The following is a 285,157-nucleotide window of genomic DNA, read 5'->3' as shown; positions in this document are numbered from 1 at the left end:
TTTCTGAAGCAAATAATGAAGTTATTTACTGGTTTACAGTCTTATCTCCCTGGGCAAGAAATTTCTGGAACAAATATTAAAGTCATGTGGATGTAAGCAGCCTTAGTTAAATGATGTGGCTGCAGGTGGTCTCAGCTCTCAGAAGCACTGAGGCTGTTGCAGTCTAGCTGAGCAAGGACGGTGGCCTGGGCTAGGATGAAGACAGAGAAGTGGATCAACTGGGATGTACTTTTGGAGATAGATCGATGACACTCACTAAATTGATTAGATGGGGAAGGAAGAATTAAGGATGACTGGTAGGTTTTTGGCTTGAGCTAGTGGATAGGTGGTGGTACCATCGACTGAGATGGGTAAGAAGATGGTACAGGGTATAGGCAGGCTTTGGGCTGGTGTTAAAGGTTCAGTTTTACACATTATGTTTAGGATGTCTGTGAGGCCCTTGAGTAGAAACATCAAGTGTGTGGTTGGACATGTGAGTCTGAAGTGCAGTAAACAGTCTTGGAGATTTAAATTTAAAAATGGGAGAATCGTCAGCTCATAGTTGGTACGTAAAGCTACGGATATGGATAAAATTTCACCTAGAAAGATCAAGGGTTCAGATTCCCATACTGGCCAGATGCAAAAAAAATAAAAATAAAAATAAAAAACCCAGGGAGAGAAGGTAGAGAGAGAGAGAGGATAATGGGGTACAGGAGAGGACCCACAGGGAACAGCCACCTGGACACCAGGGATGGAGAAAGGAATATAAGGGAGGCAGAGGAAGAGCAACGAGTGAAGTTGGAGGAAATTCAGGAGAGTGTGGACTCATGAAGACAGTGTTTCAGGAAGGGAGTAGTTGACTTGCTTAACTGTCTAAATTGGAGGGGTGTTCCCAGGCAATGGTGCCATAGCGTAGAAAGATCTAGAATCTTCGGTTAGATAACTTCTTCCCTCCACTTACTGCCTATGACGCTGAGCTTCATTTTCTCTCCTCTAAAATGTGGATAAGGTGCAAATACATATCGATAGGAAAACAGTACTGAGCCTAAGACACACAGTATGCAGACACTTAATATCTTAATTTGGTGGCACTGATTGGGAAGGGCAGATACCAGTGAAGTAAGACATGGTGGATGGAGGAACTTGGAGAGAAGAGAGCCCACCTCTCACCTCCCTGTTCTTCCTCTCCCAGTCTGCTGTTCCTAAGGGCAGCTACAGGGAGGGACCCACACTGAAGGTGATCAGGGACCAGAGAAGAATCATCAGACATGCGGAAGACACTGGCATGTTGTCTGGGAGGAGGAAAGGCTTGTTGGCACCTGGGTAACTCTCATGGTTTCTGAAATAGCTTCATTCACAGTCATCCAAAAACCAGACCCTTAAGAATTCATGTTGACTTCTCCCACCTTCCTACCCCCCTGCCCCGTTTCCTCCTTTCCATCCCCCTTACCCCTAGCTTAGCTCAGGACTGCATCATTTTTACCCCAGTCACTGCCATTGTCTGGTTACTGGCCTCCCTCTCTGCCTTCAGCTAGACTGATCTGGCCAGAGGCCTTGCTTTGAATCCCTCAGTGGCTCCCTGTCCCCTTCAATCAGCCAATTGGTCAACAAGTACTTATTAAAGGACTTCTCTTTGCCAAGTCCTGGCTAGGTACAGGGGATCTAACAGCGAAACAGAGAGACACATCCTTGTCCTTGTGGAGCTTACAGTACAGTGGGGGAGACAGACAAATGTATGTTACCACAGGATCTACCACTGGGAGTTTCCAGAGTGCATGGATATGGCACCTGACCCAGATTTGGCCATCAAGAAAGGCTCCTGGAAGAGTCGGTATCTAAGCTGAGACCTAAAAGATGAATAAAAGGAGTTAGCCAGGCAAGGCGATGGGGAATGATGAAATCCAAAGCCCTCAGAGGCCTTATAAGCCTTGCTGACCATCACCTGCTGACATGTCTGCCACCTACACTGTGGGCACAGAGGTATTGGCAGTTCCACGATTGCCACTCCTTTAACTTGTCCTACTCCCACAGGTTCTTCCAAGACCCTGTTTGGATGAGTCCTTTCCCAAGAAGACTAATTCCCATCCTGACACCCTCGTGTCTTTTTGGTCCCCATGCCCCATGTGCTCGCCCTGTCTTAGTACTCCTCCAGTTCACGGCAGTCCTTTGTTCACCCATTCTTCCACTAAGTGGGGACCCCAGAAAGGGCAGGGCACTGTCTCACTCATTTGGTGTCCCCAGCACCCAGGTGGGCCAGGCATATTTTAGACATTGAATAAATAAAAAGTTGAATGAAAGGAAACCCCCACCCCCAATAGGACAGGGCAGGAGAACGTCAAGGACTTGTTTGAGAGATGGCAAATGACAGGACTAGGGAGTGCTAGGAGACATTGCCAAGCTGTCTAGCTGCAGGGGGTTCAGCTTCTTCAGGGAGGTTCTGAAATGGGGTTTTTAAAAATCCCAAATCCAGGCTGTCGGGAGGGGTTAGGAGGCTGGGAGCTAGAAAAATAACTTCTTAGGTCTTGCTTTAAGGAGGGAAGATTCTCTGTCGCGTCCCTCCTACCTGGGCAGTGGGACTGGGCAGAATCCACCTTCTTTCTTCTATTCTCTCCCCCCACCTCCCCCGCCGCCCAGGAACCTCAGCTGTCCCTTTCCCAACAGAGGTTTCCAGCTGTTGATGCCTGGATGGACCCGGCTGCAGGGAGGAGGAGGAAACTCTCTGTCCCTCCCCCCTCCCCCCTCCCTCTGCCCGCTCTCGGTCTCCCTCCCTCTTTCTCCTCGGAGGCTGTCGAGTCGCCTCTCAGCAGCGAGCGGCGAGCGCCCTGCTCCAGTCCCGGCTTGGAACTGAACTGTGTGAGCGCGGTCCTGGAACCCGGGTCCAGCAGCGGCGAGCCCGGATCTGAGCCCGGGGCGCAGCGGTCGGCTTCGGAGGCCCTGAGTCGGGACCGAGCCGAGGCTCAGAGAGCCCGAGAGCGGGGCGGGCGGGCCGGCGCAGCGACCGGGCGAGTCCGGGAGCAGGACCGCGGAAGGCAGGGGGACGGCCGCGAGCCCAGGGCAGAGGGCAGAGTGCAGAGAGCGGCCTGGCTCGGCGGAGGGCGCCGCCCGGCCCGCCCCGAGCTCGCGGCCCCGGACGCCGGCCCCTCGTGGGGCGCGGAGCCGGGGTGGCCGCCGGGCCAGAGCGACTCCCCGGCCGACAGCGGGGGGCGTGCCCCCTCCCAACCCAGCGGCCCCAGCTCGGCCCGCCCGCCCGCTGCGTCGCCGGGGCATGTGAGCGGGAAGCCCAGGCTGCCAGCCGCGAGGACCGCACGGAGGAGGAGCAGGAGCGCGGAGCCGCGAGCCCCGAGCCCAGCGCCCGGCTGAGTAGTAAGTGCGCCCCTCCGCGCCGTCGCGCCCCTCTCCCCAGCCCGCCGAAGTTTGACACTCGCGCCGCCACGTTTCTGGGCACCGGCCGGCTCTCTTCCCTCCGACTTTCCATCCTTTGCAAAGTTTTTCGAGGAAGAAGGGAGCCTCACCTACCCCAGCAACGCCCGCCGGTGGCCGCTCCTTCGCGGGCTGACCCGGATCCTCGCAGTGGGGGTGGCAGCCTGTAAGGGGTGGCTCGTGTGTGTGTGTGCGCGCGCGCACCACGGGACGGGCTCGGGTGAATCCCCCCCACGCCGCTCCTCGTCGACTGGCCGGGGCACGAGGTCTTTCTCACCAGCCTGACTAATGCGCCCAGTTTAAGCATTTCCCAGCGCGAAGCTGAGGCGACGTGTGCGCGCCCCGTGTGGGGTTCGGGTGCCCGCGACGAGACGCGGAGCTCCCCCGCCCTGGTGGCGTGGGGGGCCGGGGCCCAGCTGCGCGCCCCGCGCCAGCGTTCCAGGTTCGTTCCCCAGGGGACCAGCCGGGCGCCGCATCCTGTTTGTTTGCTGCTCTCGCTGCTCCTGTTCCGCCCCCACCCCCACCCCAGCCTGCTTGTTACCACCCCCCACCTCCTGCCCTGGGATGTCGGAGGTGAGCCTTTTCATCTCGATTTCACTCCAAAGCCGAATCGTGCCTAGGGGTAGGGACATGCGGAGGGGGATAGCCGCTCGGTTCCCAGCAGCTCGCCATTGTTTTCCCACCTCGCGCGTTCCGTACGTAAACACACACGCGCGCGCGCACACACACGTGCACACACACACACACGCGCGCGCGCGCACACACACACACACACACACACACACACACACACACACACGTGCGCGCCGGCTCCGGCTGCTTTGAGTCCCTAGGCGGGCGGGGATCCCCCAGGGGATTGGCCCAGCTGCCCGCCCAGGTCTTCGATCTGGAGGCGCTCCATTGCTTAACTGGGGCTGGGGAGGGCAGGAGACGTGGGGGTGGCCAGAGAGTCCCGGGCGGGGCTGCGAGCCGGACCTGGGCGGGAAGTGAATTTTGAACTTCAGCCCTGGACCTTTCCGGGACGACCCCGAGCGCTCGAGCGGCGGCTCGCTCCGGTCCTGGAGGGCCACGGCAGCTGCAAGGACTCCGCTGGCGCTCTTGGCAGCAACCTCAGTGACAGGGACTTGGAGGAAGCCGATGAGTTTTCCTGGGAAGTTTGCTTTGACTCTGTGGGAATTTCTGGGCAGGGCGCCTGGGCGCTGGCGAAAAACAGCCAGAGAAGATGCTGCTGGCTCTTAACCACTAGGCTAGACTTGGCTCCCAGTGGTCCAAGTAGGTGGGTCCCTACCCTCCTAGGGTTCATGCCTTCCAAACCAGTATCCCCCCAAACGATTACTGCATGCCAGTTTCAGAGATGAGTGCATAACTGCCCATGTCGCTGTTGGGGGCGGCGAGCTCGGGTCCGGCCGGGCGGCGCCCTCCGCCGAGCCAGTCAGCTCTTCTGCACTCTACGCTCTGCGCTGGGCTTGCGGGCGCCCCCCTGCCTTCCGCGGTCCTGCTCCCGGACTGGTCCGGACGCTGCGCCGGCCCGCCCGCCACGCTCTGGGGCTCTCCAGCTCTCCGGCAGGACGCTCTGCGCCTCGGCTCGGTCGCGAGTCAGGGCCTCCGAAGCTGACCGCTGTTTGCAGTGTGCTCCCTTAGGAAGTGCCTCCCGAGATGCCAGGATCCAACACATTTGGGTCCTAATTCCCCACCGTTGGGCAGCGTGAGTTCGGGCGAGTTCCTTAAGATTTCTGGACTTTCCCCTATGCGAAATGGGCAGTTATGCACCCATCTTTGAAACTGGCATGTAGTGATCATTTGAGGGATACTCGTTTGGAAGGCATGAACCCTAGGAGACTAGAGACTCAACTATTTGGATCGCTGGGATCCAAGTATAGCTTAGTGGTTAAGAGCCAGGGAGCTTGAGTAAGATCCCAGAGGCTGCCGCTGGCAGTGTGACCTTGGTCAATTTAACCTAACATTTGCGCCTCAGTTTTCTCATCTGTAAAACAGGGTTGATATGAACAGTACCCACCTCATGAATTTATCTTGAGGATTAAAAGGCTTAATAAAGTGAGACTCAGGACAGTGCCTGGCACATAGTAAGTGCTGGGTATATGTTAGCTGTTATTGTCATTATTACTTAACTGAGCTTATACAGAGCCGAAGAACGCTTTGAAATTGTGCTCACTTAATCATATAACAATTGTCCACTTCTAGGGAGGAAGAGACCTCACACTTTTCCCCACCCTTTCCTGATTCTTGCTCCTCAGATCAAATGTATTTTTCCTACCCTTGTCTACTTCCGTCTTCTCGAGTCTTTCTTTTTGTTTTTGCTTTCTTTCCTTCCTCCCTTCCTCCCAATTTTTGTGAAAGCGCTTCATTCCCTCCTTTTCTCATTCTTAAAAATCAATCTTGGCTTAACTGCAGTGTTCTCTCAGTGGAAATCAGGCCCCAGGAAGGAAGTGTCTCCTGAGCACCCTGCGCCTAGGCTGCTAGCTCAGGATTGGATGTGCATTTGTGTCTCTGGGGCTGGGTGAATTTCCGGAGAGGAGCCCAGGTGTCTGGGACCCAGGGGAAGAGTTAAGTGGGATGGGCTGGGGCTGTCCCTAGAGGAGTTCTGCTCCCTGGCTGGTATCTGTGTCTCCTGCTGCTGGGGCTCACTTGGGAACCTGCAATAGCCCAGCTGCCTGAGCAGACTGGATGTGAGATTTGGTGTAAGTGTCATCTCCAGCCTGCCACTTGCGGTTGGAGGATTTTCTAGGAATTTGGGTTTGTTGCAAGTTCCTTGTCTGATTATGGACCCTGCAAATGTGTAGTGCATGTAAGAGGTGAGCTGAGCAACAGGAAGGAGGAGCAGGCTGCTGCTGCCCAGCCACGCTGCCTTGGACAACAAGCACCTGTCCGTTTTTTTTTTTTTTTTTTTTTTTTGCTGGCTGATACAGGGATCAAACACCAGACCTTGGTGTTATCAGCACCACACTCTAACCAACTGAGCTAGCCAGCCAGCCTGTTGTCCTCTTTTCTCTGACTCTCCAATCCCTACCACAGGCACAGGGGGATAGCCGGATGGTTGGTTCACGGTGCACGGGGATGCTGCAAATGGGCACTTTTCAGTGATGAGAACCAACGTTGCCATCACCCCGTTTATTCCTTTAACAGAAATTTGATGAATGCCTATTATGTGCCAGGGCCTGTGCTAGGCAGTGGATGACAGGGGTGAACAAGACAGGGAGCATGCTTGCCTTCAGGGGGGCTTCTTTCTGGGCGGGAAGACAGACAGTAAATAACTTTAACTAAGACAGTGTCAGATCATGATATGTGATGTGAAAGAAATACCGCATGGTGATGTGAGAGAGTGTGTGTGTGAAGGCCAGGCGAGGTGGCGCTGGATTAGGAGGTCACCCTGGGGAGAGGAGAGCTCAGCCTAGCTCGAAGGAAGAGAAGGAGCCAGAGGAGAAAGGAGCTGGCTGCACAAAGATGCAGAGAAGGGGGATTCCAGGCAGAGGGAACAACAAATGAAAAATCCCTGAGGCCACAATGGAGGCAAAAGCTATGTGGCTGGAGGGGCAGAGAATGGAAAGATCAGAGGAGGGCATGAGCCGAGTTTCTCTGGACCTGGTAGGACTGGTTAGGAGCCTGGATTTTATTGCCAGAGTGATTGGAAGCCACTGCAGAGTTTTAAACAGGAGAGTGACATGATCTGATTCATGATTTTAAAAGATTATTTAGTACACAAGAAACGGTAATCATAGTTTCCCCAGGGGAGGGAAGTGGTGGCTGAGGGATGGGACGGAGGAAAGATTGTGTTATTGCTGTAGACCCTTTTGTCCTTTCTGAATTTAGTACTATGTGCATGTATAAACTATACTGAATAACAAAACAAAACAAACAAAAAACCCCCCCAAAACAGGCTGGTCAGTTAGCTCAGCTGGTTAGAGCATGGTACTGATAACACCAACGTCCAGGGTTCAAGGGTTTGGTCTCTGTGCTGGCTGCCAAAAAGAAAAAAAAAAAAACCCACCAAAAACATGTAGTTAACAAAGAAGAGTTTATAATCTGGAAAATGAATATAACAAGAAGTGAAAAAACAGGATATAAAACTACATAGTAGAATACCAATTTTGTAAAGATCAATACATGTATACACAGGCCCGTCATGCACACATACGTAGAAAACTAGAGCTGTGCATCAGAATGTTTGTGGAGGTTAACTCCATATACTGGACATATAGATGATTTTTATTTCCTTTATCTTCTGTTGGCTTTCCTATCTTCTACAATGGTTATGAATAACTTTTATAAGTGATAAAGCATAAAAAAGACCTTTCTGGCTGCTAAGTAGAGAGAGTAGCTTGAAGGGGAGTGGAATTAAAGAGGCCAGTTAGAAGGCTGGAGTCAGAATCAAGGAGAGAGGCGATGCTGACTTGGATTCCAGGGGGCCAATGGGAGGTTGTTTTGGAGGCAGAGCCAACAGGTCTTATAATACAACATTGCTTATACTCTTGCCTAGAGAGAGAGTTTTCCACCCCCAAGTCAGATTTTGTACTCAGGAGTGCCAGGATCAGTAATGGTGAAGGGCAATTTCCAAAGTTGCCTTGGCTTTGGAAATATCTCAGGTTCCACCTACATCCTCATACCCATCAATCCTCCTAGTGGGGAGAGCCCCATCCTGGACATTTTGTTACTTTTGTAATTAGCAGATCTAGGGAAATGTGATGTATACAGTGAGAAGGGTTTAGAGCCAGGACAGATGTTCTTCACATATCTCCAAATCTCCGTTTTCCCATCTGTGAAATGGGACAATCACAGTGGTAATACCTACCTCTTAGAACTGTCGGGAGGCTCATGGCTGTTGATGTCCACAGCATTGCTCCATGAATGGTGAGGGCTCTGGGGCTTTTTCTGTTGCCAGACAAGTGTTGGCCTGAGCTAGGCCTGCTTTTCCAAGGGATCTGGGTGTTCTTGCCCTTCAGAGGCTGACACTTGATTCTACAAAGGTTTTCTTCTCTCTGGGGGTGCTTTGAGATTGGTCCTTATTGGGCAGCTCTCTGGGTAAGTCTCCAGAAGCTGACACCACCGGAAAAGTGGAATTCAAATGCAGCTGTACTCGTGTGCCCCCTCCCCCAACCACATTCAGGGGTATAGCTGAGTGTTTGAAAAGGGCTCTGTGCTGGTAAGGCTGGCCAGGCACACAGTAAATCGTGCTTTGAATGGGAGTTATTTTTGTGCTCAGTGTTTGCTTAAGAGGGCTCGCTCCTGCCTGAACTCGCTGCGATCCTCACCCTTTGCTAGTCCCCTTCCTGGAACCTGGATGTGTTAGCTAGGGAGGCTGTCACAATGCCTGACACCAGATGGGAAACAAGAATCCGTGGAGGATCGCTTCCACATCTCCTGTCATCTCTCTGCCCCAAGCAGGAAGGCATGCTCTGGATAGCAGTCTTTGCCTGGGTGACCCCCATTTTGACTGCCCCTTCTTTAGCCCTTGGGAAGATTTGATTAAGAGATTTGCTACAGACCAGATCAGCAGGGCCACCTCCAACCTCAGCAGGGTGAATATGTTTCTTTTAAAAATGCAAATACTTTCTCTGAGCATAGTGATATAGTTCTTCCCTCTTAAGTGCCTGCTATATGCCATGGACCTAGTCCAGAGAGACACGTGGGACCATCTCTGCTTCAAAGCCTATCACAGCTCCCCTAGAAAAAGGTTTCTGTCCATCCTGCATGGTCCACAGCATAGAACCTTGCAGCTACCACCTGCTTCTCCAGGCATATTCTTGGCTTTTCTGCCCCAGGGGGTAGCAGGAGGCCCTCCCTGCTTAGGAAGACCCCTCTGCTTCTATGACCTGCCTCTTTTGTAAGGACCCAGAAGCCCTGAGGTCCCCCTGCTCATTCCTAGGAAGACCAGATTGGGCTGCTGGCAGGGAGGGTCTGGATGGCCCCAGAGATGGAACAGCGACTATGGTCAGACCTCCTGGAGGCAATGTAGCAAGGAGGAAGTGGCTGGGGTTTCCCCTTCCTCTTCCCCAGGTGAGCAAACCAAAGGCCCAGGAATGTTCTGAGAAGTGTTGAGTGTGGCCTGGCATCTCAGAGCACTGAGGGCACACAAGGGGCAAGCTAGGAGAGGAGCTGAGATCAGTACCAAATGTTGAGGATTCCAGCCAGGGGTGTTATTTGGGGGTAGGGATGTATAATGGGGTGGTAGAGGAGAGGAAGGAAGAAATGGGTTCAGTATCTCCAGCTGCCACCTTTTTTCCTAAATAACATTCACTACCCAGGCTCTTTTGGTCACTCTGCGAAGCCTGACACTGGGAAGCCATCAAATCTGGAATTCAGTTCCCTTGGTACAAACAGCATTCAGACTCCCCTCCCCCTCTGCACTCTACCCCCAGCGGTGGCCTTAGCATTTAAATGGCCTTGGCATGAAGCCCCATAAGCTGCCCATAGATTGGGGGAGGGGTATTAGTGTTAGCCCCCCACATTGTCCCCCTGTGTCCCCTGGCGACATATCCACAGTAGGGTTTCCGTGTTTTGGCTTGAGAGGAGTGAGGGGAAGGGCCACAGACTGGGCAGGAGAGCTCCTGGCTCCCTTCCCCCCTGGTGGTTTTGGTCTGCAATCCCTGCCAGGCCTGCAGCTCCCTGGGGGATCCGCCCCGGAGGAGGCCAGACTGTTCTCCTCCCCTCTGCCTTACCTCCCCCAGGCCCCGCCTCCTGCTTGACTCAGAATGGAATGTGCAGCCTGTGGAACAGGATGGGGTGAGAACTAGTTCCCAGAGGGCCTTGGTCCCGACCCCTCCCATCCCCCACAAAGGGAGTGAAGAACTTTGGGGCTGGTGCTCTGCTGCCAACACCATGTCCTGTGCTGAATTGGGGCAGAGGTGGGTGCCGTGGGGGTGCAGTCTGGCCAGATTTCCCTGTAAGTCCAGGGTGAGGGCAGGTGGTGGGTTAGAGAGGCCAGGGGTGGCGTGGGTGCAGAAAACCCATCTCCAGCTCTAGTAGCGGGATGGCCCACCCTAGGCCAGCATCCTTTTTTTAAAAATTGTGGCTCATGTTTATTTTCCCATTTCTATAGTTTCTAAAAGTAATACAACAGTGTGTATTACCTTTGTAATCAGAATGAAAAGGATTTAAAATTAAGTAAAACAGAAAAAGTGGTCAGTGTTGTTTTCCATGGAAGACCAAGAGGAGTCAGGGCTTGACCAACGCAAGAAAAGCAGAAAGAGGGGTGGCTGGAAATGCAAGAAGAAGCCTGTAAGACTGGGCTGAGGCCCTTTCACAGAGACAGTGGAGTGGGCCCGTGGACCCCGCTGGCGGGCTCTGGGCTGGGGTGGACTGCCGAGGGACTCACAAGGCCTCCTGCTTTGGCCCTGGTGCCTGGCAGAGGTTAGACAGGGAGGGAAGCCTTGGCTCCAGCTGCCCTCATACTAACTCAAAAGAATTAACTCTTGCCTGCCACACAAGGCAGGACCTGGGTGAGGAGGGTTTTCTGTCTCAGCGTGAGTGGGGTGTGAAGCTCTGCCCACCCCCACCCAGACACCCTCTCCCCATCCCTCCAGACCCTTTGAAGGAGCCTGAAGTTATTGAACCATCCCTCTGAGGCTTTGGTGTGTTCTTGAGGGGTGGGGTAGGGTGGAGAAGGAAGGGGGAATAAAAGGTTAGTGGGGAGGGCTGGAAGGAAGCCTGTGTGCAGGTACAACCCTGCTTTCAGAGGCAGGTGGGGTGAGGGGAGTGGAGCATGAATAGGGTGCTGTTGAAAGCAGAAGGGAGTGGCCCCTTCAGTCCCTGCCATTTCGCCCGGCTCCCCTTTTCTTGGCTGGCGGAGTGTGTGTGTGTGTGTGTGGTGTGCGTGTGGTGTGCGTGTGTGCGCGCGCGTGTGTGCTGTGCGTGTGTGTGTGCGTGCGTGGGGGGGGCAGGCAGGCGGGGGCTGCTCTCTGGAGACCCTGATCAGTGCCCTCTGGCCCCTGTAGAGCCAAACAGAGCCTCTGAGTGCTCCAGGGAGACAGTAAGGACATTAGACCAATGTGCAGAAGGAAAGGGGAGTGTGGACTACTGGTAGGAAAAGAGCCAGAACAGAGGCTATGCTGAAGACAGGTGGAGGGAGGTCCTCCTCTTTACCTTCTCCTTGGGCTTCAGTCCTCTGGAGCTTCTGGTGCCCTAGAAGCAGACTGGAGTTTCAATTCCAGTCTACCTGTGCAGGTGTGGGCAGTGGGTAATCACCTTGTCTCCTTCCCTTTGCTCTCTGTAAACTTAGTTTCCATGGTGGTCATGGAACCTCAGCCACACCTTCTCACCCAGGAATGATGATGGGGGAGTGGTGTGTGGGGCGAGGGACTGAAGGAAGAGGAGTGGGTAGAGAAAGGGCCAATGTTGGGTCAAGGGGGGTTGCCTAGCTGGGGATGGTGGGGCGGGGAGGAGGAGGCCTCTCTTCTCAGTTGGGGTGAAGGGCTCAGCCTCCACTAACAGGTACCCCAGCCAGTAAACTCCCAGGGATCAGCACAGGAAACAGGGTTTCTCTCTGCTATCTGAGGGAGACAAGGGATGAACTTGATGTCTCTGCCAGAGAATTGTTGTAGTGAGTATGCAAATCTAGGTGAATGGAGCTCTTAGAGTTGTGCAGTGCACAGCTGTACAACTGTACTTGATGGCCCTGTTGGAACTGGTTCAGAACAGCCGGGGTTTTTTTAATGTAAGTTCTCCTTCTCTTCTACCATGGTGGGCTGGTCTTAGATCCATACTTCTCAACATGACATCCCGGTTTGGGGTGATTTGGGCTATTTGTGTTACCCTTTTTCTGGGCATTGTTTGGCTTAGAGCTTGGGGAGCCAGGACTGAGGGGAGGGATTGTGTGTTGTGTGGGTGCAGATGTGTTTGGCACTTTGGAGAGGGTCTGGGGGGTTGGACTGTCACTACCCTGTTTGTTGAGTCAGAGTCCTGTTGGGCTAATTGGCCGTGTGTAAGGGACCTCCTGATTCCTGAATCATGTCTGATTGGGTTTAGGAGCTCTCAGACGGGACAGGTAAGACCCGAAAGGGGACAAATGGGGAAGAGGGGAGGTTCCTGCCTCACCTGACGGCAACCCCTCCCCTGTCCCTTTTGCTGTGCCTCAACGCACAGGGTCCTCTTTATATCCTTGCCTCCCTCCCTCTCCCTTCATCAAAACTCACCCATTCCTTATCCTTCAGGGGATCCCTGCTCTTTGATCTCTAAGGCGATAACTGGCTAGTCAAATTTACCAATCTGGGTGCGGGTGCTGATGGCAAGTTAACAGGTAATTCCAGAAGCACATTAGCCTTTTAACCAGCCACGGGGCCTTATTAATGATCCAAGAGGTAATTGAAAGTGGGAACGTGGGGTGGAGGTGGAGTGGATGTCTGGGCCTGTGGGGGCCTGCTCTGTTCATCCATCCACTCGGCAGACTCATGGGAGCGCCTGCCTCGTGGCTGCTGTGCCATGCCAGGGCTGGAAGACCAGGGACCAGCACCGCTCTCACACAGTTTGGAGGAAGATAAAGAGAAGGAAATAACTGAGGACGATACTGACTGACAAATGCGAGGGTGGTAGGGAGGTACAGGGCAGGGTGCTTTGGGAGCATCCTCCAAATCAGATTTGGGCAGCCAGGGAGGGCTCCCTGTAAGATGTAACATAAAGGCTCGGAGGATGAGGAGGAGATAGCTTTGGAAGAGCAAGTCAGAGTGAGGAGAAGGTTGTAAAGGCAGATCTGCCTGATAAATACAGGCCCAGGGACACCATCTGGATCTTCACGGGCATGTCACATGGTCCTGTCTCTCACCAAGGACCCCTGGCAGATCACGACTTTGGGGTGAGTGAGTGGTGGGCATTTGAAGACAAGGTGGCCTCTCCTCATTCAGCTGCAAGTTGTATGTGTCAGCATGGGGGAGCATGGGTTTGGGTATGTACTAATGTGCATGGGGTGTTGGGGGGCTGTCTCTGGTGGGTGCTGTGGGTTCAAGTGGACTTTGGGCACTGTGTGGTATGTGGCCCAAGCTGCTGGGGATTGGAACCCCAAGCCTCTCCCAGGCAGCTGCATGGGGTGCAGGACTGCTAGGGCCAACTGCAAATTAGCCAGGCTGGCATTAAATGCCTTTGCTGCTTCTCTCTTCTCCTCCTATCTCTCCCTACCCTCCCGAAAATCAACAACTGTGTCAACAGCAGGGTGATTGTGCTTGGCCGGCAGCCTCCGGGGCTGCCAGGACCGGGCAGGTGCTGGCAGAGGCTGCTAGAGCCCCCTCTGGGAGCAGGCTGGGCCTGGCTGCCAGGGCTGCAGGATAAACAAGGCCGCACACAGGCAGGGCCGGGGAGGGAGGCCACAGGCAGGCAGGAGGGCAGAACAGGTGTCTCAGGAGCTCTGTAGACACAAAGGGCCTGTTGTCTCCTCCTCCCTGGCCCCAGAGAGCAGCCCCCTCTCCTCCCTCCTCTCAGGCCCCACCCAGAGACCAGTGACCAGGTCAGCCAGGAGGTGCTCCCTTGCAGACTCCCCCTGCCTCTTGGTGTTTGTTTTTCCTTGCTTGAGACAGAAGTAAATCAGTCTACATGAAGTTTGAGCACATTAGCCTGAGAGGCAGGAGACCAGCTTTTGAACAAATCCACTGGCCTTGAAGCCTTTGTGGGTCTCAGTTTCCCTTCTGGAAAGACAGCAAGATCACTCACCCCTGCTGGGGCAGCCAAGCAAGAAATGGATGGGAGATGGGAAAAGCACCTGGAGCTTTTTTTTTGAAGAAAGAAGCATTGAATGTCTGGAGCAATGGAAGGTATGGTGAGAAGTACGGAGATCTGGGAATTCCAGGAGAAATTTGGGGCTGGAGGTGGCCAGGGGTTGGTGACATTCTCCTCCCTTCTTACCTATTTATAAAACAAGTCTTTACTGAGCACCTACTCTGTGCTAGACATTGCACTAGGGACTGGGGAAGCAATGGAGAATAGCATAGTATCAGCACAGACAGGCAGCCTCTAGAGCCAGACTGCCTGTGTCATCTTGGGTAAGTAACTTAACCTCTCTGAGTCTTGGTTTCCTCATCTGTAAAATGGGAGTGATAACAATAATACCTGCCTCATGTTCCCGGGGCTGTGGTGAAGAGGTGTAAATGTGTGACGAGATGTAAAACAGTGCCTGGCATATTGTATTTTATTGTCCCTGTCCCTGAGAGATAGGGACAAGCCAGAGCCTGGGAGGTGGACAGGTAAACAGATAATTGTAGCCAATTAAGTACTAGAGACCATTGAAGTCAAGGTCTCCAGAATGTCCTGGAGGAATAATCAACCCTTCTAAGATTGTTCAGGGAGGGACTTATAAAGGAGGGGTGGGTGACATTTGAGCTGGGTTGTGAGTGAGGTGTAGGAGTTTGCTGATAAAGAATGGAGGAAGATGAACTGGCCAGCCACCAAAAAAAAAAAAAAAAAATTAAGAATGTGGGAAGGGCCTTCTAGGCTAGACAGGGGTACCAGGAGACAGGGGTACCCAAAGTATGAAAGTGCACGTCTGTGCCCGATGTACAGGTTTTTCATGAGGGCCACAGCTGAGGTGTGGCCTGGGCTGGGCATGAAGGGACTGCACAGCGTGCCAAGGAGCTTGAGCTCATCCCCAGCCTTTGGTCAGTCACTCCGGGTCAGGCTCCAGTTTCAGTCACTCAGTATCTTTCTTCTCTCTCTCCTCCCCACTCCATTACATTATGAATAGATCAGCCTCCCTCACTCTGGAATATTCCTTGATTTACAGAGAGGCAGGATAGTTTTGTGAAAACACCATGTGGTGTTAGATTCAGAAAGTTCTAGATTTGAAGCTTCTGGATTTTGAATCTTGATACCAGGCCATTTACTGAATGTCTTTGAACTGCATTTTCCTTATCCACAGAATGGGGTAATGGCATCTGCCCTGCAGCAGGGTGATTGTGAGGATTAGAAAAAAAACGTGTGTCAGTTGCACAGTAAACAGTAGCTGTGTGATCTGGCCCCCATCCTAAACCTACCTGGGCCTCGTCTCTATGTCTGTAACAAGGAGACGAAGGTCTGTCTCCTTCCTTCCGTGATCTCTGCAGAGGTGATGGGCCAGGCTGCTTGTTGTCTGGGTAGGTCAGTCAGGCCAGGAAGCCCAGGAGCTCTGGCCTCCTACAGAGCGGGGTATGCTTGCCTTCCCAGCTGGCCCTGCTAGGTGGTCATGGAGGGAACCTGAGTCCACGGTGGCTCAGCCAGCGGTTCCAGGACCCTTCCCGTGGCTGCTCAGGTGCTGCTCCCTGTGCATCAGTCAGGAGGGCCCCCTGTCCTGCCGCTCCCACGGGGGTGAAGCCCTTCAGCATCCCCTGCTGCCCATGCTACCAGCATGTTTGAGGGCCGCTGGGTCACTGGACCCATGGGCGCCAGAGGAGACCAGGGCCCTGGTCTAGCTTCTGCTGCTGACTTGTGTGCCCTTGGGCTGTCACTTAGCCGCTTGGAACCTCGCTTTTCCCATCTGCAACTTGGGAGGGACCATTTGGACCCGTGCAGAGATAAAATGAGAATTCTAGGTTGCTGTGGAAATAGACGGTTAGATGAGAATGATGAAAACCACCCTGGCAGTTTTTGCTGCAGTTTCAAAATCCAAATGTAGAGTCAGATACTTCGCCACAATCCCTACAGCTGCACTTTGCTGTGCCCTCCACGGAGTGCCTTGGTGAGGCTTATCTCAGGGCTGCCCACAAAACCTTGCAAGATAGAAAGGGCAGAGAGCATCTCCTCCCCCGTTCTGTGGATGAGGAAACAGATTCAGACATGTGGACTCGTCTAGGTGTGGGGTCTTCCAGAGTTCCACCTGGCTGTGCATCTGCATGGAGGAGGCTGGTCCACATGGCATGTCTGATCCCTGTGCAGAACCAATGACAGCCCCCTCTAGGATCCTGCTGCAGAGTCCCCTCACCTGCCCTGGCATCTTGACATTGGTTTTGAGGAACTGGTGATGGGAAGGGCTAGGGGCATCGAGGAGTGTCTGGAGCCCATTGTGTCTCCTGACAATCTCAGGAAGTCCATCCCAAGACCAGATCTGGAAGGACCTGTGCCTTGCAGAGGTCCCCATTCTCTACCCCTCTTCCCTCACTTGCCACTTTGGCCATGCCCAGTGTGGACGTAGCCCCATTTTCTCTTCCTCCCCTGCAGTTGCACTTCCCAGGTGGCCACAAGGTAAGCTGAGGCTAGGAGAGGGGCTGGTGCAAAGGGGAATGCTGTAAGTAGGGCCGGGGACACTTCACCTAGCCAGTGGTCATATGGCTTCCTAGGTAGCCCTGAAAACTGCCTGAGTAAGAGAGGCAGAAAGGGTAGCAGGGACACTTGGAATGTTCCAGGGGCCTTGTCCATATTTACATACAATTTGCATATAACCAATACATTGAACACAATTTTATAATCCATCTCCGGGCACATTCAGATTTGCCTTTTACTGTTGTTACTGTTCTTTCCAGAGATGGCTGCTTCTGCCTTTTGCTCATGTCTGTGCCTTCTCACTCCTGTCCTATTCCCCCCGACCTCTCTGAGGGCAGATGACTGGGAACAGAGTCAGCTTGGGGTCATTCCCGCTATTGATGGAATCCAACCACCCGGGGGGGTCAGCACAGAGGGCTGGACCAGCTGCCACGTGCTGTTCATTAACAGGAACACAACAGGCCCGACCTTGCCACCCCACCAGCCACCTCACCTGTGTTAGGGACCAGGGCACCTTCATGTGTAGGTGCAGGTGTACTGTGCTTGACACTCAGCAGATGTCTGCATAAATGTGAGGATAAAGCAAAGTTAGAGATAGAAGGAGCACTGAAAAACAAAGATATGCCATACAGGCTCCCTGGGGCCTGGCTTTGGTGCCCATGAAGGGAGAGGCTAGTGGGCAGAAGGGAGCCTCTGGTGGTCCTGTGGGTGGGAGGAATCAATTTCCCTCTCGTGACTGTGGCCTAAGGAGGCATTTCTGTCTGTTCTCAGCTTTGCAGGAAATATTCGTAGTGTCGAGGATGAGAGGAACAGAAAGGAAGAGCCAGGCTGTCTATTATTTTTTTTTCAGATTGAGACTCTGTTATTAGCAATTTATGACATCCGGGTCTCAAGCCAAGCACATTCTGTTCTTCAGTGTTGGGGGAAGACGCTTGGGGGACATGGCAAGAGGCAGGACAGGAAAGAGGACTCGGCTCACAACTTTGTGATTGGCTGCGTGGTGTCTTCAACTGTGCTAGGGGACTGTTTCAGCACCGGCCAGTCTGAGCCCAGCCTTGTGTGGGGAGGCGCCCTCCTGGAGGGCATGGTATTCCCACAGGGCCCAAATGGCCCTGGGAAGCAGGGTGAGTGGCCTGCCTCCCACATTCATGTCCAATGGGCCTTGGGCTTCAGATTTCTCTCTGTGAAATGGGGTCAAGGCAGTGATGCTTGGAACAGAATGCTAGAGTTTCATGAGACAGCAGGGCCCGGGAAGACCCCCACAAAGAAAAAGAGAGCAGCTGTGTGAAAGAACCCCGGAAGAGGGGTAGTGGGCAAGGTGACAACCCCTGTGGAAAGAATGGTGCACCAGCAAAACAACCCCCTTTCTGCAAAAGTGCTGAGCTGGCGGAATGTTGCTCAGTCGTCGCAAGATCGGGAGGTAGATAGAGCTCTGTAGGCGCCTGGGCTGTGCGTGTGCAGGCTGTTGTGAGAGGGTCCCGGAAGACAGCAGAGAGGGCAGGGGCAGCACCCATGGCACCCCCCCCACCCAGCTGGCCTCCACGCTTCCCAGCGCTCATCACTGGTCCCCGTTCCTGGAGGCAAGTCTCCTGCTGCCATCCGCCCCTCACGTAAGTCGGTCTCCTTCTCCTTTGTTTTCCCCTCATTTTCCTCCGAACTGACTTTGACTAGAAGTAGCTACATCACCCTGTCTTCAAGAGGCTTTCATTCCCCAGAGGGCCCTGGTGTCAAAGGACAGGGTGCTCTGGTGGTGGGAACTCTGAAAGGGTCAGGCATGGTGGTGCCTGATCCCTGGGCCTCTGCCTCGTAGCTGGGCTTCTGGAGGGAGCCCAGGCTGCTTTGGTGGTTTCTTGCACCCCAGCCACGTGTCCAAACTTGGTGCCAGTGGATAGTTGTTGAAGGGCAGATTCACCGGAAGGAGAAGAAGCTCTGGTGGGACTCCTGGGAGAGCCAGCACAGAGATGGCATGCGTCAGGTGGATGGCGAGAGGGGCGTCAGGCAGGGAGAGCATGGGCCTGCTTTCCATTTGGGAGGTTTGGACTATTCTCTTATTATCTTCCACATAGAGCTGACAGCCACTAACCCTGAGGCTGCTTACTTGTCCTCTGTTCTCTGGGTTGACATCCTCTTCCCTGGCCAGCTCAAGGCTCTTGCCGGAGGCTCATGAAAGGTTGAACTCTGAGATTCAATTCTGCACAGGTAAGTTCAGTAGGTGTGTATGAGCCTGGAGTCTGGACCCAGCACCAGATTGTAGGCTCCAGTCACAACCCCTTGTGTTTAGTGAAGACCAGCATTTTATAGGACATCTTGGGCCAGGTGCTGTAAGGAACAATGGTCCCTGAGCTGCCAGCCCAGAGGCTGAGGATCCCTGCTGGAATGGGAAGGGGTGGTGTTAGCTTGGATTGCAGTTAGGTGGAGACCACCCAGGTCAGAGGGAACCTTGGACATGGGCCCAGGAGCTAGGACTTGTTGACAATGGGAAACCAGAGGATGTTTCATAGAACTTTTAGAATGGGTGGCTTATTCATTCAGGCTGAAGCATCTCTCTCATTGTCCTGTGAAAAATTCCAACAGAACCCTGTTCTTTTCCTTTCCATTCAGAGACATTTTTGCTGCTTTCAAATCCTGAGGAACAGCCTGGTAACTGAGACAGCTTTCCCTTCCCTGCCAGGGCTAGCAGGCTTTTGGAGTGTGGGTTTGAGGCTGGCAGTCCTGGGAGACAGGAGGCTTTACCCTGTCTGCCATGAGCCTCACTGCCCACGGCTATGGTCCCACTGGGGCCCAAGTGACTGAGTGTGGAAATCCAACATGTGCAATTTCCCAATGAATGGGCAAATTTATATTGTTTGGGGTTGGGAGTATTGAGCTCTAGGTGCCTTTTGAAAAGGCAGTGGTTTAGAATATTTTTAAACAGATGAGGTACTCAGGGAATGGATATGCTTCGTCCTGTGAAAGGCACTGGGCGAGGCTGGGAGACAGGAGACCAGTCCCTGCCCTCAAGGAGGCTCTAACCTGTCTGGGGAGGGGAAAACAGCTGCATTGTAGGAACAAAGCTGCTTTCCCTTCTTAGGCTGAGAGGCTGTGTGTGAGGTGGAGTCACACAGGGTTAGTGTCCTGGCTCTGCTGCTTCTAAACTGTGTGATTTCTGGCAAATGCTAGGACTTTCTTAAAGCCTAGTTTTTTCACTCACAAAGTGGGAAACGTACTTCATGAGGTTAAAAGGGTTCAGTGAAGCGATGTATATGTTATAGTGCTTACTGCAGGGCCTGGCGTATAGAAGGCTCCAGTGAGTGGGAGCTGATATTAGTATTGTGGCCCCTGTCACGGTGGTTGTTGTGGCTTATCCTGGGGCAGGGATGTCGCAGCTGCCCTGGGGCCTGCCTGGATGTGGGGGACAGCCCGTCCCTGGGGTCATGAGCATAGCCTCTGTAGGACCTGGGAAAGGAGAAGTGTGTGGTGGGGACAGACGTTGCTCTCAGCCTCCCACAATATTCCTTCTTCAGTTGTAACCCCTGGATGTGCTGTGTGGCCGCAGCCAAGTTACTTACCCTCTCTGTGCTTCAGCTTCTTCCTCTGTAAATGCCACTGATAATAATGCTCATATGTGGAGAGTAGCACATTAAAAGGATTACTTAAAAAGCATCTAGAACAGAGTCTGGCATGTGGGGATGTTAGGTGTTTGCTAGTGTTATTATATGTTGCTGTGGTTATTCTGTGTGACTATTGTGTTATAAGAGTGGCCAGTTTACTCAAAGAAACAAGAGTGAGAACTGCTGTCCCACGTGTTCCAGGAGCTTGGGGCAGGGGAAGGGGTGTGGGGTGGAGGTGGGCTGGGGCGTGGACCCATGATGGTTCCAGGGAGCAGCTCAGAAAAGGGAAAGAATTGTTTTTCACATGCTCGCTGCAAGCAGGGCACTGCCAGGTGTGACCGAAATGACAGTCTGGCTCAAAGCTTGCTGCCTTTTCTTCTTTCTACCCTAAACTGGTCACTAAAGGGGACAGCTCTACACCAAGTAGGACTGAGTCTTGTAAAACTGATGGAATTCACATATATACCTGAGATTGCTTGGAGGCATGAAACCACCACATTCACAAAAAGCAACTGCTGGTGAATTTTAATAATTCATAATAATAAACAGCCTTTAACTAACCTTTGGACTCAGGGTGCTCCAGACACTGCCTGCAGGAATCTGGCAGGAAGTGAAGGCGGCATGGGTGTGTGGGGCGAGGCAGTCACCGAGGCAGGCAGGGAGAGGCCTTGTCCGCTGGCTGTCCCCTCCACACCCAGCTCCCACAGGCAGAGAGGGTTAATTGGGGTTTGGAGTGCCCATGGGACGTAGGCTCTTCTCAGAGATCCTTGTGCTGTGGTCTTGGATTGGGAGTCAGGCAGACCATAAGTTGGATTCCACCTTCACCCCTTCCTCATCTATAAAATGGGTTTTGCCACTGCAGAAAATATCTTTGAAGTGCCTAGCTTGTTGTGATCTCTCAGTAAATGGCAGGCGCCATTCATTGTCTTTCTGTTGAGAAGCTTTGAGATGTGGCCTGCCCTGGGCTACAACCTGAAGGTGGAAATCAGGGGCTTAGCAACACTTTTATTTCCACAGCATCAAAGGCCTGGGAGTCCTCCCACACCTATAATTTTATCTCTGGGAGAAGAAGTAATAATCCACTCCGGGTACAAATGGAAAAATGGAACCTGGAAGGTTGGGCGGTTTGTCCCAGGCCCCAGAGTGAGTTAAAGGTGTCCAAATCCCTTACACGTGAAGAGGCCTTTATAAATCAGCAAGTGTACAAAGTACTTTGACATTTAGAAAATAACTGCTGATGGGGCCGGCCCGTGGCTCACTTGGGAGAGCGTGGTGCTGACAACACCAAGTCAAGGGTTAAGATCCCCTTACCGGTCATCTTTTTTTTTAAAAAAAGAAAGAAAGAAAAAATAACTGCTGAGGCTCCTGGTGATCTGGTGACTCCCAGTTTACAGATGGGAAAGCTGAGGCTGAGAGAACTTAAGAGACTTGCCCAGGATTGCACACTGAGCTTGTGGCAGAGTTAGGGCTCAGACTTCCACTGTTCACCCACAGTTTTCACCTGGGCCCTTCTAGACCCTCTTTGCCATTATTTTTTTCCTTCCTACAGGTAGGTCTGCTAGGGTGGATAGTCATGAGCCGGGAGGGAGAGAGTTAAATTCTTCCTAAGCGGCAGAGATGGTTTTGAGCTGGGCTCCTCCAGTGACCCCATCACTGACCCCCTTCCCCTGGGTCAGGTCTGTAGGCTGTGGGGGAGGGAAGCAGCTCAGTGAGCTCTAATGGCCCAGTGGGGGCAGAGGGAGGGCCTGGGGAGGGGACGCTCATCTCTCTCCTTCTGTGGACAAAGATGAACAAAGATGCTGGTGGCTTTTTCAGGCTCTGTAAGAAATCCCTTAGGGTGGGCCGCCATCAGCATGGCCTGCACTTTTAATCAAGCCACGGAGCACAGGCAGCTCTTGTAGACACAGCATATCCTCTGATGTGTTCTTGGTTAAGTGGGAACAGGGATCTGGCAGGAAGTGAAGGCGGCATGGATGTGTGGGGTGAGGCAGTCACCGAGGCAGGCAGGGAGAGGCCTTGTCCGCTGGCTGTCCCCTCCACACCCAGCTCCCACAGGCAGAGAGGGTTAATTGGGGTTTTAATTGACCAGTAAAGTGCCAGGTGGAAAATCAGAAAATGGAAACATCAAATGAACCTTAGGGCTCCTGGGACTTTGGGGCCAGCCTGTCAATCGCTGAGGAGGAAGAGTATGATTTGGGTGGCCCAGAGAAGCCAGTGTCTGTGACCTCAAGTGGATTATTCCCTGCAGACTCGGAAGGCTGCCCAGTTCCTCCTCCTCTGCCTGAGTGGCCCCCTCTCCATCACTCCCCTCTATCAGCACAGCCCTCTGGCTTAGAGCTTCAGTCTGGACCATTGTCCCGTGTCCTCTGTGGCTCTGGGATGTAGAGCAACTTGCCCGGGGTTGTATAGCAAGTCTGGGGCAGAGCTGTTCTGGAAACCAGTGCTTGCCTTGGAAACCACCACCCTAAGGAGGACTTTTGAGGGGAAAGGATTTCCAGGAAAGCTGAGGAACCCATTTTATGGGAAGACAAAATCTCTTTCTCTGTCCCCATCTCCCTGCCACCCCAGCTCCCTTGAACTCTCTGTTGAAAAATCCTAAATACACGTTGCCTCTCGGTTGCAGGTGGAAGCTTTTAATTGTTCGTAGAGGTAGAGGCGAGAGAGGCCATGAGGGGAGGCCTTCTAGCTGGTGGGGCAGGTCTGGCACTGTCTGGCTCTGGCTGTTCCTAGACACTTCAATTAGTGACGTTAATTATGGCCTTGTGAGCCTCCAGCCCTGCTGCCATCCCCACCCCCGCCCCGTCAGACGTAGTCACCAGTCTGTGAGTCTGTGTTTACGGTCTCGCCTCTGCCCATCTGCAGATTAAAGGTGCCCTGAAAGTGTAGATTACTAGCAGTTTCATGGTCCCCATCTCTTTTATTAAACCATTTTTAAGTGTGCAGTGCAGGGGCATTAAGTCCGTTCCATCCACAGAGCATTTTCATCGTTCTAAACTGAAACCCATACAGAGTTTATCTGAACAACAGCTCTCCATTGCCCCCTCACCCCAGCCCCTGGTAGCCTCTATTCTACTCTCGGTGTCTTTAACTATTCTAAGTACCTCATGTAAGTGGAATCATGCAATATTTGTCCTTTCATGTCTGGCAGTTTCACTTAACATAGCATGATGTCCTCAAGTTTCACCCATGTGGTAGCATGTGTCAGAATTTGCTTCCTTTTTAAGGCTGATAATATTCCATTGTATGTATATGCCCCATTTAGTGGGTCCATTCATCCATCGATGGAGACTTGGGTTGTTTCCAGCTTTTGGCTAGTGTGAATGTTTGTTGCTATGAGCGTGGATATACAGGTATCTCTTCAAGACCCTGCTTTCAATGTTGGGAGTATATACCCAGAAGTGCAATTGCTGGATCACATGGTACTTCTATGTTTAATTTTTTGAGGAGCTGCTGTACTGTTTTCCACAGCGTCTGCACCATTTTATATTCCCACCAGAAATTCTCCACATCCTTGCCAATACTTTTTTCTTTTTCTTGGATAATAGCCATCCTAATGGGTGGAATCTCATTGTGACTCTCCATCTTTTTAAGGGGAAGTCAAGGCCTGAGAAATGCTGAGACATGCCCTCCCCATTGCAGAAGCAGTCTGGCCTTGGGCCCAAGCTACCTGGCCCCCGTCACGGCCTCTATCCTCCATCCTGAACCCCCTATTTTGCTATTTTTGTCCCCAGCCTATCAAGAGGAGGCAAGTGAGGTCCACTGACTGTCAGGGCCCCTACCTTCCCACGTGTCAAAGCAGGAGAATGGCTGTGACTCGGCAGAGGTAGATAACCTTGGGTTGATGGGAAATAGGTGACTTTTTTTTGTCTTTTCTAAATTATCCTGAATTTTGCAGATTTTCCAGAATGAGCATACATTCCGTTCATATGCAGAAAAAATTTTGATAAGAAAATAAGAGTGACTGCAGGCATATGTGTTGCAAGGGCTCACATCTCTGCTCGATGCTCTTGCGAGTTCAGGGGTGAATGTGAAGCTTGTGGGGCAGGAGTGGAGGTGTGGGGACAGGTGGCATGGAGGACCAGCCAGAGAACAGAGGGGAAGTGAGAAGTGGAAGGGAGGTCGGGGGCCGGGGCAGCCCTGTGCCCTACAAATGCTGCTCCTCATTCACATGGAAGATGCTGTGGGTAGGACTCTGGATTGGAATCACCTTGTCTCTGCAAGTAGTGCAGGCAGGCCACATCGAGCTCCCCTGCTGCATTTACTCCTGTGTGGCCGGAAAGAGTGGTGAAGCCTGTAGCCTGTGAAACAAGAACTTTCTGCCCCAAGTTTGCCTTGACTTCTCTTGCATCAATTGAACCAGAACCAAGGGCCTGGTTCCCTTGACCCCCATCATAGGAGCAGCACTGGCCCAGCAAAGATGGAGGGCGGGGGGCCGGCGATTCAGGCTCCAGGAGATGATCTTCCACGGCTCTTGGGATCTCTGATGAGTGGGAGAGAAGCCAGTATAATCCACCACTTAAAAGAAGAGACTCATCAGCCAGTGTCTGGGTTCAGTTTCTTGGTTGCCACTCACTAGCTGTGACCTTGGGCCATGGCTTAGCCTCCTTAAGCCTCTGTGTCCTCATTGGTAAAACAGAGATAATTAGTAGTAACTATGTCACAGTTCTTTCTTTTTTTTTTTTTTTTAAAGATGACCGGTAAGGGGATCTTAACACTTGACTTGGTGTTGTCAGCACCACACTCTCCCAAGTGAGCTAACCGGCCACCCCTATATAGGGATCCGAACCCGCAGCCTTGGTGTTATTAGTACCACACTCTCCCAAGTGAGCCACGGGCCGGCCTTTAAGTCACAGTTCTGATGAAAGAGCTAAATCTCTATAGATGACACTTAGCGTATTATGGAGTAGACTCCTGTGGTCAGGTTGAGAGGTGGATTCTGATGGTAGACTGCCCGGGCTCAAATCAACTCTGTGTCTCAGTTTCACCATCTGTAAAATGGAGGTAATAATACCATCTACCCCAGATGATTACTGTGCAGATTAAATAAATTCACATAAGTAAAAGCGATTCAAACAGTGCTTGGCACATGGTCAACGCTCAATAACAGTTAGCTATACTTGGGGGTCCTAAGCCATACACACCAGTGCTACTCAACCAGTTGTTTGTGGCTGGCGTCTGCCACCTCATCTGATTGTCTCAAGAGTCTCATCTGACTGGTCAGTGCCCATCATTCAGTTGTTAAATATTCTGAATTTTACTGTTGTTAGTTTTATTATTATTAGCGTTGTGGGTTCCATATGTCAAGATCCCTTTCTGGATCACACCTCATCCCACCCCTTTGCCACGTCTTGATTGAGGTGGTCCTGCCTCATTTTCCAAAGGGTGCCGGTGATGGAAACCGGGGTCCCAGGCAGACTGGGGTGAAGGCTGGCTACTTTGGGGATTTGATTAGCATTTTAGATGAAATCAGAGACTACGAATGATATTGCTTCTCCTCTCCTTGCTTCTCTGCCCTTTTGTAAAGGAGTGAAAGCCAAAAAGAAAAAAAACTAAAGAAAACAACTAGCCATAAATAAAGGGGACCGTGAAGATGACAAAAAGAAAGAAGAAATCTTGCTTATGTGGCAGGCTTGGCTGCCGATGTGGTAGATAATGGGAGAGGAAACGTGGCCTTTGCGGAGAAAAAGAACGGAACACTTTGTTCGCTGGAGGAATGAATGCTGCATGGGCAAGTGCTGCTAAATTGGGGTTTCCGATAAGTGAGCTTGTTTTGGGGGAGATGGTGGTGATTAGGCTAACACGAGGCGTGGGTGGAGGCATGGGTGGCGTCCCACCTAGACACCCTGGGGTGGGGGAAGAGGAGGTGATGGGGGAGCAGCAGACCTAAGCGGGCTGCCCCAGCGCGAGGTCAGTGCGTCCAGGCTCAGCCTCTGGGCCTTGGCCACCATGACTGCAGTGCTGATGGCCACCTTGCTTCTTGGGGTCAGCTCAAGCTGGGGGGCTAGATGCTCGAACCCCTCTGGGAGCCCCCTGACCTCTCAAGGTGTATCTTCTGAGGTGCCTTCCAGAAGTAGTCCTGGGGAGGAAAGGATGAGGCCACGGTGTGTCTGCTGATTATTTCTGTGCCGACCTCTGGGGTCAAGCCTGTGCTCCTGTCAACACTGCCTGGTGGCTTCCAGCGTTTACTGACTCCTCTCTCTGTCTTGTACCACTTAGCTGTCTCGACCACTGACCCATTTCCCCTGCCCCTGAACTGAGTGGCTAATGCGGGAAGAGGGAGAGGACCTCGGGGACCCCAGGATGCTGTGGGCTCATGGATGTGTGTAGGTTGATGTTTGAAATGCCTATAAGAAGGGCCCTTGAAACATACACTGGTTTGGGGCTGAGTGCTCTGGCTGGTGGAGGACCCTGGAAGCATGTTTCTTCGTTCATTCATTCATTCATTCATTCATTCATTCATTCATTCATTCATTCAACCACCACAACAATCCCAAGTGCTAGTCTGCTTTGTGCCAGGCATTGTGCTTAGTATTTTATATACAGTAACTTACTGATTCTCCCACAACCATGAGAGGTAGGTATCATGAGCCCCTACTACCGATAAAGAATCCACAGTGTAAAGAGGCTAAGTCTCAAGTATTCACTGGGCTACTTAGAGCAGTGTTGAATTGGGTGGCTTCCCAGTTCTCCACCCTCACCTCCTAACTAGATTATGAGGACAATACCCATTACAGTTGTTCAGTTTGGATGTGTGCCAGGCTCTGGGCTTTGCCTGAGTTATCTCACTGACTCCTTGAAACCATGCTAGTGGGTATTTATTACTAGTCCCATTTATAGATAAAGGAAGTAGTAGGCTTAGAGAGTTCAATAAGTTGCCAGTAAAAGGGATTCTGGGGTTTGAACCAACTCTGCATGTGTCCAGAACTTCCATTTCACCATATGCCATGAGAATTTAGACTTGTCGCCCAGCAGAAGCCAGTGCCACCATCCCACCCCAGCACTGGTAGGAGGAATGTCTGGCAAAGAAGAGATTCCTGCAGCCTGGTGGGTTAACACAGCTGTTTGCACACAGACTTTGTGCTTGTCATTTTCCCTGTCTGTGGTCATCCCTCTAGTTCCCACTCTCCCTCCCCTCCTGGGGTTGGCGGGGGATTGCAGGAGTTAATGGAACATCACTTCACCCTCCGGGGCTCCAGAGGAAATGAGGGAGCTTGTGAGTTCTGCAGAGCTTGTGTCATCAGGCACTATGGCTTGGCCAGATAAGCGGTGGTGCTGGGTATGTGGGGTTTCCTTGGCAAGTCTGTAGCCTTTCAGCCTGTCTGCACTGTCTGGGGCCTGGGTGCCTGACTCAGTGGAGGCACCTGCTGGGGGGATTCCAGGGTAGTTGGGGACACCAACAGAACATTCGGACGAGGGAGGGAGACCCGTGTGGAGCAGATGGAGAAGGAAGAGGTGACATGCCCAGCTGTCCTTCAGGTGTGGGTCTCCTGCCTGTCTGGCCACGTGGGGACAGGGAGGGAGAGATCCCTTCCCACTTTGGCTCTATTCCTCCCTCCTTCCCTGAACATATATTCTGTATTGGAATCTTTAATAATACATTATCTCCTAATCACAAAGTAGGTATTGGAATCTCCATTTCACTCATGAAGAAACTAAGGTTTTGAGAGGTTGAGTCTCTTCCCCAAGTAACCAAAGCTGCCTTGGTTTCTTTTGACTAATTTTTCCTTGGCCATGACTCAAGTGAAAAACAAGTGGAACCCTAGAAGCAGTGGAGACAGTGGCCAGTCTATCTCTACTGGACCGGAGCCTGTGATTTGGGGTAGATGAGAGTGTGGCCAGGGCATCGGCCAACAGATGAAAAGATGTGCATCTGTGCATCAGCGAGGCCGTCTCAGCTGGGCTTTGGGTAGGGTGTTCTAGCCCCCAAGTCTTGCTGTGCACAGAGTTCTTGTGAGGATTAAACTAGGAAATGAATGAAGAGCCAGTCACTGAGAGCTTGTAGCCACGTAAGTGCTACATCGTCGCATGCTTTCCTGTAGCCCCCTTCCTTTGGTTAATGCTGTGTGCTGGCCCTGGGAGACAAGGACGGGACCTGCCGCTGTCTCCTAGCACTGCTAGGGCACGGGAGTCCTCCAGAGGAGGGACTCCTGGAGACACTGTTTACCTCTTCTCAATTTTACTCGGCCATCAGGGTCTTCTGGAGGCACACATCATGCTGGGAACTTCAACAGCACTTTCAAGCTGTCCCCTTTCTTTCTTGACTGTCCTCCTGGGTTGGGAGAAGACTCAGAGGCCTCTCAGAGGCCTGAGAACCAGGTGGGGAGTGGGGAGGGGAGCATCCCTGCTACTGTCTCTCCCTGGCTATTTCTTCCTTCGTGCCTGTGGGCTCAGTCTGGAGTTGGGATTCTGTGCCAGAGCTGCTGGTGGGAAGGCTGCCTCCTCTCGCAGGCTGGAAGACAGGAGCCCGGGAATTCCCCACACCTCTGCCTGCCTGGCATTGGCTGCTCTACCAGGTGAATGCCACCTTGGCATGCCCAGAAACAGACCAGGGACTGAGAGTGTTGGCTGTGGACCCCCTGAGCTGGGCTAGACCAGACCAGGCGATGCTTTGGATTTGATACCCCCCCCTCCCGGGCTACAGGGGCTGCAGAGGGTGAGGGGGACTCTCAGGAAAGCTTTATCCCAAGCCTGCACCAGCCCAGCTCTCAGCTCTGAGTAAACAGGAGAGATAGGATCGGGCGTAGCCAGGAAGGGTGGCAGGGTGCGGCCAGTGAAAAGAATGGCAGGATGTGGCATTGGGGCACTGTTCTGGGCACCCACGCCTCGGGCTATTGTTCAGGGCAGCCTGAGGCTCTCAACCCTCTGGGGCTTTGAGAGGAAATGACATTCCCCTGGGACACAGGCCCCGCCCCACCCCTACTGTGTGGATCTCTTTCCCTGGCGATGCCCCTTGGCACCACCCACTCAGGCTAAGTGTGGGAGTGGGAGCCAGCAATAGAGGAGGTTTGGTGGATGCCCAGTGGGGAAATGTAGCCATTGGTCCTCCTCAGAGGGTCTGCCCGTCTGCACAGGCTGTCTTCCTGTACCCCTGGGTCTGACTCACCCGTCATGCTACGATGACTGGAATTTATTCCTATCTTTATCTGCATCTAGATATTGGGAGGGGGGGTGGCTGTCGTTGTGGAGGGAGGAAGGGCTGAGAGTGAAAACTCCTTTGATTCCAATCCAGCAGGGTCGGTCGTTGACTGATCAGAAGAGGAAGTGGTTGGTGATTTGTTTGGGGTAGCAGGGGGCTTGGTGTGTGTGTGCCTTTGGGTGGGTGGGTGGGTGTGTAGGTGGTGGTCGGAGGGGCCGGGAGAGGGTTGGTTGTGGGGAGTAGAAAAGGGAGAGGATTGGTACCTACAGCTGCTTTGTCGCTTAAGGGCTGTGTCCTGAGCCATTGGCCCTCCGTGGAGCAGGTGCCTCTCTATGCTGTCCTGGGCACTGGATTTGGGGGCCCCCCAGCCTGGCAGGCAGCAGCTCAGAGACCCGAGGATCTGCGCATCATCTTAGGGGCCTTCACCTCTGAAGGTGGCTCGGGTGAGATATGGGTACAGGGGAAAGGGGGACAGAAGAGGCCTGTGAGGTGAGCTCCTGAGAAGGAAGGGAAGGCAGAGCAGGGGTGCTGTTCGGCATCCCAGCCTGTTGCAGGTCCTCTGCCTCTAGTTCTGGAGGAGTGCTGCCCTAACCAGCCACGTAAACTTGACATCTCTGGACCTCAGTTTCGGGTGAGAGGGAGGAGATCAGGCACACAGGAGCACTTCCACCTACGTGGGAGGTTGACAGAGTGTCCCCTGGACTTGTGACCTCTCACCAGGACTGGGGACATCAGACTAGGGTGGGAACTGGGGGAGCCCAATAACTCATCTCTCCTGTGGGCCAAGGGACCTTTGGCTTCTGGGCATCTGGGAGAGGGGAGGTTGTGGTTACTGACTTAAAGACCCCCCGAGAAGCCGACTACATGGATAATTGAAGCATAGAGCATGTTTTATAAGGAAAGGGTAAAGGAATTTGAGGGATTTTTTAGACTCTGGAAAAGAAGAATCTTCAGGGAGGTCTCCAGGGTCTTTAAATTCAAAGTATGGAAAGTATGGAAAATATTTCTTAAAACAAAAGGAAATGGATTTGCTTTGCTGCTGGGGGGATTTCGGTCACTCATAGGAAGAGCTTAGGTCCAAGGGAGAGGCAGCAGAGGACAGTTGGGTGTTGGAGGTGGGGGTGTGGGAAATAAACCTCAGAGAGCTGCATCTGTCCAGTATCTATCACCTGTTACACATCCAGGTCTGCTGTGTGCTGTGCTGCTGAACTATGTTATTCTCTTATCATTGCATGAATATTTACTGAGCACCTCCTCTGCTCCAGGCACTGTGCTAGACTCTGGGGCCACAATTATGAGCAGAAACAGGCATATTTCCACATGCTCTGGGTGGGTTAGGGTAGGTTTTCGGGCTTTTGGGTGAGTTAGAAATGAATTCAGCATGTAATGGTATCATTAGCAACTGTGACAAGTTTGAGGTGCTGTGAGAATATAAAACAGACTCATCTGATAGGGTCTGGGTTGTTAACAGAAGGCTCACTTCTTCATGTTGCGTTTTCTTTTCTTTTCTTTTTTTTTTTTTTTTTTTGTTGGGTGGCCGGTTCGGGGATCTGAACCCGTGACCTTGGTGTTACAAGGCTGTGCTTCTAACCAACTGAGCTGACCGGCCAGCCCTCATGTTGGGTTTTCTTACGTCCACTTTACTGAAGAGGAAACAGGTTCAGAGAACTTACTTGCCCCAAAATGCACAACAGTTAATGGTTAGGGTTTGGATTCAATGTACCTGGGTCTGTCTGACCCCAAGACTTTTCTCTCAACCACCTGACTCTTGGAGCATCCCGGGTTGTACACAACTTATGGATACTCATCCTGTATCATTTAATCTTCATGGACACCTGTGAGATGTGGATTATTGTGCCATTATATGGATGAGGAGACAGAGGCTCAGAGAGGCTAATTAACTTGCCTATGTTCACACAAATCAGCTGGTGGTAGGCAGGAATTTTAACCCAGGTTGTTGGACCCAAAAGCCTGTGAGTTTTCCAAATTCTGTTCTGTTGACTCTCCCAGTACCCTCGTTTTACAGACAAAGGCTACAGAGGTGAAGCAACTGTGCAGGGACACTGTGATGCAGAGTGATAGAGCAGGGACTGCACAACGCTCCCCCTCACCACCACCTCGTCCCCCTTGCTCCCTGTAATTAGTTTTTCACAGATTACCTTTGCTCGCCTCTCTGGGATGGTGAAGGTCTGGAGCCTGGCACTGGTGCTTGCATCTCAGTGGGCCATGGCAGGCTGGGACTTTGCCTCACTCCAGGCTGTGACAGGTTAAGGAAAGGCTCTGCACTCCTCAAGCAGGCCTGTGCTTGGGGAGGGGGAGAGGGAGACAAAAGAGGTGTCCAGGGAATCTCTCCCCCAAAGATGAGACTAGGAGGTGCTCTCCAGGAAGTGCCATCTTGTCTGAGCTGCTGCCTCTCCATCCACAAATGAGCCCAGGGGAGACCCGCTAAGAGCCAGGGCCCCACGCTGCAGTGGAGTCAGATGCTGGTGAGAAGGAAGGGCTCTTGTCTGGGCACGGTTATCTAGTGGGCACCAAGCCCTGGTGAACAGACTGACACCTCCAAGCCAGCTTGGCTGGTCACCAGGAGCCACTTTCTTTGTTACCAGTTGCTGTGCTGCAGGCCAGGATAAGCCATTGGGAGCCCCAGGAGGCAGGCTCCCTAATAGAAAGATAATCCGCAGGGCCTGGCTGGAGGTCTGTTTGGGGTTAAATGTGGGCAGAAAAGGCCATCGAAGCTCAAAGGGAGGAGATGTTGTAGTGCAATGCTGTCTACCAGAAATGTAATGGGTACCACATACATAATTTTAAATTTTCTAGTAGCTCCATCAAAAAGTGTAAAAACAGGTGAATTGAATTTTAGTAATGTGTTTTATTTAACTTAACCTATCCAAAACATTCTAATTGCAACTTGTAATCAATAACCAGTTATGAATGAGTTGTTTTACTTTCTATTCTGCCTACCAAGCCTTCAAAACCTGGGGTGTATTTTACACTGGTGGCACATTTCCGTGGGACTGGCCCCACTGCAGTGCTCAGTAGCTGCATGTGGCAAGTGGTCCAGCCTTGGGCGGCGCAGCCCTGGAGTTCATTAGGACAGATGATCACCTCCTCTGCCTCCACCTACAGCTCCGGGGATGGGTGGACGGGAAGGTCTCAGGGCTTTGTGTCCCATTCGCCTGACCACGCTCCCTGCTGCAGCAGCTGCTGGGGTTTCTAGGCTGCAGTGGGAAGAAATGCTGTGAGGTAGGAGGGGAAAGCCATGAAGCTGGGGCAGAATGAAGGAGAAAAACCCGTAGGACCCAAGTCCAGAGCGAAGAGGCGACCCAGTGGCCCGCCGGCCCGCAGCCACGGTGGGTGTGGGACGAGGTGGCGCGGAGCCGGCCAGGATCAGAAGCCCACAGGCCAGCATTGTGCGCCTGTCACACTTCCTTTGGCTTTATTGCTTTTGTCCAACACCCTATTGTCTGGTTTCCTTTTGTCCCCCTTTCAGGGCTGCAGCCTTTTATTTTCCAGCCAGCCTGGTTGTTTTCATTTCTTTTGTCTGAAGTTCCTGAGAGGAAGGTTTTATTTTCAGCGGTTTGATTAATTCACAGCTTGAGCCCGGGGTTTGTTTGTTATGTAATTGCTGCCCTCAGCTTCAGGATAATACCCCCTCCCTGGCTGCGCCCACCCCCACTGCTCCCCGCTTTCGGGGCGGCCCCCGGTGCCCGGATGGGCTGAGCCGCCTGCTTCCTGCACGCTCTCCAGGCCCCTGGGCGGTGGCAGGGGACCCCAGGGCGAGCTGGGCTGGGGTCTCTGATTTTCTCTTCATCTATGTGGGCATGGGGCCAACGAACTCTTAGGGTCAGGTAGGCCCCTCTCTCCAAACCCTGCAGTGCCCTGTCCTGAGTCTTGAGCCAGCCTCCAGGTCACCCTGCACTTTGAAAGTGGGTGGCCAGGAGAGTCTAGTCTGGCCTGATCTGTAGGATGGAGTCAAATCGAATACATATATTTATATCTTATTCAATTATAGTGCTCTTTGAGTTACTTTATGTGAAATCCCATATGTGTACTCTATTGTATAGGGCACTATAACATTGCATGATTCATTATACATTTTAAGAAATATTTTACGGAGTGGATGCCATAGACAAATATTATACTGCACCTGCAATTTAATTTAAGGGATATTTTGCTATACCTGATTTTTGCTATTTATTTCCCTAAAAATTTAATCCCCATGTTAAAAAAAAAGTTTTGAAGAATTTTATTTAACAATACTTAACTAGTGTGTATCAGAATCACCTGCAGAGCTCCTTAAGAGATCCATGGCCCCACCCCCAGAGATTCTGATTTGTGGGTAGGACCCATGACTGCCTCTCAAACAAGCCGCCAAGCTACGCTGAGGCTGGTGGCTCTTATACTACACTCCAACTAGCAGCGCCACCAACTGTTACTAACGCTGCGGAAATATCAATTCCTAGTCCTTACTACTGCCCTGTAAGAAAATGTAGAGTCTCATCACACTCATTTTACTGATGAGGACACTGAGGTGTAGAGAGGCTCAACAACTGGCCGAGGTCACTCAGCTAGTGGCCCAGGACCCATTCAAAGTGGGAACTTGCTGTGTGTTCTCACTGGAGCCCAGAGCCATCCCTGGTTGCTTGTCCCATTGACTTTGGAGGGTGGGCATCTGCAGCTCTGGCTGCGAGCCTGGCATGACCACTGGAGACTGCTCCCCAGGGTCCTGCGATTGATTGCCCAGCTCCACAAGATGTCCCAGGCAGTGGTGAGACAGGAGAGGAGCAGCAAATGCACAGTCTCGTCTGCTATGTGTATATCAGCTGCTTAAACCACGGATTGCAAATTCATATGCCTATAGGGGCCAATCTCTAAATGAGAGACTACATATCAGAAAATATTTTCTTAAAGCCACTCATCTCTCAGCCCGTTGTTTATTTTCCCACTTTTGATAGATAATGAATATAAGAAATACTTCACTTTTTCCTTGTCTCTACTATAAGAAAAAAAAAAAAAGAGTGAATGCCTTATATAGGACAGTTGATACTTGGTTCCCTTTTGGGGTAGTAGTACGGAGTGGTGGGGGCCGAGGAAAACTAGCCTGTCCATAAGGAGTACCTGCTACTCAATTCCAGCCAATTTTTGCAACAACGATGGAACTGGAGGTTCAAATCCAGATTTTTATGTGCTAGCTCTTGATTTTTAAATTTTGGTGCCTACAAATACATTTTGTAATTACAAATATGTATATATACACACATACATAGACACATCGAAAAGAAAATTACAACAAATTTAAATATCTCAATTGGCTTTTTTGAGATTCTTGAATTATTATAAAACAAAAGAGAATAAAGTCCAATGAGTCGCACAGAGAGGGGGGTGGTTTTATGGGCAGAAGTGGCTGCAGAGAGCAGAAACAAAGAACAAAAAGTAGATTGGTCATTTTCAAAGTTACTTTCCTTCTAAGGCAGGGACAGGGAGACCGAACAATAGAAAAACAACTGACCAGTTAACAGGTTACTTGAAGCTACCTTTTTTGTGTAAGGATTAAAGCAGAAGGGACTTCATATTATGCTGTTGGTGATTGAAACTGGCCTATTTGGGAAATTGGTTATCGCTCTCTCCTTGTTTCTAGGTCAGATAACAACTTAGATTTAGTTTGGTGATTTGAGACTTTAGCATGGATGACCACATTTGGATGTTTAGTCTGGTCTGTTGGGGCCTCGTGCAGGAGCTTAGCCCAAAAGAATGTCCTCCTGTAATTGTTAACATATATACATATAGAATGTATATAAAATCTTCAGCTGTAGTAGGCTTACAGACAGCCAGTTAACAGTCACTGCTTCCTTAGGTCCATCAGCCCACTAGTCCCAACGTTGCAACAGGCAGGGATCCCGTGCCAAAGGTTGAGACCAATTTTCCCTAGACCTTTCTGTTTTAAAAACAAAACAAAAAAGCATGAGAGACAGAAGAACCTTTTCTAATTTTTCTGTGGGTTCCAAAAGTAGGCTTACATTTTGTGTTTGTATCTTTGTGCAGGGTGCCAGGGGTGCTGGGGCTGGGGGAGCAGGTGGTAGAGTCCTTGCCTCAGGGGCTCAGAGGGCAGGAGTTTACAGATCAGTCTTCGGGCCTCCCCTCAGCTCACTCTTTCTCTCCTCTCTCAGGATGTCCATGAGGAGCCCCATCTCTGCCCAGCTGGCCCTGGATGGCGTTGGCACCATGGTGAACTGCACCATCAAGTCAGAGGAGAGGAAGGAGCCCTGCCACGAGGCCCCCCAGGCCACTGCAGCTGAACCCCAGCCTGGAGACCCAGCCCTGGCCCCTCAGGACGGTGCTGACCCCCAAGCTCCAGCCAAGGTGCCTGGCACTTTCCCAGGGGCTCCTGGGTCAGTGTCTCTGCACTGCCTCTGTAGCCTCATACCCACGCACCCTACCCAGTGGGCAGCAGATGCAGGGAGCACGGTGCTGCTTAGGGGAGCAGGGAGGGGCTGCCAAGTTCAGTCTGAGGCTGGAAGCCAGGTCACCTGTCAGCACGGTGTGGGCTCATCCCTGCACTTATTCACTCACCTGTGTGTGACTGCTCCCCCGTGTGCGACCCAGCCCTTGCTCTTGAGGACTAGCTGGGAAGACAGGGTACACATGCTAAAGTGTGGCTTAAAAGTATCTACCAGCTTTGGGCCAGCCCGTGGCTCACTCGGGAGAGTGTGGTGCTGATAACACCAAGGCCACGGGTTCGGATCCTATATAGGGATGGCCAGTTAGCTCACTGGCTGAGCATGGTGCTGACAACATCAAGCCAAGGGTTGAGATCCCCTTACCGGTCATCTTTAAAAAAAAAAAAAAGTATCTACCAGCTTTTTCATACGATTTGAGAAAGTCAGCCTAACTACCCAAGCAAGAGTTAAATCATTGGTAAAGATGATGTAATTTCTCACCCTTACAATGAGGGAATTGATCAGTAAGGACGCTTGTAGATCTTAAATATTCTATGATTCTGTATTAGTTTGTTTCTGTTGCTTATAACAAAATGTACAGAACTGGGTATTTTATAAAGAAAACCAAACTTTTCCTTACAGTTTCAGAGGCTGGGAAGTCCGAAGTCCAGTGAACACTTATGGTGAGGGCCTTCTTTGATGGTGGCTTTACAGCAACGTAGGGGTCTCACATTGGAGAGGATAGTGGAGCAGAGAGAGAGACTAACCTCTCGTGTGCTCTTTTAAAGCCCTCAGAACTACTCCCCTGACCACCATTATTAATCCATTCACTATGGCGTGATCCTACAATCTAATCACCTCTTCAAGGCCCCACCTTTCAGTTACCGTAATAGGATTTCCCACCCTCAAGGGTTACGGTGGGAATCAAGCTTCTAATATATGAACTTTGGGAACCAATTCAATCAACCCACAGCAGATTCCATGCAGGAAACGTAAAAAAGGGATATATAATTAAAAGCCAAGTGAGTGAAAACGAGGAGTTTGGGGGCTCGAAGGACGAATCCAGCCTGGAGTCGAGTGTGTGTGTATGAAGACTTCCTGGAGGAGTAGGGCTTCCAAGCCAGGCCTTAAAGGATAGGGAGGGCTTGGATGAGAACAGGAGCGAGGGGAGTGTTTCTTAAGGAGGGATGCGGTGGGGGCCCTGTGAGTACCCAGCCTAGCTAGAGCAGTGGGTATACGCAAGGGAGGAATAATTAATAGCTGGCTTTGGTCCCTGACTCTGCAGAGGCAAACCTCATTCACACGCATTAGCTCCCTTGATCCCAGCAACAATCCTGTGACAGGGGAGGCATTAGTATTTCCACTTTCAAAAGAGGGAAGTCAGGTTCAGAGAAGTTCAAGGACTTGTGTGGGATCAAGCACCTATGAGTTACCAATCCTGGACTGAAACAAACCCAGGTCTTTTGTCTTCAAATCCTTTGTCTAACCTCTCTCTCTCTCTCTCTCCCCCTCCCTGCCCCCCCTTCCTCCCTTCCTCCCTCTTTTCTTTTTGGGCGGATGGCTGGCCAGTACAGGGATCGAACTCTGGACCTTAGTGTTATCAGCACCACTCTAACCAACTGAGCTAACTGACCAGCCCCCGTCTTCAAATCTTTTGTTCTTTTCACTATATCAAGTAAAGTGTGAGCAAAGGTTGGGAAGTGGGGGGACAAAGGGCCCTGCTGGGGAGCAGTAGGGCTTGGGCAGAGTCTGGGGTTCTCTCAGGGTGGACATCTCTAGGGTGCCCAGTCCTCCCTGCAGTCTGTCCCCCCTTCTCTTGGGGGTGACAGTGACGTTTCAGTGTGTCTTGCAGGACTGTAGTTCTCCAGAGAGCAATGGGTCCCCGGAACCCAAGCAACCAGGAGCCTCTGAGGCCTCTTCTGGAAGCCAGGAGAAGCTGGACTTCAACCGAAATTTAAAAGAAGGTGAGATGTCTGCTCGGGTTAGGGGAGGCGGCCTGGGGTGGGCAGGTGTCAGGGCAGTTGCTCCTCATCCCTTCGGTGTCTTCCAGTTGTGCCGGCCATTGAGAAGCTGCTGTCCAGTGACTGGAAGGAGAAATTTCTGGGAAGGAACTCTATGGAAACCAAAGATGTCAAAGGTAAAGGCCTGTGGTGGCGGCGGCGGAGGCACATTTGAACCCACTCTCCCTGCCCCTGGCCTGGCCATGCAGTCTGGCTTTGTAGGGCAGTTCTTGGTTTTTTGTCTTTGTTTTGGTTTTATTTTTTACAGCTGGTGAGGGGATCCAAACACTTGACCTTGGTGTTACCAGCACCACACTCTCCCAAGGGAGCCAACCAGCCAGCTTTGTAGGGCAGTTCTTGGGGTTCTTAGTATCCTCATCTCTGTCCTGTGTCACTTGGCTTCTGCCTGGCCCTAGGGGACATCACCATCCCTTACCTAGGGAGGCCCAAGCATTAGGTCTGGCTCATCCCCATGCAGGAGAGGCATGGCGGGAATCAAATCCCATGAGTATGGATTTGGGCTCTTACCAGGCACCCTCGTGACTTTAGAGATGTCATTGCCGCTTCCTAGGTCTAACTATAAAATGAGCAGGAAGTTCTTTTCATGGCTGATAGTTAATTCTAGGCCACCAGCACCTCACTAAGGGAATAGGAAGGGCATATTAAAAGTCTGCTGATGGGGTCCCTTGGAGTGATGGTTTTTCTACCACAGAGGGAGCTTTAAAACAAACAATGCAGATGCCCAGGCTCCACCCACACCTACTGAGTGAGAGCCCCAGGTGATGGGGGCCTGTGCTTCCCAAGTGATGCTTGATGCAAACAGCCTGCACCCTGGCACTTAGAAGAAGCTGCTGTATTGGACACTAGCTAAATTAGAGGGCAGGGAATTGCTGACATTTACTGGGTGAGAACCATGTGTCGGACCCTCGACTCAGCTTTACATATGTTAGCTCGTTCAGCCCTCACAGTAACCCTGTGAAGTGACTATTACTGTGCCCATTTATAGATTAAAAAACTATAAAGTGCAGAAAAGTTGGTAGTTTGCCTACAGCTCACAGGCAAGATGGTCTGAAATGGGACCTCCCTTGCTCCAAAGCCTGGGCATGTCCCACTGGACCCCTTCTATGAGATGGTTGGTTGTCCACCATGATCCTGCAGCACTGGGCACTTGAGGACGTCTGAAAGAATTTCTAGGCCAGCTAGTTGTCAGGTAGTAAGATGAGGAGCCCCTCCAGGCCAAGGATCATGTTTCATCATTTCTGTCACTCAGCTCCTAACAGGGGCCTGGGACAGAGCAGTTGCTCAGTAAATATCAGACGGACGGGTGGATGGATGGACGGATTGAACAAATGCACAATCTCAATGTCGGCTGTTCCACCCTGGAGCAGGGACCCAGGAGAGCCTGGCAGAGAAGGAGCTCCAGCTTCTGGTCATGATCCACCAGCTGTCCACCCTGCGGGACCAGCTCCTGACAGCCCACTCGGAGCAGAAGAACATGGCTGCCATGCTGTTCGAGAAGCAGCAGCAGCAGATGGAACTGGCCCGGCAGCAGCAGGAGCAGGTAGGTTTGGGGTCTGGCTTTCTTTCTGGGGGAGGGGGTCTCTCAGGGCCAGAGAGGAGCACCTTTAGGCCTGGCCTAGCTGGGGCAGGCTGAAGCCTGAGGGAATTTGGGGGCAGGACTTGGGGCAGGAGCTGTGCAATTCCCACCTCTTGCTGAGTCAGAAGCCCTTGTGGGGGCATCTGGGGTGGGAGGCGCTAAAGAGACTTGCTTCCTGCCCAGCTCCATCCCTGGCTCCTACGAAAGGAAGATCTTTCTGAGGGCTGACTGTCCTACTGCTTCTCCACCCGCCTCTGTCCTCTAGTTTGGTGTGCCCCAGTATGAATGGCAGTGTGTGGTGAGGGATGGGACAGGCCCTGCGGGAGGAGGGGCACAGGGCTAATGGCCATGACCCCCTTCACCAACTCTTTCCCTCTCCAGATTGCTAAGCAGCAGCAACAGCTAATCCAGCAGCAGCATAAGATTAACCTCCTCCAGCAGCAGATACAGGTAAAGAGAGGGGAGACCTGGGTATGAGGAGCAGGAGGGGAGAGGGCTGACACCAGCCTGGAGAGGGGCTGGGGACAGGGGATATGGATCAAGCTAAAGCTGCCCAGAGCAGAAGCACTTCAGCCTGACCCTCGGGAGGGGGCTCTAATTTCTGCTGTTGTCTCCTGCCTGTCTTCTTTCCCTGTTTTAAGGGAGGGGCCCAGAATGTCCTCCACCCCAGCTGAGACTTGGGGACAGGTAAACAGGGGCCCATGGAAGTGGCATGGGGCCAGATGGATCCTCTTGAAGACTGTCCCTGCTCTGTGCCCTGTGCCTCTCATCCATAGGTCCACCCTCTGTGTCCTGGGCTGACCACAGCTGGGTAGCTCTTTGGACCCCTGGGGACTCACACAGAGTTTCTTTGCCTTCAGCAGGTCAACATGCCTTATGTCATGATCCCAGCCTTCCCTCCAAGCCACCCACCTCTGCCTGTCACCCCTGACTCCCAACTGGCTTTGCCTATTCAGCCCATCCCCTGCAAACCAGGTGAGTGTGGGAGGAGAGGCTCTGCCACTGAGGCTGGCTTGTCCCGAGGCCAGGGAAGGAGTCTGGAACTGCTCTCATCCATTACGTTGCTATGTGGCCTTTCCAATCTGTCCAGTGAAAGAATAACCCCGTCTTTCTGAACTTCACTGGGAGAATGGAAAGAAATTGCACGTCGAAAACCATCAAGCACTTTCCAGATGTAAGATGATGTAGCAATTTAGGTCTAATGTCCCCTGCTCCACTGTGCTGGCATGTTAATGTGTTGAATATTAGCTAGGTTTATACGTCTCCCAAATTCCAGCAGCCACCATTCCTGCCTCCACACTCTTGTCCCTGTCCTGAGCCTGCCTCGCCTGCCTTCTGCCCCGTCACTGAAGTTCAGCAAACAGACTGACCGTGTGTCAGGCACCTTGCAGTTGTCAGGGAGCCATGGGGTGATAAAATATAAACATTGAGGTCGAGGAATTTACAGTCTGGGGAGGGAGAAAGAGGAGGATACCAGTAACTGGGAGGTCTGGGAAGGCTTCTGAAGGAGGTGGCGTTTGAGTAGGTCCTGGGAGGATGGGTTGGCCATGGGTGGGTGCAGTGGGAGCTGAGGGTAGAGGGTTCGGGAAAGGGTGGTCAGGCAGAGGCCCTGGATTCTGAGGCTGTGAAGGGGTGTCAGAGTTGAGGGGGGTGTGGGATATCGCTGGGGAGGGCATTCGGGGCCAGAGCATGGAGTCTGGAATTTATTTTGTAGGACGTGGGGTGCACTGAACATTTGAGTAGCAAATGTGTTGTCTCTGGCTGTGGGTGAGAGGGAATGGAAGGGAGACCCGGTAGGGGGCTGTTGAGATAATTCTAGTGATAGGGGATGACACCTGAACTAGGATAGTGACAGTGGGGATGGAGTCAGAGATGGAGTTATTGGGCTGTGGGGACAGGGCAGAAGTGCTGCCCACGGTTGGCCCAGGAGGATGAACAGCTTTAAAGTCAACTCCTTCTGCCCACAGTCCCCCACCCCCAATCCTGTTCTACAAGCGAGAAAGAGAAAGCAGGGGAGCTCCACTAGGTGTGTTCCTTGGGCCCACCCTTGTGGCTGTAGGCTGTGGGCAGGTGTTCATCGGTCAGCCCCACTGACTGCTCCTGCCTGGCTTGTACCAGGCCCGTAGGTAGGGTAGGGCAAAGGGGGAACACAAAGGACTGAAAAAGTCAGGCCCTGTCCATCCATTCAGGCTGCTATAACAAAATGCCATGAACTGGGTGGCTTTCAAACAACAGACATTTATTTCTCACTGTTCTTGAGGCTGGGAAGCCCAAGATCAAGGTGCTAGCAGGTTTGGTGTCTGGTGAGGGCCCTCTTCCTGGTTCATAGATGGCACCTTCTAGCTGTGTCTACAGTGGTGGAAAGGGTACGCAGTACGCAGACTCCCTCAGGCCTCTTTATCAGGGCACTATCCCATTCTTTTTTTTATTTATTTTTTTGTCTTTTTTGTGACTGGCCGCACCACGCTCAGCCAGTGAGCGCACTGGCCATCCCTATATAGGATCCGAACCCGCGGTGGGAGCGTCGCCGCGCTCCCAGCACCACACTCTCCCGAGTGCGCCACGGGGTTGGCCCCACTATCCCATTCTTAAGAGCTCTGCCCTCATGACCTAATCACCTCCCAAAGGCCCCACCTCCTAATACCAGCCCCTTGGGGGTTGGATTCCACCTATGAATGTTGGGGGACACAAACATTCAGACCGTAGCGTTTTTCCTCTGGCCCCCCAAAATCCATGTTCTTCACATATGCAAAGTACATTCATCCCATCCCAGTAGCCCCAAAAGCCTGACTTGTTCCAGCGTGAACCCACAAGTTTCAAGTCCAGAGTCTCATCTAAATAGCACCTAAATTAGATATGGGCGAGACTCAAGGTACGATTCATTCTGGGGAAAATTCCCCTTCAGAACTAGCAGAAATGAATTTCTGTGGTTTATAAGCTACCCCGTTTATGGTTTTTTTTCCTAGCAGCCCAAACAGACTGAGACAGGCCCTATGTTGAGGGAAGTTTCCAGCTAGCTGGGGGAATTGAGAGGGGGAAAGGCTGAAGGGGTAGGACAGAGTAAGGACACAAAACCGTTGCAACTCCAGGTGAATGCGGAGCAGGGCTGGGGAGGCCAGGAGGGCAGAGGCCTGGTTGGAGGAGGGGACCCAGGGTGCTTTCGGTACAAGTGAGGCAGGAAATAAGCTGCAGAATACTGGGACTGTCAAGGCAGCCTCCTGCTTTGTTTGCTCCAGAATCCAAGCTACCAGGGGCCCCGTCAGCTGCCGGGTGCCCTTTCCTAAAGCTGACTACTGACAGTGCCCCCCCACCAGCTTACAAGCCTCAGCTGGTGCCCTGTTGCCTGCAGTGTGGAGTCCAGACTCCCGAGCTCAGCATTCACAGGCCTTGGAACCCACCCTTACCACTCCTTCTCACACTCCATGACCCGTCTCCACCTGTCCAAATCCTGCCCATCCTGCAGGCACGAACTCACCTGTCCACTCCCCCAGGAAGCCTGCTCTAGTCACCCTAGCTGGGACATAGTTCCCTGTCAGCTACCTGTGCAGCCCCCATCACTACCTGCCATGCACATAGTGATCTGAACATGTGGCTTATCTCTCCACCTGCAATGTCAGCTCCTTTGTCCTAGTTCTGGTTAAGGGTGAGTGAGACAGGATAGGCAGAAGAGAGAGTGCTATGTGGAGGGAAAGGATGGACCATGGAAGACCTGGGTTCAAATCCTGGTGCTGCCATTCAATAGCTCTGTGGGCCACCCACTTAACTTCTAAGATCTGTCTCTTTATCTGTAAAATGCAACAATGATGAGCACCTACTATGTGCCACACACTTTGTATTATTGTCAGAGAATTCACATGAGCCATGCCACACAACAGATACCTTTGTACCCTGCATACAGTAGGTACAAAATGTAAGTATCCTCTGAATGAAGGGATGGTATATCCTCTCACTGCATCATTGGGTTGGAGCTCCAGGGTCTGGGAAACTTTAGAGTAGGTTGGGCAGGGCAGGAACAGGGTGAAAATGCCAATCACCATACAGGGACAGTGGGGCACAAGGGGACAGGAGGTCCCTGGCAGTGCTTTGGGGCTGGGAGGCCAGTGTTTGGAACCAAGCTGAGCCATCTCTGAGCCTTTGCCCGCCCCCCCACCCCCCCGTGGTGCTGGGACCTCGTCAAGCAGGGTGTCTGCTGTTCTGTGCTCATCCAGGACTTTTCTCCTTGCCGCCTTTTCCATAGTGGAGTATCCGCTGCAGCTCCTGCACAGCCCCCCTGCACCAGTGGTGAAGAGGCCTGGGGCCATGGCCACCCACCACCCACTGCAGGTACTGCCCTCTGCCCAATGGCCTGGGGCTCCCTGCCCAGCACATGACAGCTGCTGCCCTCCCGGGGACTGCGGGTGTGGAATGCGAGCCTCTTGTTCTTCACCTGCTCCTTCTGTCTACTTTTCCTGTCTGGTCCTTCTTTCTGTCACTGTATGTATTCTCTGTCCCTCTGTGGGGGTCTCCTTTGGTGTCCCTCACCCTCTGACCCTTTGGGTCTCCCTCAGGAGCCCTCCCAGCCCCTGAACCTCACAGCCAAGCCCAAGGCTCCCGAGCTGCCCAACACCTCCAGCTCCCCCAGCCTGAAGATGAGCAGCTGTGGACCCCGCCCCCCCAGCCACGGGGCCCCCACGCGGGACCTGCAGTCCAGCCCCCCCAGCCTGCCTCTGGGTAAGCTGTCTGCCACCTGCAACTTTTCCATCAGCCTCTTCTCAGGGGAGAGCCAAGGAGGCTTGATGTGACCTTGGGCATGTCCCTTCCCCTCTCTAGGTTCCGGTTTTTATAAAACAAGGAGTTAGAGCTGCCCTTAGAGGTCCCCTTTCTCCTCTCCCCCATCACATCTGTCTGGGCACTCTAGCATCAGGGATTCAGGCCACTGGGTTGCACAACTCCAGGGGGTGCTGTTCTTGTTCTAGCCTATTGGCACTGCACAACCGCCAGCGTAAGGGACGCCCTGTGGAGGGGCAGGAGGGAGCGCCGAAGCAGGCAGCTCATAGCAGTGGCATGGCGGGGGCTGACGGCGTTTGGGACCAAACTGGGCTGACCCTGAGCTCCCCTTCTTTCTCTTTCTCTCTCCTCTCCTGTAGGCTTTCTTGGTGAAGGGGACGCTGTCACCAAAGCCATCCAGGATGCTCGACAGCTGCTGCACAACCACAGCGGGGCCTTGGAAAGCTCCCCTAACACCCCCTTCCGTAAGGTAGGGGCCCCCACTCCCCTCCACCTGAGGGCAGGAAGAGATGGTGGCCGGGGGTGGAAGATACACAGTAAGAGGCCACCAAAGAGAGGAGCGGGTGATGCAGAGGGACTGATGTACGGGTCACCCCTCTTAACCCCAGGACCTCATCAGCCTGGACTCGTCCCCAGCCAAGGAGCGACTGGAGGAGAGCTGTGTGCTCCCACTGGAAGAAGCCATGCTGAGCTGCGACATGGACGGTGAGGGCGCCGGGCCTCGGGCTGATGGGCAGGAGGGCCCACCTGTCTGTCCTGCAAGGCCGGGGCGGGGCAGGTCGTGTCTGTCTCCGATTCCTCTGCACACGGTCTGTGTGTTGGGTCTTCTCCAGGTGCATGTGCCTCTGCTATCCCATTATGTGTCCGTGGCTCTGTCTCTGCATCTGCTTTCCCACGTCTTGTGACTGCTGGGCCTCCACCATCTCTTCTGAAGGGCCCTGTATAGCTCTGGTTTCCTTGTGTGTCTGTCCCTTGTCTGTCTTGGGCCTCTGCTAACTTGCTGCTGGACTTTGGTTTCCTCTGCACCCTGGGCCTTGCTCAATCTGGGCTGGCTTCTGTGGGAGCCTCCTCAGTGCCTCCTAGTGGTGTAGTAAGGGACGTCTCTTTGCTGGCCTTGGAGAACTCTCCTTACCCCATACACGCTGCCCAGCTGACTCCACCCATGTCCCCCAGGCTCCCGCCACTTCCCTGAGTCCCGGAACAGCAGCCACATCAAGAGGCCCATGAACGCCTTCATGGTGTGGGCCAAGGATGAGCGGAGGAAGATCCTCCAAGCCTTTCCAGACATGCACAACTCCAGCATCAGCAAGATTCTTGGTAAGGGCCAGTGAGTGGGCTCTCTGGGGGCTCTACGGGTTCCAGAGGCTATTACCCAGTGGGAACTAGGTCTGCTCGGGACTTGCTTGGTGATATTCCATGCCACATTGAACTCTGGTGGAATCTGATGGGGGGTGCAGGAGTTAGGGGGATGCGGGCACAGCTGGATCTTGTAGCATTGTAGGGCTCTACCAGTAGCACCTGCCCTCAAGACTTCATGGAATGTGTGTGTGTGCATGTGTGTGTGTGTACATTCTTTAGCCCCTCTGATCTTTCCCTAATCTGTTCGAGACCCTTAGAGCAGACTCTGGCAGAAAACGGTAGAGACTGGTGTTCTTGGGGTTTTTAAATTACATGCCAAGGAGGGATGTAGAGCAGGGCAAATGGGGCGGTTTCTGACACTGAGGCTCCTCCAGTCAATGCAGGACTCTTGTCAATTGAGACACCAGGTATTTTATCCGAAGCAAGGAGCCTGTCTGAGTTGTGGCAGCTCTTCTGTTTTTGCAAATCAGACAGAAGCTGCTGGGGGTGTTTGGGCTGTGGGTGGGTGCTGAGTCTTAAACTGGCAATTGGGTACCCCATACATGCCAACTTCGTGCATTCCTTTGCTCAACAACCAAGGAGCACCCACATTGGACCCGGCCCCTGCTAAGTGCTTGCGCGTGTACTAGCTTGTTAACCCACCCGGGGAATGAAACTTCTCGGGGACGCTAGGGCCTGCAGGGGTCTGGGGTGGTCGGCAGAGCCCAGTACTGACTGCCTGCCACGGGGGCTGGGTCAGGCTCCCGCTGGAAGTCCATGACCAACCAGGAGAAGCAGCCCTACTACGAGGAACAGGCGAGGCTGAGCCGGCAGCACCTGGAGAAGTATCCTGACTACAAGTACAAGCCGCGGCCCAAGCGCACGTGCATCGTGGAGGGCAAGCGGCTACGCGTGGGCGAGTACAAGGCCCTGATGAGGACCCGGCGCCAGGATGCCCGGCAGAGCTACGTGATCCCGTGAGCAGACCCTCCCCAGGTGGCTGAGAGACTGCATGTGCGTGTCATGTGTGTGCAGCCCGTGAATGGCTGGACGTCAGTGTGTGGCTTACCTCCGTGCGCGATTCCAGGGGTGCTGTGCATGTGTCTGCTAGCCGTGTGTGAGTACACAACTGCATGTGTGTATGGGCTTTGTCTGTGTGCAGCTGGGCCTGCCCGTGTGACCCCAGGGATGCTTGTGTATGTCTGTGCATGACTGTGGTGAGCACTTGGTGGCTGAGGATACAGTATGTGACTATGAGTGACTGTAGAGCACCGGCCACATGTACCTAGAGAAACATGCCTGTAAATCCCATTTCTGAAGAACTCGGTACAAATTCAGAGGTACTAGAAATCAAAGTATTCATCATACAGAAAGATTCCTGACTTGACCAAAGCAAGGGCCCTAGGGGATTCCATTAAACAGGAAATCCCCCGGGGTGTTTAAAATATACAATTTCCAAAAATTGGATTCACACACAGTCCCCTAGGAATATTATCCTTTGAACACACCCATGGTCCTGGGTCTGCGGGGCTGTAGCTGACAGTGAATTTGGCCATCAGAAAGCAGAGCAGGGCCAAAGTGCCTAAGACACAGATCGGGAGGGTGCAGGGTGGCGTGCACATGCCCTGAGGAGGCCTGGAGGGGAGCAGGGTGGAAGTGAGGGTGCCCCTGTAACCACGCCTCCTCTCCACCCCTCAGTCCGCAGGCTGGCCAGGTGCAGATGAGCTCCTCAGATGTCCTGTACCCTCGGGCGGCAGGCATTCCCCTGCCGCAGCCCCTGGTGGAGCACTATGTCCCCCGGAGCCTGGACCCCAACATGCCCGTCATCATCAACACCTGCAGCCTCAGGGAGGAGGCTGAGGGCACAGACGACCGGCACTCGGTGGCCGATGGTGAGATGTACCGGTACAGCGAGGACGAGGACTCAGAGGGCGAAGACAAGAGTGACGGGGAGTTGGTGGTGCTCACAGACTGATCCCAGCTGGGGGGGCCCGGCCCCTTTTCCACTGGGGAAACCTCGCCCCCAACCTATGACCACAGTCAGCTGACCTGGACTATGTTGGTACTTGGACTTGGGTGTGCCCAGGAGATGGGCAAAGCTGTGCACTTGTAGATACATTCCTGAGGGGACCTTCCCCTCCCCACCACCCCTTCAGGCACATCGAGGAGCAGTTGGTCTAGGTGGGCAGGGCCTGCATGTGGTGAGGGGCTGAGCTCCTCTGCTATTGGGGCCCCTGGCCAGAAAGTGCTGTATGACCCTCCTCTCTTGCAGGTCTACCCACCTGGGGGTACGGCAGCTACAGACCTGTCCCCCGTGGGGCCACGTGCTTTGTTTCCATTCTTATCCTGGCTGGATCAGCCACTGTGTGGGACCAACACCCCCTCTCACATGCCCCCAGATAGTTCTTCTATCACCAGGATCACTCTGTACATCGTGCAAAAGGGTCTGGCTGTCCCTCACTGTCTTTATCTCTGCCAAGTCCATTGTGCCTCTGGCTGCTGTGTGTGTGCGTGCAAGCATGCGTGCACGCAAGTGTGTGCGTTTTCATCTGTTCATTCATTGCACAAGATATTTATTGAGTGCCCACTACGTGCCAGGCACTGTTGCTGAGTTCCTGTGGGTGTGTCTCTCAAGGTCACTCTTCCTTCCCTGGGGGACTCTTCTGTGCTTCTTTTTGTCCCCAAATTGCTACCTCTTTGTCAGTCTGGGTGTCTCAGGTTCTATGTGTCCTGTGTGCATTTCTCTCTCTGTCCTTGTCCCTCTGCAAGTCCCTTTGTTTCTCTCTCCCTTTGTTAGTGTCTGTCCCCGCCCCCAGATGGCCTCCTGATTCTCTGGGTCTTTATAGGCCCCTGGTCTGCCCCTGGACCCATCAGCCTTCCTGACCTCCTCCTGCTCACCCCTTCACTCCCTCCCTGACTCTGCCAGTTGGTTCCCACGAAGCCCTTTTTAGCTCTGAGCAGCATGGGAATGTGCCTCTGCTGCCAAGGGGTTTTGTCCTGGTGCCGCAGCCCCTGGTCCCAACCGGAGTCCCAGGAGTGGGGGCAGGAGGATTGATGGTGCCCCCCTTCCTGTCCGTGACAGATACCCTGGAGAGGGGGCTCCCCATGGCAGCTGGGCTCCATTCTTCCCTCATGGGTCTGGGGTGGGGGGCCGCCCATTCCTGGAAGGGGCTGGTGAGGAGAAGCCTGGGGCTTCATCCTCTGCCACCTGGTCCTGCCCCTCCCGCGCCTGCCCTCCCCTCCCCCCACTCTACACTAGGGAACCACTCTAAGCTCCTGATAGGTTTCACAGGCTATTTCCCTAAGGAAATCAAATTCCAGTTGGCACCTAACTCCAAAGACCGGGAACAGCCCTCGGATCAGAGCGGGAGGGGAACCCCAAATCCCACAGGGCCAGATGTGTGGAGTCTGTGCCTGCCCCCCATCTTGTCCCTCCCCTCCCCAAAGCCACTTCTCTCCAGGCTGTTTCATTTTTTATGACTGTAAACATAGATAGTGCTTTATTTTGTTAATAATAAGATAATGATGACTAACTTAACCAGCACATTTCTCCTGTTTACACTTGGGGGATTTTCCTGTTTTCTGGTGGCATAATAAAGACAGACCATTTCAGAATCTGGCTCTTGTGCGGGGGAGGAGCGGGGCTGGCCTGAGTCCAGAATTCCTGAACACGCCACCAGCCTGGCACCACTGCCCCCTGGTGGCAGCTTGAGGGAGTGTCAGGCGTGGGGCCTGGGAGGAAACGGTTCAAGCACGGGAGGCCCAGGCCAAGCCTGGCCAGGAGTGACATGCCCACCATGCCCGCCCTGAATAAGGCACCGCCCCTGCCTCGTGAGGTGCGCTCACCCCGGTCCTGAGGATGAAGGCAGTGGAAGGGCATTGTAATAGGAGTCAGGTAGCTCGGGTTCTCCCCAGAACTATCCGCATGCCCTGGTTGGGGGGAGGGGGGGCTGTCACATCTCCCTTTTTGAGCCTCATAGTCCTCGTCTGAAAACAAGGGGATTAAACTTTATCCATGGTTTTTGTCCGCTTTTGGAGAAGGAACCCTCTGAGAATCTAATGAAAGCTGTGGAGGCTCATCCCAGAAAAGGGCCCCCATAGACACTGCAAAGCCCATTTATGAGCCACCCCCCCCCAGGATACTAATTAATGAGGCAGGGTCTCTAATGATATGCTTCAGGGAGCTATCGATGACCTTGGGCTTTGAATGAGGATTTCCAAGACCTAAGTATCAAAGTAGGAGAAATAATAGGCCCGAAAGAGCTGTATGACAGACTGAAACTCTTCAAAATGCATATTAACGAGTACTATAAAAAGACAACTCCCGAGGTTAAAAAATCAATCCCCTCAATGTGGAGTGGGGGCAACAAAGCTCAATGGCAGTTCTTGTGAGTCAGACTTGGGCTAGATCAACAGAGGCTTGTGTTCACAACAGAGGCGTGATGGTCCTGTGCACCCCACATGCTGGTCTCTCGTCCCAGGTGCATACATCATGCCTTTCCCAGCCCCCTCACCAGAAAAGGCCACTGTCACACTGGAGGGGCCCAGAAGGAGGCACCCTGCATGGAGGCGGGCTGGAGGGATCCTGGTAGACATGTCCCTAGAGGAACGGTCAACAAGGGCCAGGGTTGTTTAGTCCAGGAAAGACTAGGATAGGGCAGAAAGGACAAGATTGCTTTCATCCACACTGCCAGGTGGGCAAGAGAATAGATATTCCATCCAGCTCATGACGTGGAACTCGGACTCTTAGATGAAAATATTGAGGGTGAATATTTTGGCTTAACATAAAGAACAATTTTTCAACAAAGATGTTCAAAAGTAGAGTGAACATCTCAACACAGGAAGAATTCAAGCAGAGGCTCTTGAATACTAGCAGGGGAATTTCAAAATTGGAGAGGGTGGGAGTGAAGGGAGGTGTGGTTGGATCCAGGGCCACAAACTCGGGAGGGTGTGGTAATGAAACTCCCCAAGAATTAAGGGGCCGGCCATGTAATCTGGGGAGCGTCCTGCTGCTGGCCTGCTGGTTTCTCCCAGTTCATCCTCAGACCTTTGGGCCTCCTGTCCCTTGCCCTCCCCAGGTCATGTCTGGAAAAGATGTCAGGGCCATGGGGAGCAGAGCCTGGCTGGCTGCGGCTCCTGCCCCCTGGTGGTCACGAGGGAGAGCCGCTAATTTCAACCTGCACCATCCGTCTCCTCCCATACAACGTCCCCCCTTCCAAACCAGATCCGGGCAATCTCAGGACTCCCCCAGCCTGGCTCACCCTCACTCTGCCTGCCAGTCCTGAGTTCCTCTTGCTTCCCTATCCTCAGGTCCTCTGTGGCCTCGGGGCCCACAGCCAGTGCTGCTCACACCCGACTCCAGGGACCCTTGTCCTGCTGGTCTCATTCCAGAGGCTGAGACAAGAGTGTGGGCCTTGCATCCTCTTAGGATGGCGGGAGCCCCAGAGCCCTACCCCCTGTCCCATGAGAGGCAGACGGGGTCAGGGGGGTTGGAGAGGCCAGGAACAGAGCGTCCTGGTCATTCCCAGGGAGACTGGGCCACAAACTTGTTCTCTGCCCCCTCCGGGCCTCTTCTGCAGAGGCTGAGGGTCAGAGCCCATCAGGAAGGTGAACCTCTGCCCAGGAGTCCTTTGCCTGGAGCTCCTGAGGAAGATCTAGGAAAGAGCCTGAGGAGGTGGAGCCCAGATCAAACTGGGGAGTCTCCAAGGCCTGGTGCTGAGCCAGGAGGGCAAAGGTACAGTTAGTCTGGGGTTGCAGAGAAAGGACAGAAGGTTGGATTTTCATGCTTTACGGGGGAGGGGTGTGCCTAACCCTCTGCTCCCCCGTCCCCCGCATACCCACCCGCCCACTCCCTGGAGGACTAGGGGACTGAGAATGCTTTCTCTAAGAAGGCGAGATGGGGCCTGAGATGGTGTCTGCGGGTAACTTCGCCTTGCAGATTAGTCAAGGCCTTAGGGCACATGACAATCCCCTGGGGCCCTGTCCCAGCCATTCCTGCTCACCACAACATTGTGACATCTGAGCTCCAGGAGGCTGGGAACAAAGCTGGCTCTGGCAGAGTGGTTAACTCTGCTCTTGGCTTCAGAGGTGGCTCTGTTCCTCTCAGGAACAAGGAGTGTGGGCCTGCTGTTTAGTCCACAGGCAGGTCGTGTCTGTGACTACCTGACCCCGTGGATGACCCTCAGGGGCCTACCTGCCCAGCCCTGGCACCATCCCTATGCCTGGGCACCTCTTTCCCCATGTCCTGGATTAGCACTCCTCCTAGGCCACTACTGACAGAGGACCCAGCTACACTGGATCACCATGACCTTGAAGGCCCTGGCTGTTGGTGCCAGCTCCAGCGGTTGCCATGGCACCCTGATACTTTTGCAGGCAAAAGCCAAACCACCAGAGTCCACCTGGCAGGCGGCTGCTGCTGTTGCCACTGCTGCCCCAAAGGACATGGGCACATTCAGAGGGGTCCTGGAGGCAGCTGCTAGAAGTACAGCTGTAGCAACAGGGCTGCTGAGAGGGGCGCCCCCCTCACCTTTGAGTGTCTACTCTTTCCTCCCTCTGGCTTTCTGAGAAAGTGAGTGTGGTTCCAGAAATTGTCCTTGCCTGCTGGCACACAGAGCAGCCCCCTTACCCACCCCCAGTAGCTGGGAGCTGGAGATGACCGAGGAAGAAGTCCTGAGCACTTCTATTCAGGGATTCACTGGTTCAGCCCCTCAGTGGCCAAAGTCCTTGCAATCCACAGCCCAGTTCCCTCTAAGCAGCGTTCCACCAGTGTCAACTGATTCCAGCAAGATGGTCAAAGGCAGAGACTCTGTAAGACACCAGCCCTGCCCAGGTCTACAAGGTGCCCTGGAGCCTTCAGAGCTAGTGTGGGGGCTAGTGTGCAGGCTACTACCTTGACTTCAGCATAGAGCAAAGGGGACAGCAGAAAGGGGGGGTGGAGCACATCTCAGCCTCACCGTGGGAGCACTAGTCATACCCTCACCATTGCCACTCAGATACACAGCAGTCCGGAAACGAGCATTTTAATGCAGAAAACCACGATAATTTACAAATGAATCACTTTATGGGCCAGAGCCAGGAGGGGCCCCCCCAAGGATCTGTGAGGGCAGAAAGGAGGTGGAGGTTGTTGAGCGTCAGAGCACAATCAGCACCTTTGCAATTCGATCCTGCTCAAGCTCGCGCACTCCGGGCTCTGCAGGTCCCTGGCCCCCTGCCCCTTGACTCCCACTAGTCATTCCCAGGTGGGAAGACCTTGGGTCAACTCCAAGACAGAAGGTGGAGATGGAAGGACAGGTTCTAGGGAGGGAGGGAACAAGGCAGGAGGCTGCCAGCTCTGGCTCTGGCCAACACACCCTCAGCCATGCCCCCTCTGGTCAAGCCACAGCATGAAGCAGAGCCAGGCTTTGGGGGCCCGGGGCCTCACCACTCCCTCTCCTTCCCCCCAGCAGGCTGCAGAGGGACAGAACAGAAACTCAGGGGCAGTAAGGGCACTGGAGGGGGTGCGCTTCCTCAGGCTGAGGCTTGGGAAGAGGTTATTTGATTGTATCTGGTTTGAAAAGTCAAAGTGAGGGGTCTCAGACGAGGCAGCTGCTAGGGGAACTGTCCTGCCCAATTCTGGACCCCCTCTCTCCCATCGAGATATGTACATCCATCTGTCAGAGTTGGCATGATGCTGGTTTGGGGTGCAGCACCTCCCACGTGGGGCATGCAGGGGGAGACGGAGAGGGGCTGGAGGCTCAGGGCACTGGAGGTAGAAAGGAGCCCCCCCCCCCAGTCCAGGAAGGGTCAAAGACACATCTAAGGCAGCCCAAATTCCAGCAGGGCCTGGGGCTGGGAATGGTGTGCTTCCCAGGGGTGGTTACGGTCCAGGCCCTGGCTGTCTGCAGGCACTTCCTTCCAAGCCTGATGTGGTGAAGGGGACCCCCAGAGTTGGGTCCTATCAGCCCCTCCACACAGGAGAATGAGGTCTTCAGTGGCATCCATTGGGTGCTGGTGGCAGGGACAGAACCTTCTCCCTGGACACCCACCTGTCCCCTCTCCCACCTTGTCCAAGAGGGTGGACCTCAGAGCAGAACTGAGCCCTGGAGAACAGGCCCGGCCAAGCAGTTGAGTGGGGGGATGGCAAGGCTGGTCACTTTGGCATCTCCAAGGCCGACACTTGAGGCTTCACCTTGAAGTACTGGTTGAATCGGATCATGGCGTACCTGCCGGAAGACAGGGAAGGAAGCTGCGAATGAGAAGGGGTCTAGGTGGGCCTTGAGGGGGGGCTCGCAGCTTGAGGAAAGCTGCTCGCCGGTGCCAAGTCCACCGGGCAGGTCAACCCCAGCCCAGCTGACTTTCTTATTTTTATTTTTTTACTTCAACTATAATCTTTTCATCTTAGATCAGACTGGAGCAACCCTTCTGCAAACATTTTTCTTTGTGTTTTGTTTGTTTTTCCAGTTCCACAGTGTTAAGTATATTCATACTGTCCAGTGAATCTCCAGAACTTTTTCACCTTGCAAAACTGAAACTCTGCACCTGTCAAACACCACTCCCCATGTCCCCTCTCCCCAGCCCCTAGCAACCACCGATCTACTTTGTTTCTATAAATTTGACGACTTTCGTTACCTCTTACACGAGGAGTCATGAGGTATGTCTTTTTGGGACTGGCTGTTTCACTTAGCGTAATGTTCTCAAGGTTCATCCATGTTGTGGCAGGTGACAGGATTTCCTTCCTTTTTAAGGCTGAGTAATATTCTATTGTTGTATGTGCCACGTTTGATTTATCCATTCATCTGTCAATGGATGTTTGGGTTGCTTCCATCTCTTGGCTACTGTGAATAATGTTGCTATGAACATGGGTGTGCAAATATTTCTTTGAGACCCTGCTTTCAATTCTCTTGGATATACACCCAGAAGTGGGATTGCTGGATCATATGGTGATTCTATTTTTAATTTTTTGAGGAACCACCATCCTGTTTTCCATAGTGGCTGCACCATTTTACATTCCCAACAGCAGTGCACAAGAGTTCCAATTTCTCCCCATCCTTGCCAACACTTATTTTCTGTTTTTCTTTGTTTGTTTTGTTTTGTTTTGTTTTTGCCACACGGGTCCATTTTATTGCAGTTAAATACTTCTCTATTTTTCTGTCCGTTTTTCCATAAAGAAAATTAAAACACACACACATCTGTTTTTTGGATAGCAGCCATCCTAAGGAGTACGAGGTGACATGTCAGTATACTTTTGATTTGCATTTCTCTAAAGGGTGTGAATACTTTGAAGCCAGGGTAGTAATTGTCTTTCAGCTGACGGGGTTGGGGAGGAGAGGGTAAAAGGAAGTGGACTGGAATGGAGGAGGAAATGATTCCTGGCCCTTACCTCACGTGATGGGGGGTGGGGGGGTGGGGGGGGTGCCTCTGAATTCTCAAAATTCAGGTACAGTCTAGGTGTGGTCCCTATACAGCACTAGGAGCCACTGAAGGAGTAGGTGGGTCTGATGCCCCATGCAGGGACGCTCTAAATCACCCGAGTGACCTCAGAAAGTCATTTCCGCTCTCTGGACCTCTGTCCGCTCTGCTCTAAAATGACAGTAGGACTTGTGATCTTTCAGACTGATTTTCAATGATTCTGTTTGGCACCAGGCTCCATGGATATAGCGGCAAGGTGGTGCAGTGGAGCTGGTGGCAGGATGAAGTAGGGAACAGCAGAATCCCCTGCTAGGCCACAGGGGAGGACATGAGCACTTATGACTATTTTCACAGCCGTGTTTCCCTGGCATGCCCTGGGGCAGCGACCCCACTGAAAGTGGGCCAGAACAGGACAAATCAGCAGAGCGAAGGAATGGACTCTGGGCATTCTATTTGGGCTGTCCTTTGTCCCCACACCCTGAGCTCAAGGCTCTTTCCTTTTCTCCCCTGCCCCCTGCCAACCTGCCCCCTGCACCCACCTGAGGAAGTCAAAGTCGATGGTGGAGTACTGGTTCTGGATGAGGGCCCAGAGAGCCCAGAAGAAGTGAGACGCCTGGAAACAGACCAGAGAGGGTCAGCCTGGCAATCCCCCAGGCCTGTGACAGACCCCACAGAGTCGGAGGGACACAGCCACTCTGGAAGACACAGAGCTAGGACACTGGCAGACATGGTGAGTCTCCCCGGCACAGGCTGGGGAAATTCCAGAGGCCAAGTCACTGGACAGCATTGGGGGTTCCACTCCTACTAGAAAAAGGCAAGCAGAGCAAGTTCTACCCAGGTCCTAGTGTTTGGCCACCTCGAGGGGGAGAGAGTCAGCAGATGGTGCTTTTAGAGATTCCAGGAGGCTCCCCTGGCCCCAGCTATACCCACACTCCACCCCAGCCTTTTCCCTACCCAGGCAAACCTCCTGGAGTTGTCAAGGCCATGGTATCATGCCAAGGTCGAGATGAATCCCTAAGCTAGAGTTTAGGCCTGGTGGCTAGTAGCAGGCTGGTCCTCCCCAGCGGGGTGTAGGGAGATGAGAAGAGTGATAGGCAGCAGTGCCCTGGCCATGGGGTCACCAGGGGTCTGGTCTGCTGGAAGGCCCTCTAAACAGACCTCCACCCGCTCCCTTCTCTTCTACCGGGAGGCCTGTTGGTTGGAAAATGAGTCTAGATCTGGGAACAAGAAGCTCCAGTGGGCATTTACTGCGCATTAAACTGTGCCTTCACTGTGGCCAGAGGTGCCCACAAAGCCCAGGTCACCCAAAGCTCAAGGAGCACGAGAGGTGTGGCTCCAGCTGCCCCTGAACAAACACTACTGATGTCACTTTCTCAAGCAAAGGTCCTCCACCCTCAGGGCTCTCCCACCCCATCCCAAAGTCCTGCTCACTGAGGGATTGGCTACAAAGGACCTCCTTCCACTTTCTTCCCTTCTCATGACTTAAAAGGGGCAAGAGGAAGGCTTGTTCATTAGGTGGAACACCAAAAAGCAAGAGCCTAACACAGAGGCAGTTTTGTGCCAATGAGAAAAATAGAATAGACAATCCGAAATCACAGAAAAGTAAAGATTTTATTTAGCTCTATTATGTATAGTGAAATTCAGGGCAGTTGACTTGTCTTCTTGCTTATGCATGGCTGACATCAATAAGACTAGTTAGCAATCCCCTGGGAACACGCCAATGGAAACCTGGCATGAACCATGTACCTTGGGTAAGTGGCACTCAAAACTGAGAGCACAGTCACAACTGACATTGGGAAGAGCCTGTGGGAAAGGCTTGCACAGAGCTCTGAGTCAGTGGAAGTGGCCATAGAGGAGTAGAGCCTGACACTCTCTCCTCCAAAGGCTTAAAAAAAGAAAAGAAAAAGGATGAGTGTAACTGCAGTACGAACGGCTGAGGTCAGACAGCAGGAAGAACTATTTATCAAATAAGAGAGTTGCTAAAATAGGAAGCTGGATGTTTCTTGGAAGTATTTCTCTAGGAAAGAGAAAACCTAGACTTGATAGGTCATGGGGAGTGGGGGACAGGACATCATAGTATTAAGGGGATGCCCAAGATTGGCTTTCCCAGACCTCACCTCTAGGCTGGGGTTCAGGAGCATATGATGGGTGTTCCCAGGATGTCACACCTGACCCTGGGTTCTGGGTAGGAGGCTGGCGGTGGGTCAGGAGTCCCTCCTCCTTGCTCCTCCTTTCCCTTGTCCCCTCCCACTCCAAGCACTCACCAGGGCAAACTTGTTGACTTGCACGTAGAGCCTCTCCACCTCCCTGGGGGTCACGGCCATCCCCTTCTGTGCCTGCAGGTAGTAGTGCAGCCACTGCAGCTGGGTCTCCCTCGCCGGGTACCAGCGGTAATCAACCTCATTCACACCTGATGGGGGCAGGCCAGACAGAAGGCACTGGGAGATGGGCCCACCTCGAGCTCAGGAGGTATTCCCTTCTCCCCTTGAAATTCCCATCTCCTCTGACCTGCGGGGTAGTGCCCAAGGAGGCAGTCTTGGGAGTGCAAGAAGACCACCAAACGTAGCTAGTGCCCAGCTGGGGGCACTGCTTCCATGGGGAAGCCCAAGACAGCACCACTGTATCCCCTTTGCCCTGTACAAAGCGATGGCACACAGGAGGCACGCAGTTAAAGCCCCAAATCAGCACTGCTAGTCTCATCTAACCTCCAGTTAACCCTGGACAAGCCCTTTCCTCTCCCGAGCCTACGTTTCTTCATTATCAAATGAGGGAGCCGGGCTTAATGGATGAGTGTCAAACATTGTTTCTTGGACTGGTGTTAAGCTGGCTAATCAAAAAAGTCACCCAGAGAACACTCCCACTCCTGTCCAGTTCTCCAGATGATTCTGATAGGCAGCCAGGCTTGGCACCCATGCATCAGATGGCTCTGATTCCTTCCAGCCCCACCTTTCTAGGAGTCCCCAAGCTGCCAGGCCAGTACTGCCAGCCACATCCTGGGCACGGTGGTAGAGACCATGGCTTCAGAGCTGGTACAGAAAGAAATGGCTTATTTAAGACGGGACCAGGACTGGGCCACCTTCTCCAGTGACTCTTCCTCTTCTTTTCTTTCTGTCTTTCCCAAGCTTCCTTATATTCCTGGAGAAAAACACTCAGCCTCCCAAGGCCCCAAGAGTATGGCTGGAAAAGAATCTACTTGTGCAGATATAGAAACTAAAGCCCAGACAGAAGAAATCTGTAGGTCACATGGCCAGTTACAGGCAGGATCAGAGTTGGAACCCCCATCTCCCAACACCCAATACTGTGTCTTCCCCACTCCTGAGAACCCAGGAAGTCCCTCTCCTCAGCTCCTAATCTCTCCTGCCCTCTTTTTTCCCCCATGCCAGGTTCTTCCTCCACCATTCTCAACTTAGGAGTAGGATGCGATCTGCCCCTTTGGAGAAATTCCAGTTGGACTTTGCTCTGTGTGGTGGGTGAGAAGGACTTAAAACGCTTAAGAATTATCCCTTCTGGAAAGGCCAGCAGGCCTAGCAGCCAAGCATTCTCAGGCACAGTGCCCTGCCGGTGCCAGCCTGTTCTGGCCCCACCCCACAGCTCAGCTGCTCTGCTCAGCTGAGGCCCCATCATCCCACGTGGTTCTTAGGTGCAGCTGGTGGCTGCCCTGGGGAGTTGTACCCTCAGGCACAATCAGTGCTTGATAGACCTGGTCACCTGGGGTGCCAAGAGGAGCAAGATTGGCCTGGATTGGGCTAGGGAGTGGCTGAAGCTGGGCCGGGGGTGGCTCTGCAGGTGGCCTGGGTGTGCCTCACCTATCCTAAGCCACAGGGGCTGGCCACATGATGCTGAGCCCCCTCACACTGCTGGTCTGTGCATGTCCCTCCAGCCCCAGTGTCCAGCTCCATCCATGACTTGCTTCCTCAGTTCCATCTAATTGTAACAATTAAACCCTCAAGTGGAAAAATCGCCCTGCCTCCTTCACACAAATGGTTCTATTGTACATACCATGCCTGTATAGGATAATTGCCCACCCATAGGAGTCACTCCCCTCATCCAACCCCTTCCTCTCCTGTTCCAGTCTCCCTAGCTTCTGCAGAAAAGCTTCCCTGCCTAATGGCAGCAGCAAACACCAACAAGATGCTAGTATGTGCCATACATCTGTGTGTGTATTTCATATCAGTACTGTGAAGTAGGTACCCTTATCATCTCCATTTTGCAGGGGCACAGAGAGGGTAAGTAACCTGCCCAAGGGTCACACAGCTAGTAAGCAGCAAAGCCAGGATTTGAACTTAGGGAGTCAAGTTGCATAGTACATACTTTTAACTAGTTTCACCTGGATTATTCTCATCAGGCCACCAGGTAAACAGCTACTACAGCTTTTCTGCTCCTTATCTACATGCAGGGCCCTCATGTACAGGTATGCAGGTTACACTGGGCTTAAAGGAGTTTGGATGAGAGAGCAACTGGAGGCTGAAGTCATCCTGTGTGGTGCTGGTCAAACTGGTATGGGTTGTCTGCCCAGAGGAAGGGGTCTTCTTCTAATTCACAGGCCAAGCCAAGGATCCTCGGGGATCCTACAGAGGGTGCATTTTATTAATTTGTAGTGCACTGCGATGTAGGCTAGCAGAGGTCTGCTCTGCGGATGTGGGTCCTGACCCCGCAACCCCCGAGACCTGGAGTTCTCTAAAAGCAGTCTGTGCCTTCCCCCATGGAGCCATGATATTTCAAAGGACAGAGGCTGGCTGGCCCCCACCCTCCAAATACAGAACCGCCTCTGGCCGTCCCCTCAGACCTGGCCCCCATCATAAGGAGGGTACCTTGGACATAGGACAAATAGGAATGGCCCTCTCACCTGCAAACTCATTGAAATGGTTGCCAATGTCAAAAGCTTGGTAGTTGTAGCCGGCATATTCATAGTCAATGAACCGTACGTGACCTATGAGGCAGAAGAGAGACCATGAGGGCTGGTCCCAGGAGATGTGGAAATAAGACCTGGTCAAGCTCCTGCAGATCTCCGGAATGCATCCACTGAGTGCTGCTGGCCTCTGCAGCAACCCGGCCTGACCCAACCTTGCAGCAATCTTCTAGGCTACTTCCTTGCATCTGTCCATTTGTCCATCTGCCCTTCTTCCAGCTCCCACTGTCCTTCTCACACATCTAGGTCCTCAGCATGGCTAACGGTCAGTAATAAAGCTAAGTACTCTCCTCAAGAACCCTGGAGGTTCTCTCTCTCGGAAGGCTTGGGGCAGCTACAATGTCCTCAGAAGCCCAAAGAGTTGTCAGGAGGAATGGCTTGGGTGCCCTAAGGTTGAGGACCTCCACAAACCATAACTTTGAGTTCTTTCTTGGCATAAATTTTTCTAAGTGGGAATTTCTTATTTTGTTTTCCCCTTCTCTCCTACAAATTAACTTAAGACCTAAACCCAGGTCTCCCTTTGCTTGTCCAAGTGCCAGCCTGAGGAAAAGGCCCCTAAAGCCAGCTGACCAACTGGCCCAAACCCTGCTTCTGCCTGGCCAGGGCCAGAGAGGCCATACCTTTGGTGCTGTCATAGATGATATTCTTGCAGAGCAGGTCGTTGTGACAAAACACCACAGGGGAATCCAGCTGGGTCAGGTGCTCCTTCAGCCAGGCCAGCTCCCATTCCAACACATCCACCTTAGGGACGTCTTCGGAAAGGCTGGACAGGGGCAAAAAGGCGGCAAGTGAAGGGAGGGATGATGGTGGACAGGCAAGTGCACGGCCTTGAGGGTCCTGGCTCTCGCCTCCTCATTCCCTCTTACTGCAGAGTGACCTTCGAACGAATGGCCAACCTTTTAGACCCTGACCTTTGTCATCTGTAAAATGACACTAAGGCTTCCTGTCCTTTTGAATCCTATGGTTACACCAAGAAGCTGGTTAAAACGTGGACATAAAAGCATTCGGCAGAGCATAAGAGTCACTGACCAAATGGCTTCCCTGCTGCTTTGTGAAAGGGATAAGCAGGTTAGGAAGAAGGAACAGGGAAAGCACAGGGGAGGCGAGAATGGGTGTCCAGACTCAGTGATCCAGACTAAGAGAGACAAGGGCAACAGGGGCTGTGGGGAGAGATGTCAAACAGACCTGATCTTAGGCTGCTGGGATCCCTGGGAGAAGGTGTAGCTCTCTCCGATGAGACTCTCCCCAACATTCCTCCAGTGAAGGAATCATAGTGCCCTGGGAGGGGCTGGAGCCATGGAGTTCTCTTGAGGAGGCAGAGGCAAGTCCAAGTGTGTCTCCCTCACATGCTAACAGCTGACAATGTCACAGGTGAAAGAGACAATCTCACAGGCAGACCACATAAGGAAGCAAACAGTGTGTCTTGGGCTCACGCTCCAATCAACGCCAAGGAATGTTAAGTCCTTTCAATGTGAGAGCACTTGCTCTGCCACTCCCCGACAACTCGTCCCTTCCACCTTGAATTATGACCTTGTCCCTGACCCCTGCCAGATCGTGCCTGGGCAACTCGAGGGCAGGAACACACACAGAGCCCACCTTTCCTTCTGCCCCACTCCCATCCCATGCACACAGCAGCCGTTTCTGCTGAAACATGTGTTGAGGGATGAATGAACTGGTCAATCAATGAAGTTATGAGAGGCCATGTGGAAATGTGGCGAGGGCACACCGTGCTTGCATGCTCTGGACTTTGGTCCCCAGGATGCTCACAGGTCTGTGTACATTAGAAAAGCCAAATAACACAGTCCTTAAAAACTCAGAACCACCAATGAGGAGAAGGGAGGAGGCTGGGGTTTGATCTCCGTTTGCGTTTCTTTGTCCAGGGGGGCAAGAGCATGTAAAGGAAGATGAGAATGAGATATGCCCTCTCTCACTTCCCACGGCCAGACACTGCCTCACCCAGCCCAGAGGCCAGACATGGGAAAGAGTACTCAGCAACTTCCTCTGGAAAAGGAGGGGTGGGCAGGCTCCCTCCCAGGCTTTGAGAAGGTCAAAGCTAAAGAGGATCTTAGGTCATCTGGTCCAACCCCATGGGGAAACTGAGGCTCAAGGAAGGAGGCTTCCTTCCAGCCTCCAGGTATCTTTTTGCACAGCTGGATCCTCTACTTCCTCATCTAAGGAGAAAGCAGTTCTGGACTTGTCTGAAGATCCAAAATTGAGCCAAGTCTCCCAACTGTGAGGGCTGTGCATGCTCCCTGAAGGCCTTGTTGTCCCCAGAGGCCCTGCAAAGGCCTCTGAGTCCAGGGGGTCTTCTGGGAAGGGTGACGTGGGGGAGGCCTCTCCTCACCCTCACTGGAGTTTATTTGTGTTGACAAATCAGCCTAAGATATCTTCAATCTTGGGTCTCCTCAAGAAGCCACATCTTCTTTTAAGATTCTTTTTTTTTCTTGGACACCATCAAAAAATAAGAACAAGGAGGCTTGCTCCTCCACCCCTCAGAGACAGTGAGGGGGCTGGGGGATGCAGGGGCTGAAGGGCTCCCCAGGGATACCTTAGCTTTCCTCCTGATGAAGGGACTGCTCCCTGGCAAGTTTCCATGCAGCTCTGAGCATCTGGGCAGGCAGAAGTGCTTCCTCCCCACAGGGACTGTCTTAAGTGTTGGAGCTCACTGGCTTATCACCTCTGCCTTCCATCAACCACCCATCAGGATCTCCTCTTGATGCCCCTCTGTCGGTCATCAATCAGCCCTTCACTCTCCCAGCACCCTGGACACCTCCATGTCCAACCAATGCCAAGGCTACCAAGTCTATTCCCACAAGTCTCTGACACATCCCCCATTCTCCATCCCTCCTGAAGCTACCCTAAGGCAATGTTCCCCAAAATGTGGTTCCTCCATCAAAAAGTGGCTCCTGGATTATCTGCCTCAGAATCACCTGGGAAGCCTATCAAAATGCACATTCCTGGGGTTTCACACAAGACCTCTCGATCAATCTCCAGGGCTGGGCTAGGAATCTGCACTTAGCAAGCACTCCAGAGGAATCTTAGGCTCAAAGTTTGGGAACCCTAGTCCTACATCTTGTCCATTTAATTACAACACTTCCCCAGCTGGTCCCCCTACCTCAAATCTATCCCTTACAGTGCTGGTGAACTTTCTTCCTAAACTACAATTCCTGGTCAGGTTTCTGAGTCCCTGGTTCGAACACCTTCATGACTTTCCAATGCCTGCTAAATTAAATCTTGGCTCCTTAACCTGGAATTCAAGGACCCTCTCCATCTAGCTCCAACAAAGCTCTGCAGCCCCATCTCCCACAACTCTTCCCAAAAGTTGCTTCGGCCAACTTCATCTACTTACCACACATGAGCAAGCCTTGCTCAAGCCACCTCCTCCAGCTGCAGCGGCCTCCCTCTTATCTCTGCCATGCCACCTCTACTAAGAAGACTAAGTTCCCTGGTTCTCTCACCCCCAGCATACATTACACACCCTGCCTTCTTTTGTAGCTGGGCATGAGCATGTCCTATTTACCCAGATGGCTCCTAAGTTCCTTGAGGGCAAGGCCAATGTCATGCTTGTTTTTGTTGTTGTTGTCATTTTTGTTTTATTGTTTTAAATCTCAATCAATCAATCTTTATGAAATGGATGATTGAATAAATAAGGGTTACTAGGCAAGGACTGGAGTTCACGGTGCTTTTTCTAGCTTAAATGGTTGCTCATCATTGCCCAGCTTTTGGGCACGTTAGGCAGATTATCTCCTAAAGAAGCTCAAAGCAGCTAAGCAACTTGATTTGCCCAAGGTCAAAGGTGTGACAAGAGCAAAGAGTTGGCCAGTTCTTTTTCAGGGACCACTCCCCTCCTAAAAAGGTTACCCCTTAAGGTTACACAGTGACAGTACAGTCCAAGGAAGCTGCAGTATCAAAGATCATGCCTGAGCACCAGGAGGCCTGGACTCTAGTCCCTGAACAAATGACCTTGAACAAATCCTATGCCCTCTCTGGGCCTCAGTTTTTCCATCTGCCAAATGAAGGCAGTAAAGTGGAAGACTGGAGGGTCCTGTTCTCCGTGTGCTGTTCTAGTCCTAAGGGAGAAGGCAGTCCTTGTCCCAGAGATAACATTTGACATAGAAGGTCTGAACATGGTCAAAGAGAGGGCAAGCTTGGGCCATCTGGACAAATAGTCCCAAAGCAGTGCTTGATGATCATTAAGTGGGAGGATTCAGATAATGTCATGTATGTGTGACAGAGACACACTCATGATCGGGACAGAGTCAATTACTGCCTCGTCATTTCGGAGGCGGGAAGTTGGTATCCTTCTGTCAAGCCTCTTCTGCACCCTACTCTCCTGAACATTTAGAACAAAGGTGATGTTCAATCCCAGCAGAGAACATGGGGGATCAGAGGCTCACTACTACCTTTTTTTTTTTGGTGGGGGACAGGGAGACCACTTTGTCCTCCATGCCTCCCCCGTTTACCCAGCACTCCAGGGTGTGTTAGGGAGTCTGGCGTCTGAAGGCTAGCAGAACTCTGCATTTTCTGGCCAGAGAGCTTAAGAACAAGTTCAGGGAACCCCGTGTTATCTAGGGGAACGCAACATCAGGATGGGTATATACCTCCTTCCCTGGAAAGAGCAGTGAAGAGAACAGCAGGCTGTCGGACTGAACAAGGTGGGGACAGGATCCATTCCCAAAAGCAGCTGGGGACAAGAGGAGTCCAGGCAAGTAGCAGACACCTTGATGTCCCAAGGGCTTGCTGGCTGGTGAGTTGAGTTCTTTTGCCTGGCTCTGAACTCAGTCCCACTCCATGCTCAGGGGGTCCTGCCTTCTCACTGTTCAGAAGGCAGCTCAAGTGAAGGAGACCTGGGCTGGGAAACAAAACCCTGCCTCTGACTAGCCCGTGACTCTGGGCAAAGCTCAGTCTCTGAGCCTCAGTATCCTTTAAATGAAATGGGGAGATGCTGTCCCTGACCCTAGTCCCTGCCACACTCAGAAGACTCAAGGAGAAATAAGCACACAGGTATAAAACTGCTGCTCTAAGTTCTTGAGATTTAGTCAATCGGCCCAACTCTGCAGGGAAACAGAGGCTAAGCAATCAAGACTGAAGGGGCCACAGGAGAAACTCTGCAGCCTCCACGCCAGGACCTATGCCCCTAAACCTCCTGTAAAGGTGTGCTGGAGCCCAGAGAATGGAGAAGGGAGATCACATTAAGGCAGGAGAGACAGTGGCAGCCTCGAACCCTCCCAGGTCTTTGTACCTGAGGTTGATCTCGTTCTTCACAAGCGTGAAATAATTGTGCATCTTGTGCCAGAGGGTGGGCTTGGGCAGGCTGCCGTTGGCATGGATAGCATGAATCTTTGCCATTTCTAAGGCGATTAACCTACAGCAGAAAACAGGAGGAGTAGACAGTGTCAGTGTCAGGGCATGCCCTCCCCGCTCAGCCCCTCCTGACCAGAAAGGGGCCCTACAGGGTCCGTCTGGGCACCAGCCGGAGGCCTACTGTGGGAGGATTACAAGTCTCTTAGGAGCACTAGGTCTTGCAGAGGGAGGTCTCAGCAGAAGGCACGAAAATGAAATAAGACCATTAGCCTAGCAGCTCCCTTTCCAGTACCAGAGCTGGGGCTGCTTTGGGTAGCAGAAGGGCAAAGCAGTGGGCTGTTGGCCACAGGTCAATGGCTGTGCCCCACCCCAGTGTACCCATAGCAACCCCTGAGAACATAGGAGCACCTGGGCGTGGGGGCAGTACCCCTCCTCCCCTTGGACTCTGACCCATCCTCTCGGGGGAGGTAAACGCAGGTCACTTTCTACCAAGAGATCAGGGGGTGGTGATGCCAGGCAGGGAAGAAATGCCTGCCTCTTATCAGCCTGGCCAAGGTGGGGAGGGAAACAGGCTGGCCTGGGGCAGCCCCTTCCTCAGCCACAGGGAGTCGATGCTGGCGGCTAAATGCCAAGGACGCAAAACAAACCAGCGTTCTATTTTCAAGTTTTCCTGTGGACATTATCCAAGGTCCTGGGAGAGGAGGAGTGGGAGGTAGGGAAAGTTGCTGGAGGATGATGGGGGCAGATGAAGGGCTGACTAGTTAGAGAGGGAGGGCCTTGATAAGGATCCCATCACAGCCCAGCCTGATGTCCCATGTCCCAGCTGGGCTCTCCAGGTCCTCTGCCAGCCCTCCCTTCTGCAGCCCCATCCCCAACCGCCTGCCAGGCCTCCAACATTCAAGCTTCCTTCGCCTCTGCCTGTTGCTCGAATAATAATCACTGGGAAAGAAAACAAAGGCATTGGCTTTTGAAACCTTGTTACCTAGTTCTTCCAGGGACATCCCCTCCCCTTGCCAGGTCCTGGAAAGGGCCAGGCCATGCTCCACTGGGGTAACAGGGCAATTCTGGGGCTCCTCCGGAGGCCCCCAAGGTTCCCACCTACTAAAGAGTGGAGGAGACAGGGGACATGGCAGCAACCACGTGGGCTAGAGAGGAAGGCCTGCTTTCAGAGGCCAGGGGCCCTGGCGCAGGACAGAGCCCGCCAGGGTTTGGGCAAGGCAAGGAAACAGACCTGAGACCCAGGCCTTCCCTTCCCAAAGGAGATTCTGAACAGAGCATGAGCAGAGCATTTCCTTGAATATCAATAGGGCTGTTGTCTGGAATAGCAATGAAAGTAAACTCAACACTCAGCATTTTTATGCTGCAAAGCCTCAACAGGCAGAGGCTGGGGGGTGGGGTTCACGGGAACACAGGGAGAGTGCTCCCTGACGCCTTCCCGTCAGGCCTGCACCTTCACCCAGAGGGATAATGGTCTACCCTGGGAAAACCATCAAGGAAGAACCTGCCTCCTACACCTATCCCAATTTCTGGCTCTCCCCCAAATGCTGAGTTCTTCTTATGGAACCTAGCTCCATCTTCAATCTTCCCGACAACAATAATTGTTTCCACGAGAGGATGAGTGACAGCATCCGATTCCCAGTGGGGAAGGGAGCCTGGGTGGTGAGGATCTGCCGCTTCTGGAGCTCATTTGCACAAGACTGGTGGAGAGCTGGGTGGAGTGCCGTGGGAGATGCCAGGACGGGGTCCCCTGCGCCCTGCTCTGACTTCACATCTCCAGGCCTGAGAAGACCCCCCGCACAGGTGTGTATGCCTCTCCTTCTCCCCAGACACGCACACACACCCAGCTACAATACACGACTTAAGTGAATGTCCTGGGCCCTGGCAGCCCCAGAGGCAGCGCTCAAGAGCATGGGGATGGAGGGGCTCTCAGCTTCCCTTCTGCTAAGTCTCTGGAGGACCAGCTCAGGGGTGCTGTGGCAGGTGTGCTTACTTGCAGTTAACTGGCTGGAGGGTAAGGCGGCAGAGCAGCTTCTTGGTCTGCCCCCAGGCAGGCTTCATTGTTTTCCCTCAGTCTGCGGAAGTCCCCTTCCCCTTGGATTGGACAGGGCAAATGCCAGGGATCCTACGCAGACCCCTGCACTGCTGTCCCCAGCATCAGCAGTACACCTCGGCCTGCCTCGAGCCTCACTACACTCTGAGTGCTCTCAGACTACAGACACGTGGGTCATGGCACTGGAAGGAACGAGGAGGACACCCTGATATCCCTGCTTTGGTACAGCCAAAGGAGAGTGAGTACACTAGGGGCTCTTTTGTTTTCACCCTTCTAGGCCCCACACCTGCATCCACAGGGCTTGACACTTAAGTCAGTTCCTGCGCCCAACAGATGCAGGCATTTACTGGGAGGGGCTCCCTGGGGTCCATGGGTTCTTGTGAGCCTGTGGAAGCTCCCCAACCAGGGTTCCCACCTTGTCAGGGAGCCTGGAAGGAGCTCAGACCAGCAGGAGGGCTGGTAAACCTGGATAGGGCCCATTTACCTTGCACACCTGAGCTCTTGGCAGAAGAAGAGAGGCAGGAAACCCTGAATGCCCTGGAGATTTGGCTCAGATTTCATTTCCAAGGCTCTGAGATGTTTCCAGGTCAGACGTAGAGTAGGCAGAGGTTCGAGGCATGGAGGTTAGGAAGCAGACCTCTGCTGCATTTAGGGAACCAGGTCCTTTGGTCCCACATTCATCAAAATTCTCACTTTCCTTCCCAGAACTCATCCTTCTAGCAGATCCCACAGCAAATCTATCGAAAGCTATAACCCCTCTCTGCAGAGCAATGCACATACACACTCAGGTAGTTTTCATGCAATTTTCAGGAAGTTCACAGATCTTTGATTCTCCTCTATGGACCCACACTATGCCAAGAATTTCCAAGCCCATGCCTGAGAAATAGTAGAGATGAAAAGTCCCTTGGCAGCATCCTCACCTGAAGAGCTGGGGCTCACGGATGTCGTCGGGCCCCAGGGCCACACCCTGCATGTACTCGTAGCACAGCCCATTCTGAAAGGTGCAGTAGAGTTTGGGGGCGCAGCCATGTGCCCGAAGCAGTTGGAAGTTCCTGACCTCACTCTCCCGGTCCACCAGCAACTCCGTCCGCTCCCCGTACACCCGGACCAGCACGCAGTCCCGCATGTCCTCCTCCACGTAGCAGGCCACCAGCTTGTTGGTGATTCCATCAGTGAAGCGCTAGCATGGGGAGAGGGTGGCACGTGTGTGGGTGGGGCAGGATCTCTCTGGTCTCTCCCTAGGGTTCCCAGCTTCAGCAGGATGTGCTCATTTGAATGCTGATCACATCCACACAGATCCCCAGCCTTTTAGCCCTGTCACTCAGGCTCTATCCAGTCCCCAACCTTGGGGGTCTCTACTCTATAGCGAGTTCAGAAAAAAATGGCAGCTTGGGCTCAACCCAGGCACACTCACTTCTCCTGGGTCGGCCTGTAGCAGATGAGATTTGGCAGTGGAGAAATTTCCACACTACTTGGTGGGTAGAGCCCCCTCCCTCTCCTTATTCCTCCATCCTTGCCCTGAAAGAAACCCTCACGGACCAAAATGTGACAAAGGAGGTCAGGGAGTTGCACAGAACAATATATCCTGATCAGCTGCATCTCGCTACCTACCAGAGGGCTCTGTCTTACCTCTCGCCCCATCCAGTGACACAGGTACAAGGAAGGTACTGAAGTTGACCCCAACCCAACAATTTGGTGCTCAGAGGTCCTTAGGGTCTCTGAGTTCCATACCAGAAGAGACAGGAGACAACTGGGCAGGGAGCGCAGGCTTTTTGGGCAGGGTGATAAGATGGAAGGAACTGTGGAATTTATGTGGCACAATGTGACAGAGCTGGAAGGGGCCTGAGAGGATATCTGAACCAATTCTAGGTGGGGAAATGGGGCCCAGAGAGGGCAGGGGCTGGTGGGTGGAATGTTATGTCAGTGCTGGAATTAACCTCAAGCCTGCTTGAGGCCTTAACAGTCTTACACCAAACTGGGCCTTTTATTTTTAAAACACTACCTCTCTCCAGGAGGGACCTGTCAGCCTCCACACTGGGTTCTGAACCTCCCTAGAACTTTGCCCGTCCCCACTCAAAAGTCCATCAGCATGGAACCCTTACCACTCCAGCATGAGCTGCAGCACCCCACCGGGCACCTTCCTCCACAGGCAGCGGGAGAGGGGAGAGGGGTGCGGACGGGTGCACAGACGAAGGCTTCTTTTCAGAGAATGCAGATCAACTGGGAAGTCCACCTGGTGCTCCTCATGGGAGCCTCAGCCCACAGGTGTGTCTCGAGAATGTGGCCCAACTGGGGGTGGGGAAGGCCCCTGTGTGGGGGGCACTGAACCCGAGCCTTCAGCGTTGGTGAGGGGCTGGAAGCTAGCTGGAGACCCTCAGGGTGGCTCCTGGGGCCCGCAGGGGCGGCTTAGAGCCAGCCCAGAGGCTTTGCTCCCACCACGGGGTGGAGAAGCGGCAGCTGTGTGTGTGTGTGTGTGTGTGTGTGTGTGTGTGTGTGTGTGTGTGTATGAGAGAGTGTGTGTGAGTGTGTGTGTGTATGAGAGTGTGTGTGTGTATGAGTGTGTATGAGAGTGTGTGTGGGTGTGTGTGGGTGTGTATGAGAGAGAGTGTGTGTGTATGAGAGTGTGTGTGTGTGTGTGTGAGTGTGTGTGTATGAGTGTGTGTGTGTGTGTGTGTGTGTGTGTGTGTTGGGGGAGGGGACCCTTAAAAGTTCCTGCCTCCTCAGGTTTCTGAGTCGGCTGGGTACGCGCTTCTGGGCAGCGAGGGGCACCCGCACTCAGCGACAGGGGGTGGGGCCCGCGCGCGCGGCATGCTGACAGTGGGCAGGTGGACCTCCGGCGTGCCCCAGAGCCCCAGGCGGAGGGGCGTGTGTGGAGGGCAGAGGGAGGGGTGAGCCTAGCTTTGCTTAGGAACCAAAATAGCTGGAGAAATAAATAAGCACATGAACCAGGTTCCCAGCCTCTCCCGCGCAGCAGCCGCGCTCTGCAGGGACCAGCACCCGGAAGGATGCACCGACAGGCGTCCACCCATCCCCGCGGCCCCGATGCAGCCCGGGCACGGCCCATCCCCTGCCCCGCGCCCGATCCGCTACCTTGGTCCGAACTTGCTCAGGCTTCCAATGCGGCCGCAGCTCCTGGATGAGGCGCAGGGCGCCGGGCAGGATGTCGTCCTGATCCACGGAGATGCCGAAGTAGGGGACGGCGGCGGCCCTCGGGGGGCCCGGCGGCTCCCGGCAGCCGGTGCTGGCCGCCGCCTTCTCCTCCATGCCCCATGAGCACTGCGGGCAAGGCTGCCTCCTCAGGTAAAAGGACGAGCACGGCAGAGAAGCCGAAGGGGGCACGGCCATTCCCAGCAGCCCCACCCCCTCGGAGCCGCGCGAACGCTAGCCCCGGCGGGGGCGCCCGGCGACGGAGTGGGCGTGGTGGAGGCGGGGCCAGGGGAAGTCCATGACTCAGGAGCGAGCTGCCCGCTTCGATCGCCGGCTCGCAGCCCGGCGCCCGAGGCCGGCGGGGGAACGCCGGGGTCCGCCGCGATTGTGACATCACAGGCCGCGGGCCGCGGGAACGCCCCCTGCCCGCCCCCGCCCCGGCTCGCGGGCCGCCGGGGAGCGCCGACAGCCACAGCCCGCAGCTGCGGCCGCAGCTACCTGGAGAGCGGGGCGGGGTGACGCCCCTCCCCCGAGCCCGGGACGCCGGGGGCGGGGCAGCCTCAGGCCCCGCCCACGCCCGGGTCCTGCCGGGCAGCCTAGGACTGCCCCCCACCCGCGCAGCTTCCCAAGCTGCTCGACGGGGGCTGGCCTCTCCTGGTAGCTGGGGCAGGGGAGGGGGAGGGCTCTTCCTGCGCCCCCTCCTCATCCTGGAATACGGAGATCCGGCTGCTCCCAAGCTGTCGGCTTGGGTTCCCCCTTCTCTCGCCCCCTGGTTGTCCTCACCCCCTGTCTCCTGTCCCTGGACCCCTGGAAGAGTCTCTGCAAGAGCGGCCCTGCTGCATCTCAAAGGCTCTTCCCTGCAGGGAGCTCCCCAGACCCCCAACCCCCGCCCCACACGTTCCATGGAGAGAGGACATTGGGTGATGGTGTTAGGGGTGGCAGTCCGCAGACTGGACTGTCCCTGACAGGCCACAGAACATTCCCCGGCAGTGAGTGTTTAGACACATCTTAGGCCAGGACTTTGAGCAAGATTGAGTTTTGGTCAGTAAATAATCCTCCCCTCCTGGGAGTCTGACTGGGGCGGGTAGAAGGCAAGCAAGGGTCCAGAGTCCAGTGATTTGTTGGACATTAGGGGTGTGGAGGTGGGCAGACCCAGTGCTCTCCTTGAGAAGCAGAGGTAAAGGCCTGGCACAGCAATAGGGCCGGGGTAAGATGTGCTGATGGCTGCTGAGAGGGAAGAAGGGGAAGGGATGGCAAGGTGTCCCGGGAAGAGTTGCTGAAGGAGACAATGGATAGAGGTCAGGCCAGCGTAGGGGCAAGCCTCTCTGCTAGCCAGACTCTCCTCTGGTCATTCTTTGTAACCTCCTGAGCAGGATTCTGTTGGCTGCAAGCCCTCTTCCACAGCGAGGCTTCAGTTGCCCACTGTCCTCTTCTGCCTCAGGGACCACACTAGTCATATCTCACTGCCCCACCTAGAAAAGTGCCTATGGAGAAGGGGCCCTTTTGTTTCCCCTACTTGTCCCTTTGGCCTATTCGGCAACCTCTCAATCATAAGGCCCCGGTGATTGTTGCTGTCCAGAGTCCAGCTCTGCCTAGCGGTGATGGGATGCTCTGTATCTGTGCTGTCCAAAGCAGTGGCCACTAGCCACGTGTGGCTATCCAGCACTTGAAATGTGGCTAGTGTGATGTTTTAATTAATTTTAATTTAAATGTAAATACCCATATGCGGCTACCATATCATACAGTGTAGGAGATGATGGGGGGCTGCCTACATTAAGGTCATGGAGCCCCAGGATGTCAGAGCTGGAAAGGACACTGCCTCCAACCCTTCCTTTTGCACTTTTGCAGTGAGGAAATAAAGCCACACAGGGCAAGGGGACGTGAAGAATCAGTGGAAGTCTAGGATCCTGTAGGCCAGGCTTGTGTTCTTGGCTTTGCACAGGAATGTTGCAGATGGCTCCTGCCTGTGGGAATTGCCCTAGAGAAGCCCTGGGGCCCCACCCAATCCCTGGAGGCTGCAGTTCTAGAGGTACTGAAGGCCTGGTTGGACAACTCAGTGCCTCAGATTTTTTTGGTCAAAAGATGGGTGAGCGGCCACAGTGAAGAAGAGCTTCGCCAGCTTTGTGTGCCAGCTGCTTTCTCATTCCCCAAGCTACATGCACCCCACAGACAGCCCAGGGGGCAAGAGTGGGGACAGAGACTTCAGTCTGAGGAGTCCTGAGTCCATGAAATGGAGGAGAGCAGTGCATGCACGCCTGTGTGCTTGCGCACGTGGCCCTGCACCCTGCTGCATGAGGCTCTGCACCTGTGACAGTCCCAACTGCACATGTTAAGGTGGAAAGCCCCCAGACCTGAGTCAAAGGGGCTGGGTTCTAGTCTTGATTCCTCACTACCTTCCAGTACTGTTTACTATATGATTCTTCACTGTGTGTTCTCAGACAAATGCCTTCTACTCTCTGGACCTCAGTATCCCCATGTCTAAAGTGGGAGTAATGGTTTAATTTCAGATGTTGTACATTTTTAGGTGGCAGTGCCTTAGACTGCCTGCGTAAATAGCAACTTTGGGGCGGGGGCCAGAGATCTGCAGTGGGTAGGAAGCAGGGTGAGGGGCGTTTGACAGGGCACGAGAAGCAGGGCTGTCTAGCTCAGCAGGGCAGAGCCTGAGCTTGTAGCTGGCTTCTCTGAGCTGGGAGCATCTTTCTGACTCACAGCCTACTGCCACGGCATTAGCCTCAGGCCTGAGGTGCAAGAAGGGGCACAGGGCTGGCTCCATTGTGTACACAACTCCACCTAAGCCCTGCCGATAGCGGGTGGATGGCATCACCCCTGCATGCAGGAGCCTGGGGGGAATGTGGAGTTCGTCAGTCTGTGTCACATTCCTGTCCGCACATGATCATGCAGGTGCCCCTCCCTCTGTTCCAAACCCCAGTGAAACCAGATGCCATGGGTTGTGAACATAAAGTCTTTATTCCATTTGTCCTCAAAGCAGGGAAGGGCTGGTGCAGCAGGCAAGGCAAGCATCCACCGGGAGCTCCACACACAGTGTCCCCATGTGAGGGCACGAGCCCAGGCAGAAGGGGTTCCCAGAGAGTGCGCCAGCTCCGGGCTAGGGCTGAGGACAGGCAGCAGAGTGCCTCAGCGGGCCAAGGCGAAGCCAATGCGATTGTTATGCCGATCAAACTCTGTGTAGAACTTGCGGATGAAGCTGGCACCCAGGACCCAGACGGGCCCAGTGGGCGGTGGGACATCCAGGCCATGGAGGGCCAGCGTGCACAGGTCATTGTTACTGTAGGGGTCCTGGCAGGAAGAGGAGGGTTGCTCCACTGTCCAGCACATGACCATTCTCCCTTCCTCTTGCCTGACCCCAACAGCTGCCTTCAGCAACATTCCCCCTCCACTCCCCCAGCCACGCTGGGCCCCATCCTGGATTGCACCTGTCCTGGGTGCAGATGCTGTCCTAGACACCAGGCAAACAAGGCATCAAGCACTGTACTATCTTTAAGAGCTTACAGTCTGGCTTAGCTTCTGATCCTAGACAAGTTACTGAACTTCTCTAAGCCTACTGCATGTGAAAAGATAAGAATATAGGAGCAGAGGATTACCAGGAGCATTTGATAAGAAAACAGAGATAAAGGGACAAATGGTGCACACTGGAATCACCTGGGGAGTTGTGACACTCCGATGCCCAAGTGCCACTCCTAGAGGTTCAGATTTAATAGGTCTGGGATGTGGCCTGGGCCCTGGGATTTCTAAAAGCAATCCAGGTGAAACGTGCAGCCAGCTTGAGAACCACCGGTGTAGTACATAACCTGTGCATTGTGCCGTGTCCCCCGCTGAGTCCCCTGCGCACCCTTCCTCCCTGCTGCCGAGCGCCTCACCTGCAGCACGTAGTCCGCACTGGTGAGCGTGTAGGCTCTGCCTCCCAGGTGGAAGGAGATGTCAGGGAGTGTGGGCACCTGGTTACAGTTCACAACATACTGGGGGGAGGGGAAAGGGAGCCCTTTTGAGTGTGGGAGGCCTCTTGGGGGACCCAGAGCTCTGTGTGTGCTTGTGGCCTGGCCCCTCTGCTGGAGAGGACTGGGCACAGAGCCCTCCCTCACCCCCCCCACCCCCACCCCAGGGGACCAGTTGCACATGTGGTGAGAGGTGAGAGGTGGAGAGGGGAAGGACCTAATGCTGCGTGGGGTGATTTCAGGGTCTGGAGTTCTCCCCACCCGGCACCCTTCCCCTCTACTTCTTACTTCATCTGTGCTCAGCTCCATGGCGCCCAGGGCCTCCATGAGCAGCTGCAGGGAGCCGGTGGGCCCTGAGATGTAGGACGCACCTGTGTCCACCACCGCCATGCAGCCCTCCTCACAGAGCAAGGTGGCCGACCTCACGGACACCCTGGGGGAGGCCACAGTCAGACAGACAGACAGACAGAAGGCTGATGGGGCACCTCCGGGCTGCCTATCTTTCCTGAGGGAGTTATGCTGGTTGTACAGTGATTCACCGGAGGAGGGCAAGGCAGACAGTAGAGGAGGGAAGGGGCTGTCCCCTCCCTTAGCACGTGGCTCAGTGACTTCCCCACCTCTCCCAAAGCCCCCTCCCCCTCTGTTCCTCATAGCTTGGTGTTCTCCATCCTGGACAGAGCAGGCAGAGACCAAATGGTGGCTGTGCCTTAAGAAGTGGCTGCATTTGGAGACAAGGCAGGATGGTCACCCTGCCCCTTCCCTACCCCACCCCCAGGGGCAGTAGCATTTTTGGAGTGGGAAGGGTTATGGATTCCTGACCCCTTCATCTTGATCTGCCAGGAGCCGGTCTTGCTGACGCTCACGTAATGGAAATGCCCTTGGTAATACTGGGGGTCGCTGCCTCCCAGCACAATCTCTCCCCCCAGCAAGTGGGAGTTCCTAAAGGGAAGATCAGAGGCTCTTAAAGACCCAGTGACTCAAGCAACAAGGAAAGGTTGGGCAAGGGTGCAGGGCGGGGCAGAGGGTTTGCAGTAGAGGAAAGTGGGACAGACCAAAAGGCTCGAAGCTGTCATTATGAAGCATGCAGGACATACCGCTTCTCTGCCTTTCTTGCCCCTCCCCAAGCCCAACGAGAGGTTTGTCCAGGGTGGACCAGACACACCCCAAAAAGCATCCCCAGAGAGGTCACAGAAAGGGGACACATACAAGAATAGTGAGTAGATGCAAACAAGATTCAAATTTCCTCCCCCACTTGGGCTCAGGCTGCGGGGGTTGGGCAGGCACATGAGAAGGGACTCCGGAGGCTGCTGAGTGAGGGATGGGTAGGGGCACGAAGACAGCGGGACGGAGGGGCAGAGAACTTCGGCAGCTAGTGGAGCCTGGGCCTGCTGAAGTGAGTTTTGGGCAGGTGGCGTATGTGATTCTGGGTCAGGTGCTCAGGGAGTATTGGAGGGTCAGGGCCATGTGGGGGATTTCGTCTCCTTACTTGGAATTTCTGTAGAGAAAGAGAGACAGCAGAAAGGAAACCTTCATTTCAGGTGCACCTCACCGGCCGGGATGTTTGTCAGGATGGGTGTTATGCAATCTCTTTTTACCCTTCAGGCAATGGAGTCACCAAGAGGCAAAGACACTTTCCTGAGTCACCCAGGCCAGGAGTGGACAAGTGGAGGACTGGAACCAGGGTTCCTTGTGCCCAGCCAGAAACTGATCCCCCTTGCCTTTCTCTCTTTCAGGCTGCACACTGCCTCCTGAGGCTCAGGGGCTACCTTAGGGCTGGTTTCCAGAGTGTGCATGCATGAGCGATGCGGTTTTCCAGAATTCATAATGGAGGCATGTGTACATGCACGTGTGTGCACGGGTGGTGTAGGCGTGCACACATTATTTGGTGCAAGTGTAAATGATTTGCGTGTCTGCAAATGTGGATGCGTTAGCATGGGCTCCCTCCTGCCCCTCTCCCAACACAGGATCTCTGGCCATTCCCTCCTTCCCACCCAAGGTGAAGGATGGGGCAGGTTCCCTCTTCTGCAAAGCCTGCCTTCATCCTGCATGCTGGGGCCTCGTCCCCACATGGCCTCCAGACTCCTGTGCCCCCATTTGTCTCCTCATTTTTTCCCACACTTTCAATCGCTTGCTTTCCATTGGCTTCTTCCCCCACCTACAAGCATTGCTCAAGCATCCTCTAGCATTTAAAAACACCCACCCTTCCTTTCCCTGCTTCTTTCAGGATCCCACCCCATACCCACCCCACACTCCCTTCCTTGTTGAATTTCCCAGGACAGCCTACGTTATGTGACCTCTACTTCCTGACACCCACATCCACATCTTTACTGCTTGCCATCTGGCCTTGTCCTCACTTCCTCTAAAACAGCTCTTCCCAAGACCACCCTTGACTGCAGAGCCACCAATTGGTGGCCTTTTCTCAGTGCCTCCCTTTCTGTCCCCAGACCAGAGACTCCTCTCCATTTTAATTCTGCGGTTTCTCTGGTCTCCCACCCTCCCCTCCATTCTCATTGCCATGAGCTTCATGTTCTTAATCCTCTGACCTCTTGTCCCCAGCGCCTACCATCTTTCTAATCCCAGCAGCTCGGAGCGGGTTACAACACTGCTCAAGAGCTAACAGTAGCTTCCCAAGGCTGGCTGCGCTGCATATAAGCTCAGCCTAGAATTGAAAAGCATCCATGATTTTCAGTGCTGTGCTCCTTGTATGCCTGTGACACTTATCACGTTGTAATATTTCTTGCCTTCCCGGTCACAATGTAAGCTCTATGAGAATAGAAGGGTAGGGATTCTGTCTAGTTCACTGTGTTCACTGCTATGACCCCAGAGCCTCCCACAGGGCTAGGCACATGGCATTTACGGAATCAATGAGTGAGCCAGTAAACAAATGAAGGGGCTAATGAATGAATGAAATTGGTGGTCTCTGTGTGGGAGGAGCCATGGCCCTCACAGGGAGGATCTGCAGGTCACAGCAATGCCTTATTTCCCGTCCCCCCCACCCTGCATCTCCTCTTGTTCCAGAGCAGCACTGTCCATTGGAACGTCTGCCATGACGGGAATGTTCTACAGCTGCACTGTCCAATACGGTGGTCACTATCTGCCGTGACTGCTGAGCACTTGAAGTGTGGCTAGTGCTACCCAGGAACTGAATGCTTCCTTTTATTTCATCTTAATTAATTTACATTTAAATAGTGGTTTCATCTTGGCTAATGCAGCTCTAGATATTGATTGACTACCGCCTAATGGCAAATACATCAAAATCCTAGCCCGGACTCTCCTCCACCCTCCCAGCAACTCTGTCCCCCTCCCCACCCCCCACCTCAGCCCCTGAAGTCCCAGGCCCCACCTGCCATAGTAGACTGAGAAGACGTCCTCTTTTAGCACCCTCTGGGAGAGGATGTGGTCAAAGACAGGGGTGACCCCGCCGATGGCCTGTGCAGGGAAGCCCATGCCCAGAACCCCATCAAACTTGGCCAGCATGAAGGGTATCAGGGGTAGCTCTGTGACCTCTCCAAACGTCTGTGTCACTGTGATTCCACCCACCTGTGGGAGGAAAGACCAGAGGAGACCCAGTCCACTGCTCACCCCCTGGCCCGGGTTTGGTGCAGGCTTCCATGCTAGGGGCCCCAGGGACACATATGCTCCAGGGTACAGCAATTTAGGGTAAGATTATTTCATCAATTCCACACACATACCCTCCCTCCCAACACACATTTATGCTATAGGGGGCCAGAGCGAACTGGGGCTGACCAGTGACTGGAAGGACAGAGGCTGTCCCAGTGCCCCCACTTTCACGTCAGCAGGACTGGGTCCCAGCCCCCCGCCCCCATCATGGGCTAAGGATTTCTTCAGCACATCCAGGATGGCCCTACATGCTCTTTACCTGATTTCACAGACAAAGGGAGAAGGAAAGGGCTCACACTGATTTCCTCTTGGCTTCCAAGTGCACCCTTCCCCTGACTGACAGATCAGGGGCTGGAGAAACTCCAGAATGGATAAGGGGCCAGGCACTGGTCAGATGAAAAAGAAAACCAGGCCCTGACCCTAATCCCAGACTCTAACCTCAACACCTATGCCTGACCCTAAAACCAACCCTGACCGTAAGGTCAATAATACTGATCCTGACGTTGACCCTAGACTTTGGTCTAGGTGTGGTTAAGGTCTGAGCTGATGACCTCAGACAGATTATTTGACTGGAGGCTGTGGGGCTCAGGACAACCCCTGCATGCAAGTTAGATGCAAAAGCCTCCACAAATCACCCAGCGGTGAGCTAGTGGCTCAGGTTTGCTCCACCACAGGTTCTGCTCGTTTGCAGCTCCAGCTAGTAGCCTTAGAGCAGGGTGATCCTCACCTCCCCAGGCTGCAGTGAACCTTCCCCCAAATGTGGGCCCTGGAGGGGCAGGAGAGCCCTGGGGACAGAAGGGCAGGGGGTCCAATGACTTGCAGCAGCCCCTCTTACAGTCACCACGTCCTGGCTGAGGAAGCCTTTGACCTTTCCTGATCCGTAGTAGATGGTGAATTCCGTCCCATTCTCCATGTAGGTGGAGGATTCCGAGGAGTCATAGAGGCTGTGAATCTCTGGAAGAGGAACATAGGCTCAGGTTTATCCAAGAGCAGCCCAGGCAGGGGAGCTCGGAGGCAGGGTGCATTGTGGGTATGGCTGGTGTATTTGAGGACTTAGATTAGGGCTGGGGTTGCACTGAGGTTGGGGGTTTGGAAAATGTGTTTTAATCAGTCAAGAACTGTGTTTCTTGGGTCTGTCATATGTGCCCATACTTCTGAGAATTTTCTCTCCAATAAAGCATCTCAAAGTAACTGCTAATGCTAGTAACACCAGAGAAGATTCTGGGCACAGAGTAAGTGCTCAGTAAGAAGTTGACTAAGGTTGGGATGGAAGAGCCCAAGTGTCTGGGCTGGGTTTGAGAATTCAGTCCTATCTTGATCTCAGAAAGACTGGGAAATGGCCTGGGTGGTCAGTGGGCTCTTGGAGCTTGCTTTTTTTTACCTGGGTGGCCATATCAGGAAAATGGGAGACATCTTCCTTTCTCCTCTCAGGGTCAGTGGGCACTGAGGCAGAGAGGAAGCAGCTTGGATGGTAGCAGGAGGGACTTAGCTGGGTGTGGGGAAGGACTGCCCAAGTGTGGCAGGGCCAGGGGCTTGGGGAGAGGCACCACAGGTCATGGGTCTCACCACAGGCCGTGTAGAGAGGGCTGCACTTGGTGGAGGGCACCCAGAGGTTGGCGGAACCTGTGTCAAAGATGACTTTGAAGGTCTGGGGTGGGGTGCCGATGCCAATCTCGCCATAGTACTGGGTCTACAGGGGTGAAAAGAAGGAGGTGGTTGGAGGCACTCCGGGAGTCTTGGGTCTTGGGGTCTTGCCTGGATCCACCCTTGGCTCTTGGGGCAAGAGGAGGCAGATCCTACAGTCTCTCTGGGTTTCCATTTTCCTGCAGGGACTGTGTGGGAGGCTTAGCACTGTCCCATGGCATCCCAGGATGTGGGGATGCAGGAGGCTCAGTGAGACATGAGGGTGGCATAAAAACACTGAAAATGAATCAGGAAGGCACCCCGACCTTGACAGCCCACTGTAGCCTAACCGAACCCTAACCTACCCACCCAGACTAACCTTGCCTCTGAGCACCTTCCTGCCCTTTGTGCCTCAGGCTTTCCAGCTGTAAAATGGGACTTTTCTAGGGTGCTTACGTGCTCCTTGGATCCTCAGTCAAACAAAGTGTGCAAAGAGAGAGGCTTGCAGCAAAGAGAGCCCTAGGCCCACGAAAGAAAAGAGATAGACGGGGAGCACGGGGCCAGGCACTCACGTCCAGGTAGTTGGTAAGGACCACGGGGGACGTGCTGTTGCCAAAGGAGAGCCTCCTGGTGAACTGGCTCCACTCAGCCCCAAGCCTGGCCATATCCACACCTCGCTCCTTCAGGCTTTCTCGGACTGAGGGCATTTTCTTGAGGAAGATCCTGCCAGGGCAGAGGAAGAAGAAGTAGAGTCCTGTACTTCCCTGCAGTAATGGTAGCATCTCTGAGGCCACCTCCAGCTTTCAGTACAACTATCCCTGACCCCAGCCCAGGCACCTAAGAATCACTTTCGTGCCCTAGAGCCTCTGAGAATTTATGAGAATCACCTCTTATAAACAGTCAATTTACACGAGTCCCCTGCACTGGTAGCAAATAACCCTCCACTAACTTCATTCCGCAATTATGTTTTGAACACCTACTCGGAACCTCACTGTGCTGGATCTGGGGATATAAAGATAAAGATCTTCGCTGCCTAAATTTAAGGAACTCCAGCAGGCAGCGAGACAGGAAACATGCAATGACATCCCCTCTGAGGAGGGGAAGGCTGGGAGTGTCCCCCTCAATGCTGGACAGGGAGGCAGTGCCATGTGAGGCCTGTAGGTGGCAGCAGATGTCCACAGCAGCCTGCGGGGTCTCCAAGACCCCTGGGGGCAGGCGCCCAGCCAGGGCTGCTGTGGGGTGGACTGATTGAAGTAGATTGGGCAGGAAGAGAGGCCAGCACTTCCAGAGTGCCTGTGCCCCTCGTCCTTGGAAAGATGTGTCTTGGTCTGAAGTCCCAGTCCCTCGTCCTCTTGACCTGACAACTTCCCATCTCCTTTGGGAGGCAGAATTCGCAAGAGACCTAGGAAACTCACAGACTACTGAGCTGCTACCAGATGCTTGCCCAACATTGTACACATCCCATGCGAACCTCGTAACAACTCTGCAAACTAGCTGTCATTATCTCATTTTGTAGATGAGGAAATGAAGGCTCACAGGGATAAAGGTGACTGAGAAATGATTGAGCAGGGATTAAAAGCATGTGTCTGGTCCTATTTCCCATATAAGGTCCCCCACACTCTGACATGAAGGCTGTTTATCAAAGCCTGGAGGAAGATGTCTCTAGCTGTTGGCCACGGGGTCCCAGGATCAAAGCCCAGCTTAACTCTACAGCACACGTTGCCAAACACACAGAGTCCCTCTTCCTTCTCAGCAGCTAGTCCTCTGTACTTGCCCCAGCCTTCCATTCTACTTACTCTCCCCACATTTTGCCCATGAACACAAATGCAACTTTCATGCCAACAGTGTAACATTGTAATGGAAATGATTTGTCATATTCCTATCATAGTTCACTGTTCACAAAATATTTTCACAATTATTATTTTATTTGATTCTCAGCCATCCCAACAGGTGGCGATTTTATCACTCTGATTTTACAGATGGGGTAATGGAGAGTCAGAGAAGGTCTGACCCCAAAGGGGGTGCATTTCCCACTATTTAAACCCAAGAGTCTCTGCTTTGGACCTTTGCTTTTTTGCCATTTCCCTTTCAGAAAATATCTCCCGTCTCACTTTCCTTTTCCCCCAGTTCTTGAGTCCTTTCAAGCCCAGCATGCACCCCCACCTCCAGGAAACTTGCCCCAGGGACTGCAGTCCACGCTGGCCTCACTTTTCCTCGGGCTCCTGCTCCATTTTTCCCTGGCTGCTCCCAGCCAGCCCGGCACTGCCTACGGAGGTGGTGCATACGGTGGTGAGAGCATAGTGGCTGTGGGGGCATGCGTGAATCCCCTTATCTGCGTGATTCTCAGCAAGTTACCTAACCTCTCTGGGCATCTTCTGGGTCTCCAGTAGCTCCTCTATAAAAATGGGCCTAATGGTAATACCTACCTCAGAGTCGCTGTGCAGACTGAATCAGCTGGCCACTGCTCGACAAATGTGATTGTGTGTGAGAGGCACTGGCAGGACCCTGAGAACGGTGCTCGTCCGTTCACATCTCTCAGGGTGCCTTGCACGATTTTCTGTACATAGCAGGTGGCAAAATTCCTATAACTGTTTCAAAAGCCTAATTCTCCACTCCTTGCCCAATTCTATTCTTCTCTTTCAAATGGATTGGGGGTGGGGCTGCTGGGAAGCTCCCCATTTCTTACCCCATACTCCCAACTAGCAGTTACTTTCTGAGCACCTTGGAGCAGGGAAAGAGGCTTTGGAAACAAAAGGCTGAGTGTGTGTTGAGATTCAGCCTCTTACACGTGACCTCCTTGAGCCTCAGTGTCCTTATCTGTAAAATGGGCATGTAGAGTTGTCGGGGTGTGATTTGAGATGAGGCGTGAAAAGATCCTGTGAAATCCTAAGCATTCTATAGGCTCAGCAACTAATTCTGTTATTAAACCTGCCCTCGTACCTTCAGGACTTCTGGTCCCATCTGCAGTCCCCAAACAAAAACCCCATTTCTTTGTGAGGCCTTTCCCCAACTCTGCCACCTCCCCTTCTCCAGTCGTAATAAATCACTTGTTCCCACAGTCCTGGCATCGAATGGACGTCAGGGCTTTCTCCACCCTGCTTAGGCTGCCTTAAGCCTTTCTTTCAACATTGGTAATAATCCACACTGCAGTACTAACCGAAGCTGGGTTCTTACAACACTCCTGGCATGATACAAGGCTTTAGAAGCATTATCTCATTCAGTCTTCAAAGCAGCCCTATGAAGCAGGGACTGTTACTATTCCCCATTTTTAAAATGGTAAGCTGAGCTAAACTGGCTGGTTAGCTCAGCTGGTTAGAGTGTGGTGCCAACAACACCAAGGTCCAGGGTCTGATCCCTGTGCCGGCCAGCCTCCAAAAACAAAAACAACTGAGAGTGCTGGCCCGTGGCTCACTTGGGAGAGTGTGGTGCTGATAACACCAAAGCCACGGGTTCAGATCCCTATGTAGGGATGGCCGGTTAGCTCACTTGGGAGAGCGTGGTGCTGACAACACCAAGTTGAGGGTTAAGATCCCCTTACTGGTTTAAAACAAAAACAAAAAACAAAAACAACTGAGACTCAGAAAGGCTAAGTAACTTGCCCATTGTTCCAGGACTAGTCTGTTTTGCTAATGGGGAAGATTTAGACCAAGACAAGCCAGTTACATAAGCCTTCTGTTCAACCACTAGATCATGCCACTGCCCTGGGAGAATTAACTGTACCCATGCCCTTCTTAATAATTGTGAGCCTAATAATTGGTGCTCTGGGCAGCGTTCAAAAGACATGGCTTCCAGGCCTGACTAGTGCCACTTACTTATTGGCTGTGTGACATTGGGCAAGTCACTTGACCTCTCTGAACAGGACCATCTGGTTGTGAGGATTGGATGACACCACATATCTGAAAGCCAGGGTGTTAGGGAGGTGGGAAGCCCTGCACCCCTGCCACCCCTTCTCTGCCTGAGTTACCGTCTGAAGGCCTCGGTGTCTGCAGGGAGACCAAAGGTGCAGGAGCCCCAGAGCACCAGCAGGAGTCCCCAGCCAGGCATTCTGCTCCATTGGTCCATGATCCTCCTCAGTCTGGGGCTCTCTATGGGATCTGCTGAAGCCTGAGGCTCCCCAAGCCCCTCTCCTTTTAAGCATTTCACACACAGAGTGGTTGTGATCCTGCTCTGCCCTGATTTACTACCCTGGGGCAGGTGGCAGGGCAGCCAGTAATAAATCCCATCCGTGGGACCGAGCTAGGTGGATAAGAGGTAATCGGGGTTCCGGATGTGGAGCAGAGGGGCTGGAGGAAGGAGGGCTGTGGGAAAGCAACACTGTGCCCAGTGACGCCAGCAGGCCCCTGTCTGGCCTGGCCCTGCGACCCTCAGAGCAGGCAGAGGCTGATGAGAAACAGCACTGCTCAGGGACAAGGTCAGGACTGGGACAGGCATAGAACCTGGGTTTTCAACCACCCAGCTCAGACCCCACCCCCTATGCCCTTGAAGCTCCATCCTCTGCATTAAACTTGGCTTTGCCCCTGTTCGGATTCTCCCAGGCTACATCCCAATTTTCCCTTCCAGGGCTGGGGAGCTGGGGGTGTTCATCCTCAGTTGACCTATTAATGGTGGGAGGAAAGGGCAGCCCTAGGGGCTTGCGGAGGTTTCTGCAGAAGAGAGGCAGGGCAGCTGGTCTTACAACTCATCCTCCTCTTTCTGCTTGGCCCTAACTCCCTTTTGGGGCTATCTCTCTGCCTCCTTCCCTTTTCCCTCTAACTTTACAAGCAGTCTGGGGCAGCTTCCTGGACACACACCTGGTCCCTGAATCCCAGGATGGGTTCTATTTATTCAGCCTAGGATGCCCTCTCTCCTGGCCTATCCCTGCTAATTTTTCAGGGCCCACTTCAAATATCACTCTCTCCTCCATGAAGCAGGCCCTGGCTCAGCCTGGAATTGACTGCTGTCTGCTATGGGCTCCCACAGCGTAGCTATGAGCCCTTATATGACAGCACTGACCTCAGCTGACCTGCACCAGAGTTAGTTACATATGTGTGCATCTGCCTCTTGCCCACCTAACATTAAATGAATGCATATTAGTGAACTGGGATGAGCAGTACAAAGAGCCCTGGGCTGGCTGTCAGGGACCTGGATTCTAGTCTTCATTCTACCATGAACTTGCTATGTGATGTTGGACCCCTCCCTTCCTCTCTCTGGGCCTCGGTTTCCAATCTGTACAATGAAGCAGATGATCAGATGGCCCTAAGGTGCCTTCTGGCTCAGATGCTCCACCATTCAAAGTCCTGTGCCTCTGGGGTGCTCCTCTGCACCACTATGGGCAGTAAAGGCAGAGAGAGGGGGGCTGATCTCCATTGCTCACATGTTGGCTAAGTGATGTTGACCTCAGAGAAGATAACACCCTCCCCAAATGATGGAGGATTTTCAGGCACTGTGGTTGGCAGTAGGGGAATTTGGGGGGGATGGGGAAAATGTTTTAGGACCCCCTCAAAGCGGTGGCCACCTTGTGAGCAAACCCTTACTGAGCATGTCTGTAGGCCTCCAGTGCTCTACCAATCTTCTTGCATTCATTAGCAAACCGTTCACTGAGCATTTATTATATGGCAGACACTTTGCTGGCTGCTGGAGTTACAAAGGTGACAAAAATAAACACAATTTATGCTCCTGTAGAAGCTGCAGGCTTGTAGGAGAGGTAGATTGTTATCATCACACATAAATACAACATAGTCCTGATGACTAGTGCCAGTCAGGGAACTCCAGGAAGGCTTTCCCAGGGAAAATACGCTTGAGTTGTGATCTGATGGTTGCATAAGCAATGAACAGCCAAAGAAGGAAAGAAATAGAATCCCAATGGGAACAGCATGTGCAAAGGTCCTGTAGAGAGAGAGACCATGGTGAGAATAAGGGCCTATAAGAAAACCAACGGGTCTAGAACAGAGAGCCAAGAGGGAATGGAACAAGAGATGTGGCTGGGAGGCAGGGCATTTACTGAATGCCTACTATGTGCCAGGAATCATTCTAAGTGCTCAATCATTTAGTTCTCACATTAACCATACGAGGTAGTATACCAGTATAACCCCATTTTACAGGAAGGATCTGAGATACGAGAGGATTCAGAATGTAGCTTGTCCAAAGTCACAGTGGCCCTAAGAGACAGGCTCAGACTGTAAGTCCAGGCAGTATGACCCAGAACCCATTACACAGCTGAGTTGGTGTCCAGCCATTAAGGCTCTTGAACCCCATGTTAAGAAGCTGTGTGTTTACCCTGAGAACAATGGGAAGCTGTTGACAGGTTAAGAAGGGAATGGTGTAATTTAGAGTGTTTTGCATAGACACTCTGGCTGCAATGTGGACTAGCGAGGACTTGGGATGGGTCCTTAAAATAATGGGGCATATATCAATTAGGAGGCATGGCACTAGAACTAGCCTGGACTAAGGTAAGTGTGCACAGTGGAGATGGAGAAGATTGGATGGAATAGAGAGAAATTTAGGAAATCAAATCTGCAGGACTTGGTGACAGATTGAATACAGAGAGTGAGGGAGACAGAGGTTTCTGGATGGTTGGTGATACATAGATGGCAGTGGAAGAAAAGGAAGAGGGTTGGAGAGACCATGGGTTTGAGGACCTGTTGAAGTAGATGAAGCAGATGCTTTGAGGCATCCCAGGGGTGATGTCAAATGGCAGGTGCATATACAGACCTGTATGAAAGATTTATGTGTTATTTGCAATTAGTAATTGATGCCACAGGTATGAATGAAATTAGCCTGGGAGAAAGTAGACAGCAAGAAGGTCCGGGACTCCAAGCTTTAATGGACCAACAGTGGAAGGACAGTCTGCAGAGGCAATTACACAGGAGTGGCCAGAGAGGCAAGAGAAAACTGACAGGTGTCCCTGATGCCATGGGAGGAGAGTGGTTGAGGAGAGAGGGTGAGTGATGACAGGTGCTGCTGTAAGGTCTGGAGAGAATCATGTGAAAACATAGCCACTCAGACCATAGGTGATATCAGTGGGAGCTGTCCTGGTGATTCAGAGGGGCAGGAATCCAGACCAGGGAGGGGTTGAAGAACGAGGGGCAGTGCTATGGCGTGAGTGTCTGTGTCCCCCTGTAGGGTTAAAAGACTACACAAATTGCCTGGTTGGGGCTATACATAACTAAAGCCAAAACGGCTCAGACCCTTCAAACCTATTGTACAGACTGGGCCACCAGACCCCTCACAGGCCAGGTTGGGTCTCCAGATCCTTCACACACAGGTCCATGCTAAGTAATTGGGAAAGGTCCTGGGAGCCATTGGCAGATGACACGAGCTCAGTCCTCAGCAGTAGCAGCAGCAGCAGTGGCCTCTCGGGGCATCTCGGGGCACTGGCAGCAACAGCCTCCAGCAGCAGTAGCAGCCTCCCCGTGGCCCCTCAGGGAGCATCCTGGGGGGGGGGGGGCTGTGGATCAGAGCCACTCATCCTTTATACTTAAGTCCATAACCCAGGACACCTGGGTGCACATGCACAATCACATTAGACAATAACCAAGGAACACCTGGGCGCACGTGCATTTTTACATCAAATGCTTAGAAAGATTCTGAACATCTGAGGGACCCTGACCATTTTCCTATATTTTCCCTACATCCCCCAAGTTCACTTGTTGAAATCCTAACCCCAGTGTGATGGTATTAGGTGGCGATTAGGTCCTGAGTGTGTGCAGGGCCTCATGAACGGGATTAGGGCCCTGATAACAGAGGCCTGAGGGAGCTCCCTTTCACCCTTCCACCCTCTGTGGCTGCAGCTAGAAGGTGTCATCTACAAACCAGGAGGCGAGCCTTCCCCGGGCACTGACCCTGATGGCACCTTGATCTTGGACTTCTCAGATTCCAGAACTGTGAGGGACACATTCCTGTTGTTTGTCTACCAAGTTTCTGGTGTTTTTTTATAGCAGCCTGAACACACTAAGACAGGAAGTAGGGAGATAAAGACAGTATAGTGTAGACAAGTCTTTTGGGAAGCAGGTCTGCAAGGAAGGGGAAAGAGAGGACGGCTGGAGGAGAAAGCGCACTAGGGAGGGGTTTTCTCTCTCCTCCTTCCTCCTCCTCCTCCTCCCTTTCTCTCTCTTTCTTTCTCCCCCTCTGTCCCCTGTTCTAACAATGGGAGGGAGTTGACGGGAGGCATAGCAAGACCTCAGATGAGAAGAAGGTGCAGCAGTGCAGTAGGGCTCCTGGGAGGGGAGCACACGGTGGGGCCGAGCTGGGCAGGGGCGGCCCCCACTGGAACAGGAGACGGGCAGGCAGGTCCCACGCAGGGGCCGGTAGATTGCATGCTTGGTACTGGGTGCTGAGGGACACCCTGTGTGGTTGCTGTCATCTTCTCTGACAAGTCGGAAGCAAGGACCTCTGCTGAGAGCTGGGGACGGGAGGGCATTTGGAGGTGTGAGGAAAATGGAGAAGTTTGAAATAATTACGGAAAGTGGGAAGAAGCTGACCAGGGACATCAAGAGGATTTCTGCAAGGAATGAAGACATTTAATGGCTGGAGACCACGATTTTATAGGAAGCCAATCTTCCCTGTCCTCTGTCTTCCCTGCCATTGCCGTAGTGCTTGGCTGTTTGGATACAGACACAGAGAAAGTGTGTGGCTGGCTTCATCCAGGGCTGGGGTGATCAGAGAGGAGGGAAAAGGAATTTAGGGCCTTAGCAAAAACGTTACTGAATGATAGACTGTGGAATATAAGGTGGGTGTAGGACAGAAGTGAAGACAGGACAAGATGGATGAACCAGAAGACAGCAGAAGACCAGGACGGGTAAGAAGAGCGAGCAGGGGTAGGGAACAGGCGGACCCCAAACCTGGAAGGTGAGCAGCTGGTCGGGAGCGGGACGTTTGAGATTGTCTTTTGGAGGGGGAGCAGTTACACATGATGACAAGTCCAGAGTAGGACATGGGGGTGGGTGGCTGAAGTACTGCAGGCGAGGCCATTGGGAAAGGGGCACCTAAGGAACTGAGAAGCCGGAGTGCTGCCGGGTCACCATCTGCATGGTTGGTGATGTCATCTAGGATTGCAGAGGGCATGGGGTGAAGGACCTCTGTAAGGCAAGAGCCAACATCTTTGATAAATGACGAGGCGGGAACTGCAAGTCCAGTAATGACAGCAGTGTGTGGGAGGGGAAGAAAAAGGCATGGGCCTGAAAGGAGGAAGGTCTTCTTCCAATGTCCACATCTGCCTGGTTGGCCAGCGGACCAGTGCCCCCATGACACAGGAGGAAGCCAACCCTAGGAGGGTAAGTAATGTATCCTAATTTGCAGATGGCAAGTGGCAGAGTGGGGGCTTGCATCTCCCCCACACCATATCCAGTGTTATTCATGGGTACAGTTGCCAGGGTGGGGGGCACCCTGCCCAGAATCCCACTTCTCCCCACTTTGAGGCCTGCTGCTGGTGGAGAGCCCCTCACTAATCTCAGGCTTAAGAGTGATGCTACCTCCCTCCCACCACGATTGTGACCTGTCCTGACCAGTGAGAGTGGCTGACCACCACCCTTCCTCACCCCCCGACCTGAGCCCCAGTGGAGGGGGAGCAAGGGGCAGGAAGCGAGCAGGTGGGGAGGGGCCATGGGGAGATGGGCCAGCCCGGGGGCTGCGGCAGAATATGAGTAACTGAGCACCTGCAATGTGCAGTGCAGCGCTCCGGCCCTAACACGTTTTATTCTCTCAGCAGCCCTGTGACATGGGCATGCTCATCCCCACTGTTCCAATGAGGATGAAGGATGAACTGAAGACTCCGCCTGTGACTCCTTCTCTGTGGCTGTGGGTGTCAGGGATGACAGGCAAGGCCAAAGGGATTTAAGAAAGGAGTGCTGAGCTGGGGCCAGGCCCACAGAGCTTTCTGTGGGGAAAGGGGCGCTTTGTAAAGCCCCACACCCAGCACAGGTTAGATACCCAGCACGGTGCAGCAGGACCCTCACACAGTTTGGGTTAAGATTCAGGACTCTTCAATAGCCAAGGAAGGGCCAGGAGATTCAGAGCAGGACATTGAGGCTTTAAGCAGCCAGTAGACACAGCACCCCCAGACCCAGCTCTCTCAACCAGATGCATCCTCCATCCCCACGTCCACCCCCTACCTCCTCCTGCCAGGGCGCATGGCACACCCACCACCAGGCCAGGCCACACCAGCAGTGCACACAAGTGTGAGTGAGTGTGAACAGCCTCGCCAGGAGAGAGACTCACGATAACCCTTCCATCTCATGCTGAGGCTACAGACAAATTGTGGACAAGAGTCACAGAGGACCAGAGGAAAGGCAAAGAAACCAACTTCTATGAGCATATCAGGGTCCAGACATAACAGTCTCTCTTTTGTTTCTCCTGGTCTCCATTCCAGCTTAGATCCTGGGAGAGGAGCAGCTGGAAAGAGGTCCTGAGACCAGAAACCGGGCACCACAGCCAAGCAGGACTGTCCATGGTCTGGAGCCAGAATGAGCAAGGATCGAAATCAAGTCCTCAGGGTCAGTCAAGGGGCCCTGGGGAGCTTAGTGGGACGAGAGAAGCCCCAGAGCATCACGAAGCCCTTGAAGGACTTTCCAGGTCTCCTCTGTGCAGCCCCACGGCACAGAACCAAGGCACCCAAGGAGAGGCAGGGAGGAAGGGTCCGGTTTTAGTTTGGTTCTGTGGAAGAGCTGCCCAGCAGTCCACACCGCCCAACAACAGAGTGAATGCCCCGGGAGGTGGTGAACTCCCCGACCCTGGGACGGTGACGCTGAGGCCAGGTGCTCGACTGTCAGGAGTTTCCCTGGTGGCAGAGGGCCAGGCTGACTCGGGACCCTTCCAGCCCCGGTGTTTTAGGATTCACGTGTCCTGACTCTCTGCCGGGTGGCCTGACACCTGTTACTCCCATTTCACCGTGGGGGTGGGGATCACCCAGAGGGGAGGTAGAAAGGCCAGGACAGTCTTTCCTCCCCACTAAACTTGGGCTTCCGGGCCCCTGGGCTGCAGGATGGAAAGGGGAGAGTGCGGGGACCTTTATCAGGTCATCTCCAAGCCCCTTCAGCCCAGGGGGCAGTTTTTCTCAGAGAGCCTCCCCAGGCTCCCTGTGCAGGCCCCAGACTGCGTCACCTCCAGGTCCAAGGTCTGGGAAGAGGACGGCTGGAGGCAGAGGGGAAGGCTGCATTGCCCCTGCCTTTTCCCAGTGGGGCAGAAGGTTCGTGGGAACCAGTCAGGGCGAGCGTACACCCGGCTGCAGCCTGGTTCTCTCATCTTTCTTCAGATCTATGGCTGGTGTATAGAATGCGGGCAGGGGCTTTTAGAAGGGTAAGGGGACTCTGGGACTCTCTCAGGAAACAAATGGTGCTGAGAATTTAGGGCCCTGGCTACTCATCTCTAAAAATGGTCCCAAACCCCACTCTTTTTCACGATAAGGACCCCAAGGAAAAGTGGGTGTTGAGACCAAGGCTGGGGGTGATCAGAGGAGGTCAAGGGTCAGGAGAGAGGAGTCTGATTTGTGCTGCTTTGAAATGGGCACAGATTTATTTCTGGCCATCAGCAGTTTAGTGAAAAACTCTTATCATGCCCCTGCCCTGGGGATGGTGGTAAAGAGGTAGAAACCGGACTCACTGAGGGTTAGTGTTTGGGAGCTAAGCATCTTTGGGCTGGTCCTGTTTCTGTTCATAAAAACCCAACAGGGAAGTGGCAGACAAGATAAAAATAGACACATCTTTCTTCCACCTGTCCTCCTTCCCATCACGTCATGCTCCCCATCCCTAGAGGGCCCCAGCTGGCTTCTCGGAGGAATTTTTCAATCAGATGGGGGCACTGAGCTCAGCAGAGATGAGCAGCTGGGTCCTTGGATGGGAAAGAAAGATCAGAATGGAGTTTAGACCCAGGCTGCCTTGTGTGGGTGGATCCTCCAGAAGAAACAATTACTCAGAGAGCTCTGGGGAAGAGGTTGGGGACCTTGGAGCTGGGAGTGGGAGTGTGGGTGGAGAGAACCGAGCATCCTGAGCTGTTTGTTGTGGGGACCTTGGAGGAAAAGGAATTCAGCCACAGGGTCTGGGTGATCCCAACCTGAGGCCTGTTCAAGTGGCAAGCCAGGAAAATGGAAGGCTGGTCACACAGGTCTGGGAGCGGCAGGGGCCTGGGGGAGAGAGAATTGGCAAGGGGGCCTGGGGCTTGGTGGGAGAGCCAGGTCAAAGGGCTGTTCCTGAAATGAGAGGTACCCAGTGTAGTGGTACCAGACGCTATACCGTGAGGCATGAAAGCTTGACACATCAGAAATTGCTTTTCCCCAATCCAGAGGAGGGTGTGGCCACAGAGAAGCTCAGTGGAGTGTGCGCGTGTTGGGGAGTGGGAGGTTTGGGTGTGGTGGCTCTGATGGGGGGGTGTTAGGGGTTTGTGTGCTGAGCGTCACCAGCAGAAGCATAGCTGGGTGTGTAGGGGGGTGGCTGTTAGGGAAAGGGGTTGTACCCCAAGAACACATTTCCCAGGAAATAGACCTCTCCCTCCATTTAGTCATTCCTTCCTATTTTTTTTTTTAATCAGAAAGAAAAAACATGCTTTAGTTTTAAAAACCAATTAAACTAAAAGGCTTGTAATGCAATTAGCAGCCCCCTCTTCCCAGGCCCCAGCCCTGCTCCACAAAGGCAATGATTTTCAACTCTCTTGGCTATTCTGCTATTGCGGGCCATCCCTGTTCCTAAAGGTTATATGCATACTGCCATTTCTTAATTTTTAAATTTTATACATTTTTAAAAATCTATCTTCTTTTATGGTAGATAAGGATTTTTCTCATACTCCATAATCTTTGGGGCAAAGATTACTCCTGCTATGACTGGCAAGGAAGTTTGCTGCATTCTGTTCATGCCTGAAAGTTTTATGGAATGTGGAACTTCAGGGTGCTGACCCAGGGTATTTGGTGGAAGAAATTTCTAAGAAGCAATGTTACCGGAGCACAGATCTCACTGCTTTTCCCTCAGGAACAAGAGACTCATCAGTCTCAGATGTTGATTCGAGTCAGGAAGTTTATTATCAGACATCTGAAGAGACAGACTACAAGTGTCTCCAGCTTTAGGGTTGCAGGGGGTTTTAAAGAGAAGCAGAAGGAATGGAAAGTGGGAAATGAAAAGCAGGAGGAAGCGGGACATGCAAGGGGCCAGGTGCAGTCTCGCCAAGACTCCGTCTGGTTTCTTCTGCTGTCCTTGTTGTGATCTCATAGGCCTGCTGGAGGGTTGGAATCAGCATAGCTTTACTGATACCTTCCTTGGTTTCCTTTGCATAGTACGCATAAGTCTGCAGCTCCAGGCTGACTGGAAAACAACTTTACATTCATGTAAATAATGTAAAAAAATCATCTTGCTCCATAATCAAGGTTCAAAATATCAAATGACCATAGAAAAGAGGGAATTCAGAGAAATGCATGCCAAGGAAAAAAGAACTGTGTTTTTTAAAAATCTTTTACAGCCCATGTGGTTTTAGATCACAACATGGCTTCAGTCCTGCTCACTCCAATAGCAAAGCATTAAGGAAGCTGCATGGCTATTTGCAACAGTCTATGCTGATTTATGGTAGAAAGGGCATGAGGTAAAGCCAGAATTCATAATGCAAAAGAAAGCAGATGACAAAAAAATTGGAAAACTTTCAGTTTGGCCACAAAAGCAAGGGCGTACATAGCCAAGATACTTTGCCAAGGAGATGAGTACAGAAAAGAAAGATTATGAACAGAAGGGAAAAAAGACCTTGACGGCATTTCAGAGATCTTGGAGGCTGTCTTCCATTATAGGCCCAGTGGCCTAGGGAGACAGAATGGTCTTGGGCAACAGGCCCAAGATACTCTCCACGGACTTGCTGTCCAGGGCCACCTCAGGAAAATGCTTCCAGCACCAGGACCCCAGCTGCTGCAGCTGCTCCAGCTGTGGCTAAATTGGCCTCAGGTGTGGCTGGACCCACAGCTTTAGAAAATACAAGCCAGAAACCTTGGAGACATCCATATGGTCTTAAGTCTGCAGGCTCGCAGAATACCAGAGATGTAGAGGCTTAGGAGCTTTCACCCGTATTTCAAAAGATGTGTGGAAAAGCCTGGGGGCCCAACAAGAGATCTGTCGCAGGGCAGAGTCACCACATAGTCTTCACTAGAGAAATGCCAAGAGGAAATGTGGGGTCAGAGTTGCAGCAGAAAAACACCACCAAGGCCATGCCTAGTGGAGCCGTGGGAGTGGGACTGCCATGGAGACCCCAGAATTGTGGAGCTATCAGCGTGTAGTGCCAGCCTGGGAGAGCTGAAGGATTGCCAGAGACCAGGAAAGCCATAGGAGCAGAGCTACCCAAGGATTTGGGGACCCAACCCCCACACCAGCACACAGAGGACGATGAACATGAAGTCAAGGTACATGATTCGCTAATTGTAAGATCTGATGTCTGCTCTACTGGGTTTTGGACTTGCTTAGGACCTATTACCCCTTTCTTTTGGCCTATTTTTCCCTTTTCAAACAGGAATATGTACCCTATACTTGTCCCACTATTGTATCTTGGAAGTTTATAACTTGTTTTGATTTCATAGATGGGACTTTGAATTTTGGACCTTTGAGTTGAGACAGGTTAAGACTTTGGAGATGGAATGAATGCATTTTACCTATGAGAAGGACATAAAACTTTGGGGGCCAGGAGCAGAATGATACGGATTGTGTCCCCAAAGTTTTATGTATTAGAAGCTTGATTCCCCACGGTGACTGTTAAGAGGGTGGGAAGCCCTATTATGGTATTTGAAAGGTGGAGCCTTGAAGAGGTGATTAGATTCTGAGGATCATGACTAGTAAATGGATTAATAATGATGGTCAGGGCATGGTTCTGAGGGCTTTAAAGGAGAGCACATGAGAGTGTCTCTCTGTTCCACCATTTTCTGCCATATGAGACCCCTGCATTGCTGTAAAGCCACCACCAAAGATCCTCCCCAGATGTGTTCCCTGGACTTTGGATTTCCCAGGCTCTGAAACTGTAAGCAATAAATTTTATTTCCTTACAAATCACCCAGTTCCAGGTATTTTGTTATAAGCAACAGAAGCAAACTAATACACTCCCCTTCCCATTTCTTGTTTTTCTATGACCACAGGAATTCTTCCCAGATGCTCCAAACCTCTTTCCACCTGGTCCAGCACCCAGGTCATTGGCCAGTGGGATTTCTCCTGGCAGCTCTGCTCTGTCACCTGGGGCATCTCTCTGCTGTTCTCCTCTGTGGCATCCCTATGTCCCGGACTTCCTCCTTCTCAGTTTACACCTTTGTTTAGGTGGAGCATGTGCCCCCAAGGCTTTCTGAGAAAAGGTACATGAGAAGTAAACATTACTAGTCCTGACATGTAAAAAAATGTCTCCATTCGACCCTTACTCTTGAGAGTTTCATTGTGAAGAGAATTCTAGGTTGAAATTAATTTTCTCTCTGAAATTGGAAGTTGTTTTTCCAATATCTTCTGATTTGACAGGGTCTGATGCAATTCTGATTCCCAGCTCTTCTACGGTTTGTGCCTAGGGGCCTTCACTGCCTTCTCCTTAAGCCTGGCCCAGGTCTTTTCCCATTCATGAGCTGGGCACTCAGTGAGCCCCTCAATCTGGAAATCCTTGTCCTTCCATTCTGGCAAATCGTCCTGCTTTGATTCCTTGGACATTTCTTCCCTTCTATTTTCTTTCTCTCTTCTCAGAATTCGTGTTTGTAGAATGTTGCAAATGCTGTTTGCTTTTCTAAGTTGCTTATATTGTCTCTTCTGATTTCATTTTGCTCTCCTTTCTGGGAGGTTTCCTTAACTTTGTTCCATGTTTTCATTTCTTTGTAAAAATTTTGCTCTCATACTTTTAATTTCCAAAGGCTCTTTCTAATTCTCTGGCTACTTCTGTTTTTCTTGCATCCACTGCTTGTTTTATGGATGTAAAATTTTCTCTTATACCTTCTGAGGATATATCTTACAGATTAATTTTTTTTATGTCTCAGATGAAAAAGTTCTGTAGATTTATCGTACAACAATATGACTATACGGAACATTACTGAACTGTACACTTAAAAATGGCTAAGATGGGGAACTTTGTGATTATTTTTTCTTTTTTACCACACACATTTTATGTTATCTCTGCTTTCTGCAGAAAGTCTGTTTTCTCTGTGTTTGTTTGTGTTGATCTTTCCTTCCAACCTGGAGGTTTTCTTCAAACTCCTGTAACTGCTAGACTCTCCATTCATGTTTAAGAGGGAGGCCAAGGGGCCTAGAAACTCAGTGTGCCCGGGCAGAACTCATGGGTGGGTGCACCTTGCTCTAGACAGGGGCCATGGGCAGGCTTTTTCTTGGGCTATCCTCCAATGTCAGTGTCTAAAGGACTTTTTTTTGGAACCTCCCATCTGCTGTCTGGGGAGTGTATACCTTGCTGCCTGTGTTCCTGGAGCAGAGAGAGAGAAGGGGCTAGGGGCTCACCTATACAGACATTCACACAGTCCTTCCCTTTTCAGCCACTCTCTTTATCCCTCTCCTCACTGTGCTTGCTGTCCCCATGAGTGGACTGTTCTACTGTGGTCCTCAAGAAGGCCTCTGGCCTTCCCCCAGCAGGTTGGGGTAGCAGGATAGCCCAGCTGTGTTGACTAGGGGAAGGGACTTGGGAAGTCTAACTCCTCCTTGTGCAGATTTTCAGCTAATTCCCCGGTTTTTGGTCTAAGCTTTGTCCCCCAGACACCTACATCGACAGAGACTTGGACCTGGGCATACATCAGTTGTCCCCAAGACCAAGCAACCCACTTTGTTGGGTTTGAGATTGTAGCTTCCTTTGCTCTGCCAAGCCCTCCATATAATTTTCATCTTCCAAATACCATTGTCATTTCCCATGTGCTATGGTTTCCTCTCCTTTTTGTTGAGGGTTTATCTTCTGAGAGGCTTAGGTAGTGAGCAGACACAAATGTGTCAGCGTGGTACTTTTTAACATTTTGTGCAGCCAGTAAATTGCAGGGACCATTGCAAAGACTATATTGGACAGATATTAGAGAAACTGTATGAGCAAAACCTGAGAAGGGGATGGAAGTGGGGGCTGTTTGTTGTGTCCTGGCTCCCCCAACAACCCAGAGCAAGCCCTGCCCCCAGGCTCCCCACTCAGAGCCAAGCAAGGAACCACATGGAGCTCTGATGTCTTTTAAAATGGAAGATGGGAAATGGAAGAAGACAGGGAAGGCGAGGAAGGGAGCACTAGTTCTCTTTGGAATTGACGTCCTTCACTTCCCCGTGACCAAGGCTGGACCTGGGGAAGCTGCTGACAGAGGAGGAAAGCAGGGGCAAGGCCGGATGCCAGGCCCCTGGCCTGAGGTTTGAGGGGAGGAGGCCTGCTCTGGGGATTGGTGACTTGTCTGTATAGCCACTAGGCTACAGAGAAGGGCTGGAGAGGGGCCGTAGAGTTACACTGGCTGCCAGACCTGCTTCCCAAGACAAATCATTGAGGAGAAGGGGTGGGTCTCCCACCCAGCAGTGCTTCCAAGGATGAGAGGTAGAGAAGAGCTACACTGTGTAGGAAGATTATGGTATGTGGGGTTAGAATGTGGGAATCTGACTCTTTCTATAACTTCACAGCTACCTTGAGCACACCACTTAACCTCTCTGAGCCTCAGTTTTCTCTTTATGCAATGGGGATAATACTGCCCACCTCATGCAGTTGTGAGGATGAGATGAGGTAGTGCTGTGCTTGGCACATCACAGGTACCCCAAAATTGCTTGTGAATATATCGAGTGATACAAGAGGCAGATATCTCCCTGCATTCCTCCCACCCCTCCCCCCAAATCCCTTTCCAGAGGGGTGTGAGACCAGCCCACTACTATAGCAAAACTTACCAGAAAGGGTGGAGCCTGGGAAGAGACCCTCCCACTTCCCCCAACAAGGGATGCTCCAGCCTCCTAATTTCTCACTCCTTGGGCACTGACCACAGATCCCAAGAAGAAGTAGGTTCAGGTGCCCCTGGGCAGCCCTACCTCCAAGTCTTTGGGCTCTGGTGCCCCACTCTCTGAGTCCACTCAGAAAGTCTAGAGCAGGGGATAGGAATCCCTGGGGCAAGCAGTGTTACAGACCTTCACAGCTTCCGATCTTCTCTTCACCTTCTCTCCAATCCAGAGAGCAGGCTCAGACTTAGGCTGGGAATCACATGGAACCAAAGATGCCTTTGCCCCACAGAAACCCCCATCCTTTCCCAAGACATGGGGCCAAGAACTGCAAAGCCCAGAGTCTCGCAGGTAGCAGTTCTGGACAAGAAGCAAGGGTCAGGCATCAACTCCCTTCCAGCTATCTGCTGAAGCAGGGCCTCTGGACCAGCTAGAAGAGAGATCTTGGGGAGCACTGGGGTTGCAGTGAGAGCTGACAAGGCCTGAAATGTGGTCAGAGGGGCCCATGCCACACACAGCTCACACAGGCACATGCATACAAACGTGCACACAGTTTGTCGTATTTACCCCTCTTACACATACCCTCTCTCACACAGACAGGTCTGCTGCTTACACCAGACAACTCATTTCACTCTCCTGCCCCAGAACAGCTCACACACACCCCTGCCATCTGCCTGAACTTAAGGCTGTGAGGAAGGGGTAGAGAGGGTCATAGGATGTTTTTAAAAGATTAGGCTGCCTGAGAGCAGGTCTCAGGAACTCATTAACCTCTTCCTACTCATTGGCTTCATCAGAGAAAGGACTGGTTCCAGGAGCTAGGAGACTAACTCACTTAACAGACTAGGTGTTGAGTTAGTGATTCCTCTCCAAGAGGTACAGAGCCATACCCCAGGCTGTCTGGGGATGAAATGCCCTTCCAAATCTCAACAGCCTCACACTGTCATGACATGCTATGACTTGAGCTCACAGCAGAATCGAGAATTTGAGAGATCCTGGAAGGTGGTTTCAAAGGGAGAGATGGGGTGGGAGCAGGTTGTCATGTTCCCATGGCAGCCTTCTCACTGCCATAGCAACACAGCTCTGCCTCTATCTTATGGAGTCCTGGTTTCTGAAACGGATGGAACACTGTAGTGCTTCACAGTAGGGGGGTGGGCTCCACAATCCCTCTGGGAAAGAACATTTCCATCCTAGACCGAGCAGGCAGGGGTACCCGAAGCTGTCAAATAGGACTGGGTTTCCTTGTGGGTGGGAGGCTGGATTTCCTGGGGTTTCCCTGCTGACATGGGTTTCTACTCCTTCTTAGGGCAATTTGTACTCCCCAGCTATCAGGCCCCCAGGAATGTCCCTACAAGGAAGACTGACTCAGATGGGAAAAACCCTGCCATCTCAGAGAGGCATGATGTGCAGCAGGGGAGACAGGCTCTGGTGTCAGGAGAGCTATTAGACTTGCCATTCACCGGCTGTGGGTCTTGAGTGAGTTATTTATCTTTCTGAACTTCTGCCTGTACAGGGTTCTACCTGTACAGATGGGGGTAATACGTGCCCATCTCCCGGGTGGTTATGAGGATAAAGAGACGTGACAGTGTAAAGTACCCATCCTGGGCTCCTCTGGGGGAGGGTGAGTGGCCCAGTCTGCTGCTGATGCCCCTTACTCTTTGGTGCCTCGGGACCAAGCACCCCGGCAGAGACCTGACTATGGGGCTTTGGTGATATTTAAGCCTCAGTGGACGGGGCAGTGGTTGGCATCACCTTCCAGGTCAGGCTGTCCAACTGGCTGATGACTTCCCTGGGAAAGTCTTGCCCCACAACCCCCTCCCACCTGCAGTGCTACTCAAAGTGTGGGTGGCTGCTCATGTCTGTCTGCAAAATGTTACCCATCTGCAGCGAGGTGAGTCTAGGAATGAAGAGGGCGTCTTCGGAAATGTTTATACAAATTGGATATTGCTGAACCATCCAAGCAACATCCAACTTGGGCTTCTATTTAGTTGTTTTTAAATTTTTCAGGTTTTCAGTGATTCATTTTAATTTTTTTTTTTTTTTTAAGTATTGATCTGCAGTAGATTAGGGAACAAACAATCTGGTTCTTTATCACACCTAGTTTAAGAAGCAACGAGAAGCATCTTAAAACCTACTAAAAAAAGATCCAATTGAGAAAAGAAGAGGAATAACCTTATCGGTGCTGCTTGCAAAAATTAGCCACAAATCACACGTCGGCCAGTCGGCAGCATTTCCTTTATTGCCTCAGGCCAGGAAGTCCAGTCCCTCCCCCCTCCCCCCGGGGTGTCCCTGCCCCAGCCCCGCGTGCTCGGACCCTCGTCCGGGGTCTCAAGTTCACGGCCGGCCGGCACCTGCGCCGCGGCTGCCCGGCGCGCTCCGCCGCTTGCCGTAGCGCAGGCCGAAGGAGTTCCAGTTGTAGGAGGACAGGTCCTTCTCCCGCTGCACCAGCACCGCGCCCCGAGGTGCGGGGATCAGGCGGCTGCGGGGGGCGCACAGGCCCGGCCGCTGGGTCCCCGCCGAGCTCTCGGGAGGCGCGCACAGCGAGGCCCCCCGGGGGCTCGGCCCGGCCGGGACGGGCTTGCTCGCGGCGGCGGCGGCGGCGGCGGCGGCGCATCGCAGGCTCTGCTCCCAGGCGGCCAGGAGGGCCGGGGGTCCCAGCTGCTGGCCTAGGACAGACAGCACAGGGAGTTGGGGGGCGGGGGGTGGCAGGAAAGACGGCTTTGGAACACCCACTCACATCACCCACCCCCACCCTATGCTGCTCTTCTCTCCTTGACCGCCAGGAGGCGCAGCGCTAAATGGCGGGCGGTACCGGCACGACCATCTTAGCTTGGGCGGTGAGGCCATTAGCTCCTTTCTCCATGAACATAGCTCTGATTTCAGACGCTTGCGGAATTATCTTAAATAACTTTTATATTAAATTACTTCCTTTTAGGAGGCAAACAGAAAAGAGCTGGGAAATAAATAAAACCAGTCCTTGCTGGAGACTCAGCTCTGCCCCTCTCCCTGGCTCACTGAGTCTGGGTGGCTTCTCCGCATCCGGCTTCCTACTAGGCTGTGAGCTCCTTGGGGCGCGTGGGGGTCATGTTCATTCATCTCTGTCTCTCAGCGTGCTTGAAACAGTGGCTTGCACATAGTAGGGCCTTAGTAAATGCTTGTTAAATGTATAAAAGGTAATGAAGAATGTGCAGTAACAAATCGAGAAAGTGGAGCTAAGTCCACGGTGCCCCCACACACCCATGATCCAGCCCTGGTCTCTGATAACTGAACCCCTAATAAGCTATATAAGGACTCAATGAAGAAAGGAGATTTTCCAGGTCACCTTAACTGGCTCAGCCCCCTCAGTCTGGGTATGATTTCTCCCATTCATACGGAGGATTGACAAGGGCTGATCAGAAGGTGTTTCACATGCAAGGCTCATTAAGTTCACTATACTTTTGACAGTAAAACAGGGCAACTAGCTGTGAGTCGACAATAACTCCAGCCAACTGTGGTGAGAGCTCAGTGGAAATGAGGCCTGGTGTGTGATTGGGTGTAAGTGGGTGTGTACCGGGGTGGGGGTTGGCTTTGAGCCCTGCTCCTGAATGCCCTGGCACACTTTGGAGAAGAGGGGTGTGGACGTGGTCCAGAGTTAACGACGATCTGCCTGGGAGGTCCCTCCCACCTTGCCCAAGGCCTGGCTGAGATGGGAGGGAGGATCGCCTCCTTCCCCTTTCCACCCACTGAGCCAGCAGCAGGATCACTGCTGAGGCTGCTGTTTGTGGCCTCACCTAAACCCTTTTGCCAGAAAGACCCAGCAGCTCAATGTCCCTGGGTGGTGGGGGGGTTATTCTCTGGAGTAGCCTTCCTCACCTGATCCCAGGAAAAACACTTGATCCCAGGAAAGAAGACACTCTTGGCAAAGGACACCTGGGGCTGTGTTCACTTTGCTTTGGGCTATTTTATGGTCATGTAAAATGATATCAAATGTGTACAGAGTATGTCCTGAGCTCCATAGCTAGAGAAACTGAAGTCCAGAGGGGCTAAGCTATGGGTTCTAGTTTGCCCAGAAAGTTGACAACCAAGAAGCGTTCAAACCCACAGATCCTGACTTGGGAACTAGCCCCATTCTAGCTCATGCCACTCAGTAAGAATGCTGTCCAGGGGCAACCACACCTGCTGGGTTTCTGTAGTGTTTGAGTGACTTTAGGGAAATCTCTTTACCTCTTTGGGCTTCAGTTTCTCCAGCTCATCAGTTCCTCAATGAACTCACAAGGTTGACTGGATCTGTCCTTTTAAAGATCTGTCCTTTTGTTTAGGTTTGTTTTTGCAAATTCCCCATAAAGGATCTGAGGTTACTGATAAAAGAAACTTGCATATTAAGTTCCTTTCTAACATCTGCACGGAGAGGTGGTTGGCACAGGGCAGAGAACACAGTGTGAGAAAACCATGAAGGAGCTCAGAGGTTAACCAGCACCTGAACCTAGGTGAGCAGACTGATGCCTGTAACAGTGGTCAGCCGTCCCTAACTTACAGGGTTAATGGATTTCTCAATGAGTTGCATATGTACCAATCTTAGGTCTCCACCAAATGCAGTGTTAAATTCACATCGATAGACGAGCTAGAATCTGGAAAATACGATAAACCTCGTTTTGCAATTCACTTGCTCCCCCCACCCTTTTTCCAGAAAATGCATACCTGTGGGTCTAGCATTTTCCACAGGTGATACCTTTTCTAATGGCTCACCGAAGGAAGTGGCACAGAGGAAAAGCAGTAGCTGCCAAGAAACCAGTGAGTTCATCCTGGTGAGAAGAGGCAGGTCCTAGAAGCACCCTGAGGCCAAGAGGGAACAAGGACTAGGTCAGGCACAGAGTCTGGCTGGGTGCTGGGGGCAGAGCCAAGTGCAAAAGGGAGAGTCCTTGAAAAGAGGAGAAAGTCCCTGCCCTTGGAGGCTCCCTCTGGAGGAATGAGCCCAAACAAATAGCATTGAGACCACTTGCACAGTGTGGTTACGGCTGAATTCGTGGGAGGTGAGGATCACCCGGGAGGGCTTCCTGGAGGAGGTGGGGCCAGTAAGTTAGAAAGGAACAATCCAATTTGGTGCAAGAGGCAGGATTCTGAATCTCAGATTTGCTTGAGAGGAATGTTGGAGAAAGGAGGGTGAGATGCAGTGTGGAGGGGTGATTGGGGGGTGAAGTGGGGCAAGGACTTCAGGGCACTGAGCGGAGGACTCTGAGGTTCAGACATTCTCTGGAGCCTGGGAGCAGGCACTTCTCCCCTCCGTGCTGGGCTCTGCACAAGTCCTGACTTTCCATGCCCCGCTCTCCCCATTAGACAGAATGTGCCTTCCCAAACCTGGCCGTGTTCCCTCCTGCTGTAATAGACAGAATTCTTTTCCTTTTCCAAGAAAAAAGGAAGAAAGAGGCAATCATCTTGCTCTCTCTCACAGCCCTTCACAGCCTTGAAGACAGTCATTAAATTGTCTTATTGCCTATAACTCAGGGAAGAGAAAAACCTCTCCCTGATTTATCAGCTCAATTGTCTCCATGTCTATTCTCTGCGGGCTCTTAGAAGATATGAATTGAATTGACCACATCGTTTTGGCTGTTGAGATGGGAGCTGTGTGCCTGACCCTCACTCGCCCCCTTTCCCTTTCCCCTCTCATGTCCTCCCGTCCCCCAACCTCCCCTTCCAGTTCCCAAGTCCAATTTCTCTTTCAAAAAGCTATTAGGCACTTTAAGATTGTCCAACAAACATGATTAAAGATAAACTGCTAGGGAGGCAGGGGGCACTGCAGCCTGAGCAAAAAGGTTGCCCTGGCCCAACCTGAAGCCTCAAGCCTCTCTCTATGGGGGGGGAGGGGGGGAGAGTATCATTTGTGTCTGTCAGCTCCTATTGGATGGTCAGGCCCATGCACCCTCTGCTCTTGCCCCCCCACCCCCCTGCTCTTTGCAGGGCTCAGGCATAGTGTAAAAAGTAAGAATGCTGAAATGGGATCAGGGGTACTTGAACCTGGCCCCAGCTTTGCCCTCATTCCCTGTGAGACATGAGCTAGTCGGCCCCATTTCCAGGCCTCCTTGGTCCATCTGTAAAATAAGAGCAATGGATCAGATTGGCCATCAGCTTCCCCCTCCGATGGTTACTTATCCTTGCAGACTTTGATTCTGTGACACCCTGCAACCCAGACCACAGCTTTCTGCCCCTGTCTTAAGGCTCAGGGGTGGGGCACGGAATAGAGGCAGGATGAATCTATTAGAGAGAACAATGTAAAGCCAGTTGTTTCGTGGCTTCAGACCATGGCTGCACGAGGTCCAGGTTGGTTTTGAAATCATTCCTTGGGCACCAATAGGTGTTAGTGCTGGGCTAGGGGCTAGGGGTGCACAGGTGTGCTAAATCATGGGGTTGCTGCCCCCTCAGATCTGAGTCTGCCACAAGAAATTGACTCATAAGCAGATCATTTCAAAATAACACTGTAAAGACAGGCTGGATGCATGTGAGTACACAGGGGGCTATAGGAGCCCAGGGGAACCGGACCTGGAGGGTCCAGACATGTTTTGGCAGGGGGTGGCACCTAAGCTGTTTCTGGGCATGAGACCAGATGAAGAAAGGCTCACAGAAAGCATCCCAGGAGGGGCAACTGCATAGAGGACAGTGCTGGGGCACTGCAGCAGCAGGCAGGGGCTGGGCACGGAGGGAACTGCAGGCCCTCCAGCTCAACAACGGTAGAACTTTCCATGGAGAGAAAGAGAGGGAGGAGGCTGGGTAGGGGGCCACACAGGGGCTTCATCCTGGAGGGGCCTGAGCCAGAGGAGTCCATGCGTAGACGTGCATTTCAGGTGGAGCCTTCTGGTTGCTCTGTGCAGAAGCAGGATGGTGAGGGAGGGAGGGCAGGGGGCTGTGTGGCAGGAAGGGTAGTACTCCTTCCCCCTGCTCCCTTTGCCCTGTAGTGCCTCCTCCCGACTGTGGATGGCACTTACCATGTGTGCTGTGGGAGGACGCTGCCTGTCCCCAGTGCACACCCCCCCCCCACACACATACATATACATATACCACACATGTACATATACGAAACTACACACACACCATGCACATGTGCACACACACACCGCACATGCATGCACGCACACACATGCCACATACATACACACACCATGCGCATATACACACACTACACACACACACACATACATACATATACACCACATAACACACACACACACACCCCAGATTTCCCCAACTCTTAGTTCACTGCCAAGCCCACAGGGACACGTAATACATGAGCCAGAATTGAATTGTTTGGAAAAGAACCACCAGCTTCCAAGGAACCAGGAGTGGCTGACCTGCTGTGAACAATTTTCGTGGTTCCCCCCATCCCAAGGGGTTTGTATCTAGTGAGTAACAGAGAAATTCCAAGCATGGTCAGAAGCCTTTTGAAGCGGGTGGCTTCCTTCTGGGGGTGGCCCTAGTTCTTAGTGAGGGGCTACTAGGGTGTGTAGGTAGGCGCCCTTTGGCTAGGTTTGTATTTATCATCCACAATGTGGGGAAACTGCTCAGAGGAGCCCCATTGAGCCCATGAGCCCCCATGGGTTCCCCAGCTCCTTCCAAAACTTCTGTGGCCTCTAACCCCAGCCGCAGAGAGTTTACTCACTGCGTTTATTCCTTCCACAGCAAGAGCGAGCCTTTGGAATCTCTAGGCTCCTGGCTTCACAAATAAACTGCAAGTCAGTGTATTCACCCAGGCATCCCAGAATAATCTGGCCAATCTGGTAATCAGGAAAGATCAGCAGTGCCTCACCTTTGCCTGCCTGGGTGCACCTGTCAGTCTTGGAACTAATTCTCTACTCCCCTCTTGAGCCTCCAAGGTCAGGGCAGATGCCTCCCCAGGTGTGGATGCCGCAGTACACTTACCTTGGCTCAGTCCTGGCCCTGGTGAGCGCTCAGCAGGGTCTCTAAGGTGATGAGACGACCGGGAGCTGGGCTCCTGGGTTTGCTCTTGCCAGCTTCCTGATCGCACACACACGTCCCTTTTATAAAGCCCAGGGTGACGTCTCCAGGCATAAGCCCACCTCCGCCTCCTTCTCCCTCCTCCTTGGCCCCTCTGCGGAGAGCACAGCACCCGCCTGTGGCCTCCCGCCTCTCCTGACTGAGGTCAGCCTCTTCCTCCCCCTCCAGGAGCCCTCCAAGGCTGGTTTTCCAGTTCTTACTAGTTCTTTCCACCGTCCCCTCCTTCCCACCCTGACCCGCTCAGCTGGAGGCCCATTCTGCCCCAAACCACATGGAGACGGACTGTTGGGAGGGGACAGTGTGAAATGTCCTGTTCCCTCTGGGAGAGCCACAAACACACCCAGTCTGAAGTGAACATGACAAGGTCAGGAAGAGGAGAGAAGGGCACAGTCTGGCCCAGGGTGCCTGAGGCACCTCGGGCTCCCAGCTCTCAGAGAATGCCGGCGCTTTCTCTTGGGTCTCCCACCAGAAGGCAACTCCTGGTCTGTGTTCTGCAACTGGTGGAGGGGAGGATTCTGTCTTTTTTTCTTCCTTCCTTTTTCTCCTCTTTCCTGAATTACTGAGCCCTGGTTCCGCACAGAGCTTGAGATGAATATAATACAACACGGCCAGGAGGGTGAGGCAGGTATGTAGGCAGCTGGCTATAAGAAAGGAGAATAAAATGGAAGCTCTAGAAGGTAGTTGTGCCTGGGAAGTGCTCAGGATTGCAGACAAGAGACTTCCAGGTGGCAACACATCTGAAGAGGCTGCTTGGACTGCACCCTCATGGCACCCACCATCATACTGTCTTGTAGTTGCTTGTGCACAGCACTTTGAGGGCAGGGTCAGGCCTCCTTCCTCCTTGTGCCTTCAGCACCCTCTTGGTACATACAGAGAGGCCCTCAATAAAAGTTTACCAAATGCATGCTTTGCAAGTGACTCTTGTCTCTTTCTTCAGCCTGCAAGAACTCTCTTTACTCTTGGACAAGGGGCTCCCCATTACGGGGACTGTTTCCTCTGTCAGATGGTGGCTCTCTGAAAGCAGGGGCTATGCCTCCACCCTCAGACGGGAAGCTGTCCCAGCACAAGCCCTACCTGGTGGGTGCGCTGTGCAGAACTATCATCTAGTGGTTGAGAAACACGTTCTGAAAGCACGGAGAATTAGCACCCATCACTTGTCCAATACTTACTGCTAACAGAGGCTTGCAAACGCATCATCCCGCTCACTAGGACTGTTAAACATGAGGATAAAAATTACAGCCTATGAAAGCAGGACAGACCCTTACAGGCCATAATTTCGCTATGTGGAATGACGTGTGTTGGCCTGTCCTGAGGCAGAGGATGGGTCGAAGGGGCTGGAGACATTGACTTCACATCTTAGACACACTCACAACTTGGGGATTTAATCTTCCCTTTTCCTCCATAAATACAGGGTGGGGATGTGATGCCAGCCCCAGTCTGATCTCCACGGGGCCCTGGATCTCTGCTCCAAACAGTCCTGGCAGCCTCCTGAGTTGACTTGGGGATTTGAGGTCAGTCACTCAGCTCCATGCTTCCTTCTGGACTTGCTGAGGTCCGGATATGACGGGAAGTGACTCAGGACTCGGGGGTGGGGCGCCTGAGGGGGTGGCCCCCACTTCCCTTCCACCCTCTCCACCCGTGATCCAAGTTCAAGGAACTCCTCTCTGTTGTTCAGACCATGGAGCTGGTACCTTGAAGCTTCTGGAACAGCTGTGGGAGCCAAGAGTCATTACTCCAGACAAAGAGTGGGGAGCAGACTCAATAGCTAGGTTATTACAGAGCTGGCTTTGAGAGCCGGGGAGCTATGCCAAGCACAGAAAGGGACAGGGGGCTGTGGGGGATGTGCCCAGCTGGCGGGTGCATCAGGCGCTGGCTGGAAGGCCTCCCCGCGCTCCTCGGAGAGTTCATATTCTGTCAGGTGCTTCAGACAAAGGGAGGGGCAGGGGTTGGGATCACTGCCCATGCCTGCCCAGGAAGAGGACAAATCTGCCACCTGCTTTTCCTGCTGTCACTGGCTGTCACACATCTTCTCCATGCCTGGGGCCCAGACCCAGCCACTCCCCAGAAATCTCAGGAGCTTCCCAGATGAGTCACCTAGAGTCTCTGAGTCACCCTTTCTTTGGCTCTGATGAGGGGATATTAATAGCTACCTTCTTCTGTACCCACACATTTGGCACACGGCTTGGGGATCCCCTTACCTCATCTGCTTGTGTCAAACCGAGAAGGGGCAGAGAGGGGAAGAGGAGCTGAAGGCTGGCATGCCTGAGGTGGGGTCTGAGGGCAGATGGGGAGGGCCCGCCACACCTGGGGCAGCAGTTTCACCAGCTCCCCAAGGCGCCGGGCGCATGCATGATGTACTCACCGTGCTCAGGAAGGGGGTGTTGCAATCATTGCCCAGGAAGCCAAAGACCACAGGGAAAAAGCCCCTAGGAGCAGACGGGAGGAGGGGGAGTCAGTGGTGGCCCAGGAGGGGAGGACGGAGGGTAGTGAGGCTGAGGACCGCCAAAAGGAGAGCGGGCCCCTGGCACTAGAGGCAGGCTCCGTCTGCAGCCCTGGTGTTTGAGAGGCAGCCAAGTGAAGGGGTTAAGAATGAAGGCTCTGGGGTCAGACTCCTTGGGTCCAAATCTTGGCTCTTCCACTTTCTGGCACCCTACACACTTGGGGCAAATCTCTTAACTTCTCTGAATCTTGGTTTCCAGCTGTAAAAATGGGGTTAACAAGAGTATCTGCATTGCAGGACCTCATACAAAGAACTGCTTAGGAAATATTTACTTCTATTGTTGTTTCTCTCATTATATTACTACTCTGGCTGGAGACTTCTCCTCCCTAGCGGGGCGTGTGCCACCTGCTCCAGGTTTCCTGGGCCCTGGGCACAGACAGCTGTTGGAGGCCGTGCTCATGTCTACCTTCCCCAGCCTTGGCATCCCACGCACAGAGCCACCCTTGGCCCTTGGCCTGCTCGGGGACATACGTGTGATCCTTCGCAGGCTTGGCGGCCCCCAGGTGGGTGCGGGAGGGGAACCCCGCGTGGGGTGGACGGCTGAGAAGCTCTGTGTGCTGAATTCTGGCTGAGCCGCTCTCTTCTTGGCATCACTCTCCTGGGGCTCAGCTGCACTTCTGAGGTCCCGCACAGCTCTGATGGGTTTGGCCCCTACTATGCTGCGGCAAGGTGTCCCTGTCAAGGCTTTCTTTTGGGTTGTACTACCAAACCCGCAGTGGCCCCACTGCACCTCTGAGCCCTCAGTAAACATCACGAGAAGTTACTTGTCTTCCTCCTCGATTGCAAGTTCCTCGGGAATTCTCTCCTCATTTAGTGCCATAGCCCCACACCTAGCCCTGTCTTTGGCAAACAGGGGGTACTTATTATGTATGTGACAATTTAAAGAAATAGCTATTTGAATAATGACGTATTTGAATATTGAATAAACGGAGGGAGATGTGTGTAAGAAAATTTTGGTTTCTTGAAGCCACACTACTTGATGTCTATTAGGCCTAGAACATTCAGACTCATCAGGGTGTTTTCAAGGTGGCACGGAGCAAACTGGGGCTCCTATGAGAACCCCATGACCTCCCCATGACCTTCCTGACCTCTTCTCCTTCCCATGATTGCATAAGGCACGATTCTTCCAGTCCCCATTGTCCCATCCCACCCCTATTCCCCCCACAATCCCATCCCACTTTCCCTGATAGCCTTTCTTTCTTCTCCTTAAGCACTCTCCAGTCTTCTCTTAGGCCCTACTCATCCCTCAAGGCCTGTCTCAGGTCCTGCTTCCTCTAGGACACCTCCCTGTCCTCCCCTCTGAGCTTCTGCAGCCCTGATAGTATCATTGCTGAGTTCTACCCTGCCCTGTACCAGGCCCAGGGCTGACACGGGACAGGCCAAGGGATACGGAGCCAAGAGCCAGAGACACGGGGTCAAGTTCAGATCTTTCACGTTAGTGTGAGACCTTGGGCAGGGAGCAGCCCCTGGGTGTTGGTTTCCTCATCTGTTAAGTAGGAAACAACACTACAGTGGGTTATGGGGACAAAATAAGATGGCAATTGTGAGCGTACTTGGCAAACATTAGTTCACCGCCCTTCCTCTCTGGCTGGATCATTGAGACTTGAAGGGCGGGGCCTGTGTCTCTTTCCTGGTGATAGGCACAGTGCTGGGAACACAGTAAGTGCTCAATCAATGTCTACGGATAAATGGGCCTTTCTAAAGCATCAGCCTGAGGCCCCTGCCTGTTTCCAACCCTTCCACGGCTCTCATCTCCTGCAGGATGAAGTCCCAGCTTCTGCACACCCTGCTGGGGTGATCTCAGCTCCTGGACATCTTGGTGGGTCTGTCCAGGGTTATAGGGATTTGCACTCACTTGAAGAGGCTCAAAAATCCATAGGTTTCCAGGCACATGCCCAGGAGGGGCCAGCGCAGGAGGACAATGACCACACCCCCCAGGAAGAAGCTGGTCCCCTTGAGCTTGTGCCGCTGGAAGAAGAAGGAAAATGTCTTCCTCAGGCCGATGATGAGGGAAAGACCAGTCAGGAGCAGCAGCTGTGGGGAGGGAGAGCGTGTGAGAGCAAACATGGCAGCCCGCAGGAGGCAGGGCCAGGCCTGCAGGCCAGGGCGGGAGAGGCGCTGCACAGACAAGGACGGGTCTGAGGGTCCCTTGTTCCTACCCAGTTCACTGGATCCCAAGCACTTCTTCATACCTGACTGCCTTTCTCATCGCACCTCCCAGGGAGGGTGGATGGAGAGCGAGATTCTCTTCATTTCACAAAGGTGAGGACGGAGGCCTAAACAGGCGACGCAGCCATGCCGAGCTACAACCCCATCGGGGTCCCTACAGCCCACAGGGTGATCCTCCAGGCCCCCCACATGTGGCCCTGTCACTGCTTCAGCCTGGCTCCTGGCGATCCTGTAAGAGTGCCCCGGCTCCCGCCAGATCTAGCCCTCTGTCTCTCTCCCAGCATGTCCACGCTTTCCTCTCCTCCTCCACACCTTTTCCCTCCCTGAAAATGCATTTCCCTCCCTCCACACCCACTTTCTTTCCAAATTCCTTCTCAACCTTCTCCAGTTGGGTGTGATCTCTTTCCTCTAAGCCCCTTGGTTCATATGAAATGTGTCTGTCTTGTGACTTTACCACTGCCCCACCCGTGTATATAATGTCATATCCTGTCCTGAGATGGTGGGGTTCGACGGCAGGGACAGTGTCTGACTCACCTGGGAATGCAGAGTGTGGCGTGAGAATTCAGGGCCTCAGATTCTCTTTGCCAGAGGCTCTGCTCTCTACCCCCTGCAACCCTCGTCTGCCCAGGCTCGATGACCCCTGACGCCCAGGTGGACATGATCTGAATGAACTTGGGGCTGACCTTCCCGGCAATAGACGGTTGGGCAGGGGAGGTACACAGGGCTGGGGGACTCACATTTCCAAAGGCCAGGAGCACCGAGTCAAAGTACAGGAGTATCCCAAAGAGGATGAAGAAGATGCCAAAACCGGTGATGCCCACACCAATCTCTGCAATGGGCAAGGAGGTCACGGTGAGATGCGGTTTAGGGAACAGGCTGGGACCCTGAGACTTTCCCTCATGGCCACAGGATGGGTGCCCTCTGGGGGATGGCTCCATTTCTATCCAGGAATCTCAGCTTCCGTGCTCTCAGGAAGGGTGGATGGGAAGGGGAAGGAAGGATGGGCAGGAACCTCTGATTGGCACCTGGGATCTGTGCTGGCCACTTCTATACATGACGCATGCTGTCTAAACACAGCCCTGGGAAGGAGCTAGTCCCACTCTCTATGTTCTGCATCCTCCTGCCTTCAGATGCCACATTATCCAGATCACGAGCAGGTTGGGTCCCTGGCTGGACACAACCAACTGCCTCATGCAGTGAGAACTGCTGGGGTCCTATCCACGTGGGGTAGAAGGGTACCCTGAAAACTCATGACCTCCACCCCAAAAGACTCAGAACCGCCCAGCTGTCTTGCTCTGTTTCTCAAGACGCTTGCTCTTCTAAACAACTCTTTACACTGTCTCCTCTCTCCTCAAAACTGCCCTGTCCCCTGCTCTCAGGTGATGACCTTTCACATTTAATTGGGAAAATAGAAGCCACCGGTCAGGAATGTGCTCAACTTCCCACTGGGGAAGCACAGCCCGGCCTGCACCTGCTCGCCTGTTCTCCCTCCCTCCTGCAGCAGCTGCCTGGGGGCCCACCTCACACCCCTCGGCCTCCTCTGATTTCAGCCCCAGTGGTGCCGGGCATTTCTGCACGAGGTTGGACCCAGCGTGTCTCAGGGCATTCTTTGAAGCTGTAGGAGTTTGCTCAGAGCCAGCCAGCAGGGCACCAAAGTGCAGGACAGTATGACCCTCTTATTTGGTCAAAGGCTACATTTTTGACATTTTGATACATAGTTCAGATCACTCCCCTTAAGAGCTGTACAATAACAGGATGTGGAGTTCCTTTTTTTTGTTACCCCTCTCCATCACACAGAATTGTTAATTTTACTTATCTTTGCCACTATGATAATCAACGAATGAAAATTCATTGTGTTGCTTCATTTTTTTAAATCAAATTTCTAATTTTTAAATTGTGGTAAAATGCACATAACATAAAATTTACCATCCTAACCATTTTGAAATGCACATTTGGTGGTATTTAAGTACACTCATATTTTTGTGTTATCATTACCGCTCTCCATCTCCAGAACTCTTTCATCTTGCAAAACTGCAACTCTCTACCCAATAAACAGTATCTCTCCCCTCTCCCCAGCCCCTAGCAACCACCATTCTACTTTCTGTCTCTACGAATGTGACTTCTCTAGGAACCTTTAATAAGTGGAACCCACACAATATTTGTCTTTTTTGTGACTGGCTTATTTCATTTATCATCACATTCTCAAGGTTCCTCCATGTTGAGCATGTGTCAGAATCTTCTTCCTTTTTAAGGCTGAATATGAATGTATATACCACATTGTGTCGATCCATTCATCTGCTGATGGACATCTGAATTGCTTCTACCTTTTGCCTATTGTGTATAATGCTGCTGTGAAGATGGGTGTAAAAAAAAATCTCTCTTCAAACCCTGCTTTCAATTATTTTGGGGTATATACCCAGACATAGAATTGCTGGATCATATGGTAATTCTATTTTTAATTTTTGAGGAACTCCCATATGTTTTCCATAGTGGCTGCACCATTTTACATTCCCCTCAGCAGTGCTCAAGGGTTCTAATTTCTCCACATCCCTGCTGATGCTTTGTTTTCTGCTTTTTCGATGGCGCCATGCTAATGGGTATGAGGTGGTATCACATTATGATTTTGATCTGCACTTCCGTAATTATTAGTGACGTTGAGCATCTTTCCATGTGCTTGTTGGCCGTGTGTATATCTTCTTTGGAGAAGTGTCTATTCATATTCTTGCTCATTTTTTAATCAGGTTGTTCTTTTTGTTATTGTTGAGTTGTAGGGATTCTTTATATATTCTGGATGCTGATCCCTTATTAGATATTTGATTTACAAATACCTTCTCCCATTCTGTGGGTGGCCTTTGCACTCTGTTGATTGCATCCTTTGATGCACAGTTTTTAATTTTGATGTAGTCCAGTCGATCTATTTTTTTCTTTTGTTACCTGTGTTTTTGGGGTCATATCCAAGAAATGATTGCCAAATCCAGTGTCATGAAGCTCTCCCCTATGTTTCCTTCTAAGAATTTTATAGTTCTAGCTCTTCTATTTAGATCTTTGATCCATTTTGAGTTAATCTTGGTGTAAGGTAGGGTCCAACTTTATTCTTTTGCGTGTGGATATCCAGTTTTCCCAGCATCATTTCTTGTAAAGACTGTTCCTTCCCCATTAAATGGTCTTGACATCCTCACTGAAATTTTTACTAGACTTGTTAACTAACACCTTAAATTGATCCTCATAACCTCTATGAATCTGGTTTTACTGCCATGCTTTTATAGATAGTTGTTAGAAGTGAGGAGGGAAATTATTCTGGTTGTTTAGAGGCAGAACTGTACAAAGAAAAACAAAATTGTTGAGACTAGATTTACTGGCTAAGTTATCTCTGCAACTGAAAGAAAATGAAATAACAGGCTCGTCTTCTGGGTAGTTAATCCTTCAGAATCTGCTATCATGCAGATTTTCAAAGGATTAGGATGAATTCCAGTACAGAAATAAGGTCAAAGGGCTTCTTTAAAAGAATCATTAAAAATACAAAGCTGAAATCTATCATTCAAATTCTAGACTGAAACCTCACTCAACTCATCGTCCAGTAAAATGCCAGTCTTCCTGGGTCTCACTTTTGGCAGAAGCTGGATTTTGTTAGGACCCAATGCAACATCATTCCTCTCAACATATCACCCAGCCGCCCAGAATCTGTTTTCTGCTACTGACCCGACTGCTCCTGTTTCTGACAAACCTTCATGATCTATTTGGGTTTGTTGTTGATTTCTACCTCCCAGCAATGGCTGCCTGAATTAAATCCTAGAAGTCAGGACAGCTGGGCAGAATGCAGCCCCCTTGGGTCATTATGAAGGTTGTGCTCTGTCTTTCCATATGGCATATCTGTATGTCCATCCTGTACACACCTGAGAACAGCCTCTTAAGTCATTTTGCAGAAACAGCATAAGTTTCTCAAATTTACACTTTATGTCTTCTCTCCTATGTTATACTTTCTTCTGCAACAATGATTGACTAGCTGCATAGTTATTACTCTTCCAACTTGTTCCACACTCTTCTTTAAGGGCTGGTGTAAGTCCAGAATTTTCCTGTGATGGGAACAGCCTTCTTTATGGGCCACACTGAGTGCTTTCAGCATTCAGTGGGACACAGAACCACACAGAAAAGCCTCAGAAACTGTGTTTCTCCCACACATGCTTCGGACCTTCCTCCTCCTCTCGCTTCTGGAGTAGCTTAGCGATTTCAGTCAAGTTTCCCAGCCAGGGCTTGCTCTTGAAGTTCTTCTCGGGCAGCAACCATGGTAAAGCGGGCGGGGGATGAGGGGCACGTCCTACAGACTCCCGCTCCCGGGAGTGGCAGAAGGCCCTGTCCCCACGATCCAGACAGATGAGGCAGCGCGCCCCCTGCTGGAGATGGCTGGGGCTGTCACACGCTACACCCAGCAGGAAACAGCCTGGAGGCTAAGGTTTCAGGGCGGTCTGGCTCTCCAGGGCGTCACCTAGTGAGAAGTGAAGACCTCCCCAGACCTCAGAGACCAGCTTTAGGTCCCCCTGGCAAGGCACACTCCTGGATGCGCTGATGCCCTGTTTAATGCCCCTGCCCTGCAGCTCCCGAGCCGCTGCCAAGAGGACCGTGCAGCCTGATGCATACCAGCCAGGCTGCTCCAACTCCCCACCTTATAATTCTCATTAACGGAAGCCAGGTTCAATGTCCTTCCTGTTCCAGAAAGCAGCTATAGCTCCAAGGAAAGCAATATATCATGGAGCATGCGGATGAGTCCCTCCGGCCCGAGGCTGTGCAAGGAGTCTCAGGACGTTGTTCATTTTTTTTTTTTTTCTTTCTATTTTTTAAAAAAAAATCACAAATGTACAGAAAAGTTGCAAATATGTACAAAGAATCTTTTCCCTGAGCTATTTGAGAGTAGTTGCCACCTGATATGTCATCACCCCTGAATACTTTGGTGTAGTTTTCCTTTATTCTCCTAGATAGCCATGGTACAACCATCAAAATTGGGAAATGAACACTGACACATTACTATCATCTAACCCTCAGACCCCATTCAAGTCTACCAGTGGTCCCAGTAATATCATTTATAGCAAAAGAATCTAGTTCATCATCACATGTGGCATTTAATTGTCATGTCTCTTTAGTCTCTTACATCTGGAACAGTTTCTTAGTCTTTCCTTGACATGACCTTGGCACTTCCGTAGATTCAGGCCAGTTATTTTATAGGTGTCCCTCCATTTGGGTTTGTCTGACATTTCCTCATGACCAGATTCAGGTTATGCACTTTAGGCAGAAATATCAGCAAGATGTGGTGCTGTGTTGTCATTGTGTCCTAGAAGGTGACGCACGGTTTCAATTTGACCCATTACAGATGATGTTTCTCCGCTCTTCAGGCAGTGTCTGCCAGGCCCTCTGCTGTAAAGTCACTCTCCATCCTCTACCCCGCAGGACTGCCCTCCTCACCTTGCCTCGGCTATGACACCTTGGCCGGCCACCTCGCCCAGCTGGGGCTCTGACATCCAGCTCTGGGCATGCCCCTTTCTGTTCAGCCTAATAGCTTTAGACCTGAATTGTTCAGAAAGAGGAGGGAGGTAATTGAAAAGAGGACAAGGCTTTAATCACTTTTCAAAATTAACAATAGTGATTAGCAGTGTATGGAACACACTGTGCCGGGCCCAGTCTAAGCACTTCAAGTACATTAACTCATTTAATTTTCATAACTGCCTAGGAAGCTCTTAGCCCCATTTCACAAACAAAATGGGAACACTGAGTGGTTGAGTTGCCCAGGGGTACACAGCCAGCAACTGGCAGAACCAGGGCCCGAACACAGTCATTTGCCTCTAAAAAGTGCATTTCATCAACCCAGTGCGGAAACTGCTCTTGCTTTGGCCATTAATGACCTCCATGTTACAGATCCAGTGGACAGAGGTCAGTCCTCATCTGTCGGCAGGTGGCCAGTCCTTGCTGAAACAGCCTTTCTCGTGACACCACACTTCTGCTTTTCTTCCTGCTGCTCTAACCACTCTTTGCCAGTCTCCACTGCCAGCTCCTACTGCTCTCTCTTCCTCTTGGGACTTGAGTTGCTCAAGGTTTGGGCCTCAGCTCACTTCTTTATTCTGTTTTCACACATATTTCCATGTCTTTAAATGTCATTTGTGTGCTGACAATGTCGATATTTATCTTTCTAGCCCAGGTCTCTCATTCAGCTTCCAAACTCATCTCCAGCTGCTTACTTAGCATGTCTGCTTGGTTTTTTTCTCAGGCATCTTGAACTCAACAGGTCCAAAACTGAGCTGTCCACCTTCCTTCCTTCACCTGCACATCCCTTGATTTCCCCCAGTGAGTAAGAACGTCCCCATCGTCCACCCAGCCACCGGAGGCAGAAGCCCCCGAGAGAGCTATCCTTGAGTCTCCCTCGCTGCTCATGCCACCCTCCCCTGTTCAGTCTGCAGCTAAGTTTTATTGCTGCTTCTTCTAAAATGTATCTTGAAAGCTGTCCATTTCTCTCCACTCTTAATTTTCAGCCACCAGGATCTCTGTCATGGACTTCTGCCACAGCCCTGCCTTGTCTCCTGCCTCGTTCTTGCCTCTCTCCTCATCCTTCTCGACACAGCACTCATGGATCTCAAAAAACATACAATCCAGTCTTATTAGTGTACTGCTTAGAGTCCCTCGTGGCCTCCGACTGAGTTTAGAATGAAAAAATCCTCTCATCTACACCATGGCTCACCCAGGCCTGCTTGTCCAGTCTCCTGCCTCCCTGCCTCTGGCCTGCCATACTCCAACCACACTGCTCTTCATTGCGTCCACCTGAGCCTTCCTGCCCGCAGGACCTTTGCACATGAGGTTTCCTTGCCTGGAACTGACTAACACATACTCATCCTTCCGGCTCAATGCAAATGTCAGTTTCTCAGGGACACCTGGTCCACTCTCTGTAAACCAGAACTAAAGCTGGTTCCCTCATTTCTCTCTCTCATAGCACTTAGCACATTCTCCGTAGGACTTATCACATGTGGTAAGAGTATATTTACTTGAAGGCTAATGGGTTTAATAAAATGTCAGCGTACCACTGAACTCAGGCCTCAGCCCTCTTCTGTCTTTATTTTTATTCCCTAGGTCAGTGGTTCTCAACTGTGGCAAGGGGAGGTTGGCGGGAGGCAATTTTGTTCCTCAGGGGACATTTGGCAATGTTTGGAAACATATGGGGTTGTCACAACTCAGTGGGGTGTGTGCTACTGGCATCTAGTGCAGAGAGGCCATGGATGCTGTTAAAATCCTATAGTGCACAGGACAGCCCTCCACAGCAAAGAATTAACCTGCCCCAAAATGTCCGTAGTGGGAAGCCTGAGAAACTGTGCCCGAGGTGATCTCATGGACTCTCGTGGTTTGAAATACCATTTACATGCTGGCAACTCCCAAATTTCTCTTTCCAGCCTAGGCCTCTATCTTGAACTCAGGACTCATACCCAACTGCCTACTTGACGTCTCACCTAGATGTCTAATGGCACGAACAAACTCAACACGTCTAAAGCGCAGCTCCTGCTTTCCCTCCTGCTCAACCTTTCATTGCCCAGGATAAAAACATTGGAAGCCTTCTTGACCCTCCTTTCTTGCACACCCCACATCCAATCCATTAGCAAACCCTTTCAGCAACCTCCTCAAGGCGGATGCAGTGCGGCCCACCCCCCACCACTTCACTGCTCACGCCCAGGCTCCTCCACCCTCGCTCCCCTCAGACCTGGTCTCCCTGGTGCTCCCCTTTCCCCTCGACAGCCTATTCTCAACCTGGCATCCAGAGTGATCTTCTAAAAATAGAAATAGACCATGTCACATCTCTGCACAAAATCCCCCAGTGGGGTTACCATCTTATGTAGATACAATCAAAGTCCTTACCACGGCCTATAAGTCTCTACAGGGTCTGACCCCTCAGTGACCTCCCTGACCTAAGCCCCTACTACCCTTCCTGTTATTCACTTTGCTCCAGCCACAGCCACACCAGCCCCCTTGTTCTTCAAACGCACCCAGCCTGCTAACGCCTCAGGGTCTTTGCACTGGCTGTCCCTTCTTCCTGGAACATTCCCCCTCCAGAGAGCTGTATGGCTCTATGCCCTCATTTCCTATAGGTCTCTGTGTAAAGGGCACCTTCTCAGTGAAGTTTTCTCTGACCACTCTGTATGAAACAGTAATCCCCCTACTTTGAACTCCCTAGCCTCCTTAGCCTGCTTTATTTTTGTCCAGAGGACTTATCACTCCTGACATACCATATATTTTCTTCTTGATCTGTTAATTGCTTGTCTCCCCTCTCTAGAAGGTAAGCAGGGAATACATCTGTTTCAAACTCTACATCCAACGCAGTGCTTGGCACATAGCAGAGACAAAACTGTTCAGTGAGCGAGTGAATAGTATCAGCAGTTTGCAGATGAGAAATGGGCTCAGAGCCTCTAAGTAACTCAGCCAAGGAAGCCCACAGAGCTACGGTCCTCCCTACCCTCCCAGACCTGTGCTCTACCTGCCTACCCTTTCCCCCCAAGGAAGGGGAAAACACTTAGGAGTGGAGTTTGGTTTTTAGTAAGAAGGGACCCAAGGCCACAGGAGACTTTGAGGGTTTGTGGGGTCTGAATGAGCAGAGGCCTCCCGCGTTCACTTTTGTGGCATCCCACTTCTAAGAACCCTGTACAGGAAAGGGGTGGGCTTGACTGACAATTTGCCAGGCCCCCCAGGCACCAGCCTCTGGCTACCTATGGGTGCTGAGCACCCCCTCGCCCACTGCCTGGGCCCTGCTACTTCGCATGCCAGCACAGCAGCGCCCAGCCACTGGCTCCAGAGGTCACGTGTGTAGGTTCCCCAGAAAGAAAAGGTCTGGCTGGAAGGGGCGCGTCTCTGCCCCACCCTAGCCTGGATCCTCCAGCCCCGCTCCCCCCACAGCCCGAGTCACTGCACTCACTCTGCCATTCGGTGATGGAGATCATGCCTCAGTCGGCCTGGGGGGCCTTCCTGGTCGAAGCCGGCAAGTGGCGAGCAGCCGAGAGGACCAAGCCTACGTGCCCCCGGGAAGCTGACCCTTGGTAAGTTGTGAAATGAGCCTCTGGTAAATCATTAACTCCCCTCCCCCGCACCCCTCCAAAGGCAGCTGACAGTCGCAGGCCCCCTCCTCCTGTTTTTCCTAGAGGGTGCTGCCCCCGCACACACGCTTCGCCCACCTGGGGAAGGCAACGCCCACCTCACCTGTTCTGTGCACCCTCCTTCACCCCCCACCGCTCCCCTACGCCCTGAGCCTGAGTTCAGCTGCTCCCGTCTCCTCTACAAAGGATTTCATATGGAAGGATTGGGATCTGGGGGTGCCCAGGTTCCTTGCTAGGTTTGGTAGAGGGTGTGGGAAGAGTTAGAATCTCTGCATCTGTTTGAAGATGTAGTAAATTCACCTTGAACGTCAAGTTTTATGTTTTGTGCTAGTACACATGCTGGACGCTAGGGGGCGATAAGCAACCGAGAAAATCTGTTGCTGACCTAACCCAGAGCCAGATTCCTCTAAATCAAGGGCAAAAGCGCCACAGGGGAGTTAGACACAAAGGGCTTCGGCCTCCTTTCCCCCAGCGGCGTCCAGCTTTGGACTGTGAGGTCGAGCTATGGAACACAAAGTCCTGAATCGGGGCTCGGACAATTCAGGAGGCTGGTTCTAGTCCACCCACCAGCTGTGTAGACGTGGGAGTATCCTTTCCTCCTTTGTGGGCCTGAAAAGGAGGGGACAGATCGTTTCTGACGTCCTTTTTCCCACAGTAGAGCAGTGGTTCTCAACACCGTTAGAGCCAACTTTCCCCTTGTAATGCCCCCTCTATGCATAAATGAAGTTCATAAATGATATAACTAATCTACAGACATCATTTTAAAAACTCAAAGCTAACTATAATAAAAAAGAAACAAAATAATCATGATAAAACATATTGTCTCTCGATATATAAATGCTCAGGCAAATTTACCAGGATACATAAGTGAAATAGCTAGATTGCTTGCATCTACATATAATAAAAAGTTTGAACATAAGAAAAATAGAACACCAGAGCCATTCTATGGAAAAACAAAAACCACACACAAGAAAACAAAATAGTAGAGAGTGAACATTAGACCACAAGCTAATACATTAGGTAAGTAATAACAGACCAGAGGTACTTGCATTAAGAGAAAGCAGGAAATCACCTTGACTGAGGTAGGGATGACATAGCAAGGCAAATTAGACAGAGAGAATGAGGAAGTACAGTATGCACAAGGAGGAACTGGGTCTTACGTGTGTGTCAGAATAGCTCCCTGTGATACCAGGTGGAATGGGGTCGTGATAGAATGTCACAGACACATAGATCTCTATCTTGAAATGCCATCACATGTGGAGGTAAAATTCAGTCTCCAGGACCTTAAAAGGCCTTGGAGATCATGTATGTCCAATGGGCAGTGGAGAATAGACGAGAGATTAGGAAAAGACATCGTGATAAAAGAGGTTTAGAGCAATTACACGCGGACCCCTGGGACAGTGCTGGAGGAAGGCAGAGAAACAACAGGCTATTCCCTTGAACATTTCCACATGTAATCGTTTCCACACGGGTGTGCATCCTCAGGCTGCAGAAGACTTTAAAAACATAAAGGATGGCAGTACTGTGAAATAACTTCTAAACACTGTCATTAAGGAGCTCCAATGAGATCTCCTGCATTTCAAGTATCTCTGCTTTGATGATGTTTGGTTCTCTCCGGTCTCCTCTGTTAAATATTTTCAGTCACTCTCTTTTCTTATTCAGTAATACCCTACTGCATTGGAACAGCTTTCAACCAAATGTGTAGTAGCTGAAATGTTGTAACAAATTGTGTAGGCAATGCTTGGAAGAGATTATTCAATCATTTTGAGACAATGTTTTTATTCCATTTAAGTTTCTTCTCCATAATAATCATCTATTAACTTTCTGAGTTATTCATAAAACTTATTACGAAAAACTTAAAAGCTTATAAAAGCATTTTAATATTATTATGAATTGAAGTATGACTAACTGATGTGGGTGGTGGGTTTAGTGCAGGATACGGGACAATTGCTTGTTTTGGAAATTTGTCCTGTGCATTGCAGTCACTAAATGCCAGTAAGAGTTTTCCCCCCTTATCATTGAGGCAAACTAAGGCTCATCTTGCTCATCATTTCCAAGATGCCCCCCAGGAGGCGTGTCACTCCCATTGAAACCACTGGTAGGTTAAGAGCTTGGGCTCTGAAGTCAAAGTGCCCTGGGCATCATCGTAGCTTCAAGAGATCGTAGGCATTTTATTTACCCTTTCTGGGCTTCAGTTTCTTGGATAATAATAGTACCTATCATATAGGGATATCATGAGGATAAGTGAGAAAGTACATGTAAAGTGCATAGAATCAGGTACCTGGCACATAGTGAGCACTTAACGAGCCACTGTTACTACTATTATTATTATAGTGTAGGTATAATAATTACTATTCTTATTAATATTACTATTATTAGTATACTTTTAACATACTTTATATGAAAGACTTCTGCTGTCATCTCAAATTGTGGTTCTAAACTGCTCCCACAGGTTGCACAGATAGGAACACCTCTCCTCCCCCCCACCCCCCACTTACCCCACCCAGCCATGGAGCTCACCAATGAGCTCAGGAGAAGCAAACTCTCCTGAATCTCTGCCCTCCTGGCCTGATTCTCTGGGTACTGGACCTGAGCCCAGGGAGTCTTGTCCACAGCCCACCATCCTGGAGAGGGGCCCCTTCACAGGGACAATTGCAGGAGGGAGTACCAGGCCCTGGCAGGTGGGGCTGGCCCTCGGCCTATGGCAGTCTCATGGCCTGGCCCCTGGGGAAGGGGTGGGGTTGTGCAGTACTCCCTGGGGCTGGAGGCATAGAACTGGGCAGGGAAGGACACCTCAGAGGGCTGAATGGCAGGGGCCCTGGTGATGTCTCCCAGCAAAGGCTATAGAGTAGTGAAGGCAGGGACCTCAGAAAACATTCTCCCCCTTCCTGATCGTGCCCCTGAAGGTGGCCAAGAGTTCCTTCACAACGTCACCACCACCACTTCCTCACATTTGTAAACGAGCTGGAGTTTTCAAAGTGTTTTTCATCCATTTTTTCATTTGACTTTCTTGAGAGCTCCATAAGATGGTGGTCAATATCCCCATTTTACATACGTAAAAACTGAGACTCAAGAATTTTAGTGACTCGCCCGAATCTTCATGCCTGTAGCAAGGAGCAAGGCCAGGAGTTGAGCACGACACGCCACTCTCTGTGGCATCCGTCTCAGCGATGCGGCGAGTCCAGTTTCACACTGGGGCTGGGAGGCGGCGGGTGGCGGAGCCCCAGTTCCCAGCAGCCGCAGGGTCTGAAACCTGGCTGGCTGCCTGCCTGACCCTGCCTCGCCTCTTTTCAAGAATAAATAAATGATCACAAAGTTACAGAGCACCATTCCTTAAAGGGCATTCTGCTATTTGCTTTTTTATTTGCATTTTCCGACATTGCCCCTTTTACAAATCTGGACCTGGCTTGATCAGAGGCTTGATCTGGGCCGGGAGGTACAGCAGGCAGGGACCTGCTGCATCAGCCTTGAGAGGAGCAGCCGGCCCCTATTCGCGGATACGGTGAAGCCCAGTGGTGCTCCGGGGTCTCATGCTCCACCTCCTCTCCAAGGCCCTGCCGCTGGCTCTGGCCCAGATGGGGGCTGCAGATAGAGGCTCAGGCCCTTGGAAAGCATCAAGTTCTGGGATACACCTCCCCCAGCCTCAAAGGTCTATGTCTTGAGCCTACATCTGGTCCCAAATCTCCCTGTTTCACAAAAGACATTGGAGTTTAGAACTCTCTTGGAGATGTTAAAAATCCAAAATATCATCATTTTATTTGTAAAGCGAACAAAAAAAATGAATGCCCTTGTGCTAGCGCTTTAGGGATGAGAACACACGTTCAGAATTCAGCATCAGCCACTAAAGCCAAACCAGTGGGGAATCAGGGCAGAGGAAGCTTGCCTTCTTTTCTCCCCTCTCAATTTCCCTGTTTCTTGAACCATCTCTCCCTCAGTCATTCTGCAGAAGCCCAGCAGAGGCCTGCCACTATCTTGGGCTCACTTTTCTCTCCAGTGCCCACCTCATAGGATTACAGGGCTTCCTGACTCTTATTCCTCACAGTAAGCTTTCAAAATTAAGAAGCTCTGGGGAAAAAATGGGTGGGAAAAAAAAGATGGGAGAAAAAAAAAAAAAAAAAAAAGCTCTGGCAAAGTCTTTTACACTGAGTGCCAATAACTGATAACCACTAAATATCTGCCAAGAGAAATAAACCAAAGGGATTAAGCCTGGATAAGAAGAACCGGGTGGTTTCTGGTATCCCCTACCAAGTTATATACCTTCTTGTACCCTACAGCAGCAATACAGGGCATTGTATAGTAATTGAGAAAGGCTGGGAATTAATTTTCTTCTCCTACCATCCTACTCTTCATTTCAGAGACAAACCAAGGGGAAGGTGTCAGGGCCTAGAGCATCTGATACTTACATTATACAGGACCCTGGGGCAAGCCCTGGTCTGGGCTCATCTGGACTGAAAGGATCTCCCCAGCTTGGGGTGACCGAGGACTGGGAGAGGAGGGTGGCATGTGCTCCAGCCCAGCCCCTCACACTCCCTCCCCTTTCCTGCCAAGCCGGCAAATTGCTATGGACCCCAAGGGCAGCCACGGATATGGAGCGGGAGACACACACCACAAGTACAAACCATTCATTTTATTTCCTGTATTGGGTTTATACAAACTTGCAAGATACAAATGCAGAACTCACTGGGATTCTTCAGAACCTAAATCTAAAAACAATGCTGCTAAAAGGAGGAAGCAAACTCTCATCTACTTCAGTCGGGATGTCTCCTCTTCCCCAGGGAGGGGGTCGTTGGCTAGAAAGATGCAAAGGGAATGCTACAGATGTCTGGTCCCCTGACAGAGATGCCCTCAGTTTATCTAACCTTAACCCTTCTTCTAAGGTCACTTTTATACTCAATAAAGACACTGAGATCATAAATTTCCTTGTATGGTTTATTGTCTAATACTAGCAAATCAAATTGGCCCCAATATGTGCATAAATAGATATATGTGTGTATATAGATATATATATTTAACATTTTTCCTTAGTTTTAAGAGCTGCCAGGTGGAGGGTACCTAATGGGGAAAGTAATTGACTCTGTCTTACCGCAGTCAGCCCTGCCCCAAGAACATGCCTCTCACAAAGGCAGGAGAACAAGTGTGCGCCTCGTGACCTCAGAACATCTTTACAGGGACAGTAGAAGTATTTGATTGCAGCCACTTCGTTACTGATGAGGGAAGTAATGTGCTAATCGGGAAGGCCCTACATGAATAACCAGGGCTTTCCCCATGTGGGTTACATAGCCCCGGGCCTCCATCTGGGCCCTGTTCATTCATAACAAGATGCTCTGGGGTGGGAACAGAGTGCCAGTCGATGCCAAAGTTGGGAGGTCAGGCTCTAAATGCTGGCCAAAGGCTCTGTGCTAGATTCCAAAACCCTTGATTTCAGATCTGGACAAATACGTCCATCCTGCCCAAATCCCTATAAGACAAGAGGCCCCTTCCCACTTGGACAGTCGACATGCAGTCTGGAATGCTGAGCTGACTTAGCTTAACACCCCAGCTGCAGCCTGCCAGAGAAAAGTCAGTCTGGGGGGTTTCTTGGGCAAGGCCAAGAGGTTACATCGTCATGGGACCCTCTTCAGCCCAGAAGCTGATTTCACAGTCTGGATGCCAGACCAAGGTAGCATTCCCTTAAGAACAGTCCCCCAAAGAGAAAGGTCACAGAGGGAAACAGGTGTCATAGATGTGACCCAGACCAGAGAGGGATCAAGTGAAAAAGTGTGAGAAGTCCAAACAACTTGCACATGTCTGTGCTAAAGGATCAAGAATGGCACAGAGAATCCCAGGCTGCTGCCTCTGGGCTTTGCACCATGTAGTGGGTCCATCAAGGAGCAGATCGACATTCTCAGTGCTGTTTAGCATAGGTTGCCATCAAACTGTGTGCCCAGGGTGGTGAGGGGTGGTGGTCCAGGAGCCCATCTGCATGTGTGTGTGTGCCTGCATGGGCGTCCTTTTGTGCAGACAGCTGTAAACATTTCCTTCAGGAGGATTTGCATCTGACAGCCCTCCGAGGGTCATCAGAAGCTGGCAGGGTAATCAGATCCCTGGCAGGGTGCTGTCTGGGTGGGCTCTGGGGGCCAGCCCTTTACTGACTGGGGAATGCAAAGGAAGGAAGGAAGCCTCTGGGACAGAGGCATGGGACCTGGAGGCAGCCACCCCAGTCTCTTCACATAATTTGCCAATTCCATTCAGACATTGCACATTTTGAAAATAGATTTGCTTTTTTAACAAAAGCGTAAAATAGATCTGTCTTAAAATAAGTCTTTCCTCTCCCCTTCTTTGGATCAAAAAGGTAAGGAGTATGGTCTTGACATGCTAGGAAAGGTGTGGAAAATGGGGAGAGAGAGCAGGACGGGGCAGGGGCTGTAGGAAAGGGTCAGACATCCAAACAAATACATACACACATATATACATATATATATATATATATATATATATGCTACACATACATCTATAATATGTGTAATCTCCATCAAACATATATTAAGGCATGTAAAGCAACATAAAGAGCCAGCTTTATGAAATAAGATGTGAGAGAGAGAGATGGCAGAGGCGCAGACATTGCTTCTTGGTATTTCACATGTATTTCTAAAAATATCACTTAACAAAAAGGAGAGACAGACAAAGAAAGGGAAAGGCATAGAAGGCCCTGAAAAATCTGTTTCTTGTGGAGGGAGAAAAATGTGGGGAAAGAGGGAGAGAGGGTGACCTGGGAGCCAGTCCCACCTGCCGTTCTGCAGGGGAGAAAAGACAGATTGAGGGGTGCTTGAGCTGTGAAAATGGGAAATGTGGCCAAGGGCCACGTTCAAAAAACCTGCCAGAAGTGAAGATAGGTGGAATCCTCCCGGTCTGTAATCCCTCGGAAGCATAAGCTTATCCTAAGCACCTAGAACAGTGCCTGGTACATAAAAGGTGCTTGATAAATATCTGTTGAGTGAATTGTCATCTTTACTTGCACATGAACTGGGACAGTAACCGTCCCAGCCATGAAGGAGTGCAGAGAATTGGTGGAAGATGAATTTGTTATTCTCGGGGCTTCTGGAGATCAGGCTGGAGTCTCCGGGCAGCAGCTCTGGCAAAGAGGAGGCCGAGGGGCCAAGGCGTCTTCAGCTTCTCGCCTCCCTCCTCTGGCTGCGTTCCTCTCAAGGGTGGAGCAGAGGAAGGACGCACTGGCTTCTGTCTCTCCCCAGCCAGCCTCCCTGGGAGGTCCACGGTGAGAAGGCCAAGCTTCAACTTGTCCGCATCTGGGATGGCCGTGATGAGGTGCGGTGTCCTGGAATCCCACCTCGCAGATGAAGGCTTCTTTGCCTCTCCCCGTCTCCCCCGGGGCACTCTCAGCTGGCCCACAGCACATTCCAGGGGAAATGGGGCAAGAAGCTGGTTAGGTAAGGCCCCAACGCTGACCACGCCCTACGTGAGACAAGTCCTTCTCTCTGTCCCTGACCCCAGGAGGCGACACAGACGCCATGTCCCGATGTAGAAAGAACCATCTCCCAGGCTGTCACTACCCAACTCCCCTCCACCCCACACCTCGAAAACCACACCCAGCGGCTCCACCAAAGGATGAGACGGGAGGAGGGAGGTGACAGTCTGGCACCGCACTGGGCACTAACCTCAGGCTCCTCCTGGGGCAAACTATCCTACTTCCCCTTTCTATTTCCCCCTTTCCTGACTTACTCATGAATGTGTCCTGCTGCTTCTCTTTTCCTCCCACTCTCCGCTCTCCAAGGATCTCTCCCTCTCTCTCTGCAACCCCTCCCCAACCTGCCCTCAGACACTGCACAGACCTGCTGTTCTCTCCCCACAGCCAGCACTGTCCCCTCTGGGAGCCAAGGACTTTCTCCTATCTCTCATCATCTTGTCTTTGGCTCAAGCAGGGTGGTCAGTCTCCACTGTACCCCAGAGGCACACCCACAAGCAGAGATGTGTCAAAGCCCTGGGTACAGCAGGGTAGCAGGGTGGGGCTGATGGGGAAGGGGTGACGGCAGGTGCTGTCGCTGTCAAGCAGGGCTCGAGGAGGCAGGGTCCATCTCCTCTTCACCTCTAGCCCTGACCTAAGATAGCTGAGGGTATGTTCCCCACCAGGATATGTTCTCCATCAGGAATGTTCCAGAAAGGCCATCGCAACCCAACCAGAGCATGGCTGAGGCTCCTGCAACTTGGGTATCAGAGAGGATGGTGCTCCCCACCCTGCCATCTCAGGCCCTTGCCTAGGACCATGGCACGAGTAGTGAGGAGGACTCCAGGACCAGGCGTGGTGGGTATGTGGACACGGAGATGTCCACACTCCTTTCAGCAGCAGCCCTGGCCCCAGCCTGGCTCCCTGCGGCATTCCCATGGGAGCATGGGGGCAGGGGGCCAGGACGGGGAGCCAGGACCTCAGGTGGGCAGAGGACAGCTTCAGAATGTGGCTCTGTGGAGCTTCACAGCATTGGCCTCAGCCAGGGCTTGCACTAGAGAAAAGAGAGTGGGGTGAGAAGAGTCTGCACAGAGGAGCCATGACACCAGCCAGTCTTCCCCGGGAGAGAGAAGCCTCATCTCATAAAAACCTGGAGGAAACCCCCTCACTCCCTTACCCTGAGAGCGGAACAAAAGAATAGAGGTCTGCATTCTTCCCTACTTGCCTGCTAGTGAGCGACTGTGGGCTAGGGTACGGGAAAGGACACAGCCCGGGGCTCTAGTTGCCCAATGTTATTTTAATTTACAGGAAGATCTGGGAGCAGAGAAACAGCTTCTGGGGGCTTCTGAGGGTTCCGTGGTGGGACTGCTGTGTATCTCAACAAATGGAAGGCTTGCTGGCTGACAGGAGGCATGAGGGTGGGGTGTCAGGGAAGGCACTTCCCTGACAGTGGACAGGTGAGCTCCCAGCTCTGTTCCTGTCTGCTTCTGGAGAAGCAAAGCCCATTGGCATCACAACATCCAAGAAGCAGCCCTGCCAGCCGGCTATAGCCCCGCACTGCAGGGGATGCGCGTGGGCTCAAGCGGATGGATGGAGGGGAGCGCGTGGCACGGGGGCACCGGGGTGGGGGAGCAATGCTGGGATGAGAGGATGCAGATGGCTCGGTGGGCGGCGGGAGACAGGGGACCCGCTCCCTGGAGTGGATGAAATACAGTAGAAAAGTGCTTACGTCAGAGCTCAGACCCGCATGGTATGGCTGCTGTCGGCGCCCCGTGGGCATTCAGACGAGAGGGGTTGGCTGGTGGAGTCGGGGAGGCAGGGGAGGTGGGAGGGCTTGGGGTGGCACATTGCACTGGAAACAGAAATGAACAGGGGAGTGAATGGGAGGAGTGGGAGGAGGGACGAGGTGGGGCACCCAGAGCAAGCGGGCCCCTCCTCGGGTGGGCAGGCAGGCGGGCAGCGGTGCAGGCAGCAAGCAGAGAGAGGAAGCCGAGCCCAAGCTGTCCTTGTTCCAGGTGCCAGGGAGGAGAGCGTGAGGCCCCAGAGGAGACCTGGTCCAATCTAGGCTCCGCTAAGGACCAGTGTGACTGTGGGGGAGGCCGGGCCCTCTCTGGGCAAAGTCTGCCCTCCCATCCACGCAATGGGGAGATTTACACACCTTTCCTCCATTGTGCGGATAGAATGAGGGAGTGGCACTTTATATGTGGTGATATTGCTAATGGTAATGATTAATAGTGCAGTAAAACCACACTAATCCAAATCATCACCCCCCACCCCTTTAATAAACAGAAGTGAAGTGACCACCGGGTTAATCAATTCCACGAAAAGGGAGGCTTCTGATAGGCTTAAAATGAGCTCTGTTAACTTAGACAAGAATGAAGGCTCAGAAACACATTCCCCATCACTTGAGACCCCCTTTTCTAACCCAGTAAAGGCAAACTTCAATCCACCCGAGCAAATCATTCCAAGCCTTGAAGTGGTGACATTTGAATTAATGAGATTTTACTCTATTATCATTATTATTGCATGTTGAGAATAGCGAAGTGGAAAGACAACGAGAAGGGGTGACATAATATTGGGAACAAGCTTCTACACCATCTCCAGATCGTCGTGCATGCCCAGTGTAGCCGTGAGGCAGGAGGGTGGCAGAGACGTCCTCACCGGGGTCAGAGAAGAACCAGACCCCAGCCAGAGTCACGCTGCATGTCCATCAAGAGACAGTGAACTTCCCACCCAACCCTGGACCGCATCATCTTCTCTGCCCTCTGTGCAAGACAAAGGGCCAACACGGCTTTTGCCATCACATAGCTACATACACCCACATAAGATCATAATACACGTAGCTCTCACATGCATGTGCAGTTGTGTCTGACTATACACAACTCGTACTTTGTGCACGGGACTCAGAAACACTATATCGTTACACTCACTGTACACAACTCAGATATGTGTGTGTTTGTGCCCTTCCACATGACCCGACACACTTGTAACTTCCTGTACAAATCCACTCACAGACGCTTTCAAACGCGCATTCGTGTGCATATCCACATCACTGACCCAATGGTTAGTTATTTGGTAACCTCCACTTCTAAAACAGTTGAGAAAACAAAAATCTAAACAAGGAATATCTCAAGGAAGGCAAAATAGATGTTACAACATACATGCAGTGAGGCTTTTATAATTTACTCATAGGAGAGCCCGTGGGGGTCCATTTCCTCTTATTTATAAATAATTCTAATAGGTGTGGATTTGCTGGGTTTCTAGTCCATAGGAGATTAGAAACAGGGAAATGAGAAGAAAGAGAGGAATTGAGAGGCCCAGTGACATCTATAAGAAGACACAACTGAAGAGAGAAAACCATTCGTAAAAAGTAGACATATATAATAACTTTAAAAGTGTAACAGTTTGGGAACATTTAGTACAGCTAAGAAGAGATGTACATCAATTGTAGCCCCTAAGGGCATCCATCCCTTTAACAGGTGTCAGCAAAATAAGGATATTAATAATGGTACTAAATGACCAAGAAAAGTTAGTTATGCAAATATAACCTCTTTAAGAAGGGAGAAAAATACTAATAGTTAAAATTCACATATGCAACAGATGCATATCGGACAGATGTGATATGACAGTGTGTACAGCCACAAGTACTGCCACATCTGCACGCAGAAATAATCAATCACTCACACATTCATGAGACTGTGCACTCTCCCATCCTGCACACACAGACATATGTTCACAAATATTGCAATATATACACGGCACACAACATGTACACAGATATGCTTTATCATTGTCCATACTGCAAAAAAAGCACGTAAATATGAACATTCATAAACCAGACCTCCACCCATATATTGTACACTCACATCCAGGTACATCTATGCGCCAGTCTATTAAATACCACCTGGACTCATAATAATAGGTCTCCACACAACACCCACAAATATTTTGTACATATATACATGCACATATACATATTCCTATGTTTGCATTCAAACATTCCCTTCCCCCTCAGACTGCACACTTGAATACACACAAATAAATGCATGTGTATCTACAAACATTACCAGATCTGGACACTGCACGTGACATTCGCTCCACACCTAAAAACTCAAAATGCCACATTTTTCAGCATTCTAACACTTGAGCCTGCACGTTGTGGGTGGATATGCAATCATTACAACATTCATTATCGATTACACCACCCATGCCACACCCACACACGCAGGCACTTAACTTTACATCCTGTGCCTGCACACAGTCCTCATGACCTGTGCCCAGCACTCCCATACACACAGCATGTCCTATGCCCACACTGCATGTACCCAGGAATAGCCCTTGCTGTGTCTGGCAGAGCTGCAGCTCTGGGTATCTGGGCCACAGGCCAGGGGCAGTGTGGACAGTGGGTTGAGTCTGAGGTCCGGCCCTGCCACAGCCATTCTTTAAATAGTTGGGGTTTTGGCAAAAGCAAGGTGACTATTTGCCTTCAGCACACAGACCCTGAAATGTAAGCCCATGTGTATAGAGAGGGAAATCTGATAGGCTGGGTGGGTTTTGTTTTCATGGAACCTTTGGCTGAGGAACAGTACTAGAGAGAGCCAGGGGCTAGGGCAGGGGCAGAGCGAAGTTTCTAAAACAGTGTTGTATGCTCTACCCCCTTGAAACAGGAAGTTGACTTTTGCCCAGAGCTTTTGGAATCTGATCTTTGGAAAGTTCAAGTTCATTTTGCAGCTAAACTACAGGGAGGTTCAATAGAGGCCTCCCTCCTTGCAGCAAACTGGTTCTGCTGCCTTTTGGCTGTAGGATGGGGCTCTCTGAAGCCATCCCTTGTCTTCCCCCCTCAACTGCAGCCCAACTGACATCTCTCTCTGAAATACCTCCAGGGGCCTTCCCTGGCCACCCATTCTAGGCCACCCTTCAGTAGGTTCTTCCTTAAGGCTCACTTAAATCCCCTTTGTTGTAGTTTAAAACCCTCTGGTTTCTGGAAATATCCATATTTAAAACAGTTAGAAAAATGACAAATGGTTCCTATTTCTACTCTACCTATTACTACTACAGCTACTACTAGCAGCATCACCAACGCTACCGCTACTGTCACTACTGCTACGGCAGGCCAGCATTTATTGAGCACTCGCTAAATGCCAGGTACCGTGCTAGGTGCTAGGCATAGGTTATTTCTGATCCTCACACCCTCAGGACCGGAGGCAGGTATTTTGATGTGCACTTTGCAGAGAGAGTGGAGCCTCAGAGCGCCATAATCTGACCACCCCCTTAATCACCAACGTGAGCTGCCACCTTCCACCACGTTCCCAGCCGCGATTCTTATTTGCTGGTTTCCTGACTCATGCCTGGGCTGCCGTACCTGTGGCCTGCACACCTGTCTCTCCCTTCCGGGGCATTCAAAGCCCTCACCGTCACTCCACCTCTCCATCCTAACCTCCTTTGTCATCATGAGGAGGACAGTCCCCCTGCTCCATGATTTACCCACGGTCTCTCCTCTCCCTTTAGCCCTCCCGTTCATACACAGTCTCTTGCATTCTTCAAAACTCACTTATATTCTCATGTCTTCGGGGATGATATCTCAGGCCGAGCAGAAGTTAGTCCTGTTGACTTTAGCCCCGTCAGCGTCTCCTCGTCTGCCTGCTAACCAGCCTTTGTGCCCACATGAAGTTAGCTCCTCATACCCATGTTTTCTCAGCAGAAAAGTGGGTTTGGGTCAGCAGCCAAGGTGGTGATCGTATCACTCTCAACTCCTTGGCTGCCTGCACCATCTTTTCCTTTTATTCTTCCTATTTGCACGCACCAGGAATGGGAATACCTGGCCCTCTCTCTACACCTGGGAAATACTTTTCTCTCTCCCAATCAAGCTCAGCTACCTCCTTTTCTCTGTGCCTTTCCCTGACCTGCCCAGGCAGAATGGTTCCCTGTGCTGCCTGCACGGCCTCTGGCCGTTGCTCTGTGAAGCTGTGATAAAAATCATCATGGCTCTGAGCTCCTGGATGACAGCAACTCTGGCCCCTCTGTACCCCCTGAGCCTAGCACAGTACCTGGTGCTCAATAAATGCTCACCCTGATCATGAGGAACATATCCTTGGCCTTGTAGCTCCCTGTCCCTGACCCCCTCGCAGCACTGTACTTCCTCCCCTACACCTGGTCAGCTGGTGTCCCTGGCAGAGCGAGGCCCAGCCCCTCTCACCAGACAGCATGCGGCCCCTGCGGGAGGCCTCGGTCGCCAGGGCGCAGGAGATTTCAATCCGCTTCTCCTGCTCCTGCAGCTGGCTCTCTGAGTCCTGGGGCACGTCCACAGAGTCCCCCTCGCCGATGGGCACCACGTTCTGCATACTGAAGAGGCACAGACACACAGACATGGAGGGAGGGACAGGATGGTCCAATTGGCTAGGGGTTGCTGCAGACTGAGGTTGGCGGGGGGGCCAAGGCCCTGCAAAGGTGGAGTCTTTGGCTCCCAGCAAGGCTGTCCCTAGCAGTGAGTGGGACCCTGCAAAACACAGGTCGGGACCCCTACCTCAATGTTTTCAAATGAATTAAAAGGTTCACGTGAACATTAGGGCAGCCTTGAAGGGCAAAGGAAGTCACCAGACGGCAGCCCTTTAGTTTTGTCTTGATGATATGATGTGCACAAGGCCACCGGTCTTTTTAGTGCCCCGTCGGATGCCTTGAGCCTCTGCCTCAATGTGCTCTTTCCTGGGAGGCTCAGAGCCCCTGACAACATCTAGTGACCCAGGTGCCCCAGGGCCAGGGTGCGCTGATGAAGTGGAGGCACAGCCAGACCTGTTACCTGGATTTGGCAATGAGTGTCTTGATCCTCTCTACCTTCTTCTGCTTTTCCTTTAACTCCTCAGGGCTCAGGGGAGTGTCGGGTTCCAGGTCAATGTACCGCTCGGGGATGAGAACTTTGTCTGGGGTGGACAGCTGTGGAGAGACTGAGGTCATCGCCCACATCCCCTCCCAGGGCTTCTCCCCCAACAGCCTGTCCTGGGCTCTGCTCACCTCTTTATTGATGTCCACATCATAGTGCTGCGGCTCCAGCTCCATTTTGCGAAGCCGGGCAATTTCCTCCCGTGGTGTCTCATAGGCCTGCCCACCAGGCTCCTCTGCCCGCAGGGCTGCCTCCAGGTTGGAGATGTCTACCTCATGGATACTGCGGTGGCGACGCACCTGGGAGACAGCAACGTCATGACCACACCACTGTGCCCTAGCGTGTCTGATCAGGCCACGACTCCACTGCTCCCACTACCCCCTACTACAGAGCTATCTTCATTCCATTCTGTTTACCCAGAGCCCACCCACCTGTAAGGGCCCAGAGATAAAATCTCATCAATATCTCTTGTTAATACTTGTTCCCTCATCCTGATGCACCCTGCGTTCACATTCTAGGCCATATATTGTGGGAGGTGTAATCAGGATGCCTGGTGTTGATTTCTAATTGTTTCATATTATAAAAGTTCCAGTCCATAAACTAGAATGTAAATTGTGTGAGGGTAGGATTTATGAATCAAAATTTATCTGTTTCTTAAATGCAATGGAAAGAAAATTAAGCAGATGCCTTGGGCTACTCCCAGCTCTGCAAATAATAGCTGTATGGCCCAGGAATCCCTTCATTTCTCTTGACTTGGCTTTCCTATCTTTAAAATAGAGATAACACACGTAATTCCTAGCCCAGCATTGTTGAAGGATTAAATGAAATAACAGAAAGGGATTTGTGAATTATATTGTGCCATGCAATGGTGAGCTATTATGATCATCTTCATAATAGTCAGCCCAGTGCTAAGCACATGGAAGACGCTCCAGAAACACATGTAGTGATGGCTATTTCTGTGGGGTGGATGTTGTACTATTCTCTATTCGCTGTATTTTGTACCGTTCACTTCAACAAAAGTAATCAAGTCATTCCTTTTTCTGAGATGTTTTTCTTTAAATGTGAAACAAGAAACACTTATTGAAGTAACTCTCCTGCCTGGTGAGGAAAAGCCTCCCCCCGTCCTCCCAGGTGCCCAGCTTGGGTTCTTTCTAGTCTCCTCCCTCTCAAACCTGCCTGGCCCAGGCTGGCCATGTCCTGGGAGTGGTCAGTGTTGGGAGATGCCAGGTGCATGCCTATGGGTGGCTGGAAAGACCTTACCACTTTGTACGCAGGCCGGGTGCTGGCATCGGGGGCCGGGCTGGCTGGGAGCTGCAGGCTCCTCCGCTTCTCTTTCATGGAGCCACTCTGGTGGCGCCGCATGCGGTCAATCTGTTCCTCCACGCTCATCTTGACCTTCCCCTCACCAGGGAACACGGCACTCTTGGGGCGTTCCTGCTGCAGTGGGAAAACAGGGCTTATCTCCTGCCCAGCTTTTTCATCCATCCTATGCCTTGAAGAGTTCCCTTCTATGGGAAGCCTTCCTGTAGTGGGTTGACTACTGGTTGAATAGTGGGTTGAATAGGACCCCAAAACATATGTCCAAGTCTTAAACCCTGGTGCCTGTGAACGTAACCTTTTTTGAAAATACGAGATCATCCTCGATTAGAGTGGGCCCTGAATCTAATAATGGGTGCCCTTGTAAGAGACAGAAAAGATGACACACAGAACAGAAAGTAAAGTAAAGATGGAGGCAGAGATTGCAGTGATTCGTCTACACAGAAAAGAATGCCAAGTATTGCCAACAATAACCAAAAGCCAGGAGAGAGGTAGGGAACAGATTCTCCCCCAGAACCTCCAGGAGAAACTGACCGTGCCAACACTTTATTTTGGACTTCTGGCCTCCACATCTATGAGATAATAAATTTCTGTTCTTTTAAGCCACCCAGGAGGTGGTAATTTGTTACAGCAGTCACAGCAAACTAATACAGATTTTATTACCAGGAAGTGGGTGTTATTATAACAAATACCTACAAATGTGGTGGAGAATTTGGAATTGGGCAAGGGGTAGAGGCTGGAAGAATTTTGAGGTACATGATAGAAAAAGCCTAGATTTCTTTGATGAGATGAATGATAGAAATATGGACTTTAAGGATTATTCTAGTAATAGCACAGAGGAAGTGAAGAGCATAGAAGAAAATGTTTCTATTGTCTTAGAGATCTATGTATTATTACAAACAGAATGTTGGTAGAAATATAAATGTTACAGATATTTCTGGTGAGGTCTCAGAAGGAGATGAGGAACATGTTACTGAAAAGTGGAGGAAAGACCATCTTTGTTATAAAGTGGGAGAAATTTGGCTGAATTGTGTTTTATTGTTGAGTGAAAGGCAGAACTTGTAATTTATAAACTTGAATATTCGGCTGAGGAGATTTCCGAGCAGTGCTGAAGGTGGGGCCTGGTTTCTTCTTGCACTTATAGTAAAATGAGAGAGGAAAGAGATAAATTGAGGAAGGAACTGTTAAGCCAAAAGAAACCAGCATTTTATTATTTGGGGGACTCTCAGCCTACCCAGTCCACAAAGAATGCTTAAATTAGGAAATTCACTATTGGAAAAGTGTGTCCTGGAGAGAGGGTCAAGGATGTGGCTGGACAACATTTTGTTAAAGAGATTAGGTTTGTGTCTCATGGATCCAATCAACCATCTTGAAAGAAGCCAGAAACAGAGATGGGGCTATCCAGGAAAAATCTGCAGAGAATCCTCTAGTAGCATAGATCCTCTTGGGATACACAGGACACCAACAGGTTTTTGAGAATGTTATATCAGCCAAAACATTTCCATCTCGTACCAAAAAAGACAGAGTAGGGAAATGAAATGGGGGAAGAAAAAAAAAACCTGTCAGACTTCTGGGATTCTACAGGCAGCAAATAGGATAATAGAGCTACTTGGCTGCAAATTGGGTTACCCTTCAAGAAAAAAGAAGAGTGATTCTGAGAGCAAAACCATGAATGCCGAGGCAGGGGCGGATGGAGACTCTGCAGACCCAAAGAGCAGGGGAGTCAGCCACAGAGGATTATTCTTAGGCCTTGAAACCTAATGGAATTTGCCCTGCTGGATTCCAAACTTGCTTGGGACTGGTGTGACCCTTTATTCCTTCAATTTCTCTTTTTTGGACAGCAATGATTATATTACGCCTGTTCTACCATTGTATTTTGAAAGCAGATTATTTTCTAGTTTTACAGGTGGAGAGGAATTTTGTCCCAGGACAGATCCTACCTAGGGTCTCACACATACCTGATGGAGATGATTTAGATGAGATTTGGGACTTCTGAGCTGATGATATTTAGATGAGATTTTAGACTTAGAATTGATGCTGTCATGGGTTGAGACTTCTGGGGATGTTGGGATGGGGTGAACGTATTTTCCAAGTGGAATGGGCATGAAATTTGGGGGCCAGAGGATGGACTGCAGTTGTTGATTAGTAGTCTCTAAAAGATATGTCCAAGTCGTAATCCCTGATACCTGTGACTATAACCTTACTTGGAAATAGGTCTCTGCAGATGTAATTAAGAATCTCAAGATGAGATTATTTTGGATTAGGGCAGGCCCTCAATCCAATGATGGGTGTCCTTATAAGAGATAGGAGAAGACCCACAAAGAAGATGACGTGAAGGTGGAGGCAGAGATTGGACTGAGGCATCTACAAGCCAAGGAATGCAAGGAATTACCAGGAACCACTATAAACTAGGAGAAGGGCATGGAATGAATTCTCCCTCAGCGTTTCTCAAGGAATCAACCCTGCTGACACCTTGATTTTGGACTTCTGGCCTCCATAAATAGGAAAAAAAAAAAAAATTTGTTCTTTTAAGCCTCCAGTTTGTGATTTTTTGCTTTTTTTTTTTTTTAACTCCTAGCAACCCTAAAAAACTAATACACTGCCTTCGGTCAGCACGTGTGACACTGACCACTGATTTTTGCTGCTTTCCTTCCTTTGTATGTCATCCACGGCATGTTATAGTAATTTTGTTAAATGTTCCTTTCTTCCTTGTCCCTTGACGTGTCTCCCTGAAGGAGAGCTCCTCCTCCAGTGGGGCTGCTGCCCCTCCTCCTCCCTGTTCTTCCTTCCACCCCAGCCCTGAGCTGCCTGAACAGTAGTGACAGGTGGGTACACACACACGGGCCCTGGGCTCGCGGCCCATCTCAGGCCTGCAGGAGCTCTCGGAGCCTGTGGGTAGGTACTCACGCGGGAGGAGAGTCCATTGGTGAGCCCGCTGGCACTCCTCCTCACCACCGCTGACGGGGCCACCTCTTCATCAGTGGGCGACTTTGTCCGAGGGGGCACAATGCCAACTGCAGGGAGACAGGGAAGCCAGTGGGCCTCATGGAGAGCAGGAAGGCAGGGAGCCAGCTTCTCAGAGGCTCGGTCCCACTCACCACTGAGATGAAAGGCCCTGCGTGAATGAGCACTCTCTCTGGGTATGAATGAGCGTGCAGGGCTCCTCTCTGACCTCCACCTTTCCTACAGGGGAGGATGCAACAGGCAGTACCTTTGTTGAGAGCTGCCTGCTTCTCTGCCTCCACCTCCTGCCTGGTGGGCACAAGGCTGATGTCTCTGGGGGTGTCCGGGGGTGAAGTCTGGTGGGGGTCTTTCTTGCTTTGCTCATAGCTTGCCTTGGGCTGGGGAGAAAGGATGAGAATACGGTTGATGCTGGAGTGGCTGCTGGGGATTTGGTCCCCAGTGACATTTTTTGTTTTGCAATGGTTGAAGCCCAAACCTTTAAAGACACACAGGGAACAGGGAAATTCTCTGTGTGCCAGCTGGGCAGTGGGCAGGGATGCAATGGAGCCCCCCACCCATACACTTAAGGCTAGTCAATGCTGGGTCACCCTGGGGAATGCGAGAGGCCCCTCCACCCGACCGGTTGTCTCAGCAAGCACTAAGAAGCACAGACTTGCTGTGAGCCAGAGTCAAGGAATGGCAGGGGGAGGGGATTAAAGGCCAAGGGTATCTGAGGATTCTGTCAGGATCCCACCCAAGGCCTGTGCAAACAGAACCACGTGGGCCTTGGTAACAGGATTCTGGGGGAAAGAAAAGGGCACTTAATGTGGGGTCACAGAATCATGAGTCAGAAGGGACCTCAGACGTCATCTAAGCCACCTCCATCTATTGTATAGTTGAAGAATCTAAGTCTCAGTGAGGAGAACACAAACAGAAGACCAGGCTAGAGGCCAGAAACTTTGGCTCTAGCCCAGCTAGAGAGCCAGTCCTATCCCCTTTCTCCACCTGTCAAACACAGGTAATGTTATCTTCTCTACCCACCTCACTGGGCGAACCCTCAAGGGTTTTGCAAATTGCGCATAGCTGAGCTGGTAAGTATATGGGTTTTCCAATTTTAGGCCCTTTCTACCCACAACACACCTTCTTCCAAGCCTAACTGCCCATCTCCTGGATCTTGGCTAGGGATCCAGGTAAGAGAAGGAGCCAGAACAGAGGAGAAAAGGGCCTATATCCTTACACTCCAGGGGCTCATGAGACCCAGAGGACACAAGACAAAGCAGAGGCAGAGAGCATGGGAGGACTGGGGCCTGAGGCGGGCAAGAGACAGGAAGGGACAGGAATGGCACTGGGAGAAGGGGTGTGACTCAATTTCCATGGGCCGGTGCTGTTGGTAGGGAGTGCGGCATGACATCAGCACCCACACGACTGCTGCCCATGAGTGTGGCGGTGGGGTAGGGCAGCTACTCATTTCCCCATTGTCCACAGAAAGCATAGAGGGGACAGCTGGCCTGTGTACTGTCTCAACCACCCCTTTCCATATCCCAGGGTCCAACGGGGCAGGGACAGGTGGAAACTGAGCTTAGGGAGAATTGATGGGAAAAACGACCTTGCCCCCCATCTGGCCCTTTGCCCATTCTCCCCCGCCCCCACCCTCCAGGACCCAAGGGTGCTGGGTACCTGACCCCTGGCTGTCTCGCCACTGCGGTGCCAGGAAGGGGAGTTGGGGTATGGCCAGAAGCGGCTCTCGCTAGGGAGTGGAGGGACAGTTGGAGGAGACTCCAGGGGGACGTAGGCTTTGGGGAGGGGAGGCCGAGGCGGGCCAGACTCCTGAGACAGAGAGAAGCCAGAGCATTAGGAGGAACAAGAGCAGGCACTGTGAGAGGGGGAGAAAAGAGCGTTAGCAGGAGGCAGACAACAACAGTGCTGGAAACCAGGGTGGGCCCTGGGAACCCTAGACGCCCACCCTGTCCAACTCCACAGCTATCTCCCTGCCTGGCCTTCAAGGCCCTCCTCAAATGAACCCCCACTGTCTACCACCCCCCTTCTGCTCCCCAGGTTTTCTCTGCAGTTCTCTCCTTGCCTCAGCATCATGCCAGGTGCATTTCCACCTCGTACCTTTGCTGCCACCATCTCTCCAGAATGCCTCCCCCTCATCCTTCTACCCACCCAAATGCTCAATGGCCCAGTCTGAGCTCCACGTGCCTTTGGAACATCAGAGCATTTACTGCCTGAATCGCGTGGCTCAATACGGACACACACACTGTTGTGTGCCCTAGGCCGGTGGTGTACTATGACTTGGTCTTGGTCTCCACTGGGTGCTGGGCTCCCCGAGCGAAAGACCATGGGGCATGCAGAGAATCTTTCCCAGAGTGCCTTGCATGACCCCTTGCCCACAGTCGAGCCCCGATAAACACCTGTGATGGGCTGACTAGGAAACTGCTCCCCACACTGACACTCAACCTTCTCACCCTCTGGAATAACCCTGGATTTAAATTCCTGTTAAGGATATGGTATCTTTGCTAACCGTCCTGATGCTCAGGAAGAGACCTCCCTGAAAGGGAGTTAAAGATGACAGATGGAAATGAGAACAGGTAGAGGGGAAATCTGGAGGGAAGGTCACAAGACTGGGTGTGACAATGACTCCCTTAGACAAACAGCCAAAGCACCAGGACCAGAGGCCTCTCGGGAGGAGATGGGCACAGAACTTGTGTGGCTCAGGCAAACGAGGATCTGGCCCTCCCTCCCCACCTACCTTCTGCTCCATTTCTCCACTTACCTCATTGGACCCAGGCTTGGTGGGGGACCCCTGAGAGCCCGACACCAGCGAAAAGGGGCTCAGGGGGCTGGTGAGGCTGGCGGAGCTGAGAGGGCTGGCTGGGCTGTTGGAGCTATAGGTGGTGGAGGGGCCAAGTCCTCCTTGGGGGAAATAGAAGGGGAGAGAGATGAGGGCTGGAGGAGGGGAATGGCCTGGTGTGGAGACAGGCACTGAGGGTAAAGGAGCCAGACCCACCGGGGAGGAGCCAGACCCACTGGGGAGGAGCCAGACCCAGAGGTGTGGATGTCTCAGGGCACCTGGGCCTGCCGAAGGGACGCATTACAGGTGCTGGGGTCACAGGCTAGCTGTTGAGAGGGGTGCTGGGCAGCGAAGATGGTAGATGGAAATGACACTGGTGCCTTTGAGCAACACTGTTGCTTCTTTTCTGAGTCAAAAAAAGCCAGCCTGAGGTCCCAGGGCTCAAGGAAGACACTAAGGGAGGGGTCACAGATCACCAGTGCGCCCACATGCTTGGGGGCTGGGGAGGAATCTAGAGTATCAGGGTCAACAGTGGCTCTGAGTGGTCTACCTGGTCTATTCTGTGGGGGATAAGGGAGGTCTGCCTCCCAACCCAGGGCCTAGGGGAAGCTTCTGGAGCCCTGAGAAGGCCCTGACTGGCTCTGGGCACAGTGTGAGTGGGCAGGCATGGGATGGAGGCCAGAAACACTAGAGTGTTTCTGGTGAGGCAAGAAGCCCAGGAGGCTGGTGGAGGAGGCGGCCACCTCTGTGCTTGGCGGTGTCCGTGCCCCGGGAGGGGTTGTTCTTCCTCAGCCCCTCCATCACGTCCTGGATCCTCCAGATCTCCTTTTGGATTTGCCGGTTGAGCACCTCATTCTGAAACAGCCACAGAACCAGTCAGAGGAAACAGCTACGAGCAAGGAAAATCCCAGCCTACCCCCAGCCCATATGCTCTGATCCCTTTGGACCAGCAGGAGGCAGGAGCCGCGTGCATGTGCGTGTACACACACACAGACACACGCACACGCACACACACACGCACATGCACACACACGCCCCTCTCCAGCAAGGTCATCTTTCTCATGGACCAGCAGGAGGAACCACGTGCACGTGCATGTGCGTGAACGAACACACACACACACACACACACACACACACAAAAACACACACACACACACACACACACCCCTCCCCAGCAAGGTCATCTTTCTCATGGCAGCCTCTGCCTCCTCGGCTTCTATAAAACACATCCCGGAATTGCCAGAGCCTCAGGACCTGAGTGACAACCCCCCTCTGAGATCCTCCAGGCAGATCAGGGGGTGTTAGAGCAAATGCCCTAAGCGGACACTTTACGGTCGCCTGTTTTCTTCCCATGGGCCTCCTGAGAGCTTCCAGTTTCTGGTTTTTCTTCACATCCAAACAGCCTTTTTAGAATACTCACACCTAACATATACCTAGTCATAAATTATATTCAATTACAGTTTACGCTCTTCGAAAGATAATAACCACCGTTCATTTGGCATCCCTCAGTCCCCGGCACTGGGCTAAGCACTTTGCCTGTACTTCCTCATCTCAACTGACAGCGACTCTGAGAGGGAAGGGCAGCAGCTGTCGTGACTCACGCCCAAGACCAGCTGTCCAGCAAGCAGCGTGACTGCCATCTGAACATGGGTCTATCTAACTCAAAAGCGGGTGCTGTTGAGCATGACCCTGTCCTACTTCCTAAAACATTTGTGTTTATAGTGAGGCTCGACCTTGAGATGTGGCGGGATTTGGGTCCTCGGGACCAGGAAGGTTTTCACTTCACCCTAACCAGCTGCAAGGTAGGGGTGGTGAGTTTTGTTACCAGGAGGGCAACAGGAAGAAAATGGGGGAAACCAGGGTGTTAAGTGCATCAGAGAGACAGGGCTTGCAAAAACCAGAGAGGAGGCAGGGCCTGGGTGGAGAAAAGACAGCAAAGAAAAGAACAAAACCCCCCGAGACTGCTATGTCCGTCCTCTAAGCAGACATCGACCCATCCCAGAAAGGAAAGCCTCTTTCTTACCTAAAAATTCCTGTATAGATTGCTCCTGTGCTGCCTACTCTTCTGACGTCATGAGATATTTATACTTACTTGTCTGTTTTTTACATCCTTTCAGTCATAAAACACTTTATGTATAACCTAAGTCTCCCATGCCTCAGCTATAACTCCTTCCCCTGTGAGTTGACAAAATGAAAGAAGAATTCCACATTATCTTCATTGTGAAAATCAGGTTCTAAGTGGTCTGAACCTTTGCTTTTGTCTCAGGACCAATTCCTGGACTGAAATCTCTGAGGACGCTAAAGCAAGAAAAGAAGTCACTTTGTCTCTTCTGCCCAAAAGCACAAGGGAAGGCACAGAGCACATTCCAAACTCCCTGCTCAGGGGCCCGTCTTCACCTGGATGTCCAAATTGAGCTGCTCCCAGAGGTCATCGTGCAGGGCAGAGACCTCAGACTCGAGGTTCTCATACTCCATAGTGCTATTCGTCAGGGCCTGCGAAGGGACAGGGGTTTACTGAGAAAGCTGCCATCGCCAAAGCATTCCTCCTTATCCTGCAACAAGGCCTAGAGCCAGAGTACCTGAGGTCTGGAGGTCTGGGCAGGAGGGCACAGAGGGACAGGAGAGGGGCACAAGGCTGAGTCATTCTGATGACAGCCAAACACTGGCCTTACAAGAGGCGCAACAGCCCATCGCACTGCAAACTGATATAAAGAGAAAACGGACCCTCTACAGGTACGTGGGCAGGCTGGAACAGGACAATATCACTCTCATACCACCCTGTTCTCCCCAGATAGGGGGATAAAATGTGGAGGGCAAAGAGAAAAGAGCTCGAAGGAGGATGTTTGGCTTCTGGAGCTTGGGGACCATCCTTCTTTTGGGGCCACATTTTCCTGGGGCTTTTGCTGCTGCTTCTGAGAGCCATTATCCCAGCAGTCAGTGTGGGAGGATCGGCTTTGTGCCCACTGAGAAATGACCAGGGCAGCAGCATTTCTGCCGGTGCCTTGCTTCTCCAAGCAGAAGACAGAGTGGGCAGCAAGGTGTTAGAGCAGCCAGGGAAATAAATCACCCTCTACTTCCTGATGTCGCAGATAAGTCCCGGTACAGGTACAGTTTGTGGGAAACAAGCTCATTTCCTCAGTGGAGACTCTGGAATAAGCACCCTGGCACACCTGCTGCCTACACGCGAGGCAGCTTCAAGGTCTTCGCTATGCCTCTCCCAGGCGGAAGCACCTTCTCTTGCCCTCAGAGGGAAACCTAGACTAGGACAGCACAGCCTGGGCGGTGGTGGTGCTCCTGTCTAGTGCTAACCCGGTGATGGGCACACAGACCCCGCTTCCTGGGTTACCGTGGTCGCCTGCGACAGCTCCACCCGGATGTTGATGAGCTGGTTCTGCAGCGATTCCTTCTTGTGCAGCAGCTTCTCTGGGTAGGCAGGCTGGCTTCCAAACATCTCCAGCTCCTGGTGGGTCCCCATCAAGGCACTTTCCAGGCTCTCCTGAACAAAGGCAGGAGAGTGGCTGAGAGCAGCCATGGACAGCTCCTCTTAGGGGTTTTTAATAGCAGAGGCCTGTGCCCTGAGTGGTTTAACCAAACAGTTTAGCAACGGTTGTCCTCACACTGGCTAAGGTCCCTGGGAGACTTTCAGCAGTTCTGACCAAGGGCAGAACAGAAGTTTAAGGAAGGACAAAGTTTTTTCAGCTTAGTCAGGATGGAGATGACAACTCACAATCCACTCCAAGCCAGCCTAGTCCATCTGCCCCAACTGAAGGCCACCCCCAGGGTCTCACCTTCTCAGCTCGGAGCTGCTGCACCAGCCGGTCCTGCTCCCTCACCACCTTGTTCTGCTCACACAGTTTGCCCAGCAGCTTCTGGGTTCCCAGAGAGGAGATGGGGGAGGGAGAAAGAAGGGGTAAAGACATGGTTTGATGGGGACCTGAGAGTTGGGTTGGCAGGGCCTGGCCTCTGGATACCGCCTCCTTTTCCTGCTGAGGAACCCTGGGCCTTCACCTTGACCTTGGAGGCTCCCAGGACCAGGAAGACGGTCTCCACCTTGGGAGGGAGATGTGTTTGTTCTCTGAGCAAGGGGTCATGTTGAGAGGGCTGAGAACCAAGTGCTGAGTTCCTGCACCCCATCCCCCGAGGGCTGCATTCACAAAGAGCTGAGGAGGTACTGTGGCCTCACCACCTAGGCTGGACCACAGGGGCAGGCGGGGTGTCAGAGCAGGCAGTCTTAGAAAAAGCAGTGAACAATGTGAACTGGTCCCTCAGTCCCACAGGACTCTTCCTCTTCTCTCACCCTGAGAGCCTGTTCTCACCTCCTCCCTCCAAGGTCTCAGGATGGCTGACCCTGGGCTAGTCCTTGTCTGGATGGAGCCTCTCCCAGGCCTGCTGGGCAGACCCACTACCCGAGTAGAGCCCATGGTGATGGGGAGGAGGCAGTTTAGGCCCAACTTTTCTTTTGGAAACACTTGGGCTTTCCATGTACACACCTTCATTCGCAACATCCCCACATACCTTCTTTGTTCCTTTCTGTTGAGCTATATCTTGGCCTCTGGGCCTTCCAGGCCCAGCTCACATGCTACCTGTTTTGTCCCTGACCCACCGGCCCACCTGGCCTCACTTCCCTGCACTTCTACAGAACCTATTCTCAGTCCCACTCGGTATGTGAGTCATATGTCATCACCCTATTACCACCTGGCAGCTCCCACTACCCTGAAGATCCCTGAGGGCAGGGGCAGGGCCACATTCTTCTTTCTAGTTACCTGTAGGAACTAATGCTGTGCTGGCAGAGACTAGACTGACTGGTTTATTTCCCAACAAAATCTGCACTCCTGTTCTAAGCAGATCCCACCGCTGTAGACGAGCGGGCTATTGCTCAGTGAGAAACACACCTAGCCAGCGTGCGCGGTAAGGGGGAGGAGGCGTAAACCCCAAAAGAGAAGGGGGATGAGGAGGAGGCAGGCAAATGGCATCTTTGTGATGAGGACAGGAACCAAATGTTTGAAGGGCCACCAGGGGAGAGAGATGGATGGAGAGAGAGCTCCAGAGAGGAGAGAGGACAATGAGGACAGCAGGAGGGGGCTGGAGGGGACAGGGGTGCAGGGGGAGCTGCTCTTACATCTGTGTCTTGCTCATTTAACTTGTACGTGTGGAGGCTGTCCCGGAACACTTCTGGGCTTGGAGGGACCTGCAGGAACATGAGGTCGGTTACCGCAGCAGGGGTGGGAAGAGGGCGTGAGGGGCAGGAAAGTTGATGTCACAAGCCTGCTCCGTTCCTTCCAGAGACTACAGTCCATCCATCACCTCTGGTAGCTCCTGTTCCAGGGACCTGAGCTAATTCTCTGTCCCTGGCTGGGGACTCTGTCCCAGTTGTCCTAGGCTGATGCTGTGGAGAGTAGAACTTTGCTCCCCTCAGGCTGTGTATTTCCTCTCCCCTAAGCTCCAGGATCTGTGGCAGAGTGGGCCTGCAGGGGCATGTAGCTCCCCATCGCTTACTGGCAATAACCAGGAAAACGTCAGCAAATGCCTCGGTTATCTGCAGGGCCAGGACATAGGAGACTGGTGGCAATGAGTGTTGGAAACATTTGAGAACTACTACCCTAGTAGACTGAACACCAGTCACAGGCCTTGTGCCTAAACCAGGATCAGCAAGAATTTAGAAACATCTCCAGGTCTAGCAAATGCCACCTAGCCTTAATGACACATCTGGTGACCACAGCACATTCTATACACCTTTGGCATTGGATGGCTCCATGTTATGCCCCTCATGCCCTTAATCCCAGTGATGTCTGTCAAGAAGACAACAAATATGAAACAGAAATCTTGGACATTAAAAAGCAGATTTGCAATCCCCAGCATGGCATGAGATGTTGGTGCTGGCTATTTTGATGGTTTGGGAGATGGGCCTTGTGTTTACCCATGAGGGTGAAGAATGGAGGTGACACAGTGGAATTAAGAGAGGAAGATCAGGCTGAGCCTGTCTCCAGGGGAGATGAGGCCTGGAGGATGAGCAGGTTGGGCGGAGTGAGCCTCATCGCAGATGGGGCGACCGGACCATGCACAAGCAGCGGAAATGACGTTGACAGGGTCCATGCTGCCAGGCAGAGGTCTTACTTGCATGAAGAGTTGGGCCCTGGGGGAGGAGTTTTCCACCATGCGGTTCACCATACTGATGAGAGTCTCGCTCTCACTCATCTGCAGCAGAGGAAGGGATGGACGACTCACACTGGGACCCAAGGATGGGGATCTCCCCACACCCCCGTGCTTGTTTTCCAGGAAACAGGGGAGGGCGGCTCCTCCTGGGGCCTCCAGCACCCTGTGTTTGGCCTCACCCATCGCTCACTCCCTGTGAACTGTTTCAGAACCGGCCACTGAAGCTGCCATTGAGGAAGGGCCACAGAAGGGCTCAGGGAGGCCGCAGGCCCTCGCTCGCAGCACCTGAGCACCTGCTGCTGCGGCTCTCATCCACATTGGCCACGGTGACCATCTCCTCGCCCTGGTCTCATTTCTCATACCACTTTGGACAAAGACCATACAGGCAGTTGGAAAGGCTGATCTCCCCAAATGTGAACTAACTACATGAAACAAGTAAAAAAGAAAATCTGGAACCTGCTCTCTGGATGGGCCTTCACAAATAAATAGACACAGGTCCCTCTCTCTGAGCCCTGCCACCCCTTGGCTCTAGTGCAGAAAGGACTGCTAAACACGGTTTCCAGAGCTGGGCTGGTGGCATCTGTGGGGATCTTGGATGACTCAAGGGAGCAAATAAGGAGGCGAGCCACGTTAAAGGGACGAGCCACGTTAAAGGGACACCAGCTATCAGAGCACTGTTCTCAACACATTATCTTTATGTTTCAAGGACCATTAGGAACATGGGGGAAAGACTATTTGCCAAATGAAAAAGAGAGAAGGGGGGAGGCAGAAGAGGGAGGGGGAAGGGAGAGAGGGGGAGGGGGAGAGAGAGAGAGAGAGAGAGAGAGAGAGAGGGGGCTGGCCAATCAAATTAACCAGAAATGCCATCATTTCCCTCACTGGTTCCAATAGAGAGGATGAAAAAGTGAACTTATCAGGGAATGTCCCTGGCTGTGTCCCTTTAACTCCATTGTTCTCCAGAAGGCAGCATAAGACAGAAGGGAGTTGTGCAGGAAAAGCTTTCTGGGAGGGAAAGCGAACGAGGGAAGGGAGGACAGAGCCACAACAGGGACAGGCTTCTGGGGTCACAGTTCAGGGGGCCCCTATGGCTTTTCCGTTGTCTGCCCAATCTTGGCAGGACCCATATCTGTGAGCTGTAGACAGGGCAGTGGCACCACCACCCACTTCTGCAGGGTCTGCAGCATCTTAAAAGGCCTTCCTAGGATGTGATTTTTCTACCTCTTCAGCCTAATTGGAAATTTTTTCTGTGGCATAAACTATTATTTAAAAGAGCTTTCAAAAGAGCCTTTTGTCATGTGAGATTCAGTCTTTGTAAGAGTTAAAAGTCAGCAGGACATCAACCACACTCTCTGTAAGGATCCAAGCTCAAGTCTATCCCTATTTTCCTGGGGCACGTGTGTATGGGTATGAGATTTTGTCTATTGTGTGTGAGGTGTGCGTGTGTGTGTGTGACTGTATATGGTATGTGTGTGTGTGAGTCTGCTGCTTGTGTCCTGTGCATAGTGTGTATGGATTGTGAGCACGTGTGTGCGTATATGCAGGACAAGGTAGATCTACCAACACACGAGGCTTTGAGAGGGCAACGGCGAGGCCCAGGCTCTCCCCAAGCACCAACCGATCTCATTCCTTCCCCAAAGAGTGAATATAAAGCAACACAGGAGGGAAGCAGGAATGGTTTCTTCCTGGCCCACTCGCACCTGTGCAGTGCCTTTGGAGACCTTTCAGCCCATGTGGGCCTCACCCGTAGGAGGAATCCTGTGCACTACCTTCTATCTCTCCAAAATGTTAGAGACATTCTGTGAGAGAGCACCTAACCTGGTGCCTGATACATAGTAAGTGGTACTTAATTAATAATTCTGAATTTTGGAAAAACAATAAAATAATAAGAACCGCAATCACCACTCCTCTCTAATGCCTGGCAAAGTGCTCTAATATATATTCCCACTTGATTCTCCCAATACCTCTGTGAGGTAGAACGGTCAGGTTCTACAATGTCCATCTTATGATTGAGAAAACAAAGACCCAGAGAGACTAAGTGACATTTCCAAGATTAAAAAAAAAACCCTGGTAAATTTTTTTTGGGGGGTGGGGGGCAGCTGACTGGTATGGGGACCCAGACCCATGACCTTAGTGCTATAAGGCTGCACTCTAACCAACTGAGCTAACTGGCCAGCAAAAAGTCCTGGTCAATGGCAGAGCTGGAACTAGTGTGGCAGAGTCTGACTATGTTCTGGACTGTTCTCATCACATAAGACTGCTTTTTAAGAATATTAGCCTTTATCCAGGGAAGATCCTGTGACAAGTTGTTTCTGAAACCCCCAGGAAGGGGCCCCACTGTCTGCACTGAATGCTTGGACAGCCAGGCACTGAGGACAGAGTAGAAAGCCAACTGCCCAGGCTACAGAGAGGACAGCCTGCCTGGGAGTGTGGAAGCAGAGGGCTCTGAGCACTGCAGACTTTGTTTCCCACTGGGAGGAGCCCGTCCTTCCTAGCCCTGCTCTGAGTTGACATCCTGGGACTTGTCCCCACACGAACTGGAATGCTCATGGTGTGGACACCATACGCTGCTTCTGGAACGGGAATGCAAGGTCCTCGAAGGAGGAGCCGTCCCTGCTGACTAAACTGTGGGCACCAGGGCTACCTAGTGCCCCAAGTCTTCTGTGAGTATGATCTCATTGTGACATTGAGGCCCAGTGAGATGATGGGTCTTGTGGCTTGTGACTAGAAGAACCAACAGTGCAGCTATATCCTCTCATTTCGGGTTATGGTTCTTCCTGCAACTTTAAGAGCATGAAATCATCCTGATTAGGTTCAACCCCAGCTTTGTTGCACATGAGATGTTTGTAAATCGTATGCTGTAAAGTGGGTCAAAAGCTCAGAGTCACATTTCAAGCTCTGCTGTCCACTGGCTGTGTCCGTGGAACGTGATTTAACCTCTCTGTGCTTTAATCTCCTCAGCTGTAAAATGAGGATAATAACAACACCCACCTGGTAGGGTTATTATAAAGATTAAATGAGTTAGGGGTCTGTTAAGAGCTTAGAATAGCATGGGGCACGGACACACCCAATTACGGAAGCTGCTGCCACTATTATTATTACTGACATTACTATTATTTCTGCTGACCCGGCTGCCTCCACGCAACAGTGTTGTGTATTTCCAGGTCCCCCAGGGTTTGCAGCACAGATCTGAACATAAGCCTATGTGCTCATATAAATGCCCAGCACACTGACCACCAGCCTGTCTAAACCCAGGGAGCATCATAGCCCCCTTAGCTAAGGGTTAGTGCCGTGGACTTTGGAGCCCAGGCAGCAAATTGCTTCCATCTCACGGGGACACTCCTCGCCTCTTCAGCTTGCTTGTCTGTAAAACTGGGTTGATAATACTGCCTCTGTCTACTGTGCTGAATTCTCAGGAAAGCATGAGCTTGTGTATGCAAGAGCTTTGCAGAGGAACTAACAGATATACTGAATTATTTAAAAAATCATCCTAGGGCAGGTCCGTAGGCCTCAGTTTACAAGTTACAGAGTTTAACAACCACTGGTGGAATATGATATGGTAATTTCCCAGATTCAGGCTGAACTAAATCCCTAGCATTTTAGGTTCAAGCCCAGAGCTCCCTCCCTTTGTCTCTGCTACTCCCTCCTCTCTCCGGCAAAAATGCAAAGTCCCACCTGCACCCTGGGGGCAGTTCCATCCGGGCTGAACACCGGAGAAATATGAGGTAGCATTAATTATTCATGTGCCCATTTATTCTGTTTCTTTCCCCAGGAAACTCCCAGCTGCCCTAAAGGGCTGTGAAGAGAAGGGGTGTGAAGGAGCAAACCAAAATATAAGCCACTTTGTTGTGTCCTGGTTGCACCAACAAAGGCAGTCAAAGGGCTGGCAGGTGAGGAGGTAGGGAGGAGGAGGGAGAGGCGATGGAGGGCTGTGGGATGGCGAGGGGGCACCAGCTCTGCCTACCTGCTGATCCAAATACTCTAGGTTTCTTTGCAACTGAAGATCTAAAAGTTCATCCTACCCGGAGCCCGAGGCCAAGAGGCCAAACAGCAACACAAACAAACAGGAACACACAAAAGAAAACAATAAAAAAAAGAAGCAAAGCAGTTAAGAGTTAGCTGGGCGAGGACAAGGAGAGGCTCCTCGCTTCGCATTTGAGTTCTGGGGAAGGGAGGGGACGAGGACGCAGGCAGGCACAGTAGCTCTCTACTGGACACTCCCAGAGACAGGAGGGACAGGCTCCAGGCCCCAACTCCGCCATCTCTCCTAGGTCTTCCCTGTCCTCCCTGGGAGAGGTAAGCACCACTGAAGAAATCTAGCCAGCACTTCTTAGCAGCCACTTCTGAGTTTTCTGGAAAAGTGTGTTGTTTCTGGGGGGTGCATTTGCTATGGGTCAAGGCTATAGTGTTTGGACACTGGCAGGGTAAGAATAAGAAAGAGGGGATGGAATGGCAGCCCCCAGGCCTGTGCAGGCCTCCTCCACCCTGGCCCCCGGTGCTCTCATGGGCAGCAGACACCAACAGGCTTTCAGGGATGAGGATTCTGCCTGTGGGTCCCAGTGGTTCTCCCGAACCCACCCAAAGAGGGCATCTGCATCTAGTTCTCCAGGTGGCAGCAAAAATCCTCAGAACAAATTCCAGGAAGAGACATAAGCAGAAAGGAGAGAGAGAAAAAAGGGAGACACAATATGGAAAATTTCTTCCTCAATCACCCCATTTGTCTCTTTTCCCAGAGGTGGCATTGCAGGCAAAGGACAAACGTGAAGCAAATATGCTTAGGGAGAAAAAAGTTTAGACCTTGCCAGTTATTAGGATCTCTAGCCTGCCCATAACCCAAGCTCCCTGTCCAGGCCCCTCCTCCTGCATGCAGGAGAGGCGTGCTGTGCTCAGGTCTGGAGGATCAGGATATTCTATGCTCCCAGATCTCGTCCCTGCTCCTCTGCCCTGTGTCACAGAGGGGAAGGGGTCACTGGCACCAAACTCTGTATCGGGGCTGGTGTCCTGGCCAGGAGGGAGGAGGTATCCAGAGGCTACTAAAAACCAGATGGGCTGGGCATCAGGCACAGAACATCCCCAACATCAGCCCAGTTTGGCTGGAGTCAGAGAGGAGAGGTCCTGAGGTGGGGTGCGGGGGGAGGAGAGGACGTACCATCTTATCGTGGACCGTGGGGGATGGTGGGTAGTTGTAGGGGAACAGTCCTGCAGGGACTGGCCGCCTGTCTCCCAGGTAATCATACTGGAAGAGAAAGGGGATTGCAGAGGTGAGAGGGCCTGGCTGGGATGTGGGCTCTCCCACCAACTGAAGTTCAAGGTTAGGGATGTTTGTATCCTGTCCCAGAGCAGATTCCAAACTAAAATGGACAGCAGCCCCCCTCACAATGATCTGTCCAGGTCCTCAAGATTTGAAAAGACAGAATCTTCTCTGTCTTCTTCTATAGACTGCAGTTCCTGGGGATGGGCATGGACAGCACAGTTCCTACTCCGGGGGCAAAGCCACCCCCCATGGCAGCTCTTGTAGAGAGAGAACTGTGGGCCAGCAGATCCCCTGGGCTGCATCGCTGGTCCTATGGACACACAGCTCAGGGCTCTGTGGCCCAGATGCCCCTGCATCTCCGATTCTTCTCAGCAGATGGTCTTAGGCTTCTGAGGATCTCAGGGTCGAGGGGCAGGCTGGTGGCTCACCTTAGGGGAGCTGATGGATCGCCTCATCACATAGGCTGCGGGGTCAGCATAGATGTCCTCACTGCGAGGTGGCAGCCGCTCGAAACGGGCACTGGGTGAGCGGACAGGGGAGTAAATGCGGGCATGGCTGTAGGAGCCCTGGCTAGGAGAGCGGGGCACAGAGTGGGAACGGGGCTGCAGGGACAAGCGGCGCAGGGAGCCGGAGGTGGCATCCAATTCATCATAATAGACTGGTTGCCGGGAGGGGCTGGGGATCCAGACGGTGCCATCCTGCCGCCCATAGCCCGTGGGCTCCTTCCACTCGCGCAGCTGGTAGGCAGGGCCACCTCCGTTGCGGTAGGAGTGGCGCTTGTCCTCCAGGGCCCAGGGAGGGCTGATCCGATCGTAGGCAGGCATGGAGCAGATGCTGTCTGGCCGCACCCCTGGTGGGTAGTATTGGTAATCATCAGGGTACTGGGAGGAGTAGGGGCCGTAATACTCAGGGACTCTGCGGGACACTGGGTAGAACCTAGAGGGACTGGAGAGACAAAGAGAGGGAGAGGACATTGCAAAGAAGGCAGACAAAATGAGCGCATCTCCACCCATTCACCTGTGCCCCAGCTCCCCTTCACGTCCTCCAGCCCGGAGCAGGGTGCTTGAATAGGTGAACGGTGCCCCAGTCCAGCCTTGTGAGCACACAGAGGCGGCCACTGCCCAGGCAGGGCTGAGATTTATTCCGGAGATGAGGGAAAGATTGCTGTCCTCAAAGCCCCCTTTCCCAACCAGTGCTGAGGCCGGAAATTACACCATTCAGAGCAATTCAATTTTTGTCTCTTTAAAATGAAATACTCCTGGGGAGAAACTTTAAGCCTTATTAACCATCTCCAGCTCAGTGTGAACCAATGTATCAGATCCTGTCCAAGAAAGGTGAACAGAACACAAGCGTACCAGGCACCTGAAGGAGGGCAGCAGAGGAGGGACAGAAAGATGACCTCCTGATTGTATGATCTTGTCAAGGACAGAATCTGTAGGTTCCTGGGATTCGTCCCTGTTGAGGCCCTCAGGCACCAGACCACCAGCAGTGAACTGCAGCTCCGGCCACTAGAGGGCAAGCTCCTCCCAGACCCCGCGGGCTCCCTGAGGCTGTTGCCTGCAGTCCCTGGAGCTGCCCAAGCCCCCAGGGAAGGAGCTGGCAGAGCCACTTGCCCTGATGCTCACTATTAGGCACAATAAATGTCTCCAGATATTTGAAAGCCAGTCATTGGATAAAGAAATAAATTGATCAACAGAGGCAATATTAGGACCAATAAGCTGCTTTCTTTTCTTTTTAGAAAAAACTTTATATAAATAATGGCTTTCAAACAATTAGAGCTGTTGGAAGAGTGAGTTGGTTTGATGGTAGAAACACTGGAATAAAGGATGTTGCAGGAGGGTCCGTAGCATGGATGATGTCTGACCAGGACACCTTCAAGGACCCTCCCTACACTTGCCTGTTCCTAGGCTACCCCACACGCTTGGAGAGGTACTGGGGTGCTCTGTCCCTTCTTCTGAAGGAAGCAGACAGAGAAAGCAAGAATCAGGGGCAATAGTCAAACTCTAATGATAGAAACATTGGGCAGGAAAGATTTAGGCAAGCTGGGAACCATGGGACTGTCTTGGTTTCCCAACTCAGCCTGGCTTCCAGAAGGTTTCCACTAGGGGATGCCTCATGGGTTACGACCCCATCGCCATGCCCTAGCCACAACACCATCCCAGCCCCACCGCGGCCCCCCGCCGGGCCTCACCTCCGAAGATCCTCAGGCGGGGGCATCCCCCGGCGCAGGTTCACCCACTGCTGAAGCTGGTTCATGGAGCTCTTGCGCTGGGCGATTTTGTCGGGGTTAGCACGTGGTGGGAAGCTCCGCCGGTGTCCCCCGCTCTCCCCATCCTGGGGCGGGAAAGCTGTGCTCCCTGGCCGGCTAGGGGAGCTGTACTGCCAGCCATTGGGCTGGGTGGGCTGCTCCCCACCCCCTGGGACCCTTGGGCCCTCGGGGTAAGGGCTGCCTGGCTCTGAGGCTGGCTCCGGTCCAGCTGGGATGCCATTGGCTTTCACCAGAGGCTCTTTCTTGACTTCAGGCCTCTCAGGCCTCCTCTCTGCCTTCTCACAGCCTCGGCCATCACCCTCGCCTCGAGTCTTGGCCTCTGGCTCAGGCTTGGGGAGGCTGTTCTGGGATGGCTGGTGGTGGTGTTTGCTAGGTGGGATGTTCTCTGAGTCTGGCTTCTCATGGCTGCAGGATGCCAAGGGAGATGTTGTAAGTGACTCCAGCCCAGCATGGAGTTGGGCAGGGGGTGGTCGACTGGGAAGGAGAAAAGTAGTGGAAAAGGATAGGCAGGAAGGTAGTGATGGAACCGAGATTCAGTGAATTCCAATTCTGCTTCCTAAATCCCACTACTTCGTCTCCTTGCTCCAGCCTGAGCAATCCCTATATAATGTAATCAGATCCTGCCTATGCATGCCCAGCTCATCCTGCCCTCTGGGTCCTCTTCGCAGGTCACTCTCCACTCCCTTCTGCTGGTCTGCCATGAGCCCAGCCTTCGAGATAGAGCCAAGACTAACCTCGCCTAGTTTTGGTCTCCTCTGAAGTCTATCCCTGATCCAGCTCCCCAAACTTGGCTTATACTACACTGAGGTTTCACAACAGTATCTGTCCTTGATGTCCCAGCTACAAAGGCTCATTACAGGTCAGCTCACTCTCCTGTGGCAAGTTACTTAAAACTTCCATGAGTCTAGGGCTCCTAATTGGCAGAATGGGTATAATATCTCCCCTCATAGGACTGCTGTAAGCTAAAACATGGCAGGTGCCAGGGACAGAGTTGCTGCCTCCAAATTCATAGGCATATAAACACAAACAAGTTCCTTTCTCCAAAACAGTCCTTTCTTCCAGGACCGACTTCCTGTTAGAACTTAGGCTCCACAAGGAGCGGAGCACAGCAGACATCCCTCACTTGTATCCAGCGCCCGGTGAACCTTACACATTTCTATTTACAGTAAGTATTTGTGAAATGAACGAATGAGCTTCTGGAAGAATGCCCCTTGGTTGAAGCAAAGATGGAAACTTGTGACAGTTTTCTCCCTATAGCTTCCCAAATTCAAGCATCCTTGTTGAAATATTGCTTGGTAAATATTTCTAAAACATGCGAACAGACTTGAAGCCTACACTGTAAAACCTCCTTCTTCTGGATCCCTGTTAACACCTAACTCAAGACTCCACATCCAGTTAGAGGAGAGACAGACACTGAGACAGGGGGTGCCATGGTGACAGGGCGACAGGAACAGCCGCGCGTCAAGTGTTTGCTACATGTGGAGCACTGACCGTACATTACGTAGTTCTCACAACACGCCTGTGAGGTAGAATTATAACTGCTGGTCTTAAGGACAGGACACTCAGGTTCAGAGAGCTTAAGTCACTTACACTCATGTCCCACAGTGGGCAAGTGGCCAAGCTGTGATTCAAACCTGAGTCCACCTTCCTCCAGGGGCTTAACACCCACAGCTGACAAAAATGAACAAATGACCCTGACCTTTGGCTCCTGGTCAGGCCCCAAGAGAACATCCCCCAGCTCAGAGAGACTTCAGCTCTGAAAGCACATGGCCAGGCCTCCTGCTCGGATGCAAGGAGATGTTCACATGCTCTCCAGGGGTTCAACCTGGCTCACCGGGCTCAGTGGTGGCGCAGAGCTGGGGCGCTTCTTCAGTCCTCTTCCTCCTCCTTTCCCTGGCACTCACCTGTGGCGCACAGCTTGGGGCGCTATCTTCTGGGCTGGTGGGATCTGCACTCGGGCAGCCTCCCCCATGGCCTGGATCCAGGCCTCCTGCTCCTCGGGGCTCTCGGCACTGAAGAAGTAGGTGCGGACACCAGCATGCTCGGCCTGTGAGGAGAGGCAGTGCGTGGAACTGTCCCCAGCCTCATCCACCCAGCACACGGTCACCTGTAGGGAGAGGACACCAAGACCCACAGAATGGACAGTCAGTCAGGCCTCTCCCTGGATCTGCAGCTCTTTTCCCCACATGGTGCTCAGATGCAAGGTGAGGAGGGGGGCCTGAGAGCTCCAGCAGTATCCGGGTTTCTGCCTTGGCTAGCTCTCTGGACACAAGGCAGCCCAACAGCCAGGTAAGCCTACCTGGCCCACCTGAGGTGATCACAAGCAGGAGGGACAATTACCACACCCACTCTCCCATCGAATTCCATGTTTAATTTGAAAGGCAATTACCCGATGTCAGGGGGAGCCAGTCTCAGCCCCAGCTTCACCACTGAGAAGCTACATGTCTCTTTCATGAGGAGAGACAGCCAAGCCCCTTTCCACGGGCATGCAAGGGCATGCACGGGCACACAGACCGAGCACACTACCTAGTTGGCGGCCGCGAGCAGGCACAGCGGGCGGGAACCCAGAAGAGAGCTCCTGTCCAGAGGAGGGGTCCTCATGCGGTCAGAAGGAGGAGAAGCAGAGAACAGGTCAACCAAATGCCAGAGGGAGAGACAGGAGACAACGTGACGGGAAACATCGAGGAGCACAGGGAAGGGGGTGTCTGGACTCTCCCCTTCTGTTCGGTGTCACCATGGGAACAACAGCACCCAGCAATGCCCAGCCCAGCCCATCAAGAGGTGGGGAGTGGGGAGTTTGGGCTGGTGGTGGAGAGTAAGTCAGGGAACCCCAGCACTACTACTAGCTCTGCTCCTGATCAGCTCTGCAACTGCAGACAAACTGCCTTTTTGCTCTGGTCTTAACTGATGCATCTGTTTAATGCACAGGGGTCTGCCCAGTGAGACTCAAGGTTCGTAGGCCACAAGGAAAAGAGGCCATGGGACATATTCTTCCTGCGACCTCAGCATACTCCCCAGGTGAGACCCTCAATTCCCCAGAGAAAGTAGGTAGCCTAGTGTATCCCACTCAACAGAGGAGATCCAGACATGATTAAGAGTCTCAGATGTGAGCCTCACCCTGGCCTATGACCCCCTGGGTGCTAAGTACTGGGTCTCTGGGGATTGGAAGCGGGGGGGTTAGGATTCCTCTGACCAAGCTTCAGGGCTGTTGTAAGCAGCAAGGTCAAACCCACAGCCCCCAAATGTTTTCCCAGCCCAACCTTCACGAGGCTCCCTTGACTGCAACTGGTCCCACCTCACCTCTGCCTTTCCCCTGCCCTCAATGTCTTTCTGACAGGAGCCATTACCCAGCGAGGGGCAGGGGTGGGCCTCATGCCTCTGGACTTCTGCTGACTGTAAAGTACTCCAGCAGAGGGCCCAGCATGTGGGAGAGCTCAGGACGGGGTGGGAGAGATAGGGGAGGTGCTGACGAAAAACCAGTGAGGCTGTCGGGAGGCAGCTCGTATGGGAAATGCATGGGGGTAGAGAGACCAGGGGCCCAAGCAAGCCCTCTGGGTGGAGAACACAGGGTTATTGTAGGCGAGAGAGACATAGGCAGGACTCCTGGGTGTGTCCAGAGTGGGTGGGAGCGGGCAGTAAATGAATCCATCAATTCAGTGAGCGTCCAGGGAGCGGCCTCTGTGTGCAGAGCTCACTCGGGGTACCCGTCACAAGGGAGGCCAAGACGTGCTCTTGCACTTGAAGAGCTCACAGTCACGCTGGGGAACAAAACATGCCACGGGAAACAAGGAGAGAGCAGAGGCACAGGAACAAGTGCCTGTGACAGGGGAAGGCAGAGGGCCTGGGAAAAGACAGGGCTATTGACGGGGAGCGGGAAGGGGCACTGGCCTGGAACTATGAAAGGGGCCAGAGAACTGAGGAGGTGTCCCAGCGGGGCGAAGACCACTGAGCCGCTGAGGGGCCGGAGTGGGGAGAGGTAAAGGCATCCCGCGGCAGCCTGAGCAGGAACAGCTCCTGCCTCCTCATTATTAGCCATCCCCAAGTTTCACTTGGTGGCTGCAGCAGGACAGTCCTCCTCTGTCTCAGCTCCCCCTCCCTTCCCTGGGGAAGGGCCACTGAATAGCCACAATCAGAGCCCTTTGTGGGCCACTGAGCACAGCCTCAGAGTTGGGCTTTAAAGAGGCAGTGCACTCCTTAGGGAAAAGGAAGGAGGCGAGGGGCTGGTGGCCACCGAAGCCATGGCTGGGGCTTGAGGAGGATGGATGGTTGTCAGACACTCTGCCTGCTGCTGGCAGAGCTCCAAGCTGGGGTGCCTAGGTGTATCTGCACAGGTCTGGTGGAGAGGGTGAGACAGGCTGTTTGATTGCATGTGGGCGTGGGTGTGTGTCTGTGTACAGCAGGACTGTTTGTTGGTTAAACAGCCTGTTCCTATTTCCCCAGCTAGAACCTGGCTCCCTGGAGTCCGAATTTTATTAATTGTTCATTCTGTTCTCACCTCTGGCATACAAGACCTTGGGAGGCTGGAAACTAATTATGTGCCAAATTAAGTCTCTCCTTGTTCCCCATAGCAGGACCTGTGAACACTGCCCACATCTTTTCTGTGGTCAGGTGACCAGAGTCTGAAGGACACAAAGAGGCAGAATCTCTGAGGCCCTGGGGGCTCAGAAACTGACCCGGTGTGACCCGGTGTGACCTGCAAGTCCTGCCATCTAAACACCAGAGCTTTGGGCTTTAAAGGTCTTGAGCTGCAGTTCTCAAGTAGGCGAGAGAGGGCTTTGTACTAAGAAAGTGTGTGATGGAGATTGTAATTTTATATTTGGAAAATAAAAAGGAACCTATGGTTTTTGCAACATAAAATACAAAAAGGGCACAGAACTTTTATAGTTCTTAATGGGTCATGAATTTTTAAATGTGGAAAAACACTGGCCTAGGATGAGCCAGCTGCAGGCGCATCTTTGACTGGCGGATACCCCAGGGGCTCAGAGGGAGTGACATGGAGCAGGTGAGTCCCATTTTCCTGAGCACTTGTTCTCTCCAACTGTCGTCTGCCTAAGGTTTGCAGCTCTTGACTGGAATGAAATGCAACTCTTAATTTTCTCTAAAGATTGAAATTTGAGTCAATGTGGAGGAAATTTGAACAATTCCCTGGGACCTAGGTGGGGAGAAAAGATCTTAGAACCCTACCAGCCACAAATCCTGCCTCTGCAGAGAGGGACTTCCCAGGGGCAGTACACTGGCAAAAGGTCTAAGGGCTCAGGACATAACCATGTCTTGCCCAGGAAGAACAGTGGTGCTGCTGGAGCACATCTCTACTGGCCCACCCTGGGGAGAATTGCTCACCGGACCCCCAGGAGAAGAGGAGGGTCCTCGCACAGCCTGCCTTAGCCTCACGATGGCTGTATGGTCCATTGCCTACTCCCTCCTGTACCATCAGCACTTGGGATTCCTTAGGGAGATGGCTCTTGGTCCTTCCCCACTCCCACACGGTCTAGAAGAGCAGGCCTCCCTTCCCCGCCTGACCTGGGAGAGGAAGGCCAGCTGACCTTAAACGTGTGTTTCCGGCTGATGTTGTCCGAGGGCTGCACCGCTGCTACCCGGAAGCTCAGGAGAGGGATGCTGCCCAGGACGCTTTCCTCCTTCTCATCTGTCAGGGAAAGACAGGCACAAGAGGTGTGTGTGCGTGCAAGTGTGTGCGCGTGCACATGGGGGAGGCACAAGGAGTGCTCTGGTCCTATTATGATAAATATCAATAAATATTTGTTGCTCGGCTACTATTTGTCAGGCACTTGGGGCCACCACACACACTCCAAGAGGCACGCTCCTGCAGCTGGTGAGTGTGGTGGCACTGCAGGTGCTGTTCTAGGCACTGGGACTACAGAGGCGAATGAGAAAGAAGTGATGCCCACCCTCAGGAAGTTTACATTCTAGCACACAAATAAACAAGGAAATAACAGCTGCCGGTGGGAGTGCTCAGTATACGTCAGGCGCTGTTCTAAGTTAAATGCCTTAATGGATTTAACCCTCCCAACGACCCCATGAAGAGCTACTATTATTACCCCCATTGAATAGGTAAGGAAGCTGGGACACGGAGAGGTTACAGTAATTCGTCCGAGGTTACTTAGGCAGTAAATGGTAGAATCGGTCTTTAAACTCAAGAAGTCTGACTCCAAAGCTAGCGTTCTAGACCACTGTCCTATCTGACCTGCCTCCCTAGCGGCGATGGTTGCAACAGTGATATGCATAACAAGGCCATAGGATACAGCGCCATGGAGCTGACTGTCCCATCTTCTGCTGTTTGGCTCCTCTGGGTAACTCTTTCAAGGGTTCTACCAGGCACCCAGAAACCTGCTTTGCCCTCTCCTGCTGCAGATCCCCTTATAGGTCCCCATGTCTCCACAGGAAAGTGCACCCTGCATGGAATCCTCTGGCCCTCTTGTCCTTGGGATCAGGCTGACAATCAGGCTGTTCCATAATTCATCCCGGATCTCCAAACAAGCCTGATGGATTAGCTAGTCGGGCCCTCAGCTGGTAGCAGGACACAGAAAGGACAGGGTGCTCTGTGGAACAGATTGGGGGCTTGAGACCATGAGACCATGGCAAAACCCTCCCTACTTCCCCGGGATTGTTACTTATTGCCTGGGCTGGGGGCTCTGAAAACCTTCAGTTAGGGTTCAGAAGAAATCTCTGCAGGGGCTGTGCACTCCTTAAGGTCTGCTTCCCCTCCCACTTCTCACATCTGCTTGAGCTTCTCTATCCAGACCTCAGCATGGTGCCTGGAGGAAGCGGTAAGCTAAAGCAGGAGGAGGGACCCAGGCTGTCTTCAGAAAAGCTCAGGAGATGGAGCCCCCTGCCTGGCAGAGATAGGTCAGAGTTTAGGGGGGTGTCCTGAGACCATCTCTTAGTAGACAGTGACCCTCATTTTGATATCTTGCTCCTTTGGGTTCTCAGCTCTTTGAGCTTCTAACCTCACCCACAGTCCCAAAGTCTCTCCTCTGCAGAGACCCTGGCTTTTCTCCCACTCAACTTCCTGCTCTGGCTCCAGTGCGGTCCTATACCTGGGGGCTCAGCACCTGGTCCCAGGCCTGGGCAGATTCTTCTCCCCCAGGCTTGGGTTTTCCTCCATGACTGGACTCCATATTCAACCCCTTCCTGATTTCTCTCTTGAGGTTCAGCTGGCCGCAATTCAGGACCCAGGGACAGCAGCACCCTGGGGGGTCATTGGGTACAACCTTTGTTTACCAAAGTTAATAATTCACCAATTTGCTCCCAGGAGGCCTGAGGAAATCAGGACTCTGCCTTTCTGGGGAAAGGAAGTGAAGGGAACAAACTCTCCTGCTTCAAAATAATTTTACCCTCTCTCTTCTCACCGCCCATGCTTGGTTCCTCCAACTGCATCAGCATGAGGCTGCCATTACTGTCATCAGCTCTTGCCAGTGCCCTCTGTTCTGTGCCCGCCTGACACAATGCTGCTGTGTATATTTTAAAAATAACTTCCTAGAGGCGGCTGCACCAAAGTTATCAGATCTTTGTCCTCCTTTTTTTTTTTTTTTGGAGAGGGTAGGGATTGAGTGTTGGGGTAGGCAGAGAGGGTAGCAGCTGGGGGATCTTCATTTACTTATTTATTCAATATTGATTGGGCATCTACTGTGTTTTGTTCTAGGTGCTACACATACAGCAGGGAACAACACTGACAAAAATTCCTGCCATCACAGATCAGACTGTACATTCCAGCGAGACAGGAGAAAGAGCAACACACAAGCTCCAATTAGTAGTGACCCCCTAGTAGTGACTCATGACATCTACTTGGTCCTTGTCCCCCTCCCCCTTGGGACTTCACCATCCATGACTGCCTTGTTCACATACTGTATCACCAACCAGGACCTCCAAGTCTACTTGAAACCTAGCAGGCACTCAATAAATATTGTTGAACTGAATGAGTGAATGAGTGAGCTCTGTCCTTATCCCACTGTCACGCCCACTGGTGCTGGGGTCTACAGTGTGGAGACCTGCCCTGCCAGTACCCATCCGAAGCAGAGCCTGGTGATATGGCAGAACAGGGAAGAGGGGTGGGCCCTGGCTTCCTACCACCCCTGTCAGCCCCAGGGGCAGCTCACCTTTATAGTAGAAGAGGCAGCGGTCCACCAGGACAAACCAGCGCTTGTTCCATTGTTTAACACCGGAGCTGGCCTGCAGGACATGTGTGGAGACAGACAGGAGGGGTGTGAGTTGGGCATGGAGGAGGAGGTGGGATGCAGTGACAAGAGTACTGCACTAATTATAAGGACATTCTGGCTGTAGTTGCAGCTCTGCCACTAACGCATGGCAGCAACACCCTTGAGACTGCAGATGCAGGGAAATGACATTAGATTATTGCCTATGACCTTCTAGTTCTGTCATTCTGGGGCTCAATGCCTCTCCCAGGGAAGGTAAAAGGGCCAAAAGATGAGCCAGAATGAATGCCAACGGCAGGCAGGGATAGTGGCAAGGTCCATCTGGGGAGAGCTGGTGGACCCCTGGACTCGAACGAGACACCCCACCACCAGGCATAACAAGAGGGACCTCCTGAGGATGTGCCAGTGGGTTGCTCTGACAGTGTTGGTGACCTAGCATATTTCAAAGTCATTGTGTCTGCTCAGCAGGAAACCCAGCTGGATTCCTAAATTTGCCACTCATTTTTCGTGTGACTTCAGGAAGATACTCAACTTCTCTGGCCTTTATAAAATTAGGAGACGGCTTCAGGATGGAAGGACATACCAGAGAAATCCAAGGACAGATATAAGCACAGAGGAGTCACGATGTTATGAGCAGAAAGGGGTGGTTACAGCCGGCAGAATGGCAGGTGACCTCACCTGTTTGAAGAGCCAGCCCGCCTTGGTGACAGGTGCGTTGGGGTTCCGCTTCATGGAGTGTGAGCGCTTGCCAAAGGCGATGGCCTTGCGGGACGTTCGCGTTGCCTAGGGAGACAGAGAGAGAAGCTGGACTGACTGTCTTCCTCTCCTCCTTTCTGCTCTGTCTGCAAAGGAGCTGCCCCTGCTGGGAGCTGGGTCTCTCCAAGGTTATCCTTGGGGTGCTGTCATGCTAAAATGCTCCGGTGTGAGTTCTGAATCTGTAACTAACTCAAGCCAGGGCCTTTCAATTATTTAGCTCTTTTTCTCTTCTATAAAATGGGGCTCACAGCTTTCTGTTTTTTTTTTTTTTTTGGAGGAGAAAATAAGATTTCTCATTTCACTCCTGGCCTATCCTTTCCCTACTCTCCTTAGTTCCTGCCTCCTTCAGCTTTCTGGAATGCATTCCACTGCAAGTTAATTCCCTACATCACTGTCCTCTCATTGTCTCTTGCCCAACATGCCACAGAGCCAGGTGGTAGCTCCCTACTGCCACATGGGCATTGTCATTCTTCCACATTCTGGCAGCAAACTGTCTTTCTTGAAACACCACTGTCTGATCTCCCACTGTTCAACCCTTTGCAACATGATCAGCTTCTAGATCATTCTTTCAGAGTCTAAGGATTTTGTTCAGCCATCTTCTTCATTTCAAGGCTTGTAATCACCATGGAAAATTTCATTGCTCTTGACCATGGTCCTTTCAACACCCTAACTTCATCCTACTTTGATTCTCAACTCCCAAACCCTTCATCTCCACTCTACTCTCTCCCAGAGCTATACCTTAGACTTTGTCAGCATCCAAACCCCTTCACCACTGACATCTTCAATCCTAGTATTCCCATTTTCTGATCACAACATTCCATGCTTTGAGTTTTCTCACTCCATTACTCAACTGCACCAGTTTTTCTACTTTGTTGAGATCCCAGCTCATCCACCCTACCCTCTTTTTCTGGATTTATCAGTTACCTCCTGGTTTCAGTCATTTTCCTACGTAGCCTAGGTCTCATGGTGGAATATATCAACCAGACTCTCAAAAACCCCATCTGTTGTCTTTCACCTTCTCTAAAATGCTATATTCCAGATTAATCAAATTATCCACTATCCTTGCACTCATAGCCAGATTACTGGGCTGCTAGCCAAAAAAATCACACTACAGTGCAGAGGAGGTCATTGCAGACCCCGGTCCCCAGCCCCAGCTGGGCTCAGCCCCAGGCAGCAACTGTGCTCCACACCCTCACCTCCACCCTCCCGTGCCTCTGCCCTCCCTCAGCAGACCTGGCTCCTCCACAGAGAAAACAGGTTATCAGGCATGCACTTCCCAATTCCACACCCTTCCACCTAGAAAATTACTGCTCTTACCTCTATCTTTGCCTCTTTCCCTCCAATGTCAAAAGTAGAGGTGTCATCCTTCTTTCCAAGACTAACCCCCTCTGACCCGCCATGCCCTCTGAGACTCTGCTCCACTGATCCTCTCCTCTCAAATCAGTCTTCAGTGTTTTCTTCTCCACTGGTCCCTTCACCTCAGCAACATGCTCGAGTCTCTCCATCTCAAAGCATCTCTGCCTCCCTCTCATGCTCCTACATACACCCCTGGTTCAACCCTACAACCACTGCCACCTGTAAGGTGACATCTTCCCTTTCTTTGTCTCCAGGGTTCGGCTGCTGGGAAGAGTCCCAGCGTCCTCTCCTCCCATCACTCCTAAACCTCCTCTACCTCTTTTCTGAAACGGCTCTTGCATTGTCATTGAATTAAGGCCACTCAGTCCTTGTCCCCTCTAAAGCAAGTGGACAATGTTAACCTTTCTTTCCTTACTGAAACTCTTCTTTTGGTTTCTGCAGCACTATGAGGGGTCTTTGAAGAGTTCATGGAAGGATTGTATAATCTTAAAACTTTGTTTTTACTCGAAAAGTTGCAGACAATTTTTCTTTTCTTTCTTTTAATATCACCTTTTAATTCTATTTTTCCATGAACCTTTTGAAGTACCCTCGTATTGTCTCCTTCTGCAACCTCCATCTGTGGCCACTTCTCAATGTCCCCGTCCTCTACTCTAGTGTTGGTGGACCTCAACCAAACTTTCATTTTCATTTTTCTCATTATATATCGCGCCTGTGGAATCTCATCTATCCCCATTGCTTCCACTACCAGCAATAGGATGAAAATTCCCTAATCCACATCTAGGACCTCTCTCCTAGCTCCAACCTATTTTATAAATGGTTGTCCAACCAGGATTAAATAAATGCAAAACCAAACCTGTTCTCTTTCCAACCAAACTGTTGTTCTGTATTTCTCATCTTGGCGAGTGGTACTATAATCCACCTAGCTACCCACACCAGAACTCTGAATCGTCTCACTGTTCCCCTCCCTCCTCTCCTTTATATAATTACTCATACAGGGAAGACCAGTCTATCTTCTTAACAGTTCTCAAATCTGCTCTTTCCTCTGAAATTCCACTGTTGTCTTGCAGGTCCTCATCTCTTCTATCATCTGCAAGGGACTAAAGTTATCTTTCTAAAACACGATATAATCATGTCGCTTTCTTGCTTAAAATTTCTTACTGGCTCTCATCACTTAGGATAGAGTTCAAACTCTAAGCACAGCACACAAGGATGGGTCTGTAAAATCTGGCCAGCCTGTCACCCACATTCCGCCCCTTTACTACACAGGCTGTGCCTCTGGTTCTCTTCCCCGTCCTCCTATACCTTTGCTAATCCTTCTCCCTCATTGTCCACCAACTAATCCCAACTTATCCTTTAAAATCTAGTTCAGGCTCCTCGTCGTCCATGAGACCTCCCTGGTCCCCCTGAGCTGTTAGCTGCTCCCTCCCCGTATATCCCTATAGTCTAAAGCTTGTCACACTGCAATGTGCCTGATGGTTTCCTGTCTCCTCCACTACACCGTGAGCTCCTTGAGGCAGGAATTTCTGCTCTGTTCATCTCTTCATCACCAGAACCAGCAAGGTGTCCCTCCATAACAAGCACTTAGCAAATACTTGTAGGAAGAAGGAAAGAAGGAATTGGGCTTTATTATAAAGTACCCCCACAACCGGGAAATAAAATTATTTTCTGAACAGTGCTAGTAACAATCCACATATGATGGCTGAGATCTACCATCTGAAGAAGTCATCCAGCACCCTAAGAATATGCAAATCCCGAAATCCTTCCCTTTTCTCTCAGTCCATCATCTGTCATAGTTTCACCTCCTCTCTCCATGGCCTGGAAGCTGCCGCCCATAGTTTACCTCTCAACCATCCTCCCACTAGCCCCTCCATAGCCCAGCCTCCTTGTCCTTCTGCACAGCTTCCCAACAACCCAAGGTCAATCCATCCAACCATCCGTCTTCCCTGCCCTCCCAGCCATTCAATGGGAATTGCTGGAGGAAAACCATGCAAGCCCATGGATTGGGGCCACAAAAAATAGCCATCTATAGCCTCAGATGACACTTCAAAATTATAGGGCAACATTTCACGTGGCCCTTGTTGACCACCATTCCTGTTCCCCACACTATACGGCATGTTCTCCACCCCCTTGCCCAATTACCACCACCCCCCCTTCATCCACTCCTCTCAGAAGAAAGCCCTGCCTCCTACTTCCTGCAAAAGTTGAGCACCTCAGGTGGGAATGTCTTTAATTTCCTGGACACCCACCCCCCAGCTTCTCGCACCTCTTTCTGCAGTCTCAGGAAGAGGTGCCCTGTTCCCCATCCAGGCTCGCAGTATCTCTGCATCTTACTCCGGCTGTCTCTATGGAATCCTGACTTACCAGCTATCCCCCTCCTCCTGAACCTGTCTACTGGATCACTCCCTCATGCCTCTAACATCTTAAAAAGAAAACAAGCTAACCAACAAATAAAACCTCCCTCCGTCTTACATGTGTTCTATCTTCCACTCCCACGCCCATTTCCCTTCACGGTCAAGTTTCTTTAAAAATACTTAAAAAAAAAATTCAAACATTTCAGCAAAGTAAGGAATTATATGATGACCATTATTTCGTGTTGTCGTGTTGTTTTTTTCCCTAATAAAACAAGGCAAGCAGAGCTGAAACTCCCTTCCAGCCCCTCCCTGATCTATTAGCTTTTCTTCTTCCTCCCCAGAGGCAACCACTGACCCAAAATTCGTCTTCCTGGCCATGATTGTATACTTGTGCTGCAAATGTCTCTACGCATACGTAGTACTGCTTCTCATGTCTGTGTATTTTATACAAGTGATATCATATTTTTTATGTTCTGCAACTCGCTTTTTACTCAATCAACATTATGTTTTCGAGGTTTATCCTTGTTAACACGTATAGCACTAGTTCACATTCATTTTTGGAGAGTACTCCATTGTGTGAATATACCACCACTTATTGTCTGGTTTCTTAGAAGAGTAGACTTTTTCCTCCCTCATCACACTCAAACTGCCCTTGTCAGGGTCTCCGTTACCACATTGTTGCTAAACCCAAAGGACACAGTCAGACCTTATCTTACTCTACTTCTTGCTGCTGAGCCTCTCTTCCTTCCTCCTCTCTCTCTGAGCTCTCTGTCACCATGTCCTTCATGACTGTCCCCCTAGAGCAGAGGGGACAATGAGGGTGGAGTGACTTTGTCTGTAGGGCTCATCTGACAAAGTCTGGAGACATTTTGGGTTGTCACAAATGGGGAGGGGTGCTCCTGGTGTCTAGGGGGTAGAGGCCGGGGACGCAGTTTGACATCCTACAATACCCAGGACCGTCCCACATCACAAAGAATTATCCAGCCCCAAATGCTAACAGGGCTGAGGTTGAGAACCCCCAGTCTAGATGCTGATCTTCTATGAAGTTCTGGCCTGAGCCCTCTTCCCTTCCCACATTCTACTCTCTTCCTGGGTCAACACCCACTTGTTGGAACCTGCAGAAATAGCTGAGCAGACTGGGATTTCCTGGCATTCCCTGAGACTCCACTAAACATGCACTGAAGGCATTTCCTGTCTGACAGCTTGCCTTGAGGGCTAGACTTACCCGGATGCTGGGCCGCTCTGGAGGGACCTCCGACACCATGTTGTGGTTGGATATGTCACTGTTGGTGGTAGCCGGGCGTTTCCCACCTGTTTTATTGGACATGTCCAAGGCCGATCTAATTCCAAGTTGACCAGAAGAAAGAGACTAGTCAGAGCCAAGAAACAATGGAAACCACCCATCCCTTTCCTCACCCTGCCACCCATGGTTCCAGCATCAGCACAAAATTAGATCCCCTGAGTGCCATTGAGAGGTCATCTCAGCTTCTCCTCCAGCTCTTCTGAGATGATACACCAGGAAGCCAGACATGCTCCTCTTTCTTTCTTGAACATTTATTTAAAAAACCTAGACCTAGGACTCCAGAACTCCTTTTTCTTCTAATTTAAAAGGCATGATAGCCCAGTGGCCTGTGAGAGCCAATTAATTATTTTTTTCTTTTCTTCTCCTTTCATTGGGTGACCCAGGATGCATAGTGAGAGGAATTAGCATTTGGCTCTCAGGATCATATCAGACTCTCTCACTGCATCCCTCAGAGGCCCAGGGGTGATGTGCCTGGGGTGATGGGGTACCCCGACCTGACTTCTTCTAGATCCTAGGAGAAGCCGATGAGGGTGTCAAGCCAGATAAGTGTCAGAAGCTTCTGGCCCACAGAACTGACGTGAGTAACCCTAAATCCCTTCTGCTCTCCTCCCCTGTTGTCCTCGCCTTCCCAATTGCAGGTGGTAGTGGGACGGCGGTGGTGATGGATGGAAAGGTCAAACAGCAAGCGGGGCAAACATACATTTTCAAGTCAAATTTTCTGTTTTCCTCTGGGACCTGGCCAGTCACTGGGTGTAGAAACGTGTTCCGTCTTTCATTGTGGCTGAAGAGGCAAAAAAGAGAGAGAAACTGTGGTAAAGATGAAGAAGCCAGAGATGTAAGCCAAAAGGTGGAGAGCCCCTGGCAGTGACAGGGACAGGTGAGCACGTACAGAGCTGTGCGTCCGTCCTCCAGTGGGGTCAGTGGGAGGCGAGATGGAGGCCGGGCTGCAGTCGGGGAGGGGCTGGGGGCAGAAGAAATGAAGCCTGGCCACCTTTTACTACCAGTGTTACCTACCTACGAGAGGCTTACTAGTTAAGCCACACTTAACTACTAGGTGTGGGGACAGGGGTTCCAACAGCCAGTCCATCACAGTCAAGATTTCATGCCTGACAATTTCTCTCCCAGGGACAGCACCTGCCAGTGCTCTGCAGAAAAAATGCTCCCTCGTTATTTGCTGAAAGAACTCTCTTGTGACCTTGGACTCCTCCTCTCCTGTTTTATGCTCTGTATCTTTCTTTAAATGAGATGGGAGATCCAGAAATCCCATTCTTGAGCTTGGGCTGGGACCCAGTCACAACCTAAGTCCAGGGTCTCCTATCTAAGGACTACTTGATGCCGCTGAGACCTCAGGAGCTGTCAGGCACCAAGGTCAATGCTAGCTCAACAGTCAGATCTAATTAAGGGAAACTGTGGCTGGGAGCGGGGAGGGGTGTTGTGAGGACAGCCTGAACCAGGGCAGGGTGTGCACAGAGGCAGATGGAGAACAGTATGTGGGGCCTCCTTTGGGAGTCCTGCTATGGCTCTTCTTCCTGACTGAATGGCAGCCTAGTTCCCTGATGGGCTCTTAGGGGAGACAGGCCAAGGTAGCAGATAGAGCTTGGAGCAGGGCTAGCGCAGTGGGTCTACGTCACAAATGGCAGGCATGTCAGATGATTCTGTAAATGGGCGGGGGGCACCTAGCAGGAATGTAGTAGCGGATATACAAGTAAGCAGCCAGTGGGGGGCTAGACGAGTTTTAAGGTCCCATGAGAACCCAGAGCAGGCTCCAGTCTATCCTAAGAAGCAGGCTCTGACGGGGCGGAGACGGCTGAGGCTGGGCAACTCCAGCACCCCCACAGCAAAGGGCCAGCGCTCTGCTCAGCAAGCAGCAGGTCAGCCAGCGCCAGAAGAAAGAAATCTGAGCTTGGTCCCTTCAGCTGCATGAGAGAAGTAAAATAACCTCTTGGGGACCCTCTTTCAGTAGTCCAGGACACATCCCAGCCCTTGGGCTGTCTGCTGAAGCTAAAGATAATATCAAAGGGCATTTTTAGATCTTATCCAAAGAAGGACAGCAGGCAGTGGCTCCGGCCCATGTGGAAATGTGGGTTTCACAGCCCGAGCTTGTCAGCCAGGACCCCACCTCTGGCCCATGTCCCTTGTCAGCCAGGACCCCACCTCAGGCCTGGGTTCTCACTGTAGCTCACTGATAATCTGCTCCCCAGTTCCCAAACTTTATTCCCACCTCCCTCCCCCACCCAACAAGGATGCTCTCTGCAACTAAATCACAGGGAATCTTTGCAAGAAAGGGTAGCTGTTTCCAGTTACCCTTGCTGCTGGCTCTGTCCCATTTAGGGTCTGGGGGGCATGCAGTCTGTGACAGCTAAGGTCCCTGAGGTGCCAAGTTCTCTGCTTTTCCCAGTGTCGCAGAGCACCTGCCCTGCCTGCCCCTCTGGTCCCCTTCTGCTCTGTGTGTTCCCAGTGTAACTCCATTGGAGCCTTCCCTGCAGGCGCTGGTACCCACAGACACACACAGAGAGAAGCACACACACAGTCTGCTCCCAGACATCATAAGTGTTTCAGGGTAGGGCAAATGTCTCCCTGCCCCAGACTCTCCTACCCAGCAACCCCTACAAATGACGTCCTCTCACATCCCGGCGCTACCAATTTCAAAATAGCTTACCATTCAAAAGCCCTGCAATGCAGCAACCATTGACCTCACTATGCTTCTTTCCCCAGGTCAGCACAAGCAGACCCTCACTCCGAAGCCCCCAACAGGATGAGCTGCCAACTCCGCCTGCTCTGACTTAACTTGGCTCGTGGTCCGTGGAAGAAATCCCTACCTGACCCGTCGATCAGCCCGAAACTTCAACATCTTTTTGGCAGCTCGGTCCCCAGATTGGCAGCCTCAGAGGCCCTGCCAGCCACCCTGCTCCTACCATCCCTCTGAGAAGACGTCCCCTGGTCCGCTCGGAACGCTGTGGTGGAGACGCAGGACAAGAGGTGGCAGAGGCTCTGCTGATCTCCCCCTCCTCCTGGCTCTGGCACTGGAGAAGGGGGAGGAGGCTCTCCCTGGGTGGCGGTAGGGGTTGCCCAGGTGTTCTAGTGGGCGTGTGGCTTCCTAGCATTCGGCTGGAATGCTGCCGGTGAGAGTACTGGAGGCAGAATAAGTGAGGAAGGGATGATGTCCTCCCAGTTCAGGTCCCCAAGAAGAAAATGCTGAAATAGAAAGACAGGTATCCACGGAGCAGGTGTGCCACTTCCAGGTAGTCTGACCTCACTGAGCTAAGGACACAGAGTCGCTGGGCGGGTGGAGGAGTCTGGGGCTGTATTCCCATCTGCACGGCAGAAACTCATGCCAGCCCGACTTGCACAGTGACAGTCCTCCAACCTCCCCAACTCCCAGCCCAGGACACAGGCTCTTGAGCTGAAAATCAACTTGCTTCTCAGACACTCTTCAGATCCTGTGGCCACAACAAGGGTTAAATGAAGCTCCAGATTCATTCGCTGTCATTGCCGCCGCTGCTGAGAAGCTGATCGAGTAAGTCAGTCTCCTTTCTCTCCTCTCAGCCTGCCAGCCTTCTTCTATATGGACAGCAGCTTAATGAATGAAGCTTCTCTGCAGCCGCCTCCCCCACCCCCAGCTCCCGTCAGACACAGCCCCAGGTTGCCTGCCCTCTGCTCGTGGTGGTCCAGCTGATAGGAGCCAGTGGAGCAGGTGGGTGTGAATGTTGTAGAGCCAGAGCTGGAGGCAGGGATCGGGCTTCTCTGCTCAGGAGAAATGGAAGGAAAGCTCCCTCCCAAGCTTGCGAGAAAACGGGCAGCAAATGGGGCTTGAGAGGGGGCCACTGTGTGTTTATTGCTGAAAATCTTCCCAGATGCAAGATGATAAATTCCAGCTGGTGACTGTCAGGTCTGCTCAGGAGCAAGGAGGTTTGCATTGATGTTAATTCGTCTTATTTCTCCAGGGGCCAGAGATGGTCAAATCTCCCCCTTTCCTAACATCCTCCATGTCTTACAATCCTTGGACTACATGGGCCTTCTGAAGGTCATTTCTTCCATCCCCCTGCCTCTTGGCACACCTGCTCTCCAATCAATCCTCATTAAGTGCCTTGGTTGTTTGTAAATACTCCTAGTTCTGGCAGAGGAGGCTCCAGACCTACTGTTATCTTACACTGTTATCTTTTTGGTTCTTTTTGATATCAAATTTCAGTTTCTCTGGCTTTCTATATTATTCCATTCTGTCTTCACATGACAGATTCCTTTCTGACCAGTGCGGTTGATATTCTGTTGACATCACAGTCTGCTGCTATGGCAATCCTGTGATGTCACAACAGACACTGAAAGGGAGGGGCTGATCTAACTTTTTGGATTGAGGACAGAACTTGGTCAGGAAAAATGCAATCAGTGAAAAGCAAATGGACGACATTATTATTTAACCCATGATGAGACAAGCTGCTCAGATGTAACTGGGGTAAACAGCTGCTGATATTTAAACAGCTAACCTTAAATCCAAAAGGTCAATATCTTCAGCCACTTAATGGGACTTTTACAAATGATTCATCCTGGTAACAGGAGGCCTCAGTTTCAGATCACACCATCTCCTGTCCTGAATCCAGTTACTTGAGCCCTGTCATGGTTGTGAAGACCTGGGCCCTCTCCTGATGCTAGCTGGAGGTCCCTGCCTGTGCACAGTAGGTACTCAATAAATACTTGTTGAATGAATGAGTGAATGAACAAATGAAAGAAACTCTCTATGCTCTGACTTAATTTTTAGACACCTGCATTTGGAGTGTGACATTCTATTACCGAGGGCTTCCTTATCTTAGCTCTCTCTTAAAATTAATTACTTCCTCTCCATGAGAGAAGCTCTGTTTCTGCCCCCTCGCCCCCTCACTGGGCTTCCCTGCCTGGCTCCCCCCTGAATATATAGCTTGGCTTTGATCCATCTTCATTAGGAAGGGAAGAAAATTAAGCTCAACTGCACAGGAGGAGGAGGAGGTGGGGGTGCATTGGGAAAATGAGTTTTCTTCCTCTAGAAGGCAAAAATATCCCCTTTCTCTTCAAGCTGAGCTCAGGGGCCTCCCACAGCCTTTGCTTAAGTTGTGAGTTAAATTACTTCTCCCATGCCCAGGGAGAAGCACCAGGGAGTAGGAAAGAAGGAAGGCCCAAGAGCTTCCCCTATTTGCTGAGAGCTCTGAAATCCTCAGGGTTAAGTCAGGACACAGAATGCCTAGCAGGGGTTCTTTTCCCTTACCACTAAACCACAGAGTTTGACAGAATTTCATTTCAGGTTAGACCTCAAGAGGAACTCACCAGATGTAGAATATTAAAGAGGGAAAAGAGCACCCTTCCTTCTGGGATGTCAAAAGGCTTCTACTTCTCAAGGACAAATGGTTATAAACACATATTCAAATGGACCTCTCAAATTCCACCCAGAAAAGGGAGAATCTCAAGCAGTAAAGGAGATTTTGTGGTGGGGGTAGTGGCACCCCTAAACTCCAGGGTTGCCCAGCAGGTGGTCACTTATCCACTGAACTGACGAGGGTGGCCCCAATAGCAGCACTATCAGTGGAAAGACAACTTGGCAGGAGTAGGCTGTTAGTCCAAGATCCAGCATGAATTACTAGTGAGACCACTTGTTTGGTCTTAGTTTTCTCATGTACAAATGAGGTGCCTTCGAATTCTATAAAATAATATCTATAAACTTTCAAAATGTGAATTTTTTTATGCATAAGAGATAATTCTATGATAATTCTGCTTAAAAACAAATCAAGAAATATACCAGGTGCAGCGGATCTAGCAAATGAAAACCACACAGTCCCAGGCTTGAGAAGGCTGTGTATCGGGCAGGGGCCGGGAGTGCGAGGGGCAGGCATTCCAGAATGCCAAGTCCAATAAATTACAAAGAGACGAGGCAGATCCTCTCCACTTTCCAGGCCTTTGTCTCTCTACCTAGTTAGGTCTTTTCTGTAGTGCAAGAGACATCCTCAGCCCCTAAGTCCTAGTGTGCCCCACTGTAGAGATAACTATGTACTGATTCATCTCCAAGCATCCTCCTCGAGAGTCAGCATCCATGTGGAGTGTACCTGTCACTAGACAGTCAAAAGCAGCAAAATCCACCCGAGTCTTCATGACCCTTTGCAGGCATGCATGCTTGCATACGTGTGTGCGTGTGCATTCATGTGCATGCGTGCGTGCGCACACACACACACACAAGCTAGCCACTCAGAGCTCCCACTGTGATAAATATTGAACAACTGGAGAAATAACACTCCTCTACTTCTACCCTCCAGGCCCCTCTTGTTATCTGCTGTCTACCAAGCATTTCATTTCCATAGCTCCTGAGAATCTGCTGACAGAGAACCAGCCCTGGCCCAGCCTCCACATTCTGAGGACACTTGGCTTCTGGCATTACAGCTCATTAGGTGGAGAGAGGACTGCGAGGTGAGTGGAAGGGGGCTGCCTGTGGCCCATCCCTCCCACTTCCTTCTTTCTCCTAGCTAGCAAATTCCAAGCCAAGACTGTCCACACTCCAGGGAGGATTTCTGCTGCCACATTGGAGGGGAAGGTTTGGCTCCGTCTCTCTGCCTCCCCCTCTGGATCTCATCATTATTTTCAAGGAGCTGTATCTGCTCCAGCATCCTATCCCAATTAAAAACCAACTCAGTTTACATTCCCAACCATCTTGATGTGCCTGATTTCTGAAGCTCCCCCAGCCATTTCTAGGAGAAAATATACTTTCTGAGCCAACTTCTCCCCACCAAAGCCCCTCCGTTTTCCTACCTACCACAGAAAGAAGAGGTCAAAGGGGGATGGGCCCTGGCAGCACCTCTAGGTATCTGCAGGTGGGGAGGAGCCCCTCTAAGCAACACTGTCCCTTTTCCACATGCTACCTATGGATCAAAGTACCAGTTCTGCAGGTGCAGGGGACCAGCTGCCAGCAGCTCACGCAGCCTTGAGCTTGCCCTCCCCTTTCTGCTCTGCCCTTGCTCCACCCCTCCTTTGATGCCACGGTTACTTCCAAAATGGCAAGAATAGGGTGCCCTCCCCCAAGCCAAGTTTGGAACATCCTAAAATGCTAGACTACTGGGCTGAGTGTTTGGGAGAAAAGACCCAGGCTGCCCTGTTTCCTCCTCAATTCTGCCATCCTCACATTCCCCCTCCCCCACCAAATGGTCAAAATACATGTTCCTTACTTGTTATGGCCAGTTATGGAATGCTGGGAGAACTCCTCCTGAACTCAGCCCCTACCTCAGATAGAAAACAGAAGAGCTGGCTCAGTGGAAAAAGGAGGAAAATCACAGATCAGGAAGCCAAATCCAGGTGTCCTCCCTTCCAGCCTGTGTAGCCGTCCTTCCCCAGTCTCACTGTGTTCCCTCCTAGCCTCTGCCCTGGGCAGTCTCTTATTCCCACAATAGGAGATAGAAAAGCCTACAAAGGCAGGTAAGGGTAGGTGAGCATTGTGTACTCAAGAGTGTGGGGGGGGGAGAAAAAGAGACAGAGACAGAGAATATGTATGTCACACAGGGAATTTATGCTAATCTTCTATTCTAGCTAGGATTATTTTATCTTTAAGCTGACTATTTCACTTTATGGAATTCTATTTGTCTTTTGAAAAATGAAGATAACCAGGGTAGATAGTCAGCATAACCATGCCAGTTGCTACACTACTGAAATTCTTCCACATTGGTTGGTACAGAGCTGTTCCACCAAGCCTCTCAAGTGCTTCTGCCCCACATCTCTGCCCAGTGCCCGCCTCTCCATGACCCAGAGAGTAAAGAGTTAATGCCTGGCACCTCCAGGACCCCAGGCTAGCATCCTCTCTGGCTGATCAATTATTGACTATCGTTCCTGGGGCTGGCTGGACCTCAGCTGTCTAACACTGAAGTCCCCCCGATTGTTAAGAACTGTGATTCCACGACTCAGAGTTGTCATGGGCAGGATGGAGACATTCCCCTTCGTCCTGACCCAACCTGCAGAACTGGGGCAACCCAGCCCCCGGAGCTCCCCACACTCCTGTGCTGTGTGCTCTTCTTGTGTTCCCTGCTAAGGAGAAAAGGAAATGAAAGGACAAGGAGCCGCCTATGGTTCCAGTTCCAGATTTTCCTTCTCTCAGTCTCCTCCTGAGTGGCTGAGCCAGACAGCAGCAGAGAAAAAAGGCTCCGTGGCCTCCAACTTGTCTTGTCCTGACAGTCAGCAACATGGAAAGGATCCCAAGGGGTAACAGCGCAGGGCAATCATTAATTACCCCTCCTCCCCCAGCTCCTAGTTAAATCCCGAACCCCTGCCCTTCAGAGGCTGAGGTAGCCCAGCTGTCCGCTTCCAGATCTATGGAAGGCCCTTGGTCTGTCTTCATTCCTAACTCAGCAGATCTGGTTCTGGTGTCTTACAGAGAGCAGTGACCCGACCCCACCCCACCCCAGCCCACGGAAGGAATTTTACAGAGTGAGTGTCTGGAGAGGAAGGAAGCCAAGCTGACATCTCTACTTTCACGTCCCCAAAAGCTACCAAGGCCTTGTGGTTCCCAACCCAGCAATTTGAGAGAGTCAAGCTGTTCGGTGCCTTAGTTTCCTCATTTAAACAATAAAACAATGGTAGTAAATGACCGCTGTTCAGCCTGGTTCAGTAGACAACACAAATTTCCCACCAGACTAGAGAGCAGAGGAGGAAAGGTTATGGTGATCCGCGGGGTACGGAGCCGAGAGAAGAATTAAACTCACACGGTGTCTGGTCCTCACAGTGGGATGGAGGCGAGGAGGGTCCATTTCAGAGTGAGCAAAGCTCAGGCCCCTTGCCCCAGCTATGTGACGGGAGAGACAAGACAAAGTTCACAACTTCCTGGGTTTCCCCAGTGCCTGCTATTCACCCAATTGCAGCTCTTCATCCCCAGGAAAGAGGGAGAGAGCTCATGATTCAGGGGGAGACTCTGGCTTCACAAGGCCTGCTCCACGAACACAGGAATGAAAGCCACAAACCCTTCCACTGGTAACCCCTGCAGGCGGGCTACAGTCTGGGGCCTGTGTGAGATGTGGGGGTGGGGGTACCCATGAACATTAGTCTGAGAACACCTGCCTGGATGCGAGGGACCGAGGGCAGCCAGTACACACTGCCCATGGCCTGGGCTTTCCTCCCCGCCGCACCCCAACCTGCACCTCACGTGCAGTAGGAACTGAGTAGCCATTCGATGGTGGTTGCAGAGGCAGGCCAGGGATCTGCCCTGTCCAGGGGAGGGGCACGTGCTATTCTGCTTGGGATGCTGAATGGAGACTAAAGGAGGCAGGGAAGCTCAGCCTCCAATCCTTGTCACCGAGGGAGGGATTCACGGGTGGGTTCCATCTGCTTCATGGCCCCTCCTTTCCCTTTCCCTCCCCTCCCCACTGGCCAGCCTGACTCTGATAAGAGTCCACAAAGCAGAGGCTTTGTCTGGGGAAGAAGAAAGCAATAAATCAACTGGAGCAGGAGAGCCTGGGCAGCCGTTCCTGGAGGAAGGAGCCTCCCATCTCGGGGGCTGCATGGGGCAGGGGTGGCAAAGGCAGGTGGGAGGGCAGCAAAGCTCTAGTTCTAGTGCTGCTCCTCACCTGCCCAGGGGACCCAGCCTGCCCCCACCCCACACCCTGCAACTGGGGAAGGGCTTGGCTGTTCCCCTCTCTTAGACTGGGAGTAGGGGGGCAAGCTGGGACATAGATGAATGTGGGAAAAATTGAACACCTCTTTTGGCCAGCAGTGAGGAGTCTGGAACTTCCCATGTACTTGGTGAGCTTGCCAAGGGCAGAGGAACCTCCCAGATTGGATCTTCCCTATAGCAGACAGCAAAGGGAGCCTGCAAACAAGGGCCACCTGCAGACACAGCCAGAAAACGACTGTGCCTAGAGTTGTTGCCTGTCTTCCAACTGTGCGGACTGAGTCAATCCTTTGTGAGCTCCCTGACACCCCAGAGAGGAAAACTGAGATCTGGGAAGGGACTTGGAGAAAGTGTGAAGAAAGCTGCCATGTGACATGGAAAGCATATGGACTATCCTTAAGGAAAGGGGTGAAACCAGTGGTCTCAGTCAGGAGTCTCCATTGCTGATTGGTACTGAGTCACTTTACCTTTCTGGGTCTCAGTTTTCCCATCTGTAACATGGAGTAGTACTGGGGGTGCTGGCAGGATTAAATAAGATCCCATATTTAAAGCATCTAGGAGAATGCTTGGCACATCATAACTGCTTCATAAGGGCAATAAATATTTTCTTAATAAAATAAGGTAATAAAATAGGTAGCACTATCCAATTCAATAGTCCCTAGTCATTTGTGGCTATTCAAACTTTAATTAAAATAAAATTAAAATTCAGTTCCTCAGTCACACTAGCCACATTTCACTGTGGCTCAGTAGCTACCAGATTGGACAGAACAGTCATAGATCATTTCATCACTGCAGAACATTCTATTGGACAGTGCTGGACTAGATATTCTCTAAGCTACTTCCAGTTCTAATATTTTTGGATTCTATGAAACACTTAATTCCAAACCAGTTTATCCTTCCACCAGCTGAAATGTGCTCAGGAAATACAAGTTTACTTACAGTCCTAAACTAAACCAAAAAGAAAGGAAAATTTGCTGCCAGCAACAAATTTTTAAGTTAAATTTTTAAGTTAAAAATTAAAACTCAAATGATACATTCCAAAATCCAATCAAAATTAATTTGAATAATCCATTGTTTTAAAATCATATGCATTAAAGCTCCTCTTCAGGATCTGAAAGTATTGTTACTAATAGCCCCACTGGGCTCAAGCCTGATGGCAGACATTTGGAAAAGGTTAAGGAGCAGCTCAAGGAGGTGGGGAGAGGAGAGTAGGAAAAGGGAAAAGGGTGGGGAAGACTCTAGAGACATAGGGGGCCTTTTCCTCCCTCCTGCCTTTCTTTTCCTTCTTGGGTTGGCCAACCTCTGGCTGAGGCTGGAGGGAGGAAAGGAAAGGGAGGCCTTCTATAGGGCCCTGCAGTCCAGAGGGGAAGGAGCTGGTACAGAAGGACAAAAGACAGAGGAGCTGCTATCAAGGACAGCAGGCTTAGGATCCTTCCTTCCCTGTATTTCCCCTGTCGCCACCCAGACCTGGGGCCTATGGTAGTCACAGGGAAGCCACCTGTTCCTAAACAAACAGCACATAACGCAGGTGCCAGAGTATGTCCACTGGTCACCATGGCTTACAAAGGGGAGGGAAGAAGATCTCAGAATGGAAGAGGTGCTCCCAGGCCTAGATCCTGGTCTGGAGCGCTCACTGGCTATGCCCAGATAGAGGGCCTGGGAAGGGAAGCAATCAGACAAGAGACACTGCTGCCCCCTCCTCTGCCATGCAGTAGCCTTGAAGGAAGACTCGGCAGGGCAGCTGAACAAGGAGGAACAGAATGCCTTGGGAGGGGAGCAGAGAGGAGGAAAGGGAAAGAGATGCTGTGCAGATCCCAGCCAGGACAGATGCCAGCCTCGGTAAGTGACACCTGAGTAACAGGTGTGTCTGCCTATACCTGTTGGAGTCCAAGAGCAACTATCCTGCTGCTGCGGCTTCTAGCTGGGCCTGGGAATAGGACCAGCCACATGATTTACAGGGCCCAGTGCAAAATAAAAACACAGGGTCCCTTGTTAAAAATCTTAAGAATTTCAAGACGGCAACAGTGGGGCAACTGCATAGGTTACACCCTCCTGCCTGCCATAAAGCCCACCCTGCCTGGGAACAACAATCCCGCTGTACTTGTCCTGAAAGTGTAAGGATGGAGCTGGCTCGTCACATGTGTGGCTGGCTCTTAGTACAAGGCGGAACACAACAAGTATCTCCTGTACACTACTTCCCCCTCTTTCTTGGCCTCCAATGCCCAGAAACTTGGCTGCTTCAGCTCTTGCCCTGCTGGGCTAGTGGCTGGCACCTTCCCCTCATTGTGCCTGGTTTCTGTCTGCCGATCAGCAGCCAGGCCAGAGAAAGCACCACTGGCTGAAAGCCTCCAGGGGGTTGGGTGTACCTTATCTCTCAAATCTGCCTTCAAGACTGGCACAGGGAGCACCCTGTTCCTACCCCCCCCCCCAGCCCCTCCAGAGCCCAGAGTCCCTGCCTAGGTCCAGCCTAACATCACCATTATGTCATCAAATCTTTTTCCTCCCAGGAAAGAGGTGGAGGAACAAAAGGGCTCCCAGCTAAGGAGGGGGTGGGGGGCGGGGGGTAAAGTCAACATTTCTCCTTTGGCGACAAACAGTCTCTCTTTTTTGTCACATGTGCCTGAGTTAGTACATGCACGCACATACACACACACAGATACCATCAGCTGAGAAAAGTCAGTGTATCCACCTCCAGCGACAAATCTAAGGAACTCCTGTCCATACTCCCTGCATTCGCCTGACATGTCATGAGAAGGTGCCTGGGTCAAAGTGCACAAATGTTCTGGAGGGTGAGGGACCTGAAGAGGAAGGTGGGGGAACGGGGACAACAGAAATCTAAATGCAAAAGATTCTCTTTCCTCCCAGATTTCAGTTTTGCTCCCAAAGGACAACTTTGCCTTCTTAATGAGTGAAGAGAGTTCTTCCCCCCGACTCTCTGCACCCTGCGCCCACCCAGCTCTGTCCTACCCTCCACCTCTGTGCACCTGACTCTGCTATGTAGAAAGGATAAAAAGCAAGAGGGCAGCTATCCCAGTCTCCTGTGGCTGTGTCCCTTCCATCTTCCTTCTATGGCCCAGTGGCAGGAAACAAGAGAGACGGATGTTGCTTTCGCCCAGAGCTGCAGAGCCCCTCTCTGGAGACAATGGCTGGGAGAGAGGGAGGAAGAGCAGCAGCTCCAGCTGTTTGCAGGGCAGCCCCACGGCACCATTGTCTCAGTGTCAGGAGAGACGATGGTGTGTTTCTCCTGCTTCTGCATAAGTAGTTCACCCCCTTGGACTCAGACAATTCTGAAGATCTCCTTGTAATAAATAGGAATGATACTGAAATCTGGCCCCAAATTGAGAATTTGTATCTGGTGGTAACAAAAGCCTACTCTAGCTGATGGGACGGGTATATGCCGTGCTTCCTTACCTGTTCCAGAGCTACCCAGACAAACATACACAGACAGATAACCCCTTACTCACCGGCTCTTCTCTGCGGTCCCCTCTGCTGCCTCTAGCCCTGACTCCTCTCACACTCAGGAATAGGGAAAAGGTTTCCTTTAATGCTCGCCAGGTCCCTGGTGGGTAGCAATCATTAACAGCCACACAAGCTGATTGGCCTTAACCCCTTCAGTGCTGGCTTGCCTCAAGCTGGCTGATGGATAGCCCTGTCCCCTTTACCCAGCCTTGAGAAAGTGACAACTCCCACCTTGATGCCATCCACCTGAGTAATGCCACTGCCTCCCATGTGGAGAGGCAGAGCTCTCTAGTCCCACCCAGGCTGCCCTGCCTGATTGGAGCACACTCACAACCTGAGGCGCTAGGCTCTGGCACGATGCCCAATTGGATGAGCCCACATTATGAAATATTTGCCTGGCAGGCCAATAGAGGAGCCAGGATCTGGGGGAGGGGTAATATTTGTATTTATTCCTGGAAGAGGAAGAGCAGACAAAGGTAGTCATAGCATGCCTAGCCCTGGGACGGAAAGGCATCTGTAAGCGGTCTCTGCAAGCACCCCTATGCTCTGTCCAGGTAGAGTGCACTAATCCTTGAAGGCTTCTAAGCAATTTGAGGTCCTGGCGTTTAGCTAGAAGATTTCTTTGCCTTAATACCTCGTTGCCCCACTCAGGAGTTTGAAGAGCGGAACTAGGAACTGTAATAGAAACTGAGAGGGGAAACTCATTGGCAGGCAAAGAATTGCTTCCTTGTATCTGCATGAACTATGCAACCACAGGTATTCTTTATATTTCAAAGGTGCAGAAACCATATTTGCATCTTTGGAGGGTACAGAAGAAAGATAGGCAGGAATGAGTAGAGACAAATCCCTTCTTTATCCTTTCAAAAACAGACAACTGATTTGGGGAAATCTAAGTCCAGCATAAAAGTATCTACATGTAGTACACATGCAAATCTATGCAGATACTTGCAAATGAGCAGCTCCAGACTTGTCAGCATAAGTCCTTGCTAGGATTTTCCTAGTTTCAGGAAGAAATCCAAACTATATCAGAGCATCTCATTAGAGCATAAAGATATCACTAGAGCATAAAGAACTCAATAAACATATTTATTGAACATTTAATATATATATAAAGTGAGAGCCTTTAAGTACAACCTAGCAGGATTTTAAAATCACCATCATAAATATGACAGGCTATACAGGAGAATACAAGTGCCCTCTCTCTACATACCCACAATTAGTACCCCCTTCTCCTTTCAGGCCTCAAATGGGTGATGTGGCCGCTCCACCTCTTGCCAGCCTGAGTTTTGTAGCTGGCACCTCCTCCTTGTCATCCCTGGCTCCTGTTTGCCTATCAGTAGTCCAGCCACTGTGGCTCAGGACCCTGGCTTAACCCAGCCTGAGGGCCTTATCTTATCTCCTGGCCACCTTCCCAGTAGCCTGGTGGCTGGCTGGCTCTGGCTTCTTAAAGGGGCGGCACAGCATTCCCACCTGCATTCACCCTCAAGAATACCCCAGAGATCCGGGGTGTTCTACCCGTGCAGGGTTGGAATTCACCACACCACTTTTCCTCTCCACCCTTTACAGCCACAGCTGCTGCAGGGTTGCTACTGAAATGACCTGCTGACTAAAGCAGGGAAAGATGCTGATGTTTTTACATGCCATTTTAAATACTTATCACGTCATGCAAATTCCCCACTCCTCAGTATTTCCACATTCCTGCTCCCTTATCTCCTAAATTGAGTTTTAAGGGTAGGGAGAGGGAGAGGGGTTCAGGATTCTAAGTCAATATAGAAAAATCAGTTGTATTTCTATGTATTAGCAACAAAAAATGAAAAAAATGAAATTTTAAAAACACCACTTATAATAACATAAAAAATATGAAATAAGGATGTTTGGGAAAAGATGTGCAAGACCTATATGCACATTGATGTACAAAACATTGCTGAGAGAAATGAACTAATAAACAAGAGAGATACCGTTTTCATGGAATCAGAGACCTAGTATTATTAAGATTCTCCCCATACTTTTCTACAGATTTAACAGAGTCTCAACCAAAATTTTAGAAGGTTCTTTGTAAAAATTAACAAGCTGGGCTGGCCAATTAGCTCAGTTGGTTAGAGCGTGGTGCTGAGAACACCAATGTCCGGGTTTCGATCCCTGTACCAGCCAGCCACCGAAAAAAGAAAATTGACAAGCTGATTATAAACTCCATATGAAAGTTCAAAAGATCTAAAATAACCAAAAAACTTTGAAAAAAGAGTAAAGTTGGAAGACGTAGACTACCTTATTTCGAGACTTAAAAAGCGACAGTAATCAAGGCAATGCGGTATTGGCGTAGATACACCTATGGATAAATAGAACAGAACAGAGTTCAGGAACAAACCCACACAAATACAGTCAATTGACTTTTGACAAAGGTATAATGGCAATTCAACGGGGGAAATGACCGTCTTTTCAATACATGATGCTGGAACACTGGAGATCCATATACCCCCCAAAAACACACACACACAAAAAAAAAAACAAGAAAAGAAACTTGACCCTACTATTAATAAATTAGCTCAAAATGAATCACAGACCTAAATGTAAGAACTAAAGTGTAAGATTTCTAGGAGAAAATCTTAGTGACTTTGAGTTTGGCAAAGATTTCTTAAATATGACAAAATGCACCAATTACAAAAAAAAAAAAACAATAAATTAAAAATTCCATCAAAATCTAAAACTTTGCTCTTCAAAAGACACTGTTACAAAAATGAAAAAATAAGCCATAAACTGAGAGAAAATATTTGCAAAACATATAACTGATGTAGGACTTTCACCTAGAACATATGAAGTACTCTTACAATTTAATACAAAGACAGCAAACACCACCAAAAAGATATACCCATGTCAAATAAAGTACATGAAAAGATGCTTAATATCAACAGTCATTAGAGAAATGCCAATTGAAACCGCCATGAGACATCACTACACACACCCACTAGAATAGCTAAAATTAAAAGTCAAACCATGCCAAGTGTTGGCAAGAACACAGGGGAGATGGAACTCTCATATACTGCTGGTGAGAACTAAATGGCACATCTACTTTGGAAAACAGTTTGGCGGTTTCTTAAAAAGTTAAACATGCATCCACCATACCAGCCATTGATTCTACTCCTAGGTATTTACCCAAAAGAAATTAAAGCATATGTCCACACAGACTTATACACAGACTTATACACAGATACTTACAGCAGTTTTATTTGTAATAGCCCCAAACTGCAAATAACCCAGATGTCCATGAACATGGGAATACAATGCATGTGTTAAAATCATACAACAAAATACTACTTAGCAACAAAAAGTGCATACTGTATTCCATTATATAAAATTCTAAAAAACACAAGCTAATCCATAGTGACAGAAAGCGGATCAGTGGTTGCCTGGGGACAGGGTGGAGGGAGGGATTACAAAGAGGCAGGAAGAAACTTTGGGGAGTGATAGTTCATTATCTTAATTGTGATTACAGTTTCACAAAATGTATCAAATTTTACCCTTTAAATACTTCAAAAAGCTCATGGAAAAATTGAATTAAAAGATAATCCATGGGCCAAGCCTGTGGCGCACTCAGGAGAGTGCGGCGCTGGGAGCGCGGCGATGCTCCCACCGTGGGTTCAGATCCTATATGGGAATGGCCGGTGCACTCACTGGCTGAGTGCAGGTCACAAAAAAGACAAAAAAAAAAAAAAGATAATCCATGAACTTTTTGAAGACCCCTTGTATATGCTGTTTATCATATGTCAATTATACCTCAGCAAAGCTATAAAAAAGAAAAGCCTTCAGTTGAGACATTTAACAAAAACCAATAACTGCTGCTGGGCCTACCCCTCACAGTGCACACGTGATGGAACTGGGGGCAGTGGGGGTTAGGCAGGGATTCTAGCCTTTCCTAGTGACCCGCTTAGGCTGACAGAAATGCTGGTTAAAGGCACAGATGAACATGGGTCTTGAATCAGCCTACACTCATCTCATGGATTTAGATCAAATAATGTGCAGACGTGAACATGGTCTTTATAAAAATAAAGGATTATTTGTTTTATGTTAGAAGGAAAAATATTAAATAAAACCCTTTGCAGTTCACAAAGCACTCTCATCAGTATCTCATTTGATTCTTTTATGCTCTTAGGAGGTAGGCAGAGTATTATCCCCTCGTTTTACACACACACACACACACACACACCACACACACACACACACACACACACACCCCACCCACCCACCCACCCACCCAAGAAAAACTGAAGCTCAAAGCGGTTAAAGGGCCTTGGCTAAGATAGTCCACCTCGGGGGTCTTTTAACCTCAGTCCAGAACTCTTTCCCTGTTGCCACAGGACCTGTCCCCAGCCTGGCTGACAGCCTGCCTGTGTCCCTGAGCCCTGGCTCTGTTCCCAGAGCCTTGTGGAGGCAGACGGATGAGCACCCACCATGGTGCTCACCTGACCCTGGGCGGATGCTCAGAGGGCGGCTAGTGACAGAACCCAAGGGATTCCCAGGATGGATGAAAACAGGCAGACTTAGGGTTGAAACAGGATTGACTAAGGGGAGTGCTGTGGTGTCAAGACAAGGCGGACTGGTAGAGATGAGGGTACTTAAGGATCTAATTAGATCACACATTTGATGCAGAAGGGGGGGTACAACCAAACACCACTGCCAAGGCGGAAGTCTGGTGGGTGTGGAAGCAGCTGGAAGCTGTTAGAAAGCTCTGGCCAGAGACCCAGCTAGGCTCCAGACCTCTGTACCCCTCCTCTTCTCTCTGTCCCCACCCTCCCGCCTCCTCCCCGCTGGCAGCGTGCAAGAACAGCAGCTGGCTGGGAGCCCCACCTCTCTCTCCCCTTGTTCTGAAGCTGGGTTGTTGGGGAGAGGGAGAACGCCCATCCTGCAGGGTACGGGGGGCACAAAGGAAACTCAGTAATCAAGATTTATAATATTTTAATACAGTATCTTTTGAAATAAAAGTTAACATAAAAAATCCACGATAAGGGTCCAGCCCATGGCTCACTCGGGAGAGTGTGGTGCTGATAACCCCAAGGCCATGGGTTCGGATCCCTATATAGGGATGGCCGGTTAGCTCACTTGGGAAAGAATGGTGCTATCAGCACCAAGTCAAGGGTTAAGATCCCCTTACTGGTCATCTTTAAAAAAAAAAAAAAAAAAAATCCATGATGAATGAAATCTCAACATTTTAAATAAAGACAGGATCAGTATGAGTAATGAATTTCCTTTTTGCCTCAGGCTCCAGTATGGCTTGGAGTAGCGCTTTTATTAATCCTGTCTTTATTCAAAATGTTAATATTTTGTTCTTCATAAAATGCTTGCATTAACTTTTATTTTAAAAAATATTGCATTAAAATATTATTGATCTTGATTACTGAGTTTTTTGGCACCCCCTTAAATTTTGCACCTAAGGAGAACACCTCAATGACCATACCCTAGTCAGACCGACTTGGGGATGAGGCTGGGGGGAGTAGGAAAGACTGGACCAGGCCCAGAAAGGCCCAGAGAGGGTCCTGCACTTTTCCAAAAAACATGAATGCATGAAAAACAAAGAAAGGTTAAGGAGCTCTTTCAGATTAAAGGAGAGTAAAGAGACATGATCCTGGATTGGATTCTAATGATAATATTAGTATGACTGGCAAAATGTAAATATGGACTATAGATTAGATAATAGAACTATATCAATGTTAAGTTTCCTGAATTTATTAATTGTACTGTAGTTATTTAAGAGACTGTCCTTGTTTTTAAAAGGAAAAAAGAAGATAAAGAAAGAGGGGCCAGAGGGTGACAGCTGCTTGACAGCTGCATTAAGCCAAGCACCCCTCTCTCTTCAGCCTGTCTCTCCTTCAATTCCAAGCAGTCCCAAGAGGGGACAGTAGAAAGTGGTGGTGGCAGGAAGTTGTGTCCAGAAGACAGGGTATTGGAGGGATGGTTGGACCTTCCTGAAACAAGAATTAACCTTGAATTCCCAAATCACTTCTCACTCTTCCCAGGAAAACTTGAGAAACGACATAGAAAAGAAAATTAACACCTACCCAAGTCATGCTAGCAAATTCTCTGCTTAGCCTTGAGATAGGTATTGCTGTCCTGCTCTTAGAGAGGAGGAACCTGAGAGATCAGGTAACTTGCCCAAGGCTACACAGTTAGGAAGTGAGAGAACTGGGATTAGAGCCCAGAACACAGTCCAAAACCAGCTCTCTTCCCACTTTGTGTTAGTTGTGCAACTTGAAATTCCCTTCTCATGTGTCATCCTACAAGCTAATCCTCTAGTTTATTTTTACTGCGTTGAATCTACATTAGCCTTGAGATTTTGGCTCTGGAGTCAGACTGCCCCAGTTCTGATCCTGGCTTCACCAGTTACTACCAAAGGGACTCTGGGTGAGTTACTTAACTTCTCTGTGCTTTCGTTCCCCTATCTGTAAAAAAGGGGATAACAGAAGGATAAACCTGATGGGTTTGTCATAGGATTAAATGAGATTATACCAGTAGAGAATTTATGAGTTCCTGGCACTTAGTAAATGTTCAATAAATGCCAGTTATCATTATTATCTGTCTGCATCTGCCTTGGACTGTTTACCCCAAGAGACAAGGCCCGATTTTAACTATAAAGCCCCTCAGCCCTTTGACATGTAAAGATGGATGCTTAAAAATTGTTCCAAAAAAAGTTCCATCAAGATGGCACCTAGAGATTCTTAAACCCAGTTTGCAATGCCTTTAAGCCACCACCCACCTTAGATCAAGTGGTCATCTGAGGCAGTCCCCTCTCCCCCTATCCCTAGGAGACAGAATAATCCACACCTGAGCATCTCGAATGGGCGGGAAGTCTGTCCCTAGCATACTTTGAACTGGGAGGTAGACTCTTTTTTTTCTGTGTCATATCTTACTTGGAAGTTGAAAAACAAGTCACTTCTAGGAGCAACACAGCTGGGCAGAAGGAGCTGACCAAGAAGATGCAAGTCTTAGTGCTCACGCAGCACCCATCCAGCTGTACAATGTGGGCCAGTGGTTTCCTTGGGGCCCACTGGACATGAGAGAGGGAATCACGCTACCCCTGGAGTAAAGGAGAGGACATAAAAGGCCAGCGAGTCCTCAGTGCTTTAGGTTCTTTGGGGGAAGCCTCTCTCTAAAGGCTGCTTTCTCATCTGAAATCCTCTCCCCATTTTAGAGGTTTAGATTCAGCTGGGGAGGACCCACAGCAAACCCACAGATCATGTGCTTCAGGGCTGAAGAGGGCAGGTCAAGGGCAGAGTGGCCAAAGGTCAGTCAGATTCAGCCAACATAGTCCTTCTGTGACAAAGGCAGAGTTGGAGCAGGGAAATCTTCTAACCATAAACAGGAACTCAAGAAGCTCCAGACCACATCCACGCACTTATGAGGTTGAGGGCAAAGCACAGAGGCTGCCGGGGGAGTGTGTGCACAGGAAAGGGGGGTGCAAGGCAGGACAGGGAAGGAGGGCAGGCGTGTGCATGCTGGCGCTCGTGGGTGCAGGGGCAGACCCAGGCTTCGTGGGGCCTGGAGCTTGTACAGCTTGGGGGTCCTCATTAGGAAGGAGACTACAAGTACAAATGTATGTGTTAGGCCTTGGAAGGGACCCTGAAGTTAAGCCGCGTCGCTTCCTAACACTGGTATTTCTGAACACTGGCGTGTATGCACACATGCGTGTTTATGTGAGCCTCCCATCCCTGCCTCAGCACTACCTCTCTGTCTTCTCACACAGTGCTTTTCCTGACCTGATTCTTTTTTTTTTTTTTAATGACAGAGAGCACAAATCAGAGCCTTCACACCTGGAATTAAATTTCTCCCCACCTCAGTGCAATAGGTCTTTGGATTTTGCACACCCTCCCCTACCCCTTCAGTGCACTGCACCATTGTCATGGCCACCAGGGGCAGAGTCCCTCCCCACTCCACACACTGTACTGCAGATAGCACCACCTTCCCGAAGGGGCCTGGCAGGGGCCCTCCAAACCTCCAGAAAGGGTGAAACCACAGCTCCCCGCCTACTGCCTGGCCCCCTGCATTCCAGCCCTGCGCCCAGAGTTTGACCTTCTCTGAGGCTGACTGCAGATGTGTTCTGTGTTACAGAAATAGTCTAGCTCCTGGGCCCCTCCAGGCCCTCCTTCTTCTCCACTCAGAGACACCTCACTGGCTCCAGGCGAGTCAGGCAAGATCAGAGGGAAGGGCTCAGTTCTCCAGCTTCCTCCCACACACCCCTCACTGAGCAGAGCCAAGTGGGGCCTGCCTCCCCCTCCTGCTCCTTCCACCCCAGGACTTCTGCTCCATGTCTGCCCTTACAGTGGGTAGAGGGGAGAAGTTTGGGGGAGTGAAGCATGAAAGAGAGCATAAAGAAAAAGGGGTACAGCACCAGGAAAAGCTTATCCAATTTGACCCCAAGAGAGTGGGTTCAGGTTTAGGAATCTGTGTTCCTAAATAAATAAATAAATAGGAACCTGTGATCCTATTACCACTGTAACCAGAGAGCACTCCTCCAGATTCCTCCTTCCCAACTACGAGCTCCATTGAGAGAGAGTAAAAGAACTTAGAAAGGGTTAGAGATAAAGACAGATTCAGATGGAGGAAGTCACTGACTAATACATCCTTCTTCCTAAAAAAAAAGTCTCCTGGCTCTAACAACATTTGTCTGTGATGTGACATTTAACCCTCAAGCACTGCCTTCTGGTAGGAAAATGCACAGCTTGTCTAAATGTAAATTGTTTTTCTCTTGTTGGAAAATCTCAAGACAAAGATTAATCTTCTTCCCCCTTTAATTTTCCTCTTTCTTAACAGGAACTTCTGCTGTGTGTAAGGCATTGAGCTAAGCACACAGCTAGAAAGGACAAGGTCCCTGCCCTGGAGGAGCTTACATCAGATGAGGTTTTTCTCCTATTTCACCTGAGATAGAACTACCTGGTTTCCTAGTCAAACAGAGAGAACAGGAAGGATGACTGGGGAGCCAGACCATCTGGATTTGAATCCTGGATCTGCCCCTTGCTAGCAGTGGAACTTTGGACAAGTTATTCAAAAATAATAATAATAACAATAATAATAATGATAATAATCTCTTTATGCCTTGGTTTCCCCACCTGCACCATGGGGTAATAGTAGTTTCTACTTCATAAGATTTGTGATGGGGATTAGGTGACTTAATACACACGAAGTGCTTAAAACAATGCCTGTCACGAAGCAAGTGGTTATCATCATCTCAGCCTCCCAGCTGAGGACCACCAGAAACATAGGAACTGAAATTCGGTCCCCTCTATCTTACCACTTAAGAGTTGTTTCTTGACAGAGATCTGAAAGGATTTGGGGCTCTTTGCAGGTTTTGATTACCAGGCTCCTCAAGGTCTATCAGTGTGGGTGATGGGGAGAAGATGGCATCTTGACCTGGGACCCCTTTGCTGTCCTCCCCCTACTCCTGATATCCCTCCCGCTTGACTTGCCTGAACCTCCACAGCATTCTTATCACCCACAGTTGGCTCTGGTCTCCTGGAGCTTACGGTTGAGAAAGAGAAATCTACAGGAGTGTCCGCTGCTATTTCTACAAGTAGTCAAATGCTTGTCTGTCCTCTGGGGTTCATTTGGATGACGAGCAGCAGCCAGCCAGAAGTGGTTCCAAATCCCACACACCCTGGCCCAAACCCCTGTCTTTGCATGCAGAGATAATTTCATAATCACTGATTTGATCCTAACATGAATAAGATGGTGGGCCTTGGTCCTCCTCGTGAGCCCAAGATGGAATGAGGGACAATGGATGGATTCAATTACATTAGAGAGACTGAATTTAGAAACAGTGATGAGCTTTCCATCTGTGAGAGTTTTAGATGTTGACTCCCTAGTGCCTTGTGGAGCAATAAAATCATTTCTGAAGGACTTTACTAAAAGGATAGAGTTGTACCTGTGGGTAAGGAGGGAAATTGAATGGCCTTCAAGGTCCAGGTTCCATATCTTTTCTGCCAGTAGTGAATGGCTATGACACACAGCCATGCCCTGGGCTCTTCAGTCATACCGCCATGCTACCCACTAGGCCTTGCCAGCCCTCATGGTCAGGCAGGAAACAAGCGGAGCAAGAGAGGTCAGGGGTGTGTAAACTGTCCAAGCCAAACTCCTCTAGGCTTAGAGGCCCAAGAAGGGCTAATGTGTGGTAGAAAGTACTAATCCCATTCTAGAAACTACCTCTCACCCAGATATCCACAGTTACAGTGGCAATAGCCATGTTCCTAAAACCCGGGTTACACAGGGTAGCCATCTGATCCCTGCTCAGCCAAAATTCCTCCCCAGGAATGGGAATTGAAATTGAGAGAAAAGAGATCAGTCCTTCCCCAGGTGACTCTACTGGTAACATGTATACAGGGGAGCTGCGTTTCCATCTTTTCCACCTTGTAGACTGACCAGGAAGCTGCAAGGTCTCTCTGCAGTGAGAGAGAGGAGTGAGCCAGCACACCACAAAGAACAAAGACCGTGCCTGTGGCATTCAGCTTCTTGGTTCTTGTTCGTTCCTGTGGTCCAGTCATTTCTCTGACCTTGAGCTCTGAGAGACACCCCAGTACCCTTACAATTTAATCCCCTCTGCAGCCTAAGCTGCTTTGAATAGTTTCAGTAACTTGTACCTAGAAGTTCCATCTAATACCAGGCAGAGGGACAAGATGACCCAATGTCCCATCTAGACTTTGCATACATGGTTGGTATGAGGAAGAAGGAAACGGCAGGGAATTTTACCTAAGGGCAGTGGGAGAGGGACCTGGGAGATCTTGGGCAGCCTAGAGATCAGCCCATCTGAGAAAACAAGCATTTAGGTAAGGATCATAGAGAGCAAGTACATTTACACTACTCAGTGTAGAAAAGCTCCTGGGGTGTCGAAGAGGGAGCTGAAACAGGAGAAGTGGGTACAGTCATATAGGTGAGTTAATACCCCTAAGGCAGTGAGCATTACTGACCAAAGGATTCAGGGAGCCCTGAGCTGGTGGCCAGCAAGCTGACAGCTTTGAGACACATTCCCAGAGGACAGCCATTAGTGAGGTGAGAAAAAGTGTTGCATTCTTTGAAAATGTGGATCCTCTGCTGTCTTAGAGCCTAACAATTCTCTCAGGCCAAGAGGTCCAATCTGCTCCTTGGGTCGTCTTTAGAAAAGCCTACTTCCCTGACACCAATTCCATGAGCTAATGGCCCCTTTAAGAAGATCCCCCCACCTTACCCCCATCTGTTCTCTAGTGGGCTGGAGCAGATGTTCCTTGTTCCTACGGCAACTAACCTACCACCCTTCTTAACGGGTGTCTCCTAGTGAAGGCTGGCCCTTATACTGCTTGGAGTTCACTGACAGCAGGCTCTTCACTGCAGAAGAACGCCAGGAACACAGGGGCCTGGATATTCAGAGTCCAAATCCTGCCTGACCTAGAGAAGACCCAGAAATGGCAGCCGCCATCTGACAGCACTCAGAAGGGAGGTTATCTATGCCACTGCAGAGAGCAGACCAATGTCCATCTTCCTAATAAAGTGCTAAAAGCATGGTGTGTCTCCAGCAGATTGAATTAGCACTTCCTTTGACCATTTTTTCACATCACTAATGAAGAGCAGAGAGACCCCCTAATTGAATTCTGCCCTATTTCAAGCTGCACATCACTCTCATCCTTATCTGGAGTTCGTGATCCTTATAGACAGTCCTTTTCTCAAGATGGGTCCCTACTCAAAGCAAAACTTCCACAGCCAGGCCATGGGTGGGGAAGCCGGAAGCACTGTGCATTCCGCTGGTTCTGCACGGGGCTTGTTTCCACTGCGGATGCTTCTCTCACTAAACCCCACTTGACCCCATTTGTTCTTGGCTCTCACAGCCCCCACAAAGCCAGCTGGATTCTTCTTGCAAGCCACAAAGTTGACTGGACTTTAGCTTCCTCTCTTCCAAGACTTTAGCCTACTGGGATCCCAGAAGTCAATATATAAATAAGAACACGCCAATACGTGATCCCTATCAGATGTGCAGGAAGTGCCTCCCCAATCAGGGAAAATGCCAAAGTCAGAGCTCCCCACCCCCACCCTTAAGACTCCTTCACTCATTCCTAAAGTGGTAGGGTGTCCCATATCTCTTAGGAAAAAGCCTGGCTCTGGGGACAGACTACCTGGATTGGAATCACAGCTCAGCCACTCATCAGCTGAATGACATCAGGCAAGTTACTGCTCCTTTCTGGGCCCTAACTTCCTCATCCATAAAATAGGAGGACCAGTTCCCGCCTTATAAGATTATATCAGGCAATACAGAACCACAATGCTTTCATATCATTCCAAAATCTACAAACATCTGAAAACAAAGTATTTTCCCTAACTCAACTGGTGGCAAAATCCAACCTGACTGGAACCTAAACATGAGCTGAACTGGCATAAGACTCTTTATAGCCTTTATTTATCCTACCATGTTACTTTTTAGATAAGTCTTACGGTAGAAATATTAACATCTTTGATTATGGAACTGCTCTTGACCCTACTGGAGATTTTATGTAATACACAGTGTGTACCATTTTACCATTCTAAAATCCATAGGCCCCCAAGGGTTTCAGATAACAAATGTGGAGTTATATAAGCCACTTCTCTTGTCCTCAAAGACAGGGGTTTCAGAAGAGCCACCAGAGTCATTTAAGCTAAAGATGCTGACAGCCATTTAAAGCACTTGCCTTATCACCAATATGGGGAGTCTCTGGGTTCCCGCAGCCTGGAGCTTATTCCCTGGAACACAAGTTGGCATGGGGCAGGGGAGAGGATCCGAAGACCAGCCCATCAACCCATAAAAGTCTACGGCTTTTCTACCCTGAACAGAGCTGGCAGAGGCAATGTGTTGTTATTTGGTTGGATTTCAGGTACAGACATGCCTGAAGATTCCAAACATGCCTCCCAACTCCCCATCTCACTGGGCCTGTAGTCCTTTCTCTACCCTCCCACCAACCCGCAGCTTCATTTGCGCCACCCACTCCCTAAAGGCACTGCCAGTGGAATCAATGACTGAGCCATCGGGGAAACTTAGGGAGCTAGACTGAAAGAAGGAAAAGATGCTGAGTGTGGGGGGTGATGAAGATGGGATGCACTGGGGTGAGAGATAAACACATCCGACACACAGCGGAGAAGGTTTGGCATGTTCCTTCTGATGCCCCAGGAGGCTTTTAAAATGAAAAACCAGCTCTGGTCAATGACAGTGAACAATGTTGGGCAATTTCTCTCCTCAGATCTCTAGTCATACATTTTAGGGACTTACTGATGATTTTTGCAAAGTCGACCCCCTCTGAGGCTGAGTTATCCAAGTGGACTTCTTGGTTCTGACGCTGGGTCTGCCGTCTGGAGAGCACCTAGCCTCATCCCACCACCTTGTGCCACTTTTCCAACAGACAGATGTACAATTGTTGGACAATAGGCCTGCAATTCTAAAAGAGGTAGCAGATTCTCCTTCTCTTGGAGTGGTAAGGTCTACTACTCTCAGAATTCTTAGAGAGGCCCCACTGTCTATCAAAGGAAGAACTGAAGCATGTAGAATTAAATAGGGTGGTGGCAATCAAATTCAATTTCCTTGTGTTACAGATGAGGAATCTGAGGCCCAGAGAGAGGGATTGAGGTGACCAAAACTATGAAGCAAGTTAGAATAAAGCTGGCCTTGGAGTCCAGATATTGCTTTCCATAGCCTCCCCACGACAAGGATGGGGACATCGATCACGTCCTTGTTGACCTTTCACTGAGAAAAAGCCATGCTAAATGGTTAGCACCTCCTGCCCTTCTGGCTTGAACATCTCAGAAGAGCTCGTAATCTCCAAGAATTTGGCTATGCTCCCTGACTCCGTGTCCCAAGCCTACCCAAAGTTAGGACAAAGTCCTCATCAAAGCCTCCTTGGAGAAAACCATCATCAGAGGTGGCCAGAGATGGGCTAAGAGAACTACTGCCTGTCACCCCAAACCTAGGTGGGGCCGTCAGACAATGGAGGGGTCGACTGTACAGAAGCTCCTCAAGTGGCAAAGGCCTTTAAGTTGCACTTCTTAGATCCTTTTTTACTTCTTCTTTCCCCCTCAGCTAGTTTGAACAAGTCCATGGTGTCTGTCATTAGGCACAGGCTCAGGCTTTTTCCATGGCTGTTGGTAACAGCTGTGCTGCTATAGTGACCCATCACTATCCAGAAACCTTCTGGAGAGGACAGTCTCATGCAGCTTTGCTTCGTCTTCCAGATCAGAGCCTAATATTCCCTTTAGTAGTTTGTCCTACTTCTCTCTGCCCCAAGAAAGCTTGGGGGTCTGCTACCCACCTCCCCCAATTTCACAACCTTCCTAATCTAGGAACCGCAACTGCTTTCTTAGACCAGGAGGACTCGTTTCAGATCATGAACATATGGTGGAAAAGTCAGAAAAGAAGAAGCTCCTGGGCATCTCCTTTCCGAAAAAGGGCCCTAGAATGAACATCAAAAAAGAACATCTAGCTCAATTTCCAGGGTAGTTCCAAACTGATTTTTCCCTAAAAGCTTTCTCTCATGCAAGTCTGCACACATGTGCACCAACCACACGCCACAGGTTCTGGCAGCGGGGGACCTGCCTGGGGATTCCCACATACTTCCTGCAATTCCAGGCCTGAATTCTCAGAAGGTGGAAGACTAAGACACTCTAACACCTTCAGGAGCCTCCAAATTTAGAAAAGCTCCAGTACATATTTTTGAGAGCTCAAGAAGACCCACCACTTCAAAATGTGAAATCAAGATTTTTAAAAGGCCCTGACTCTTGACCACCTAGTTTAAAAGCGTGTTCTGGGGTGGTCTGGGTGCAGTGGTGTTGACGACTAACTGATCACAACCAGTTATGGATTTCTTGGTTCCCTCTCAACTCCCACTGCTTCACTTGACTAGCCTTAAAAAACAAAAAATAAAAAATAAATTCCAAATGATTAACATTAGACACCAAGACCCCAAATGTAAAATATACCTCCTGATGCTCCCAAAACCCAATCCACAAATCCCGTCAGTCTTTTCCAAGGATAGAAGATGATTTCCATCATTTCTGAAAAACGGCTGCAGGAACAGGAACTGGCAAGGCCTAATCCCAAAGCCCTCCGGCCTCTCCATTCAGCATGGAGGGCAGAGGAAGTGAGAGAGCACACGGCTTTGCTGCTGGCCTTGTCCTGGAGTTAGGAGCCTCCCACAACCTAAGAATGGGACGCCAGTACTCCAAGTGACTTTACCATGGTCTAAGGACCCACAGGGAAAAAGTAATGGTGACGAGATCAAATTCAAGTTTTCAGTAGTCTGCCCAAAAGAGGCTTTATCAGAGAAGAGTGTCTCATCTCTCTGGAGAAGGTGCTGCCTGGAGGCAAGATTTTTGAATTTCATGGACGCAAGTAAATTTTCAAAAAGTGAAATTTGAGGAACCAATACAAGGTTGCCAACTTTTTATTTTGCCAAATAAGGACATTTTAAAGGCCCAACCACCATCTATTCTCACCATCAGCGTATGAAAAGAATAAAAAAGCCATAACCTCAGGTTAAATATTGCAGCACATCTCCTGAACGCAAAAGAAGTCCTTTAAACTGAATGCATTTTGCTTTCTGAAAAAATTCAGTACATTTTCTCAATTTTTCTCATTTCACTTCAAACTGATAAAAACTCTGTCACAGACCAAAATTTGGGAATCACTGGGCCAGAAGGCCTCTCTGTGTCCCTTTTAGCTTAAGCCTAAGAATTACGAGGAAGACCCCAAGCTTTGGGATTTAGACACTCCCAGGAAACCTGAGCTGGACAAACGTGGGAGGGAGGGGGACACAGCAAGGCTATGCTATTCTTCGCTTACGTAAAGGCATTCTGCCAGTTGCAAAGCACTGGACAAATGTTGGTTATTCTATAAATCAAGTGTTCAGTGAGCATCTGCACTGAACCCCCTAAGTTTCTGTGAGCCTCTGAATTTCACCGTCCCTTTGCCTGTTCAAACAACTCAGGGAGAAGTGAGAGGAAGACAATCTGCCCCAAGTCAAGAATTATCTGAGAGATAAAGCAGGCCTCTGATGAGAGGTAGAGAGCATCGCATCAGCAACGTAACAGACATGGGCCCACTGATGCCATTTCAATGGCACCATTAGGAGGACAGACTCCATCCCAGGGAGCAGTTTTTCCACTCTGCCTTCTACAGATTATTGCTTCTTTCTCATTCCTCTAACGGAGAAAGTACTGCAAATGAATAGGCAGAAGGAATAACATAGAGCACTGTGGGGCCCCGGGTTAGGAGCTGGATCTGGATTCTAATCCTGACCCTTCTGCCGACCAACCATAGCACAATCTTTTGGCTCCAGTGTCCTCATCTATGTCGTAGGAATAACATTCTCACGTCTTCCTTCCAAGACTGCAGTTAGACCATGAGATCCCTGAGGGCAGAACCAGCTCCTTTCCATCTCTGTATATTAAATATCTAGTGCAGTGCCTAGCAGAGAGCACTGGTAAACACCTGCTGAGTTGGGCTAGAATGAGCGTGAGTAGGAAAGTGTGCTCGGGCTGAGCTGGAAAGCATGACATGGCTGAACAAAAGGAAGGGTTGTTATTATCTGTTGGCCAAAATTATGCATAGCACAATCTACCAAATATACAAAGATGCTGGAAATTCTACTTGGGAAGTAGCTGGCGATATAAATAAAAAAAAATTTTAGTTCCTTTAGTTTAAAAAATAACCAGACCGTACAACCTATTAATTACATTGCTTAACAAATAGCTGTGTGATTGCCTCCCAAATCCAACTGCACTATATGATTTCTCATGCTGAAGAATGTGTTTTTACTGCACTTTGCCCACCCCACATCACCTCTCATATATCTCTCTCATTACATTCAGAAGTCGGGAGGCAAACCCTGGTTTTCTCACCTATTCTGGATTACAACTGTTTTGAGAGTTGAGATCCCTTGGCTGGCTGCAGCTTTGGAATGTATCAGAGTTTAGAAGTCCCCGGTCCCCTCTCTTCTCCATCCACCCCACGTTCTGCCTCTATCTCTTTCCACCACACTCCTCTTCCAATGCATAGCTTGCCATCCCAAATCTGCTTTTCAAAACCACCTCCAGCCTCTTGCTGAGTCCCATTGGTCCTGGCCCACCCATCACTCCTGCCAGATCCTGCTTCACAGCAGGCGCTGCCCACAGGGCCAGTGACTGCTCTAATGGATCTTGGAAGCGAGGCCAGGCTGCCCGCCCACCAGCCCCTGCACTAGGTAGTTCTCTGATTGCTCTGCTCCTTGCAACTCAGAAACACCACACAAAACCTGGGAAGACAGAGCCGCCTTCAGCCAGCCTTACCCACCACCCACCTCCCCACCCAAATTTTTGCCTTCAGGTGGAGTGCCAGCCCACTCCCTCGGCACTGGCCTCCATCCTGCCCAATTCTGAGGTGCCGAGAAGAAAGTGCTCCTGGTGCTTGTCTCTCATAGCTTTGATCCTCTGGGCTAGTTCAAGCTAATGCCACATTAAGACCGTGCTGGAATCCATACTGGTTTCACCTTCCACCGCACGGACAGCTACAAGACTTTTTATCAGAAGTGTTCCAAGCATCTGTGAAAACGAGGACTCACTCTAGGGGCATTAGTCCTCCAGACACGTACATGGGTCTCCAGTACAGACCCATGTCTCTAAGTTCTCTCTGTAACCCCCTACCCCCAAGTGAGGAAATATTCATATTCTAGAAATTAGAAATTTTCTCTCACTTTTTGATGACAGACCCCAAGGAAGACAGACATTCATGAGATGTTCTCATTTGTTCGGAGAAAAGGAGGAGACAAATTAAAGGAAAGGGAGGTCCGAGAAGATTTGCTTCCCAACTATTAATGGAAGTGCCCCCAACACACACACACACACACACACACACACACACACACACACACACTCATGCTCATGCACACACACACGCACACTCACACACACTCACGCACACTGTCTCTCTCTCTCTCTCTCTCTCTCTCACCACACCTCTCTTATTATAAAGTACTCCTCTTTGCCCACCATGTGCGTCTTTCTCCCTGGTCCTCTCCACTAAAAGTTTGGGTAGCTCCAGGTCTTCCTATCTGAGATCCCCAGGACCCCGATTTTACCTTCTATGCTGGAAGTTGGGGTCCAACTGGGACACGCAGACTGCTGACCGGGAAGGAATGGAGCAATACTCCTGATCCGAGAAAATCACCGAGGGTGGCGGATGCAGCTCCCATGAGAAGGAAGGAGGCAGGGAGAGAGCCCGGGGAATCCAGAATTTCCCCAGCCTTCCAGGAAGGCTCCAATGTCAGCTCTCTCCCTGCTTCAGTGCTGACCAAAAACCAAGGGAAAATCTCCCAATAAAGCTGGGTCTGAAATCTGAAACTGCAGGTTGGCCGAGTCCTATATAAACACACTCACACCCCCAGCTCCTCGGGTCTGATGGCTTACCCGCCCTCGCGTTCCCTCGCTCCACACCCTGCCTCTCCTCGGTAACATCAGACAGCCCTCTAGCTGCAGCTCCAGACGCGCAGGCACAGGGAGAGGGACCTGTCGAGCGCTGTCCACCGTCTCGCCCAGCCCACCCCCCTCCAGCAGTTCAAGTCCAGGTGCTTAAATGGCGCTCAGAGTCACAGGGGGATGGGCGAGTTCCCAGCTTAGGAGCAGAGATTTTTGGACTCTTCCTCCATATCAAGGAATAATCTCCAAAGGATCCAATTCCAGATAACTGGATCTGACATATACGAACTGTGACACTCACCTGCCTCTCCTCTCCTCTTCCAATTTTCTGCATGTCCCTCTTTCAGGGCCACCCCTTCCCCTTATGTTTCTACCCATAATAGAATCAAGCCAGGTGAGACTAGGAAGGGCCCATAGTAGTCATGGTGACAAATACCTCATTTTGCAGATGAGAGAGCTGAGGCCAGGATGATGAAATGGCTTGGTAAAGCCAGGGAGTGACTCCCAGCCCAATTTTGCATCTTGGATGGTAGAACGGAAAGAGGAGGCTTTAAAAGTCAGATGGAATCACGCTTTAATACAACCACATACTCGCTTCAATCGGCGATGGTGAGAAAAATCACTTAATCACTCTGAGCCTCAACTTCCTCATTTGAAATGAGGCTAATGATACCACTTCAGAGGGTGACAATTAAATAAGGTAACATGTACAAAGCAGTAGGCACTCAAAAAACATCCACTGCCCTCCCCTCTGTTCACTACTCCACACCACCTTTTATTAGCTTACTTCTGACTCAAGAAGCTAACTCTAAATTGCCTTCAGTGATTACTGTTCTTTCAGGGGTTGATTCAGTGTTTTCCATTCATTGTCTTTCTGTAATCTATTAACATCCATAGTTTACTTTGTGCAGTGCTCAGAATGCAATGCTTCATTCCTATCAAGGGAAATCTTTGATCTGCAGGCCAAGGTCAGAGACAGATTCACACTGAAGACCTTCCTGCAGATGTCCCTCACATCTCCATCTCCAGGCTCCAAACATCAGTCCCATGAGCCCAACCATCTAGAATAGAAGCTGGTTCTAGAGAAGCTAGAATAGACAGGCAGCAGGGCAAGAGTGCACAGACACTCAAAGCCTTGGGAAGAGATGGTAGTAAAGAATAGTTAGTGAGAGGAGAGATGTCAGAGTCAAGGCTGGATCCAAATAAAAGAGGCTCTGCTTTGGAGAAGGAAGTCAGGAAGTCCCAGGGGGATTTTTTCCTAATTCTAATCTCTGGTGCATTAACCTACAGGGTAGAGAAACGCCCCATCCTCAGCTGGGGGATTCCGGTGATCCCAGAATGAGATCTGGGATGGATCTTGGCACCAAAGAGTCTGCCTTCCCACTCAGTGCAGAAAAAGGCCTCTGCAGCACTAAGAAAGTGATTATCCACATGCTGCTTGAACTCATGCAAGGGCCAGCATGCTCACTACTTTGCAAGATAGCCTGTTCCATTGCTGAAGAGTTAGAAAGCCGTCAGAAAGCTTTTCTGCTTCCACCCAGTGTTTCTAGTTCTGGAACTAAACAGATTGAGACTTCCTGAGTAACAAAAAACTAATGATAACTGCCAAATATAATAGAGTTTTTAAATATTTCTTCCTTCCAGGATTTTCAAAGGGTTTTTAAACACACAAAATCATTGACTCTTTGGAACTGGAAATACCTTTACTCAAAAATGTTTACTGAATGAAATTGAATATAGTTCCTTTTCCTGCTTCCCAACATGAAAGCACTCAGGTTACACTGTAAAGGGAATCATTTTATTTCCTTGTAGGAGGAAACTTCACAATCACACATGGCTATGAGAGTCTTAAAGTCCTTAAACTCAGAAAATGTATGCTAAGAGCTAAACTGAATCCCTAATGCCAAAGCATTTCCTCTGGTCTCAGCCCATTCCTTATCCTCATTTCTCATAATAGGCATTAAGTTGGTACTATGTAAAAATGCTAATGCCTAGCTCTCAGGCCAGCTGGATAGGCACTTTATACATATTGTCTCATTTAATTCTCACAGAAGCTCTGTGAGGTAGGTGGTAGTATTCCAATTTACAGAACAAGGAACTCATGACTAGAAATGTTAGCTAACTTGCCCAAAGTCACACAGCCAGTAAGTGGCAAAGCCACAATTCAAAGCTAGGTCTGCCCAGCTTCAAAACTCAGCCTTTTTCCCACAGTCCAAAGCTTCCATGAAGGTTGATCATCTCTGCCAATCTCACTCTGTCCCTGAAATGGGCAAAAATGATTATTTCCATCAGTAGCAGGGAAGAGAAAAACAGCACACAGCAGTCCTACACCAGACAACCCCTCCCCCGCTTCTTGAGGCATTCAGGCCTTCCTGATGCCTGGGAGGGAGGAAACAAGACCAAAGATGGTCCAAAGCCAGGATGCAAGCGTCCCAGAGACACCTAAGGGGCAAAGTGGCATCTCCCTGCTCACTCACGGTGCACAGCCTGTGCTTTCCCACAGCCTGTCTTTGCAGGCGCCTAGCTCTGGACCTCACAACAGGGCTGTGGCCTTCAGGAGCCCATGAAGCATAGCGTTGTTTGGGCAGCACAAACACAACATGTACCTGGGTCCTGGCACCTTTTCTAAGTAGCCTTGCAATATTGGTAAATATTTGGCTGCTTCACCCAAGAGAGAGCCAAGGGACTACTTTGCCCATATTCTAACAGCCCCAGTTCTAGAAAGATGGGCTGGGGAGTGCTGGGGACAGGGATGGAAGAATCACAAGCGCTTAAATGCAGCCACTGCCCCAGCCAGTAGCAGAAAATCACCAGCATCAGCCTGCCTCTAGTACACCCTCTGAGAAGCTCTGAGACATTTTCAGCAAGGCCCTCAGCCCATTTTCAAAACTCAGCTTCAAATCCTAGAATGGTTCCCTACCGTTTATATGGCTGAAGTTCATTATCTCAGCAATACACTCCACACAACCATCCGAGCTCTCCACCTGGCTCTCTTTCCAATCTAACTTACAGGTTTCTGGGCAAACACCCGGTTTCCCTCCATCCCAGAGAGGCTACCTCCAGAAACATGCACATTCCTGGGCTCATCTGGCCTTGGTGACTCCCTGGACATAGGGCATGACCTCCCAATTTCTCAAGAGGGCAAACCACAGCCAGGAGTTTGGAGCTCACATAGAATGTCAATATTGTAGACAGAAATGGGTCCTAAGCCTACTGCTTCTCTTTTCTCCTCTCTTCTCCTGGAGAGAAAATACCCTCTCTCTATGACAGTCTGTATTCTGTACTGGCGCAAGGAAATCACGTGAGGCTCTACCTCCACGCCCCCATTGTCAAGTGGTTGTCCTTGAGAACTTCACCTGGCACTCTGAAGCTACCCACCCTTTTATCTGTCATCACCTTGGCAGACGTGGTCATTAGCAGAGAGCACCATGTAGGTGCCTAATTAAGCAATCAGCAGCAAATGCAGAAACCTGTTCAAGCCACCCCACAGATCATCCACCCAGGGATCCTCTTACGGGCTACTCCCTCCCCCAAGCTTCCTGGAAAGGTCCCTATTGTTTGCCTAGAACATAGAAAGTGTCTGATTCTGTGGACACTTATCTGCTGGCACAGACTTCCCGGCCTCTGCACGACCCAAGGTGGGGGGCTATTCCCATACAGCACAATGTGAACAGTGCCCCCCCCCAAATTGTGGAACACAGTAGCCCAGGTGGGTGGGAAAGTGAAGGTCCCCAGATGGGAGGGACAGAGTCTTCTGAAAGGATGTCCTTTTACCTGGCCTTGTTAGGTGTCCCAGAGCCATATTCTGCTGTCCTGGCATTTTGGGGTCAGGGCACAGGAAGCAAGGTGCCCTCAGGCAGATTGATAAGAGGAGGGCAGAGATGGAGATGGGCAGAATGAATGGCTCAGCCACACTCCCCCCACCTGTGTCTCTGAGTCCTCTTTTCTGCACTGTAGCTCACCTGTTCCTGTGTCACCCTTTAAATGGAATGTTCCACTTGCCCTGGGAGCCCAGGGGGGAAGAAACTCCCTATTCAAGAAAGGCTTTCTTTTTTAAAGATTGGGGTCCCTGGAATTCCACCCAATATTCCTGCAGATGACAGGTGGAGGGATGTGCCAAGAGCAACCACAGAGGAGGACCATGGAAGGACAAGACTGACTCTAACTAGTCATCACTCCCCCTAGCCTGGGGACAGTCCAACCCTGCAGACTGGAGGGGAACAGACACCTACCTGCTGCCTGTGTAGTTCCTGGCAGAGCCCACTTTCAGGTGTCAGATGGGCACCCCAACCAAGCTGGGGTGAGAAACAGTGACGCCCCCCCCCCCCATAACGTCTTCTCTTGTGCCCCTCCTTCATTCATGTCTTTCTTCTTTTAGGCCCTTATCTCTCCGAGTCAGAGACCTTTGTCCACCTCATCTCTTACTTTCACAACGGAGGAGAGGTAGAGATGCCTGTATCGATGCCCGCAAGCTTTTCAAAGGGACAGCACATATGCTAGTGTCGGGGGGCAGAGGGGGGACCAACACCCCAGGGACAAATGCAGGGCTTCTAATTCCACAGGGGCTCCAATTACTCCAAAACCACACCCTTAGGGGTGTCAGCACAGGCCTCAGAGCCCTCACGTGCCCCAGAGCTCTGCCAGCTTGGCACTGGACCCTGGCACACACTCTTGTTCCACCAAGATATGTGGGTTCTTTCTGGCAGAAATGGGAGAATGACTTTTCTTTCCAGTCACTGGGCCCTGTCCAGCTGTTTTCCAACTCCTATGAGACAAAATCAGACTTTGATTATAGCAGGAAAGATTTCGGTTAGACAACAAGAAGCACTTGAAATGGCTGATAAGAGGACATTTGGGACTCTTCCCTTGGGCTTTAAAAATAAAGCCAAATTTCCCTCTGCAGTGTATGGTTGTCATCATGTCACTCTTTCAGAAATTCTCAGGGGTCGCCCCCTCCCTGCCCACTACATGAGGACCTAATCTTTGGCTTGGCTTCAAAGGCCCTCTACGATGCATCCCCACTCATCTTTCTCAGTCATATTCCACTACTCCGCATATAGATTTTCTAATCCAGCTGGACTGAGCTTCTCAATATTTCCCGAAAAGGCCTTAGGCATCCCCATTTCTGGCCACACCATACCCCCTTCTCTCTCCCCCAGGATGCCCACTCCTCTCCAGTCACCAGAGCAAGCCATCTTTAAGGTAGCAGATCTCAGCCACAATGATTGTCTTATAATCTGAGTAACTTCTCCAAGAAACAGATTCCCCAACTCCAGGTCAGATACTTTTGAATCCAAATCGCCCAGGGGGAGGGAGGCAGACATGGCTCTAAGGCTGAGCTCAATGCCATCTCTTCCAGAAAGCCTCTGTTATCTGCTCCCAACCCACAGAAAGCCCCCTCCCCCATGAAGTGATAGGCAAGTATTGGTCATTCATTCCACAGAAGTGTCCTGAGCATCCACACTGCTAGAAACTGAGATCAGATGTGGTCCCTGCCCTTGAGGAACCCCCGATCTAGAGACTGGATTCAGACAAAAACAAACCATCCTCCACTGGAGGCAGCCCAGATGAGGGCAGTATGACTGGAGAGTCAGGCAGTGCTCAGGGGAGGCCAAGGCATGCAGACAAGAGCATCGGGGCGGGGGCATTCCAGAAAGACAGCCACAGTAGAGAGGTGGGAGAATATCGGGGCCCCTTGACTAGGTCAGGGGTCATGCTGGGACTAATGTTTATTGTGTGTTTACTATGGACACCATTGGAAATGCTTTATATTTATGACATCGTTTATTCCTCTTATCTAAATGAAGTTGGAAGGGTGTTTAGGGCCAGACTGTGGCATTCCACAATGCATATAACGCAATGCACAACGTGGCTCCCACTCAGTAGATATTTTCTCGTTGATCAATAGATAAAATGATCCTTGAAGGCTCATTCCTGGCAGAAGGAAGCTGGGATCCTTCAGAAGAAACTATAGCTCTGAAAAATATTTTCCTAACTTTTTAAACTATGAAAAGAAACAGCAGGACTGAGGAGGGGAGGAGAGGCACTGGTGGGGTAAGAACCTGGCTTTCCTGATACAGGATGTAGACAGTGGGTGTTGGAGCACTCCCTGTCCCCACAAGAAACCCAAGCTAGGCTCAGGGACACAGCTGTCGGGAAAGACAGCTGTAGGTCGCTCAGAAAAGGGACATGGGAGAAATGTTCTCAATGGGCAAGCTTGGCGGTACCCCACCTTCCAGCAGTCCTTGCTCCCAATGCCAGTGCAGGACAGGCAGAGGTAGGGTTCCCTCACATGGCCCAGAGCCAGCAGAGCCTCCTGAGCTGACCTCATCCTTCCTCCCTGCTCCAGAAGGTGCAGTGACTTAGCTAACTCAGTCCAGAGAGGTGTGGGTCCCTTCTAAAAGGTCACAATTTCCCTTGATCTCCATCTTTTCTAGGCTCCCAGTCTTTGGTTTAACCTTTATCTGGCCAACTGGAATTTAAACCCACTCCCCACTGGAGAAGTCAGTACAAATATCAAACTTACCACTTTAAACCCATTCCCCACTGGGGAGGTCAACAGAGACATCAGGCTTACTGGAATAAGAAAGACAACATGAGACAGATGGAAGCTACAGCTCACTCCTCATTCCTCTGGCCTGTGCATTAGGATACCTCACGGTGGCAATTACTCTACGGTGTTTCACCATGGGCAACTGGGGCCGAAGAACAGAGGAGCCAAGACAGGTAAAGAGGCCTCCTCTCTGCATACGCTACCTTACGCATCCACATGGCTAGCATGGAATCATGCACTCAACCGCATAATCTGCAGCTGGAATAACTGGAACTGAACCAGGAGACCTGCGTTCTAGGCTCCTCCGAGCCTTGACCAAATCATTGACCATCTCTGTGCCTCTCTTCCTTCACATGCAGAGTGGAATGGAACCTATGCTCACCTAACTCAGCTCTTTTGAGTGTAAAATAGCTTGATGAATATACAAATGTTTCCAAAAGTTAAACCTAAAAGCAAAACATAGGGTACTCTTGATAGAACATCAATTGGTTCATAAAGAGGCCCTGGGTACTTCTCCACACCAGTCAGCCCCAGTCCTTCACTCCAGGCTGGAAAGCTTTTCCCTGATTTGAGTCTGGGAAGGTATGAGACCAGCAATGCCCCCATAGTCAGGCCTCTTCTGAGAGTTTATCAGCAGAAACTGCCCAACCAGGAACAAGAGCCTGGCCCGAGCTGCAGCCTTTGCCATCTCTGAGGGTCAGGGCACACTCTCTTCAGAATCCTGGCATCTGGGAACCACAAGGCACCTTCTTGTCCATCTCAAGCCCCACCAACACTCCTGGCCAGATCTCCACCTGTTTTTGAGAACAGGCCACACTGAGGAAGCCTGTCACTTCTTTTTCCTCAGGAGTCCCCCTAACTACCCACTCTCGCTTTCTGAGTGGACTCTGTAGGACTGTGTCCTTCAAACTGCAGTTTTTGACTCATCAGTGGGTTGGGAAATCAAGTAAATAAATCAAGATCAGCATTTTTTTAATTTAACAGAACAGAATAGAAAATATCAGTGTGCACTGCACTTGGTAAGAATAAGTATTATCTGTGATAGTCTAAATGCACGCGCGCGCGCACACACACACACACACACACACACACACACACACACACACACACACACACACACACACACACACACACACACACACACACACACACACACCCACAGTGGCAGAATCCTCACTCAGCCACTGAGTCTTCCTGTGCGTCAATTCTTCAGCTTTAAAATGGGGACAATGACAGTATCCACTTCCTACGGTTGGTGTGAGAATTATATTAGTTAATATACATAGAGCATTTTGAAAAGTGCTTGACACAAGTGCTCAATAAGTGTTATTTCATATCTTTACACATGCCTGAGTGTGTGTGTGTGTGTGTGTGTGTATACACATGTGCATGAGTAGCCTTGCTTACAAGGTAAATATCTTTCTTAGGGTGGAGAAAACTGGAAGTCACTGAGTGGACAAAGCTAAGTGTCTCTCCAAAGACAATACATGCACAGAGTCAAATTCCCAGCGCCTGGAAGGTTTCACAGCTGTCTGTTCACTGGCTTTGCGGAACAAGGCAGGGCTGATTTGAGGAACAGTGGCTGGGCTGACTGCGTAGAGCATCTAAGAGCACAGTGCTAGGTGCTTTTCAAATTCACTCATTTAATCTACATCCAACCCAATGGGGTAGGTATTACTGTGAGCCCTGTTTTACAAGTGAGGAAGCTGAAGCACAGAGAGGTTAAGTTGCCACACAGCTAAGAAGGAGCAGGGCCAGGATGTGAATCTGCCTTCCAAGTCTGGACTTGTAACCACCGCACTACAGTGCCTTTTTCACTTTGCTGCCAACTTCCCGTGTGGAAGGGAAAAGCCAGACCTGAGAAGTTCTGCCATGCGGAGGTGGCCTTGTCTGTGAGAGGACTGGCTTCATATGCACTAGCCTTGGAGCCAATCAAATTAATTTTCCAGTGGCTTGAATCAGAAAGCAACACCTCCAAGTTCCAATTATAACATCCAGAGCGGTCCACAATGGTTGGAAATAATGAACTTGGTTAACGGGGCTCATAGCCATATAATGCACTAAGTACAAACTTGATAGAGGATATTAAATTTCTCCTATACCCTTTATTCTGGAAGACCCAGGTTCTTCCTGCCCACGTCTCATTTTATCTTCTCCACAGTCCAGAGATGTCAAGAGGGGCAGGATTCTCCTGTCTTACAGCCCCAAGAATTCCATGACTTGCCAGAGGCCACTTTGTGAGTGAGGGCTCCATGAGGACAGGGAAGGTTTCTGGTAGGTGGGAAAACAGAAAATCAGGTCATCTCCATCTCAAAGTCCCTAGCAGTCCCTGGCTCTCTCAGTCTGCCCGTTCCCTTCCCACCTGGATGCTGATGCAAATTCCCCCCAACAAGAGGCACTTGGCTCCTCTCTGGAACTGACTGTGTGTTACACCAAACACAGCGACACTGTGACACAAGACAAGAGGAGACTGCAATTGGGAGTTAATGCTCCTTTCCCCCAGAGGAGCCCACACCACAGTCCTACATCTGGCTACAGAAAATTTCATAAAACTGGGAGCAAGAGGAACAGCACATGTTTCTAGCCCATTAGCTTTATGGACCGTTTCCTCCAAAATTCCCAGTGTCCTCTCAAATGACGATTGGCTAACAACCTCCTCATACTGGGCAGAACCCATGACTTTTGTTTGTACCTTGTCATTCTATGGTAAGCCTCAAATATACCTGTTTTTTAATAAATGGGGGGAAACTGAGATCAGGAGAAGTTAAGAGACTTGCTTATTGTCGCAAACTGTGAATATAAGGGAGGGTGGGTCCCATTAAGGCCAGGCTCCTTTCGGAGCTGGTGGGCACTTCCATTCCCCGTAAGCCCCCCAGTGCTCCTTCCCTCCTTTGTACTTTCTCCGTAACTCTGCCACAGGGATTTCTGAGTCTCGCTCACCAGCCTGTACTGCAGCCATCGGTTTACACATGTGTCTCCCCCACAGTGCTCTGAGGCCCTGGAGGGTGTGGCCATGTCCTATTCATCTCTGCATTTCTGATATTGGCATATAAATGTCTCAATAATGTCGGGGGAAGAAAGGGTGGGAAGGAGGGAAAGATAAAGAAGGAGGAGAGAGGGAAGGGGGGAAGAGATGGGGAGCAAGGAGGAGGAGGGAGAAAAGAGGGTGGGAGGAGGTGGGGGAGGGTGGTGAGCAGGGACCAGGAGGTGATGGTCACCTCAAGCCCACGGAGTTGGCTCATGGCCCTCTGCCAGTCTAACTCTTACACACGTGGAAACAGGCTGCCCTCGGAGAGCCCACGCAGGACATAAGGAGCACTTGTAACCAAGTGGCCTTTCAGTGGACTCCAGACACCGTGGCCCCATCGTCCTTCCTTCCCTCCTTTCCCACCTAAGAAAAGTGAACAGAGAACAGCTGCCTCTTCCCCTCAGGGTCTGACTGTGCCCCCTCAGGCTATTAAAGGAGGCTCAGTCCAGTTTGGGATGATGGAAATGGATTTAGAAGAATGGCAGCCTACAGGCAACACAAGCAGGGGAGACCCTTCCACTTGACCCCCAACCCCAGAGGTCAAAGGAGCTTTGGGGGTGCTTCTCGGGTGAGGATCTGGAACCTGAGGGAGGGGCCAGCCCTTCCACCTGGATTCTCCACAGGCACAAGCTCTGCCTTTCTGTGGGGTCCGTGAGGCAGGGACAAGGAGTGGCTTCTGTAGGAAGGGGCTCCGAGCAGGCCTGGTGCCTGTGTGACTCAGGGAAACAGCTAGAAAACCGTTACTTAACAACTTGGCTTCTCTCTGGGATTTCCCTGGGGAAGAGAGGAGCTAGGGAGACTTGCTGCTCAGCTCTGTCTGTACTGAACCCCCTGAGGCTTGCACTGCCCCCTTTCTCTTCTGGAAAGTACCAGATCCCCTATCTCTCCCTCCATACATAAGTCACTGGCACCACAGGTGTTTGTGGAGGCCTACTATGTGCAAGGCACGCCAGGCTGGCGCTGGGCACAGTCTTGGAACTAGATCTCCAGAGCAAATGTGGGTGGGGTGGGGTGGGGGGCAGAGGGGGTTCTAGGCCTTCTCAAAAAAAACCAAACTAATACCATGACACCCTGCAAATCCTGCCTGGTCTCTTGAAAAACAAGTCTTCAAGCCAAATCTGGTACATGCCAGGCAGCCAGGCACCTGGAAATGAAGCAGGAAGCTATTCCAGGGGATCTTGTGGCTTCTCCTTTGTGCCAAAGAACTGAGGTCAGGGTGGGAGGTGAAGGAGCAGGTCCAGGCTCAATCACATTGGGCTCTTTAAAGGAACAAGACTGCTGTTCTAAGACAGAGTGTGGGACGGTGTTAGCCAGAAGCTGCCCACAAGGACAGTAGTTCTCAAGCAACATTTACAGAACAGTCCACTACATAAAGTACCACTTAGTGGGAGCCAAGGACACTGAACTCTCATTCTGACCCTATAGCTAGTGTGCTGTGTGCCCTCAGGCAGGCCACAAGCCTCTCTGATCCTCAGGTCACTCATCTGCATATGGCCATAAGGATGGGAGCAAGGAGAGGGAGGAAGCAAACTGACTGTGCCCCGTGCCTGCTTATAACATTTAAAGGATTAATTAAATCCAGTCTCCTGAGTAGGGCTTGTCAAGGCTCTTCACAAGCCTCCTTCCCTTAGCCGCCTGAAGTTCTCTGTGCTCCAACACTGGCTCTTCTGCTCAAAATTCCAGTCTCCATGCAGCATCATGCATCTCAGCCTCCGTGCGTGCTATTCCTTCTGCCTGAACTGCACCCCTTCCATCCCATCCCACCCATGCTTTAAGGTTTAGCCTAAACCTGACCCTACAGCCCCTCATGACTTCCACCCAGGCAGTCTTCCTTCCTCTGTGTTTGCAAAGCACTCTGTGCATATCATCTTATTTTTCCTAATTCTTTGTTTACAAGTCCATCTCCTCTACTAGACCGTGAACTTTAAAGGACAAGGACCATGTCAAATTCATCTTTCATTCAACAAGCATTTAATAAATGTCTGCTCTGTGTCTGCCCCAGGATATAAAGGAGAAAAAAGCAGTCTCACAATCTGGTGTCCCTAGTGCTTAGGACAGTCAGGCACAGAGTGGGCCAGCCTGCTGCAGAGTCAGGAAAAGTAGCCCTGGGGCTCTGCAGGGCATACTCTGCCTCCTCTCCTTTAGCAAAAGACTAAAGAATACTGACAAGAAGAAACTAAAAACATAAACCACCACCACTTACTGAGCACTTTACCATGTGCTATGTAGGCACTAACTTCAGTACTTTAGTTAATCCTCAAATTGACTCGCTGGCAAAAGCCTTTGTTACTCTGATTTCACACATGAGAAAAGTGGTGCCCAGAGAGGTTAGGAAACTTGCAAAGTCACACAGCATGTGATAGAGCTTGCATAGAACATCAGGTCTATCTGACCACCCCCTGCCCTTAGTCTCATGCTGCCTGGTTTAAATATGATAACAACAAGCACCTATGTGTGCCCACATTTCTTGTTTAGGAGGAGGAAATAATTGTCTATTAAGCTCAGAGGTCTAAACAGGATGACTTTAGTCCTAGCTGCCCAGGCATCCTTCTTGAAAGTCTCTATTCCCTTCTCTTCCCATTGTAAGTGCAGTTCCTAGAACTCTAACGAGCCAGGCCCACCCTGCCTCAGGAAGCCAGTGGGATTGCACCTCAGATTGTTGCCAGCCAGCTTCTGCCACCTTCAAAGTGCCATTAGTGGATAATAGAAGCTGGCCTCTTGGCAGGTGGTCCCAGGCCCTGCAGCTTCAACCACTGTCACTATTACCCAGAGCTATCAACCACGGGGATTCTTCCCTTCAGACAACAGACAATGGGCTGCCTGTGGTCTAAGCCCCCAGCCACACAATCACACTCCTCAGACATGCTCCTCCATATTCCCTCATCAAGCATTGTTTTCTCTCAAAGCCCAGTTGTGGCTCCTGCCTATGTAAATGCCTACCCTTATCCTTTTATTCCTTTCTCCTGGGACCCCTACCCCCAACCCCAAGCAAGTTCTGGCCCTAGTCATTTTGCCCATGCCCTTCTTGTCCCGTGAAGAGTCATTTTACCAATGCAAGTTCTTCTCCCCATCCTAAATCTAAATCATCTCTTTCAGGAAGCCCTCCCTGATAGACCATGCCCAAACTTTCTCTCACCCTTGCTTTGCATTTGCTTGGAACTCAATACCCTCCTTACAGTTACATTGGTTGAAGCCATTTAAGCCATATTCATTCATTTGACAAACATTTACTAAGGGTCTGCAACTATGTGCCAGGCATTGGACATTCAGTGCCCTCAGGAGCTTGCACCCATGTGAATTATCTTCAGCCCCTTTCCTGGGGGAGGCCCGCCTCTGCACTTAGACCAGGCACTCTCACAAGGACTGCCTCGTCTTCACTCCACCCTCACACCTGACATTTACACTGGATTTATACTTTTGCAAGATGCTTTTGCATTGTTATCTCATTTTATCTGCACAGCACCCCTACAAGGTAGGATGGACAGAGGTTGTTATGCCATTTGAAGGATGGGGACACTGAGGCCCAGAAAGATGAAGCAACCTGTCCGAGGGCCCACAGCTGGTTACCAGCCAGTCATCAATGGAAAGTGGACTTTGCCCCAAACCCTGCAGACTAGGATCACCGAGAGCTAGATGGGACCAAAGTGATGGCCCATTTCTCAACTGCTGTCACTGCCAAATGGACATTGAGGAAGAAATGTGATGTGAAAATAGAGGGTGTTATAAAATGCTTGTGTTAACTGGGAAGCTTCAGCAAGATTATCCCTGTACTGCTGACACATAATAGGCACTCAGTACACACTTGTCAAATGAATGAACAGCTTACTAGAGAGGCAGTGGTGGAGGGTATAAGCTACCTAATAATAATAGCTACAATAGCTACCATATTTGCTGAGTGCACACTTTTGTCAGGCATAATTCTAAATACAACTTATTTAATCTTCACAACAACCTTGCAAGATGGCTATTGTTATTACTTCCCTCTTAAGATGAGGAAACAGACAAAATGAGGTTAAATATCCTGCTTGAAGACCAAGTGTCAAGACTTTGATGGAACCTGGCAGACTGACTCCAGAGCTGTGCTCTTGACCAAGTTAGCCAAGTACAGGGGTACATATGCCCCTGCCATCCATGATATCACTCGATTCTAATTACAAGCACACAGAACGAATGTTCTAATGGGTGCTGAGTGAGGGCTGAAGTCACGCTCCTTGCCCTGGGCCCCAAGGATCTGCATGAGTCTGCATGAATCACACCAACTACAATGAGGTGTAAAAAAAATCCAGCCAGTGGGGATGTGTTCCAGCTGCACAAGGACTTCAAGAGTTCTCTTCAGGGTCCGTATCCCAGAGTCCTACCACTACCCACAGGCCTGTCCTGTAGAGGATAGTTCTCCCCTCTAAAGGCAGGCCTGGTAAGAGTCAGGGCTATGGGTTTGGAAGGGGAGAAGATGGAAGGAAATTTTTGATATCTCAAAGGCTGAAGTAGAGGGCAGGATTGAAGAGGGTAGAATAGTGTTTGTCACTAGGGACAAAGACATGCTGAAAAGATTTATAAATAGGATGAAGAAAGGGGCCTCAATGAATAACCCCTTTATGGGAAGCGATGTGTGGGGGGGTGAATGGAAAACTCCAGCTCTGGCTATTTTTTGGCCCCCATCAGAGAGGCAGCTGACGCTGAGACAGGAAAGTCTCACCATTAAAAGACAAGGAAAGGATCCAAACAAAGAGAACTTAGAAATAAACTCCTCTGAGGTTATGTTTCTCTGGGAGGGATAAGATTCAGAAAGAATGATTTGGAATGGAGAGACTACCCCAGAAATCACAAAAGCTGAATTGAACACTGATTCTGAACCTACTGTTTCTATATAACCTGAGGCTTATTTAACCTTCCATAGACTTCAGTTTCTCCATTTATTAAAAGGGTATTGTGTCACCTGTACATGTCTTCACCCTTTGGCATAGAGATCATATTAGGGTAAAGGAAAGTGGAGACAAGATGATGCTTGGAGTTGTTTAGAAGAGAAGAGATGAAGAAATATAAGATCTGATCAGAGCTCTCAGCAATGGACAGGCAGAAGCAACCTCCACGCTATGCTTCAGTTACCTTCAGTCACCTGCAAATAGTTGCAGGTAGAGAGATGCAACTACTTTTATTGTCTTAGAGCTCCTGAGAGATAGAAGATGCTTGCTTCATGTACCTCGGGTAGGTGACAGCTCTACCCAGTCATCTGTGAGTTCAGATATTTGGGGCCAGTCCACAGAAGGTGAAAAGCAGGAAGAAATGTTCCCCGCAACTTAAGCAACACAGAGAAATGCAAGCTGGGTTTCGAGGGCCAGCAGAGGGAGAATCCCTAGGGATAGGGTGGCCAACTATCCCAGTCTGCCAGGGACTTGAGGGGGTTCCCAGAATGTGGGGCTTTCAGTTCTACAATTGGGAAAGTCTTGGGCAAGCTGGGACAAATTGGTCACCCTACCAAAGGTCTCACACGTAAATAAGCCTCTGATTTGACAAAGAACCAATGGGCACCACATGAAGTCTTCACGCTCAGAACTAGTGAGAGCTCAGGTCCCAGGATTGGGAGGCTGAGGGCCCAGCTGCCTGTCCTGATGTGCCCTTGGCACACACATTATTTTGGGCAAATTCCTGACTCACTGGGCTTTCGCTCCTCCAAAAGATCTAGATGGGTTTGCCTTCCTGTCTTGGAGGACAAACTACCGAAGGTGCTTGGGACCCTGAGCCCTGAGAAAGTTCCTCATTGGTGGCTTCTTAGAGCAGCTGGGGAGTAAACCCAGAAGGAAACATAGAGAAGGATTCTGCTCTGGCTGTCCCTAAGGCCTCTTAGTCCTGCATCTCAGTGGCCTGGGTAAACAGGACAAGCAGGGAGAAAAGCAAGAACAACCATTTCCAGGCTGCCAATGCCAAGCACAGCTGAGCTGCCATTAATGTACAGACTGGGCTGAACCCAAAAAGGGGCAAGTCCCTTTGCCCATAGTGATCCCCATTCCTCAACCTGCCAGGCCCCCTCCCTGACAAGCCCAGTGAGCCATGCTTTCCCTGGCTTGAGTCCACTTAATTTTCTCCTAAGCTGCTTTGTGAGGCAGGCTCTGAGCGCTCAACATGTCCAGTCCTGCTGTGGCCAACTTTCTCCACAGCTGAGGGCAGCTCCGGTTCCATGTCCTCTTCTGCCAGCTGAAACAGCCCAGCTCCACCTGTGTCCTTGGGTTCATGGAGACCAGAGGGCATGAGTGGATACTCCACTCTTTTCTTTAGAGGCACTCCAGCCCATGTTAGGGCCAGGGAGGAAGAACAAGGCCTAAAATGTCAGGATGGATAAAACTTCTCCCTCCTGCCTCTGCCAACTTATAGTCGCTTCTTAACTATGCAAAATGCTGGAAGAAAAAGAGAGGTGACTGAGACCCAGACTCAGAGCCCGAGGAGGGACAGGAGAGCACAGAGAGCTGGAATCCACACACACACCCCAACGCTCACCTTAACGACTCCATGCATGGCTGCCCCATTCTGTGTCCCCACCCACCCCACCCAAGTGAGCACTGCAGAGACATGGGAACACAAGAAAAGAAGAGAAGCCACCGTCTGGTTAATTCACAAAGCAGTGCTCCGTGTGACCAATGATCGAGCTTTACTTCAACTTACAACACATTTCTAGCAAACAACTTTTGCTGCAGGAGCCCTAAGTCCAACCTCTAAGAATTAAACTAGAGAATTAAAAGGCTCAAAGGAGAAATGTAATTAAACCCCTTTTCCTTGGCCTTGACTGGTTCACTTATTCATTCATTCAACACATATTCCATGAGTGCTTTCTGCGTGCCAGCACCGACCTGGGCACTGGGACCCTGGAGAAGTTCAATCTGACCTTGCTCAGTGTCCATTCCCTTTCGTCACCCCCATTCTGGCTCCCTCTTTCCTCTATGATCCCAGCGGGTCAGGGATCTGCTCAGTGCCCAAACCCTGGGCTCTGGGCTTAGGCAGGGAGTGGTTCGGGCAGAAGCCCATTCAGCACAGCAGCCTCTGCAGTGTGAAATTATGGACAAAGCAGCCACTAGGGTCTCTGCCTCTCCCCGGTCCCCCCCCCCCCCCCGGCCTGGGATGGAAACCCTGCCACTCTCTGCTCACATGCTGAGTCACAAGGCTGAGTTCTCAACAAAAGTCGCTCAAGGATGTAACAGGCGGGAGCCCAGTGAAACAGAAATACAGCATTTCATTTTGTTCATTGTGCACCATTCTTCCTCTTTTGATGCCTAAGAGAGCAGCACCAATGCTTCTGTTCACCTGGCCTTCCTGCCTCTCCTTTCTGCCTGGCATTGAGGCCCTGCTCCCAGTTTACCCTCACCTCCATTCCTTTCTGTCTCCCTCTCAAGGCCCCCAAAGGATGTCTTGTGTCTCCAGTGCCCAGCGCATGGAGCAGCACAGGAACTAGACAGCAATAAGGAGCTAGTACAGAGCAAATGAGCTTTGACGCCTATGGGCCCCTTCTCGGGAGCCCTTCCTGGCCTGGAGTCCCTGGCCTACTTCAGCCCAGGAGAGAGCTGGGAGGCCTGTGGTTGATTGGCACCTTGTAAGTAAGCTTTCTCCTTTGCCCGGGCAGGTTGTTGTTTCTAATTGTCTAACTGCAGATTTCCATCTCTGATCTGCATAGGCAGATGGGCAAGCAGCTGTGCCAGACCCCAGGGGACTGCAAGCTCCGGAGGGGGGGGGGGGGCACGTCCACCTGACCTCAGGGGGCCTCCTCAAGGGCAAGAGACAGCCCAGGCCTCCAAAAGGGAAGAATACAAAAGCAGATCTAAGCCAAACACCACGTCCTCTCCACTCCCTCCCCACTCGCTCCCATTCCTACAGAAAGGACAGAGCAGGTATCAGACAGCCAGGATGGCTGGGTTTCCTTCCCTATTTTAGGCATATCCTCTGACTCACTTTGTTTCTGAGAGCAAGTTCCCTGACGTCTCCAGATAGAACCTCATCCTCAAAATTGAGGCTGGAGCCCTGGCTGCTTTCTGATGACCTGGCCAAGGTGAAAAGGAAAGAAACTACTGTTAAATGCTACTTGGACCTCCTTATTGATGGATACAGGAACAAGTAACATACAATCCTAGGGCAGTGATATTCAGTCAGCTTTCACTGTCAGCTGCTACTCTGTCCTCATTTTATAGTGTCTGCAGATTCTCGCAGCTAGATACTGGACTGCTATGAGTAGATGATTCTAAATAACAACAGCTAACATTTATTGAGCATCCGCTATGTCCCAGGCACTGTGCTGAGCTCTTTATTTACATTACCTCACTTCATACTTGTAACAACCCTATAAGGTAGGTAGAGAAACTAAGGCAGAGAGAAGTTAGCTAACTTGCCTGAGACTGAACAACTAGAAAGTGGTGCAGCCTCAATTCACACCCAAGCAAGCTGACCACAAAGCTCCACTCCTACTCCCTATGCTGCACTATTTCTTGTGTGTGTAAATGCTTTATAGACTATAAACTATTACATAAATATAGAGAGTTGTTATTAGGTCATTGATGGCTGGATACGGGGGAGAGTTAGGGAAGATTTGTGTCTGAGCATTAATCTGATTAAATATGGCTGAGCTGTATTTCAGAGCTAATTGGAAAAGTTATTTGGAGTGTCTCGGGCCCTGACTTCCTCCATCGGTACAAAGACTTGAAATCTGACTGGGAAGTGACGCAAAGGACTCTTTCCAAGACTCCCAATCTGGCATTTATGGAGCCACTGCCTTACCAATCTACAGAGAAACCAGATGGGTGAGAGGAGGCTACCCCATGCCATGTGGCCTCAGCCTCCACAGCAGCACCTCCCAGAGAAGGAGGCTTCTGTCCAATGTAAGGAGATCACTTGCTGTGAGATCAAAGAAGGAACATCTAATTAGAGAGTCATTAATAGGCAATTAGCATGTAATGAATTAATCGATCTAGGCAATGATCATCAAGGCGGCTAACATCACAAAAACAGAGAAAACCAGTTATAGTGTGTCTCCTGGTAGATGTGCATCCAATGAACGGAATATTGCCCCTGCATGTCAAATAAGGGAATTAAAGGAACCTGAATTTGGTCAAGCCCTAAATCTAACTAGTACATTTACAGAAAATACAGGGATAGCAGAACATGTTAAATGACATGATCAGGATGCCCTGAACATGTTAAATGACATGATCAGGATGCAATCAGCCAAATCCAGAATGTGAAAAACTCTATGGGACAAATGATCCAGTTTCCTCAGCAAAACATTGCACAAAAGAGAAAACACCTATAGATCAGGAGCGACGTGAGAGCTACAACAACCAATCACAATGTGTGTACCTTATTTGGATCCAAATTAAAAATAAAACTAGGAAAAAATTTATATGGTAATCAGGGAAATATAAACACTAACAGGATATTTGATTACATTAAGGAATTGCTAATTTCGTTTAGGTGTGATAATGATATCTTCGTATTTTCATAACAGTCCCTATCTTCAGAGATAAAATGATAAGCTAATTTGGATTTGCTTCAAAATAATCAGAGGGTAGAAAGGATTGGGACTGGGAATATACCTAAAACAAGAATGTCCATGAGATGACTTTAAAACAATTAAAGCTTGGGCACATGGGGGTTATTATACTAGTCTCTCTACTTTTGTATATGTTTGAAATTTTCTATGATAAAAAGATTTTTAAATGGATACACAGTTACAAGTAGATAGGAAGAATAAGTTCTGGTGTCCTAGGCTGACTATAGCTAATAATATTATATTGTGTATTTCTAAATAGCTAGAAAAGAGGATTGTCATCACCATGAAAAAAGATAAATGTTTAGGAGATGGATATGCTTTCTACTCTACATGAATCATTGTACAATATATGCACATATTGAAACACCACACTGTATCCCACAAAAATGTACAATTAAAAAAAATTTGAAAAAGCTTATCAAAATATAACTCAGACCCTCTGTGATGTCTACTGTGGCCACAGAGCAATCAATTCCTCCAAGCTGGCCAGGCTGCTGGCTCTGGCCTCTGGGGCTTCCGATCTGGAGAACACACAAAGAGAACCTTCAGGCTGCTTTTCCCTTTTCAGCAAAACCACTGCAACAAGTTCCTCTTGCTTTCTACAGCTAGATCCCCTCCGAGCCTTTGACAGAGATCGCACAAGTACTACCTAAGAAAAAGCAACCCTCATGGTCTCACCATGAGATCATGGGGGAGAGCCGCATTCAGTCTTCTGAGGCAAAATCCAACACTCCTCCTCCCCGAGAGCTCCTTGGCTCAGAACTGAAAACTAAGGGCATCTCCAGTCCAATATTGAGTTTAGCCTCAGTATCGTGAGATCTGGAAAAAAACTAGCACCTCAGCAAAGCAGCATCTGCAGAAGCTGAATCAAATGCTTTGTTGCTTCCACTAGGTGCCAGAAGTGGAAAACTGCAGGAAGGGAGAAAGAAAAAGGTGTGGGAAGAACAAGGCCACGGAAGAGCCAAGCACCCAAGCCCATGCTCCGACCCAGCCCAGCCAGGGACCCAGGCTACAGCCAACCCCGCCTTGGGCAAACAGCTGGCCCCTCCCAGCAGACTGCTCCCTCCCTGAACACTTCCTGGTGCTACTACGGAGAGGAGAGAAGAAAGCTCTGGAGCAAAGAGGATTGTGGGAGAAAGGGACAGAGAATTCAGAAGAAAGAGGGGTGTGGGATGTCTGGAGAAGTCCTTGGGAAAGGAGGAAATAGAGATAGAGAGAACCATACCTGGCGTGTTCCAGAGCTCAAATTTGCTGAATAAATAATGCATAAAAGGAAGAAAAGAAAAAAGAGGAAGGGAGAAAGAAAGCAGCAGTGATAAGTGAGGGGAGAAAGATGGCGGGGGGAGGGCTACAGAGGCCATTGGGGAAATCCAGATGGCGGAGTCAATGGTCACCCGACTGCCCATCCCTGCTCCCGCAGCCCCATACCTCCAGGGGCCCCAGCGGCCACTCCCAGCCCAGTTTGCTCCGAAGGAGCCTGCCCTTACCAGCCCAGGAAGGGTGCACAGGAGCCAGGGCGCAGATGCCCCTCATGCCCCAAGTGGTCCCTTGCCTACCTCCCAGCAGCCTGCTCCAGGAAGAGAGACAAGTGGACTGATCCACCTGCCTCCTGAGGGGCAGAGTGCCAAGGGGAGGCTCCACCTCAGACCGAGTAGCCAATCAAAGGAGCCTGCCCAGAGCCCGCCCTTCTGGGGCACATTGCTGGAGGGGACAGAGGGTTAACTTAGTACTCAACCAAGGTGTTTATTCCATATTCATGCCCATGCTGGGCAGTCACAAGATGACCAAGGCACAGCTGCCTCTGGACTGTGTCCACCTCCCATATCACTCTCCCTGATCTTCAGGGACCACAGGACCTGAGGCACCTACATCAGACCCCGGGGTTTGAGTCAACCTACAGCGAAGCCAGGGCAAGCAGGCATAAGTCCTCCCTCTTTAGACACTGAGGAAGTGGGCCCACAAGTCCCTCACGGAGAGTCAAAGGGCCTCACAATCCTGGTGGCAGTCCCCACTCTGAAACTCAAATCTTGGCTCTGCCACTTGTTGGCTGTGTGACCTAAGGCAAGCCACTGAATGCCTCCGAGCTTCAGTTGTAAGTGATTGTGATCCCTTCCCCCAGCCTGCACCTCCAGAACATGGGGGCATGCACGGAAAGAAAAGTACTCTGGGCTCGTGGCAGAAAAGACGCTCTATAAACGCAGGGTATCATTATCATAAATGAAAGTCCCTGCCCCACCTAGGAAGGAGGAGGTAGGTTTCTGTTAGGCTCTGCAATGCCTCCACTGAGCAAGGCAAACGACAAGCCAAGCCAGAGAACACCCAGGCCCCCAGGCTTTGGGCACCTTGCCCAGGAGAGCCACAGGCCCACCCCCTCTACCTCACCCCCACTCAATCCAGAAGGATGAGAATGAAAAATGGCCTGGTGAACAGAGTGAGGAAAAGGGGGAAGGAAGGGACAGGGACAGGGACAGGGGGAGAACGATCTGGCCCTGGGACTTGTATTTGCAGGTTGACTAGGATTTCTCTAACCCTCCAGAGCTTGGCCCAAAGAGGGGTGGTTTGGAGGGGCAGGTGATTCCCACCCAGTGGCTCCTTCTTCATTCCCCCAGGAAGGAAACTGTGGGCTGCGGGAACCTCCAGGTGGAAGTAGAGCTCAAACCTAGGACTCCAGGTGTTCTCTGCCTCTCCTAAGAACAATATCAATATTAATAATAATCTCTGACTTTTGCATAGCTTTTTATACACACTGACTATTTTTCATTGCAGCTTTGCACAACCCAAAGGAGGAAGTCTTCTTATATTATTATCCCTATTTCTCAGCTGACTCTAGCAGTTGGGGCTTGGAGGGGACAGTGAATTATCTGAAGTTACACATCCTTCGGGAAGCACCAAAGCCAGGATAGAACCCAGGTCTCTGACTCTCCTGGCTCAGAGCCGGCTCTCACGCCCTCAGCAGTCCAGGTTCAGCTGAGGAGGGGTGTGGTGACCCTGCAGCCCTGGTCCTGCTCTCTAGCTGCTCTGGGGGAGAACTGCTTGGGGGTGGGGGGTTTACAAAGTTAGTGACCCACTTCTGGACTGGGTGAGTTCAGTGGCCTCAGTCCAGGGTTTCATTGGCAATAAATTCCCTTAAAAACAAGAATGTCCTCTCATGTTGCTCCTGATCATTGACAAGCTTTCCTAATTAGCCTGTTTAAAATGGTAAGGTCCCTCTGAGGTCGTGAGCGCTGAGGAGATGCAGCTGCAGGCCATTTCACCCCAGGTCTTGAACACTGTGGCCAAGAGTAATACAATGGCAGAGTGGCAGAAAGACAATCCCCTGTCTCCAGAGCCTGCTCTGGGACTAGACAGGCTTTGGCCCCTGGGTGCCTGAGAAAGCAGCCCTGGGGTGAACGGGCTTGGAAAGAAAACAGACAGCACAGCTGAGCCTCCATCTCAGAGGGAAGGTGGGGTGGGGGAGGAAAGTAACAAGACAAAGCGGAAGCAAAGCCCCCTTGTCCAGTCAAATCTCAAATCTTTATGCTAAGAGAGGGGGTCAGAGAGCCTGACTCTCTAACTTCTCTCATTACCTGTGCAATGCACATGAGTTCCCCATAAGCTCACCATCAAGGTGGCTTCTGGACCTACCCTTCTGGACTTGGTCTTTCTTTTTTTTTAATGACAAATAATAATTGTATATACTTATGGAGTACAATGTGATGTTTTAGTACAGGTATACATTGTGGAATGATCCAATCAGGCTAATTAACATCTCCATCACCTCACATACTTATTTCTTTGTGGTGAAAACATTTAAAATTCACTCTTTTAGCAATTGTGAAATATACAGTACATTATCATTAACTATAGTCACTGTGCTGTGCAATAGATCACCAGAACTTATTCCTCTTGTCTAGTTGAAACTTTGTACCTTTTGATCAAAGTCTCCCTTTCCCCATCTGCCTCTCTACCATGGACTGGGTCTTGATGAGATCATCTTTCCAGGGAACAGACAGAGGCACTTTCCCACTGGATGCTTTCCTTCCCCTTGGCTTCCCAAGGGTTAACCAACATATGACATCTCCCCTCAACCCCCATTCCAAGCCAGGCCAGGAAAGTAGGATGAATGGGCAACTGGGCAGGGGGGTGTTTAGCTTGGCCTCAGCCCAGAACTGCAGACGACTCCACTCAATGCACAGACACCCAGGCTGGGCCCCCTGGACCAAGCCCCTCCCTTCCTTCCCCTGCAGAGAAAGGCTCTAGAGAAGGCCCCTTTTGGAGTTGGGGGTAGGGAGGGAGGCTGTATGTCAGGATTAGAGAAGAGTCTGAAGGAGGTCTCATCTCTCAAAGGCATCTTTAAGCTGCTGTAGGCAACTACATCCTTCTCTGCTCTTGGCCAGAGCAATTGGATTAAGGCAAAAAGACATTCAGGGGACACCATGCAGGCCCCAGCTCCAGGGCTGGCAGTGCCAGGGAGATGGTGCCAGTTTTGATGAGCAGAACAAAAGCGACCTTGGGAGAAAGCAGACAGACAAGGAGTCATGTCATTGCCATGTCCCCTTTTCTGTCTGGGCAGTAAGGGCTGAGGCGCAGGGGGAGTGGAAGGGCTGGCTGTTCTGGGCCACAGAGGGATGCGGGTGCCTATGTGACATGGCAGGGCATGTCCATATCTTTTCAATCCCCTCCAGCCACCAAAAGCCTCTGCTCTGCCACAGTACCCTGTCGCCTCACCTCAACTATGTTGATGGCCAGCAAAGAATTCTAAGAGGTGCCTCTAAGGAGTTCCAGAGCAAACCCATTACAAATGGGGATGGCCCAGTGTAAACTTTTCTAGTGTCAAGAGGGTCTTTCCAAGGGGTCCGGCACCTCATCCCCCATATGGCTCCCTTTGCCCTAACTTGAACCCTCCTGTCTCCAGGAGGAGACCAACTCAACTCTATCCTAAGACGTGGATTCCCACCTCCACCCCCTGCGCCCCTGAAATAGCTCTCAGTGTATCGTCATAAACCCCCATTAACAACCGATCTTCCCCATCCATGATGCTGCCTTTGGACTACAGATTAAATATGACCCAGCCACCCTCCTGGACCATGTTATCCCCAGTTCCATTGCCCGGGAGATAAGAGAGTACCTCCATCTCTGGTCTCCCTGCTCTCTCCAAATGACATTTGGTCATGCCCTGGCTCACAAACCTGAAGTTTCTCTACTGCCCACAGGATAGAGGCTAAACTTCTTACCTTGAAATGCAAGGCCTTTTATAATCCAGGCCTAATTTATTTACCCAATAGAACCTTCTACGACCACCCGACAAGTAAAAGCATAGTTTTGCTCTAAGTTGCACAAGTCACTGGTGCCATAAGAATTCAGTGGAAGGAGAGATCACTTCTGGCTGAGGCCATCAGGGCAGACCTCACGGAAGGGTGGTTGCGTGTGCATGCTGGGAAGATGCTGTTCAGAATCAGGCACTGGGCTGGCTCGCATGTAGCTCTGCCCTCCTCCGTACCTCACTCTCCCATGGGCTTGTAAAGCATAAAGGACATATATTTGCAAATCCACATGGATACAGGAAATGCTTTTCTGTGCTTGAAGATATATCAAACTTCAGCATCCAGGTCAATGACTGGAACAAAATAAAAAAAGCCAGCTACTGCCTTTGACAAGTCCCCTGCTAGGGCCAGACCAGAGTGATAAAGACAGCTGGGTCTACAGAGGCCTCCTCCAAAGCTCTAGACAAGTCATATCTGAGAGGGTTTCCAGTTTACCGGCCTCTGAGTCCTGCTACTACTAAAGGATGAGCACTGGAAGGAAGAAGGGCCTGAAGGCAGGGAGGAAAGAATTTTAATAAACTCACCTCTTTCTGGATTCCCAGACTTTTCAGCTTGGACCTTTGGAGGGCAGTGTGTGTGAAGAGTTAAGAAAAAAAAAATAATCCAACCTCCTCTGCCTTCTGTGATTCTGGAAACTCAGTGCTATATATCAGTGGCCAGGCAGGGGAGTACAAGATGGAACTGAGCTTGGGAATGAAGAGACAGACTAGTGGACGCCTAAACTAGCCAGCTCCTCCCTTCCTAGGCAGTGGCTCGAGCCAGAGAATGATGAAGCCAGAGCCAAAGGAATAAGAGGAAAGGGCATTGGGGAACAAAAGACATAAATTACGGCTCTCCCCAGATGCAGGGAAGCCCCTTCATAATGGCTGCAGTCTCCTTATAGTCTACATCCTAACCCACCCATGAAACACCACCACTGCACAGTCATTCTAAATGCGGTCCCTGTGTGCTTCAAGACAGAGAGAGTCCAAAAGACGGGAACAGAACTGATCGGTGAAGACAGCAAAGAACATGAGGATGGGGAAAAGAAAGAGAACGCAGGAGCTCTTGTTGGATTTAATTTTGAGAGCAAACAAAAGCAATTGATGTGGGAGGGCGGAATCCTCAAGATAGGGAAGCCGCCTGGATGACTGGAGACCTGGCTGTCTGCACTATGATTACAAAGAAGACGGGAGGTCTATCACTAGTGGGGGAGGGACCCAGGGGAAATGACTCCCCGCATACTCCAGGTGGAAGGGAGGAGTAACTGGGAAGCATGTGCCAGAGTAATTATGTGTGTGTCGGGGAACAGTGCACACACCTGAAGACGGTAAGAGGGCAACTCCATCAACTACGTCGCTAGCCACAGAGACACGCGCGATGTGCAGAGTGCTTGTCAGACCCTTGAGAACAAGAAGACCCGGCATGGCAGACAATGTGGAGTGAATGCCCACCCAGTGCCAGGTACTGCACTGGATGTGTTGCATGTCTTATTTCCTTTCATCCAAACAAAGCTATGAGGTAAGTATTATCCTCTCCATTTTACAGATGATGAAACTGAGGTCCCAAGAGGTCAAGTGTACAGGACAGAACATGTGCCCTAAGTTCCCAAAGACCTAGCTTTGAGTCATAACTCCATGACTTTCTATGTGGCCCAACTATGTCACCTTGCACCTGTTATTTAACAGCTCTGAGCCTCAGCTTCACCATCTGGAAAACAGGGATACTGCTGCTCACTTCTCAGGTTGTAAACATTAAATAAGATAATTTACGTAAAGGTTCCAGCTGGTGCTGGTAAGTGCACATACTGTGTTCAGCTCTTCCCACCACCTGCCCCCTCATTAAGATAATTTACTCATTAGTTCAATGCAGTGTTAAATGTGTGAAAAGGGGGAAGGGAATAGAACTTCTGGAAGCTTTTTTCTATGCCAAGCACTTTACTAGGTCTTTAGGGTGGGGTGCAGAAATGAACCAGAAGAACATGGCAGAGGCCTTGCCTTCCAGGAGTTTACAATCTAGCAAGCCAAGCTGGGAGTGTGTGATAAGAGCCACATAAGACAAAGGCAGACAGAGACACAGAGCCTTGGGAATTTAGAAAGGGGAGGCAGAAGGGATGCAGGGAGACAGCCACAGCTCCTGTGGGGCAACCGGGGAAGGCAGCTGAGATCACATGACTTCTGAGAATGGGCAGGATTTTGAGAAGCAGAGGTGGACAGGAGGAGGCTGCTTCAGTGGGAATGAAGGGCCGGGGTATCTCATACGGCCTCTCCTTAGGTGGACTCCAATAGGATTCGCAGGATACTAACTGATACATGCTTTCAGTACTCAAGAGTGGAGGATCAAAGATGGCTGCAACTTCTTTGCTGCTCCTCCCATGGAGAGGTGGGGTCTATTCCCTGGTCCCTTGCATCTGGGCAGGCTCAGTTTGACCAACAGAATGTAACAGATATGACATGGTGTGACTTCGGAGGCTAGGGCATAAGAAACCTTGAAGTTATCTCTCGGGTCTCTTGAAATGCTGTCTCTTGACACACTCCTCGTTACCAATTGCCTGGCTGAGGGAAGCCCAAGCCATGTGGAGAGGCTACATGTAGATGCTCAGGTTGACAGGCCCAGCTGAGCCCCCAGATGACAGTCAGCATCACCTGCCAGCCACGTGAGGAGCCTCCTTGGCTGTCCAGCCAGTCTTCAGATGACTGCAATGTCAGGAGGCATCCCAGCAAGAACCACCCACCTGAGCCTGGTTAACTCAGAGAACCCCGAAAGAAAATAATAAACGCTTGTTCTCAGCTCCTGTGTTTTGAGTGATCTGTTATGCAGCAACAGATAACCAGAATGCCAGGCCTGTCCTTCACTAACCTGGGTTGTTACCAGGAAGTTGGGGCAAGGATCATACTAAAAATAGATGGGAAAAGAGGTAGGAAGACAAGGAACTGTGTGCCGGGAGAGGGAGAGGAGGGAATTGGTTAAACTCTCCAGGTAGCCTCCAGCTACCCAGTCCTGCCACTCATCCCAACACGATGCCAGATCAATGCAACTCAATTCAATTTACCCCCAGGGAAATAACTGGGGGGAAAAAATCAGTACATGTAAAGATGTTTTTTAGCAGAGCTATTCATAAGAGTAACAAACTGGAAACAACCCAAGTTCTCGGTAACAAGAGAAGACCAATACGGTAATAGAGTAACATGACAGAATTATTTACAGCTGTTTAAAATGACAAATTTATAGGCCACCATCATACCTGGGAGTGCTTGTATAAAATATCGTTAAACAAAAAAGAAATACATGACACAGGACGATACCTACACACTAATTACAACTACGTGAAAACATTAACAAAAATCAGAAGGATATGTAGAATTAGCAAGCAGTTTAATATTTACTTACCCTTTCTTTAGGCAAAGATGATTAAGTATCACTTTTTTAAAAGTACCAGTTCAACCTCACAAATCCCAAAAAATGGGGTCATGGCTGCATGGGAATTGTAAGGAGACAATATTTTGGAGGATCGGAACATGTTCTTTGTCACCCAGGGCAGGGGGAAGGGAAGAAGTGGCAGGATGACAGGGATGGCGTGAGCGGGGGAGGGGCTGTGGCATCTCCTCAGCAGGGTAGCTGAATGTTAGAAAACAAACCCACTGTGTTTGCTGACACAGTGCAAAGAGAAGGGCTCACACAAAAGCCACCCATTATCCCATAATTATTGTCTCTCTCGTGCCTGCAATTAACGGCTGTCTGAGCAGCGGCTGCTGGGGTAAATAAACGTTCACCCACATTAGAGTCAATCAGCCAGCTGAAGCGCCAATTAACAAGCCCACTGCAGAGACACTCCCTGTACCCAGCGGCAAGCACAGGGAGGAAGGGGTAAGATGAGATAGCACAGACCCTGGGCACGGGGCTGTCCCAGAAGCAGGGAAGGGATGCTCAAAGTGTGTCCTGAGCTCCAGGGTAGAAACCAGTCTTGCCTCAAATGAGCCAAGTTGGGCAAGCAGGTGCTTTGACCCCAGTGCCAAGTCAGAGGGGTCTGTATGTGTTCAGACATTGGCCAGCAAGGTTCCTGGGAGCCTCCACAGCTTGGAGTGGATCAACCCTCAGCCTGTGGGAGTCTATGAGGGAAAGAGATGCAAGAGAGGTCTCAGAGGTGCTGTCCCTTCCAGAGTTACAGGAGGAAAGGAACAGGGGGCAGAGAGAGGAATCAGACAAGGAGCCATCTTGACTTTGTCTACCTTTCTTAAGCAGCAAGCTCAGAAACACAGAAAAAGAGCTAAGGTCAGAGAAATCAAAGACAATTCTTTTGTCCAGAGAAGGGCAGAGGAGCAAGGCTAATGGGAGGCATCCCAACTCCTCTCCTGAGGATTTGGGAGAGACAAGGGTGCCCTACAGTCCTTCATGGCACACTCAGTGCCTGGCCATGGTGCTACACAGGACTCAGGCTGCAGGACAAGAGGCCCCAGAAGATGCATACCGGGCTGCCAGGAAGCCTCTGGTGTCAGAGAGGCAGATAATGCATGTTAGACCATATCTGGTCCAGTGGTTCTCAATCCTAGCTTCACAACAGAATTACCCAGAGAGCACTTTAAAAATACTGATGCCTGGGTATCTACCACAGACCAACTGAATCGGGGAGGTGGGGAGGCCAGGAACATGTATTTCTTTAAAGCACCCCAGGGGACGATGATGACTACTCCAATTTCCTCAATTACGAACGAGGAACTGGGAGTTTGGGTGGTAATCAATACCTTGCCAAAGCTGATAATGCCAGCAGGAGCAGAGCTGGAGCTAGAACTAGCTCATCTGAATGCAGGGATGGAGCTCTCCAATTCAATAATGCTGTTGAATTAATGAATGAGCCTCTAATGGTGCACCACAGGGGTCTGTTCTCGATCATGCTGTGGTCCACATTTTTGTCCATGATTTGCATAAAGACTCAGAAGGCATGGCTAGCAGATTTGCTACTGACAAAGCTGGGAGGGATGAATAACACACTTATGGCAGAATCAGGATTCCATATAATGAAATAGTGGCCTAACATTAATAAAATGAAACATATCAGAAATGTAAAACCCAACACTTAAAATTTAAAAGATTACAGGGCCGGCCCATGGCTCACTCAGGAGAGTGCGGTGCTGATAACACCAAGGCCACGGGTTCGGATCCCGTATAGGGATGGCCGGTCTGGTGCTGACAATACCAAGTCAAGGTTTATGATCCCCTTACCAGTCATCTTTTGGAAAAAAAAAAAAAATTTTTAAAGATTACAACTGTACATATAATCCAGAGGTTTGAAATATGCTCAAGAGCATGTCACTAATAAAATGGGGAAAACACAAATACAATCTATATATTTTTTTAAATGCATGCGTGTTTTATAAAAATCCTTATTATGGGCATTCCAAGAAGTAAATGGAGAGTTTGTGATCAAATATTCTGGAAATAGTTTTATGTTTATCCCCAGGAACCTGGTTAGTAGGACTGCTTTCAAGACCATGGAAGACATGATTCTCCCTCCCTCTTCCCCCTCAACCCTCATTCCTACCCCAAATTGAGTAATTTAGAACAGTGTTTCTCAGATTTTAACATACATATAAATCACCTGGGGGATCTTGTTAAAAATTCTGATTCCATAGGTAGTATGTCTGGGTTAGGCCTGAGATTCTGCATTTCTAACAAGCTCCCAGGTGATGTAGATGCTGCTAGGCCATAAAAAGCAAGAATTTAGAGAGCCTCATAGGTCTGCCTGTGAAATCAGGCACTTTGAATATGCTTGGGGCACCTGTGTCCCTTTCTCTTTAGCCTGAGAACTTCAAGAAGTAGAGGGGCTAGAGTTGGGGGTAAGGAAGGTCCCAACAGTACATGCATGCTCAGCTCACTTGGTAAGCAAATGCACTGAATGAGCAGAGAAGAATGAAAGAGACCCACTGAAAGAGAGGAAAGACCCATGGGGAGGGGAATTTTATTTCAGCCCAGTATGGGTCAAGAGATTTTCCAAATAGAACACCAGATTGCAGAACAGCATTATAGAAGGGACTCTACTTCATCAGTGAGGGTGCATGTGTGTTTGGAACCAATGTGTAGGAAGGCTTTGGACTCCCCTAAACACTGACCTTCCCTCTAACTCAGATCGTATCTTTTATGTAGGACAGAGGAGATCTAAGCTTAACAGCTGTCCATGGGAAAATAACCTGAGGGTTTCAGTACAATGAGCTCAATTTAAACACCAGTGATTTGCAAACTTGATCTGACATAATAGAAATATATTGTCAAGTTGGACGGCATCAGAGTCTCACGGAACAGGCTCTATCTAAATTATGGTGTTCAATTCTAGACAGCTTATTTTAAGAGATGAAAAGCTACTATGTACTGAGTTGTCTACAGCTGCCAAGCACTATTAATTCATTTAATCCTATCAACAACCCTATGAATAAGCACCATCATCACCCACATTTTAGAGATGAGTAAACTGAGGCTCAGAGAGGTTAAGGATTATAACCAGAGTCACACAGCTGGCAAATGTGAAGCCAGGTACAAATGCAGGCAGATGGACTCCAGAGCCTCTATTTTTCCCACTGTGTCATGTGGTCTCTCGACACTTGTCTGACTGTTGAAACAATAACAAACAAGTGAGCCCAGAAAAGGACGGCCAGAATGTTGAACTGGAACCAATGTGTGGAAGTTAGAAGAAGAAAAGTTAACTTCAACATTTAGGAAAGATACAATTTGAAGCTTCCAATAATAGAAAAAGTTGCTTCACAGAGTAGTGCTCCTAGTCACTGGGGATATTAAAGTAGTGGCTGGCTTATCACATGCCTGGGACACTGGAAAGGAGGCTGCTATTTGGGAGGAAAGTTGAACCAAATGAAATATTACTTCCAAGGCTGAGACTCTTAAATCCCTCTCCTGTCTTGGTCTCTCCATCTGTAAAAAGAGACTCTGACACCCTGAACATAGCATTTATAATGAGCTACATTTAGCCTGGACTTGCTACTGATTCTGGTGGGTGTGATGGAGAGAAAGTGACAGCAATGCCCAGACTAAAACTTGGCCAGGATGCCTGGAAACCTAGCCAAAGGAAGGATTGTGGGAAATATGCAAATGAGCTGTTGCTACCACCTGGTTGTTCCCCTGACCTGTTATCTCATGAGGTTCTGTGGGAGTGATAAACTCCTCTAAGCTGGCTGAAAATAGCTCACTCCTACTCAAAGCAGTATTAAAAATATAGAGAGTCAATTGTAAAAAGTATGAAAGAGGCTAAGTGTTTCCTCACCCAAACTATACTGTGGACCAGCACCTTGTCTACATTATGCCAGTACCCCAGAGGTGAGTGGCAAAGCAACGTCCCCAAGGAGGAAGGCAGAAAAGGACGGACAAGATGCGCTCAAACTCCATCCTGCAAACCCTTCCGCCAACGACTAGGAAAAGTGATCCTGGCTCTGAGCCAGAAGGTGGAGAAATCATCTGACATCTAAGCCCAGGAAGAAGGTTGGGCTGAGAGCAGCATCATATCTAGATACCCTCACCCCACCGAAGTGTACTGCCTAGGGAAGGAGGGGGAAGGTGCTTATCAACACCAACTATTTCAAGGCATTATGCTAATCGCTGTGGGGAGATACAAATTTATCACATAGAAAGACATATGTGCAGGGAGTATTGCAGAACCACTTCTATTTCCAACCGGCTGTTCCAGCCAATACAGGACACTTTTAAAAATATAACTTAATAAGTACAAGTGTTGCTGACTTTGGCCTTGGTTCTGACAACACCAGATTTGGAAGATGCTGGGCCCAGTTGGGATTCCTTCCCCTTAGATTCAGGAAAGTCCCTTCTGGGGTCTAGAACTCTCTCTGTCTCCAGGCTCGCCTCTCAGCCTCCTTTCTGCCCGACTTTCCTAATGAGGAAGCCAGTACAGCTTGACCAGATGCAGCCCATCAAAAGGAGTCTGAGTTTGGCCCTGTCCATGCCAAGCCAGCCTTCTATTCTCAGACCCTCAGCCCTGTGCTCTCTGAGATTTCTCTCCACTAAGAATCCCCTCCACACTCCCCACCTCTGCTGTGCCACTCTCTTCCAGAGATCTCAGTTTCTCCCTCTTCTTCCCACTTTCTTCCGATCTGGGGCATGCCTCTGTGGGGCAGGTCTCACAGGATCTCCATCTTTATCCCCCCTCAGAACCTCTGTGCACTCTGACTTGGGCTCGGTCTCCCCCGTAGCATAAATCCTAGAGAGCTCATGGAGGAGGGGCACTCTAGCATTGCCCTGAAAAGGACAGCAGGGTCAGCAACGACTCCTCCTGTCCCCTCTTGTCCCACCCTATGTTCTGCTCTCCCCTGCCCCAGGGCAGGTCCCCCCACCCACCTACAAAAGTCACTGGAGCAAACCCTCTTCTCTGCTGAGTCACTAGACCTTCATGGTGAGGGACCACAGGCACTGGGAAAAGTCAGCTTGCCCAAATACCCCAGTCGCTACCCATGCTCACTTCTAAAGACACATAGGGAAAGTGACCACAATAATAGGGGCAACAAGGAAGAGCAGAAAGGTGCAGGAATGGGGCACAGGGAAAAGGGGAGAAAGAGGCCCACCTGCTAGCTGCCACCAGACAGGTAAGGTGGGTTAAATGAGGACACTGGGTTTCTGGATTTCAGGAAGATCTGTGTTGCTATGGCTCCTAGAGGAGCTGCCACCCATTAGATAACCCCTGGTCCTGGGAGTGTGTGGGCAGGAGGGAGCAGTAAGGTCTGGCACTGGGTATGGTCTGATTCTCCCTCCACCCCAGCTCTGCCTCCAAGCCCTGCCTGGGTTTCTTTGTGACTGTCTTTCTGCATGGTCCGGAGGGCCCCCTTGATTAGATCAAGAGCAGCTGACAGCCCATCCCTGGATGCATATGGACATGAGAGTAACACACACTCTCACTCTGCCCTTCCAGAGGAGGCAGCGTCTACCACCTGCCTCTTTCAGAACATAGGGTCTGGGCACCTGGGGAGAAGAGTCCAGCTGGGCTGCCATGAGCAGCCACAGAAGAGCCATGATGGCTGGGGGGCGGGGATCCCATGACAAAGCGGAGTCAAATAAATATTGTACCCCCCCATCTCCATTATCTTATTGCATTCACACTTGGGTCACCCAAGGGGCAAGAAGAGGGCTCAGGCAGGCAGTATGGAAACATCCATAGATCCTAATTCTGATTCTTCTCCCACCTCCCAGTGTGCCATTGGGTAAGTGGCCCATTGCCTGTGAAGAAATAGGTTCTTCATGATGAAAAGGGGTAACCAGAAATCACCCTGGACCAGCTGGGGGAAATAGAGTATATTGGGTGGGTACATGGCATAGTACATGGATGCAGAGATTAGGGGTTCCTAGGAGAAAGACATTCATCCAACTTCACAGTGTGAATGGGTTCATCTTCAGGCCTCAGGCACAACCTCCCTACCCTCTGGAACAATCCTAAAGTATGGCTTCTGCTTACTGGAAACCCCCATCTCCCCCCAGCCTCTCTTCACTCAGCTGGAGACAGAAATGTACACCCCACTTGAATTCCAGAGAATTCCTAGTCACACACACCTACCACCCTGGCCTGACACGTTACCAAGGCACCAAGAGGCTGAAATATCAAATCAAGAGCCTGGACAAGATACTTTTCTGACGGCTCTCATTTTTATGGTTAGAAATGTTGGTGCTCAACTCAGTGGGTGCTGAGTAAATTAATAAGAAGCCTAGGGAGACAGGACACGGTCAGGTTGAAACTTCTTGCCCCTCCCCAATCTCCTCCCAGAGCCACAGGCCCTATTTTAGCCACAAGTCCCACCATGCTAACTCCCCCGCCCTCTCTTGAACACGGCAGGTCGGCAGCTTTTAGCTGTGATTACGTGGCAGGGGAAAACACCCAGACAGAAAGGAAATGCCTCTCTGCTGTAAATGCCCTGCCCATTTTTATGTCTGTGAAGGGCAAAGTCCATGATGGGAAGGGAGGGAACAGCACCGTCCATTGAGGGTCCCCTCCCTACCCCCTACAACAAATGGGGAAACCAGGTCCTGAGAAATTTACAAACAGGCTAAATTTACATAGCACAGTTGCAAATGGAGCCAAGCTGTACGAATTCCTCCACATGCTCCTGATTCTCATTCTAGGCCTTATCTTTAATTTATCACGATGCTGCCTGGGCATTCCAGAGCCAGGAGAGCCCCTCCCTCTCTGGCCACTCCTAACCTTGGCCACCTGTTCCAAGATCTTGCCCAGGTGAAGGTAGCCTGCGGTCAGGTCCTCCTGCTGACTATCATCTTGGCAGGCCTCCTGCTGACTCTCAACTCTGTTGTCATGCCGGATATGGACAATGAAAAACTGGCTTCTCTGGGGACTGGCTTAAGGCTTTGCTGTCAGAAACATCTCCCAGAAGTCTGAGACTTTAGGCATAGCCCCAGGATCCTGACACCGAATCTGCCCTCGCAGTTATACTCAGCTCGGCTCAGCCACCAGAAAAGCTTGTCAGGAGGGATCAGCTTCAGCACAGCCAGCCCACCCCTTTCCTTCTCCAACCTACTCCCCTCACGGCCATTGAGGGGACTCCCAGATTGCTTCAGGCTCCGCCTCATCTTTCCACAGCTCTCCTCAGCACCCCTGAGACAACAAGCAAGAGGGCTCGGCTGCAGGCCCTTGATTTTGAGGTGGCCAGGACAGATCCTTTTAAATCTTTAGAGCTCGGTTTCTATATAAGAATCCTTGAGTTCTTCTCACAGCAAGAACAAAACCAGGCAACAGATTCAGCAGACAGAACAGACCATGAACCCAAGCAACAGAGACCCCGCTTCAAGTCTTAGCTCTAGGACTCACTGCCTCCGTGGCCCTGGGCAAGTCGTGTGACCTCTGAGCCTGTTGGAGGCTCACAGGTTGGAGTTGTGAGAACACAACGAGGTAACTTGACATGTGGGGGATGAGAGAAGCTGAGGTCCTATACATGCCCGAGGGACTTCAGTCTGTACTCTCTCCAAGTGTTTCTCAAACTAAAAGTAGCGACTCACCAGGAGGTGTGAAAGCAAGCTGAAAACTGCCTTTTAAAAAATATAGAGAGACCAGACAAGACTAGAATATAACAGGAAGCTGGCAAGCACCACACACAGTAAAGATAACATACACATGCTGCTGGTCTGTGATGAAAATGTATTTCTACTGGTTGCAGTAAAAATTTCGACTAGGTCTTACTTTTAAAACTTTCTTACAAAAAAAAAAAAGAAAACTTTGCAGACATTCCCAACCGTGTAACTTGCTTTCTGCCCTCAGCAGATTGGGATGGTAAGCTTCTTAGGGTGAGAACCCTGATTCTAGGTTCTCAGAAATTTGGACCCTCCCACCCCCTCCCGTGCCACGGGGCTGGGCGCAGACCAAGGCAGGCCTGCGATGCAGGCTGCTCACGGCTGGAAAGCATCCACCAAAAAGAAACAATCGATATGGAACCCACCACTGACAGTGCCAGGCACTGTCCCAAACAAAGGCCCTGGAGATCCATCAGCACCTCCATTTTACAGATGAGGGAACTAAAGCTCAGAGAGGTTTAGTTGTTCAGGGAATGGGGGACCAGGATTGAGATCAGGGTTTGGATGGTCTACGGCTTTCCCTCTGGACTGTGCTGCTGTTATTACCCAGGGAGAGCTCTTGCACCACTCATCAAGTCTTCCAAGCATCCTGCATTGGCCAAGATGACTCATGCCACAAAACACACACACACAGGGCAGAAACAACACAACATCCTTTCCTACCTGCCTTTCTCTGGCTTTCCCAATCCCACGATGGAGACAGGAGAGGGCTGTGCTGGAGGCATCTGGGATTTGTCTTCCTCCTTATCCTGCCGTTGTCCTTCTCTGCCTCTTTTGAGGCTGATTCCCCCCACCTCACCACCCCCCTCCCCCAATACCATCTAACTGGTTACCCAGGCAACCCAGCTGGGAGGCAGCCAGTTACCACAGCAACCCAGCATGGCCGCCAGGCTGCCTTGCTTAGGAAGGTCAGGGGACCAGCCAGACTACAGAGCAGCTGGGATGTTGCTGGCAGAACTGGCCCGGCCATGGTGGGGGTGTTGGGCGGGGGAGGTACGTGCCTGAGAGAATTAAGTTCCTGCTGTCAGGGGACCATGCTCTTAGTTTGCCATGAGGCAGGCTCCCCCAACTTGGGGCACAACCACACACTGACATCCCCGATTCTGTCGCTCAAGCCTGGTCCCTCCTACCTTGTCAACAGAGTTCTGATCACCTCGCCTCAAGAAAGGTTTCTCAGAAACGGCAGCAACTGGCTGTCACTCAGCTTAAGCCCGCCCCCCACCCTTTCTGAGCATATCTGGGAGTCAACATGCATCCTCTGTGTGTCTGTGTGCAGGTGGAGTTTCCCTATAAAATATGTTGGTAATAAAAACAAAGCAGAGCTAATGTGTTCTAGTACTTACTATGTGCCTAGCATGTTCTAGGTACCTTATGTGAAGTTGCTCAACTGACCCATACAATAAACGTATTATCCCATGTTGCAGATATAGCACCTGGGACTTAGAGAAGTTAAGAGACTTGTTCAAGGTCACACAGGTATTAACTAGCAGGGCTAAGATGAAGTGGTGTATGGACGTTTCTTGAAATCCCTTGAGCTGCTGGCTCCTGCCCCTCTCCCACCAACCAATCCCCTGGCCTGATTTTAAGGAGACAGTTTGAACATTTATTAAAAGATTAGATGTTTTAGTCATATTATTTCATTTCCTCCCCACCTTTGTGAAAGAGGCTTTAGTCTCCTCACATAGCTAGGAAACTGAGACCCGAAGAAGTTCTGTAACTTTCCCAAGCTAATGAGACCCAGCCCAAGGTCCCTGCCTTGGGAATCCTTTTCTGACCCTCCCAGAAGAGTCTATCATTTTCTTTCCTATCTGTCCCTATCCCATACAGGACAATCATTTGCTCACCTGTCTGCTCCTTATGAGACTGTAAATTTAAAAATTCACTTTTGCAACCTAGTACCTGCCTTGATTTTGATGAGCATACAGAAAATATGTGTCAAAAGAAAGTGGTGGGGCCGGGATCCCACGTCCTATTCATCTGACTCTCAGTCCCATGCTCTTTCTACCATGTTGCCCTGTCTCATTTAGTCAGTCGAAATGCAGTTATCACACCCCTACTTTGTGCCTGGCTCTGCAAAACAGCACAAATACAAATAAGACAAATCAGACCATCTCCTGCCTTGAAGGGGCACAGTAGAGTGAGGGGCAAGGCTGGGGGAGAACAGGGAATAAATGCCACCCCACCCCACCCCCACGCCCCGTTGAAGGCTGTCTCAGGACTGTTTCCCCGTGCCTGTTCCTTGGGTCCAAACTCTCTTGATCCAAAGCTTTGGATATACAACCAACATTTACTGAGTACCTACTATGTGCTAATTACTGCCCTCAAATCACTCATGATTTGGGGGGAGAGTGAGCAGGATGAGAAGACAATGGAATCAGGAATTACTGGACAGCTTGAGGCGTGACTAATAAGGTACAGGGGTCCAGAAAGTAGTGGCCAGGGATACTGGGAGCATATGCATAACTCTAAAGAGCTTTCACATTTGATATGATAAAGGAATTTCACGCCATGTTGCTTTATACTCACACTCACTTTCTGTATTAACTCATTTAAAAGAACATTGGATTAGAAAGAGGGAACTTGGGTTTTAGACCTCACTGTGATTTTAACAAGTCTCTTAGGACTACACTGTCATCAGCACACTCCCACCCCACCACCCCACCAAAGGTTTTCCTTGCCCACTACGATCCTCTTCAATTCTCTCCCAAGGCAGCACCAGTTTCAGGCAAGCCCAGCAGGCGTGCCTGCATCTCTGGATAGCCCACTGATGCTTGTGAGGACCTAAGAACCAAGCAAAACCAGAAAGATGACTCACTATCCAAGGCCAGGTTGAATTTAACAGGCTAACTTCAAGTATTTGGCTAATTAAAAGCAAATTGGCACCTGCCATTATAGACACATGCTCTTCTCAGGTAATGATGAGCCAGAATGAGTGTGGGTCAGAGCTAAGGAGGGACCTCACCTCCTCCTTGAGGATGGCCCTAGGCAGTCTCCCTGCAGGAGTGGAGCTCCCAACCAACTCCAGGAAGACACAGTTATCACCAAGGCCAACTGAAACCCTGAAGCCTCAGCACCGATGCATGTTTATCAGATCAGCACTGGTGCCCCGGCTCCATTTCCTGAATTCACACAATAAAGACCAACCCTCTACAGAGAGTAAATGGGTGACCTGGGAGGATTTGACAGTCACCCTGAATACTACCTGCCCTAAACACACTTCCCACCAATCCACCTCGGCACCTGTCTGGCCTTTGAGTTAAAGTACTGCCTTTCCATACACATTATTCAATAATAACTGACATTTGTGTGATTATTTGCAGTTTACGAAACACTTCCATAAATATTATTCATCTAGTTATCAACTAGGTAGGTGGGTAGTGCTATTAACCCGTTTGCAGACCAGGAAACAAAAGCTCAAAAAAGATCAAGTCACTTGCTACAAGTCATGTGGCTACTAATTTGGATCAGGATTTGAAATCACATCTTTGAATTCCAGATGAGCCTTCTTCCTACCACCCTGGCAGGTAGTGCACCAGCTCTCTCACCAACACATGGGCCAGAGTTAGTTTATCAAATCAGCTTGTGCTACTTTGGAAAGGTGAAAAGGGGGCTCATAGAAATGAGAAACACTCTGGGTAGATTTTCCAAGGGAGGAATCAAGAAAAGATGAACATGTGGCACTGTGTGAGTGGTGGACAGGGGATGGGCTACGGGAGGAGGGGCTCCAGTGGAGTGTCCCATAAGCCAGAGGACACCAGAGGAGCCAAACTCCCTTCACCCGTGCACCTGCCAGAGGAAGCCCCAGCAAGTGTGACACTCCAGGGGATCATCCTAGAGGAAATCACTGTCCTGGGAATGGGTGTGGCCACCTCACCACACTCTGTGCTGGTGAGATCACACCTGGTGTGGAGGCACCAGGAAAGCTTGAGAAAGGAAGTGAGGGTCGTTGGAGGAACAGCATTTAGCCTCAAACAAGGAGACTTGTAGGGACATCAGCAAGATAATAATAGCAAACACATTTATCACTTATTTTGCTCAGCATAATTCTATGTGCTTTACATACATGACCTCATTTATCTTCACAAGAAGCCTATAAAGTAGGTAGCATTATCTTCATTTCACAGATGGAGAAACAGAGGCACAGAGAAATTAAGCGACTGTCAAGATCATATCACTGATAAGGGGTAGAGCTTGATTCAAACCGAGTTCAACATCACAACTGATCACAACTGCACTAAATTGCCTTTCTAAAAAAGCCAAAGACTTGACCAAACAAATATGTTTGTCATATGGAATGTTACATATTATATTGCTATCAATATAGACTATTAACGCTTAATAAATCTTTTTAAATCTCACTACTGGCTGGCTGGTTAGCTCAGTTGGTCAGAGTGTGGTGCTATAACACAAAGGTCAAGGGTTCGGATCCCCATATGGACCAGTTGCCAAAATAATAATAATAATAATAAATCTCACAACTAATCAAACAAATGGATTGAAACAATGAAAAGCGATGAATTAAAACCATGAAAAAAATTATAATACTCACTGCTGATGCTCATGCCACAAAATGCATTCTCATACCCAGCTGCTAGGTATGCAGATTAGTACTTTTGAATGTCAAAATATTTAAAAACATGTAGCAATTCCACTGCTAGAAATGGTGACATGTGTGAAGATTCAGACATTTATATGTTCATTGTAGCATTGTTTATAAAAGTGAAATTTGGAAATACCTAGTTTAACCCAGGGGTCAAATTAACAAACAAATAGAATAGCTATATAATAAAATACTAGACAGCCACTTTAAAATGATATTGCAAAGGAATATTTAATGACATGAAAAAAATGATTTCTATTTAAGTAACAATAATATACATCTGGTTCAAAATTTTAATGGTATATATGTGTATTGTTACGATAAATATAGTCATAAGTCCATTCATAAATCTGTAAAAACATATATACCAAATATTAAAATAACAAATCTGAGAGAATTATGTGTAATTTAAAACTTTTCTTTATATGTTTTTCTACATTTTTTAATGACTATGTATTACTTTTAAACTCACAGATTAGTAATTTTTTAATGCACGCCCTTCAGCACATTAAGTCTATGTCTTGGAATCTATCCTAAGGAAATAATCCCAAACACAGAAAAAGCCTTATGAACAAAACTGTTCATACTGTATCATTTGTAAAAGGGAAATAGGGTAATAACCTAAATGTCCAGAAGTGGTTACATCAAATACATTATGTCCACACACTATTATATTCTATTTTAATAAGAAGAAAACCATTTTTACCACCACGTGAAAGAGAGAGCTGATTTGTTCTGTGCGGCTTCGAAGAATGAGAACCAGAGGGTGGAACTTAGAAGTCGGCAGACTTTGACTCCACGCAGAAGAATCTGCGTTGAGAGGTAATGAGCTCCCCGTCCCCGGAGCTATCCAAGTGAGGGGCTGGCTGCTCCTTCAGGCAGACCGAAGAGGGCTCATCTGGGCTTGGAGGGGCGCCTGGGGGTGTGGGTGCTGAGCAGGAGCCCCGCTGCACCGAGGATTGCCCAGGAAAGGCTCCCACGCAGCCCACCCTCCCTTCTTTTCCTTCTGCTCCCCACTTGTTCCAAACGCCTCCCAGAGCGAAGCTGGTCTTCCCTCTCTAAACGTCTTCTAACAGGCCCGCCCAGGTCACCTCACTAAGCCCTGGCTTCCAGACGCCCCGGCCACAGCGCGGAGCCCAGCGCCCGGGGCGAGTCCCGCAGCTGTCGCCCCCTGCGGCCACACGCCGAGCTGTCCCCGGCCGGGCGGGGACGCGATGTCAGCGGAACCCGGGCGGGAGGGACCCGACTCAGTAATCCGGGCAGGCCCGTGAGAAGTAATTATCTGTGATGCGTCCCGCACCATCACCTCGCCGGGAAGCGGCAGCCCAACCCGGCAAAAAAAAAAAAGAAAGAAAGAAAAGCCCCCATTGTCTCCAGCCCGTGCCGCAGCCCGCCAGGATTCATTACACGCCAGCGTGACACACGTGCCACCTCGCCGCTGATGGGGAAACCGGGGACTTCTGATCCGTCCCTGCGCTCTGCGGCCCCGTGTGGAGACACAGGGACCCGCTGGTGACTGCGGGGAAAGGCCGGCGACAGCGCCAGGCGGGGACCCTCGGCCCCTGCCCCCACCTGCAGGCGGGCTCCCAGCCCCGGGCGGCCGTCTGGGCCGCGTCTCAACCAGGCTTTGCTCGTCTCCTGCCCAGGCTACGACGCAGCTGCTCTGCGGGGGAAGCCGGGGACTGAACAGCCACAGCCCGCAGAAACCCTCCCCGACTCCGCGCTCCCCCAGAGCGGCCCGGAGGCCAGGATTCGGGGGGTTGGCAGGCAAAGCCCCCGCGGCTGTCCGGTCCGCTCCCACAGGCAGGAGACCCCCAGCAGACTGTGCCACCCCGGCTGCCAGACTGAGGGCCAGGGCTCTACAGGGATTTGGGAAGAACCGCCAAGCCCTGCAGCCCGCAGCCTCCTCTGACGCTGTGCTCCATCCCGTCACCTTCCACCCTCCTGTGCCCCCGGGTGGCTCTCCCTTCATCCTGGTTCTCCCATCTTCTGCTCCTCCAGCTCTGGCTGCCCACTCTGCCTACCCTGGCTGGCCTGTTGCCTCCAAGAGTATTTCGCAGTAACCTCTGCACCCTTCCTCTCCCACCCCCTTTCCTTCCTAAGCCCCTTCCTGGCCTTCCTTTCCCCAGCCTGTTCCCCACACTGTAAATGCCATCCCCCGATTCCCCCGCTGCCCCCCCCCCGCCCATGTACCAGTCTCTCCACTAGATCTGAGACCCCAGAGTTCAGAAGCCCCCTAGGAATCCAAGAGCCTCTGTTACCCTGGCCCCCAACCTCTGATTCATGAGAAAGAAGCACACTCTGACCCCTCCCCACACTGAGGAAGGTGAGTCCCTAGGGCTGACCTGACCCTGACCCCTGGACCCCCTCCACCTCTCCCTCCTGCTGGCCTTCAACTCATTCCTTCTGGCAAGATTAGAGACAGGGTGGGGCTGGAATCTTGCTCGAGCCAGGCTGACAGGCCCAGTTGGACCCTAGGAAGCTGGCAGCCCCAAAGCTGCCCTCACCCAGGAGGTGTATTCAGACAGCATCAGCCCTTACCGGGGATTCGAAAGTGGGGGTGGGGGCACAGGGAGGCTGTAATTAGCATTCTCAGCATCCATGATCTCCCAGTAAGGCTGCCAAGGATAAGGGATGGGGCAGGCAGGGGCACCGCAGTGAGGCAGCCCAGGCTCCCACAGCCGGCTGGTAACTGCCAGCCCTGACGGGAGCCCAGCCTCCTTCCTCCCATCTCTTCTATTTGATGCATCAAAACAGACTCACCAGCTTCTGAGGTGTGATTCCCGCGCTGAAAGCTCTACCTCTGTGAGCCCCTAGGCACCCCTCCCCCAGCTCAGGCCAGCTGGGGTCTTCCTCCCCCGCCCCCAGGGCCCCTTCTGAAGAGCGGGGCTCTGGATCTAATCTGGTCTAATCAGTCATCTCTCTGGCTGGCAGGTCCCCGGTGCAGGGAGAGGATGCTGTTGTGGTTACTGCAGGATCCAGCATCTTTCCCAGGCAGAAGCAGCTGGGCATGCTCCATCCGCTCCCGCGGGGATTTCAGGACCACGTGACTCTCCTTCCCCAAGCTGTCACTTAGGATCAGGAGTAAATAGTCCCCAGAAAGGTTTAACTCCATCCACACCAGCAACAAGCTGCTAACTACCCCTGCAGCCTGCCTGCCTGGGAGAAAACAGGGTGGTTGAGCACAGCCTCCCTGGCCTTCCACCGCTGGGACAAGGCTGGCCCCCAAAGGGGATCTGGGCCACCATCTGGCTAAGCCGAATTTTCAGAGTTTTCCCACAAAGGACTGCAGGAGCCAGAAAGTGCCCAGGGGCCTGGCATTGTGCATGAGTGTGTGGGGCCTCACCCAGCCTGGGGCCTCACCCAGCCTGCCTTGTGGTTGCCTTTCGGCTCTGTGGCTGTGTACCCCTGAGATGGGCACATCTCTGGGTGTCAGTAGGGCTTGGCTGGGCCCCTGATGCCTCTAATCCCCCCCCCCCTCACCCCAACACAATAAATTTGGAGAAAGAACATTCAGTGGGGGTCGAGCCCGTTACAAGATGCCAAGATCTCCTAGTCCTTGGCCCAAATTGGTCTCCAATGAACTTTGGCAAGGATGCTAGCCAAGCCAGCGGTACCTGTGTTATGCAGCATTGAGGGTCAGAGGCAGAAGAAAGGGCTTCAAACAACAGGGTTGTAGCCCTGTTTCTGCTGTAGACAAAGATTCTCTCTCTCTCTTTTTCTCTCAATCTCTGTCTCCCTCTCAGTTTCCCTCTGTTCACATTTCTGTGGATGCTGGAAAAATAATAGATTCTCTGTGACAATGGGCAAGTGAAATAGAAACACTGATTTCATAATCAGGATCAGACAGATGAAAAGAAAACAGGAGACTCCCACCTAAACTTCCAGACAGGCGCCCTGGTCTCAGCCCCACTTGTCCTTTAGACCCAGAAGCAGATGATCTCCTGGGGTCACTTCTGAAAATAAAAATATTTCAAGAAGCAGGGACTAGATCGAGGGTGTCTGCAAGGCCCCACCCACATGATAATTTTATCTTTTTGTCTATTATTAGAACAATTTGATTAAAAAATTAAGCTTCTCTTCACTTGAATACAAGTGGGTTTCTCAATATGATCTGAGTATCATATTTTTACCAACTGAAGCCTTTATCTTTAAAAGGAATCTGCTATGGAAGGAGCAAGCAACACTGACTTCCCTCCCAGAGCCTGGTTAGTTGGGTTGGGGAGTTGCTGAGCCGCTCTGCTGAACACCCCACTAACACACACCCCAGTGTAGGGTGAAGTCAGGAGCCTAGAGAGCTTCTGGAAGGAGCATCCTCCCACCCCAGAGCACTCCAGGCCAGAAGGAGGAATCTCAGGTTAGGGCAGCATGCACCAGCCTAACAGACCTTGTGGAGTGGGGGATACCTTGGTCACCCCCAGCCCTCTGCCAACTCAGTTGAGATGCCAGGCTGGCCCCTCATTGGCTATGGGAAACCCACTCAGCTGAAGGGGCAGAGAAGTTATAGGTAAGGGCCCAGTGCCAGGCAGGACCGATTGAGCCCCACTCGCCTGCCCTGACTCTCCAGGACTTGGCAAGGCCACTTAGTACAGGCAGAGCAAGTCTGCTTCCATCAGTAAAAGATGAGGGGCTCTTGGGGGTCTCTGGCCTTGAGGAGTCAGTGGAGCAAAGTAGAGCTGGGGCAAGAGATTACAGCACCAGGGAAGGAGGGTGGGGAAGGATGGGGAGGAAGGGGCAAGGACCTAGCCCCCTCCCACACAATCCTCAGGAAGCTGGAACAGGTGGGAGACCGGCAGACGGGCCTGCTGGGCGGGTTTCCTCTCTGGCAGACAGGGCAAGGGCTGCAGACGGATCCTCCTCGGAGAAGCAGGAGCCAGACGTGTTGATGCTTCTGAAGGTACTGGGTGGCTCTGGGGGCATGAGAGGCCAAGGGGAGGACTGAGTGGGGTACAGTGCCTTCCTTTTGGGGATCGAGGTGGAAGAGAAGTTGCAGCACCAGGGGCTCAGAGTTCCAGCCAGGACGGGGAAGGTGGAGCAGAGAAAATAGGCTCCATTCACCAAATCTAGATTCTCTTCCTATTAGTTCAGAGGAGGAGAGGCCCGACTCATCTAGATAGCTCAGATGGGGAGGGTTGGAGGGAGAAAGGATTCCAAAGAAAGCACCTCTGTGATCCTGCCCCTCCTCTGCTCTAGAGTCTGTGCCCCTGCTCAGAGGAGAAAGTGCAGACCTCTCAGTCACATACACAGTCTCGAAACACTCGGGGCTTCTCCACCCTCCAAGCGTCATTCCCCACTCCCTGCCACACAGTCCTGGTGGCCACTAGATTGACTGACTCATTGCCTGTTCCTCACCCTGGTACCATAGCCACATGGGTCTTTCCCTCCCAGAATGTGCCAGCTGGGGAGCAGGAGAGGGAGCCCCGCAGGATGAACTATCTTTGACAACCCATCCAAGTTCGAACTCCAGCTCCATCCCTGACTAACTCAGTGACTTTGAACAAGCTACTTGACTGTTAAGCCTCAGTTTTTCCTCACCTGTAAAGGGGCCTTCTCTGAAGCACAAGACCATTCACTGTCTCTCCTCCCTGGTCCCCTCATTCTTTATTCTTCTGGGGTGTGATTTGCCTCTCTGAGGGCAGAGCTGGCTGGGGACTACACCAGAATTGCTGCCGTGTGACTTCTCTTCTCTGTCCCCTCTGTCTTCTTGTGTCTCTGTGGAGATGACACAACTGCTCTTGGTGGCTCTACCATGCTTTCCCGGCACCTTCTCCTCCAGGGATGGGGTCTGTATTGATGATTCTCAGCGACCCTGTAGGTGTCACCTGGGTCTCACCACCCAGCCCTTGAACACCTCGGGACACAGCCTGGGCTTCTGTGCTTTGCCTCCCAGCGGCCCCTAGCCTAACCCTGAGCAGCTTGTGGGTGCACCTGGCACCTTCTTGGAGGAAGTGTTCAGACCAGAACAAGGAAGCAGTGCCAGTGGCCGGGTGGGGCCTGGCTTGGGAACTTAGGTTATCAGGGGTGTGGCTCTGCAGAAAGCGTCCCTGCCACGTCTCCCTCCCTGCCAGCTCTGGAGAAAGAGAGGCAGTCTTGGTGACAGCACTGCCAAGTTCCACAGCTGGCTGCTTCAGGAAGCAGAAGAAGGAGACAAGGGCCAGAGAAAGCCTTCCTGTTGGTCAGGAATGGGTATTACATAGCCAGATCTTTCAGCATCAGAAAGAAGTCCACCAGTCCCACAGTGGCTGAGATGTGGCAGGGGATGGTCAAGACAGCCCTGTCAGCTCCTGGAAGGCACCATCAGCCTGAGGAGTGAATCTGTGGGTCACCACTGAGCAAGTCCCTCAGAGGCCTGTGGGGCCAATCATGTGTGCTCTGGTGACCTCTGGTGGAGTGATGTGGTAAGTGCACACAGGCTTGCCATGGGTTTTACCCACGTTTCAACTCCCTGCTTTTTCTCTTCTCCCCACACCAGCCTTCCTGGTGAATGACACCTTCCATACCGCAGGCACACTTGAGCAATATATCAGGTATGGATACCATGAGCATCACCTCCCAAACACCACGGAGGGAAGGGTTTATGACACACAATTATCATACTTGTCTGATCCTGGACAAATGTCAATACTTGCTCATTGATATTTGACTCATCCTCACTGGAAGAAAAACAATAGCTCCCTAAGTTGTCTGTATATCTGATTTTTATTATTACCTCTCAGGATCCATGTCTGGGGTCCTTGGAGTTTCTAATTCACCCACCAACTAAATGTCATAAACCCTCGTGGGAAAGTGGACCAGAGTCTTCGTTCACTCACTCGCTCATTCAGTAAAGACTTGCTGAGCACCTCCCTTATCCAAGCAAGGCACTGCGGATGCTGGAGGCAGCCATGGAATTATGCTAAGAGCCCAGCCTGTGAAATCAGGCAGAACCGGGGCTGCCTGCCAGCTTTGCCTGGTGATATTGAACAAGTTATTTACTGAGCCTCAGTTTTCTCACTATTTGCCAAAACAATTAGGGACAATAGTACATCCCTCATACAGGTGTTGTGGGGATTAATAAGATAATGTAGTAAAGCACTTAGCTCTTAGAGTGGCTACTGCTACTACTGATACACAGAATGGCCACCTAAAATCTATGCGAATGCATAATAAATGGCTGTTGACATTTTACTAAAATACATAATAAAACAATATTATCTATGATTGCAGACTTTATGGCCACCCTGTGTCATCCCTGCCCCTGGGAGTTTTCAGTCTAGACTAGTGGCTCTCAAAGAGCAGTCCCCAGATCAGCACACCAGCATAATCTGGGAATCTGTTAGAAATGTAAGTTCTAGGTGCTCTAACTCAGAAACTCTAGGGGAAGGGCCCAGCAATCTGTGTTTTAGCAAACTCTGCAGTTATTCTGACACATGCTCAAGATGGAGAGTTACTGATCTAGGAAAAATGACACATGTATAAACAATTACAATACGGGTGGGGCTCCCTGAAGAAGAGATGTCACAGGCAGAGTCTAAAAGGAAGAACAAGTGTTACACTTCTGGTCAAGATGGCGGAATAGTCGGTCCCTAGCATCACTCTCTCCCACAAATCAACCGATTTAAACTATAAAAACATAACAGCAAGTGCATATGGAAAGGGGAGACGTCCAGTGGGGGAGGCAGAAGCTCCGTGGAGACCACATGCCCTGTGGGGCTGCCGTCGCACGATCTGGCAGATAGACTTCACTGCCACCAACTGGCTCCATTCCCAGCCCAGTCCAGTGAGCACAGAGTAGGGAGACATCCGGCAAGGGAGGAGGAGGCTCCGCAGAAACCACACACCCTGTGGGGCCGCCACTGCATGATCCAGTAGGTAGGCTTCACCACAGGCACCCGGCTCCATTCCCAGCCCGGCCTAGTGTGCTCGGAGCAGGGAGACGTCTGGCAGGGGAGGTGGGAACTCCACGGGGACCACACCGCTGCTGCGCGATCCAGCAGCCCAGCCCAACGCGTACTGAGCACAGAGACGTCCAGCAAGGGAGAAAGAAGCTCCAAAGAGCCCACACACCCTGTGGGAGGGCCACTGCCGCACGATCCAGCAGCACATAGGCTTCACCGCCGCCACCTGGCTTCATCCCAAGCCCGGTCTAGCACGCACAGAGCAGGGAGACATCCTGCAGGGGAAGGGGAAGCTCTGCAGAGACCACACGCTCTGCAGTGCCTCGGTGCATCCCAGCAGCCCGGGCCAGAGTGCACGGAACAGGGAGAAGTCCAGCATGGGAGGTGGAAGCTCAGCAGAGACCACACACCCTGCGGTACCACCCCGTGATCCAGCAGCCCAGCAGAGTCCAAGCTGACCAGAGAGGTGGCTCCCTGGAGAGGCCCAAGACCTGAGGCAACCACACAAGCAAGGCACTAGTGGCCAACTGAGCGGTCACTGAGGTAGCCATACCAAATTGGCAACCACAGCAACATCTTAGTCAGTCAATACTGTCAAACCTGTGGACTGTGAAACCCCCTGCCACAATGAATAAACATCAAAGAAAAGAAACGAGAAATATGAAAAATCAAGAAAGTACACCACCAAAGGATAATAACTCTCAAGCTCTAGACGCTATAGAACAAGAAGCCCTCGAAATGACTGACAAGGAATTTCGAGTGATAATTCTAAGGAAACTGAATGAGATACAAGAAAACTCAGCTAGACATCATGATGAAACGAGGAAAAGTATACAGGAAATCAATGCCCTGAAAAAAAATGTAGCAGAACTTGCTGAACTGAAGAAGTTATTCAGCGAAATAAACACAACGGAGAGTTTAACCAGCAGGCTTGCGGAAGTTGAAGAGAGAACCTCTGAACTTGAAGATGGGCTGTTTGAAATAACACAAGCAGACAAAAAAAAAAAAAAAAAAAGAAAAGAAAAAAGAAAAGAATCAAAGGCATTGAAGAAAATCTGAGAGAGATATCAGACGACCTTAAGTGCTCAAATATCCGAGTCATGGGTATCCCAGAAGGGGAGGAAAAAGGAGATTGCATTGAAAACATATTCAACAAAATAGTGGCAGAAAACTTCCCAGGTATAGGAAAAATCACAGATCTTCAGATCCAGGAAGCTCAATGATCTCCAAACATATTCAACCCAAAAAGGTCTTCTCCAAGACATGTTATAGTCCAATTGGCAAAACTCAAAGACAAAGAGAGAATCTTAAAAGCTGCAAGAGAGAAGTGTCAAATCACTTATAATGGAGCCCCAATCAGGCTAACATCAGACTTTTCATCACAAACCCTAAAAGCCAGAAAGGAATGGGATGACATATTCAAAATACTAAAAGACAGAGATTGCCAGCCAAGAGTACTCTACCCTGCAAGGCTATCCTTCCGAAATGAAGGGCAAATAGTATATTTCTAGACAAACAAAAACTGTGGGAGTTCACCACCCCACGACCACCCTTACAAGAAATTCTCAAGGGAGTACTGGGTTTGGTTCCTGAAAAATAACTACCACTGCCATAAAAACCCAAGAAAAATCAAAACCCACTAGTATAATAAAAATGGCATTCATGAAGAGAAAACAAACAAACAAAAAGGCTATCTACAACCTAAGGAACCAACAAACACAGAAAACAAACAGTAAATCAGAAAGCAAGGAACAAAAGACACCTAAGACAACCAAACAATAATCAATAAAATGCTAGAAATAAATCAACACTTTTCAATAACAACTCTTAATGTAAAAGGCTTAAATTCCCCAATCAAAAGACACAGACTGGCTGACTGGATCAAAAAGGAGGACCCAACTATATGCTGCCTTCAAGAGACCCACCTCACCCATAAAGATTCACACAGACTAAGAGTGAAAGGATGGAAAAAGATTTACCATGCAAACAGAAAAGAAAAACGAGCTGGAGTAGCTATCCTTATATCTGACAAAATAGACTTTAAACTAAAAACCATAAAAAGAGACAATGAGGGACACTACTTAATGATAAAAGGACTGATCCATCAAGAAGACATAACAATCATAAATATGTATGCACCCAATGTTGGAGCAGCCAGATTTATAAAACAAACTCTATTAGACCTAAAGAAGGAAATAGACACTAATACCATAATAGCAGGGGATCTGAACACCCCACTGTCAATATTGGACAGATCATCTAGGCAAAGAATCAGCAGAGAAACACAGGACCTAAACAATACTCTAGACCAATTGGAATTGGCAGATATCTACAGAACATTCCATCCAACAACCTCAGAATATTCATTCTTCTCATCAGCACGTGGATCATTCTCCAGGATAGATCACATGTTAGGTCACAAATCAAGTGTCAACAAATTCAAAAAAATTGGAATTATCCCATGTATTTTCTCAGACACAATGGATTAAAACTAGAAATCAATAACAAACGAAATTCTGGAAACTATACAAACACATGGAAATTAAAAAGCATTCTACTTAATGACATATGAGTCCAAGAAGAAATCAAGCAGGAAATCAAAAAATTTATTGAAACTAATGAAAACAATGATACATCATACCAAAACCTGTGGGATACTGCAAAAGCCGTATTAAGGGGGAAATTTATTGCATTAAATGCTCACTTCAGAAGAATGGAAAGATGGCAAGTGAACAACCTAACACTTCACCTTAAAGAACTAGAAAAACAAGAACAATCCAAACCTAAAGTTAGCAGACGGAAAGAAATCATTAAGATCAGAGCAGAACTTAATGAAATTGAAACCCAAAAAACAATACAAAAGATCAATGAATCAAAAAGTTGGTTTTTTGAAAAGACAAATAAAATTGACAAACCATTAGCATAGCTAACAAAAAAAAGAAAAGAGAAGATTCAAATAACAAAACTTAGAAATGAAAAAGGTGATATTACAACTGATTCATCTGAAATACAAGGAATCATTCGAGACTACTATAAACAACTATATGCCAACAAATTTGAAAATTTGGAGGAAATGGATGAATTTCTGGACACACACAAGCTCCCAACACTGAGCCATGAAGATGTAGAAAATCTGAACAGACCAATAACAATAAAGGAGATTGAAGCTGTTATCAGAAGGCTCCCAACAAAGAAAAGCCCAGGACCAGATGGATTCACAGCAGAATTTTACCAAACATTCAAAGAGGAATTGACACCGATTCTTTACAAACTATTCCAAAAGATTGAAACAGACGCAAATCTCCCAAACTCATTCTATGAAGCAAACATCATCCTGATACCAAAACCAGGTAAAGATATAACTAAAAAAGAAAACTACAGGCCGATATCCTTCATGAATATAGATGCAAAAATCCTCACTAAAATACTAGCAAACAGAATACAGCAACACATACGTAAAATTATTCACTACGATCAAGTGGGATTCATCCCAGGGATGCAAGGTTGGTTCAACATACGCAAATCAATAAATGTGATACACCATGTTAATAAAGTCAAATACAAGGACCATATGATCATCTCTATAGATGCTGAAAAAGCATTTGATAAAATTCAGCACTCATTCATGACAAAGACCCTCTATAAGTTAGGTATAGAGGGAAAGTATCTCAACATAATTAAAGACATATATGACAAACCCACTGCCAATATCATCCTGAATGGGGAAAAGCTGAAAACTTTTCCTTTAAGAACAGGAACTAGACAAGGATGCCCACTCTCACCACTCCTATTCAACATAGTGTTGGAAGTACTAGACAGAGCAATCAGAGAAGAGAAGGAAATAAACGGAATCCAGATTGGAAAAGATGAAGTCAAACTGTCCCTGTTTGCAGATGACATGATCCTCTATATCGAACAGCCTAAAACCTCTACAAAAAAACTCTTGGAATTGATAAATGATTTCAGTACAGTAGCAGGATACAAAATCAACACACAAAAATCAGTAGCATTTCTTTTCTCCAATAGTGAACATGCAGAACGAGAAATCAAGAAAGCCTGCCCATTTACAATAGCCACCAAAAAAATAAAATACTTAGGAACTGAGTTAACCAAGGATGTGAAAAATCTCTATAATGAGAACTACAAACCACTGCTGAGAGAAATTAGAGAGGATACAAGAAGATGGAAAGATATCCCATGCTCTTGGATTGGAAGAATCAACATAGTGAAAATGTCCATACTACCCAAAGTGATATACAAATTCAATGCAATCCCCATCAAAATTCCAAAGACATTTTTCTCAGAAATGGAAAAAACTATCCAGACATTTATATGGAACAATAAAAGACCACACATAGCCAAAGCAATGCTGAGCAAAAAAAATAAAGCTGGAGGCATAACACTACCTGACTTTAAGCTATACTACAAAGCTATAATAACCAAAACAGTATGGTACTGGCATAAAAACAGACACACTGATCAATGGAATAGAATAGAGAATCCAGAAATCAACCCACACACTTACTGCCATCTGATCTTTGACAAAGGCACCAAGCCTATTCACTGGGGAAGGGACTACCTCTTCAGCAAATGGTGCTGGGATAACTGGATATCCATATGCAGGAGAATGAAACTAGACCCATACCTCTCACCATATACTAAAATCAACTCAAAATAGATTAAGGATTTAAATATACACCCTGAAACAATAAAACTTCTTAAAGAAAACATAGGAGAAACACTTCAGGAAACAGGACTGGACACAGACTTCATGAATATGACCCCAAAAGCACGGGCAACCAAAGGAAAAATGAACAAATGGGATTATATCAAACTAAAGAGCTTCTGCACAGCAAAAGAAACAATTAACAGAGTTAAAAGACAACCAACAGAGTGGGAGAAAATATCTGCAAAATATACATCCGACAAAGGATTAATATCCAGAATATATAAGGAACTCAAACAACTTTACAAGAAAAAAACAAGCAACCCAATTAAAAAATGGGCAAAAGAGCTAAGTCGGCATTTCTCTAGGAAAGATATACAAATGGCCAACAGACATATGAAAAAATGCTCAACATCACTCAGCATCCGGGAAATGCAAATCAAAACTACACTGAGATACCATCTCACCCCAGTTAGGATGGCTAAAATCCAAAAGACTCTGAACGATAAATGCTGGCGAGGTTGCAGAGAAAAAGGAACTCTCATATATTGTTGGTGGGACTGCAAAATTGTGCAGCCTCTATGGAAAATGGTATGGAGGTTCCTCAAACAATTGCAGATAGATCTACCATACGACCCAGCTATCCCACTGCTGGGAATATACCCAGAGGAATGGAAATCATCAAGTCGAAGGTATACCTGTTCCCCAATGTTCATCGCAGCACTCTTTACATTAGCCAAGAGTTGGAACCAGGCCAAATGTCCATCATCGGATGAGTGGATACGGAAAATGTGGTACATCTACACAACGGAATACTATTCAGCTATAAAAACGAATGAAATACTGCCATTTGCAACAACATGGATGGACCTTGAGAGAATTATATTAAGTGAAACAAGTCAGGCACAGAAAGAGAAATACCACATGTTCTCACTTATTGGTGGGAGCTAAAAATAAATAAATAAATTCACACACACACACACACACACACACACACACACACACAAAAACCGAGGCGGGGGGGAAGAAGACATAACAACTACAGTTCCTTGAAGTTGATACGACAAGCAAACAGAAAGGACATTGTTGGGTGGGAGGGAGGAGAGGGAAGAGGGAGGGAGGTTTCGGTAATGGGCCACAATAATCATCCACATTGCATATCGACAAAATAAAATTTAAAATTTAAAAAAAACAACAAACAAACAAGTGTTCACAGGTGCACGTGAGCCATGTCAGCCGAGGGACTGGCACTTGCAAAGGCTTGGATGCATGGAAAGGAGGCGTATGTTGAGGGAACCACAAGTGACTTGGTACGGCTAGAGGAGAGGGTTAAGGAGCAGATGGGGGAGAATGGGAGGTTAGGCTGGGAAGGAAGGCAGGAGCCAGATTATAAAGGCTTTTAAGTGCCTGTATAAGGAATTTAGATTTTATCCTGCAAATGATGGGGAAACATGGGAGGTTTTTAATGGAAAATGATGTGATCAAATTTGTATTCTAGAAAAAAGCACTCTGCAGCATATGGCCTGGATGCAGGAGGATCAGTTAGGAAGCTGCTAGAACGATCCAGGTGAGAGTCCATTTGGGCATGAACTCAGGCAGTGGCCATGGGGATCATGAGAAGTGGGAGGGTTGGGAGATATATTAGGAGGAGAATTGACAGGACCCACAGGTAGGGTGAGGATACCTCTGAGGGTTCTGCTTTGGTGGTATTTGTAACGATGGAAGTAGATGCATTCAAGTCTGGACACACTGAGTTGGGGGAACTCAGCAGAAAGCTCTGGGATGGTAGCTGAAGGAGGAATTAATTATCCTTCTGTTGTTTATTTCCTAATGTTTTTCATTCATTCATTCATTTTAACCAATACTGGGTTCCTATCATGTACTAGAAAGGTTCAAGGACAGAGTAAAAAACAAAATAGAATCTGCTCTCAGGGCCTACATGGCAGTGGAAGACCACATGAAATAAATAAGTAACAAATATATAAACAAGAGAATTTCAGGTGGCGGAGGTGCTATGAAGAAAAATAAGAGGGACTGAGCAGGGGTGAGGGAACTTCAAATGGAGTAGTCAGAAAAGGCCCCTGAGAAGATGACACTTCAGCTAAATAAGTAGGAGCCAGATGTGTGAAATAGGAGCAAAGTGCTCCCAGGCCGAGGGAACAGCAAGTGCAAAGGTCCTGGGGTGGGAAAGAGTTGGACATGATGGAGGGAGGAAAGCTGAGAGTCAGCACAGCTGGCCAGTTATGGAATGTGAGGTCAGAGAGGTGGACATGGCCAGACCATGCTAGGTGGGAAGTTTTTAGTGACTGATGAGGTAAGGTAACACATGTGAAAGTGCTTACTTAGTAAATGACCTCAAGAACCAAATGTACGTAAAAGAATATTAAGATGGCACCTGTAAGGAGAAAAGAAGAAACAATTCTGAACTGAAGCAAGAAGGATTTGAGTTCAGATTTAGGGAAAGCTCAGGCTGTAAGAGCCATGTGATATCTGAACAATTTCCAAAACAGGATACAGTCATGTGCCAGATAATGACACTCTGGTCAATGACAGACCACATATATGACCATGGTCCCATAAGATTATAATACCATATTTTTACTATACCCTTTCTATATTTAGATATGTTCAGACACACAAAGACCCACCACTGTGTTACAGTTGCCTACTGTATTCAGCACAATAACATGCTGTACAGGCTTGTAGCCTAGGAGCCAGAGGCTGTACCATGTAGCCTAGGTGTGTAGAAGGGTATGCCATCCAGGTTTCTGTACGTACACTCTACAATGTTCACATGACAAAATTGCCTAACTATGCATTTCTCAGAATGTATCCCTTTCGTTAGGCAACGCATGACTGTAATTTGTAAAAAAAAAAAAAAAAAAGTTGTTTTTGTTTTAAGAATATGGTTAACAGCCAAGCTGATGTAAGTGCTGGCTGGTTTTGAGGGGAGAATGAAAAGGTGACCTCTTGTGGTGTAGAGGGAGAGGATTTCGAAGAGAAGGAGGGAAGGGGGATGAGAAGAGGGTCGTCCCTCCCCTGGCCGGGCTGGGGCTCCCTCTGGTGGGGCCAGTGCCCCAGCAGGCTGGGCAGGTGCTCCACTATCTCTGCAGGGTCTGAGGCCAAACCAGACGGGGAGGCCCACAGGCCAGAGCATGCTGAGCCTCACCCAGGGGAACAGAGCCAGGACCCAGCCTCGCTGGGAGATGGAGAGACCTGGGCCAAGGCAGAGGGAGATGAATCCAACTGGGGAGCTGTGGACCACCCCCAGCCCAAAGAGCTGCGTCTTCTGTTTCCAAGGTTAAATCCAGGACAACTTCCCAAGCTGCAGAGGAGAGTAAGGGCTCCCCTGGCCCACAGAGGGGCCTGACCAACCCCTAAGAGGAAAACAGAGCTCCTCCCCCACACACACAGTCCACCTCCAGAATCGCAAACGCCCCCATCCTGGGAGCAGGAGTGACTGGAGCTGGCCTTGTCACCACCAGCCTGCTCCCTTCCATTCACACCCACTCACACCCTCCCTCCAGTGGGCTCCATGTCCTGCCTCTCAGGGCACCTGCTGCTCCGTCTCCTTCCTCTGAGCCTCTGTCCACTGCGTCTAGAACAGCCTTTTCCTTCTGCTTTGTTGAGCCACCTCCTTCCCACCCAGCCAGCCACCTCCAACTCAATACTCCACCCACCCCACCCCAGCCCAGAGATGCTTCCATGATCAACACTGGTTATCACCCAGGCCAACACAAACAGACACACACACTCCCGTCTCTATTTGCAGCACCCGGAAGACTCGGCACCCACTGGCCATTCACAGACCCAGCAATGCCTTCAGTGAAAACCACATCCTTTAACCATCTGCCCTCCTGGGAGGCATCAGTGAAAGGGACGAAAGCAGGACCAACAACGAGATCAGAAAGGAAACTCCATCTTACTCACTTGATGAAATACACAGCTCCTTCCTGGGTGGAATCCATCTCCCAGCCCTTGGGCAAACCTGCAAGGAAGCAAAAACCACAAAATGAGAAGCCCTGGAACCAATCTCTCTTCCAACTCGGCCCCACAAACCCGGCCTGCACTCGGGAGAATCAGGAAAATTCACAGATAAGCCAACAGAGTTCAAACCAACTGTTTCACCCTTTTATGTACACCTTTTCTAGCACCTAAGTTTCCAGCAAATAATGAGAGAGCTAGCAGCAGATGGGCCATCCTCTGTCAATAAGCAGTAAAGTGGCCAAATGAATCACTGCCTACCGGCATACACTCATTCATTCAACAGACCTTTACTGAGCATCTACTCTGGGCCAGGCCCTGTGCCAGCCCCTGGGATACAGCAATGAACATACAGATGGTTGCCCTGGAAGGGTCCTCAGGATTATCTAACCAGCCTCCTTATATCACAAAAGCAGAAGCTGCAGCCAAGGGTGGATCACTCACCCCAAGACTCACAGATCATTAGCACCCAAGATCTGACTAGAATTCAAGTCTCTGGATCCCAGGCCAATGTTATTACCTGCAGTCTTTGTTGATTATGGACAAGACACCAAGGACCTGGGAAATGAGTTCTAGGAAAATGGAGAGACTTGGTTTTTTAAATTTTCAATAGCATCTCTTAAAAAAAAAAAAAAAAACTATTCATGGAAATGCTCAGACAGGAGAATCACAGGATCTCAGGGTAAACAGGGGCTGAATAGCTGCCAAAGTTGACCTTGGCTGGGAGGTGCCCCAGTAGCCCCCACAGGTGAGCACGGCACCTCCATCTCCAAAGAGCACTCTGTTAGTCACTGTCTTGTCCTGCCCGCTTTCCCAAAACAGCTACCCTGGCAGTGTCCCACCGCCCAGGCAAACAGGATTCCTCAACCCCATGGCAGAGGAGGACCCAAAAGAATCCACTGTCAGAGTTGCGGACTGACAGGCAGCTGGTCGAGATCATTCCTTTTAGTGGTGCAAGAGCCCCCAGGATGACACTGGAAGACAGGTGGAGATTCTCTTGACAGTCAGTCACTGCCACCTTTCTGGTCAATCCAAACACTTGCCTTGTGTATGACACAGCTATTCACTATCAGTCTGAGCATCTCCCCCCACATTGTCAGCTGCCTTAGGACACAAGCTGCTGGAGGGCAAAGCCTGGGTTCTGTGGAGTGGCGGGTCCAGTTTTTATTCATTCAGTTTATTTACCTGTATTAATCAAGGTTCTGCATTTCTATAGTTGCTGCTGGCAGTGATGCTGCAGCTTCAGAAGCACAGGGCAGCTAGCAAACCCAGCTCCCCCTCCAGGACTTGGCTCAGAGATATCATATGCCCAGATACCACTCAGTGAGTGCTTCCTTCCTCTAGAGAGGAGATCGGGCACGTTCAGGGTGGTATGGCCATAGACTTCCTTCCTCTAGGCCATGAACTTTACCTCTGCTAGGGCATCTAATCTGCACAGCAACTTTATACAATAGGTGTAAGCCCAAACATTTTTACAGATAAGGAAACTGAGGCTCAGACAGGTTAGTCAACTTGCTTACGGTCACACAGGAAGTGTCTGGGCCAGGATGAGAGTGCTGCTCCACTGCCTCCAAAGCCCTCACTCTTTCCTCTGTGCAGCTCCATAAATGCTGCTTGTTCCCCTCTGTCCCTGTGGGGGGACATTCCCATTCAGAAGGGCGTGGGTTGGCAGCCTCCATAAGTAGAGGGATCCCCATTGGGTCAGAATCATAAATAATCCTGCCACTGTGATGTGCCTGGGAAAGAGGCCAGGGTGGATTATGTCCCCTGCCTTTTTCTAGCAACTTCCCTCCACACTGCCCTCTCTGCCTGGGCAACACCAAGAGCGCTTATATTCCTGTCCAGGCGGAGTGCCCGCTGAGGCAGCTGCCTTCCCGGCAAGCTTTGGGGGCATCTTACCCCCTTCCCAGCCTTGGACAACCAGTTGGCTGCAGCCAAAAATGAAAGAATTGGCTCACAGGCTTTTTATTCATCTTCTGATCCTGCTTTTTATTCATCTTCTGATCCTACCGAGGGTAGTGATGAGATGGCTGGACTTGAGCTGTAAACAGCTGAAACTGAAGGCAACACCAGCACCAGCTCAGCAGAAGACAACAGCCTTGGCCTTGGAGTCAGGAGGCCTCGCTTCAAGTTGCAAATACAACAGAACAATAACAACAGCAGCCACCTCCATTTTTGGTGCCAGATCTCTTGTGTAATCCTTGCTGCTACCTTTTGATATTCATAATCCTTGCCCCATTATACAGGTGAAGAAGCTAAATCCCAGAAGAACGAAACCACTTGCTCAAGACCACACTGGTAGAAAGTAGAGCCAAGATTTGAGCTCAGGTCTCTCTGCCTCCGGAACTGATGCATTTAACCAAGACACTGCTTTGCTTATTAGCCAAGTGGCCTTGAGCCAGGTCCTTCCTCTCTGCTCTTCAATTTTCCTACCATAAAATGAAGGAGTTGGACTCTATAATCCCTGAAGCCTCTTCCAGCTCTAAAAACACAATGATCCCAGTCCAGAATCTAAAAGAAATAGGCTCTAGGTAAGGCAAAACTTTAACCCAGTGTGTCCAGCAGTGCCGGCTGTGCCCCAGGAGTGATCGAGGCTCCTGGAACCAGATGTCTGGTGTCCGGCCAGGTGGGGATGGAGATTTTCCCACACTGTCTCTCGCACCCGCTCTCTTAAAGGCCTATGATGGCGCAGTGAGGACAATCTGTTATTCAGTTTAAGTACACCAGGCCTTCTGATTCTTGGAATCTCCACCTCTTCAACTTAGTCTGAAATCTTTTTCTCTGGTTGTTTCTTTGTTTGTTGTTGACCTGTATGCATCCCACCTTTCCCACTAGCTTGGGAGGTCCCTGAGGGCTAGCTATGGTGTCTTCTCCACAGTAAGCAATCACTGTTAGCCTTGTCCCCTTTTCTTTCATGTTTCTCCCCAGTGTGGAGTTCCTGCCAGCCATGTGGGGCTATTTACATTTAAATTAGTTAAAATTAAAAATTCAGGTCCTCGGTCATGCTAACCACATTTCAATTGCTCAGTAGCCACATGTGGCCAATGGCAACTGTACTGCACAGCAAGATAGAGAACATTTCCAGCACGGCATAAGGTTCTACAGTATAGCACTGGGGCCTGGGTTCTGCCCAGTCAGGAGCCCTCAAGATTGAGGGGATTTTCTGACCAGGCAGAGCGATGAGAGAGGAGTAAACTCTTTGTCCTCAAACATCTGTCCCAGATACCAATTGTAGAGGCGGAAGCTTGGAGAGACCTTGAGGTGCACATCAACCCTCCCGCAATATCCCCAAGATAGCAGTCCACACGTGAGCTGAGTCCATCCACGGAGAAAGGAAAATGTTAAAAGCAAAGTTGGGGCAAAGGGTTGCTGCTGCCACCTCAAGCTATTGCTTCCTCCTTGACTGCAAGGCAAGGACAGACAGGCTCCTTACCTGGGCTGGAGAAGTGTCCACTCTGGATGGATGATTCCGTACCAGGGTGCACCCAGCTGGTTGACTTTTCCTCATCACTATAGAAGGACCAATAAGAAAAGTGTCAGATGTAAGAGAAGCTCCCCTGAGTGGGACACCCATCTCCAAATTCACATGGCTACCCAATCCCAGACGCAGAGATGGGAGTGTCCACACTGACATTCATTCATTCATATTCATGAAGTATTTACTGAGCAGACTCCAAGAATTGAGAGGATTCAGAGGTGGATATCTGATCCATGACCTAAAGAATTTATGACCTACTGGGGAAACAAACGCATGAAAAGATAGTTGCAATACAATGAGATAGAACTGTTATAATAATAATCCCTATTACAGCTAGGCATAGAAAATATAATACCATCACAGAGAAGGGAGTGCTAACTGGGATGAGGTTAAGGAAGGGGAACAGCGTGAAGGTGACATTTGAGGTGCCTGCTGAACTAAGGTAGGAAGAACCAGAGGGTCCTGAACTAGCAGCTTCTGTAATGGATAAGAAAAGGAAAAGGGGGAGTGAACCAGGAGTCCCTTGAGTGTCTACAACATTATTTTCATTTGCAAAACCCCTCACATTAGGAATTTTACAGATTATGAACCTGAGGTTTAGAGAGGTTGAGTAATTTGCCGAAACTCACAACCACTAAGTGATAAAGCCAACATTCAGACCTAGGTCCCTCCCCTACAAAGCCTAAGCTCTTTCTAACATCTCACACTCATCAAGGTGGGTTCCCCAACAACACAGACCCTCTGGGCTTTATATCTTATGGCAGATGAGTCCATCAACATTTCTCAACCCCCACCAACCAGTGACACGGATGTTGCCAGAGCTAGATGTGACTCAGCATGAAGCACCTGACCATCTCAGCCAATTCAGGTCAGTGGAGGAGAGGACTCTCAGATCACCTGGATCATCCGGGCTTTAGGGTAGGGCTTTGGGGCCCAGGACAAGACTCCACTCAATGTCCTTAAGGTATAATTGACATACAATAAATTCCACTAAGAAAGACTCCACTAAATTTTTATTGGTATAAGATATACAATAAACTGCATATAAAGCATACAATTTAATAAGTCTTGACATATGTATACACCTGTGAAACTATTACCAATGTCAAGATAATGAACCCCCAAAACGTTCTTTGTGCCCCCTTGTAATTCCTCCCTCCCACCCCTTGCAGCTCTTACTACCCTCACCCTTCCCTCAGCAACAACTGATCTACCTTTTGTTACTGTAGTTTGCATTTTCTAGAGTTACTAGAGTCATGTATAAATGGAATCACACAAGCTAGACTTCCTCGACTTCTCTTCCTCTCTCTCTTCTATGTTGTAGCATATATTAGTAGTTCATTACATTTTGCTGCTGAGCAGTATTGCATTGTAGGCCATACCACAGTGTTCATCCACTCCCCTGCTGATGACATACGGGTTGCTTTCAGCTTGGGGCCACTACAAATAAAGCTGCTATAAACATTCATGCACAAGTCTTTGTGTGGACATAGGCTTTTTTTCCTCTTGACTCCACTAATTTTACTCTAAGTTTGGACATCTGCTACAGGAAGAGATTTCCCAGCTGACCCACCCCTCTGATGAGCAGAAAAGAAGCAAAGTCACTGTTCTAGTGCCTCCTGAGCCCTGGAGCCACTGGGAGCCATTGGAGAAGACCTCTGACATACCAGGTCTGTGGTCTGTGCTTTGGTCCTGAGAGGCAGTGGGCAAGCAGGCCAAGCAAGGGGAAGGGGTTTGAGGGAATTCAGCCAGTGCCCTCGCCCTTGAGCATCTCTCCAGTTGCCTGGAGGCTTTCTGGCTCCTGGGCCTCCCCTTCTCACACTGTCAGCACTCTCGGACTTCCTATCTCAGCCGCCTGGATATCACGGACAACCCACCACACCCTGACTTCCCACCACAACCCTCAACTTCCTCTCCTTGTCCTTTCACTACCCTCCCCATGTCAGCCCAGAACAAGGTGGTTGTAGGCTGTCTCTGTGCCAGACTCAGCTGATGGAGAAACTGGACCTGGGATGACTGGTGTCATTACAAGTCCACAGTCTCCAAGCTGAGCTCGACCCTGAGTACCATCTAAAATCATCAGGGTCCCTAGTCAGCTGCTATTTGCAGAGTGTTCTAAGGCTTTCCCACCAACTTCAAGTCCCAGGACTGCCTCTCCTACTCCTTCCCACCTCCCCTGGCCCCCACCACCACTCTGAACAGACGATCTTATCTCTTAATTGATGAAAAAATAGGAACAATTAGGCAGAAGCTTCCCAATACACCCAACCACCCCACCCCAAAACCTACCCATATTTTCCCCCATCCTTTAATACTTGTCCCTACACTGGGGAAGAGGTAGACTTCTCCCATTTAAGGCTGATCACTCTGCCCGGGGTAGAGTCCCCATCCTCTCCCATCTTTTCTAGAACCTCACTCTATTGAGCATCCCAGCCTTGAATCTTCAGCTTCTCTCTCCCTGTCTGGTCGTTCCCTTCCCCTCCACTCCCGCCTGTCTTCCACAGCCTGAGACTCTGCCTCTCTCTCAGTGCCATCCCCCTTCCAGCTGCCTGTCTCACTCTCCTCTTCTTCCTCACCAAACATCCCTCCTGGAAACTAATCCCTCCTAGCTCTCCCCACATCCTGGCCTCCCACTCACCAATCCACTGCAATCTGTTCCCAGCCCTCCCTGAAACCACTTGCCTAGATGTCATTAAAGACAACCCCCCCGACCCCCCATGTTCCTAAATCCACTTTCCCGTCTTCGGCCCCCTTGGCTTTTCTGCAGCATGCAGCGCTGTTGCGTGTTCCTCTCTTCTGCCTTCCTCACATGGCTCTTCCTTTCCTTCTGGGGTGACTCTCTACCCCGGGCCCGGTGCTACCCACCTCTGCCACCATTTGGTCTTATTCTCCACCCTGGCCTCCTTCCTCTATCCTTTCCTTAAATGCTGGTGCTGCCTGGACACCCTCCTGTCTTCTCCCTCACACAGTTCTGGGTGGTTCTAGACTTACACGATGACTCCTAGGACTCTCTTTTCAGCGTGGACCTCTCTTTTCAATCCCTACGCTGTAGATTCAGCTATCAGCCATCACCCCTAACTGTCTCACAGGGACCTCAAATTCAACTTTTCCCCACTAAACCTGCACTCCCTCTAAACATGCTCCTCTTCCCATACTCCTGATCACTGTCAAACTCAAGCTAGAAATTCTGAGATTTATCTTTGATTTTTTCCTTTCTCTCCCCTCCCCAACATTCACACAGTAAATGAACACTTAACTCTATTCCTAAAGACTTCTCCCATCTCTCCTTCCTTCACCTCTATTCTCAGTGCGTGAATTCAGGCCACTGTCTGCTGTCTTCCTAACTGCTTTCCATACCTTGAGTTTCTCCCCCTGCCTCCCGCTCAGCCCTCAAATCACCAAGCAGCTGCCAAAGGGATCGTTCTAAATGCAGATCTGACCATGTCAAGTCCTTATTTAAAATCTCCTTTGGCTTCCCATCTCCTATAGGATCAAGTCCAAACCCCTTAGCCTAACGCATAAGGCCTCTCTCGAGCTGCCCCCTTCCTGCTTTTTCTGCCTCGTCCTCTGCAGCACCCAGCAGCCTCCACTCCTTCTCTACTGAACCCCTCACAGTGTTCTGGGTAACCTGAGCTTGGCACCTATCAGTGCCTTCCTTTCCACAGGCCCCAACACCCTTTCGCTCTTTTGTCTCTCCTCCAGAATCAGCTCAGACACTTCCTCCTCAGGGAGGCCCTCCCTGAATTCACTGGAGAGGGTTAGTTCTTTCTTCCTCAAGTTTCCTACAGCATTATGCAGATGCCACTGAAATGTATCACATTATTTTGTAAGCATTTATTTGTGTTTTCTCTCTATTACCTTAAAGGGAAAACCTTGCTTTTTCATCTCCGGTGCCTAGCACTGCAGCAGACAAACAGCAGATGCTCAATAAGTGTTTTTGGAATGAAAGATGACAAGAGGGAAGGTAAGCAAAAGATTGAGAAGAAAAAAGAGCAGAATTAATCACTTCATCAGAATACCTGAGAAGCTTGTGGAAATTCAGATGCTAAGGCCTCACCCCAGATCTTCCAAATAAGAATCTCTGGAGGTAGGGCTCAGGAATCAGCCTTTTAAATAAGTTTCTTGGGTGATTCTTATGGACTGTAATGTTTCAAGCCACTGACCTAGGGGATCCAGTTTTAATAACGGAAAAGCTCCCTTATTCAAGAATCTGACCCAGGGTCAAGAACTTGAGTAAAATAATTTCTAATACCATATAATTATAACATCAATTATGATAATGGTTGTGATAATTATAGAATAAGGGCCTGAAGCAAATGTGGAAACTGGGAAACACCAAAGAGAAACCACGGCCTGCCTGAGCTCCTGCAGAGGCAGTTTTGTAGCGGCCAGAGAAGTACACTAGTGAGCAGATGCCAGGCTTAGTCTGAGCTCTGATTAACAAGTGGGTTTATCTTAGACAAGTACTTTCAATCTCTCTGGACCTCGGTTCCCCATGTAAAAAATGAAGGGGTTGCGCCTGAGATTGCTGTCAGCTCTGATGTTCTGTGAGTGGCTATTCTGAGGAAGGGAAAGCTCAAGTGTGGGTGACAGTCCAGAAGGCTGTGCCTCTGGATTCGCTATATTATTGCAAGATTTCTATCCTGGCAAAAGATGACTCTAGTAGATGCGGGCCAAAAGAGGGCCAGCCGGGCCACTTTGTTATAATGAGATTATGCCAGAGCCATCTTGGTTTGCGAAATTAATGTGACAGTGCTAATATATTACTGAGAGCAACAAAGGCTCCCTCTCTAAAGAATGTGAAACACACAGTGGGCGTCTTCTCCCTCCTCTTGACCAGGGCACCAACAAGAAGCAGGGAGCAGGGCTGCTGTCCTGGGGACACTGAGTCCTGGGGTGAGGGAATGCCAGGAACTGGGTGGGAGAGGCAGGCAGGGCCTCCTGGTATGTTGTCACTTAGCCCAGGTCTTCCTGTAGGGAAGTCTGGGGTGGGGGGTGGAAACAAACATCCACCTCGGTCCTCTCAGCGGAAGGGGCTGAGAGAACTCCAGGCTGGGCACTGGTCTGCTCATCCTCCCGAGGGCCTCCTGCGTGCTCAGGGAGAGGGGGGAAGGCCTGTTCTGCCTTTCCAGCTTGAGGAAATGCTGAGCCTTTGCTGGACTTTGACCCATTGAGGAAAAGGCGGGAGACACATTCAAACTGGCATGGAGATAAACTTATTAGTCATGCCTGCTCTTCCAGCCATCGCTCCCCGCACCCTCTCCAGCCTGCCCCCAGCCCTGCTACCTTTCAAGCTGGACAACTTTAAAGAAAAAAGAATTTTTAAACGAGAGACCTACGTACTTGATGAAGAAGACTCTCCCACCGCGGTCGACTCCGTAGGTCCACCGGCCGGGCAGGTCCAGCCAGTCAATCTCATCGGCCATCTCGGTGTCCCCGCAGCCCCCTCACTCTCTGTCCCCCAGGCGCCGGGCTGGCGGGGGGCTTCCTACCCAGGAACCCCCACTTTCTGCCTCCTACTGGAGGCTGTGATGGGGGAGGGGGCCCGATGTGGGTCCAGCCCGGCTGGCGACGTCCCTCCTGGGTCCCTGGCAGTGACTTTGGCCTCTTACTGAAGGCGAGCTGGCCGCAAGCCGGGCGGCAGGGAACAGGCGAGCACTTAACCCTGGCCCGGCCGGGAGCCCCAGCCCCGGACGCCACCTGCCTCCTCCCGACTCGACTCGGAGCTCCTCTTCGGACCGTCTCCTGAACTTTAACGCCGGGCAATTAGCGCGGTGAGTAATGATGACGCCCCTCCTGCCCGAGGTCTCTGTCCCTCGTCGCCCTCCGCCGCCCGACAGCCGGGGGGGGGTGGGGGGTGGCGAGCGCGCAGGAGCTGGAGCGGGTCGCGGTGTGAGAGCACCGGGTGTCGCCTCTCGGCTCCCGGCTCCGATCCTGCACTTGAACCACCAGCGGGGCGAGGGAGGGCGGAGCCAAGCCGCCGCCTCGGAAGGTAATTCACAGCCCGGAGAATTAGCCCGCAGCCCCGCGGGTTCCCAAGTCCAGGCGCACGGCACAGGGAACCAGTCTGACTGAAAGAGACTTGAATCACAAACCCGAGGGACATGTCCAGCCACTGAACGGAAAAGGGGACGCGATTACACCTGGCTCCACTCGCTGGGAGGTTAGTAGAGGAACAGAGGTCAAATAAATGCACGGAAGGGCAGGGCGACTGTGAGCAGCGAGGGGCCCTTGGAGTCTCTTCTTAGCTAAGATGTCAGCCTAATTAGTCAAGCTGGTCCCAACCTTTCCTTCTCAGCACCTCCTCCAAGAAGCCTGCCATGACTAAGTCGAATCACAGGAAACTACTTAGAATTACTGAGAAAGCAACAGCTTTTTATGTTCCTCTGCTCCATTCCCCTTAACTTGCACCAGAAATGGAAAAGGAAAAAAAGGAATGAAAATTTTTTTAAAAACAGGGAAGGGAATGTGTTCTGTGTACAGAATGCATTGCAAGGATTCCATACTGGCGTGTCAAAAGTGATATTGCTAGAGCCTGCAGTTCTGCTGTCTCAGTCAGGGTCTGTGTCAAAGTTGGGGTCCATTCAGCTTTCCCAGCTTACTCAGGACCTGCCCCTGCCACTCTGATTAGATGCACATGGTTTCAATGCGTGTGCCAGGCCCAAAGGAATAATTAGACAATGGGAGGAACACCTGTCTTTAAAGGAAGCAATGTGTCACATGACAGTGGGCAAGTATCTGTGGAGAAAACATACTTTTTGCGAGCATTCTAAGGAATTTGATCCCCATTCCACCTAGGTAACTCCTGCTCATCCCTTCAGTGTCCTCCCTGTCACCTCCTCCAGGAAGCTATTCCTGACTACAGCCTAGACAGATTTATATGTCCATCCTTTATGTGTCATAGCACCTTATGAATGACCCTATAGTGATACTTCCCACACTGTAAGGCAATCCTTGATTTACTCATCTGTCTCCATCAGGCTATGTGCTGCTTGGGACAGGGACCCTGTCTTGCTCATCTATTTATAGCCCCAGCACCTGCTTGAGGCACCCAATTAATGTTTGATGAATGCCTGATATGCTCATAAGTGAGAACTACTCTTAACGCTAACCACAATCCTGTACTTCTGGACCTTATTTGGGGGTATGCTGAATACAACCATCGGCAAAATCAGGGGAGCACTTTCTGGAAAAAGAAACAGCCAGTGAACCTTCCCAGATATCCCAAATGCTCAAGCTGGAGGATGTAATATGGTATACTTCTGATAGATGGTGAAGCTAGAAGATGCTTCAGAGAACATCTAGTACAGTCCTCTTGTTTTAAATATGGGAAACTGAGAAGCAGAGAAGGGAATGGGTTGGTCAAGGTCATTGAACAAGGTGGTGGCTGAGAAGGTTCTGCCCACTAATGTTCCAGGCCAGAGCTTTTTCCATCACATCATTCTGCCTTCAACCCTGGAAATTAACTCTGCCAACATGTATGGGCTGATTCCTGGGTGCCAAGTCTAGGTTGATTCTATTCTCCTGATGCAGAAGAGACACAGAAACCCATAATACCCAACTCTTTTTCTCCCTTCTCAGATCCTACCCAGTTCTGGTAGAGAAAGTTGTATTTCACAATAAAGCAGAGGCACACCTGAGAAGCATGGATGAGGATCTAGGTGGCCCGCAGTTCCTGAATTGGGGAAGGTTGGAGGTTCAAAGGAGTAGACTCTGCCAGGTTCCCATCCCCAGTCACCAGCTTTGTGAAACACCTGTAAGACTCATCCTGCTGATAAAGCTCAGAGCCACCTGCCCAGTCCCTGTACTATCCAAGAATCTAAACTGCCAGAATTGCTGCCAAGATGCCTCAAGGGAAAATATCAGCAATCAGTGCACTCCCAGTCCAACCTGAGTAACCAGTAAGGGCGGCTGCTTGGGCTGAATGTGGGCGGAAACAGGGGACAAAATGACATATATTTGAAAACATGTATTACACCACTATCTTGTTTGAGGAGTAGGGGGCTCCTGTTGATCTTTTCACAATATTTTTGTCTTGTTTAATATCTAATCTAGCCTGGGGTCCTAGGAACATTTACCTAGACAAGAAAAGGCCAGTGGTTGAGATTTTGAATGTTTTTTACTTATTTAAAATAAGAAATCAAGTTTGAAAATATTTTTCTGACTGTGATGTAGTCTCACTAGTGACTTTTTATATTCTAGTTCTCGTTTGTCAATTATGCTGACCATTGATATTGCTAGTAAAGACATTTTAGCAAAAGAGCTGAAGATATACAGAAAAAAGAGTAGAAAACCCAAATTAATACAGCTATTGGTTCAACAATTACCTGGAAGAGGGAAGGAGGATTGATACCTTAAAATGAAAATCTTACATGCTTGGCAATCAAGTCAGAAATTTAGTTGTTTACAATTACAATTCCTTGAAGTTGATAGACAAGTGAACAGATACGAGGTTGTTGGGAGGGAGGGGGGAGAGGGAGCAGGGAGGGAGGTTTCATTACTGAGCCACAATAATCAACCACATGGTATATTGACAAAATAAAATAAAATAAAATAAAAAAAGAAATTTAGTTGTTTGTTTTCCCCCTGCAGCAAACTTTATTTTACTTCTTTAAAAGGCAACAAAGCCTGATATATGTGGATGACATATATCAGTAACATTTAAAAATTAATATGATTCTCTCATATATTTTGAGATCTTTGGTTAGTCACTCAAATATTGTTAGGTTTCTGGTTTGGCACCTGTAATAGGCTGAAAAATGGCCCCCCAAAAGCTATCCATGTCAAATCCTTGGAACCTATGAATGTTACCTAATTTGGAAAAGGATCTTTGCAGATGTAATTAAGAATCTTAAGATGAGAAAAATCATCCTGGATTACTGGGGTGGGCCCTAATTTGAAGGACAAGGTTCCTTATAAGAGTCACACAGGAGAGATTTAACAAACAAAAGAGGAGGAAATAATGTGACCATGGAGGCAGAGATTGGAGTGATGTGGCCACAAGTCAGGGAATGCTGGCACCCACCAAAAGCTGGAAGAGGCCAGGAATGTACTTTCCCCTAGAGCTTCCAGAGAGAGTGTGGTCCTGCCAACACCTTGATTTCAAACTTCTGGCCTCCAAAACCATGAAAGTATAGATTTCTGTTATTTTAAGCCACCCAGTTTGTGGTAATTCATCACAGAAGCCATGGGAAATTAATATAGTACCTCTAAGAAAATCATACTTTAATGAGGACTGAAATAAGTGTCTATTATTTTTACTTGTCTAATATCCATTCTCCCTTCTTCTGTTAAAAGCCCCTGAGTTTCCTTTTGACATCTACCCTTCTGCTATTCTCAGCCCATGTGGGTTGGGTGAGCTGCCACCTGCCCCCCCACTCCAGCTCTATTGGTGGGTAGAAGGATGTGACACAGACCTGGCCAATCTGATTCTCCATCCCCCTGACCATAGTGATTGGTTTGAGGAAGGACACATGACTCAGACCACATCAATGAGAAAGTTTTTGAAGACGCCCTTTTCTCTTGGATTTGAAGCTGGCAGGTGTCATTCGGGTGCTGCTTGGGTCCTCATGTGGGGAGAGCCTGCCTGAAATGAAATCAACACAGGACAAAGTAGAGCCACAAGATGAAGAGAGAATGGGTCCTCCTTACATCCCCTGAGCCCTGGGATCCAGCTTGCCAGAAGAGGCTCTATCCCTGAAATTACCAGTTATAGGTGCCAATAAACACCCTTATTTGCTTTAGCCAGTTTGAGTTGGGTTTCTTCCCCTAACAACTGAAAAAGTCCTGACACCTGGTAAAGTCCTGGCCAATACAAAGGTCACACACACAAAAAAACTGTTTCTTTTGTGTACTGGAAAAGCCAATGAGATAATCATGTACACTTCTAGTGATCTGGGAATGGGAACTCTTCTCTTTCAAGAAAACCACAATTTTAGATCCGGAAACTAAGGGCTGGCTGGTTAGCTCAGTTGGTTAGAGTGCAGCTTTGTAACACCAAAGTCATGGGTTTGGATCCCTGTACTGGCCAGCTGCCAAAAAAGAACAAAACAGAAAAAGGATCTTAGTGATCATCTAGTCCAAAGCCCACATTCCCCCCATGGAGAATAGTGAAGAACTCAGGGGAAGTACCCAGAATTGTGGCAGTTTCACAGTCGAGTTGGGACCAAAACCCAGGTCCTTGAAAAACTGTAGAAAGCTCTATTTTGAAACATTCACTATATCCCTCTGCCCACAACCAGGCACACCGCCAGTGCCTCAGGGACCCACCCGAGGGTCTGGAGCATGGATCCAGGGACTGGATCCCCCACCCACAACCAGGCACACCATCAATGCCAAGGAACATGCCAAAAACATTACCTCCATGTGGATGGCCCACCACAGCCACCACAGTAACCACAGCTGCCCTGAAAGTGGCCAGACATCACAACCACCACGCATGGTCCACCAGCCACTGGAGTGCACTGACACGAGGAGAGTCACCAGCAGAAACCAAAGAAAAGCAGTGGATGTCTCTCTCCACAAAGCCCATTCTAGACTGACAGAAGAAGCATCTGCTCTGTGATAATATTGGGGGAACTGAACATACCTTTCATCATTGGACAAATCATCTAGGCAACAAATCAACAGAGTCACCATTACTCTTTCAGAGGGAGAGAAGAAATCTAGGGTTATCAGTGGTGGGAGGGTGGAGTGAGAGGGGGATAGGGAGGGATTGGACAAGGGGCATAAAGAACGAGCACGATTTGTAACAATATACATATTAGTAATATTGATCTGATCAACATATGTCAACATTGAATCCCAAAAATATGTATAATCAATTATGGTTCAATAAAAAAAAGAAAAAAAAGAAAAAAAGAAACATTCACTATATCATTTAAACATATTTGGCCAGAGACTCACATAGTTACAGGAAGATTATAATAGATTCCTCTGCTCTATAAAAAAATAACCACAACAGTAATTTTTCTTGAGTGCTGGTGTTTAATAGGCTCACCTACAGGCTAGGTCACCAGCCACCACTGATTTTCTTACAGGAAGTAGGAGGCAGAGGAAAGGAAGGCAATGGCTGTCTCTGCTAGCATTAGAGATACGGTTGTGTAAACATGTCAGGGAGCAGACAGACTAGTTGCTTAATTAAAATCGTGCTTCTGTAAAGGCTTGAAAGAGAAGGGGTTTGTAATAAAAACTGCTGTTCTAGTGCTGCCATCCAGAGGATTGTAGGATTCTGAGGTTTCCCTACAGGCAGCTGAACTGAATTACATTTGTTTCCCAGACATTTATTGAGTACCTTCTGTGGGCTGGGTACTGTTCTAAGTACAGGGGATATATAAGCGACTAAAACTGAACGTCCTGGCTCTTTAGAGTTCACATTTAATAAACATATCCCAGAAGATGATACGGTTATGGAGAAAAATGGAAAGCGTGAAGGGAACAGGAGGAGAGCAGGGAATGCTGCTAACTTACATTGTATATATTTGATATAGGGTGGTCAGGAAAGGTCTCACTGAGAAGAATACATCTGAATAAAGGCTTGAAGGAAGGCAGAAAGCAAACCACGTGGACACTGAGGAAGCAGGTTCTAGGCAGAGAAAATAGTAAACACAAAGGTCTGGAAGCAGGAGCATCCTCGAAGTGTTTGAGAAACAAGAAGGAGGCCAGTGTGACTGGAGCAGGGTGAATGAGGGAGAGAATAGGTGATGAGGACGGAGAGTCTGAGGGAAGCCAGATCATTCCAGGCCATTGGAAGGAGCTTTGCTTTTATTCTAAATGAGATGGGAAACTATTGATGGGTTTTGAGTGTAGCAGTGACATGATTTTCATGACTTAAATTTTTTACAAGATCATTCTGGCTGGTGTCTGGAATAGGGCAGAAGCAGACTCCAGTTAAGAGGCTATTGCAATAGTCCAAGCAAGACATGGTGATGGTTTAGTTCAGGATGTTGCAGGTAGACGCAGTGATAAACCGTCTGATTCTGGGTATCTTTTGAAGGTAGGACTGACAGAATTTGCTGCAATTGGGCTGTGAGAGGAAGAGAGGAGTCAAGATATCTCTACAGTATTTGGCCTGAGCAACTGGAAGGAGAGAGTTGCTATTGACTGAGATGGGGGTAGGAGGCAGGGTGAAGAGAAGTGATAGGGAAAGGGGGGAAACAGAAGTTCAACTTTGAGCATGTTAAGTTGGAGATGCCTGTGAGATAGCCAAGTAGAAATACCAAGAAGGTGACTGGATATATAAGACTAGAGTCTTTCTTGGGAGTAGAGAGATGCATTTGGTTTTTTTCAGTGATTAGATGGTAATGACAGCCATGGGACTGGTTGAGATCACAAAGGAAATGAGCGTAGGTAGTGAGGAGGTGGAGATCAAGGGCTAAAAACTGGGACACTCCAATTCTTAGAGGTCCAGTCAATGAGAAGGAACCCACAAAGGAGACTGAATAGCAAGCAGCTAGTGGAGTAGGAGGAGAAAAAGAGAGAGCAGTGTCCTGGAAGTGCTCCTTGTGTGTATTGACACCACTCACAAGGAGAAGGAATGTGCGAATGGCACTCGTGTTCCAGCAGGGCTGAGGTTAGGGTGGCTTTTGTCTGAGCAGGAAGCGACTTGTACTCCTATGTTAAAGGGTGGCGAGAAAGCTCAGGTTCTGTGTAAGGTGGCCCAAGAATGGGCCTGGGAAGATGATTGTTTTGGCTAATGAGCCCTTGCTCACTGCAGAGAAGTGCACCTGAAATGTGCTTCCTTCAGCCCCATCTCTCAAAGCCTCTGCTCTGGCTTCTCCTGGGAATGATGCCAGCCCAAGATGGCTGGCTGATTTTTCCTGGCAGGACTGTTATGGAGCATAGAACTAGCACTGGGGGAGGGGAAGATTGAAATAGGGCAAGAGATATGGGCTGGGTGGAGCCTAGGGGGATGGCTGAGCAGTCAACCTGCTGACGATTCTTCTCTGAGTCTCTTCTTGACTCCACAGTCTAGGCAGGCAATGCTCTTTCTGTTCTGACTTTAATGTCTGTCCTGAGGGTTTTCTAGAAAATGTCAGCTGATGCTGACCTTGGCATTTCCTGGTACACAGCACTTCAGTTTAGTTTAGTTCAATAAACTTATAAGGCACCATGATGCCTCCATCCCTGTGTAAAAACCGTCCCTGCCTTCAGCCAACCGGCGTCTTTCCCTCTTGTCTCTGCCGCTCACCAACCTGCTAGTCAGTCCTCTACACTCATCACAGACCATGGCTCCCAGCTCAGCATCATCTTCCTCCCATACCTGCCTCCCATTCTGGGTGACTTCAGTGCTAATGTGAACGAACTATCCAATGTCCTAACCTCGCAACACCTTGATCTCCTCAACTCCAGCGATATTGACCTCCACTCCAATAAGCTACTCACACCCAGGGCCAGACCTTGGACTTTTTCACCACTTAGATTTGCTCCAACTTAGAAAACATAAACTCTAACATCCCACTTCTGACCACAGTTTTGGTCCTTCTAATACCCTCATTTCTTTCTTCCTGCTCCTTGCCTTCCTACAGTACCTTTACGCCCTTGAATTTTCTCCTACCCCCACCCCCAGCTGCCATATCATCCACTCTTCCTCCTCTCACTTCAACTTTCTTAAAGGAGGGACCTAGTCCTTGGGTATCTTATTCCTTGCCTCCCAGTTACTCACAATCTGGTTTCTATCTAAACAACTCCTTGAAAATGGCTAAAACTATTCTGGCAATGATAAGCACTTACTTCCATGTTGCTAAATCCAACGTTTTTCCGTTCTCACCTGAGGTGACCTCTCTGATGCACTTGACAGCTCTGGCCCTCCCCTCTTTGCACTTCCTGCCTCAGTTTGTCTCCCAACTCTGCTCCAGCCATCCGGAAGCCCTGCAACCCTGACTGTGCCTTGGTGCCTGCGGCTTCCTCAGCCTGGAGAACACTTCTCTATCCATTCTGGTTTCTCAGTTCTTCCCGACGCAGCCCAGGAAGGAGCCCTCTGTGCTTGCCTGGCATCCTGTGCTTTTCACCACACTCACCACTGCGTGGGGATTCACTTCCTGTCTCCTCACTGCACCGGAACTCCTTGGAGCAGTGACTGTCTTTTAAATCCACCTTTTTGTCTTTGTTTTACTCATTAGCATTTGATACAGTTGGCCACTCCCTCCTTCATAAGCTCATTTTTCTCTAGGCCTCCATGATAACTTGTTCTCCTGGTTTACCTCCCACTTCACTGTCTACTCCTACTTAATACCTTGGGTGACTGCTTCTCCTCTGCTTAACCTCAGAATGTTAGTATCCAAACTCTACTCTCGGCCTGTTTCTGTGCTCCATTTATATACTCTAGCTAGGCACTCTCCTCCATTGTTTTAAATATCATCTGTATATTGCTGGCTTCCAAATTTCTGTCTGAATCTGACCTCTCCCTCGGACTTCAGATGTGTATATCCAACTGCCTACTCCATCTCCACATGGATGTTTTATAAGCATCTCAAACTTAACATGGCCAAAATAGAACTCTTGGTTTACACCTCCAAATCTGTTCTCCCTGAGTCCTTTCTATCTCCATGTATGGCATCATCAACTACCCACCCACCCCATTTCTTGGCCCAAAAACCTAGAAGTCATGTAACCAACTACCCTCGTTTGCCTGGAAACCTGATTTTGATTTGCTAACTTGTCGTGGTTTTAGCCCTAAAAATCCCATGTCCCAGCAAACTCCTCAGTCTCAGGCAAACTGAGATGGTCGGTCATCCTACCTAAGAATCATCCTAGATTTCTTTCTGTTGCTCACATTCCACATCTAGTCAATTTGATTTCCCTCCAGATGTACCCCAAATCTTCCCTTTCCCCTTCCAATGCCACCTGTCCAAGCCTTCATCACATCCTACCTAGACTATCCCAATAGCCTCATCATCTGGTCTGCCTTCTTCCTTGCTTGGGCCACTGCATTTTTTATACTATAGACAGAAGATTTTTTCAAAGAGAAAATATAATTGTAGTACCCCACACCCCCACCATTAAAGACGTCCAACTACCCTTAATATAATCCCAAATTTCCTTCCTGTAGGCCCCATTTGATCTGGCCCCTATTTGACCAACCATTCATAGTTCTCTCCACCTTGTTTATTACAACTTAGCCATAGCCTTCTTTCTGTCCTCACCTTCCCCCTAAATCATCTCATGAACCATTCCCTCCTACCACTGAGGTACTTTGTTGAAGGTCACCTCCTCAGTGAAGCCTTCCCCAATTACTGTATCCAAAGTCATCCCCCAAGTTTCTATCATATGGCTCTCTTCTATTGACTTCACAACATATATCACCACCAGAAGCTCTCTTGTTAATTTGCTTTTGTGTTTTGACTCTCCCATTTAAGATGTAAGCTCCTAGGGGATGGCCAATTGGCTCAGTTGGTTAAAGCACGGCCTCATAATGCCAAGATCAAGAGTTTGGATCCCTGTACTGGTGAGCCCCAAAAAGAAAAAAGTAAGCTCCTTGAGAGCAGAGACCTTGCCAGTCTTGCTCTTATGTGTGTTCCCAGCACTTTGCCCAGAGCCTGGCACACAATAAGTGCTCAGTAAATATTTGCTGAGTAAACAAATATTCAGCACACAGTACAGGGCCTCTGTACTCATAAATAATATTGAATGTACAAATTAATGAGAACCAAAGCTCTAAGCTAGGCACTGGGCCCACCTTAATAACTAAGATATGATTCTTCTGAGGTTTATGGTCTACTGAGAAACAAATGCATAAATCAATCTTTCAAACTAAATATACGTTAACAGCTATGAATATACTGGAGAGTTAAAACTGTTATATTCTTTTACTTTCTTAAATAAAATGTGACCTGCTCTGGGTCCCCATCCCACTGGGATGGCAGGAGATTCTATCTCAATCATTATTGAGCCTCTCCCCACAATCTCTGGTGACACAAGGAGGTCCCAGGAGTCCAAAAGAGCCAGGAAGGGCCCCTGATTCTTCAGTCCCATTTGCTCTTGGCTCTAGCCTTCATAGTTCCCTTGAACGGATAGCTGCTTCTTGGCCAAGCTTAGATTTGGGGGAAAAGGATAGGTAAGAGAAGTTAAGGTGGGGAGTTTTGTGGGAGCAAAGTAATGATCCAAGCTCCTCATAAAACTTCCCCTAATCCCCGTGCCATTTTCAGCTCATGAAAATTGCTCCAAACCTGCCTCTGGTGTGAATTCCACCTCTCTTCACCTAATCCCTTCCCTTCTTTCACTCCTCCCTTGGGACTATCCTATAAAATCTCCCTTAGGTGGCCCAACTTGTTACTTCCTACAAATGGAAAGAGGAAAAAGATGCTAAAAGTGGTCAGTTCTCTATGTAAACAGAATTCTTACCCCTCCCCCCAGCAACCCATTCCTCTTTCAGAATTCCGTCTCAATTAATAATACCACCTCCCTCCTTGTCACCAAGCATAGTAGAGCTGACTCATTTGTGATTTTTCCTTCTCCTTCGTCTAACAAGCCACTAAATCCTGCCAACTATTACACTTCCATGATTCCCCCTTTCCAGTCTAACCATCCCTTTCGTTGAACTCATTACTTCATACCTATACTTGCACAACATTCTACTTGATATCCATATTCTAGGTGCACCTCACTTCAATCCATCCATCAAACAACCCAAAACCTATTCCAAAAGAACCAATTTGACCATGTCACTCCCCTGGTGGCTTGTTACTTTATATAGAATGAAACAGACCAAATTTGTTAACATGGCATTCAAACTACTCTTATCATTTGGGCCCTACATAACAAACATTATCCTCCACTATACTTCTCTGTCCTGTAGAACCTATACCAGCTTTACCAGACTATTAGCCATGTCCCCAACATGCTTCCTACATCCATCCATTTCTACCTTTCCTCTAAAACTATTTTTCCTACTTGAAATGACCTTTGCCTCTCTTCCTTTTAACTGCCCCGTTTTCCCAACATCCATTTGATCAAGAGTACTCATTTTTCAAAGTCTAAGTCTAATTACATCTAATGCAAAGAGAAGGAATTAACATTTACCAAGAAAAGGAGTGAAACACTGTAGCTAAAGGCATGAGCTCTGGAGCCAGACTGGGTTTAACTCCTAATTCTATGCCATTCTCTAGTTGTGTAACTTGGGTAGGTTACTATGCTTCAGTCCCTCAACTGTAAATTGGGAGGTATATACATATATCACATAACATACACTATGTGAGTGTTTGATATTATGTGCCAAATACAGTACTAAGAACTTTTCATATATTATCTAATTTAATCCTCCCAAATACTCTGAGAGATATTATTATTCAAATTTTACAGTTGGCCTTCTAAGACTCAAGTAATTTACTCAAGGGCACACAGTGCGTGAAAAGGGAAAGCTGGAATTCAAGCCCAAATCTGTCTGGACCAATGCCTAGGTTGTCTTCATAGCACCAGAAAGAGCCCTGGGAAGGACATCAGAGAGGACCAATCTCTCAAACTTACTCTTAGATGGAGTAGACAAAGGATAATGTGTGCTCTGGTAAAGAGTACAGAGAAACACAGGATCAGGAGGAACTGATATTAGGGTCAGAGTCAAAGGCAGATGATAGGCCAGTGTGTAAGCCCTCAAGTAAAAAAAAAAAAAATGACAGGAAAAATTACACGTGGTTATGATCTCAATAGCAATATCAGAATTTGCTACTGAGAAAAGGTAAATGTGTTCCTGAAACAGTTAACTTGAGGAGACAGGTGCTACATGTAACATTCTAACTCCAACAGACATAGCACAAAATTACGGACTCAAGGAATTCAAGAGCTGGCTGAGACAATGGAATGACATCTTTAAAGTACTGAAAGAAAAAAAAAACCCTATCAACCTAGAATTCTACAGCTAGTGAAAGTATCTTTCAAAAATGAAGATAAATAAAGACTTTTTCAGACAAACAACCTAAGAGAAATCATCATCAGCAAACTTGCATGACAGGAAATGTTGAAGTTCTTCAAGCAGAAAGAAAATGATATCTAAAAGAAATTTCAATCTACACAAAGCATTGGAAATGGTAAATATACAGTAAATATTTTTTTCTTATTTTCAATCTCTTTAAAAGATTACTGACTTTTTAAGGGCCAGCCCGTGGCTCACTTTGGAGTGTGTGGTGCTGATAACACCAAGGCCGTGGGTTCGGATCCCTTTATAGGGATGGCCGGTTAGCACACGTGGGACAGCGTGATGCTGACAACACTAAGTCAAGGGTTAAGATCCCCTTACCGATCATCTTTAAAAAAAGAAAAAGGAAAAAAAAAAGACTACTGAGTTTTTAAAGCAAAAATATAGCAAGTTATTGTAGGTTTATAACTTTTGTATAAGTAAAAATGTATCACAACAGTAGCACAAGGGATAGGAGGGGGAAATGGAAGCATACTGCTGGAAAGCACTCATACACATACACACGCACACATACACACACACACAAGGATAGTCATGCATCACTTAATGATGGGGATATGTTCTAAGAAATGTGACATTAGGTGATTTCATTATTGTTCAAACATCACAGAGTGTACCTACACAAACCCAGATAGCATAGCCCACTACATATCTTGGTTATATGGTATAGCCTATTGCTCCTACATAAGTAATGCATTGCACTTCAACATTATAAAAGTTATGATGCCACTAGGCAATAGGATTTTTCAGCTCTATTATAATTTTATGGGACCACCATTGTACACGTGATCTGTAGTTGGCCAAAACGATGTCATGGAGTACGTGTGTGTGTGTGTGTGTGTGTGTGTGTCAGGTACTATACTAGAAGTGGCACAATATTACTCAAAGGTATACCATGACTGTGAAGAGTTAAAGCTACATATTTAAACATTACAACAGTCACTAAAGTCAAATTTTTTTAAAAAAGGTATAGCTAATAAACTAATAGGAAGATAAAATGTAATCACAAAAAACAATCAAAAAGAAGGCAGGAAACGAGGAGAAAAAGCAATAAAATCAGATGGGACATACAGAAAACAAAAAGCAAGACAGTAGATTTAAACTCAACTTTATCAATAATTACATTAATTATAAGTGATCTAAACATTCCCAATTAAAAGGCAGACATTGTCAGATTGGATTGAAAAAAAAGATCCAACTATATGCTGTCTACAAGAAATTTGCCTTAAATATAAAGACACAGATAGGTTAGAAGTTAAAGGATGAACAGACTTCCAGCTACCATGACATGAAGAGATCAGCAAATCCTCCTCACCAAAAACAAATATAAAAATGGATAAAACTGCCAAAAAGAAACATTTCAGGGCTCTGAAATGAACCAAAAGCAGGCAACACAACGAGAAGTGTTTATTCTTAAAAAATTGCTAGAGAGGCTAGATGGATAGTTCAGTTGGTTAAAGCATGGTGTTGTAACACCAATGTCAAGGGTTCAGATCCCCTTACTGGCCAGCTGCCCACCTCTGCCCCCACAAGCAAAAAATAAATTGTTAGAGATTTGGGTATGAAGTATTAAAGAAATTGGGTTTCTCAACCTCAGCACTTGACATTTTGAGCTGAACAATTCTTTGCTGTGGGGGATGTTTGGGCATTATAGAATGTTTAGCAGTATCTTTAGCTTCTATCCACTAGACGCCAGCAGCATTCGCCCAGTTGCAACAACCAAAAATGTCTCCAGACTTTCCCAAATATCTCCTGGGGGGCAAAAGAAGGAAGAAAAACAATTATAAATTTGTATCCACCTAGCAAAGAGCCCCAAAACCCATAAAGCAAAAACTGACATAGTAAATGCAGAAATAAATTATTCAGTTCAACAATTATAGTTGGTGTTTTGATACTCCTCTCTCAATAACTGATAAAACAAATGTACCAAAGTTATGCAATGGAAAAAGGATAGACACAATATCAGTAGATATATATAGGACTTGAACAGTGCTATCAACCAACTTGACCTAACTGACATATAGAGAAATGTCACCCAGCAACAGCAGAATACACATTTTTTTTGTCAAACATTCTACAGGATAGATATATGCTAGGGAATACAGTAAGTCTCAATAAATTTAAAAGGATTAAAATTAAACAAAATATGTGCTCCAACCATAATGAAAATTAAATTAGATGTCAGCAAGAAATTTGGAAAATCCTCAAATATTTAGAAATTAAATAGCATAGTTCTAAATAGACATGCGTCAAAGAAGAAAGCACAAAGGAAATTAGAAAATATCTTGAACTGAATGCAAATGAAAACGCAACATATAAACATACATGGGAAGCAGCTAATACAGAGCTTCTAAGGAAATTTATAGCATTAGATATTTATATTAGAAGAAAGGAAAGGTTTTGAATCAGTGGTCTAAGCTCCACTTTAAGAAATTAGAAAAAGAACATTGAATTAAACCCAAAGAAAGCAGAAGGAAGAAAATGAACTACAGATCAGAAATCAATGGACTAGAATACAAAACAAAGTAAAACAAAAACAACAGAGAAAAATCAATGAAACCAAAGGCTGGTTCTTTGAAAAAATTCAATAAAATTGATAAACCTCCAGCTAGATTGATAAGAAAAAAAAAAAGAGAAGACATACATTACCAACATTGGGAATGAAAGAGAAAACATCACTGATCCTATAGACAAGGCAAAGATGTCTTCTCACCACTTCTACTTAACTTTGTGCTAGGTATCCGAGTCAGTACAATAAAGCAAGAAAAAGTAAATAAAAGGCATACAGATTGGAAAGAAAGAAGCAAAACTGATTTTATTCTAAGATGTGATCACCTATGTAAAAAATCCTAAGGTCAGGGGACGCAAAATCAATATACAGAAATAAACTGTATTGCTGCTATGTTAGCGGCAAAGAAAAGGAAATTGAAATTAAAAAGTACAATTTTCAATAACATCAAAAATAGGAATATTTACCGATAATGTAACAAAATATGTACAAGGTCAGTATATTGAAAACTACAAATACTTATGAGAGAAACTGAAGAATACTCAAATAAATGGAGAGATGTACTATGTCTATGTATCAAAAGACTCAATATTGTTAAGATGTCAATTCTCCTCAAATCTAGAGAGTCAATGTAATCCCATTCATCACCCCACCAGGCCTTTTTTTTTTTTTTTTTGTAAGAACTAATAAACTGGTTCTAAAATTCAAATAGAAATGCAAAGGGCCTACAATAACCAAAACACTTTTGAAAAAGAACAAGGTGATTTCAAGACTTACTGTGAAGTTACAGTAATCAAGACAGTGTGGTATTTATGTAAGAACAGAGACATAGATCAGTGAAACGGGACAGAGAGTCCAGAAATAGACCCACCTACAGAGTCAACTGATTTTTGACAAATGTGCCAGGCTTATGCAGTGAAAGAAGGATAGTCTTTTCAACAATTGAATATCCATGTGCAAAAATAAGAATCACAACTCTTACCTCATACCATATACAAAAGTTAACTCAAGATGAATCACAGACTTAAATGTCAGAGCTAAAACTACAAAACCTCTAGAAGAAAACATAAGCAAAGATATTTGTGACCTTGGGTTAGGAAAAGATTTCTGAAATCTTTGGAAAAGCATGGATCATAGAAAAAAAAAGTTGGTAAACTAGACTTCTGCAAAATTTAAAAATTTTGCCCTTCATATAACATTATTTAAAATATGAAAATGCAAGTCACAGATTGGGAGAGAATATCTGCAAAACATATATGTCATAAGGAACTTATATCTAGAATATTTTTTTAAAACAATATATATGCACACATACACAAATAACTTGGTTAAAAAATGGACAAAAGATTTGAACAGACACTTCACCAAAGATATTTACCATTGCAAATACACATATGAAAAGATGCTAAACATCATTAAATATCAAGAAAATGCAACTTTACACCAAAATAAGATGCAACTACAAATTCACTAGAATGGCTCAACTTAAAAAGACTTACAAAATCAAATGTCGGCAAAGACATAGAGCAACTGGATTTTTCAAACACTGGCCACTTTGCAAAACTGTTTGGGAGTTTCTTATAATGTTAAACACATTCTTACCAAATGACCCAGCAATCCCACTCCAAGATTTATCAAAAAGAAATGAAAACATATGCCCATACAAACACTTGGAATGCAACTGTTCATAGCAACTTTATTAATAACAGCCATAAAATGTAAACAAACCAACTGTTCTTTATCTAGGAATCAAAAAAAAAAATTGAGGTATAATCATACAATGGAATACTATCAGCAATAAAAAAGAATGGACTTTTGATATACTCAACAGCGTAGATGAATCTCAAAAGCATTACACTAGATTAGAAAAGCCAGACACAGGGCCGGCCCGTGGCTCACTCGGGAGAGTGTAGTGCTGATAACACCAAGGCCACGGGTTCGGATCCCATATGTAGGGATGGCCAGTCGGCTCGCTGGGTGAGTGTGGTGCTGACAATACCAAGTCAATGGTTAAGATCCCCTTACCGGTCATCTTTTTAAAAAAAAAAAAAAAAAAAAAAGCCAGACACAAAAGGGTCCATACGGTATGTATGATACCATTTTTTGAAATTATAGAAAAGGTAAACCAGTTTGAAAAAACAGATCAATGGCTGCCAAAAGCTGGAGGTTGGGAAGGGGACTGAATAAAAAAGAGCATGAGTGAACTTTCTGGGGTGATGAAATGCTCTACATTTTGACTGTGATAGTGTTACATGACTGCACATATTTATCAAAATTCAATGAATTTTTCACTTAAAATTGGTGAAATTTACTATATATAAATTATACCTCAATAAGCTAACTAAAAAAGGCAGTGGGGAGATGCTGGCCAAAGGATACAAAGTTTCAGTTAGGAGGCATAAATTCAAGAGATCTATTGCACAACATGGTGCCTATAGTTAATAACAATGTATTGTATGTTGAAAATTGCTAATAGAGTAGATTTTGAGTGTTCTCACCACAAAAAACAGTAAGAATGTGAGGTAAAACATGCTAATTAGCTTAATTTAGCCATTTCACCATATATACATATCTCAAAACATCATGTTGTAGACAATAAATATATACAATCCTTATTTGCCAATTAAAAAAAAATAAAAAACCAATGTCCTTAACCATTTAAGAAAACTGCATATCAATGATATCTTGCCTAAGAAGAAGTGCCTTTCGGGCCAGCCTGTGGCTCACTCGGGAGAGTGTGGTGCCGATAACACCGAGGCCATGGGTTCGGATCCCACGTAGGGATGGCCAGTTAGCTCACTGGGTGAGTGTGGTGCTGACACCACCAAGTCAAGGGGTTAAGATCCCCTTGCCAGTCATCTTTAAAAAAAAAGTGCCTTTCATAACACTGATCATGTTCCACTATCACTTGAAAAATCAGTGATAAAGATATGACATCAACTGATTTAAAACCTTAGGTTTAAGAAGTCATCACTAATAAGGCTTGCTTTTCAAAAAATACCTCAAATGCTATAGATAAAAATAATGTACACATTGCAGATAGACCTTTTCACACATTTAATTGCTTCTTTGAAACACGTGAATTGATAAATTAATTGTTTGGTGGGGAGAGAGAGCTTGTCTGTTGGAAGAAGGAGGCTGGAAATTGTCACTTGAGTTAGAGAAAAGTGTATTGTGCACCTAAGATAGTCTGGTCACCGTGCTGAGACCCTTCCACCAAAGAGGTCACAATCTACAGGAAGAAACGGAAGGGCAAAACACAATTACAATTCAATTGTGATATGAACAGTGATAAAAAGTTGTACAGGGTACTGTCACACTGAAAACAAGATGAAAAACTGCAGATATAGAGGTGGAATCATCATCAGAGAAGCCTTTAGAGAGGAGATGAAACCTGATTGAGAAAAGTAAATATTCCCAAAGGACCCTGAGGGGTTTCTATGCTGAGTGTGAGGAATAAGAAGGAACACTGGCTTAGCATAACTCGTCATCCCATTTGAAACAACCTGGGAAATTAATTGCAAGAACATGCACCTGCTTCTACCCCTGACTTCCCAGCAGGACCTTTCTTCTGTAATTCAATATTCCTCTAAAAAAGTACCTTCCCTCAGGCAATACTGAGTTACACCCCAGGCCAACCGAGCCATGGCTTTTGGTAGGTTGTCCTGGGGAAGGAAATCTGTTCAGAGATAGATGTCCAGAAATTGGCAATCAGAAGTAAAAGGGGGAAAAAAACCCAAAAAACCTCCTATGTAAATTCCTAGAGACACAAAGAAGAAACTCCTACCCTTCCTACTCAATCAAATCAAGCAGAAACAAAAGAAAGGAAAAGCACTACAATAACACAGTTGAAAGTTGCCTCAGTCACCGCAGGCACAGGGAAATTACATGCAAACACAATGGCCTTCCATTCTGCTCACCTGGAAGTAACTCAGGGCCAGACCCTCACCTAGGTTTGTTGATTTAAGCTCATTTGGAGCCAATAAAAACCTACCAAAAAGCAGTCCCAGATATCTACGTGGCCTTGGCTGTTAGCTCTAAGAGGGAAACAGGCAATACCAGCATGAAACCCAGCCCGAAAGTTCTTTTTTCCTCCTTTCAGGCCAGCCACATGTACGGCTCTGTCATCAGACGCATTGATTCTCTATGCAGAAGCAATGTGGTGCCCTCTGCCTCCTTCCACTGAGAATGACTGCCCCAATGCACAGGAATGCAATAGAAAACTGAATGCTGAGCAAATAGTTAAGTGAGATAAAGCACTAACTGGAAAAACCCTAATACAAAAAACTCAGCAAATAGCCTTACATTAGCCTCTTAGATCTCACCTCCAGTCTCCTAAATCACCATACTCACTATATTCTCCCTGTGTAGATCAGGAAGAATCAGTTCACTTGTTTGTGTTCAAATACAAATCTTGGTTCTCCCATAAGGAACAGCCCCTACTTCTGGGTAATTACCAAAAGGTGGAGTCACAATAGGCCAGGCAGGCCTGGAATGGGCAGGGCAGGGCAGGGCAGCACTCCAGCTTGTTTATACACAGAGGGAACAACCTCCAAGGGAGCAATAGCCATCAGATTACTAACAAGCATCCATCAGGCACTCGAAAATGGTAAGTTCACGCCCTCTGGTGGCATCAACAGAGCATTGCCAGAAACTCATAGCCAATCTTTTGCCAAGAAGGAGTAGAACTTAAACCCCTGGTGTGATGGTAAGAATACTCTGGTACTCCAATACAGTAAATCAATTCTGGAAAAGGTCTCGGCTGATTTGCTCACATATTAAATTCATAAATTAACATGTGCCTTATTAATGATACTCTAATTGACGTGGTATCCCTAGCCAAATTGAAATTTGTAATTACATTCTACAAATTTAGTTAGAGCTTACTGCAGTCTTCTCTAAAGACCTTTAAGTTCTATGATTCTGCATCATCTATGATTGTAGCACATTTTTTTCCTATCAAACATGGCTGTGTTGATAAAACATTGGTAAAGTCTATATGAGAGGGAACTTTAAGAAAGTTACTAACTCATTCAACAAAAATGTATATACTATAACATGACCAGGGCACAGTTCTAATTTGGGCCGACAGAGTAAAAGGATGATCCCTGCCCTCTTGGAGTTTACAGACTAGTGACGGGGGAGGAATACAAGAAACAAGTAAAAGGTATTAACAAG

General features: G+C 49.9%; 7 protein-coding genes across 7 annotated transcripts in view; 1 reads left to right on the top strand and 6 right to left on the bottom strand.

Annotated features, from left to right (window-relative positions):
* The first annotated feature begins 3,181 nt into the window (after positions 1-3,181).
* On the top strand, positions 3,182-48,359 carry SOX13 (SRY-box transcription factor 13). Its single transcript, XM_063114989.1, has 15 exons — positions 3,182-3,342; positions 35,460-35,673; positions 36,331-36,336; positions 37,582-37,693; positions 37,780-37,866; positions 39,118-39,290; positions 39,708-39,776; positions 40,187-40,301; positions 43,564-43,649; positions 43,874-44,036; positions 44,453-44,562; positions 44,702-44,798; positions 45,267-45,410; positions 46,192-46,408; positions 47,130-48,359. The coding sequence occupies exons 2-15, from the start codon at positions 35,461-35,463 to the stop codon at positions 47,404-47,406; spliced, it is 1,869 nt and encodes a 622-aa protein (XP_062971059.1). The 5' UTR covers positions 3,182-3,342; position 35,460; the 3' UTR covers positions 47,407-48,359.
* Positions 48,360-52,544: 4,185 nt separating this feature from the next.
* ETNK2 (ethanolamine kinase 2) lies at positions 52,545-70,426 on the bottom strand. Its single transcript, XM_063114851.1, has 8 exons — positions 70,172-70,426; positions 68,002-68,261; positions 64,970-65,092; positions 60,348-60,490; positions 59,665-59,748; positions 57,083-57,228; positions 55,358-55,431; positions 52,545-53,632 (listed from the first exon to the last, which is right to left on the bottom strand). Exons 1-8 carry the CDS (start codon positions 70,424-70,426, stop codon positions 53,560-53,562), a joined length of 1,158 nt encoding a protein of 385 aa, XP_062970921.1. The 3' UTR covers positions 52,545-53,559.
* A 2,937-nt stretch (positions 70,427-73,363) lies between these two features.
* Positions 73,364-83,487, bottom strand: REN (renin). The gene is made up of 10 exons (XM_063115438.1): positions 83,390-83,487; positions 79,998-80,148; positions 79,369-79,492; positions 78,638-78,756; positions 77,525-77,721; positions 75,668-75,676; positions 75,001-75,120; positions 74,470-74,614; positions 74,107-74,205; positions 73,364-73,525 (listed from the first exon to the last, which is right to left on the bottom strand). The coding sequence occupies exons 1-10, from the start codon at positions 83,485-83,487 to the stop codon at positions 73,364-73,366; spliced, it is 1,224 nt and encodes a 407-aa protein (XP_062971508.1).
* Positions 83,488-99,599: 16,112 nt separating this feature from the next.
* KISS1 (KiSS-1 metastasis suppressor) lies at positions 99,600-105,237 on the bottom strand. The gene is made up of 3 exons (XM_063113464.1): positions 105,153-105,237; positions 101,943-102,077; positions 99,600-99,931 (listed from the first exon to the last, which is right to left on the bottom strand). Exons 2-3 carry the CDS (start codon positions 102,043-102,045, stop codon positions 99,600-99,602), a joined length of 435 nt encoding a protein of 144 aa, XP_062969534.1. The 5' UTR covers positions 102,046-102,077; positions 105,153-105,237.
* A 1,682-nt stretch (positions 105,238-106,919) lies between these two features.
* Positions 106,920-118,877, bottom strand: GOLT1A (golgi transport 1A). The gene is made up of 5 exons (XM_063115395.1): positions 118,853-118,877; positions 110,655-110,746; positions 109,604-109,782; positions 107,611-107,674; positions 106,920-106,958 (listed from the first exon to the last, which is right to left on the bottom strand). The coding sequence occupies exons 1-5, from the start codon at positions 118,875-118,877 to the stop codon at positions 106,920-106,922; spliced, it is 399 nt and encodes a 132-aa protein (XP_062971465.1).
* Positions 118,878-127,361: 8,484 nt separating this feature from the next.
* PLEKHA6 (pleckstrin homology domain containing A6) lies at positions 127,362-256,085 on the bottom strand. The gene is given in 24 exon segments (XM_063115043.1): positions 127,362-127,522; positions 128,198-128,258; positions 128,261-128,320; positions 132,665-132,810; positions 133,265-133,398; positions 133,477-133,644; positions 134,606-134,779; positions 137,570-137,676; positions 137,874-138,003; positions 140,382-140,521; positions 141,143-141,254; positions 142,797-142,892; positions 143,746-143,895; positions 144,188-144,268; positions 145,519-145,587; positions 152,232-152,748; positions 153,995-154,477; positions 155,977-156,119; positions 159,616-159,716; positions 162,187-162,259; positions 162,922-163,026; positions 167,932-168,046; positions 168,710-168,790; positions 256,031-256,085. Coding segments are annotated over 23 exon segments (3,276 nt in total). The 5' UTR covers positions 256,069-256,085; the 3' UTR covers positions 127,362-127,522; positions 128,198-128,205.
* A 23,070-nt stretch (positions 256,086-279,155) lies between these two features.
* The window catches only part of PPP1R15B (protein phosphatase 1 regulatory subunit 15B), a 16,793-nt gene continuing 10,791 nt past the window's right edge, over positions 279,156-285,157 (bottom strand). The window contains exon 3 of the transcript XR_010024910.1: positions 279,156-279,222. The gene's annotated coding sequence lies outside the window, so the exon portion shown is untranslated. The remainder of the gene's footprint in view (positions 279,223-285,157) is intronic.

Source organism: Cynocephalus volans, chromosome 11, assembly GCF_027409185.1.
Source record: "Cynocephalus volans isolate mCynVol1 chromosome 11, mCynVol1.pri, whole genome shotgun sequence".
NCBI classification, from domain to species: domain Eukaryota; kingdom Metazoa; phylum Chordata; class Mammalia; order Dermoptera; family Cynocephalidae; genus Cynocephalus; species Cynocephalus volans.
The sequence above is the reverse complement of the archived record's forward strand: the minus strand, read 5'-3'. Positions and strand labels throughout refer to the sequence as shown.

Bases quoted from the DNA above. Each gene is read 5' to 3' on its own strand.
- SOX13 (XM_063114989.1), top strand. From the start codon at position 35,461: ATGTCCATGAGGAGCCCCATCTCTGCCCAGCTGGCCCTGGATGGCGTT. The intron at 40,302-43,563 runs GTGAGTGTGGGA...CCTTTTCCATAG, and splicing joins GCCCATCCCCTGCAAACCAG to TGGAGTATCCGCTGCAGCTC. The intron at 43,650-43,873 runs GTACTGCCCTCT...GGTCTCCCTCAG, and splicing joins CCACCCACCACCCACTGCAG to GAGCCCTCCCAGCCCCTGAA.
- GOLT1A (XM_063115395.1), bottom strand. From the start codon at position 118,877: ATGATCTCCATCACCGAATGGCAGA. The intron at 107,675-109,603 runs GTGAGTGCAAAT...GTCTGCTCCTAG, and splicing joins GGATTTTTGAGCCTCTTCAA to GGGCTTTTTCCCTGTGGTCT. The intron at 106,959-107,610 runs GTGAGTACATCA...TGGCTCCCACAG, and splicing joins ACACCCCCTTCCTGAGCACG to CTGTTCCAGAAGCTTCAAGG.
- KISS1 (XM_063113464.1), bottom strand. From the start codon at position 102,045: ATGAACTCACTGGTTTCTTGGCAGCTACTGCTTTTCCTCTGTGCCACT. The intron at 99,932-101,942 runs GTATGCATTTTC...TGTCTGTCCTAG, and splicing joins GGAAAATGCTAGACCCACAG to GCCAGCAGCTGGGACCCCCG.
- ETNK2 (XM_063114851.1), bottom strand. From the start codon at position 70,426: ATGGCCGTGCCCCCTTCGGCTTCTCTGCCGTGCTCGTCCTTTTACCTG. The intron at 59,749-60,347 runs GTATGGCCTCTC...TCTGCCTCATAG, and splicing joins CATCTATGACAGCACCAAAG to GTCACGTACGGTTCATTGAC. The intron at 57,229-59,664 runs GTGAGAGGGCCA...TGCCCCCATCAG, and splicing joins CCATTTCAATGAGTTTGCAG to GTGTGAATGAGGTTGATTAC.
- REN (XM_063115438.1), bottom strand. From the start codon at position 83,487: ATGGACCAATGGAGCAGAATGCCTGGCTGGGGACTCCTGCTGGTGCTC. The intron at 79,493-79,997 runs GTGAGTGCCTGG...TCACCCCTGTAG, and splicing joins TCCTTACCAACTACCTGGAC to ACCCAGTACTATGGCGAGAT. The intron at 78,757-79,368 runs GTGAGACCCATG...TTCCTCTTCCAG, and splicing joins CCCTCTCTACACGGCCTGTG to AGATTCACAGCCTCTATGAC.